This window comes from Toxorhynchites rutilus, chromosome 1 (genome assembly GCF_029784135.1).
Source record: "Toxorhynchites rutilus septentrionalis strain SRP chromosome 1, ASM2978413v1, whole genome shotgun sequence".
Taxonomy (NCBI): Eukaryota; Metazoa; Arthropoda; class Insecta; order Diptera; family Culicidae; genus Toxorhynchites; species Toxorhynchites rutilus.
The window spans coordinates 34,491,032-34,779,389 of NC_073744.1; the positions used below are offsets into that span (position 1 = coordinate 34,491,032).

The 288,358-nt window shown below is 37.9% G+C and overlaps 4 protein-coding genes across 18 annotated transcripts in view; 2 read left to right on the top strand and 2 right to left on the bottom strand.

Moving 5' to 3' along the window:
- Positions 1 to 22,286: 22,286 nt before the first annotated feature.
- On the bottom strand, positions 22,287 to 27,700 carry LOC129780287 (uncharacterized). The gene is made up of 2 exons (XM_055788365.1): positions 26,041 to 27,700; positions 22,287 to 25,933 (listed from the first exon to the last, which is right to left on the bottom strand). Exons 1-2 carry the CDS (start codon positions 27,698 to 27,700, stop codon positions 22,287 to 22,289), a joined length of 5,307 nt encoding a protein of 1,768 aa, XP_055644340.1.
- A 9,766-nt stretch (positions 27,701 to 37,466) lies between these two features.
- LOC129763357 (proteoglycan 4) lies at positions 37,467 to 191,774 on the top strand. 7 transcript variants are annotated; one of them, XM_055762325.1, is made up of 8 exons: positions 37,467 to 37,875; positions 136,491 to 136,749; positions 143,911 to 144,223; positions 144,292 to 147,168; positions 148,641 to 148,920; positions 164,503 to 164,623; positions 164,737 to 164,927; positions 165,106 to 167,007. In XM_055762325.1, the coding sequence occupies exons 2-8, from the start codon at positions 136,584 to 136,586 to the stop codon at positions 165,250 to 165,252; spliced, it is 4,095 nt and encodes a 1,364-aa protein (XP_055618300.1). In that variant the 5' UTR covers positions 37,467 to 37,875; positions 136,491 to 136,583; the 3' UTR covers positions 165,253 to 167,007. The 7 variants fall into 7 exon arrangements, with proteins under 7 accessions (XP_055618300.1, XP_055618303.1, XP_055618299.1 ...); XM_055762328.1 differs by lacking the exon at positions 37,467 to 37,875 and adding an exon at positions 104,481 to 104,942; XM_055762324.1 differs by lacking the exons at positions 37,467 to 37,875; positions 165,106 to 167,007 and adding exons at positions 104,748 to 104,942; positions 191,412 to 191,774.
- LOC129780294 (uncharacterized protein K02A2.6-like) lies at positions 60,368 to 60,784 on the top strand. The gene has a single exon (XM_055788373.1). It carries the CDS (start codon positions 60,368 to 60,370, stop codon positions 60,782 to 60,784), a length of 417 nt encoding a protein of 138 aa, XP_055644348.1.
- Positions 191,775 to 231,708: 39,934 nt separating the features above from the next.
- The window catches only part of LOC129763359 (hemicentin-2), a 459,584-nt gene continuing 402,934 nt past the window's right edge, over positions 231,709 to 288,358 (bottom strand). For 7 of the 9 annotated variants that reach the window (XM_055762336.1, XM_055762341.1, XM_055762332.1 and 4 more), the window contains 4 exons: positions 285,250 to 285,427; positions 270,169 to 270,379; positions 252,259 to 252,425; positions 231,709 to 232,561 (listed from right to left, as the gene is read on the bottom strand). In XM_055762336.1, coding sequence (XP_055618311.1) covers positions 232,488 to 232,561; positions 252,259 to 252,425; positions 270,169 to 270,379; positions 285,250 to 285,427 — 630 coding nt within the window. In that variant the 3' untranslated portion in view covers positions 231,709 to 232,487. Of the gene's footprint in view, positions 232,562 to 252,090; positions 252,171 to 252,258; positions 252,426 to 270,168; positions 270,380 to 285,249; positions 285,428 to 288,358 lie in introns of those variants that run through there. The other 2 variants (XM_055762340.1, XM_055762339.1) reach the window with 2 other exon arrangements.

Consider the following 288,358-nt stretch of genomic DNA (forward strand, 5'->3'; position numbering starts at 1 on the left):
TGAACGTAGGGACAAGGTGAAGACGAGTGGGAAACGCAAAAGAGATTATGTGTACAGGCGGTCGCTATAACGTAGACTATATGACTATATATGTGCTTGGCCACATGGCCTCGATTTTCAACAAATGCTTTGAACTTGGTTACTTCCCGTCTCGCTGGAAGTTGGCCAAAGTAATTCCTATACATAAGCCTGGTAAAGACCCTACCAGCGCCAAAAGCTATCGCCCCATCAGACTCTTGTCGTCTATCTCGAAGCTGTTTGAAAAGCTGATTCTCAGACGTTTCCTGGATTTTGCAAACCGGAACAAAATCTTCCTCTGTGAACAGCTTGGTTTTAGGAAAGGTTATTCCACTCTCCACCAGCTCGCACGAGTCACGAACATTACAAGTCCGTGTCCAAAACATCTGCCATGGCATTGTTGGACGTCGAAAAGGCGTTTGACAATGTCTGGCACAATGGTCTTGTGTTCAAGCTACACCGTTTCAACTTCCCGATCTTTCTAGTCAAGATAATCGATAACTATCTTTCGGACAGGACTTTTCAGGTCTCTCTGAACAACGTGCTCTCCGATACGTTCAACGTTTTCGCGGGAGTTCCTCAGGGTAGCCTCCTAGGTCCTATCCTGTTCAATGACTTCACTTCGGATGTTCCTCCCCTACCGGGTGATGGTGTGCTGTCGATGTTCGCTGATGACAGCGCCATCATCTACAAGGGTCGAGCGATACGTCCGCTAGTCAGGAAATTACAGAGGCCTGAATGTCCGACTACTTAACATCCTGGAAGATTCGCCATTCTATTTCCGCACTCAAAATCACCACGACTTGTTCCGCCTGATGATGTGAACGTCCACCTCAGCAACACTCCCATTTGTCTACCTTGGTCTCACCCTAGACAGGAATTTGATCTTTGCATCCCATGTGAAAAAAAACCTCCACGAAGAAACTCATTTAGTCGCTATACCCGCTCATCACGCGAAAGTCCACTCTGTCGCAGAGGAACAAGCTTGCGATACATAAGCAGATCATTCTACCGATGATCGAATATGGTTTGCCAATCTGGGAGAGATGTGCAAATTGCCATCATCAGAAATTGCAGATCGTCCAGAACAAGATCCTTCGGATGATCCTGGACAGAACACCAAGGACCCGAAATACAGAGATCCACCGTCTGTCTGGTCTTCAGGTGCTGGAAGAACGGAAAACACAAATCCTGTCTAGGTTCAGGGTGTCTTGCCAGAAGTCTCCACATGCAATCATCCGGGAACTGGTCCCATAATTTTCAAATTTTAAATTAAATTTTAGTTAGGTAAAAAAAAATTCAAATTTTTCAATTAATAATTAACACATCCCGTTTTACGGGATCATATGCTAACTAGGCTCACAACCAAAAATATCAAACAAATTGTAAAACTAAATGTACCAAAGATGCCGGGCCCCTAAGACTGAGAAATTGATTTGTAAACCAAAATTGAAACTTTAAAAAATCCTCAAATAAATAAACTTTAAGCTTTAAGTGCTTGACCACATTCTATCATCGGACGCCAAGCAGGAAAGACACCGAGGAGAAATTGTGAACGAAAAAAGGATTGTGCGTTGCTGTTTTTTTTATCATGTGGTGGATAGTTTTGCATAACGCCGATTTCGGTCGCGCGCTCCATTATGCTTGGCTTCATTCTATCGCCGGATGCTATCTTGAGATTGATTTTCGGCATAACAGATATCGATGCATTTGCAGGCGATGTATGCAATACCGCAAAAAAAGAGACAGGAGTTTCTAGGGGATTTGGAGCAAGAGAGCCTAATCGCTTATCGAAGTGTGTTAAAAGCGGTGGATGCATCGCGCCGGATGAAGGAGTGACCATTGCCCTCGATTTTATTGAATGCTAGAGTTTTTAAACGGTTTTATTTAGCAGTAACATGTTTGTATGTTTGTATGTAACATGTTTTTCTATAGCGCTATTGACCGATTGATCTTAAATTTGGTACACACTTTTATCTCTGCAGTCATTACGAAACTGCGTATTTCATGATATTGCATATATTTTCATTTATTTTATTACATATATTTTCAAAACCCCATCAATATGGGTATCAAATGAAAGGGATTGACTAGTAGAACACAGCTATTTATGAAAAATACAAAATGCCGCCACCACAAAACGGCGACATATATATTTTTTGCAACCCCATCAGAATGGATATCAAATGAACGGGATTGTTCAGCAGAACACAGCTTTTTATGGAAAATTCAAATTCAAGATGGCCGCAGTAACAACATAGCCAACTACTTTCTGTAGGGTTGTTCAATTTTTCACCATTCCTTTTGACTTTTTGATTGATTGATTTCCATTATCTTGAAAAATCCAATTTGGCCACCGCTATAAAATTACTTTGGTATAGTCCTACGTCTCTCCGTTATGTCCCCGACATTACCCACTCGTATTTTTATGATCCAAATTTGATCCGCAAATTCACATCATTTATGAAAGAAACTCAAATTGAATCATCCACACACATTATAATACAAACATTTCAACCCTATTAAACGGTATTTAAAGGTCAGCGATAAATTAACAGCGAACTAAAAATAATTAACCTCCCGGAAAAATCGACTCCATTGTCATAACCACCCAACTGTTCGAGCGAATGGTTTTGAATTACAATTTCCTCCCCTCCTCCCCATTAAGTCCTGAAATCCTGTCGATTCAGCATCGTTGTAAGCTCCCAAATCTCTCGGCGAAGATACGATCACACAGTGCGCCCTTGAGTAAATCGCTCGCAGCTGCCCGACCCAACCATTCATCCAACTCCTCCATTTCGAGGGGGAAGGTTTCTACCCAAATTTCCCACAACAAATTGTCCTCATTTTTCCCGCACGAGTATTGAGCTGCAGCAATACACATTTTCATAAACCGAATTACGCGATGTGATTCAGACTGTCGTTAAACCGCGATAGCCTTGCCGCACCCCACCCCCGTCAACGTCTTTCCAGCCTGTGGCAGTGGTTTATTCGGCGGTTGAAGATTCGCAGTCACACGCAATCGCCTCCGGACCAGCCGCACTTACACCCACACACCTGGAAGGCGCATGCCCCCGCAAACGTTCGCTCTACTACTTTTCATCATTTCTTCAAACGCGGAAGGCAGCAATCGTAAATGTACACGCAGCGGACCAGAAGCACAAATTGTTATCATTCGCTCGGAATCGCATTAACATTCACGTGAATGGTTCCTTTGTGAACAACGCCGAGGCGATGCTCGTTAGCTCTCCTGGCAGTGCCAAGGATCGGGGAGGGGGAAGCCATAGAGCCGGGAGCTGTCGGTGGAGTGGCGGATTTTTCTTCTGACGAACGAAATGGCGGTGGCGGGAATATTGGGTTGAAATCAGCGGCAATAATAATTCCGATCGACGCTGGAATTGAGTCGCGAATCGTTTTGAGTAAGTGGACGATTTGGAGCGACTGCAGAATAATATGCCGCAGAATGTTATGCGGAGGTCTGTAACGTTTACTAGGGATTGTCACCTTAAAAGCAGCATTAGGACTATGCAACGGTAAATAATTGTTCTCTTGTATGGAACAAGAATAACACTCATCCCTGTTGAAGCTTAGCAACAAAAGTTAGAACATCATCCATTCCGGGAATAGCTCGAACCTGATTGATAATTACGATACAGAATCCCTTCCGTACTTCTAATCACCAGCGATAAATTCGCCATCGCGCGTGCCACAAATGGTTCGATATGTTTTATTCGCACAATCCTTACGGGACCGGATTGATGATGGAGACCCCTTCCTCCGCAGGGTCGGTTCGGTCTGTGCCTAATTGTCATGATTAAGTGTCCATCTGAGGGGCAGTCGCAAAATCGAAACGTGTTCCCGAAATGGCGGCGGACAAATCCAAAATCAAATAAACGTGTTAAGTGGCAATTACCCGGACGTGTTGGCCGGAGATGGCGAAGTCGAAGTAGTTACCGATGTTGCGCGCGCGTTAATCACCCGAGTATTTTTTTCTTGGTTTTGGTTCTGTTTGCTGTCCTCCAACGATCCACGTGCACATCGCGCATCGGAACGGAACGGAAAAACGGCAGTAACCGGAATAAATAGTATTGCTTTTAATGGTCCATTGCCGGTGGCTATGGCATTCCAGACCGGAGTTTGGGGTGAATTTCGATTGCTTTCAGATTCCGCACCGGGAAAGAGTTTAAGTGCGGGGGATTAAACGCGGTTTATTGTGATGGATTGCGCCCACAAAAGGAGCGGTTGATTAATTTCTTTTTAATGCCCATCGGTATATGACCTACCGACGGAGCGTTGCCCCCTGTCAAGGGTAATTTGATTTTCGAGGGTCTAATGTCAAGTTCAATATTACTTGCCTCGCCTTGCCATCATAATTCGGGTAGTGCAAATGAACTCGAATGGCTTCACGCGTTCATCAATCAATAATTTTCTGCGAACGATGAACACATACGTGTTCTCTGAGCATGCGAAGGCGAAATTCAAAGGATTATAGATGATCGATTTCCGCGGGTTGAAAAGAAAACAAACATAAAGTGTGAAGGAAACGTTACAATTTATCACGAAATTGTGTCACGCTCAAGTGACAGCCACGGTCGTTCCGCTAGTCATGCAAGAATTTACATAAAGCTTCTTCAGTTCTTGGTTCCGTTTCCCCCCAAGGTAGTGTGACACTTACACTCGCTGAATGAAGGATACAAACAATACGACGATTTGTTATTTTGATCGCAGGAGGAGTTGTAAACATTTTCCAGCAGGTACATTCGTCAATTCGCTTTATCTGATACGCATGAACCTGTTCATCACTTCATGCTTGAACGTTTATCCTTTTTTTTTATTTTTCCTGAAAATATGATCACTGGTGATAATATAGTATTTCATATAGCTGATACATTACAAGCCAGATGCGAATTAACCAAATCAATCTTGAATTCGATTAACCCTTTCTAATGTCGTGAAAACTAGGCAAGGAATCGATTCAAACTACAGAGAACATGATCCTTACATGAGGAAGAACATATATTTATCATTGGTAAAAAATTAACTATTGACAGTTAAAAAAATGGTGGCAATATAGTCGTCATTGTCCGTTAACCCCAAAAACACTGGTTGCCGCTGTCTTATAAGTTAACTTTTGTTCATGCAAAAATCGAAACAATTTTTCTAGTGCAGCATCAAACTTTTTTCATACAGCCGATCAATTACACGCCAAATCTGCCAGATAATAGCAAATTTTGACCCGACCTGTATGATTTTTTTTTTTTAAACTTGTTACTTATGATGAAAGCTGCCCAAAATCACAATTTTCTTTATAATATGACCAATTTAAATTACGACCGATTTTTGAAAAGGGCGTATTCTAAATAATTGATCTTTTATAAAAAAAATGTAACTCTAAAATCAGATGTCCGATTAAAATATGGTGTTCGATAAAGTTGTTGAAAAATCAGTTAACTATTTCGAAAAAAATACATTTGAAATATACTGTTCAAAAATCATACTCATAAACCGAGTTTATTATTAAAAACGTTTTTATCTCAAAACATCCCCCTTCGATATTTTTTTGTGTGAGGTGCACCGGGGCGACAGGGTTTTCTAAGTTCAACTTGAATTTAAAAAAAAAAAAATAAATCACTAAATTGAAATTTGTCTGCATACTCATTGTTTCAACTTGTTCTCGAGAGCGGGGTAAGTTGAAACGCGAACTATCATGGGTTTAATGTGCAGTTTTGCTTCTCGATATATCTAAAACTGATTTATGAAACACCTAATTGAAGGATTACATAAAAACATTTGGAAGAAAGGGTTCTGGTACTCGTGGGATGTGGGGGAGTAGTCTTACACACACATAATAGACACTACATACGAGGAATCAATATACGAACAGTAACATCAAGAATTTAGCCTATTTCATGTCAGAATAGAACTTGAGTGGCCACTATTAAGGTTTATGGGATCACTCAAATATTCATATATGATTCAGCACGCAAAAATGTTTGTTTTGATTTCACGAACGAGGAAAAATAACAGAGGGATTAAGGAAGTATTCTAGTCTACAAATTTGAAAAAAAAAAAATTATGTCATATTTCAGAAGTTTAAGCATTCAAGAATATACACTAGAAAGCACTTTTCGAAAATCCTATTATTTACCGAGCTAGAGTCATTTTAGTGATGCGGCATTTAAATTAACACTGTCATAGCAATGAACTTCAAACGCGTTTTTCTCGAAACTAGTTTTTTCGAACTGGCGTACACGATATCCCAAATTATACTGAATCGATTCATGCAAAAAAAATGAATACAATCTGCATCTGCATGCATCAATGAACCAATAAAAAATGATATTTTTAAAATTTTACGGCATCTTTACTGATTCAGAATCTGTTCGATTTTTTTTATTCAGATATCAAGAAGGACTGGAATCGCGTATGCTATGGCACAACTTTTTTTTAGCCCTCTCACTTCATTAGATTTTAACTATTCTAATTATGAATTTTTTTCGCGTTATTTTTTTTTTATAGAATAGCAAGGATAAGCAAATAATGGTACAATGGATACTATTTTTTTTGCTTTACTTTTACGAAGCTCGAAAAAACGTCCGAAATTTGTGCCTCTACACTAGAATTCCCCCCTTAAGGCATTCCAATATTCTGGTAATGGTTGTCATAAGGTGGGTTGAAAGGTAATGTTTACTGAAAAAATATATCAACTCAATCCGTAATTTCCAGTAAAAGTTATGGCTTCCGTTTTGACTTACCCCGAGTTTCAACTCGTCCCGGTGTACCTTATTTTTATTGGAAAACCCTTCTGGTTCAACAAAGTTTAACGTATAGTTAGACCGTGTCGGACTTACCAGAGTGAAGATATAAATTTTTGAAAATTTATGAAATTTCAATACTTTGTTAAATTGTAACCATTTAAGAAAACTAATAGAAAAAGGGAATACGATTCAACATGAAAAACTATATATAGTTTTATTCTAGGACTAACCGTCCTCGAGATACTTTGTTCAATTACTTAAACTTTGTTAAATTAGAAGGGTCTTCAAATAAAAATACACAAAAAAAGTATCGAAGAGGGGGAGGGAGATTGTTTTGAGATATAGAAGATTTTAATATTAAATCTAATGAGTAAGATATTTCAACAGTGTATTTAAAATGTTAATTTTCCTAAATAGCTAACTGATTCTCCAACAACTATGTCAAACATCAAATTTTAATCAGACATCTAGATGTTGAGTTACGATTCTTTGGAAGAAAAATCAATGATTTCGAATACGCCCTTTTCAAAAATCAGTCGTAATTTGAATTGGTCATGTTATAATGAAAATTGTGATTTTAAGTTGTTTCTATCATAAGTACCGAGTATCAAAAAAATCAGAAAGGGTCGGGTTAGCGGCCGGACGATTTGGTGTGGAATTGCTCAGAAATTCCATGCAAAACCGTTATAGTGGTTTTCAGATTTTTGTGAAAATTGGTAGTTTTGGTCCTTATCGCAAAATATTACACCGGGTTTTTTTGTGTGTTTTCATTAGGGTGCCCATTAGAATTTTAGGGTGGTACAAAAAAATCCACTTTTTTCCAAAAAACACTTTTTTTAAAATCATTACTTTGAGCTACTGAATTGATTCAGATGATCGACACATCGAATTAATGCCATTCAGCTAGTCTTTTTTTTTTAATTCGCAAAAAACGGATTTTTTTTTAATTCGCAAAAAACGGATTTTTTTTTAATTCGCAAAAAAACGGATTTTTTTTTTCGTAATTATTGATTGTATTCGTTTGTCTTCGTTTACATGGTTTTGGACTGGGGGGTGCTAATTTTTTTATATTTTTCCATGAAAGCCACATAACATATCCAAATAATCAGAGATGTGATTTGTTTTTTGTTTTTGAGTTATAATTTTCAAAGTTTACAGATGGTCAAAAAACCATTTTTCTCCTTTTTTCCGAAAATGCCTTTATTGAAAAAAACATTCATAGCTTTTGAACCACTGTACCGACTCAGAAGATCGACACAAAAAAATTGGTCTTCTCTAAAAAAATATTATGTGAAAAAATTTATCTAGTCTAGTTGTATTGGGACATTGAACGAACACTGAAAAAAATTAGTTTTGAAAAATCATAACTCAAAAACGATGAAAACTACATCTCTGATTTTTGAATATGTTATATAAAGAAAACTCAGCTTTAAGGAAAAAAATACAAAAATAAAAATCATAGCGGCCTCTATCTTTAACCATCTAAACTACAAAGAACAAATACAATCAATAACCACGAAACCAAAAAATTTTTTTTTGCAAGTTTGATTTTTTTTTGGTTTCAGTTTGATATATCGGTCATCTCAAAAGATTTAATAGTTCATAAGTTATGAATTTTTCACAAAAGACATATTATCGATCGATTTCGAAAAATCTAACTCAAAAACGATAGAAGTCTCATCTCTGATTTTTGAATATATTGTGTAGAAAAACTTCAGTCTTCAAGCAACAAATAGGCAACAATTACAATTTTTTTTTGCAGAATGTTTGGTTTTTGCAAATTTTCCAGAAAGGAATAACTCATTCCCTCTTATTCTACGCGGCGAGTGACGTGAAATAGCAAAGTTCCTCGCTTCATTACTTTTCAACTTCTTTTTGATACCCGAGTCGATAACATATGAGGACACGACTTCAAATTTCACCTAGTGACAAACTATAGTCACGCCATTCGCCTACGGGAATGCAGTGACTTGAGCAATCTCATCTCATTCGGCGCGCGGAATAAAGAGGGTTAGCTTTAATTTGATATGTTATGTGATTTAGATCAGTTCAAAAGCTATGATTTTTGAAAAAGTAATTTTTGGAAAAAGGTGGAATAAAAATTTGTACTAAAATAGAAATTTGCACCTTAATGAATAAATGAAAAAATCGGGTCTAATATTTTGCGATAAGAAACAAAACTTCCAATTTTCTCGAAAATCTGAGAACCATTATATCGGTTTGGCATGGAATGGCTCTATATATAAACGAGACGTGATAAAAACGCCCAGTGATATAAACGAGACGCTACTGTATTGCCAGATACCTTTTAATATTCAACTCTGATTCCATATAGATTGTCTACTACTAGACATTGAACCTTCCTCAATTCATTTGCAACGATTATGCTTGTTTCAACACACTTGTACGCTGAAACTGATAACTGAGATCTAATATTAGTACAGAGCGAACTCGATTATCCGGAGAGGTTATTTAGAGACACGAATATCCGTGGTTCGATTGTGCGGAATTTTAGACTCGATTATCCGGAGTATTTTAGCATACAAAATAAGTGGCAAATTTTTGAATCCGTTTGGATAGTCCTTTGATTTATTGGATTATCAAAAGATGTCTAATTGGCATCTTCATATGTTTCGATATTATCGCAGAATAAATTGATTAAAACTTGTTCGGCGATTTATTATTTATTCCAGAGTAACCATTGCAGATAAGCAACAGAGCAAGAGACATGTTTAAAAGATAACATTTTGTGAATCAATGATTTTCTCTGGATTATTTCTACGTAATTTTCGCTGTAGGAATTGTCTTTCCAATGAAAATTTGTTTGAACTCATTAGACAACACAACTCTTTTTTCCATTCCCTGTAACCTTCACAATTTTTTTTTTATTTGAATTTTTTGAAAACAACTCACGACAACACGATTTGCAACAAGGTAAAATTACGCGAAATAAGAACAACTTATTGTTGGGGTGAAGGCTGTCTTACAACAGCGTCGGGTGTCTATCGGTCATATAACAGATTTAACGCATGCAGTGCTGCCCTAAAGCCGTGGAAAAACTTGCGCGTTGTGAGTTATGTCGATTTTTAATCCGTCAAATGACAGATTTAACTAACGACACGTGGATCACATCTAGACTATGACGATTAAGTATAGACATCCTGTGACACTGTATGTTTGCAGAACACCTCCGAGAAATTTAAAATGTAATCATTAACGTATTGTTCCATTCTAATTTAGTGTTTATTCCAAAAGAACGGTGTTCCAGATGATTCTAAATCGATATAAAATTGTCGCATAGATCATTGACTGGAATTGGAAGATTTTTAAACTGGAAAGTAGGCATGAGAATCGAGGTCCACTCGTTTGCGGGAAAAGATTTATTTTTTCGTATTTTGTGCTGAAGAATCAGGACTATGAAAAATTTATATATCTGTCAATTTAATAAATATTTTGATTACCCTTGTGTTAAAAAATGTCGATTCATGGTTCGGGGTCCTGACCTCTCTCCATTCATATGCAAGCTCTATTTGCAACAAGAAAAACATCGGGCTGATGTGCTATTAATAACTCAACAATGATTATAACAACTGTCTCCGCTGTCCGGTCTGCAGAACCATGGAACAACAGAAGGAATGCTCTTACGCCTAAATAGCTACTTTGTAATTTACAGTTTATAGAAACTATAAACATGTACACGATTAAAATCCGACTAAAGGGTGTGTCACATCAAATTGCATCACGGAAAAAACGCTGTAGAAATTCGCCCAGTAGACCGATCCTTTTGAAAATTTTAGACAGTAAAATAAAAACCATTAAACAACTTTTGGCATTTTCTTTTTATTCATACTTCGAGCCCAAGCCCGTATGCTCGCACCTTCCTCTTTACCCCGTCCATAAGGTTCTGTACAACGTCAGGTTGTAGTTTTTTTGAACAGAAATCCATTTTCTCTTGAAGTCCGCCTCCGATTTGACAACTTTTGGGTTCTTCCGGAGGGCCTGCTTCATAATCGCCCAATATTTCTCTATTGGGCGAAGCTCCGGCGCATTCGGCGGGTTCATTTCCTTTGGCACGAAGGTGACCCCGTTGGCTTCGTACCACTCCAACACGCCCTTTGAATAGTGGCACGAAGCGAGATCCGGCCAGAAGATGGTCGGGCCCTCGTGCTGCTTCAATAGTGGTAGTAAGCGCTTCTGTAGGCACTCCTTAAGGTAAACCTGCCCGTTTACCGTGCCGGTCATCACGAAGGGGGCGCTCCGCTTTCCGCAAGAGCAGATCGCTTGCCAAACCATGTACTTTTTGGCAAACTTGGATAGTTTCTTGGAATTTGTCCTCTGCGGAGAAGAACAACAGGCCCGGCAGCTGACGAAAGTCCGCTTTGACGTAGGTTTCGTCGTCCATTACCAGTCAATGCGGCTTCGTCAGCATTTCGGTGTACAGCTTCCGGGCTCGCGTCTTCCCCACCATGTTTTGCCTTTCGTCGCGGTTAGGAGCCTTCTGAACCTTGTATGTACGCAGGCCCTCCCGCTGCTTGGTCCGCTGGACGAATGAACTTGACAAATTCAGCTTATTGGCGGCATCCCGGACCGAACTTCTCGGATCACGTCTGAACTGCTTAACTACGCGCCTGTAATCTTTTTCACTGACGGAGCATCCATTTCTGCCGTTCTTCACCTTCCGGTCGATGGTTAGGTTCTCGAAGTATCGTTTTAGTACTCTGCTGACCGTGGATTGGACGATTCCCAGCATCTTACCGATGTCCCGATGTGACAACTCCGGATTCTCGAAATGAGTGCACAGGATTAATTCACGACGCTCGTTTTCGTTCGACGACATTTTTCCAAATTTACGAAAAATTGACAGTGAAGCATGGCCAACGTGATCTATACACTCTTATCTGGTTATAAGCGAAGGCTGAAGATATAATTTCTAAAAATTAAATTTCTACAGCGTTTTTTCCGTGATGCAATTTGATGTGACACACCCTTTATGTTACAGTTAAAATGAAAATGAGCCTAAATGAATAAACAAATTGGATAAAACAAAAATCGTCAAAGTAGGCCGGTGATGTTTTCGCTATTTTTATACAGGGCTTTCCATTTCGGGCTTCCTAAAGTATACAGCCCTGCGCTCACAACCGTTTGACATAGCTGTCAACCAAAGCGTCATATCGTTAGTTGAATGTCTGCCATTTTACAAGATGGATCGTTTTAGCATCACACAACGTGTTAATTTTGTTAAATTATACTATAAAAATGATGAAAAACCGGCAAATGTTTTTCGAGCATTACGGACGGATTTTGGTCGTCATGGACGGCCTACAGAGCACACAATCGCTAATGTAGTGCGTAAATTCGAACAAACTGGATCCGTAGCGGATATTGTGAAACCTGTGCATCATCGTAATGTGCGTTCGGCCGAAAATATTGCCGCTGTTGCTGCCAGTGTGGAGGATGACCCGAATGTTTCGATTCCACGGCGTGCTCAACAATTGGGCTTGTCAAACACATCATTGTGACATATAAAGTCCAACTGGTACAAAAATTAGAGCGTGGTGTCCATGGAATGCGTCGGGCATACGTCGATTGGGTGAACGAACAACAGCAGCAAAATGCTGAATTTTCGCATCAAATTTTCTTCAGCGATGAGGCACATTTCGAGCTCGGTGGCTATGTGGACACCCAAAATTTCCGTATATGGGGCTCAGAAAATCCGCACGTGATTGTTGAGAGGCCATTGCATCCGCCAAAAGTCACTGTTTGCTGCGCATTATGGTCTGGTGGAGTCATCGGGCCGTATTTCGTTGAAGATGAGGACGGCGAGACGGTAACTGAATGGTGAGCGCTATGGCCGCATGTTGACCGATTTTTTTTGCCACAAATTGAAGATATGGATACGGATGACATGTGGTTTCAGCAGGACGGCGCCACGTGCCACACAACACGACCGAACATAGCCATATTGCGAACGAAATTTGAGGGACGCATAATTTCGCGTTTTGGTGATGCCAATTGGCCGTCCAGATCATGCGATTTGAACCCGCTAGACTTTTTTTTTGAGGAGTTATGCGAAAGACCGTGTCAATGCCAACTCTCCGCAAACTCTTGAACATTTGAAAGACAACATTCGTGAAGTTATGACCGAGATACCGCCCCATATGTGCCGAAAAGTCATCGAAATATACCTGTTCGGATCAAGGTGTGCGAGGAAGCCCTAGGTGGACATTTGAATGATGTTGTATTTCACACATAATGGCATAAACCAAACTTTAATTTGAAATAAAAGTTTCATCGAAATTCGAATTTTAAGTGTGTTTTATTTCAATTCACTTTCGGAATTTAATGTTGGAAAACCCTGTACAATTGAAAAACGCATTACCAAAATCGAACACCGCTCCGTTCGAGCATCGCAACTCGTACGAGCATGTGTCGCAATCGGTTTCAATCTTCAATTGTTGCTTTGTTGTAACATTTGATTTACAGCTTACCAACTTTGCATTGCGAGCTCATTTTAAAATAAATCATTCGCATAACCAATGATCGTTGGTACCGACTTGGTGGCTGTGCACTTTGGCAGTTTAGAACTTTCCCCGAGTGTTTCGGCTCGCTCTGTTCACCTTCAGGAAGTTGTTCCGCTGCGGAGAAGTGGGTTGTTTGTGTGCTGTGTTCTGGCTGCCTCCCGATTGCTCTCACCATTCCCCCCCGCCCCGCAGCCGGATGCGAGAAAGTCCAAACGGCGAAAGTACAAACTTTTCCCATTTCGTTATTAGATCGGGTTCAGTTTGGAATGTGTTTTGGGTTCCGTCCATATGAGGTGCTTGGAAGGGGGAAAGAGGTGCACAAGCCGTGAGACGAGTTGTGAGGTTCGGTTTGTAGTTCTGAATATTTGCCTCGGTTTGTTTAAGAACCCTTCGGGGAGCCCCCGGAGGCTCGATCAAGTGGTTCTAAATGGATTGAAATGTGACAGTTGCGTGTGTCGGGATGTGGGTGACTCAGGAGAAACCACAAGCATGTCAAATTCCCTATGGCAGCTATGCGTACACTGTTTAGCTAGCATCCGCTTCAATGTGTCAGTGGTTTTTCACCTTTCGGCATGGAGGATGCGGTTGGGGCAGGTGATGTTTGTATCTTCCAGCGAACTAAATTTCATTGAATTCATTGAATTAACTCCCACTGATTTCACTCGATGACACGCCCGGGACCCGGCCAGAATAATTTCCCGGAAAACCAATAAAAATGTAAACGATTTGTTGTTTGATTTGAACTTTTTAATTATGTTTCACCCAGCCGAGCGCACTTAATTGCAACATCGTTTTAATAACTGCAATATGGTCCCGATTGATCGCTAGGTCACTGCACACTGTCGAACGAGATAACGCGGATCGTGGTTCTGTGTTTAGGGGGGTAAGGATGGATGAGAAGCGCTGTAATATAGCGCATCCTGCAGGCGGGTTTGCATAAACATGCAAATCAAAAATCAATTCTGCATGCCGCAAAGCGATATTAATATTTGCATTCTGGTTGTGAAGAGTGGGATGAAACGCGAAATAAAAACGGGAACAAAATTTAATAAATAGTGTCAGTGTTCCTCGTTGGAATGACGATCAAATTATGGGTACTTTGAAGCCCGTTTTCCACCGACAAACGGATAATTTGCGTACATTTTGGGTGAGTTACAACTTCTTCATTGAGTTCGCACTTTATACTGCACTCGTACTTTCTGTTTGTGCGAGAGAACACAACACGGAACAGATGAAACCTGCTTTGGATTTTGCAGCAGCAATATTCAAACAAGGGGGTTAGCGTCGCCTAGGGTTCATCTTTTGTTGTAGAAAACTTTCTACTGGGGGTGAAGGAGATGAAACAATAATGGCAGTGTACATCACATGCCTGTACAAATATTTCCCTCGAATATACCGGAACACGTTTTACTCTATTTTCTCTATGTTGCTGGCGTATTATGCGTTTCGTTAGGTACGCACTTGTAATCGGTGCTGACGGGTCGAAACGAAACTCGAATACTGGACACGGTTGCGGTATTTCCCGTTAGGATTGTACGCATTTGAACTGCTGGGGAAGTTATGAAATTAGTTGGGATGAGGTACATTTTGGGCGGGATTGGGTTCACTATTGAGTGGGAATTTTATAGGAATTGTTCTCTACGTCGGGCTTCCGAAAAGGCAACGATGATTTATTGATTCTGAAATGTGCACACTGACGCCTGCAGTTAGTTGTGTTTTGAAGTAGAACTACGACTAACGGGGGTTAAATTGAAAATTCCAACACTGAACATGTAAAAAATGAAATAAAAGATTTGAAATGCTAATAACTCGAACATTTATTAATAGATCGCAAAGATGCATAAATTGATAGAACATATTTCTACGCAAATTTCACAATAAATAATTATTTATAAATGATATTTTTTTCCGTGAGATAAACAATAAGATAATTGTAAAATGTCAGCATTTTCTAAAAGCGTTAAATCCCACTGATTTGCCTGATTTGTGCTCAACCAGTGTAACAGCGAAATACAATAAGAATACAGTAGAATCCCGATTATCTGCGAAATAGTCTGGCAAGGTAATCGGGAATAACGAAAATCGCGGATAATTTGCTGCGATAACGCTACGATTGATTCAACAATATTCGTTCAAGATGCATGTCAAAATCGAAATAGAGTGTCTGAAATTCATCAAAACAAGCAAATTTGTGATTCGAGAAGTACGTGCACTTGAGAGATGCAATAACATCACAAAGCAGTGTTAAATACAATAGTTCCATTCAGATATTTTGATGCAGTCTCATTTATTGAATTTACTGCAACGAAGAACGTAATCTATCACAATGCATGAATTGACCAATCATGGGTTATTTTATAACTCTCTACTTACAAAGTAAACATGTTGAATTCAATTGAATTTGGAAATAAAATTCTCTTTCCGTTTCCGTTTCCGTTTGTGCATGTGTTCTTTACTACCGTCATTTTGCTTTAACACTTTCTTCGTCTTCGAAGTTAGAGAAGTTAAGTTCCGGTCAATGAACCGGAAGCCACCATCGGAATAAGATATCCGATTTTTGCTGTTATAGCCCTTTTACTCAATACCCATATCATAGGAAGTATCCATCATTGTTGGTCATTTAGAGCCATTATCAGCAAACCCGAAGTCAAAACAAGGTCATATCCGTTTTCCGCTCGTCAGTTATTTTGATCCACTACCTATATGATTCGGAATGTATGCTATTTCCATGCATATGGGAGTATGTTCGCTGCAAGAAGTACATGGCCGGTCCAGGACCATGGGGAGGTCGGTTTAGGACCACCATTTTTTAAGGTGTCGAAAAATAGAACTTCCGATTTGGCCTCTGTTTCATCAATTTTTAGCGCTCATGAACCAAACCGACCAGTATAAAATATAATTCAAGAGTTATAGTATTCATTTCAATGCCGAAGTTGCCAAAAAATTATAATGCACGTATCTGCATGCTCGTGCTTTTCCGTCCTGACAGAGGAATTGTCGGACAATCGTGCAGGTGCTAAGGATGACCGACTTTTGGATACCGACCAATTTTTTCTCCATATTCAACACCTTTAGCGCTTCCAGAAGTGTTTTCGGGACAATTTCAGTTCCAGAGAGAACGACTGATTCCGACGATTTCTTAATAGATCGCAAAGATAATATTTTTTAGATAATTTTGAAATATTAAGCATTGTCTAAACGCACTATGTGCCTGATTTTAATTGGTCCAACTTGTGCTCCTCAAATGGTTCCGACTAAAAGGAGTCCTACGTCTATTTGGTTATGTCCCCGACATTACCCATCCGGCTTTTTTCTCCGATTGAGTAAATGCAATGTTTTAATGTTTTGAAAAGTAAACTAGATTCGTCACATTTATATACTTGGTTGAAACTATCTATAACCCGATAATCGGCCGAAAACTTTCCGCCACATACAATATTTTAAGCATACTTAAATAAATTATAATCTTTTATGTTCAACTTTCTTCTATGGTCACGTAAGTCTTGGCATGGAAGTGCTTCCTACAGCGTACAAGTCGGATACCGTTAACTAGTCAAAGCACACACTTATTTTAAAATACCACCGTTTCGATTCACGTCCCGGAGGAATTTTTGTCTCGCCTCTTTGTCGTTCCAAAGGAATGAATAAAAACTTCAATCCCCAAAGCCATCATAAAAATGTAGGGGTAATGAGGTTGAAATGAACAGGGTTGGTAAAATGAACCAGTGCTCAAACATCGATAATTTAACTATAAACAAATCGATACTTCTTCATTATCCTATTCTCAGAACATTTGAAGCTGTTTAAGACACCCTGTTATGCACGAAGCTGTCAAATGTAAAACATAATAAACAAAACAGAAATTTCTCTCACGGTAGCCATTTTGATGTAATTTTGTGCGCATCGTATTTAAGGAATTTCCCGTGAAATTTAAATTATTCGACCTGATATCTTCGACAAATCATCAGTTTGGACAACTGTTCACATATTCAATGAGAGGTAAACAGATATTTTCTTTGATTTCAATGATTAATTTGCATTCGAAATTGCTTTGTTGTTTGGGGCAAAATAAGCCACCACTGGATAACGACTAACAATGTCATGTTTTCCAAAGCTGATCTACCTCATAAAATGTTGCTTTTCAAGGGGTTCCTTTTGTGGCTTTGACCCTGAAAAAAATGCGATCTCGACCAATAACAAACCTCAATATGTGAAGCGTTATGTGTTTCTAACAACTTTTTCGCACGTATGAGTAAATTATAATTACTACTCTAGGTGAATAAGCTCAGCTTGATTCATACATTTCAATAATGATTTAAACAAATTTAGATAAGAAACAAAGCATAAATCTATCCCATTTAGCATGATATGTGTAATTGTTCATTTTACCACCACCATGTGATCATTTTAACCGCACGATAAAAAAATGCTCGATTTTACATCTTATTTTCTTTAATTGAAAAATGTACTACTTTTATTTTTTTATAATAAAAACCGTTTGATATCTTGAACAACAGTTAGTTAAACCATAATATTCTTTGAAGAACGGAAATTGTAGCAGTATGTGGACGAAGCAAATGGACATGTGCCTTAGGGTATTTTAACCGCTTTTCCCCTAGCACTGGCTACATTCCAATGCACAATGGTCCAGGAGATGCATTTGAGTGGAAATTAGCATTTAGAGCTTGACAGTTATTCTCTAGATAAAAACTGTCTTAGACAAAGTTGTTACTCATGATAGAGCGATCGTTTTTATGTTGTCAAAAATAGGGTGAGTAACATTTTCGATGAAATAAAAAATCTAACTTTCTTATCCTTATAGATAGAGGTAAACATAGTTCGACAACGTTGTAGCTCCAATTATTTGAAACATCTTTGTAGAACAACATTTTTCTCTATCTCTTGAAATAACCGATATAGCGTCTTTTTTCTAAGTTACGTTACGGTCACCATGAAAAAAACTGTTTTTGCTCTATCTTTTATGTTTCAAATTTTACATGCAAACTGTCTTCGAAAGACTTTTAGAGCTTACTAATACAAACATTTTTCGATGCAGAACTTGTCAATATCTCAACTTTACTCAAAGTTATTGATATTTCTTCCCAAAAAAACATGCCCTTTTCATTTGTTTGTCATTCTTTCTGGGGCAAACATAAAAAAATTTTGTTGACGGAATTTGAAAGAACAGATTTCACTCTATATAATATGTGGTTTTCAAAACTATGTTATTTTTCGTGTTTGAGTAAATTTAAATTAAAATCATTAGTTTTTGGATGAAAACCCATCAATAACTTTGAGCAGGGTTAAGATATTGACATACTATGCATCGCAAATTGTTGGTATTGATAAGCTCTAAAAGTCGTACAAAGACCATTTTGATGTAGAATTTTAAATATAAAAGTTAGTGTAAAAAACCCGTTTTTCATAGTTACCCTAATGCAACTCAGATAGAAGGCGCTAAAAACAACGTTGTGAGATATGTTTATTGTTTAGACAAAAAATGTATTAGACAAAGCTGTTACATATGATAGAGCGCTCATTTTTATGTTATTGTTTATGTATTTAAATGAAATGAAGAATTTAACTTTCTTATCTTTATAGATAGAGATAAACACAGTTCAACAATGTTGTAGCCCCAGTTACTTTAAACAACTTTGTAGAACAAAACTTTATTCTATGTTTTAAAATAATCAATTTAGCGCCTTCTATCTGAGTTGCGTTAGGGTAACTATGAAAAAACGGGTTTTTTACTCTGACTTTTATATTTAAAATTCTACATCAAAATGGTCTTTGTACGACTTTTAGAGCTTATCAATACCAACATTTTGCGATGCAGAACATGTCAATATGTTATTCCTGCTCAAAGTTATTGATGGGTTTTCCTCCGAAGACTCATGATTTCAATTTTAATTTACTCAAACACAAAAAATAACATAGTTTTGAAAATCACACATCATATGGAGTGAAATGTGCTCTTTCAAATGCCGTAAATAAACTTTGTTTACGTTTGCCTCAAAAAGAATGACAAACAAATGGAAAGAGCATGTTTTTTGGGAAGAAATATCAATAACTTTGAGTAAAGTTGAGATATTGACAAGTTCTGCATCGAAAAATGTTTGTATTAGTAAGCTCTAAAAGTCTTCCGAAGACAGTTTGCATGTAAAACTTGAAACATAAAGGTTAGAGCAAAAAACAGTTTTTTTTTCATGGTGACCCTAACGTAACTTAGAAAAAAGGCGCTATATCGATTATTTCAAGAGATAGAGAAAACTCTGTTCTACAAAGATGTTTCAAATAATTGGAGCTACAATATTGTCCAACTCTGTTTACCTCTATCTATAAAAATAATAAAGTTATATTTTTTATTTTGTCGCCAATTTTGGTCACCCCATTTTTGATAACACAAAAGCGAGTGCTTTATCATGAGTAACAACTTTGTCTAAGACAGACAGTTTTTGTCTAGAGAATATCTGTTGAGCTCTAAATGCTAATTCCCACTCAAATGCATCTCCTGTACCATTGTGCAATGGAATATCAACAATTGACGAAATTGCATACTGTACTACTGATTCTTTCACGGATGAATGTCGAGAAACGGCACAGACCGTACCTCTCATTCAAAAGAATCAAAGAGAAAATTGCTCAGCATCATCCATAGTTGTTTTTTTATCCCTTATTTTGTTTATTTCAGGCTCATTAGCATTTTAGCTGTAACAGAGCCGAATTTTAATCGTGTACATGTCACATTTCTTATCATATCTATGATTAGCACATTACACAGTTGCCATTTTTTGGCGTCTATACCATTGATGATTATGGTACACATTTCAACAGTAGCCATTTAGGCGTAAGAGGTTTCCTTCTGTTCTTTCATTATCCCAGTTAGACCGGACAGCGGAGACAGTTGATTGATCATTGTTGAGTTATTTATAGAACAGGAGCCCGATGATGTCTTGCAGAGCAGAGCAGTTGGTATGGATGAATCGATCTTATTTCGACCGTGGATCGATCTCCATCGCTGATGATTGTTGCGTAGACGTAGCTATTCTGTAACAACACAAAGATGGTCAATGAGGGCCCTGAGTTTTTAACTCACATCCATAGTTGTTGATTCTGTGCTTTTGAAAATAGTACGAGGGGCTTCCAAAAGATGTACGCAAAATTCGCTACAATAAAAAAAAATTCGTAAGCTACGTAAATACGGTTGATCACTTAATCGGTATGAGCACTTTCAACGATGAATTGATATATGCAAATTATTTTTTTAAGTTTCGAAAGACGTGATATAAACGAAACTTTTTCAGTGATAAAATCGAGAGTGATATGAACGAGACGTGTGCTCCCGTGGCCGAGTGGTTAGCGTCATAACTAACATGCCGGGTGTTCGGGTTCGATTCCCGTTCTGGTCGGGGGAATTTTTCGTCAAAGAAATTTCCTCCGACTTGCACTGTGATCACGCGTATTCTAGAGCTTGCCACTCAGAATGTATCAAGGCGTGTTATTTGGCATAGAAATCTCAACTAAGTACTAATAAAAAATGACGCAAGTAATACTACGTTGAAACGGTGAAGTTCCTCTAGGAACGTTAGTGCCATTGAAGAAGAAAAAGATGAACGAGACGTGATAAAAACGCCCAGTTTCGGGCTTTGACTAGAGGGTGCTATATTCTTGAGAGTTTTTTTGACGTGGGACTACGTCTAACCGGAGTATATGGGGGGTAAAATGAAAACCTAAACACAGAGCATGCAGGAAAAAATGAAAGATTCCTAATGCTTATAACTCGAACATTTCTTATTGGATCGGAAAGATGTTTGCATCAATTGATAGGAAATATTTCTACACTTCTATCGCAATTGCTGAAACGTAATTTTTCTTTAGATAAACAATCGAATAACTGTAAAATGTTAAGCGTTATCTGTTGGAGATACCTTGCACTGGTTCATTCGATTTAGTTTTGAGTGACACACGGATGCTGCATGATTTTACATGCGAATTTATTGGAGGCTTATACACGACTAACTCACTAATCTGAGTGGACTGTATTTTTATAGATTTGGTAGCGGAAACAGTGAGTAATTGGGAGAGTGGCGAACCTAATCTGAATTCCCCACTGCTTTTGCTCTTCGCCACTGGAGTCACTAAACGAGAGTTAGTGTACTTTGAGTGGATTCCGTTTTATAGCAAATAATCTTGCTAACTTCAACATTACCGGCCGCCTTGAAATGCCAGTAATTTCAATCTATCTATCTAACAGAATAATAATATATATAAAGAAATTGCCTATCTGTATGCTAATTCATTTGATTTTTTTCTTATAAATGTTTTTTAATTCACGTTTCCATTTGCGTTCTTTTCACGTTCTAATACTGATTGATGATTTTCAGGTGGTCTTCTTCCTTCAATGGCGATGTCTTCTTCTGGTAGAGTTCTTCTAGTGGAGTGGCATTATCTTTCACTGGGCCCATCTGCGCCCATCCTTTGTCACGATGGAGGGACGTGGTCCTCGATGAAGTTTAACTATTGAATAAGATGAGAAACGATTTTTTAAATGAAATATGTTATGCTTTAACGACTTCCCTGAAGCGGTGGCTTCGAGCCACCGCGAGCGCTCCAAGCGCCGATAATGTTGTTGCATTCTTCGTAGGTCTCGAGATTGATTCTTCCGTGATTGATGAGGTGTTGAGCGATGTTCGTTGTACGTTGGCGTCTTACTTGACCTTGGAAACAGGATTTGGCTGGCCAGGCTGTATCCTACTGTCTTCGTCTTTCCGAGAGTGGTTGATGCGGATGATGGACCTGCCAAGAATGAGAGTGTTGTTCTCGCGAAAAACTTTGCTTATTTGAGTAACGTAACTTAGCGTGGAGGTTCCTTAACCTCCACTGTTTACAAGTCGCCCTATATTTTAATAGAACTGGAACATCGACATAAAACTGAGTTGAGCGGGAATTTCCACGAGATGATACTTGTTGAGAGATTTTTTTTTTTTTTTTAATTATGGTTTTCGATAACATCATTGTCCTTGATTGGCAGGACACAAATCTTCGCTATCGCTCTGGTGTATGTGCCGTCCTTGGTTTTTACCTCCACGACGCGCACATTACCATCTCTTCCTTCGTGGACAGCTACGATACGACCGAGAGCCCATCTAAGTGGAGGTTGATTCTCGTTCTTGAGTAAAACCATCATTCCCTCCCTCAGATTCCTTCGCCTCTCCGTCCATTTAGTGCGATTTTGAAGGTCTGAAAGGTACAACGTGGACCACTTTTTCCAGATTGTCTGGAGATGTTTTTGAACCCTTTGCCATCTGGATAGGGTGTTTTCCTGGAGATGATCTAGCGATGGTTCTGGTATCGCGGTCAACGGCCTGTAGACTAAGAAATGACCCGGAGTCAAACTTTCCAAATCCATTGGATCATTACTGAGTGGTATTAGGGGTCTGCTATTCATACAAGCTTCGATTTGGGTCAGTAAGGTAGAGAATTCTTCTGGGGTGAGAATTTCGTTGCCAACCGTCCGTTTAAAATGATATTTCATCGATTTCACGGCGGCTTCCCACAGACCCCCGAAATTTGGAGATCGGGGGGGAATGAATTTGAAGTGGATTCCTTCACTAGCCGCTTCTTGTGCAATTGCTTGCTGCGACATTTGAGAGTTGAAGAATTTGCGTAGCTGGTCTAATTCCCTTTTTGCGCCGACAAAGTTTTTAGCGTTGTCGCACAGTACGACTTCTGGATGTCCACGTCGAGCCACGAGACGTTTCAAAGCTGCTAGAAAACCTGCTGTTGTTTGATCGGAAACCATTTCGCAGTGTACTGCTTTCGTCACGAGGCAGACAAAAATAGCCACGTAACAGACTCGAATGTCTGCTTTTCGATGTGGGAATCGAATGTTGAAGGGGCCACAGTAGTCTACGGCTACTCTTGTGAATGGTGGAACTGGATTCACGCGCTCCGCTGGCAAGTCAGCCATTAGCTGGTCCTCGACCTTTGGTTTTACTCGGAAGCATCTAACGCAGCTTTGTATCACTTTCCTCGATAAATTCCTCAGACGAAGTGGCCAGAACCGCTCTCGTACACTGGCGATCAATAATTGTTGACCCGCGTGTAGAAGCGATTGATGAAAGTGCTTCACTATCAGTAGTGCGAGTGGATGACGATTATCGAGGATGATAGGATGTTTCCTACTTGAACTGATAGGGGCATTCTCTAATCTACCTCCTACCACAAGGATATCTCTCGTTAGATGAGGATTTAATTTTCTTAGGCGTGATGACGATTTGACTTGTCCATTTAATTTTAAATCTACTATTTCATCTGCGAAGCTTTCGTTTTGAGCTACCTTGATCAGCTGATTTAATGCTTCCTCGCGTTCGATATATGATATATATCCAGTTCGTGTATTTGTACAATTTTGGCAATTAAAAACGAATCTGCGACACAATGCAGTTATTCGTACAAGCGAAGACAGTGTTGACTTCAGTGTGAATAATTCATTAGGAGCTTCGATATGTGCTGCTGCTGCTGATACGACGACTTTCTCTTCTAATAATGATGTGTCTAAATCTTCAATTTGAGTTGAGTTAATCGGAGGCCACGAGCTTCTCGGGTTGCTCAGCCAATCTGGGCCTTTCCACCACAAATGATGGTCAGCAAGTTCTTCCGGTGTAATGCCACGTGATATGGCATCTGCTGGATTGTGTGTTCCAGCGATATGGCACCACATACCTGATCGTGTCAGGTGTTGGATTTCTGACACACGATTAGCAATAAAAATGTGCCAGCGGGATGGTGGTGACGATAACCAACATTGGACGATGGTAGAATCAGTCCAAAACTGTGGTCTTGCAGAAATTTGGATACTACTTATGATCTTCTCATACAGGTGACTGAGAACGAGGGCGGAAGATAATTCTAGTCGAGGTATAGTCATCTTTTTCTTCTTACGTTTGGTATCATCTAGCGGTGCGACTCTAGATTTCGCAGTAATTAGGTTGACCGAAATGGATCCGGAGACAGTAATACAGCGGAGGTAAACACAGGCACCGTATGCCTTCTCCGACGCGTCACAAAAACCGTGGATTTCCGCAGAAACAACATCATTGCTAAAGGCAATCCACCGTGGGATTCTCAGGTTTGTCAGCCCAACCATGCTTGAGCGATATATGAGCCACCATTGTCGAAGCTCTTCCTTTAATGGTTCAGTCCACGAACACCCTTGTTTCCAAAGGTCCTGGAGAAATATCTTCGCTTGGACTATTACTGGTCCAACCAGTCCAAGCGGATCGAAAAGGCGAGCGAAATCGGATAATATTATTCGCTTGTTAATCTCGGTAGATTCATTCCACTGAGGTACAGTGAAGTGAAAATAATCTGAATGTGGCTCCCATATCAGACCCAACATTTTAATGGTTCTTTCGGATGAGTCGAATTCAAGAGAATTACTCATGTTTTTCAGAGAATCTGGAATCTCTGCTAGGATTTCGGGACAGTTTGAGTTCCACTTTCTAAGTGTGAAACCCGCGCTTCGGAGTAGTCGAGTCAGTTCGTTATATATTTTCACGCCTTGTTCCGCGTTATCTACACCAGATAGGAGGTCATCCATGTAGAAGTCCTCGGACAGTATCTTCGCTGCCGTGGGATACTGCTGCTTGCCATCAACTGACAATCGTTGAAGGCACTTCGTGGCCAAATATGGTGCTGATGAAGTCCCATATGTGACAGTGGTAAGCTCGAAGGTTTTAATCGATTCGGTACCACAATCTCTCCACAAAATTCTTTGGAGATGGTAATCTGCTGGGTTGATGTTGATCATTCGGTACATTTTGGCTACATCAGCCACGATGGCAAATTTTCGGAGACGAAATCGGATTATTATTGAAAGCAGATCCTGTTGGATCACAGGACCCACTAATAAGGCGTCATTCAGCGAAACCCCTGAGGAGCTCGCGCAGGACGCGTCGAACACGACCCGTAGTTTCGTTGTGGTACTGTCTGGTCGTATCACAGCATGATGAGGAAGGTAATAAGGGTAGGGCTCCGAACCTATTTCCTTCTCTGCTACAGAGATTTCTCGCATGTGCTTTAAATTTAAATATTCGTGTATGAAATCACTGTAAGCTGTCTTCAGCGAAGGGTTAGAGTCCAAGCGACGCTCCAAAGATAAAAAACGGCGCATGGCAATTGAACGGGATTCACCAAGCCTGGCGATTACATAATCCTTTTTCGGTAACGTGACATTGAATCTACCTGTTGAATCACGAGTGGTAGTTTCGTCGAATAATTTTTCGCACATCGATTCTTCCAATGAGAGAATGCTTGTTGTACGACATGTTTCTAACTCCCAAAATCGCGTAAGAATGTCGTCTATTTTTTCCTCGGTACATGGGTGTGAGAGTGTGGTCGATTTGATAGAAAATTTATCTGCTATTCTGCCGGAAATGATCCATCCAAAATGAGTATTACGAAGGCTAGGTCCTCCTTTCTCCAACTTGAATTGACCGTCAACTAACAGGTCAAAGAACACTTGGGCCCCTAGGATTATGTCGATGCTGCTTGGGTTGTGGAATTCTGGATCCGCTAGCACAATGTCTCCAGGTAATCTCCATCTACTGACATCGATTCGTTTGACTGGTAAATCTGCGGTTACTTTAGACAGTACGTAAAATTGAAGTGGGATACTGAACTCTGATATTCGAGAACTGATTGTAGCAATAACACTTGAAGATTTTCTCGACGACGCTTACACTTCAATTTCTGAGCTAGGTTTTGTGTCATAAAAGACAGCTGAGATCCAGAGTCTAATAATGCTCGAGCAAATATTTTATGGCCGAAATCGTCAATTATGCCCACGAGGGCGGTAGAGAGAATGACGGTGTTCGAATAGGTTTTCGTGTTCACCGACATGACAGTGTTGTGACTAGTAGAAGGGTAGTCTGTGGTGCTTGGGAACTGTGGTTGATTGATGCTTGGGTTTTCAGTGTGGGTGGATGGAGATTCTTCGTGTGGCAGTTGTATTGTCTGAGTGTGTGTTGAGTTCGGAGCTTGGTGTATGGATTGACTCTGTGGTGGTCGCGGGTTCGGTCCATTGTCGCGTCTTCTAGGTTGCGTATTCGGGTGCTGAGCTGTTCTGGTTTGCGAACTAGCAGCAGCTGAATGTAGGAGAGTGTGATGGCTTTTTCCACAAGTATGACATGATCCTTTAGAACAAAAGCGTGCAATGTGACCTGGCGATAAACAATTCAAACATAACGACCTTCGTTTGACTTCCTCCACACGATCTACTGTTTTAAGTTTCGTAAATTTGTTGTACTTGAATGCAGAATGCATCTGCTCACTGCAGAAAGGACACAGCGTTGATTGCTGAATTGCTGTAAGACTGGTTGTAGATGGACGATATTGTTTAGTAGGCTCTCCTCGGGTTGATCGAGCGGAAGCAATGTTCCGTAAAACTTGGCATTGATTTTTCAGAAACTCGATTAGTTCACTGTAAATCGGTACATTTTTCGAATTATGGTGGCTTTCCCAATTCCTGAGAGTGGCGGAATCTAAGCGTTGACACACCATATGCTGTAAGATGGTACTCATCCCATCTACTTCTTCACCCATCTTCTGTAACATCATGAGATTGGTTTCGAATTCACCCACGATTCGTTTTAATTGTTCATAGGATTCCCTCTCCATTGGTTTTATAGAAAATAATGCGTCTAGATGAGATTTTATTATAAGCTTTTTATTCTCGTAACAATTATTTAATGCTTGCCACGCAATATTATAATTTGCTGTCGTCATTTCGATTGATGAAATCTCCTTCAGAGCGTCCCCCGTCAATGATGTTCGCAGATATGTAAACTTGTCGATAGCCGACAAATGAGAATTGCTGTGGATGACGCTTGTAAAGGTGTCACGGAATGTAATCCACTCCCGGAGCTTTCCGCTGAAAGAAGGCATCTTTAATTCCGGGAGTTTGACCCTAGGCTGCGGTTCTGATGTCGTCGTGGATTGAGTTTGCGCTCGGGCTGAACTGGAACTTCCACCTGCAGGTATCGTGAAAGCAGCCAATGACTGCCGGAGATCATAATATGTATTTTCGAACTCTTGAATCACTTTGGCGTTTTCCAGTTCCCGTTTCTCTTGGATTTCAGCACGCAAGAGAGACCTCTCCTCCTCGGTTTCTACGGACTCCACAAACTCCTCGTCATCATCATGATCGTCAGTTAGCAATTCGATCTGCATACGTACTTCTACAAACTTATCGAATGTCTGGTCCAATTTTTCCATTCGTATTGGTATAGAATTTCGATCACGATCCTCCTGGTAATTCCTGATGAAAGTTTTCAGGTTATCAATAGAACTACGTAGAGTACGTTCCTTCTTAGACAGAAGTCGCATATTTTCCATGGGCATGGTTATCACTTTTTTATCACTGCACCAATATAATAACTTGTGATTGACAGCGCGTAAATGTAGCGATTCGGAAAACTTTCGACTCGAAAACCTCGCGATACCACCAATAGAAACATACAGAGAATATCAATTATAAAATTTGAGATACATCAATTGAGCCCTGGATTGATGTATCTCAAATTTTACTCAGACAATTAATTAATTATATTGTAAACCACAGAATGCATGCATCAATTTTATTGTTTCATTTATTCCACCTATTGTTTCAACCACGTTTCTCACTTTCGTAATGGCAACCTGTCCATGCAAATCAGGTGCGCACCACAGACATACCTGCTTTGTTCTACTTAGCCTTTGTTCCAATTGTTCCAATTGTTCAATCTCAGAAATTCCGCGTGGTCCTAATTTCCTCCCAGCATCCGTGCAGCGGTGATGATGAAATCAGCGAACGATGAATTTTCCTGTCCTGTGCGATATAGCAGCTCTCTTTTTCGGCGCCAACTCCAGCTTCTATTGCTCAACGCACAATGAACAATGTGACGATGTGGATTCACTCTGGCTTTTCTCAACTTCACAGAAACTTTTTCCGGAATCCGGTTCGTACCGGACCAAATGTTGGAGATACCTTGCACTGGTTCATTCGATTTAGTTTTGAGTGACACACGGATGCTGCATGATTTTACATGCGAATTTATTGGAGGCTTATACACGACTAACTCACTAATCTGAGTGGACTGTATTTTTATAGATTTGGTAGCGGAAACAGTGAGTAATTGGGAGAGTGGCGAACCTAATCTGAATTCCCCACTGGTTTTGCTCTTCGCCACTGGAGTCACTAAACGAGAGTTAGTGTACTTTGAGTGGATTCCGTTTTATAGCAAATAATCTTGCTAACTTCAACATTATCTAAACGCCCTAACTGCCTCGTTTTGATTGGCCCGATTTACATTTTCCCTAACACAGCCATCATAACCAAGCAGCCTTGGGGATATCGGCATTGCAAACACATGAAAGTATGGGAACTTTTGTTCTCACACTTGGGAAAATCGTGCAGACACTAGAGGCGAATGAACTTTCATGTTTAAATCCTCTATAGTATATAAAAAAAAAGAAATTGAAGTTGTTGATTCATGCAAGCCGGGGATTCTTCTGCATGTTTTTTTATTGCACTGCGAAAAGTGTTTTCCTAACACGGATTACAAAAGCGGGTACGAACACAACGCTTCGGCTCGATTATTCAAGATTGCATTAGAGGATCTTCCTTCATATCTTCTGCTCACTGAATTTCTACGCTGTATGCGTAGATGATTGATGATTAGGCAAAATGTTGATAACCATTTGTTGCGATAACGCCTATTGATTAAACAATATGCGTTCGACGCACATGTCAAAATCGAAACTGAGTGACTGAAGTTTATAAAATCAAGCAAATTCGGTGTTCTAGAGGCACGTACACTTGAAAGATGCAAAATAATCGTTTGATAATTCTTCCGTTCACATATTTTGTCCTAGGAATCATACCAAACGTAAAAGGACTGTCATTAAATTTACTTGTACCGAAGAACATAATATATCACAATGTATGAATTGACCTTACATGTCATTATACAACCTTTTTACTCACAAAGCAAATATATTGAAGTCAATTGAATTCCGAAATTGTTTCATTCAATCAAAAATTCAATCAATACAAATAAGTGATTGCTAAACTAGGGTAGTCCCACGTCAACCTTTCGGTTATATAATAGATATAACCCACCCTTTTTTTCTTGAAAGCTGAGCGTAGCGTCCTCTATCTAGAAAAACTAAAACAATCAAAAACTACATAAATTAAAATCCAAATTATTCGAAAGTGTAATGCATTTCAAAGAAAGAATAGATCATTAGCTTCAATTTGATATCCCGATCATCTGAATCGGTCCAGTTATTCAAAAGTTAAGACTTTTTTTTTTAAATGTCTTTTTATGGAAAAATTGATTTTTTGGACCACCCTAAAATAAAAATGGGCACCCTAATGAAAAAAATAAAAAAATACGGGTCTAATGTTTTGCGATAAAGAACAAAATTACCACATTTGACGAAAAGCTGAGAACCACTATATCGGGTTTACATGGAATGGCTGTATATATATTTTTTTTTTTGAAAGCTGAGATTTTCTTTGCATAATATATCCAAAAACCAGAGACCTGTTTTAATGATTTTTCAACATTAATTTATTTTCAGTCTTAATTAATATGTCGATATGTCGGTCATATCAATCACTCCAGTGGTTGAATACAATGAAATATTTGAAAAAAATCATTTTTGGGAAAAGAGGAACGAAAGAACTTGTTCGCCAAAAAGTCGTTCTATACAAAAAACGGCAGCTCGCCATCCCGAACTGATTTCGAACGAACTGATTGCGATAGAACTGTCTTGGAAAGAATGAGGTGCAGCTGAACGGAAAAGATAAATATAACGAGATTCATAAATATAACACTGTTGGCGCAGCCTATCATCCATCGAATCAGCAGCATCCTATCCCCCAAAAAATTCTCTTATTGTTAATCCCATCATCTATTGCGTAACCCAATGTACTGAAATTGAAACCTAGGTGCGTCCAGGGCAAGAGAGAGAAAGCTAAAATAGATTGGCAGATCCGTTTGGCTATAAAAGAAGCCAGACAACTAGGCGCAGCCTCTTTTACACCAGATCTGATCCACAAAACAGTTCGCGCGTTTTCTTTCGAAATAAAGAAATATCGAAAAATTCAAATAGTTCGTTGTTTCCGCATAATTAATTCCGACGGTTCTCGCCTGAACAAACACAAAAAGATTCATATAACGATTTCATAAATTAAAAAAAAAATCATGTTTTCATATGGGGGGGTTTACCACGGCACCACTGCACATTATTCATTAATTTTACAACACCTTTGTCCAACCTTATATTTGAATCAAACAACTGCATTTTGAATTACGATTTTTCAATAGAAAGATCAATGATTTTGGATTCTCCCTTTTGAAAAATCAGTCGTATTTAAAATTGGTCATATGTTCGGTGTTCAGTCGGACTATGTAACATGAGACTAATTCCGCAAACGTTTTTGTCTTAAATATGCACAAGTTGCGATGTATGGAAGAGTTTTAGGGCAGATATTTATCTACAATTTATCTACCATTTTATCAAAACCTGAGATGACCATTCTGAGAAAATCGACTTTTAGTTTTTGAAATCGATTTTTTTCAGTGTAGAGTTTCAAAAAATATTTTTTCAGTATTTTTTCTGAAAAATCAATGATTTTTCTGGAACTCTTCGTTAGACAACTTTTTTGTAGGACTTCCCATTTTCGAGTAAAAAAAAATTAAAAATGGTCAAAAATATTTAGCTCTTTCCATATGTTAGTCTAGATAAATTTTCAAGTTCCCTAATTACGTAAGGTCTTCACGCCCAGAATGTTTCATAAGGTTCTGAGAGGGTTTTGTCAACATCTGGTCGAGTTGGCGCGAAATCCGTCATAATTGAATCGTTGGTTTGAGAAATCCCATAAATGTCACTTTTATCAAAATTAACTTTTTGGTAGTTTTTGAGCCCTTGAGGGTACCTTCTCTAACGATTTGAGAGGTGAATCATCGTCCGGAAACCGGAAAGCTGAGAACTTTATTTGACCTTGTTGAACAACACATCTCGTCGTTTCCCGTAGAAGTATCCCACTACAACACCGTCGAGAAAACTACGAGAAACTACGCGTGAAAACAACTATTTCGTTGGAAAGCAGTGACCGAGAAACCCCCGATGGCCGAAAAATCCACTTCATATTCACGCAATTCAATCAGTTTTCTCTCTCGAAAGACTTCAAGGACATGGCGGTGGAATAAAATCACATACCTGACGCCAACATCAGTACTTTTTGGTTTTAGAAATCTGAAATCCAGGTCAATTGAGTCTCCCTGCCAATCCTGCATAACCAGATGGAAACGTTCCGAACAACATATAGAAAACCGAGGACATCAGGAAGTTGAATGCCTGTATTCTGGATGTAGATTATATAACACAGGAACCCTGTTTGGACAAGGCCAATAATCCAATTCAAGTAACAAGGTTCTTGATATGAATTGTCCAATAAAACCATTTTTAGTATTGCTTGACTGTAAAATATGTCAATAGCGCTGACAATAACTGTAAAAATCTGACAATAGCGCAGATGGTAAGCGCGTCGGTGTTTCGCGCCGCAGTTTCGCCGCAGGCTCGAATCCCGCCACTCTCTAAAGTATTTTTCGGGTTGGAGATTCGGGATACCATGAAGGACCAAATTCCTTAACGAGCGAGCAAGTCACTCGCCATTTCTATAAAATTTATTGATATTCCAATGTATCAATAATTATGTTCATCGAATATCTAAAAATCACAATAGAGCTTGCAAAATTACGCAGTCAGGATTGCATTGAATTACGCAGTCAGGATTGCATCCAGTATCTGGTTATTCACCATCCATTGCTTCCTCGAATGTAGAAGATTCGGAGTCGGAGTCACTACTACATTCTAAATAACTTTTTTTTCTCGTGATTTACATTGAAGATTTAAATTTTCAGTAATGTGTTCAGTCAGAGTAAAAAAGTACAATTCTTTATTTTCTAAGAAAGATATATTTCAACGACAATGTGGTTAGGGTAAACTGACCAGACGTCCCGCGTTACGCGGGACAGTCCCGCATTTCAACAAAATGTCCCGCGTAAGATTCCGTCCCGCGAAACGTCCCGCATTTGGCAAAATAAACGAAAATGTCCCGCGATATCAATAGGCACCAACGTGAGTCAGATGAAAAGTTCATCTTTGGTCCTCTAGCTCGGTCAGCGCTTAACGTTTTAAATAAGCCGGAAGAACTAGTGTATACTTGACAAGAAGAGACAGAGTTGTTTGATGAAGTATCGTAAATGAAGCGCTGAGCGGTTTTACGGAAGTTGGCCGGAACCTGAACCATGGCCGATGAAAATATGTATATCGGCGTTTTGTTTTACCTTTTCGTGGCTTTGGGGGTTCCTTTTTTTGTTCATTCGCCCAAATGTTTTCTATCGAGCGCAGCTGGGGAATGTTGGGAAGGTTGGTGGTCTTCGCGATAATGTTTATCTTCAGCCGATCCATCCTCCAGTGATCTTTTTGCATAATGGGCTGATCCCAGGGTTCGACATAAAGTCCACATCACCTTCCCAACTCCGGCAAGCACTTCGTACTATATATCTCCCGTTCACAATATGACTCGAAAGAAGAGCGGCTTGGACATTTCTCTCACGTCTGTCAGAGAAGGACCTTCTTCGAGAACTTGATGTGAATGATATATTCGACGTCATCGATTACCTGGGGAACGTAAAGTACCCGGTCCCCTGCCATTCGTTGAATTCTAGCATCAAGTACGTATGCACGCTGAGACAACTTGCAGACGATGGAGTTATTTCCATCACGGGTACTAATTCCGTCGTTCTGCAAAAGTCGTTGCAAGATACCCTGAACAATCTGTTCACGTGGACCCTCAAGCTGGGTATCGAATTCTCTACGGAGAAAACTGAAATGGTCGTTTTTTCTAGGAAGCACGAACCCGCCCAATTCCAGCTTCACCTATCCGGCAAAACGATCAAGCACTCGATGTTTTTCAAATACCTTGGAGTATATTTTGACTCTAAATGTACCTGGGGAATACACATTGCGTATTTGAAACAGAAATGCCAGCAAAGAATCAATTTTCTCCAAACAATAACCGGAACATGGTGGGGTGCCCATTCAGGAGACCTCATTCAGTTATACAAAACAACGATATTATCAGTGTTAGAATATGGCAGTTTTTGCTTCCGATCAGCTGCCAGGATTCATATTCTCAAGCTGGAGAGAATACAATATCGTTGCTTGCGTATAGCCATGGGGTGTTTGCATTCGACACATACGATGAGTCTCGAAGTTTTGGCAGGAGTACCCCCGCTTACTCTTCGGTTCACAGAATTATCCTACAGATTTCTCATCCGTTGCAAGATCATGAATCCATTGGTGATTGATAACTTCGAAAATCTACTCCAACTGATTCCTCAGTCAAGTTTTATGTCTTTATACCATGAGTACCTTACCCACGACGTGCACCCTTCACCAGGCATCTCCAACCAAGTTTGCTTCCCTTTTGCAATTCCTCTGTCATTTTTTATCTGTCCATGCGACAAAAAATCCATGGAATCCCAGATCATCTACGCTCAGATTCTATTCCGCCGATATTTTCGGCAGAATATGGGAGCATAGTTAGATCTGATAAAATGTTCTTTACTGACGGTTCATTCATAAACGGGTCCACTGGCTTTGGCATCTTCAATGAAAATTCCAGTGCCTCTTTCAAACTCAAAGATCCTTGTTCCGTGTATGTCGCAGAAATGGGTGCGATATACTATGCTCTAGGGATCATTGAAACACTGCCCATCGACCACTATTTTATTTTTTCAGACAGTCTCAGCTCATTAGAGGCAATCCGCTCAATGAAGGTTGATAAACGCTCATCTTATTTCCTAACAAGAATAAGACAACTATTGAGTGTTTTGGTCGAAAAATTATTCAAGATTACCTTAGCATGGGTTCCCTCTCATTGCTCGATTCCGGGGAATGAGAAAGCGGACTCGCTAGCTAAGGTGGGCGCTTTAGAAGGCACACTTTTTGAAAGGCAAATTGCTTATAACGAATTTTTCCACATTCCTCGTCAGTATACGCTCGTAAGTTGGCAGCGCATGTGGAGTGGTGATGAGTTCGGTCGTTGGTTACACACGATTATCCCTAAGGTCTCGACGAGGGCATGGTTCAAGGGATTGAATGTAGGTCGTGATTTCATTCGCGTGATATCTCGGCTTATGTCCAATCACTACAACCTAAACGCGCATCTCTATCGCATTGGGCTCGCAGCAAACAATCTTTGTGATTGTGGTGATGGCTACCACGACATCGAGCATGTTGTCTGGTCGTGCATCCGATTCCATGCTGCTCGCTCTCAGCTCTCTAGAGCACTAAGAGCACAAGGCAGACAATCGGATATCCCCGTCCGGGATATCTTAGGTAGCCGTGATCCTGATCTTCTGCTTCATCTATACCTGTTCCTCAGAAACGCCGATGTCAACGTTTAATGATGTTTCCTTCGTTGTGTCCCCGTTTCATATCCCTCCTATCCGATCGATAAACGTTTACTTAGTCGCGGCAATACATACACACACTCTTTACAGACACACGGGCCAAAGGTTGTGCAGTCCACTGATGATTCAACAAGAGCCAAAGGTTGTACCGCTCATGACAACTCTACACGAACTGATGATTGCGCCGGCTAGTGACCATTCTATCCTGGATTCCTCGAGTCGAGAAAGACGCACCACGCTAGATATGAGGTACAGACTAGGGGGGCGTTGCTGATTAATGGTCAGCTGCATCCCAATAGGAAGTATCCCGTGTCGGGCACACGTACAGAGCATTGGAGACAGCAACATCCGAATTACGAAAACACTTGTAATACTAACTTCGAGCCAACCGCGAGTAATCGGTTACATATTACTAACATAGATAATAAGAAAAATTGTATTGAACTCCCGGCCCCGTGAGGCTAACGCCATATGAGCCTTTATAAAAATATATATTTTGAAAAAAAAAATCAAGTACGTCTCGTGTTTCTGAGTACGAAAATAAGTTTTTCACTTCTTTCACCGTAAAGAAATTTTTCACCAGCACCTCAAGCTACTCCTTCTGGGTGATTGCCTGCTGCTCAGATACGGCCGGTCTTGTCTGACACTTTCACATAAAAATGTCCATTTTGGCCAGATTTTTCTCCACCATTCGGCCGGTTGCTACGATCTCCCGGCTTAAGGGGCGGCAAAGAGATGATATTGTAAATACCAGATCGGCTATATCTGGTGGACACAAAGTGCCTCAGGATGTCCAACTCCTTCGCTGTGGGTTAGAGCTTGAGTACTGAAAAATCATCAAGTTGCTTGACAGTGCTGCTGCTGCTGCGAATCAACAGCCTTGAATATTTTTTTTTCTAGACTTAATAAATGTAAGATTTAAATAAAATTCGTTCCTATAAATTATCTTTCATCGCCATCCGAAATTAGTCTGCATGCATTCAACGTTAACACTAAAATCGATGAAAAATGAATTGGAATTTTCGAGCATTTCATTCGGTAATTTGAAGAAAATTGTAGAATTTCGTGCTTGCCAGGCGTAAATGCTCTGATTGAGCGAGTGATTTTCGGGCGTAAACAAAATCTAAACCACCGAAAAATCACAACTGAGTGCCGATACTCAGAAAGAAATAATACTGATCAGTTTAAACTCGCTAAACTATGGTTTATGTTCACATAACGTATATACATAACGTTTTGTTTTTTGTGTCCCGCGTTAGACCTCTGACCATCTGGTCACTTTAGGTTAGGGTGATTTTGAAAAAAAGTACTTGCAGTCAATGAAAAACCACGATTGGATTTGGAATCGATCATGAAAAGTTTAGTATTTATAATTTGTTACTCTCTGACATTTGGTCCACTCTGCCTGAACGAGATATAATGATATAATCGACCTCCTTCGTAATAAGTATGAATTGTTCGAAAAGCATATGCATATGTCTCTATGGTCGTATGCATTTGGTTCACTCTGACTGCATACTACAGGGTGGACTCGATTATAAACAATCGATTTTTTTTACTGTATATAATCAAATCCTGTATGTATTCGAGTCGAACAAATTTTATTTGTTTTGTATACAGGCAAACCTGTTTTTGTGCGGTCCATTTTCGCGTGATTCCTCGTTTGTGCGGCTCTTCTAGTGCGATTTTAGTATGACATTGGGTCTTTAATCACACAAACTAATCGCGCAAATAAAAATATTGCACCTAAACAGTCACACAAATGAGAAATCGCACAAACAGCGACCGCACAAAAACAGGTTTTCCTGTACATATATTTTTTGAATCCAAAATTGTACATTATCGAATCATATAAAATAGAGTAATTATATAATCGGGTCCGACCAGCATTATCAGTTTTTACTGACCAGTCAAAATAAATTTATGCAATAAGCCTGTAAGCCAACAAGCGGCTCGTAACATTAGTGTGATATGAAAATGGTAGAATGTAGGTTCATTGGGAATGGGGTGAATCATAACAATTTACAAAATGGAAAACATCACAGATACATTCTAAAATAATAAAATATTCTGATAACAGCTCAAAACAAGTTTACCAACGCAATGTAGTAGAGTAATAGGCCAGGTGAACCAAGTACCCTAGTAGGTTATGATAATATTTGATAATTGGATTGCACTACATACACAAACTGCCACCCCTTTGGAAGTTAACTGTGCAGGTAAACGAAACATTCCCCTGCTCTCTATCTCCTTAGATTCCGAAACCTATCGAAAGGGAACTTCGTCAGGTTTCGTCTACCTTGCCGTTTTGGAGGGCAACCGCGACAGCGGAATCGGAATCCGACGGCATGGAGAGAACCCCTCACTCAATGAGGAAAACTTTTCCTCATTTTATTGTTGTTTCGCCCGTTCCCAAGTGCCCAATCAAGCGGATTGGAACCGACTCCAAGTCTCCTCGTGGGTTTGATTATTAGTGTTGTTGTTTGCTTGCTTGCTGTTGTTGTGTTCTTCCGTCTGATTCTCTCACCATGGGGGAAGGGCGGTAGTCTACTACCGCCTGTGGAGCACTACTAGCTGAGTGCAGGCCGTGGTAGCGTAGTACTCTCTGGAACTGTGTCAGTCAAAGGCCCACTTTGGACTGCGACGGGTGGGTTTTCATCTTGTTCCGGACGAACAAGCGCGCGCGTTTGGATCCATCGTTTTTCGCAGTGTGTACACAATTTTTCGCGAGATTTTTATCATTTATTTCGGTATTAAGTTTTTATAAAATCTATGTGATTATGCTGCACGCTAACAACCGCCGACAAGTTACGGATGGCACGGATCAATTGGTTGCCAGGATGTGAAATAAGTTCTGAAATGACGGCTCACGTTGGTCGTTTTTGCTTCTAGTGGGTGTTCGAAGTGTTCCAAAATTCCAAACCAAGTGAGGGGAAAGAGGATCGGGAGCTAAAGAGTTAATTGTTCAAAACGTGTGATTTCAGTGATTCGAGATCACGATTCTTCACCGAGGAGAATGCGGAGTTGATCCGGTTTTGGATCTGAGTAAGGTGTGCTCGAAATACAGTGGTTTTGACCTCATTTATGTACACGGTGGGACTTTGAAGTGTATGGGAGCCCAGTCCATTCCAATCGGATCCGCACTGGTATTGAACTGGTTAATTCATTCACTCTCTGTCCTCATTCGCCGGATGGGTGGTGGAAATCGTTATTTCCTCCTCGCCGCGCGGCCACGGCGGCCGTATAGTCCACAGGCCTTGGCTCGTTTGGCCGAGACTCGGGCCAGTCGGACGGAGCTGGATTTGTTTTGGACGTGATGGAATCTATGGAAACTGCCGATGGAGACGGCATGTACGGCTATTCGGAGGGGCGCTGGCGATTGCGTTCAGGCATCCGGCTGGACTAAATTACTCATTTTTACTTTCGGTGGGCTGGTTTTCCCCTTCATAATGGTGGCAACGATGGTGACTGGAGAAGTCAGAAAATAGAACCGTTCATTATTAGCGACAAAATCAGTAGACTGGATTAATTTGGTGTTATGCCTTGGAAACCATCTTCACAATTGCCCCCAATTTGCATTTGAATAACATGTCGAATATGGCGATCAAAAAAAGTATGTAAACACAATTTAGGTAACTGAGGAACAACAAAGTTTCATAAAGTTCCGTATTTGTTTGATAGCCATGTGCAGTACTCGAAAGATACGCAGCGTTGCCAGTTCAATATCATTCTACGGCTGTTTTCAGCCCATCATCCGTTGAAAATTGGCGATTTTCAGCATATCGAACTATCATCCCCCAAGGGTTCTCAATAGGGTTTAGGTCCGGAGAAAATGCCAGCCAGTCCATCATATCAATCTGTATAGACCTAAACTACATTATCGATTCAGTTCTGGCATGAATTGAGGTCATTATCAGGGTTGCCCAAAAAATTTTTTTTTAATTTTCAATTTATTTATTACACTAAATGAGCGAGCGAGCGAAACAAGGGATTCGCATTAGAGCTTTCCACATACTTACCCAACCGAGATAGATATAAATTCACGTTAAGCTCTCCTTTATACTCTTAGAAAACACTTTCCAACTTCATTCTATAATGAGGTGTAATATTATCACTCATTTGCGCAACAGCATCATCAACTATGTGGATAGCGTGGTCGTGTAAAACAACCTTACATTCCAGCCGGCCTTGGTTCGATTCACGTTGACTTCGTTTGGACTTTTTTTTGTGCAATCCCGAAAGAAATGAAAAAAAAAGGAAAAAAAGAGATTGCTGCACCCATACATGCAAATATTTTAAATCTTTTGAGATAGATGATTTCATTTGCTCATTTGACGGTTCGGGACACGAAAAAGCATTTTTTTTCTGCCGAAGATGAAATGTCTTCTGGCAACGCTATTTTGGGTGCACATATGAAGTCATGGGCTTCGGATACGAACATGTTTTGGTAGATTTTTTAAATTCTAAATAATCGGGTAGGTTTTTGCAATTTCAATAAAAGCAAATATCTTGTGGCCAGTGTTGCCACACGTACAGTTTTTTCTGGAAAGGTACATATTTATTCGTTATTTTTAGTACAGATTCTGTACGGTACAGAGTACAGATTTTCGTCAAAAAGTACAGATTGGTACAGATTTTATCCACTTTATTTATTACATTTGAACAAAACAACATTATGGTACATGACGACTTTTACGTCGCAGTATTGCTAGGTGCTGCTGATCATAAAACCATTTACAATGCAATGATTGGATCATCTGAAAGGATTCGCGTCGGACGGTGCGATGTATGTTTTTTCCCAGATCAACTGATTGAACCGTTTGTTCCAGGCTGAAAAACCTGAATCCAAGATGCTACATGAAGAGCTGAAAGTTTTTTATCTGATCATTCTCACTAATATCTACGAGGAATCTTAAGTTGGTTCAATGTCAAATGATCTCAATTTTAAAGATCATTTGAAAAGCGGCAAGAAGTTTTAGGTTGGAATATCAGCAGAAGAAACTATCAGAACAATGGACAGCGAAAGGCAGATCGTTTTTAAGGATATTTGTCGCAGTTTTTATGTGGAGCTGATCATGCAAACGAACGATTCCAAATGAAATCGACAAATGACAAAACATGAATATTTTTATTCGAATGAACGCTTGTTTTCCGTTTGGGTTGGAGGAATTATGAGTTTTCCAAAGCTATTGGGATTTTTTTGACTCAAGTGTAACTTTTGAAAAGGGCATATTAATTTTAGTAAGAGAAATCTTTGATATATTATAATCTACTCATGAATTTGAACTGACTGCTGTTTACAAAAACATTGTAATTTTGCTCGTTGCACTTTTCGTTTTCCATGCCATCTGGTGAAAAGTGCTGCTGTATTTGTGATCCACCCCAAATGAAAAAAATAGATAAAATAACAATCAGGAAGAAATCAGGATAGTTTATAACAAGTTATTCGGTTATTCGGAAAATTTGCGCCGAGCAGGAAAAAAGCATGATTTTTATAGACAAACACACATTTATTCAATTGTATGTGCACATTTTTGTTCCACAATCTTTCGCCATCTCTTAGTCACCTCTCTCGCCAGAAACTGTTCATGGTAATTTTTAATCCTGTCCATAGAGTTGTTTTTCCCGTGAGAGAAATTTGCAGTGACCTGAACTTTTGGAAATTGCAGTATCTGGTTAGTTTAGCCGGTACGATAGCACTTCTCAGTCATACTCCAAAATAATTTATCGTGTTGTCAGAAACATGAAGTTAAGCATTGTCCTAATGTAACACGACGTCTATCGCATTGGCTAATTCTGTGGGCTGGCTAAATGAAATTAATTTTCCGTACATGCCTAATATCGCATGTTATATCGCATATCAGAATAAAATAGCTTGAGTAGTCGCGATCTCAATATTTTGTTTCCCATATATGCCCTCCTCAGAAGCCCGCTTCACTCCCTCGAATGCACTTGCACAGATTTTGAACAATGAAATAACTCGATTCGAATGCAATTACTACACACAATTACAGTCCTATGTCAAAATCTCGTCCATACCCCTTAGGCTCAGACACATAAGCTTTTTTTTATCATAGGAGCATTTCAAGTGACGATTTTTGCTACGAAAATTGGAAAAAACCCAAAAACAAATCATCATGAAGGAGGCGATCTGGCGTAGTGGTAACATCCATACCTCTCACGCAGAGATCACGAGTTCAATTCTCACTCCCGACATTCTTCCAAAAAATGGAAGTAAAAGTGACGAACCAGCCGAAATGTGTTGAAAGTCACTATAATAACAAAAAAAAAAATAAAAATCATCATGAAATAAAATTAAACATAACGATATAAACATCATCAAATCAGTTAAATACTTCAACATTTTGATCCAATTTTAGTTCCATTTTTTTTAAGAAAATGGGTCAGGAGGGGATATTGGGTCAAAAACGGAGAAAAACTTTGATGAATTATTAAGCAATAACTATTTGTACTACAGTTAATGCTTATACATTCGATGTAATGAAAATATGTCTCCTATTAAACGGTTCACAGCTTTTGAAAATATTCGCAATATTTGTCAAAATATTACTAATAGTAGCTTTCTCTGTTTTTGACCCAATCTCAAACCAATGACCCATTCTCACCTCCATCGATGGTACCATTCACACGCGTAATAAATTTCAAAACGCATAATAAATCGTCAGAAACCCAAGCTTCTGGGTCTCCAGATCGAGCTCCACTCTTAATGGAATGTTCTTTTTAAAAGAAGATATCAAACCAAACTTCGAATGTCCACTCTTAGGTGAAAGCTTGCAAATCATTAGTTTGTGTTGTTTTGAGGTTCCGAGGCTTACCCCAGTTTTTTTTTTGACGTGGAACTACGTCTGTCATTCCTGTATCGGAGTATATGTTCATAGTTTCGAAAAAGAGAGTGTTACTCTTGGAGGGCAAGGTTTGGAACGTTAATGTCTCTTTTTCGGCTGAACGGAGTGGTATGATAATCACTTCAATCGGAAGGCAAAATGTCCCAGAGTTATATGCTTGTTAAATATTGTCCCAAAAACTTGTTTCAATAGCTTAACAATTGCTTTAAAAAATTCTATTGAAATCATCCAAATCTGTATATAACCTGGCGCCCGCTCGGAAATCCATTTAGTTGTTATTGCGAGGTGAGATGAGGATGCATTATGCTCTTCTCTCCCAATCCCATTTCTTTTCTGTTGCCGGACTGAACGGAGCATTTAGCAAAATTCAAATGTGGCGATACAGATGGGTGCCATTGACTATGTATTTGACAGTGGAGAATACAAAACGTTTGATATGGTATAGAGGATGTTTCACCATCTATATATATATACAGCCATTCCATGTCAAACCGATATAGTGGTTCTCAGATTCTCATCAAAAGTGGTAGTTTTGTTCTTTATCGCAAATTATGATACCCGTATTTTTTTATTTTTTTGTCGGGGTGACCATTTTAGGGTGGTCCAAAAAACTATTTTTTCGCATTTTTGCCTAAAATGACTTTTTTTTAAATAATTATAACTTTTGAACTACTAGATCAATTTAGATGGTAGACATATCAAATTAAAGCTAATCACCTGGTCTTTTTTGAGAAAATAAAATACCTGCAGAAAATTTGAATTCTGCTCTCGTTACTATTGATTGTATTCGTTTTTTATTGTTTTCATAGTCTCGGGACCAAAGGCGCTATAGTTTTTTATATTTTTTCTGGAAAGCTGAGGATTTTTCACACAACTTATCTCGAAACCAGGGAAGCGTTTTTTTTCGTTTTTGTGTTATGATTTTTCAAAGTTAGCATATAGCTATAGTATTTTTCCAAAAAAAAAATCAGGTGATTGGCTTTAATTTGTTATATCGATCATCTGAATCGGTCTAGTAGTTCAAAAGGTATGAATTGTTGAAAAAAGTCATTTTTGGCAAAAATGCGAAAAAATGGTTTTTTGGACCACCTAAAATTGAAATGGTCACCCCAACAAAAAAATTTAAAAAAAAACGGGTCTCATAATTTGCGATAAAGAACAAAACTACCACTTTTGACGAAAATCTGAGAACCACTAAATTGGTTTGGCATGGAATGGCTGTATATAAAAATGGATTTCTGTCTGTCTGATTCTTATGGACTCGGAAACTACTGAATCGATCGACATGAAAATTGGTATGTAGGGGTTTTTGGAGTCGGGGAAGGTTCTTATGATAGTTCGAGACCCCTCCCCCCTTTCTAAATTTCACATTACTCGAGAACTAATGAAGAAAAGAACCAAATTTGGCATATGGAGGTTTTAGGGAGCAATAAATGTTTTTTATGGGGGTTTGACAGTCCTTCCCCCTCTCTAAAAAGGGGGGGAGGGTGCTAAACAACTCGAGAACAAATCAAATAAATGGAATCAAACTTAGCTTAAAGAGGTTAAAGGGATCAATAAACGATTCTATGGTAGTTCGACATTCTTCCCCCTCTCTAGAGGCATGGGGCCTGCCATACAAATAAAACACAAACTTCTACATACCTCGATATCTAATCAAGCAAATGAAGCCAAATTTGGGATGTGAGGGTTTTTTGGTACGAGAAATGTTTCTATGATGGTATGACACTCTTTCCTCCTCTGGAAAGGAGAGGGAGAGAGTCCCATAAAAATAATGCACTTATTTCAACCGAACATATTCCAACCAAACATAATAATTGAAAATTTTCGGAAAATTCTCAAGGAATTCGAAAAATTCAATTCGCATGTGTTCTACAGTTACATATTGACAAGCGTTGTTAGTCGAGAATTATGTCTGAAAATAATCTTATGTTATAATGTCGAGGTTTGGAAAGAGTACTGAAATTTTATAGTAAAAAATAATTTTATATGGTGGATTAGAAGATCAATTAATGAACAGTTCTGCGATTGGATCCATGAACGTTCGCTCAGTAACAAAACGAGGATGTGATTACGAAAAATAAATTTTAGGCGGGATGAAGTTTGCCAGGACAGCTAGTATCAAATAAATTACATTGATGAAAGCAGCAGTTATGAAATCAGTTGTTTGCGACTTTTTTACTCTATTGCATTTTTGGTGAACGCAATATGTGTTCCTGAACACGGGGCCAGAATTAAGGCGCCTCGGTTTTAATCAGGACAACCAACAAGTTCAAAAAAGCTGAATTTCATGTGTATTCCTGTATAATAAAAATTCATAGTCATACTCATCTTCTCACACAAAACCCGGAAAAACATTCGCATTTTTTCAAAATATTCATTCATTGAAAACAGAACATCATTGAGAATTGTATCATTTCAGATGCAACTTCAAACAAATGATTATCATTTTAACGGTAATCTAACCTCCACTTTGCGATTATATCACAGATGTAACCCACTGATTGTTTTATCGTTTTTGGAAAACTTACACTTTAACATAACACATTAGCAAATCAGGAGGGTATATTTTTCATTTATTCCATTTCATACTTTTTACTCTGAACATTCAAGATTGTATCAGAACCCTCTGTTTCGGACTATTCATCAACTTTTGAAACTTTGTAATGGATCACACAACGTTTCTATTAACGATGAAGTTGTGTATGATCAGACTTAGGTAGTCCAACGCATTATCTTACCGACTTCATACCAACGCAAAATACTAACGAAAATACGAAATACTTTGTGTAATTCGCAAATTTTTGTGTATCAACTTCACCAGATTTTAAACCGATTTAAATTTTTGCTGAACTTCTGTCGCAACCGGCGCTTCTGAAATAATGTTGCGTTATCCTAAACGAATAAAATGTGATATCGAACTGAGACAACCAGTACCATTGGAATTCGCTCACAGATGGCTCGAATAGCGCCGTCATCGGTTTCATGGAACGCACTGTGTACTTAGGTCTACGTCAGCTATCCACATCACAGCGGTTCCCACTTACGAGGGGGAGCCGTATACCATTTCATTTTTGCTCCGTCCATGTCGCCCTTGCGAACCCCAATCGAAACTAGTTCGACAAACAACATCAAGCATAACGGCACAGTCGAAACCCAATGTCATCGATCTGGGTGGAAAGGACGACGATTGTTGTGAAAATGAAAACGAACGGTACGCGGGGGGTGGAGGTGCAATAACAAAATTTTGCCGTTCCTCATCGACTTCGATTGAGTAAAGTAAATTGCTATGGAAAATATTTGATTTCCGAGATCGGATAGGTTCCGAAATTCCAGAAGTATTTCGTCTGCCATTGCAGTTGAGAGAAAACGAATAATATATGGCAAACGTTAAATACACTACCTTTGCTGTTGATACCACCGGCTGAATGCGAATGTTCGCCAATGTTTTGGGGGGAAATGAAATTATACTCTTTGGTTGCCATTTTGGGTTGAAACAAAATGCCACTCATGACGGAAATCAGCGTCGAAAAAGGCAATTAATTTTTATGCGGGAAGAAATCGTTCGAATTGCTGCGGCATTTTGGGGGAGAAATCACTTCGAGCAGAATGTAGACCGAAACAAATTTGTACGGTAAAACAAAGTTTGTATGGTTTGAATTGCGAATGCTTCCACTGAATTCCCATACTATTCGGATCGCTTGGAATTCAATTTCACATCGCAATCCCGCCTTGATATACATTAAACTCCTCTGGTTTAGCTTTTAAAAAGCCGGTGTAAAGTGTTGCAGATACCTTACTGGGGAGGAAAAACGCTTCCAATGTACCATTAGAGGACAAATACATTATAATCCTTGAAATGTTCGTACTTCCAGAACACTACCTGTCGAGTCTGCTTTGATCTTCACTTATCGGCTTCCACTTTGCAGCTGCAGTCCGGGAGAGCAAGCGAAGTACTACGGCAAAAGTATTCATTTCCATCGAGGGATGCATCAGAAGCTATAAATATGCACAGCAACCACACACCACAGCAGTACATAGAATGTGGGAAAATTTAGGTTTCGGTAGCAAACCTGACCCCATTTTCATAACCGTTTCGCACGTCTGTTGGTTGCCGGAAAACCGCCAAACTTTGTCGGTGGGAAGAAGCACAGCCAATGGTGCAGATGCTCCTCCTTCCTCCCTTTGTGTAAGCAGCAGTGAGTAACGTCTCGAAAGTCGGCAAATCTTAACCCCCACGTAACCCTCACACGTGTGTGGTACCCATTACTTCTGGTGCGATTTGCCGAACGTGTTGAACAATTTGCCCCAAGTTTACATCATTTGAAAATATTGTTTTAGGCTTCTGTTCCCATCGGCTTGCAATTTGGCAGTACCGACTACGATTTGTGTAAATTTTAGCCGGAAAATTTTCTTACGGGAAAGCAGGCTCGGAGGTTGCACCGTGAGAATGCAGAACTTTACGTTGATTACACAACGAATGGTTGAAACGTTTCAGTATCGAATGAGCCCTTATTGACATATTGACTTCTGCGGCCAGAGGTTTGGGGTTGGTAACATTTTCCAAGTGCTGCCGAATTGGAGGCTTACACTGTGTTTCATTATTTTTTCGTATCGAATAAAATTGGAAATTGATTTATTGTACGATATTAATAATTATTAACGAACGTAACGAAAGGAAGAGTTCAAAAGTTTTCGGTTGGGAGTCCCGGTGGTTCCACTCCGTATAGTGTCCTCGTGGGATTTGGGTTAGATCTGCGCACATTGAAAGCATGGTGGCCGTCTGTATTCTATTATAGGGACTAGGAACATTCTTCCCATCATTCATCTCTTGCCCCGAGAACGGCCCTTGTTGAAAAATTAAATCCAAACTCTTCCTCCACTTGTCATGAGAAAGACAGTTCATCCTCGCTCGACGCTCTTTAGCAAACGAATTTCTTGATGATGTGTGTTCACGCACGGGGAATTATATTTATACGTCGTTTTTCGCACTGACGACATTGAGTTCAAGGTTACCATATCTACAGAATAATCTGCATTCATTAAATATTCACAATTTTTGAAACAAAGAATCTACAGATACAGATTACATATTTTTTAAATTTTCAGACAGATTTTTAGATTTTTCAAAATAATCCAATATTGATTATGACTTATCTCAGTAATCTCAGTTATTTCAGTAATATTTTTCCCAACTCACCATTTTTACTCATATAACATTTGAATCAGTCTAAAGTCATTTTCGCATTCATATGTAGCGTGTAATACTACTTTCTCATGTTCAATCCGAGGCGATAAGATATATATATATATATATATATATATATATATATATATATATATATATATATATATATATATATATATATATATATATATATATATAAATGGAGTGATGTCTGTCTGTCTGTCTGATTCTTATAGACTCGGAAACTACTGAACCGATCGACATGAAAATTGGTATGTAGGGGTTTTTGGGGCCGGGGAAGGTTTTCGTGATATTTTGAGACCCCTCCCCCCTCTCTAAGGGGGGGCTGCCATACAAATGAAACACAAATTTCTGCATTACTCGGAAATTAACCAAGCAAACGAAACCAAAGTTGGCATGTGAAAGTTTTAGGGTGCAATAAATGTTTCTATGATGGTTAGACAGTCCTTCTCCCACTCAAAGGGGGGGCTGCCATACAAATGAAACACAAATTTCTGCATTACTCGAGAATTAATCAAGCAAATGAAACCAAATTTGGCATGTGGAGGTTTTAGGATGCAATCAATGTTTCTATGGTGATAAGATACTCCTTCCCCCTCTCTTAGAGGGGGCTGCCATACAAATGAAACACAATTTTTTGCATTACTCGGAAATTAATCAATCAAACGAAACCAAAGTTGGCATGTGAAAGTTTTAGGGTGCAATAAATGTTTCTATGATGGTTAGACAGTCCTTCCCCCACTCAAAGGGGGGGCTGCCATACAAATGAAACACAAATTTCTGCATTACTCGAGAATTAATCAAGCAAATGAACCCAAATTTGGAATGTGAATGTTTTAAGGTACAATAAATGTTTCCATGTTGGATAGACGCTCCTCCCCCTTCTCTAAGGGGGGCTACCACACAAATGAAACACCAATTTCTTTATAACTCAAGAATTAATCAAGCAAACGAACCCAAATTTGACATGACAAGGTTTTAGTGTGAAATAAATATTTTTATGTTGGATAGACACGCCTCACCCCTCTCTAAATGGGGACTGCCATACAAATGAAACACAAATTTCTGTGTTACTCGAGAATTAATCAAACAAATGAAACGAAATTAGGCATATTGAGGTTTTAGGGTACAATAAATGTTTCTATGGTAGTTAGACTCTACATCCCCCTCTCTAAGGGGGGCTGCCATACAAATGAAACATACATTTCTGCATAATTCAAAAACTAATCAAGCAAACTGAACCAAATTTGGCATGTGGAGGTTTTAGGGGGCAAGAAACATTCCTAAAGTGGTTCAACACTCCTCTCCAAAACCAAATTAAGCATATGGAGGTTTTAGGGTACAATAAATGTTTCTATGGTGGTTAAACACCGCCCCCTCCTCTCTAAGGGGCCATACAAATGAAACACAAATTACAGGAGGCGTCTTTATTCTATCATATTTTCTGTATAAAACATTTATTCCATGTAACGGAGAAACATGTTATTTGCAAGAGGTTGAAAAATCTAATCTATAATCTGATATTATAATGATGAGTTTTGTTAGAAATACTATGAATTTTATAGTAAAAGGTAAATTCAACGGGGTTGATAAGAAGATCAATCAATGAACAGTTCTGCGATTGGACCCATGAACTTGCTCATAGTAAGAAAACATGAATGTTTGAAGGTACTGATTATAAAAAACAAATGTTGGGCGAAACGAAGCTAGTGTTTATCAAAAATTGTTTGCTGTCCACGATGGAAACAGATACGCTTGATGGATTAGCTTTGTTTTTAATTAAAGGTAAATGTACCAACTCTATTGAATTTGACGATGTGTTCAGAACATGTTTTGCTGTTAGGTCGAGGCGCCCGATAATTTTATGAGTTCTTGTTCCTATTTTCGAATATTATAATAAGTTTCTTAACCAATTGATCGATAAATTTGTTTCGAAGTTATATATTTGACAATTTTTGACAGATACGTGAACGTGTAATAATGAAATATATTCGACAACAAACACGACAAACAAATATTCAGTTATTGAATACCTGAATTATTTTTTTTTCAATTTGTACGTCCTGTGAGTAAAGGCTGAAATATTTCAGGCGATTTTTCACTTTGTTCGATGTTTAACATTGTTTGCTACTGTTGATCAATCAAGAGTGATAAACAAAATAGTGTTTCCAAGCTAGAATATCCCCGCCAGTGTACCGAGTTGATGGAACGAAATGGGTGGAATTTAAGCGTTTGTAATCAGGGTTGCCAATATTTTTTTCAAAAAATTGGATGAATGCATTTAAAAAAACACTTGATCCTCTAAAATTGTTTAATTTCAAGAAGATCGGTTTTAATTTTTCTAAAATAATTTTTAGCAACACCCACGCTAGTTACAATGAGCACTAATCTTTTGTGCGCGTCGTTAGTCAAACGACCACAAGGGTATTTACTTGCTGATTTCCCCCAGACACCTTGGATTTGAAATCGCTGGTAGGGAATACATGTCGGTGGGAACAAAAGTTTCCTCTACTTTGATGTATTTGCAATGCCGATTTCTCAGTATATCCAATTTCGACCAATCAGAAGTGGGTATTTCCGTTAGGATACGGGGTTGAGATTTTTCAATTGTTTGATAGTTAGTTTGATGACATATAATATTGGATTGGGGAAAAAAGAAATGTCGTATTTATGATCGAAATTTGACGCTTTATTTACCATACTTAAAATTATCCAATTTAAGTTAAATATGCGCCGTTTTGTTCGCAAACTTGTTGCCATTTAGAAGGCAACTTCATTATCCCCCCCTTATAAAACCCCCCTCTTTATTTGCCAACAACTCAGCAACAGCCAGTTTTCGCAAGCTTCTTTTGAGGCCAACTTAGTATCACCAAGAGCGTTTTGCATGGACCGGAAGAGATGATAATAACTTGGAACCAGATCCGGACTATACGGTGGGTACAATAAGACATCCCATCCGAGCTCCCGTAGCTTCTGGCGGGTCATCAAAGATATGTGAGGCCGAGCGTTGTCCTGGTAGAAAACAACACCATTCCTATTGATCATTTCTGGCCGCTTCTGGTCAATCGCCTGCTTCAAACGGTCAAGCTACTCACAGTAAAGAATCGAGTTGAGGGTCTGGCCATAGTTGAGCAGCTCATAGGGGACGATTCCCTTCCAATCCCACCAAACACACAGCACCATCTTCTTCAAAAATGGGTCGAGTTCGTTCTGTTTCAGCAGTGCATCGCAGGCGTTGCTTCGGTCTAAAAGATTTTTTTGTTTCAACTCGTGTGGCACCCATACATCCAGCTTTTTTTGGAATCCAACCTTCTGCAAATGGTTCCAAACGGTTTTATAGTCTATACCCAGTCCCTGGCCAATTGAGCGAGTGCTCACATGCCGGTCTACTTGGATGATTTCAACGATTTTATCGGTTTCCACGAGGATTGGCCTACCAGTGCGGGGTGTATCTTCGACAGCCACTACACCAGAACGTAATCGATCAATCCAACGCTGTGCTGTGCGAATCGTTACAGTATCGGGTCCATAAACTACACAAATTTTTTTCGGCTGCCTTCGTTGCAGTTTTATCTCGCAGGTGGTAAAAACGTAAAATATGGCGAATTTCTTGCTTGGTGGACTCCATCTTTGACGCGCTATAACTCGAGACTGAAAAGGACGACACTTGTAGCACAGATTGTCGTCTTTAAATAGCTGTATAGTATGACCCGATACGATAAGTACAACACAAGATATGTTTAAGGGTTGCCATATATTGACAATATACGACATTTCTTTCTCCCTAACCCAATATTTTATTCAATGTAAAAAATAGTTATGGAGTGTCGAAATTGATTGACGCAAAAATCTCATCAATCCATCATGAAATGACTGAGCAATAAGCGTTTGAAATTTTCACGATATGCTCGACATTCGATTTTCAATTTGTACCCAAATAAGTTCCCGAAAGACTTAATCCTTCGTCGAAATTTGACTTAGAACTACGTCTTTCATTTCTGTACCGGGGTGTAAGTTCAAAGGGTTTTGAACCTTAATGCCTCTTTGCCGGCTGAACGGAGTGGTAAGATAATTACTTCGTTCGAAAAACAAAATGCCCAGGAGTTATTTGATAGTTTGAAAAGACCCGTAAACTTGTTTCAATAGTTTACAAATAGCTTTGAAAAAAGAATATTGAAATTACTCGTATAAGCTGGTGCCCGCTCGGAAATCCATTCAACCGTTGGTCCGAAGTGAGATGTGAGGAAGGTCACGCTCACACGCCTATGCATTATGCTGTTCTCTCTTAGACGAAATGTCTGGATCATTTAGCGAAAATCGAGATATCGATGATTATTCGATATGGTTGGGTGCCATTGACTATGGATTTGGCAGTGAAGAATACGAACTATTTGATATAGTGTAGTGAATATTCCACCATATCGAAGAGTAATTCCGAGGGTAAAGCACGCCTTTATCTAAGAGATACTAGGAGGCGATCTGGTAGTGGTAACATCCATACCTCTCACGCAGAGATCACGAGTTCAATTCTCACTCCCGACATTCTTTCAAAAATGGAAGTAAAAAGTGACGAACCAGCCGAAATGTGTTGAAAATCACTATAATAAAGAAAAAATAAATAAATAAGAGATACTACTAATCGTCAGTAACGGAGGGAGGCGAGCTTTCAACGTATCAGTTCTGAATTCGTAACAACTTGCAACTTGCTCAATGCTAATGCTAATGCTAAATATCAAAGAGTAATTCCGAGGAGGAATTCATTCCTTCATTAAGCGTTAATAATTCTGCTTCAGATCTACGAAATGGTACGATAATCTTTTCATACAGAAGATAAAATGTCCAAGGGGTATATGATTTATAGCTTAAAAATAGCTTTGAAGGCAGATTATTAAAATCACACAAATCCGTATGAATGCTGGCGTCCGCTCTGATATCCATTTAATTGTTAATACGATGTGCATTACGCAATACGCCTATGCATTGTACCCTTCTCTCCTATTCCATTTCTTTTCTGCAGTCGGACTGAACGGAGCAACATTGTTTGGTGAAAACAGAAGTTCTATTATTGAATGCTCACGATTGCCGCTATCGACCGATGATTCCAATTGTCGGCGCTTGGGGAAGGGGTATTTTTTGCACTGGGTATTTCCGAGGAGGAATCGATTCCTTCTTTGAGCGTTAATAATTCGTTTCCGGTTAAACGAGGAGGTATGATAATCACTTTATTCGAAATATCCATGTTACCTATTAATTGCTAAGCCAACGTTAGTCCTATGTCTGCCTTGCGATTATATGACAGATATAACACACTTTTAGTTTTGACGTAGGACTACGTCTTACATTAAGGGTGCCAAATCAGAAAACAGGTCACGTTTTTATGAAATAAAGTTAACGTTAACAACTATTTTTAAGGGGGTCTCCGTAGCCACATTGGCTGCGCGTTCGCTTAGTAAGCGATCGATCGTGAGTTCAAAACTCAGGCCCCCCATTGACCATCTTTGTGTTGTTACAGAATAACTACGTCCACGCAACAATCATCAGCGATGGAGATCGATCCACGGTCGAAATAAGATCGATTCATTCATACAACTGCTCTGCTCTGCAAGAAACATCGGGCTGCTGTTCTATAAATAACTCAACAATGGATCAACGACTGTCTCCACTGTCCAGTCTTAACTGGATAATGGAAGAACAGATAAAAAACTCTTACGCCTAAATGGCTACTGTGTAAATTTGTACCATTTGCAATGGTATAGAAGGGAATACTCTAACGCCGAAAAATGGCAACTGTGTAATGTGCTAATTATAGATATGATAAATATGTGACATATACACGATTAAAATTCGGCTCTGTTACAGCTTAAATGCTAATGAGCCTAAAATAAACAAAAGGGATAAAAACAACAACTATTTTTGCTGCGAACGGATTTGAACGGATTTAGCGAATCAAAAATTTTCTAAGATTTGTTTCATATGCTATAAATTGCAATCCCATATTCTGTATATGGTTAAAGTTGTTGAAAATTGGAAGCATTCCCATTTCCTCATATATTTGTTCTGTTTATTTGTGTACTTTCCCGAACAGAGCTGTCAATAACGGGCAACTTATGCAGCTGCTAGAATAGAAACAATGAAGGGGGAGAATATTTGCGAACTGAACTCAACCTTTGCATACTAAGTACTCTGTCGCTAACGTACAAGTATTGCATCTTCTCTGAGGAAAATTTTCAGAATCTTTCTGCGCCCGAAACAACAAAGGTCGCTCATTCTGCTAGTTTTGTTCATTTCTTGTAGGGGAAAAGGGGGTAATTTGGACCACCTAAGCAAATCGCCTAATATTCCCAAACCAATACGGTCTAAATCAAAAATGTCACAATGCATACTGAGCTACACTTGTTTTCTCTCAATCAATAATGTTTAATCATTATATCAAGCTTCAAACTACCAAATATATCATGAAATAAAAGAGATGATTTTTGGATATTAAAATTTGATGCGGGGTGATTTGGACCGTCTGTGGGGTGATTTGGTCCACTGTGTGTTTCATCGAAAAAAAACATACTGATGTTTATGTAAAGTACTTTGGGATAATGTTACAATCAGTAACAATGTTTTGGGATCGATACCAGGTGTCTTGGCCAGATTCCAAACTAGAAAAATTGGATTGACACCATCTCGAATTCTGCATGAATCTTTTCACTGTTGTTCGAGCATTTTCAAACTCTTTCGATGCTTGGTCAAAGAAAATCTGATCTTGATGGCCTGCGTTGCTATTTCAAGCTCCTCCTTCTTCCAAAGTTGTCTGTCTATCCTCGTTTTGTAATTCCGTGACATCTGGAATCAATTAGATCAAAGAAAAGCCTCAATCCTGTAGGACCAATTCACCCCACAGAAACGTGTCCATGTCACCCCACACAATATGCAAAAATTAAAATGCAATTTATTTCATTTATTGTTATCAAACTAACAGTTTCGCTGCATCAAATTGTTCCCTTTTTGTAGGCGAACAGAACTTTACTGCACATTACACGAAAATTTTGTTTAATCTGCGGGAAAAACCTTAAAACCACGATCGCAAAACTCACGCTTGTTGTGTTCATGCTGCTGTTTCCTTCCACCTGTCGAATTTTACCAAAGTTTTTTTACGTTAGTTACATACGGTTCAATAATAAAAGAAAATGACATTATAAAAAATCCAAGATGAGCCGTACTTTTTGAGATAAAGGGGTGGTCCAAATCACCCCGTATGTCCAACTCACCCCGTGTTACCCTACATGTGAATAGCACACATGCGATACTTTCAGTTGCCATTCGTGTGCATCCGTGGCCGAGTGGTTAGCGTCTCACATTATCATACCGCGTGTTGGGGTTCGATTCCCGTTCTGGCCGGGGGATTTTTCGTCAGAGAAATTTTCTTCGGCTTGCACTGTGGTCACGCGTATTCTAGAGCTTGCCCCTCGGAATACATTCAAGACGGTATTATTTGGCTTAAGACAACTCCACTAAGTATTAAGAAATGACGCTAGTTAATGCATACGTTGAGACGGCAAAAGTTACAAAGGTTCCCGCCATTCAAGAAGAAGTTGCCATTCGTATTCGTTCTCGTGCTCATCGGCTCTGTTCTGTTGCAACACGCTCCCAGCTTTGTTGACGGTTTTGACCGAAAGTTGAGAAACGATTTTTCATAAACGGTCATTCTCGCGATGTTTCATTTTTTTCGCTGCAACTGGGTGCATCTGTTAGACGCGTTTTTGATGCTTGTTGAATGACGATGCACGGAAGATGCCACTCGTTAAATACTCAGTGCAATGCGTGCAGTGATAAAAAGAAACAAATTGCTACATATGACCAATTAATGTATTGTTCTCGCAAAGGCAAGAAAGAATCGTTGCTTCTCGAAATGATTGTACAAAACCACGCAAGCAATTAACCCTCTTCAGTGTCCCGGAACTTTTTACTAGAGAGTTATTTTTGAAATTTCGACGTGTTCGCAAATACCATCCGAAATGATAAGCCAATAAATAAAAAAAAATTGCATTGTCCTACGTCCTAAGCGGTCGTGTCTCGGATACAACCCTTCTATTTTTTTCACAAAAATTTGGAATAAATCGAAAGAGTATAATTTGAGATACCGTCAGCTTGGAACCATTAATTTCGAGAAAAACGCGTTTGAAGTTTGGTGTCAAGACGATATTTTCGAAAAATCGTTTCTATAGTATATTCTTGAATCATTCATTTGTAACGGTGTGAAGAGCGACTATGATTCGCAACACACGCCATGTCAATAAACAGTGATTTTATGGATAAACTCGACTCTGTTTAACGGAGTCTGAATTCGAATTTTTGCTATTGGTAGGGGTCTTCCACTCGAGTATAATTACTAGGCTGATGCAGTGGATGAGTCACGAATGGAACGAATTCAGGGCTATTAACGGAATCGGCATAACCGAATTGATGTGCAATTTCAACCTTTTTTTCGCGATGGCAAGAGCGTGAAAAACTTTATCACTATGCCCTTTCAAAACCATGTCACAATCTGTGAACCTTTGACCTAATTCACCGGATTATCATCCGGTCGCACAAACGACGGCCGTTCCAAATTATGTTACTCGTCCAAACATATTCTCGAACAAGTCAATCATAATCCTGCGGTCGTCAGTCAGCTCGACTATTTCGTGCTCAGTGTGGACCAGCATCGATTTAAACGTCACCGGTCCTGCTCATAATTAATTTCATTAGATTAAATAGTTGCTCGGTAAATTATGTTCAAACATGTGCGCACTCGTTGATGCTTGTTGGTATCGAAGGAGGAGCAGCAGAGCACTAATATTCCGAACGTTTTGCAGTGGACCGCCCAGCTGGCCAGTCCTGGTACAGCAGAAAGTTATCGACAGCGGCATCGTGTCGTATGCTGTGTGCTAGGGTAGCTCCCAAGAGTGGAAAGTGCTCTCGTCTGCGTCGTTCGTACATCAATATGTACTTCATTTGGGTTTTGCGAGGATACATACGGCCACACAAATTCGCATGAGTATCTATGTTAAAGGGTAATTAAATTAAATACTAGTTTGAAACCTCACAGTATAATGACATTCAAACAAACTGGCAAACTGTCTGCTCTGGCAATGGTCGTTTCTGCGATTCAGTAATAAAATTTATTACGAACCAGCACATCTATGCTATCTATCAGTATGTGAGCAAAAGTTTGGCTGGGTTGAACCGTGCGGACTATAGGAGTTAAACATGTGATTCCTCAGCGGTTCCATCCGTTGCAAACTTTCTCCGAATATTGAGTTTTTATTAGGTTCACTAACCATCCGGGCTGCCACAGCAACCACCACCAGAAATCATTGGAAATGAAATGCTTGATATTCGGTTGTTTCTACAGTGTGGACCTTTTCTCAACCATCAATGAAAAGTTCATCATGACAAACGCAACCCAACTTAAGCTCGATTAGGCTGCTATCAAAAGGGTATAAATGGGTCCATTTCAGTCTGTTTACACGCAACCGACCGGTGGCGTTTTAGCAGCGATTACATACTGCAGGAAGCGGATAATTCTCCTCCGATTTCGACAAGGAGATATGAACCGCACGACCGAAACACGTACAGGTTTCTGGCTTCGATCCTGCAAACCAAATCTAATCGCCATCCATTACCGCAACCGCCAATTTCAACACCAATGTCATAGATCTAGCGGACGGATAGTGTCGCTCTGCGGGCCTCGGAAGCTACCCACATCCGTTGCCACCGTACACCGGAGAATGGCTGAGAGTGCGAAATGAGCATCTGACCTACAGGATCGTGATTTATACGCTCCCGGCATTCTTTTCGCGCCGCACGTCGGTTTGGTTCGCCCCCGGCTCAAAGAACTGAAATACTTTATGCACTTTTTTTGCCCCCACTCGTCCGCATACTGAATTATGCTGTTGCAGTTGTTGCGGTAGGTCTTCTTTAAATACTCGGAATGGGTGCTGCTGCTGCTGCTGATACCGGGTCCAATTTTCCACTAGTTCTCGTGCACAACTGGCAGCAGCAGCGTAATAACGAGCGAAATGCCGTCGAGTTATAACGAGTTTGGGTGACAAAATAAGTTTCCTCCGGATAAATACACCGGTAGTACTCACTCTCTTTGCATCGGGACATCATAAACCTGGGGGATGGTGTGTATGTGCCACTGTGTATGCATGCCATGAGCAATTTCGACTGATGATGCTGATGAGGTTCCGGAATTTGCAGCGGAACGAACAATTCCAAACGCGACACCTTCTGCAGGTGGCATTTCGGTTATGGCGTTCTGGCAAACGAATTATCCGTCGCCAATTCGCGCGGAAATACCGCTGCGACACGCCATTGTCACTAGTTGCGGTCTGAGTGGGCGCCTGCAGCTGTGGAAATGTTTCCCGTGAGTTTCCTCCTCCGGGCGGTGGGATGGTGAGAGTTTTCTTGAATTTAATGGAACTGCTAGTGATGCGAGCCCATAGCTCGAATGATATCTTGTTAGCATCAGGTTTTCTCAGATGAATTTTCGAATTTCTTTGTTTTTACCATTTGTTCATTTATTTAGGCTCAATAGCATTTTGGCAGTACATTATGGTAAATTACACAGTAGTAGCCATTTAGGCGTAAGGGTATTATTTCTGTTCTCCCATTGCACCGGACATCGAATCTAGATGTACTGAGGGTCTCTTTTAGATCCTGAGGATACCTTCTGGGACTACGCACCGTTGTATCCACATCCAACATTAGACAGTTTCTAATGTGATGAAAAAGAAACAAGTACGCACCATTGAGTAACGTGAGTTATTCATAATTCGATTTATATTCACCAACACACCCAACACTACACCCAAAGTAAATTTTTAGCACATGTTATGGCATCCCGATTTATTACATTAATTGTGTTGAAAAATAATAAAAAAATGTTCTACTCCCCAATACATGTATATCATTTGTATACTGTACGAGGGTCGTTCAAAAAATAAGTTTCGATGCCTCAGAAATCGCGGAAAAATAAGGTTAGGACAAAAAACAAGGTGATTTTCGTAATCTACGTTATATTTTCTATTTTTCTACATAATCACCGTAACGTTCGAGACATTTTTCATAGCTGTAGTATCGTAACCTTGCTAAATGTAATACCTCTCTTATATACCTTGCCTCTCTATATACCTTGGTATCGAGCTTCGAGAATCGTAGGCTATATGCGTATATGTAAGCTACAGGGGATTCGTCAATAAAAGATTCATTCGTGTTCTAACTAGTAATGTGACCAGATGCGTTCTACTGAGTTCCTGTTTAATCCGAAGATCCTAGGGAAATACTACATTGGCGACGAGGATGACGAGCCCATTCGGTGAGTAATCTAAATGGAAAAAGTTGGCACCTACCATCTACGAAACATTGCTAAAAATATATAGAGATGAAATAATGGCTTAAATGCAGCATCAATATGTTCCATCCATGAAGGCACAGTTTAATGTAGAAGCATTTTTTTAATTGAAACAAGAAAAATGCTCGATTTGCGAGAGAGCAAGAAATATATCGAAAATATGTTGCTTAAATGCAGTGGATCGAATGTGGTTTTTCGAAACAGCAAGATATTTATCTGAATAATTTTGCTTAAATGCAGGTCACAAAAGGTTTGTTTTGCCGAAGAGCAAGAAATTGATTGAAAAATGGTGCTTAAATGCAGTGGATAAAATGTTTAAAATGGCCGGAACGAATTGGAAAAAAGGCATCAGAAAAATGTTCTCTTCCATGAAGGATTGAAATTGAAAAAGATGGTGGCGTGATTAGCTGAAGAAAGCAGTTGTAATAAATGTGATATAGTATTAGTGTGAACACTCGACGACGTACACAATGAAATCCATGTGAATTTTTTTTTGCACTGGGCGAAAAGCACACGAAACCAGTACGAAAATTGACAGTTCATTTTTCGTGGAAACTGAGTGCCTTTGATCAGTATAGGAAATATTTTATTATGAAAAACACTGTTTGCTTGCTTGAATCAATTAAATTGGAGAGCTTTATCGCAATAAAAATAGCATTGGAATGAATTATTGCCTGGTGTATTCCCATGAAAGTGTGTATAACGATACAGTTGATTAATTGATGTGAAGTCAAAGAGCAAAGTTGTTAAAGATGTGTTGTTTCGATTTTGTTTACAGAGATGATCCAGACACTTGGGTTACAACTACGGCCGTTTGATTATGCTTCGCACTCCGATGATGTTGGCATCGAGTGGCGAAAATGGATGCGATCGTTTGAAACGATGGTCCGCGCAAGTCGAATCGAAGATGAAGAATGGAAAAAAGACTTATTGCTGCACTACGCCGGACCGAGTGTTCAACAAATATTCGATTCGCTCCCTGAAGCCCCCGGAACTGATATGCGCGGCCCGTTGTTGAATATCGAACATTACACTCCAAATATGACTGCCTATGAAGAAGCCAGAGCTAAGTTAAACGAGTTTTTCTTGCCGAAAGAAAACTCCACCTACGAACGGCATTTACTGCGACAAATGAAACTAGCTGGGGAGAGCATTGACACCTTCACCATCAGATTGCGGCCAAGGCGCGTAGAAGTATATCCTAAGGTGGGCCAACTTGCTAAAACCACTCTTCAGCCATCTTGGAAGTCCACTGTGTTTTGTTTGTAAACAAAACACAATACACTTGTGCCCAAGCTCGCTCGTGATCAGTCTGTCTCTTTCACGCTTCAAGGAAAAAAATCCCCTTCTGCTTTCTTCCGTACTTTTTTATATACCGCTCCCTTAACCAACTTAGTGACGAAACGGCCTCACCTAGTACCATAGATCCGTCTTGATTGCGGCTTCAGGCGGAACGCTGCGGTTTCGGTGACAGGATGGAAGAAAATATAAAGGACCAAATAATCCAGAATTGTCAGTCTGCTGTGCTACGGCGTGATTTGCTTAAACGCGGAGATGCCAGTCTTGAGGAGATATAAGTGCGGTGGCAGAGATCATTTTGCGAAGAAGTGCCGAAGCAAACTACCGAGGCGCGAGTCGAAAAGTGTGGATGGTAAATTGAAATTTGGATGTGAAGGAAATGACGATTCTCATGCAGGTCGGAAGGGGGACGAAATTAATATAATAAAACACGTAACCGATGAACAAGTGGAATACATCTTCAATGTTACAACAACTGGTGGTAACGGTGAAATGCCGTGCACCATTGGAGGAGTAACGGTGACTGCAGTTATTGACTCCGGTTCCAAGTATAACTTGATGAGTCAGTCATATTGGAAGCAACTAAAGGACAAAAAGGTGGTTGTATCGAACCAACGACGAGAGGCACCAATGGCGTTCTAAGCTTACGGAGGACAATCGTTGCAGTTGATTGGTGTGTTTTCCGCCACACTCAAATTAGGCAATTCGAGCGGATTGGTTGAGTTTTACGTCGTCAAAGGAGAAGGCAAAATATTGATTGGCCGTGATACAGCTATGGCAATGGGTGTGTTGAAGATTGGAATTCCTGTCAATGGAGTAGAAGTTGATACTGAATGTAAGAAGTTAGGAACAATCAGAGACAACATTGTGGATATCCCGATAAAGCCCGACGCTGTGCCAGTTGTCCAACCATATCGACGTATACCGGTGGCCTTAGAGAAGATGGTCGATAAGAAGTTGTCCGAATTACATGAACAGGGCGTTATCGAGCCAGTGAATGAGCCGGCGAAATGGATATCACCTCTAGTCGTGGTGCCGAAGGGTGTCGATGGTGATGTGTGCCTATGCGTCGACATGCGTCGCGCAAATGAAGCAGTGGAGAGGGAAAATCATCCTTTGCCCACATTTGAGGATTTTTTACCACATTTGTCGAAAGCAAAAGTTTTCTCCCGTTTGGATGTGGTCAGGTAGGTAGAAATATCAAAAAGATCTCGTGAAATTACTACGTTCATTACACCTAAAGGCTTGTTTCGTTATACCAGACTAATGTTTGGAATAAACTGTGCGCCTGAGTTATTCCAAAAGACAATAGAACAGGTATTGAGCGGCTGCGAAGGGTGCCTTGTTTTCATTGACGATGTGATCGTGCATGGTTCCGATCAGAAAGAGCATGATATGAGACTTCAAAAGATTCTTCAAAGACTAAAAGAGTGGAATGTGGTATTGAATGAAGATAAATGTATTTATGGAGTGTCTGAAATGAAAGTCCTTGGACATGTCCTTTCTGTGGATGGTATCAAACCAGATGTAGACAAGTTAGAATCCATTCGACAATTTCGTGAACCCAAATCTGCAGAAGAGGTTCGAAGTTTCTTGGGCCTGGTTAATTATCTAGGCAAATTTATTCCCGATTTGGCGACTTTGACGTATCCCTTAAGACAGCTAACAGTTCAGAAACGAAATTTTGCCTGGAAATCTGAGCATCAAACGGCATTCAAGAAATTGAAGGAGCACATGACATCTCCTACCACATTGGGTTATTTTGACGATTTTGATCGCACGCAGTTAGTGGCTGATGCTAGTCCGGTAGGGTTAGGAGCAGTTTTGATTCAGATTAATGATCAAGGACCCAGAATTATTGCTTATGCAAGCAAGAGCTTATCTGATGTTGAAAGACGTTACGCTCAGATTGAGAAAGAGGCGCTAGCCCTTGTGTGGGCAGTTGAGCGTTTTCACTTCTATTTGTATGGTCGGTCCTTTGAGCTGATAACAGATCACAAGCCCTTAGAGGCAATATTCTGTCCAAGGTCGAAGCCGTGTGCTAGGATCGAAAGGTGGGTAGTTCGACTACAGTCCTATAAAGCAACAGTTGTTTACCGTCCAGGGAAATCAAATATCGCGTTATTGCGATTGGCGATTACAAATTCCATAACTGGGGAGACTTTCGACGAATTCGCAGAACACTATATAGCTTGGATAGTTTCAAACGCATTACCGGTAGCTTTGAAAATAACAGAGATCGAAGAAGCTTCGGAAGCTGACAGCACCATTCAGTCAGTCCGACTTGGGATAGAGCAGGATGCTTGGTCAGAAGAGGCTGCACCATTTAAACTATTTGGTACAGAGCTGAGTTTTGCAGATAAGATCTTGCTACGAGGGACTAGAATAGTGATGCCAGAAGCTTTGAGGAAGAGAACCTTGGATTTGGCTCATGAGGGCCATCCCGGTATGACCATCATGAAGCAGAGAATGAGAGCAAAGGTGTGGTGGCCGAAACTTGATATGCAGGTTGAACGGTACGTCAAAAGCTACCGGGGATGCATGTTGGTTGCGGCACCCTCCGCTCCAGAGCCAATGAAGCGGAGAGAATTACCCTCAGGTTCATGGCAGCATGTAGCCATTGATTTCCTTGGTCCGCTTCCTTCAGGTCATCACTTACTTGTAGTAGTCGATTATTTTAGTCGATACATAGAGGTAGAGATCATGACGAAGACTGATTCCAACGAAACTATCAAGCGACTGAATTCAATTTTCGCCCGTTTTGGTCTTCCTTTATCGATTACTGCTGACAATTTTCTAGTGAAGAGTTCCGTGGGTTTTGCGATAGCAACAATATAAAACTGATCAGCACGACACCATACTCGCCGCAACAAAATGGCGAAGTCGAACGACAGAACCGATCTCTTTTGAAGAGGCTGATGATTAGCAAAGCAGCAAATGTCGATTGGATTGAAGAATTAAACAAATATTTACTTATGTATCGCTCATCTCCACACTCTACTACGAAAAAAACCCCATCGGAAATGCTTCTTAGCTATAACATACGCGATCGCCTTCCATCGATTTACCAGCCGAGCCTAAAGTATACAAAATTCACAAAAGAAACGACGGGGAGGTCTTAGTGTCTGCAGAAGAATCAGGAGTGAAGTACCGTAGACATGTTTCTCATTTGCAGCGAATTCCTAATGACGTCAACGCAGATCCAACCCCAACAAGGAAGGATTCATTAGCCCCAGATAAATCAGATGATTCAGTAGGCGACGAAGATGGACAGTATTCGGAGGATTTCATCGAGAAACAACCGGCTGGAACGAAACGTGTAATCCAGAAACCAAGTTATATGCGAGACTATGTACAATCGGTACAAACTAGCCAGACAATGCGAAAAAAAAATAAATAAAAAGGAAGTGAATGTAGTATCGTAACCTTGCTAAATGTAATACCTCTCTTATATACCTTGCCTCTCTATATACCTTGGTATCGAGCTTCGAGAATCGTAGGCTATATGCGTATATGTAAGCTACAGGGGATTCGTCAATAAAAGATTCATTCGTGTTCTAACTAGTAATGTGACCAGATGCGTTCTACTGAGTTCCTGTTTAATCCGAAGATCCTAGGGAAATACTACAATAGCGTGGCACGAGTTTTTCTATTCCGAGCGCGAAGGCGTTCGGCGGTGAACGATTCGATAACGCTGAAGAAATTCGTGACGCAGTTACATCGTACTTCAAAAAGTTGGACGCTACGCACTTCGCGCCCGGAATAGAAAAACTCGTGCCACGATGCTGAATGTGTTTAGCAGAAACGTCTCGCCAGGTTGCAGATGAATGTAAATGTAATTGATCAGTTTCGACATACGTACTTCACAAAACCGATATTATGTTTCGGATATTAAATCGGGTTCCGTGATTCGTATAAGCCATAGTTTATTTTTACATTTTATGTGTACATATTTCGATTCTAGACAATCATTCAGGTCTTGAATTCGCAGAGCAATTCGCATTTGCACAGCAGAACATCCCTATCTACGACCATTTCAGTCACTGAAGAGTCCTGTTGAAAACATATTTATTGTGTGTAACGTAACGTATTACATAATATTATTCATTTTATATATATATATATATATATATATATATATATATATATATATAACGTAACAAAACGATCTTCCACAATATTATTGAACATCCCGATAGCAACAACAAGCGATCACTCCACGCCACAAGATCGCTTAACCGGCAGTTAAGAAATAATAATGAATCCTTTGTAGAAATAACGTACCACTTGCGTAATAGTAATAGTAATAGTAATAGTAATAGTAATAGTAATAGTAATAGTAATAGTAATAGTAATATTAATAGTAATAGTAATAGTAATAGTAATAGTAATAGTAATAGTAATAGTAATAGTAATAGTAATAGTAATAGTAATAGTAATAGTAATAGTAATAGTAATAGTAATAGTAATAGTAATAGTAATAGTAATAGTAATAGTAATAGTAATAGTAATAGTAATAGTAATAGTAATAGTAATAGTAATAGTAATAGTAATAGTAATAGTAATAGTAATAGTAATAGTAATAGTAATAGTAATAGTAATAGTAATAGTAATAGTAATAGTAATAGTAATAGTAATAGTAATAGTAATAGTAATAGTAATAGTAATAGTAATAGTAATAGTAATAGTAATAGTAATAGTAATAGTAATAGTAATAGTAATAGTAATAGTAATAGTAATAGTAATAGTAATAGTAATAGTAATAGTAATAGTAATAGTAATAGTAATAGTAATAGTAATAGTAATAGTAATAGTAATAGTAATAGTAATAGTAATAGTAATAGTAATAGTAATAGTAATAGTAATAGTAATAGTAATAGTAATAGTAATAGTAATAGTAATAGTAATAGTAATAGTAATAGTAATAGTAATAGTAATAGTAATAGTAATAACAATAGAAAAGAAATATAATCATTAAGTACCGCTAAATTATTAGTAATAACAAGCTACGCTAGTAACGCCGGCTGAGTGTATCCTATGACTTACCTTCCCTACTAACACAATCCTAAATTCCCGAGACATTTATGAGAAGTCGTAAAGTTCTCTGCATCTCTCTTAAGTAAATGTAGAACTAACATTCCTTCCCTTTCCTTAACAGTTTCAAGGACGTGGCCAGGACAATTGTTAACTGTTGGAGAAAACATGCCTTCATCTAAGAGATATTACTAATCATCAGCATAGGGTGGAGGCTAGTTTTTAACTCAACAATTCTGAATTCGTACCACTTCGTATTGTGCTACTTGCTAATGCTAATGCCGTATGACAAAAACGACGAAATCTTCACTCGGTTACTTCTACACGCTGGAGGTCGCTGACCATCAAGAGGATCTCGCTTAGCAAGATTTTCAGCTTTTTTGAATTTGTGTTTCAGCTGTAGGGTGACGGTCTCAACTTGATTGAAACAATACCAATAATATCGATCTTTCTGACAAAACATTAAAAACAAAATTCAGGCCGAAAAATTCGAGGGGTTGTATCCGAGACACGACCGCTTAGGACGTAGGACTAGGCATTCTTTTTTTTTTAAATTTGTTGGTTTATCATTTCGGATATTATTTGCGAATACGTCGAAATTTCATACATAACTCTTTAGTCAAAAGTTCCGGGGACCCTGAAAAGGTTTCATGGCATATTTCGTGTATCGCTATTCAACAAGCATCAAACACGTGTCTAACAGATGCACACAGTTGCAGCTATAAAAATGAAACATCACGAGAATGACCGTTTATGAAAAATCGTTTCTCGACTCTCGGTCAAAACCGTCAACAAAGCTAGGAGCTTGTTGCATCAGAACAGAGCCGATGCGCACGAGAGCAAATACGAATGGCAACTAAAAGTATCGAAGATGTGCTATTCATAAAACACAAAACGTGCAGAATAAGCGATCTTTGTTGTTTCGGGCATAGAAAGATTCTGAGAATTTACATAAGAACATATACGCTAGCGACAGTTTACTTACTATGCAAAGGTGGAGTTTACTTCGCACTTACTTCGGCGCTATTAAAGCGGCTGACTAAGTTGCCCGTTATTGACAGCTCTGTTCGGGAAAGCACACAAATGGGCAGAACAAATATATGGGAAAATGGGAATGCTTCCAATGTTCAACAATTTAAACCATATGGAGACTATGGTATTGTAATGTATAGCATATCAAACAAATCATAGAAAATTTCCGATTCGATTGGTATGCAAATCGTTAAAATCCGTTCGCAGCAAAACTAGTTATTGACGTTAATTTTATTTCATAAAACGTGACCTGTTTTCTGATTTGGCACCCTTGATATAAGACGTAGTCCTACGTCAAAAAGTGTTCACAGTTTCCGCATTTATCAAAATAATACAAAAGCTTCAAGATCATGTTATATTATCATATGTTACTTGGACATATTGCATAATGATTTTACTAAGATGTTTCAGGATCTTCAATATTTTCAAATTCTTCAACGCAACATTGAAATTGAAAAAAAATCTTCTCATTTTTTTCATCATGATACCTTGTCGAAAAAGGCTTCAGTGTGGTTACAAAAATCCGAAGGAACCATTTGAAAATCGACGACCGCGGAGATTTAAGGCTTTAACCAACCAAAATTGAACCGTACTTTGAAAATTTTGATAGTTGTGGATAGATTGGTTTGCGATTTGAATGCTGGTATGAAACTGTAGAGAGATGCGTCAAAATTAGAGACTTAGGTATAATTCTTGATTCGAAACTCACTTTTGGCGAACATTACAATACAATGATCAATAAAGCAAATAGTATGCTCGGTTTCATAAAAAGATTTAGTTACAATTTCATTGATCCATACACAATAAATACATTGTATATAAGTTTTGTAAGATCTATTTTAGAATACTGCAGTGTTGTATGGGTACCCTATCAAGAACTGCGCTCCAATCGAATAGAATCAGTACAAAAACAATTTTTATTATTTGCCCTGAGGCTGGACAACATCTCCCCTTCCCCCATATGAAGCTCGTTGTATGTTAATAAATATTGAAACACTTGAGAAACGCAGAGAAAATGCCACAATTTCATATTTAATTGACTTAGTTTCACACAGGATTAGCTCTGAAAACTTACTTGAAAATCTAAATTTTTATGCACCAACATAAGCCTTGCGAGCACGGAATTTGTTCAAACCAACTTCATTTCGAACTTTATATGCTATGAATGGTCCACTTAATAGAATGATGAGAACGTACAATAAGTACAGTAATGTAATTGATGTGACAATGACGAAAATTTTTTTGAAAAAGTCATTGACTGAATGATCATTGTATTCGTGAATTACAGTTTTGTCATACATGTTTGCTGCGTTGCAGTTCGTAATTTATTATTAATACTAAAGACATGATACCTCTTATAATTGATTTTCATAAATATAGCTATAAATTATTCATTAAGTATAATGTAATTGTAATGTAATGTATGTAATTTGTTGTCTACTATAGTTTGACGAAATAAAGAAATAATAATGATCGATGTGCAGTATCACCCTGATGTCGTCTCTGGACGACGCTCGTAACGAAAGGGTTAAGCTGATTTAAAGTAACACATTAGGATGTCAAAAACTGTGCCTAAAGTTTATTCTGTCTGTACAACCGGAAGAACTCCTCAGCTCTACAACCACAAACAGTTCGCGCGGGGTCCACCAGCTCGTGCCACATAGAGGCTATCCTACGGGGCGAAAAGGCCCCGACTAGCGTTAAATTGTTTGCATTACAATTAGCGAAAGCTGCACCGCTCCTTCGCTGTATCGCCTCGTCTGGGGTGGTCATTCTGCGCTCATCTCGTCGCCTTCCCGCCGTTGTTTACGCGCATCGGCGCGTGGCCAAAACTATCACATAACTTGCACATTCCTTCACACCTTGATGAACACTTCGGTGGCGGACACCCTGACTTGATTTATGGAACGAGAATACGCCACCGGCGCCGTTCGCCATTGCTGGAGGCGACCAATGGGAGTGCAAAATTTGAATGACAAAAGTGCTGCATCACCACCATCGTCATCATCGTCATCCTCACTATCAGAGCTGATGTAGGGCCAAGAGCACGAGAAAATCCTTCCACCCTGTCAGGCTATTATCGGCCCTAATTCTGCGAGAGATAACACACAAATAAATTGCACACTGCTTATCATGCTTTCGTCGGTATTCCGAATGACAAGCGGTAGCGTGTTCGCATGAGTGATTTAATTATCTTCCAGTGCGTTTGCATGATCTCACCATCCCTCCCCTCCGCTTGCACCTGTCACATTTCAAGCTGAATAATTCCTATCAACAGCAATTATGGCTGACATTATAAAGTGCAGTCATTGCGCTGTCGTCGCCGCTCTTCTGTTTGTTTCTGGCATCTGCTTGAAACCTATCGAAATGGGTTCAGAGTTTCAATATATTAACAATGGATTCCATGGCGAAGCAAGGTTTGTCCAAAAATCCTGTGAAAACCCCATCATAAGTCAACGAGCGCGACAAAGTGGGTTCATGTGGGCAAATAACCAACTAACGAAAAGCCAGTTTCCGCACACTGACTTGAAACTCTCGACATACAATTTTCCCGGTACGCGCCCATATGCATACGCGCGTAAAGGTGTCTTCCGGCGCTAATAACGCGCTTAACTGGCACCGCATGCGATTCACTTCATTCTCGGAACGCGTGGCACTTCATAGTTGCGAGAGATGTGAGTTTTCAGCTGTGCAGCAGCCGCGGGCCGAATGCATTTTGTTGCTGGAACAAGATTGTGTGTAGTTCTCTGTGCAAAACCCGAAGGCTCTTTTTCAGCAGAAATTACATTTCTCGATGGGTTCGGTCTTCCCTTGTTTGTGGAAGGATCGTGGAAGTGGCGCAGTGCCAACGAGAGTTTGGCAACTGTTGTACATTTTCCGCTGTGCATTAGGACAAGAGGTAACTGAGAAGCGCAGAAAAACAAGGACTCTTGGTTTCTGGTTGCTGGGGATACATGTGAATGAGTGGGAAAAAGAAGGGCGGAATTCGAGGCACGATTGTTTCTGAAGTTGAGCTTTGGTGAGCAATATGCAAATTCTAGTTGCAATTTGTGTAATGCACGTGATGAGCTAAACGACGTGCATACGCTCCAGCTCGATGCCTCTCGGCAGGTAAGATTGCGCTAATTGTTTCATTTTCAAATTGCGATGTACAACTTCAATGGAGTTGATATCCGAGCTCTTGTGGAGTGCGAAAAAGTTCGGTTCGCTCCGAGAAACAGCATGAGTTTTCATTATTATGAAAATTTCCATGTTCATGAGTCTAAACAAAAAATAGCACATTTGACTTGATTAAGGAAAAATACAGAAAAGTTTACTATGGGATGCAAATATGAGGTATGCGGATGGCAGAAATGATAGGTGTCTCTCCCGGGTTATCGGAAAAACATTATCAATATTATATTTGTTTTTTGATTCCAGTCTTGGATGCTAAGTCGGGAATACACCAGAAAATTTATTCCCATAAAACCTCTAGCGCTGTGCTTGATGAGACTTTCTGGTGTATTGTGGAATAGGTTCGATATTGTTGCGGTGTTTATGGTTTAACAGTTCGGCTGAAAAGTTCATAAGGTTGGCGTCTAGATGGTGCCTCTTGCGAAAATCTACTTGACAAGCACCATCTTTCAATGGATACGTTTCAAAATTTCAAATGTATTCATAACTAGCTAACCCGGCAAACTTCGTCCCGCCCATTTACTTGATTAATTCTCGAGTAATGCAGAAATTTGTGTTTTATTTGTATGGCAGCCACCCCTAAGAGAGGGGGGAGGGGTATCTAACCACCATAGAAACATTTATTGCATCCTAAAACCTCCACATGCCAAATTTGGTTTCATTTGCTTGATTAATTCTCGAGTAATGCAGAAATTTGTGTTTCATTTGTATGGCAGCCCCCCCTTTGAGTGGGGGAAGGACTGTCTAACCATCATAGAAACATTTATTGCACCCTAAAACTTTCACATGCCAACTTTGGTTTCGTTTGCTTGGTTAATCTTCGAGTAATGCAGAAATTTGTGTTTCATTTGTATGGCAGCCCCCCCTTAGAGAGGGGGGAGGGGTCTCAAAATATCACGAAAACCTTCCCTGGCCCCAAAAATCCCTACATACCAATTTTCATGTCGATCGGTTTAGTAGTTTCCGAGTCTATAAGAATCAGACAGACAGACAGACATCACTCCATTTTTATATATATATAGATGTACAAAAATGAGCAAACCATCACGATATTTCTAAATCATGTTCGATGTGGCCTCGATAACTCCGATCTTTAAAGCTGGCAACAATCATGCAGTTGAGAATTACAGAGTTTCCTGTGTTCGAAAATTGAGAAACGACACCAGATTGATGCGATATACTTCGACTTCTCTAAGGCGTTCGACAAGGTACCTCTGGACTTGGCAATTGCTGAATTTAAATATCTTGGCTTCCCTGATTGGATCACTGAATGGCTACGCTCGTATCTAACTGACCGGAGAGCGTTTGTCAAACTGAACGGATTTCAATCACGCGTTTTCTCCATCACGTCAGGCGTTCCTCGAGGTAGCGTTCTTGGACCGCTGATATAAAGTGATATCGTCTCATCTAGACTGCTGCGCACTTCAAGGTGATGTGGACGAGTTATCTCTGTGGTGTACTGAGAACGAGATGGAGCTTAACACCAAAAAGTGCAAATTTATTTCGTTTTCCCGCCGACAATCCCGATCAGATTTTCAATATTCCATCCATTCAGAAGTTCTGGAGCGTGTAGAAACTATTCGTGATCTAGGGGTCACGGTTGGTAGCAAATTCCGGTTCAACGAACATGTAAGCGCGACAACCGCAAAGGCCTTTGTCGCCCTTGGATTCATCCGACGCAATGCAAGTGGCTTCACCGATGCATACGATCTAAAGGCACTATACTGTTCGATTGTCCGCAGCATCATGGAGTACGCTGCTCCCGTATGGTCACCTTATCATGCAATCCAGAGTATTCGGATGGAAAGAGTTCAACGCAGCTTCATACGGTATGCTCTTCGACAACTTCCGTGGAATGATCAAACAAATCTGCCGGACTATCGAAGTCGCTGTAGACTCATTCATCTTGAAACTCTAGCCGATAGACGCAGCAACCTTCAGAGACTGTTTATACTTGACCTCATCATTGTAAACATAGACTGCCCTTCTCTTCCGCAAAATATCAACTTGTACGCACCTTTCCGTCAACTTCGTGAGCGTGATTTATTTGTAGTTAACCGTCATAGAACAATGTATGGGTACAACAATCCTTTTGATAACTGTGTTAGATCGTTCAATGATGTAAGTTCTGTTTTTGATTTTAATTTGTCTAAATACGTGTTCAAAAGTAGATTAAGGAACTTAGACTAAGATTCAGTCTGTGGAGTTTTTAAAACTCGAGACCAAGTAAAATAAAATCACACAAACAATTGTTTCCACATTCTTTGGAATGACCATCGTATGTTTTCACAAAATCAAATGTCTTCAAAACGAAAACATGTCTTCACATCTGGCATCTATATTATGTGCTCAGAGAATGTAGGAAAAAAAGAGCGCGGTCTGGAGAATTAATGCACGAATACTGGGAGAACATGCTCACCGGAGAAACGAATTCTTCTCTTCGCTGGTGGGCATAAAGTGAATAAATTGATCGAATCTCCCATTCATACAAGCTGTTTCTCTGAGCTTTTTTAGTCTCTGAGAGAAACAGCTAAATATATAAAACAAATAGCCGAATAACTATCTCAGTTTTCAAACGAAAAACATAACATGTGCAAATTAATAGCAGGAGTGGTTAAAGTTTTCTTGCATGGTGTACATTAGAGTGCCAATGAAAATTGTCATCTCGAATTTTCGAACGGGACTTTCTGCAAAATGCTGATTCCCGCGAATAAATACTTCATGCAAAATTTCAGCTCAATTGGACTGTATTTACTAGTGTTGCAAAGACGCCAAATTTTGAGTTTTTTTTTAAGAACCGGAAAATTATCCGAGGCAAAAAGTACATTAAATCGGAGGTTTCAAAAAAAAAAAAGTTTACGCCAAAAGTCTTCAAATCGCATGAAACGTCGAGAAAAATGCCTATGCATATTTGGATAATTGGGCAGTAATGTCAGCACGAAAAAACGATCATTTTGAATTTTTTTTATTAACTGACAAAACTCCAGGAGGGAGTACATGAAATCGGGGTTTCCATTTTTGTGATGCCAAGATCTTGGAATTTGCATGAAACGTCGAGACGGGGAAATGACCGAGTGCCAAAATACAATTTTTTACAAAATCAAATTTCGAGATAACAATTTTGCCCAAATATGCATGGTTGACGTAAGTATTAACAAAAATTTTCAACAGAATGAAAATATCCGGTCCCCTTTGAACGTTAACCCTCTACAGCCCAAGCCCGCCTTTAGACGGGCTTCGCGGATTCTCTTTTCAAATTATTTAGACATTATTTTCAATGTTCACCCCCACTAGAACGTCTTTAGAATATTTCCATCTGTCACACATACACATTGTTTTTATGCTGGCAGCTTTCTGCTAGGAGTATTTTATGTTGAAAGTCGAAAATTCGAGATAAAAGTGGAGTAGGTTTTTCCAGACAAATAAAAAAACTCGGGCGGTAGAGGGTTAATATTTATTAAACATAGCAAGATTATTCAATATATATTGTTGACAGTCATTGTTATTCAGCGAGGAACAAGAAACTTCCTTTTCCATCTTTGATGGCCGATCTCCCCTCAATTTATTGACATTTTTCTTGATATTTTGAAGAAGTGGCTGGAAAAATTATAAATTCATTTTGCCATTTAGACATTCGATCAAAGCGTGTGAAATTATAAGTGATCGATAATTAGTTTAATACAGAAACTATCCTACTTCGAACTTGAGGTAATTTATTATAGAAAAATTTCACGCCAAATCGACAAAAAACAACAAATTTTGACCAGACCCTCTCGGATTTTTTGAAACTTGGTATTTATGATGGAAGCTATACAAAATCACAATTTTCATTATCATATGACGAATTGAAATTTCGACTGATTTTTTTTTAAAGGGTGTATTCCAAATCATTGTTTTTCCTTTAAAAAAATCGTAATTCAAAATCCAGATGCCTGATTAAAATATGATGTTTGACAAAGTTAACGGAAAATCAACGAACTTTTTAGAAATGACAACATTTTAAATGTGGTTGCAAAAATCTTATCCAAAACTTGAAGCAGAATCCGTTTATTACCACTCCTCTTATATTGACGTACCGCCTATTATTACGTATTCACAAAACGAAGTTTGGTTTTCATATAAAATTCTTTGTAGAAAAAAGTCGGATATTATATCTTCTTTGCATAAAGAAGTACATATTTACATAAAAAATAGCTTTATTCACAAAACGTTCTGTTTGACGTCCGCTCATTATGACCTCCCTTCGATGTCATTATAAACAGATTCCACTGTATTTCGAACTTATTGGAGGTCCAGAAAACAGTGGCTGATGAAGTCTGATATATAATTCTATTTTGTTCTCATAAGGATAATACACGAGAGCTTTCATGACTACTCCACGCGGAAGCAGAATAGAAACTGATGCTCTTGGACACGATTGCATCACGGGAACCGAATACGCAAATCTTCCTTCATTCGAGCGCCTTTACAAGCGAACATTCCATCATGACCATTTCATGCGAAAGCAAAATATAACTAAATGGATTGCTGTAATTGGTTTTTGAAAAACTTTAACGTCCATGAAAAAGTCTAACGTACATAGCAATACATGGCAATACAGTTCCGAGCTGGCATCTGCTTATATACTGTTTTGTTTTATTTCGATAGCTTGTTTTGAAAGCAATTTTTAAGTTATTGAAACAAGTTTTCGCGTAAATTATTAGAAATCATATAACTCTCGGATATGTTGCCTTTCGAATGAAGCGATTACCATACCACTCCGTTCAGTCGACATAGAGTTATTGAGGTTCAAAACATTGCACTACAAGCGTTTTCTGCACCCCGGTACAGAAATAAAAGACGTAGTCCTACGTCAAAACTTTTATACCCCCTCTTCAATATTTTGACATAGGACTATGTCTTTGATTTCTATATAGGGGGGTCACTCTACAAAAAATGTAACAATTCATTAAGAGTTTTCAATCGCATATTACTGAAAATCGTTATTGCAATATATTTTGTGTTTTATACCATTAGACAGGAAATTTATCCAGCATTTTTTTTTGCTTTGAACATGAGCAATGAATATAGTAAAAAAAGGTTAAAAATTTGACGATCAACATGGGCATGTTTTCTTTCGATTGCACTAACCACTCGCTATCCTCCTCGACGCAATCAGCAATCTTTTTGCCTAAATTCAGGCGTTAGCTCGTAATGTGAGTTGATGCGTATAATAAATTATTCTCCATTTACCGATAATAGGCATTTATCAGTTATTGTATTGTATGTTGTCCAATCAATTCGTGCTCAATTCACGTATTTATCGTGTAGGTCATGCTACCAACAGTTTATGTAATAGTGGTCCAGGATGTCATAATATCGGTTATGTAAAAAACGCAATTAATGAATCCAACTGGCTGCTGATTTAGAAGTACGAAAGGGTATACTAAATTCACTACAGCAGCTACGCGAAGATCCCAAGACAGCACTCATGGCATGACTCAATGTACATCACCTGATTATGAAGTTATTACAAACCTCTACAAACAATATTCCGGATAACGTGGCAACGAAGGAGAAAACGCTATTTTTATCTATAATTATCTCATCTAACCCATCTAATAAGTTCATACAAGAAACGGATTTTTTCAGGGCTTTCATCTGATGTATCAAAAGAGAAAAAATGCAGATTTTGAACAATGAAAAAACTCAATTCAGATGCAATTACTACACATAATCACAGTCCTATGTCAAAATTTCGTCCGTACCCCTAGGCCCAGATCCATCATCTTTTTTTGTATATTTTTATTGGAAAACACTTAACTAAACAAACTTTGTCGTATAGTGGTGCCGGTTTTCGTTGCCATAAATTGTGATTTTAGGTAATTTTCATCTTTGTACCGAATTCAAAAAATTGAAGAGGGACGGTTTAGCGGCCGGTTGATTTAACGTGAAATTGCTCTATAAAAATGCATCTACGAGCCAATATAATCTTCATTACTCAGTTAGGTTGGTAATGCATTAAAGAAATATCAATCACTATGATAAACTTCACGTTATTTTATGCATAAAAAAACCGCGTTCGCATACGATGAACCCGAGTAGCTTATTGTCCCACATCAGTGGATTTTAGCAGTAATTCAACTTTCATCCAGCTTCATTTGCGTAGGATTATTCGCTGCAAAAACAATAGGAATCGTACATTCCGGTGGAATGGTTGCCTTCGTAACCGGAGCCAAGTTATGTGCACGTAACGAAGTTACGTAAAAATGGGATTTCAGCTGGAGATTTTTTTTTATGTGGGTGTGCAAAAACTGCTCCTTTTTATGATTCTTTCATAGTGTAACAACGCTACCCACACAGAGAAAAGGAGACTTTTACCCGAGATTGGCATACGCTGGGTATTTTTTCGTCTTACATCTGGCTAAACTATTGTCCGACAGGTGCGATAAATCCCCCCCACTCTGTGTGCTGCTTACAGCATCCCACGAAGGATGGGAGACCCACTCTCGGGGGGACGAACTTATCCACTTCCCATTATGACTGCGCGCATTCATTGCATTGTTTCAGCTTTCATTGAAATTTTGAATAATTACACTTGACGAGCAAAGTTTCAGTACAAAAGGGCGCTGGGCTCCGGCGCTGATACAATGTTTCCGTCGTCAAAGAAATTGAGAGAAGGAAAAAGGACCCGCGCGCACACACACACGTAGAGCGAACGAAATAAAGGAGACCGTCGGGGCCTCGGGTATACATTTTACGGCTCGCTATCGCCATCATTCTTTGCGTTAATTCCTGCCTAACGTTCACGCGAAATTCGACCGCCAACGGCTCGGGAGGGCCATTGCTCGCAGCCCAGAAATTAGAATGTAGTATGAATAAAACAGCGACGAAAATTAGTACACGACCGGAACCGTGTGCGAAGGAATGGCAGAAAATCTGCGCGCATAACAATGGGGCAGCTTCTCCCCGCTGGGTCCATGTCCTAGTCGTCGTCGTCGTCATGTGCGAGGTGATGAAAAGAGGCAAAAAAGGAAGGGAAGAAGTTGTGAACTTTTGCTCTAGCAAGCAGCACATATTTAAAATTACCAACGCTCCTGTAGCTCCCTCTACCCTTCCTGGTGGGTGGGCTACCAAGTCCCGGTGAGTGAATGTGAAGCAACTGTTGCGAAACTTTGTTTGTTTGTTTTTGTCTTACTTTGAACTTTCAGAGTCTGTAGTGCTGGCAAAAAAAATCTTTCATTTACGCTTGGTTGAGGCTGTCTGTCTGTCTGCCAATGTGTATGTGGGTGTGTGTAGGTGGGAGTGCGATACGCTTGTTTTTGTATACAACCAACACTGTGGATTTTTTAAAGGAACTGGGGCAACTGAAAATATTAAAATTTTGTACGGAGTGGAAGTCTTTTGTTTTTGTTTTATAATTATAGTCATTTTGTCTCGGGTTGCTCATTCGCATTGTTTAAGTTAACGAGGGAACATTTTATTATAGCGGAGCTTTGGACCTTGCTGATAATGCAAATAGTTGTACGACTGTGGTAATCATATTTATCTTAATGATTGAATATTGTTCACATATTACTCAGCAAGTTTGTAGGATAAGTAAGCAAACAAAAAGTTTCAGATAAAATTCTACTCAATGCATTATAAACAGATTCCACTGTATTTCGAACTTATTGGTGGTCCAGAAAACAGTGGCTGATGAAGTCTGATATATAATTCTATTTTGTTCTCATAAGGATAATACACGAGAGCTTTCATGACTACTCCACGCGGAAGCAGAATAGAAACTGATGCTCTTGGACACGATTGCACCACGGGAACCGAATGCGCAAATCTTCCTTCATTCGAGCGCCTTTACAAGCGAACATTCCATCATGACTATTTCATGCGAAAGCAAAATAGAAACTAAATGGATTGCTATAATTGTTTTTTGAAAAACTTTAACGTCCATGAAAAAGTTTACTACTTTCTTTCAGAATTGACATGCATTCTGTTTAATATATACCGGGAGATTGTAATATCCACTGAACATTTTTTTAGTAGAGGTCGGAATGTTCTAATTTGGGAATTAAATTTTCAGAATTTTCCCATTTTCCTTCAGAGTTTTCCGAAAATTATTTTATTTTTCCGCTATATTGATCTAATGGGAGAGACGAATACACTAAAAAAAACACAACTCAAATCGGAGTATTCTTTTCTCGGGTTTTGTACTTACCAACACATTTGGCCTTCCATTTTATTTATATAAACCAGTTGACCCGGCAAACTTCGTCCCGCCCAAAATTTATTTTTCGTTATCACATCCACGTTTTCTTACTAAGCGCACGTTCATGGGTCTAATCGCAGAACTGTTCATTGATTGATCTTCTAAAAATCTTTAAAATTACCTTTTACTATAGAACTCCTAGTACTATCAGATTATTTTCAGATACAATTCTCGTTCAAGATTTTTTAACCACTTGCAATTAACATTTTTTTCCGTTATATGGAATAAATGTTTGATACAGAAAATATGATAGAATAAAGACAGCCCTAAATCGGACAATTCCTTTCTCGAATTCTCGCGTATATTAAAAAAAAGTAAAGTTATTCTAGTAAACACACGACAGTATAAATGATTTTTATTAAAGTCCATTCCCAACTGACCATTCAAAGTAGCATTAGTCAAAATATTCTTTTTCAGATAAACGGTAAGATGTTGTTCGAGTACACAACAACTAAAGTAATTAAAATTGATGAGATAAGGTGGTGGTAGAATAGTTCTTGCCAGCTGTTAATCGTTGGGTGCAAATATTCTCAGAAATGGAAAATAAGCTCCTATAGTGTTTACTAAGTTTAAAGTTAAGTTAAGTGTTACTAAGTTTATTATTTATATGTTTGTGTGTCTAGCAGTACCTCATCAGTTGGAATGATTTTTCCATGATGAACAATATGTGGACAACGGAAAATTCGCGACTCAATATTGTAATCATAGATAATTGTCAAACAAAACTTTTATCTGGATTGTGACAAAAGGGCCTGGCCGAGTAAGGGAGTAAAAAGTACCCCCCAAACCGGTGATATGGTGTATGGCAAATATTGTATAGGATATTAAATAAGAAATTTTGGCGTTTTTTTTAACCTCTATGTGGTTTATAATAGGGTCGATAGTGGAAAACGTACTTTTTCGTTTATTTCACGCCATCCTGGAATGCTTCGAGATAAAAATTTGGAAAAAATACTGAATGTGCATCTCACTACGGTGTATCAAGAAAAATAATTAAAAAAAAATTCATCAGAAAATCAAGTACTAAAAATATTGAAATTTAAAAAGAAAAATTTTTGGATTTTGAGATTCAGTGCTTCTCTAATTCATTTTTAAATGTGTTCATACGGCTTTTCTAGATATGTGGGATTTTTTTTTCAGAGCTACGCGGCACAAAGCAATTTTTTTTTGTATTTCCAAAGGGTCTGGTTGGGTAAGGGAGTAAAAAGTGCCCCCAAACCAAATCATCAGCTGTATGGAAAATGTTGTATGGGGTACTAAATAAAACATTTTGGTAGTACAGGTCGGACTCGATTATCCGTAGACTCGATTAAACGGAATTTTAGACTCGATTATCCGGAGTATTTAATTTTTGATTTCGGAGATTTTGAATAATTTGTATAATAATTCTATATTGAATAGTTAATATGGGTATCAGAAAAAGGGCTTGATTAGCAGAATGCAGTTATTTATGAAAAATGCAAATCCAAGATGGCGGCCACTACAAAATAGCGGATTTCATATTTTCTCAGAACCCCATCACTATGGGTATCAAATGAAAGGGCTTGACTAGTTGAACACAGTTATTTATGAAAAATTCTAATCCAAAATGGCCACGACCACAAAATGGCGCCATATATATTTTTTCTGACAACCCCATCAATATGGGTTTCAAATGAAAGAATTTGACTAGTAGAATACAGTTATTTATGAAAAATGCAAATCTAAGATAGCGGCCACTACAAAATGGCGGATTACATATTTTTTCAGAACCCGATCAGTATGGGCATCAAATGAAAAGGCATGCCTAGTGGAACACAGTTATTTATGAAAAATTTCCAAAAATGTATCAAAAGAAAGTTCTCGACTAGTAGAACATAGCAGATAATGAAAAATCCAATTTCAAGATGACCGCAGTCCCCAAACAACTAATTACTTTTTGAATGGTTTCATTCAGCTTGACCTGTTTCTATGTGTTTGAATGTTTGTTGGGTTGTCCCACATTAATAGAAAATTGACCCCGTTCCTGTTGAATGATTGATCTGAAATTTGGAACAAACATTTAATTCTACTGTCATTATAAAACTGCGTATTCCATGATCTTGAAAAATTCAATTTGGCCGCCGCAAAAAATGGCTGAATGGCTTGATTTGGAGAATACACTACACTATGAACAACATAAATTCGAAAAGGTCGCCGCCACAAAATGGTCGACTATGTATTTTTTGCAATCCCCTCAATATTGGTATCAAACGAAATGATTTGACTAATAGAATACAGTACAGGTCGGACTCGATTATATACAGACTCGATTATATACAATTTTTGACTCAATTATATTCAGTTTGGAAAAATTTTTTTTTTTCATATTTCAAATATGGCTTATTTCATGAAGAAATGTGACCTTTCAACGTTGAGGTGAAGTTTAAGTGGCTATAGTAGGGTAAAAATCGTGATTTTTGAAGATTTTGCTTGAATTTTCACCAGGAATTGTTTATATCGATATTGCAGCCAAATTAAAGAGATAGAATTTGTGCGTCAGAGAACAAATTGTGGAGCGATTGAAGAACTTCATTTTAATTGATAGAAACAATCTAGTTCAATATAAATTTTTAGGATAAAATTAATAATAATACATTAAAAATTATTAACTTTTAAGTGTTTCACTTTCAAAATGTTATTAAAATTCACTAATTTAGTTGTTCCACTACTATATCCTGTACTAAAATTTTCTCATCTTTCAAATGAAAGCATCAGAATCGTCTTCCGTAGCGTACATTTTAAGGTAGAGCCAGTTTGAAGCAACAGAGTCCGAAACAAAAAAAAGTTCTGTAACTCTGTCATTGTCGAAATTCGAACATATGCGTAGGAGGATTTTTTTTCATAAAATATGATCGTCTATCACCTCCTAAGAGAATCTGGATAAATTTATTTTTTTCATGTGAGAAAGGTGTTTTCTGACTTTAAGGGAATAAATAAAAAATCAAGTTCCTCTTTTATTTTCAAAAAACGAAAAATACATGCAAAAAAAAAGAAATAAAGAAAAAAAATTGTTTGACTCGATTATCCGGAGGATTCGATTATCCGGAGTGAAAAAAAAAATTAATACTCCGGATAATCGAGTCCGACCTGTAGTACCATATATTTGAGTCCTTGTATGGATCATCATAGGATCTATGGTGAAAAATTCACCATTTCGTTTTTTTCACGCCATTCTCAATAGCTTTGAGACAAAAATAAGAAAAAAATACTGAAAGTACATCTTACTAAGGTGTATCTATATATATCTTCAAATAATTTTTTCAACAAAAAATCTAATAATAAAAAATAAGTTTAAAAACGCGTTACAAAAAATTGTTATATATTTTCTGGCATTTCGAAATTTAGAAAAAAAAGATAACATTTAGACCCAGCTCTGCTCTAATTTTTATTTAAATGCGTTCGTACGTGTTTTTTTTTGAGCGTATTGCGAGACACAAAAATTATTTTCTTAATCGTGTTCATTATTATTTTTATTTGCTTGAAATCGATTATTTTATTGTACTCGTGGTTTTCAATTGAAAGATTAAAATAAAAAAAAAATGATGATTTGGATTTTTCAAAGTGTTCTTCTCATTAATCCGAATGATCTTTTCACAAGGACCAGATTTTTTCTAACAGAGCTCCTGTTAAGTTGGTAATTCTTCTAAATCCAATGTAAAGATAATCTCATATATTTTAAGCTACAAAAAAAGTCTTTGTACAACGCAAATGCTCTAAATATACCGACAAAATTTAGACATATAAATGACAAAATTTTAATAAATATTAGAGCAGTACTGAGTCTCTAAATAAATTAAATTAAAAAGACCCAAAGACCAAAAAAATATTCTTTTTTCGCGCAATCATATTAAGAATTCAAGAAAAAAATTACCCTACATGTGGAAAAAACAACACATATGAACGCATTTAAATAAAACTTAGAGCAAAAGTGGGTCTCAAAGTATTTTTTTTTCAAAATTTCGAAATGCCTGAAATTTTTTTTGTACCCCGAAAAACACTCTAAAAATTCAGAAAAAAATCACATATACCTCAACTAGACGTAGGAAGAAATTTGAATACAAAATAGAAAAAAGTACTAGTACTGAAAATCTAAATAAAAAAATTATTTATAATTAAAATAAAAATTAATTTAAATTTTTTTTTAGTTTTTGATTTTTTGATGAAACAATTTTGTTTGAAAATATTGATCGATACACCTAAGTGAGATGTACTTTCAGTATTTTTTTTCAGATTTTTGTCTCAAAGCTATTGAGAATGGCGTGAAAAAAAAAGAAAAGGTGAATTTTTCACTGTAGATCCTATGGTGTACCATATATGGACCTAAATATATGCTACTACTGCCAAAATGTTTTATTTAGTACCCTATACAATATTTTCCATACAGCTGATGATTTGCTTCAGGGGTACACTGAAAAAAAAATCACAAATATTTAGAAAAGCCGTAGGAACACATTCAAATATGAATTAGAGTAGTAGAGAATCTCTAAATCACAAAAAAAAAATCAAAATTTCAAAATTTTTTTATTGCTTCAATTTTTGATGAATTTTTTTCTATAATTTTTCTTGATACACCGTAGTGAGATGCACATTCAGTTTTTTTTTCAAATTTTTATCTAGAAGCTTTCCAGGATGGCGTGAAATAAACGAAAAAGTACGTTTTTGACTCTAGATCCTATTTTGAACCACATAGGGGTTCAAAAAACCGACAAAATTTCTTATTTAATATCCTATACAATATTTCCCATACAGTTGGTAATTTGATTTGGGGGCACTTTTCACTCCCTTACCTGGCCAGGCCCTTTATGAGATTATTTCCAAAATTCATAATTATTTAAATGCGAAGCAGGTTGTATAGCCATTCCAAGTCAAAGTGATATAGCGGTTCTCAGATTTTCGTTAAAATAGTTAATTTTGGTCCTTATCGCAACATGTGAGAACCGTTTTTTTTTTCATTAGGCTGGTCCAAAAAATCAATTTTTTGCCCTTTTATCCAAAAAATTCGGGTCTAATATTTTGCGATAAGGAACAAAACTACAACTTTTAACGAAATCTGAGAACCCCCATATCGGTTTGGCATGGAATGGCTGTATAACAATGTTTAATTGTTTGATTTTACTCTTAGTTTAATTCACCATAAATCAAATTCTTAAAAAATGTGTTTTTTGGCTTACCTGTCCATTTTTTAGTCCAGAACTATTTGGTCAGCCTAATATTATACAAATGTTTATCAGTATTTGAGAGTCATAACATTTTCAGTTATTTTTAGGCTCATTTAATGTAATAAATCGCGATGACAAAACATGTGCTGAAAATTAATTTCGGGTGTAGCCGTGGGTTCATTAATTTCCTGAGATATTTCTGTTGCACATTTTCGTAAACAATTGTAATATATTTGGGCATCATCGGCGAAGAGATGGATTTCGCCATTCTGAAGTACACAAGAGAGGTCATTTATGTCTAAGGATAATAAAATAGGTCCTAATATTGGACCCTAAGGAACTCCTTATGTTGTTGGGAGAAATGACGAAAACACTCCATTATTTTAACCCAATGCGATCTTGAACACAGATACGATTTAATAAACAGCCATTCCATTTCAAACCGATACAGTGGTTCTCAGATTTTCGTCAAAAGTGGTAGTTTTGCTATTTATCGCAAATTATTAGACTCGTATTTTTTATTTTTTTGTTAGGGTGACCATTTCCATTTTGGGGTGTTCCGAAAAATCCATTTTTGCACATTTTTGCCAAAAATTACTTTTTTCAAAAATTCATAACTTTCGAACCACTGGATCAATTTAGATGTTCGATATTTTAAATTAAAGCCAATTAGCTGGTATTTTTTTGGAAAAATACTACAATTGCAGAAAATTTGAATTATGTTTTTGTTATTATTGATTGTATTTGTTTTTTATAGTTTTCATGGTCCCGGGACCAAAGGCGCTATATTTTTTTAATATTTTTTCTGGAAGGTGATAATTTTTCACATTTTTTGTTTTTGAGTTATGATTTTTTAAATTAACCAATGGTCCGAAAAATCCTTTTTTAACATTTTTTTCCACTACAAAAAGTCATAACTATTGATCTGCTGGACCGATTCAGATGATTGATATATCAAATTAAAGCCAATGAGCTAGTCTTGCTTGAAAAAAATATTACACTCTGAATAAGAATGGATTTTGTTTTCGTTATTATTGATTATATTTGTTTTTTATAGCTTACATCGTTTCGGGACCAAGGGCACCATATTTTTTTATATTTTTTCCTGAAAGCTGAGATTATTTCACATAATATATCCGAATACTAGAGAGGTGTTATTTTTCGTTTTTAAGTTATGATTTTCCAAAGTTAACATGTTTTCAGTTTTCGTTCAATATGTCTATACGACTAGGCTAAATGTACCGTTCTGAATCATATTTCGGACACTTTGTTCTATTATCTTGAAATGCTTAATGCACTGATGATATAACTATAAAATTAATATCACAATTGCTTTTTTAGTGTAATCCCTTGGTTTCACGATCATTTCAGATGATAACTACATTTGAATTATAACATAATCGGTAAAAATCTGACAACACTACTCATTATCGTTTGTGTTTGACGTTTCCTTAGTGTGAGCACGTAGAATTTACCCGTTCATAAATATTTAAATTTCTCCCCTGTTTCATCAGTTTTCATCATCGTTAACAGTTTACTGTGTTTGCTTGGTAAGTGTTTCTCAGTTGACTATAGCATATAATCAAGTGTAATGTAATTTTTGTCCAAAAAAATACAAAATAAAGTGTCCGAAATTTGAATTCAATCTGTCCGAAATTTGATTCTTATTCGCTTCATTTGAAAAGCATTTTATTCGATGATTTTTTCATGTTTTCAATCAAATAGGTACCAAAGTAGAAAGCTTGAAAGCATATTGAACTAATATATTAAAAACATTAACCAAATAATACCTGTGCATAAAGTTTAGATCTGTTTTCTGCATCATATGCCTTAAGCGTCCGAAATATGATTCAGAACGGTATGTGACTATAATCCAATTAATTGGCAAGTATGTCATTTTTTCAAAAAAGGCTAGCTAGTAGGCTTTAATTTGATATGTCGATCATCTGAACCGTTCCAGTAGTTCAAAAGTAACAATTTTAATAATATCTTTTTATATAACGACATATAGTGAATCAAAAAATTGCCCGTACAGTTGCTGTTCTAATAAAAAATAAGCTTAAACACATATTTAATAAATCAACAGAAATGTCATATTTATTTCGTTTTATAGTAAAACACTCCCTTATGCATATGCATAATTGAAAGCATGTTAGAATTCATTCCACTTATTGAATATCGTTAAAAATTGTTAAATAAAGACGCCAAAAAATTGTTCGTTCATCTTGAAGAATCGTACCAAGTCGATCGGAAGTACCAAGACAATACTTGGTATGGCCTCCTTTCGCAGCATTCACACTCTGTAGACGCCTTTTCATAGACAGTGCCAACTTTTGTGTTATTTCCGGAGATATCTTCTGCCATTCTTGCATCAGAACCTCCTTCAGCTGGTTCTTGTTCTGAATCTGGTGCTCACGGATCTTCCGCTCCAAATGGTCCCACAAATTCTCGAACGGATTGAGATCGGGTGACTGGGGAGGATGGGGAAGTGTTGACTTGACGTTGTAGAGGAGCCATCCCTTGATAAGATGCGACGAATGTTTTGGATCAATATCTTGAACGAACTGAAAATTGGATCCATGACCCAACTTTTCCGCGCTAGCCTTCAAATGCGTCTTCAAAATGTCCAAGTAAACCAATCGATCCATAGTCGATTCAATAAACGTCAGGTTTCGAGGACCACTTGCACTAAACGCACCCCATACCATAACATGACCGCCACCATGCTTGACTGTTGGTCGCAAATTTTTTGATTCCAATTCGGTATTCGGTTTTCGCCACACTCTAACTTGTCCATCAGAACCAAAAATGTTAAACATGCTCTCATCCGTGAAAATCAGGTTCTTCCAGAACTCCTCTGGTTTAACCACGTACTTCTGGGCATACTCCAGACGCTTCTTCTTATTTTTAGCTGATATGAATGGCTTCTTTCGTGCAACACATCCTTGTCATTTGTATTGTAACAATAACTCCATTCTGCTGAGTAAAAACATCTATCAATGAGTCAAACGGTATGGCATTATAGTCACGGAACTGAAGATTTCTTGGACATATAACAAAATTAAAAAAAAACGAAAGTAACGAATGTCGCAAATGTTTTTTATCCGGAACTGAACTCGGCACTACTATGTTTTTTTGAAGTGTAACACTCACATATTTATTAAGTTTAATGTCAAATGAAAAAAATGTCTTATAATAGGAGTACCGGCTTCTTCGTTTTTTTTTTTCAAAAACTAATACTTTACTCTACAAAAATGGTTACAAATTTAATATTCAAAGTATTGCCCATCGCTAGTCGCAACTTTTTCCCATCTTTCTGGCAATTTACAGATCCCTTTGCGGAAATAATCAGCCGGTTTGTCGGCTAACTACGAATCGATCCAATTTCTGTCTTCATCAAAATTGGAGAAGTGCTGGTAAACCAGGTCATGTTGCATCGATCGAAAAAGGTAGTAATCGGACGGAGCTATGTCTGGAGAATACGCCGGGTGGGATAGGACCTCCTATTTCAGCGTTTCCAAGTATATTTTGACCGGTTTCGCGACATGCGGCCGAGCATTGTCGTGCTGCAAAATAACTTTACCGTGTTTTTGCTCGTATTGTGGCCGTTTTTTCTTCAGTGCAAGGCTCAAACGCATCAATTGTCGCCGGTAGAGGTCCCCCGTAATAGTTTCATTCGGTTTTAGCAGCTCATAGTACACCACACCCAGCTGGTCCCACCAAATAGGCAGCATAACCAGCAATAACATAAGCCTGCAATTCTTCATCTTCAAACTTTTTTGGCGGTCCTAAACGTACTTCGTCTTCCAAGTCAAAATTACCACTTTTAAACCGTGCAAACGTTCCACGTTCGCTCAGTTGGAGCATGATCACCATAAACTTCACCCGAAATGCGATTACTTTCCGCAGCTTTTTCCTTCATATTGGAACAATGAAGTAACGCTCCCCGCAAAAACACTCTCGTTGGTACGAAATTCGACATTTTCGAAGTGGCAAAAAACTATGTTGTTTACGCTTCAACTTTTTGACATATACTGAAAGAACGCGCAATGACAGTAACTTTACAGCGAATGTCTGGAAACTTGATTACTGGAATAATAATCAAGTTACGCAATTTGTCGTAAAACCGAATAAACTTACCGGTACATCTAATAGATCAAATCGATGGAATGCATACAACTTCTAAAACATTAACCGGACAATTTCAACTCGCACACCAGGTAAATAAATGACTATCCTAAATACTTATGAGAAGCTTTTAGATATAATGCTGATCTTGGATCAGTAAATGATCATTTTTTATCATCATGTTTGTGACAAGAAACCAGAGATTTTTGAAATACTTTGAAATTATTCGATTGTAATACATAATCATCATAATCATAATCAAGTGGTATGTCACAACAAAAAAATTGTAAGTATTTCAGTAAGATTAGGTGGAAAGACGAAACAAGTACACCAAGGTTTTTTTTACTAAGTTTTTTTACGCGGATTTTCCAATTAACGCGGTTTTTTTACGCGGATTTTCCAATTAGCGCGGTTTTTTTACGCGTTTTTTTTACGAGGTACGTATCCCCCGCGTAAAAAAAACTTGGGGTACACGTATTTCTCGATTCTTCCTCGGGCCTAAACACTGAACCCAATAAATTTTCCAAAAGTTCCCGGCTCTAATCTTTCCCTCTCTGTTTACTAATACATAATTGTTTAAACTTTTCGTTGTTTGCTCCATTTAATTCACATACGAACGGAGTGCTGTCCCGTGCCGACGGCCCGTTGGTGGAGCCTCAGTGTGTTCGTATTCCGTGAGCCTCGAGAGTTGGCAGCTATGGTGGGCCTCTGCACTGAGTACACATCGGAAGAGCCCGATGCGCTGTTTTCTGCAAACAACTGCTGATTACGAGCGATTGTTTAATATGTACAAAGAGTCAACGAGTGTGCACCGATAAATTAAGGAGAGCGAAAGCGAGGCTGTGAATTTGAATTCCGATAAAAAAAACAGAATCTTCAACAACTGGGCGTCTCCACCGAACAATCAGAGCTCGTGTTTATCTTCTGCAGGAAAAAAAGATTTTTTCTTTCGCACGGATTTCCTGTCCCCTTACCGGCTGCGATGTCCTTCGAATCGTCTTAATTTTTCTGTGCACTATCTGTAATCTCAGGTTTTGCCTGGCGTGATTCTCCATTTAAACTGTTGAAACACCCTTTCGATGTTTTGTGTGCTTTTCCCACACCCCCGGGAGGAGGCACATTATCAGTATCTTTTCCAAACGTAGAGAAATGGGTTAATTGCTGAGTTTGTACCTTCGGTGCTTAACTCTGGCTCCGATCCGTTCCTTCGGCGGCTGAAACGCTGTGCTCTATCAGCGGAAAGCTGTAAAATAGTGCAGTGATTTTCTAGCCTTGGCTTCGTTTTCTATCGGCGTTATCGTTGCCGGTGACGGCAGAAGTGGCGGCAGCGGCAGCACCCTGCCGTAGCTAGGAGCTTTGGTACAGACAGAGGACAAGAGGACAACGAAAGTAGCTCGAATCGATATGTATGTGGAGCAACGGAACGGAGCAAACAAAATCATCACGGGAAGGTCATGAGGTGTAATCGGGACTTCGGGTTACTTGGCCGTGGGAGCAACGGGTTGATTAGTGCGGTGAGTGGGAGATGGAAATTTTCTTCATAAGCTTTCAGTAGACTAATAGGTGTCTCGAATAAGTGAAGCACTGTGATAGTTTTAATATTTGTTTGGGATAAAGCGGGTTGATTGGGATTGTACATACGGTTCAGATTTTCATGCTCACCTCACCAATCCCTCAAAACTGTTACCCTTTCTAATCTGGATTGTACCGTACGTAATCGGTTAAATCCATATGAACGTGAAACTTAAGTGAGGAGGAATGTTTTTATTTGCCCACTGTAAGCAAGAATGGATACATCTTGACTTTGCTCTTCAAAAAGCAGGTGATAAGGACGTATTCACATTGACTAAATGAAACAGAGAAGGCTCTCACATTATTTTCATATTTCGTTAGTATATTCTCATGCTGCATTGAATTATTCTTATGTATTATCAGGAGATAAGAGAAAATTCATTCTCCATTCGGGTAAATGAGCTACTTGACTATTTTATTCTGGCTTTAAGCAATGTATTATTGTAATGTATTATTATTATGTTTAATTATAATGAAACCGTTAATTTGTTTTTACTCATTTTGTTTTCTAGTTTTTAGTACATCATCTGTATCATTAGAATATTTTTCCACAATAAAACCACTCTAATTTTTTTTATTTTCATTTCCCACTTCTCTTTACCGGAATGTTTTCATACTGTACTGTATTCTATGACTTCAATCATTTTACTTAATGTCGACATTGAGAGGATCACAAAACATTCATAGACGGCCATTTTGGTGAAGCCACCTTCCGCAAATTTTCAATTGTCATGTTTGGTTGAAATATGTGCATTATTTTTATGGGACCCCCTCTCCGTTCCAGAGGAGGAAGGGGTGTCATACATACATACATCATAGAAACATTTCTCGTATCCAAAAACCCTCACATCCCAAATTTGGCTCCATTTGCTCGATTAGTTCTCGAGTAAATTTTATTTTTTAGTTTTTAGTACATTATCTGTTTCATTAGAATATTTCTCTACAATAAAATCATTGTACTGTATTCTATCAGTCAAATAATTTCATTTGATACCGATATTGAGTGGATTTCAGAAAATACATAGTGTGTTCTCCAAGTCAAATTCGTTCGTTTGATACACATCTCAATCATCCTTTTTTTTCGAGATGATATGGAATCAGCTATTTTGAAGTGGCGGCCAAATTGTATTTTGTAAGATAAGCAGTTTTATAAATTCGGTCAGTTCCTATTGGTCAAATTTCTATAAATTTGGGACAACCCTACAGACATACAAACAGTTCAAGCTAAATAAAACCGTTTAATGAAGTAATTTGCTATTTTGTGATTGCGGCCATCTTGGATTTTGATTTTTCATGATCTGCTGAGATCTACTATTCAAGCCCTTTCATTTGATACCCATATTAATCGGGATTTGAGAAAATATGTAGTCCGCCATTTGGTAGTGGCAGCCATCTTGGATTTGCATTTTTCATAAATAACAGCCATACTGGATTTGTATTTTTCATAAATAACTGTGTTCTACTAGTCAAGCACTTTCATTTGATACCCATATTGATGGGGTTTTGAAAACCCATATCGATGAGGTTTTGAGAAAATATGCAGTCCGCCTTTTTGTAGCGACCGCCATCTTGAATTTTCAAGATCATGAAATACGCAGTTTTATAATGACTACAGAGATAAAGGTGTGTTCCAAATTTCAGATCAATCGGTCAACAGAAAGGGGGTCAAATTTCTATTAATGTGGGTCAGCGCTACAGACAAACACGTTACAAACATACAAACATACAAACATAAAAACAGATTACAGGGCAAGCTAAATAAAACCGTTTAAAAGTACATTTAACAATAGTTTTCTGCTTATGAAAAACCTAGTGTATTGTTAAACCAAAGTGCTTAAAGCTTCTGGTAGACAAATATGCTAGAAAACTTCGAATGCGTTTTTCTCAGTTGCTGATTTTGAAACATGGGACAACTATGCGTAGAACGGCAATACATGAGAGTAAAATGGATCATTTTTACGATGAATATGAGTCGCATTTAATTAAATAAAAATAACAAAAATAACAAACCCGCATGAGGTGTATACTTAATTTTGCGATAGATTGTATATATAGATAGAAGAAAATGAAAAAAATAGGCAAATACTTATCGGGAAATCCAATATCTTCAAACCGGCGGATTCTGGCTGAAATAACTCTATCAACCCATTGCCGACTTCTTGAAATTATATAAAAACACCCTGAGAATATTAGACAAAATCATCCTTCCAACATGGGAACTTTCGCAGTTGACGCAAGAAAAAAAATAATTCTCCGTGATACAATTTACAACTCAAACAATCCTACAGGCAAGAGCAGAGCTCCGATTTCACCATTCACATTTCACTGGAAACACAATCAAGAAACAGGGAATCCCGTACTGTCGTACAATAACGTTGCAAATTATAACCTCGAAAAGTGGATAATCTTGCAATTCATCCCTTCCGATCCGGGCTGAGAAACGCCGCTGGAAAGTTTTTTTTATGGATGGCAGCCAAGAAGTCATGCAGGGAGCCAACCAGCGTTGTCAAAGTCTCAATTAACGAGTTTGAATAATTTTTGTGGTGATCCATTTTCTGGTGTTCCTCTGCAACTTTGACCGTTCTATCGAATACTAGTGCTAGGAGTTTGTGATCGGAGATGTATTGCGATGACTTTTTGGTGTTCTATAGGTGTTTCCACACCCATCGGGGTGTCAATTCAATCTCCGAGCAAAATGTGGAACTTTGTCAGTGAATTCGAATACCACCGAAGGGCGGTTTCATGACGGGCACAAAACCACTAACGAATCCATCGTGGTCAGCCAGAAGCCTGGCACAATCGACGTTTGATCGTGGAAGGAACTTACAAGGAACAAGTTTTGCGGTTCCGTTGGATTTCTTCCTTCCTTCTGTGCCATCGGTTGAATCATCAAAGCATCAATGGGTACTGTTAGTCGATGCGCAGTTTTGCCAATTAATTAGATTGCACACTGCAAGCGCCACTGTTTACCACATTCATCAACTACATAGTACCTATTTGGATCGCATGTACCCATCCTATACCATAATGTCTGGGGATAAAATGGCAATGCGCATTTTGGGATGACAATCACGTCGGACGATTTTCCACGGAATCTCATTGTTCGTGGTCTCTGTAGCGCTCTGTAGCCGGCAGTAATCACGTGCGTCTTGTTCAATTAACTAATTAAAACGAGTAGTTGGTAGGTTGTGTATAGCAAGGAAAACAAAGCAAGAATGTGATTGAAAATAAGGGTAGAGAAAGCATAGCGAGTTTCTTGATTCCTCCGGGAACGAATCTGGCAACTGAAAGGCTTCCGGACCTCGCTATCAAGTTTGCGCCTCATTGACCGACCGGTCGATAGCGTTCCTTTTCATTTTGCGCTAGCTACAGATTAATTGAGTGTTTCGAAACTGGAGCCCAAACAGCGAGATGGTACGCGCCGTCATCAACGCTGTCACCTACAGACCCATCAAACAATAACACAAAAAGGCTTGTGATGAAATCGACTGCAAAGTGATTAATTACCATGGACTTTATTCCCCGCGAATTGGGAAGGCACTCGAACAAAACGCGATTCACATTGGCCACGGGGATGATTCTGTTCCCAACTAGCGGAGTGGGACTTCGCTGTTATCTTACCCGGTCGCGGTTTGCCGTTGTCACAGTTGCTGGCTGCTCAGTTAACTGGGCGGAGAAGTGCGGCCTTCGGAATTAATCGGTAGACAACGAATGACAGTGGGCGCAATGTTTTTCATTTGGGTGGAAGGGAAGTAGAAGAGGAGCATTCGCTTTGATAAATGATTATGAGGACGTGGGCAGCGCAATTAACATTGATAATTCGGGATTGCCGTCTGGATTGATAAATTGTTTTTTAACAAACTGCAACAGCGAGAGCTGGGCGACTGTGAAGTGGTCTAATTAGCTGTGAAGAGGGATTATGTTGAAGTGGGGTTGTTAATTCGAAGTATAATAAGCAACTGGGAAAGCGATAGACACGTGTTCCACAATGTAATAGATAAAGCTCGATTTAAATGAAATCATGATGTCGCTTCTGAATTATTTTGACCGAAGATTGTTTGGATGGCAGATTGGCCTCGAATATGCCTGATACATTTTTCCTCCAGTACAATGTACATTGAAGTGCTCCTCAAATTTACCCAAAACTATCGAATGAGAACGGAACAATGACTGAATGTATCAATATAAATTTTTGAAGTTTTGGGAATACATTATTATCAAAATCCACCTGCTGACCATGGTTACCATATCTACAGAATAATCTGTATTTATACAGATTATTTTTAATTTTTAATTGATTAATTGATTGATTAATTTCCGAGTAATGCAAAAAAATGTGTTTCATTTGTATGGCAGCCCCCTCTAAGAGAGGGGGAAGGAGTATCTTATCACCATAGAATATTTATTGCATCCTAAAACCTCCACATGCCAAATTTGGTTTCGTGTGCTTGGTTAATTTCCGAGTAATGCAGAAATTTGTGTTTCATTTGTATGGCAGCCCCCCCTTAGAGAGGGGGGAGGGGTCTCAAAATATCACGAAAACCTTCCCCGGCCCCAAAAACCCCTACATACCAATTTTCATGTCGATCGGTTCAGTAGTTTCCGAGTCTATAAGAATCAGACAGACAGACAGACAGACATCACTCTATATATATATATATATATATATATATATATATATATATATATATATATATATATATATATATATATATATATATATATATATATATATATATATATATATATATATAATAAAATTAAAATTCATTTTTCTCGAAAACATGTGTTTTTGAAATTTTGAAAAAATAGATATAAATAGCCCTAATAATTTTCAACAAGTTTTCCATACATCGAAAGATGGGCACGTCTGATGTTTTGATCCACGCGAGTTTTCGGTTTCGACTGTTGCGTAGTTTGTGGAATTTCTTCGCTTTCTGCTTCGCTGGAAGTGTCTGAATTAGCATTTGTGACCGACACCTCAACACTATTTTTTAAAATGAATGGTTTTTGAGCAATATGTTTTAATTGATTTTTATGAGCTTTATGAGTAACTCCGTTTATGGCAATTAAATATGTGAGATTAGATATTGGTTTGACAATTACTGCCTCGTTACTAAATGCTCTACCGTTCACTTTGTAAGTGAATACGACTGTTTCATTTTTCTGGAATTGTTTTGTACTGTTTTTGGAATAGTTGAAATTGTTTCCTTGGGCCAAACCTTTTCTGAGGCTGTTAATTCAGTGCGAGGTGAAAAAGCAAAAATTCTTTCATTAGGTATGATTTTGTCTGTTGTAGTTGGTGTTTGATGATGATGATGTAGAAATTTACGAAATTCATGGTCGATCTGCAAAGACGAAAAAGAATCGTTCTCATTTAATTTACCCAACACCGCTTTTGTGGTTTGAACAGCTCTTTCAGCTAGTCCGTTACTCGCAGGGTGAAACGGTGGAGAGCAAATATGTTCTATATTTCGTATTGTACAGTATTTTTCAAATGCAGTGCTACTGAATGGGGGACCATTATCACTTATTATAATGGAAGCAAATCCAAAAACTGAAATGATATTGTCAAGTTCGTGTGCAACATCTTCCGCCGTGGTCCTACTCATTCTACGAATCTCAATCCATCTGGAGTATGCGTCAACTAAAAGTAAAAACGCGCGATTGTATTTTTGGAAAAAAATCTATATGAACGCGTTCAAATGGCCTGGTAGTTGATGGCCAGTTCCCGTACTTTTTTGTAGTTCTATCTATTCTGAGTAACTGGCATTTTTTGCAAGACAATGCGTAATTTTCTATATCGGTTCCAATTCCCTCCCAATAAATATATTTCCGTGCAATTTGTTTCATTTTTTTGCACACCACGATGATTGGCGTGTAGGAGTTGGAGAGAGGGTCATTTCAGCGAATTTGGAATTACTATACGCTCACCAAAAATGATACAGTTTGATTCTATATTTAACGCCTGTCTTTTTGAATAAAAGTTTTTCAACGGGTTGCTGTTGACTTGGTTGACTTGGTTGACTTGGCCAACCATTAATTACGTAATTATTTAGTTACAGCTGATAAAAGTGGATCATTGGTAGAATCATCGGCTATTATCTCAGAGTTGATATTTACTTTTTCATTGTCCACTAGGAAATTTAATCCATTAAACGAGCTTCGCTGACTTTCTTCCTGATCAGCAGGGCTTAAATCTTGATTCAAAGGAAGTCTCGAAAAGCAATCGGCCGCGTAATTCTCCTTCCCCGACATATATGAGATATTGAAATCAAATATTGATAACCGTAGGAAGTATCTTTGTAATCTACTAACGATTACAGCAGGATTTGCTTTTTTATTTATGAAAACACCTATCAATGGTTTATGATCGGTAATGATTTTTACTTTTTGGCCTAGTACATATTTATAAAATTTCTCCATTGCAAATACGATAGCTAAAGCTTCTCTATGAAGTATCGGATAGTTTTTCTCTGCTTTTGAAAGCCGCCGTGAAACAAAGAATACTGGCATTTCTTCATTGTTAACAGTGTGGCTCAGAATACCTGAGATTCCATCGTCACTGGCATCGCAAGTTACGGTGATATATTTGGTTGGATCAAAGTGTGTTAAGATTTGAGCGCTGCAGATTGTTTTTTTACTTACGTTGAAACCTTCATTACATTTTGGGTTCCATTCCCAATTGCAACCTTTACTCAGTAAGTCATACAGAGGAGACAGAATAAGACTAAGCTTAGGAACAAATTTCGTATAAAAAGTTATCATGCCGAGAAATGCCTTTAGTTGTTTTTTTGATGTTGGCATTGGCACAGCCATTATTGCTTCCACTTTCTCCGGATTTGGCGAAACACCCGCATCCGACAGAACGTGGCCCAAATACTTCACTTGGGAAACGAACCATTGACACTTCTCAGTATTAACCTTTACATTGTGTTGCGCTAAGCGTTTCAAGGCCTCTCTGATCTTTCCCAATAATTCACCATCTGATTCTGCCCAAATGAGGATGTCATCAATGTATGTTTGAACTTACTCTATGCCATGTAGGATTTTGTCCATGACGGATTGGAAAATTGTGGCTGCTGGTTTAACGCGAAACGGTAATCTTGAATAGGCATATAACCCTTTGTGAGTATTGATAACTAACATTTTTTTTGTGAATTCTGAAACTACTAGTTGTTGATACGCTCCCTTCAAATCGATCAGGGCAATTTTTTTCGCCCCACTTTTATTAGTTATCAATTCGTCTATTAATGGAAGTGGATAATGGTGAGTAATTATGTGTGGATTTACTGTTTTGGATTCATCCATGCATATTCGTATATCAATTTTATTTGGTTTTACTACCACTACTATAGGGGAAGCCCATTCGGCATACTCCACCTTCTCAAGAATTCCCTTAAATTCAAGATCATCTAAATGTTTGGCTACTTTTTCTCTGTGTTTAAAAGCCAACGTATAAGGTTTGTGTATGAAAGGTTTTGCATTTTCATCTATTCGAATGTCCACTACTACATTCTTAATTGGTTCGGTCAAGTCATTGTCAAATATCAAATACACTTACGAAATTACTCTTCAATTTTGAAATTGCTCCTTTTATCCAGTCACTCCTCTCTAGCTCAGTAATATTGTTAAGAGAAAAAGCGTTTCCCCACTTCGGCCAAATTATATTTAACCAGTCACGTCCTAACAAAGGAACAAAATTTCTCTGAGATTTGATAACCAATAGAAATAAACTTAATATTCTCCCACCTATCTCCACGCGCACACATATTTTTCCTATTACACTAACCGACTCTCCAGATATGATAAAAAATTTCCGTCCATCAGGTATCATTCTATATTTATTGAATTTTTCTCTATATGTTTCTAAAGAGCAAATCGTTGCGCAGGTACCCGTATCACATTCCACTAGGAAATTGTTGTCGTTCACTTTTAGTTCCACAATAGCTGGTGTTGTTTTATTGGACTCACCTAACATTGCATTGTTGATCCACGATTTTGATTCATCCTCCTCTTCTTGCTCGTTCTCGGAGGATCGTCAGAGAGTTCCTCATCGTTATCGAACTTCATTTTTAGGTCCTCCATCGCTGCTGATAATTGATTAATCCGCTCTTCGAAGACGCGTTTCCTATTCGCATTGTTTCTCATCGGCTGCCCGTTGTATCTCGGCTTTTTAGCTTTGGGTAAAGTGCAGTGATACGATAAATGACCCTGATTGTGACAATTATAGCAAACTACTTGGCTGTTGTCTCTAAGTCTTCCTCTATAGTTCACCAGATCATTTACACTATATCGCTATCTTGACTTTAACACTCCTATACTCGCGTATTGGTCTGTCAGACCGAGAAATCAATAATTCGTTCATTTCTCAGAAAATATCAACACTACGACTTTGCGATTCTCTCTAGCTTCGTTATTCGTCGTTCATCATCGTTTAGCGTATCGCATGTGTTGGTACAATAGGGACGTGTGCCACTTTTTCAACACTTTCGGTCTGACACACCGACGCGAGTATAGGAGTAACTTTTTTGGACATGTGCCTTTTTTCATATTTTAGAATATTGTTGAATGAAATGTATAAATTAATGTTAGTGGCGTGGAATATTTATTGAATATAATGCATAAGATCATTACAGGACTATTCTTATTCGATTTCAGTCCCTTTTGTAACTGGATTGAACGGATCCATATATTGACTATTCGTCGATATATTCGTCGTTAGATTCATACGTTCAAAAGCAAAATATAATTGTTTGACTTTCGTATAGTTATTCGCTAAATATAATGGTCATACATATACACACTTGTGAAAGAATTTCACTTGTGGAAGAATTATAAACAGTAAACTGTAAACTAATCGGTAGCTCATGGTAATTTTTAACAATTACAGTTTCGGGGATATGTTTTGTATAATGGACAATATCGACAAGAAAACAAGAAAAAGAAAATGATGTTCCTAGAAATCCTTTTATATAATCTTTTTATGCCCCATCTAAAAAGAGCATTAATTTAATTTACCAAGAAAACAGAGACCAAGAATATTAGAAATATGCACATTTTATATTCCAGAACCTTTATCATCTGGTAATTATCTAGAAGGTCGTTATACATTCTTCTCTTCGATAAAAGACCCAAGATTTCCAAGATCCCCACGGTAGTGACCACCTGCCAATAATTTTATCAATCGCCAATGAATCAGGTTCTCGTGAGTCAGTCGATATTGCGTATGACCTCACGAAAAATATTGACTGGAGAAAATTTGCAGAAATAATATCCGAAGCACTTGTTTCAATGCATGAACTTCCTCCACTCGAAGAGTATAATTTTATATCGAGTTTGATTTACGAAAGCGCACTTCAAGCTCAAAAGAAACGTGTTCCTGCTACCACTTTACGACGTCGTCCTCCATCACTTTGGTGGGACAAGGAGTGTTCAAAGGTCTACCTTGAAAAATCATCCGCTTTCAAAAAATTCCGGAAAACTGGACTAGTGGAATGGTTTCGAAAGCACCAAGCTCTAGAAGCCAAACTAAAAGGTCTGATTAAAGCAAAAAAGCGTGGATATTGGCGAAAGTTCGTCAATGGTTTGTCAAGGGAGACCGCTATGAGCACTCTTTGGAATACGGCTAGGAGAATGCGTGGCTGGAACCATACAAATGAAAGTGAGGAATACTCTGACCGTTGGATTTTCAAATTTGCAAGAAAGGTTTGTCCCGATTCCGTTCCTGCACAAAGCGTCGTACGCGACATTCCGCTCCAATGCGACATTGAGAATTTTTCGATGGTGGAATTCTCAATTGCCCTCCTCTCATGTAACAATTCAGCTCCGGGGTCGGACAAGATTAAATTCAACTTGTTGAAGAATCTTCCCGACTTGGCAAAACAGCGTTTGCTGAACTTGTTCAACAAGTTTCTGGAGCTGAATATTGTCCCGCATGACTGGAGACAAGTGAGAGTGATAGCCATACGAAAACCCAACAAGCCGGCTTGCGATCACAACTCGTATAGGCCGATTGCAATGTTATCCTGTATTCGTAAATTGTTAGAGAAAATGATTCTACTTCGTTTGGACAAGTGGGTTGAAGCGAACAATTTGCTGTCAAATACGCAGTTTGGCTTCCGCCGAGGTAAAGGGACAAATGATTGTCTCGCGCTGCTATCTTCTGAAATCCAAATCGCATTTGCTCGCAAAGAACAAATGGCTTCCGTTTTTCTCGATATCAAAGGGGCATTTGATTCAGTTTCCATGGAAATTCTCTCAGAGAAACTTCATAATCGTGGACTTTCACCAATTCTGAATAATTTCCTGTACAATTTACTGTCAGAAAAGCACATATTTTTCAATCATGGCAGCTTGAAATTTTCTCGATACAGTTTTATGGGCCTAACAAAAGGCTCCTGCCTAAGCCCCCTCTTGTACAGTTTTTACGTCAATGATATAGATGATTGTCTAACTAGAGATTGCACATTGAGACAACTTGCAGACGATGGAGTTATTTCCATCACGGGTACTAATCCCGCCGTTCTGCAAAAATCCTTGCAAGATACCCTGAACAATCTGTTCACGTGGGCTCTCAAGCTGGGTATCGAATTCTCTACGGAGAAAACCGAAATGGTCGTTTTTTCTAGGAAGCACGAACCCGCCCAATTCCAGCTTCACCTATCCGGCAAAACGATCAAGCACTCGATGTTTTTCAAATACCTTGGAGTATATTTTGACTCTAAATGTACCTGGGAAATACACATTGCGTATTTGAAACAGAAATGCTAGCAAAGAATAAATTTTCTCCAAACAATAACCGGAACATGGTGGGGTGCCCATCCAGGAGACCTCATTCAGTTGTACAAAACAACGATATTATCAGTGTTAGAATATGGCAGTTTTTGCTTCCGATCAGCTGCCAGGATTCATATTCTCAAGCTGGAGAGAATACAATATCGTTGATTGCGTATAGCCATGGGGTGTTTGCATTCGACACATACGATGAGTCTCGAAGTTTTGGCAGGAGTACCCCCGCTTACTCTTCGGTTCACAGAATTATCCTACAGATTTCTCATCCGTTGCAAGATCATGAATCCATTGGTGATTGATAACTTCGAAAATCTACTCCAACTGATTCCTCAGTCAAGTTTTATGTCTTTATACCAGGAGTACCTTACCCACGACGTGCACCCTTCACCAGGCATCTCCAACCAAGTTTGCTTCCCATACTTTTGCAATTCCTCTGTCATTTTTGATCTGTCCATGCGACAAAAAATCCATGGAATACCAGATCATCTACGCTCAGATTCTATTCCGCCGATATTTTCGGCAGAATATGGGGGCATAGTTAGATCTGATAAAATGTTCTTTACTGACGGTTCATTCATAAACGGGTCCACTGGCTTTGGCATCTTCAATGAAAATTCCAGTGTCTCTTTCAAACTCAAAGATCCTTGCTCCGTGTATGTTGCTGAACTGGGTGCGATATACTACGCACTGGGGATCATTGAAACATTGCCCATCGACCACTATTTTATTTTTTCAGACAGTCTCAGCTCATTAGAGGCAATCCGCTCAATGAAGGTTGATAAACGCTCATCTTATTTCCTAACAAGAATAAGACAACTATTGAGTGTTTTGGTCGAAAAATTTTTCAAGATTACCTTAGTATGGGTTCCCTCTCATTGCTCGATTCCGGGGAATGAGAAAGCGGACTCGCTAGCTAAGGTGGGCGCTTTAGAAGGCACACTTTTTGAAAGGCAAAATGCTTATATTGAATGTTTCCACATTCCTCGTCAGCACACGCTCGTAAGTTGGCAGCGCATGTGGAGTGGAGATGAGTTCGGTCGTTGGTTACACACGATTATCCCTAAGGTCTCGACGAGTGCATGGTTCAAGGGATTGAATGTAGGTCGTGATTTCATTCGCGTGATATCTCGGCTTATGTCCAATCACTACAACCTAAACGCGCATCTCTATCGCATTGGGCTCGCAGCAAACAATCTTTGTGATTGTGGCGATGGCTACCACGACATCGAGCATGTTGTCTGGTCGTGTATCCGGTTCCATGCTGCTCGCTCTCAGCTCTCTAGAGCACTAAGAGCACAAGGCAGACAATCGGATATCCCCGTCCGGGATATCTTAGGTAGCCGTGATCCTGATCTTCTGCTTCATCTATACCTGTTCCTCAGAAACGCCGATGTCAACGTTTAATGATGTTTCCTTCGTTGTGTCCCCGTTTCATATCCCTCCTATCCGATCGATAAACTTTTACTTAGTCGCGGCAATACATACACACACTCTTTACAGACACTCGGGCCAAAGGTTGTGCAGTCCACTGATCATTCAACAAGAGCCAAAGGTTGTACCGCTCATGACAACTCTACACGAACTGATGATTGCGCCGGCTAGTGACCATTCTATCCTGGATTCCTCGAGTCGAGAAAGACGCACCACGCTAGATATGAGGTACAGACTAGGGGGGCGTTGCTGATTAATGGTCAGCTGCATCCCAATAGGAAGTATCCCGTGTCGGGCACACGTACAGAGCATTGGAGACAGCAACATCCGAATTACGAAAACACTTGTAATACTTACCTCGAGCCAACCGCGAGTAATCGGTTACATATTACTAACATAGATAATATGAAAATTTGTATTGAACTCCCGGCCCCGTGAGGCTAACGCCATATGAGCCTTTATAAAAATATATATTTTGGAAAAAAAAGACCCGAAAAACACGCAACAACTGCATGAAATGTAAAAAATATGTTTGTTTCGAGCATGCAGTTATGCTATGTTCTGATTCTTACTCCAATGAAACCACAATCGTTTAATACGTTTTTATGTTATTTTACAGCTCTTTATACTTCCATGAATTATATTCAGTTGTTTACTTTTAATTAATAACAGTGAAAAAATCAAATTTCGTTATTTGTGTTGGAGTATCCAAAATTACTCTGTTCTGAGGAGGCTGAATTAGATGACTATTAAAACATAATAAAAATGAAGAAAACATATTTTTTGGAGATTTTTCATTCAATCATACCCTCTTCTTCAAATAAATGCCAATACAGCCTGAAAAATACAGAATGGCAACATTACAGAGAAGTTCAATTTCCGGTCTGCGACACCGTGCGCGAGTATACGTGTTATAATTTTGCACGCTTGTACAGAAGGGTTAAACAAAATTAGGATTAGTTGTATTTTTTTAAAGAACACATATAAAAGTTGTTGTTAGAAAAAACTTTTTCCCTGTAAAAGTGCTCATCTTCCGATGTATGGACAACTTGTTGTAAATTATAAGTGCTATTCATATATATATATTTTTTGAGAATTAAAAAAAATACGTTTTTGGGGAAAATGAATTTTAATTTTCTAAATAACTTTTTTTCAACAAAAATTTTTTCCAAAAAAAATTTGGTCATTTTTTTGTGAAAATGTTAACAATTCCCTACATTTCACATTTCATGACACATGTTTTTACACCCACAACGATTCACTGCTATCTGAGATGGTGCTACCAACGGCCATTCGAGTTGACATGAAATTCGTCTTGAATAAGCAGTGATATATAACTTTGTGAGATTATGAAAGATGAACAAGATTCTTTTATTTTTTCTGAACTTCTAGTAAATGTTTACTAAACAATGTTTTTATGTCCATGATTTCATGTTTAGGCTATAATGCTTCTTCGTGTGATATCTTTCGCATGTGTCACGAAAATAATTAGTTTGGCGTCTTTCGCTTTTTATCTATCTGTTTGAACATACAGAAAAATGCTCTTTAGAGTAGCTCGGGACAAAGGTGCCCATTGGTCTTTTTGAAACCAACGAGCATCAAAATTCGACAACAATGTATTCGTTTGACACACTATTACACCAGCAGCTGATATATAGAAACAAGATACATTTCATGAAAGTGGCAAAAAGTTATGAGGTAAGAAGAGTTTTGCGTTGTTTTGATCAATTTTTTTTTAATTCGGGGATGACGATTTAGTTCCCTAAAATAAACTGAAAAGTTCGAAACTACATTGTCAAGGAAACCTTCAATCTATAGTAGATAATAGTGAGTATTCGTTTTTGTGAAAAAATTCCTGGGATTTTTTTTAGAAACTCGATGAGCTGAAAAATTGCATTTGGGGAAAAAATGCGCAGTGGCTGTGGGGCAATAGTTCGCACCAGCGTTTTGCTCTCAAAAAATTTAGCTTCGAAAAATCATTAGGGGAAAAGGGGGGAATTTGGACCACCTAAGCAAATCACCTAATATTTCCAAACCAATACGGTCTAAATCAAAAATGTCACATTGTATACTGAGCTACACTTGTTTTCTCTCAATAAATAATGTTTAATCATAATATAAAGTTTCAATCTACCAAATATATTATAAAATAAAAGAGATGATTTTTGGACATTAAAATTTGATGCGGCGTGATTTGGACATACTTATGTTTATGTAAAGTATTTTGGGATAATGTTACAATCAGTCACAATGTTTTGGGATCGATACCAGGTGTCTTGGTCAGATTGCAGACCAGAAAAGTTGGATTGACACCATCTCGAATTCTGCATAAATCTATTCACTGTTGGTCGAGCATTTTCAAACACTTTTGATGCTTGGTCAAAGAAAATCTATTCTCGATGACCTGCGTTGCTCTTTCAAGCTCCTCCTTCTTCCAACGTTGTCTGTCCATCCTCTTTTTGTAATTCAGCGGCATCTGGAATCAATTAGACCAAAGAAAAGTCTCAAACCTGTAGGACCAATTCACCCCACAGAAACATGTCCATGTCACCCCATACAACACGCAAAAATTAAAATGCAATCAATTTCATTTATTGTTATCAAACTTACAGTTTCGCTACATCAAATTGCTCCTTTTCTGTAGGCGAACAGAACTTTACTGCACAATACACGAAAAGTTTGTTTAATTAGCGGGAAAAACCTTAAAACCACTATCGAAAAACTCACATTTTTTTACGATCAAAGTGCTTGCTGTGTTTATGCTACCGTTTCCCTCTACTTGTAAAGTTTTACCAAAGTTTTTTTTACTTTAGGTACATACGGTTCAACAATAGAAGGAAATGACATTATAAAAGATCCAAGTTGAGCCGTAATTTTTGAGATAAAGGGGTGGTCCAAATCACCCCATATTGACCAAATCACCCCGTGTTACCCCACTCGAAAACGATGTTCATTACACTGGTGCTCATTGATAGTGTTGTTTCATATTTATCGACTCTCGCTTGAGCAGTAGGTTATCAACACAAGACAGGCTGAAATTCGCCGTATTTGATTGTTTGAACGTGAATATTTTCGGCTCTGGTAGTGACACAAACTACAGTTGTTTAAGTGTCACTACCTGAGCATTTGTATAGAGAATGAAAAAAGAGGAATATCGTATTTTGATCAAACCTTGTTTTTTGAATGGAAAAACTCCTGAACAATCAATGCAGTTGCTAACGAAATGTTATCCCACTTCTGCTTAATGTTTAGTGAATTTGAAATGGGCCGTGCAAGCACCGCAGATTAACCTCTCTCTGGAAGGCCAAAAGAGGCTACGAGTCCAGAAATCGTAAAACAAGTGCATCTACTCGTTCTGAACGATCATAAAGTGAAGTTACGCGAGTTATCTGAAGCCGTAGACATTTCAAAAGAACGAGTGGGATACATTTTGCACGACATTTTGGACATGAAACAGCATGAATCCGCGCGATGGGTGCCGCGTTTGCTGGTCGTCGACTAAAAACAGTGGCGCGTTGATGAATCAACAGCCGGTTTGGCGTTGTTGAAGTGTAATCGTGTGGACTTCTTTCGACGTTTTGTGACAATGGATGAAACGTGGATCCATTACCACACTCCTATGTCCAATAGACAGTCCGCAGAGTCACTGGCACTGAGTCGCATTTCGAAGACTTAGACGTTTCTTGCTACAGAAAGGGAATCGAAATGATGGAAACTCGTTATAACAAGTGTATTGCCCTCGAAGGAAACTTTTCAGCCCATGTAGGGAATCGTAATCGATTCTAATCATTAGCCATTTTTATTGAAAAACGTAGTCCTACGTCAATAATGAAGTTCAACTCCAAACAAGTAAACCGTCCAGCGTCCTAAATTTCAACTATTTAGGAGGTTTTGATATAATCCACCTAACTCCGGAGACAGAGAGTGATCGAGTGAAAAAGCTGAAAACTTCCCACTAAAAGCATACTTTTTTTCCCAATGCAGTATTAAGGCGGGATTCATTGAGCGTTTGTGCAACCTGTGTAAATAACACCAAAGTTGAAGAACAAAAAAAAACTCCTCACCCGATATCAAGCAGTGACTTTACGTAGTGCAAAACCAAGCAACAAACAACACCGAAGATGAAAAGTGCGATCCTGTGGAATAAATGGAGGCGAAGTGTAAATCCCACCGTCCACCGCCCGTCCAGCAATCGTCCCTTCTGAAACCTTCTGAACCGCCCTCCTGTCTGGCCGGCGGCTCGTCGGCAGCGAAGAAAAAACCTCCCCGCGGCGCCAAGGGCGGTCGGGCGCCAAAGCATACGGTCAAGTTTGCCGACCAGAGCGACCAGGAAATCCTCGTGGTGACAGTCGAACCGCCCTCGCCGACTCCTCCGGCCAGCCCCGGAGATCATCAGCGGCAAGTGCATCATCGTCGTCGTCGTCCATCACCGGACGCAGCACCGGAAAAGCCACCGCGCCTGTTCAGCAGTTGCCAGTTGCCGGCCCTCGAGCTAGCCACCTACCCGAAGGGAACTCCTCATCCAGCTGCAGACCCAGGTGGGAAACAGCAACAGCAACCGCGGGAAAAAGTTAAATCAACCGAACCGAGCGACCGCCGGTCGAAAAGTGCAAAAAAGTCTGCTGCTGCAGCCGGCGGCACAAAAAAGCGGAAGGAGGCCCCACCGGCGGAAAGGCGTCTGCTGGAGGGATGCACGACTCTCATGTACGCCTGCCAGCAGGGACTCACCGAGGAAATTGTTAAGGAATTGCGCGAAAAGGTAAGCGGATCATAATTTTCACTGTACTTTCAGCAGACCATTACGGGGCTGGTGAGAAATTGGTTCAGCTCCAGTGCTTGCTTCGGAGTTCATTTTTATGTGCGGAGAATTTACGACTGTCACGCTCGAACAATGTTTCGTTCCGGTTTTTTTTTAACTTCCCTCTATTCAGTTCGTATCGGTTTCTAGTATCATAGCACTCCAATGATAAACATTCAACACAATCCGTTTGATCATGGATATTTTTCAGAACGATGGAAATGGTTTTTATTCATTCCGAAGAAAGATTGGGCAGGTAGTTTCCCCTTAACCCATTAGAAACCCCAATGTTCAAAAATTATGTTTTTCTGCAATGTTCCATTTTCCGGGAAATGACTGTTCGAAAGACTCATAGTTGCTGTGAACTGATTTCATTGCCCAATAAAGTTATACAAAATTCAATGAAACTGATGGTAATGAATAAAGCTATCGTTTGGTTCAAAAATCATATGGATGCTCTCCAAAGGGATGAAATTTTATCAAAGTTGCTGCACGAATTTCCGAAAAGTTGACCGTGTTATGTGTTATATGCAGCATCCGATTCAACCTGGTCACTTACGAAACAGCTAGTGTCTTCGTTTCTCCGTCTCGATATCGGTCATCATATCACACTGTGTAAACAATCCCTTAGAGCTCGCACAAGTAGCGATTTGCATCGTGCCATCTGCAATTTGAAGGCTCATCGTAAGTCTGCAAAAAAAACCGGACAATGACATTCAATCGTCCTGAAATAATCTGCGTTCGGGCGCCTGGACTCGTATCCCTCGTGTCGACCACGATGGGCTTTTCGCAAATCCCTCCGACACGTGAGCAAAAAGCAAACATAGAGTGCCAGTTACACCCATCCGATTAGCTGCGAGCCTCATATTATTCAAGCCTCAAGCCGTAGATGTGTGAATCTCTTCCCTTTTAAGGCGATTCAAATGAATCCATCGGCACTCGACGAGCTTCTGTACGATTAAATCCAAGTCGTTTCACTATGTTCCAAGCAAGAGTCGTGATGAGCTGTTTTTGTAGTTTCCGACACTCCCCCAGATGGGAGAGAAGGCAACGTTCCTCGTTGCAAGATAGCTAACGATACGATGCTTCGATGGAAAAAGTGCCAGAGCGGAAGGTTGGCTTCGAGGAAGCCACAATCAGCGTCACAACCCACACTGGCTGTGTTCACTGATTGGGAGCTGTGCATTTGTGCTTGATGCATTGCAATTAATTCACAATCGTTCTAGTGATGGCAACCAATGCCCATGGCGTCTTCAACTTCTGGTTTTCACTATCAACATCACAAATTGGAAGAATTGTTAACAAATGTTGGGGGTTGATTTTATTATCATTCACGAACGACCAAAGAGGCAGGGGATCAAAGACAACGTAAGTCTCGTTTCGCTTCCCGTGTAACGCTTGATATTCATCAAACAAGAAATCAATTCAACAGAACTAGTTTCTCCGATTGGAAACTGTCTATCTTCATTCCATACATTGCATGGTAGCAATTGATCTTCTATTGCTCGAATGTTCGCATAAGAGATGTCACTGTTGGTGTCTTCAACATTTGGTTTTCACTTTTTACATCTCAAATCGTTCAAAATGTTCAGCAGGGCCAGAGACAATGTGAGTCTTATTTCACTCTCAACAAGCTATCAGTCCAACAAGATTTGCCTCGTTGATTGGGAACTGTATGTCTATATTTGATGCGTTGCACAGCAGCGATTAATCTGCAATCAGAGCATTGCTGATTCGAAGAATTGTATCTGATGCTTCCGTTATCCGCAAAATTTGCTTTCTATTTTTCACATCACAAATTGAAAGATTTGCCAACAAATGTTGGGGGTTGATTTTAAAGACAATGTAAGTCACGTTTCGCTTCCAGTGTTCTCTCGTTACTCAGCGAACGAGAGATCAGTTCAACTGAAGACGAAATTCACTCTTCTCAATGCTGGATCTGTTGCAAAAAAATGTTGTAATGTAATCTTCAAGCGTTGCGCCTTTTGCTTGAATCCTGATTTGAGAGTTGAAGAACGAACGTCAAATCAAAACAGTGGAATTATCGTACACCCACATACCTATAAAACCCAATCATATTTTTCATATTTTTGAATGCACACCCAGAATGAATTACGTCAAACTTAAGTTGACAAATTTTGATAGTTCCACCCTTAACTGCACCCTGAATATTGATAGTTTCGATCTCGAAACTTGTTGTAACTAGATCGATATCACCAAGAATGATTTGATTGATGTGCTGTTGCTATAAGTGCTATAATTACATTTTAATCCTTTTTTTTATTTTATACTAGCTGACCCGGCAAACTTCGTCCCGCCCAAAAAGTATTTTTCGTTATCACATCCACGTTTTCTTACTACGTGCACGTTCATGAGTTCAATCGCAGAACTGTTCATTGATTGATCATCTAATTGTTACCGATCGATGACGCAACAGGGAGGGCAGTTCAATTTTTGTTTAATTAAATGTAGTAATTGTTCAGAAATAGTCTTTAAGTAAATATTCGTTTTGTTCCTTGTTGGCTGATTCCTTAATAATATCGTTTTTTTTTTTTTATTAATCCGTTTATTTTTACAGGCTCAGTTACATAGGTTTAAACGAGCCACGCTCTTAAATATATTTTTACTATAAAATATTAACATGTTTCCTTAATTCTATGGTTAATAAAATAGGAAACCGATTACTCGCGGTCGACTCGAGTTTAGAAGGGTGACACACTTTGATTGGGAAAAGGATGGGATGTAAGGATATTGTAGCAATGTTCACACTCACACTCGCATTTACATTCACATTCTCATTCACACTCACACTTCACACTCAATTCTTAAAACTATCCTTACATCTAATATGTATTCACAATTTAACTTATTCTAATGTTAGTAGGAAGGGAACCGATAGTTCGCGAAGGACGAAAAGGAGGGGTAAAGGATGTAAGAACATCACACTCGAAGATCGATGGCTTCAAGGAAAACATATATTTGGGACATATAATCAAGATCTAGCCGAGCCAACACATCTCTCACCGGCACATTGGGTTGCTTTCCTCGAGCCCGAAGGGAGTTTTCTAAATTCGATCTGGCGACAAGATACAACTCGCACGACCAAACAATAATATCGTTGTTAACGTTAATTTGTTGTATGAATTATTTATTGTACTAACTAACCGTAGTTTTAAGTGTATAAATGTACTAACCTAAAATTGTAATGTGTAACCATCGTCAGCCCCCTTGAATAAAATCGGCGGGCTAACCATGATGAATTGATGGTGTTCCAGAAGTGGGAGAGAGGGAGGAAGGAAGGAGACAGAGGGATGAGAGGGAGAATGGATTGAGAGAGAGAGAAATGGACCGAAAAAGGAAGAAGGACCAAGGTTTCGTGGAAAGAAAATGAAGCGGCTTCGGCCATTTCTGCTGGAGTCTGGAAACGACCAACACCTGTACGAAAAGAGTGAAGTTCGAACCCGTTAAGAAAATAATTTATAGTGAGTGATAAACTCCTGAGCGTGTGAAAAGGGAAAGCAGGGACGCTTCGGTTCACGCTGTCTCCAAGCGTGTCCCCGGATTACAATCCTCCAGCCGCCCGTGCGCAAGTTAAGCGCGACAGTGAATCCAGTGATTTCTACAATTGGAACGAAATTCGCTATCAAATCAGCCTGTGGAATCACAGTTCAATCACAGTGTCGTCCGCGGTACAGGGAGTCCCCCGTATTTCGGAAGCCGATCCTGAGATAACTTATAGAGGTGAGCTAAGCGGGGTGGAGTAATCCATAACTTTCATAATTTATCCTTTATAATTAATTTTTAATATAAAATTTGAGTACTTCTACCAAATCTCGACATTATAATAACAGATTATTTCAAGACACAATACTCGTGCAAGATTTTTCATCCGCTTGCAAATAACATGTTTGTCCGTTACATGGAATAAATGTTCGATACAGAAAATATGATAGAATGAAGACAGTTCTAAATTGGACAATTCCTTTTTCGAGTTTTGCTCTTATCAATACATTCGGCGATCCATTTTTATTTAAATAGATAGAAGACGATATAGGAGTGCGTTTTATCATAGAAAAATCCATTTCGACTTTTGAACGAATATCAATTTCGGTACCGCAAACACAACGCTTTCTCAATATGTAATTGTACATCACATGCGAATTGAATTTATCGAATTCCCCATTTTCCTTCAGAGTTTTCCGAAAAATTTGAATTGTCATGTTTGGTTGAAATATGTGTATTATTTTTATGGGATCCCCTTTCCTTTTCCAGAGGAGGAAGGGGTGTCATACCATCATAGACACATTTCTCGTATCCAAAAACCCACACATCCCAAATTTGGCTCAATTTGCTCGATTAGTTCTCGAGTTATGCAGAATTTTGGGTTTCATTTCTATGGCAGTCCTTCTTAAAAAGTGTTGAACCACCTTAGAAATGTTTCCTGACCCCTTAAAAGAGAGAGGGAGTATCTAACCGCCATAGAATCATTTATTGTACCCTAAAACCTCCACATGCCAAATTTGGTTTCATTTACTTGATTAATTCTCGAGTAATGCAGGAATTTGTGTTTCATTTGTATGGCAGACCCCCCCCCCATAAGAAGTAGGGGTAGTGGGGTAAAATGGTCACCTGCTTGTTTGGTAGTATAACTATTGTTATTGACACCGTATTGATAGTCATCTTATGTTTGAAGAAGTTCATGACTCTTGAGTCACCCTGTACTACAGTACAGCTGTCGCATGTCAAAATATAAATAAAAACAAAAAACGGCCGTAGTTTTATGCGTCTCGAATTTAAGGAGTTTCTAGTGAAATTTTGTTAATTTGACCTGATGTTTGCAACAAATCAACAGTTTGGACGACTGTTCGCATATTCAAGGGGAGGTGAACAGATATTTTGTTCAATTTCAGCGATTATTTCGCATATTTCGCATTTTGTTGTTTGGGGGGGCAAAGTGGTCAGTGGAGGATTACTACTGATAATGTTCTGTTTTCATAAGCTGATACACCTTATCACCTTCTACTTCTAAAGGAGATGCTTTTGCGGTTTTGATCCAGGAAAAATTTGCCACCCCAACCAAAACCAAGCCTCATTTTGAAACACGTTATGTGCTTCCTACTACGTTTTTGTACGTATGAGAAAATTTCAATTACGATTCTAGGTGAATAAGCCTAGCTCATTTCATACATATACCTACAATTTCAATAATGATTTAAACAAATTTGGCCAACAAAACACGCATAAATCTATCTCTTCTTACGTTATATGTGCGAGCAGTGCCATAAATTATCAAAATTTATTCACGACGATAAGAATTAGCTTTTTCTCAGTGTCTGGTGAATTCTCTTCTGCTGAAACACAACATCATATCTCTCATAGTGAGTGTAACACAAGAGTTCATTTCAATCATGTCAAGGATGCGTGAACTTTGTTTACTATATTGAATTAAAACAGCACGAATTAATTTCGATAAACCTGCGTTCGCGCACCTTCCTTACTGTCAATAATTTAAGATGATTATCACGGAAGCCAAATTTATATTCATCGCTTGCAGTGATTTTTTATTAAATCCGATTCTTATACTGATTAAAAACAAAGAATGCTCTTACGTACATCAGACTTTGGATGTAGATAATTTTACCCACCACGTCCTTACCCAGCATACAGATACTGCGGTTAAATGTGGCTTGTTGAATGAAATCAATTTCAATACGAAGAAGCCAAGAATAGTGACTAAGCGTCCCATGGCCGTTCCCTCTTCACACGCTTCTAACTTTTTTTTTGTTTTAATACTTTTCTTTTGTGTATATATTTTTTGTATTTTTAAATGATTAATTAGCAGAAATAGAATTATGAATATCGAAAAATATTATTTGTTTTATTTATTCAGAGCTCAAACTGAAAATCATACATCCACACTGACATACTCTCTAGTCGATTTCATTCTCAATTGGTTGAATTGGCGCACCCATTATCGAAGGCTTTTAAAAAACGCTAAACGAAATAGAAACTTCGAACATGAAACTTGAGCCTGTGAAAACTCCTTAGTAGTTTGTACGGATGAATTCAAATTTTGATGGGTAATTCTGATATTTCAATTCCGTTCATTTTAGGGTTTGCTTTATTGTAATAGAATGAACTACTGCCGTTGCAAATGACACATGTTTTATTTCTATGAAATGGTAATGCTTTCAAGTCGTTCAAGATTACATGCTTAATTATTTAATATCTGATTACTAGCCACATGGACGAATCTTCAGCACACTGTGACCCAGAACGCTAGAATTTTACAACGACTTACAGCCCTTGGCAGCTAGCTTCTTCAATCATAAAACTTTTCCATTAAATTGAATTCCCCCGCTTGAGTATCTTGGAGCAAAACAAAGGTTTTTTTTTCTCCACACCTCTCTCCTCCCTCAATTCTGTCCCACTCGGAGGGAATGAAGTCCTTTTTTCTCCATTCCGGAGCAATCCTTTTTCCGCTTCGTTGCTCGACATACCTCTGGGCTCGACCGAAGTATCCCAATCCAACAACTTTATCAATTTGTTCAAACATTCCCATCGTTGTCCGGTTTTGCTTTTTCTCCCGTCCATTGCTCAAAGAATGTGACCGAAATTGCGTTTGCGAATTAGTATCAGTTTCTTGTAAACACAGCGGTAGAGAATCACATCGATCTTCGGAATGTCAACAAGCCAAAACTCTCCTGCTCGCAACTTGAAAGGGCCAAACAAGCGATTGAGCAAGAACGGAAATAACAAACATCTCCACTTTATGAATTGTGTAACTCAACTCTGCCGTTGCTTGGGGAAGACGAAGAAGACTCAGACGGTTTAAAGTTTTTCGCTCAACCGAAGCCCGGGGGCCGGGAACCGAATAACCAACAGAGAGATGCTTTCCGCATTCAGCTGAATGTGTGGCATGTACCCTTTCATGTTTGGGCCGGAGGCTTGCCTGGTACATGAGCATGGTCTCCGGATTGAATGTACGAACAGGGCCATATGTGTGTTGCGTCCATTGCCCGAACGATCGACCCCAAAATGTGTGTTGTGGGAAAACCGACAGCAAAAGACTGCTGTCGATGCGTTGTGTAGCACACACTTTTCCAATTGTAAGATTGGTCCCCACACATGTTTCCCCCTCCTTTCCACAGTGCAAAATCTACTAAACCAATTGACATAATGGTTTTGGCACGTATACTGCCCCAACCCCGGCCCACTCCGCTCATTGCTTCTCGGGCTAAGATCCGAATCATGCTCTGCAAATCACCCCAGAGGACCAATTGCTGGTGGCCGAGAGCCGTCTTCCTTTTGGCTGCCCGGGGAGGAAGCCCAACAGAAATTGATTTTGAGATTCATAAATGATGTTGTGGAGTTAATTCTGGTGAAACAGTCCGATTGTACTTTGTCCTCTGCTGGGATTAGGTACGGATTAATTCAATCGATGCTACCGACTGTGTGTTTGTACGTTCTGGTGCTTACCTTGATTTCGTTGGTTTCCCAGCAGCCAATTTTCGTCTACTCTAATAACCGCTGTCCTATTGGGCAGCCTTTTGGGCAGAGTAAATCCGATAAACACCCAAATTGACTTAGGAGCTGGTTTTTATTTCCCCCAGCATTAGTCTATTGGTGTATTTTGCTGAATAATTGAAAGTTTGAGGTAGGAATACAGAGCTTCGAATACAATTTAGGATTAGTTGAGTTTGGGTGTGTAAGCGCAATGGCAATTTTCTACCTTAATTTGACACCGAAACCTAGTTACCTAGTAATCAGTGAAACGGAAGTCATTTTGAACGAGTTGCCGGTATAGTTTAGTCCTGAATGGTATAATTTAATAATGTAAAATGTGGCAACCAGTTTGCATATCTATTATGGTGAAATGAAACACAATATCTTAGTACCGATATTAGCAATAGTTTTTTTTAAGTTTTTGAGCTAATTATAGCTACTAGTTAGCACTATGCGAATCGACAACTTATCATACGACTAGTTTGACCGACAGAAATGGAGAACATAGTTGTATTTAAATATTAGACTGGGGAAAAGTGGCATTAGGGTAACCATGAAAAAACCGGTTTTTTCCTCAAACTTTTATATTTATATTTCTACATCAAAATTGTCTGCGTACGACTTTCAGAGCTTATCAATACCAAAATTTTGCGATGCAGAACGTGTCAATATATTAATCCTGCTCATAGTTAGTTTCACCCAAAAACTCATGATTTCAATTTTAATTTACTGGAATACAAAAATAACATGTGTATCTTCTTTGAAAATCACATATTATATGAAGTGAAATTTGTTTCTTTCAAATTCCGTCAACAAACATTTTTTATGTTTGTCCCAGAGAGATTGGCAAGTAATTGAAGAGAGCGTATTTTTAGGGGAACAAATATGAATTACTTTGAGTTAAGTGGAGATATTGACAAGTTCTGCAAAATTTTTGTATTAGTAAGCTCTAAAAGTCATTCGAAGACAGATTATATGTAGAATTTGAAAAGTAAAAGTTGGAGCAAAAACACAGTTTTTTTCATGGTAATGCAAATTACAAAAAATGCGCTTTATCGTTTATTTCAAGAGATAGAAAAAAACTTTTTTATATAAAGATGTCTCAAATAACTGGGAATACAACATTGTCGAACCATGTTTACCTCTATCTATAAAGATAAGAAAGTTATATTTTTAATTTCATCGACAATTTCGGTCACCCTATTTTTGATAATATAAAGATGAGCGCTCTATTACATGTAACAACTTTTTTTTTATCCCTTTTGTTTATTTTGGGCTCATCAGCATTTTAGCTGTAACAGAGCCGAATTTTTAATCGTGTACATGTCACATGTTTATGATATCTATAATTAGCACATTACACAGTTGCGATTTTTCGACGTTAGAGTATTCCCTTCTATACCACTGCATATGGTACACATTTACGCAGTAGCCATTTAGGCGTAGGAGTTTTCCTTCTGTTCTTCCATTATCCAGTTAGACAGGACAGCAGGACAATGATTGATCATTGTTGAGTTATTTATATAACAGCAGCTCGATGTGTCTTGCAGAGCAGAGCAGTTGTATGGATGAATCGATCTTATTTCGACCGTGGATCGATCTCTATCACAGATGATTGTTGCGTGGATGTAGTTATTCTGTAACAACACAAAGATGGTCAATGAGGGCCCTGAGTTTTGAACTCACGTTCGATCGCTTATTAAGCGAACGCGCAACCAATGTGGCTACGGAGACCCCCATGTAACAACTTTGTCGAAGATAGATTTTGTCTAGAGAATAGCTGTCGAGCTCTAAATGCAAATTTCCACTTAAATACACCTCCGGGCCATTGTGCATTGAGATCAACAATAACAATTAATATTTCCTGCTTCGGAAACAACCGTTTTTAAATTAGTAAACTATGCAGTGTTTGCTCAAAGTATCTGGCATCGTTTGTGATTGTTGTATGCTAGGCGATTGCGTCTAATGAGAATTCGAGGCATTTTTTGTGAAAAAATCGTCACCACAAAAAGGATTTCAATGCAAATCCGTTGTGAAATACAACAAATTAAGCCCAAGCCGAAACAACGCATGACGCATAAATGGCCACTGTGTAATATACAGTAAAACCTGTATTTGTGCGGTTTTTTTGTTGTGCGATTTTTTTGTTGTGCGATTTTTTTTTGTGCGGTTTTCTGTTCTTGTGCGTTTTTTTTGTGCGGTTTTTTTATGTGCGGTATATGAAAAGAAGCATATTTGACGAAGTTATCGTCCATTATTTTTTTCGATGGTTTATATGCATTTCAGTGCGAAAAAAGCATATTTGCGTCTCAATTATCCACTTCTGAAATCATTCACCTCCTCCCATCAAATGCTCTAAGTTTTTCTAAGTTTTTGCATGACATGATTTCTAACAGCAACACGTTTCGACATGCAGCTAAAAGCACAAAACAGCGAAATGGCAAAATGCCCCATCGCAAAGTATGGAAACAAAAGGAAATTGAACGGTAAACGGCGTGAATTTGAATTATTTTGAAACTTTTTTTATGCGGTCCCTATCTACCGCACAAAAAAAGTTTTATTTTCAAAATGTGTACCGAACAGAATTTAGTTGAGATATCTATGCCAAGTTACACGCTTTGAATGCATTCTGAGTGGCAAGCTCTAGAACACGCGTGACCACAGTGCAAGTCGGAGGTTTTTTCTTTGACGAAAAATTCCCACTGACCAGAACGGGAATCGAAACCGAACCCCCGGCATGTTAGGTGTGATGCTAACCACTCGGCCACGAGAGCATCAAATTTGAATGATGTACAAACTTGCAATACAGTGTATCCATACGTTTGACACTTAATGTGTGATACATGAAAAAAAGAGAAAAAAATCGAGGATTTTAGTCAAGCCTTTTTTTAAATTATTTGTATGGTTACACCTCCGAAGCCCTCAAAAACCTATTGCGTACATCAACTTGAGATTCAAAATGTAACTTTTCAGTAAGTGTTCATTTTTCCCTTCGAATTTCTGTCTTTCCCGACTCTTTTTTATTTTTTCAAAGATGCCGCGCATATCAATTAAGCAAAATTTCTGCCTCAGAAAAAAATGTTATTATTGACAGAGACATAGACTATCGATTCGTGATAAGATACCTATATATTTTTTTGTGAAATTCAAGAAAAAATATAACTTTTACACAGGCTGTCCGTGTCTTCGTAATATTGCTATTGTGTACTTTTTAGACGATATTGGTATTTATTTGAAGAAAAGAATATAATTAAATGAAAAAACTCCAGAAAATAGTTTTTCTTCATCTTCATTCAATTTGAAATTAGAAAAGTGCTAAAGTATTTTTTCTCTCAATTTTTTACAAAAAATATTGCTCTAAAATTTAAATACTTACACAATTTTAGTTATGGAATAAAATTTAGAAAATTGTTTGAATTTGAAAAAAAAGCGCAGAAAAAAATATTTCAAAAAATCAAATGCACCTTCCTTATTTTTTTTTAAATTCTCAAACAAAAACAAATGAAAATAAAACAAAAATATGAATAACCCTTTCAATTTCAAGTAATCCATACATCGCAAGATGTGCACTTTTACAGGAGAAAAGTTTTTCCAACAAAAACTTTTTATGATTTTTTTAAACAAACAAAACTAATCCTAATTTTGCTTGAAATCAAGATAGTGATATAGTGTATTCGACAAAGTTTTAAATCTATATGAACTTTTGTCGAAGACGTCAACTTTCTATCTTTTACAGTTTTTGGAATATATAGCATTTTTTATGGAGACTCCTTAAAAACTGATCGTAATATTTTTGTGAGTAAATTCACATGCGTTTCACATGTTCTTGGCGTGTTGTTAGATTGAAAAAGTTTGCGTATTCTGTCAATCACGATAATTTACGCACTAAAATGTTACGAGTTAAACATTAAAAGTAATTTCTCAAAGGAAACATGTAAAAGTTGTTGTCAGGAAAACTTTTTCCTTTTTGCAGTGCCCTTTTTCCGATGTATGGGTACCTAGTTGGTAACTATATAGGCTATTCATATAATTTCCGTTCAGATTTTTTCAAAAACATGTTTTTGAGAAAAAATAGTTTTAGTTTTTGAAATTGAGTTTTAGAAAATCTAAAAATTTCAAAAAATTTCTCACTTTAAAGCTATTAGAACTGCAGAATGTTGGTTAGAAAATGAAAAGTAGCAAATCATTTATATTTTCATTAAAAAATATCAAACAATTTGAAAAAAAATCATTCAGTGCTCATTTTGCGACGTATGGATGACTTATTGGAAATTGATAAGACTATTCATATATTTTTTTAAGGATTTAAATAAAACAAAATTTAGATAAAAACAATTTCAATTTAGAAAAATATTTTTCTCATTAAAATATAATTATTTTCCTGCATTTTATGTTTTGACTAAGATTTTGAAGGTACAGGTCGGACTCGATTATATATAGTCGACCATTTTTCAACAATTATTTTCAAATCCTATACATAATCGATTCTCAAGAAAACCATTTTTTATTAATAATTTATTTCAGCCTCCTCAAAACCAGAATTATTATTTTTCCCATTAGGGTGTCCATTTCCAGTTTAGGATAGTCCGAAAAATCAATTTTTGTACTATTTCATGCCAACTCGCCTTAGAAGTCAAATAGCAGTGTAACATTATGGGTGTAAAGACATTGGTCATTCAAGCAACTTTACATACTTGAAATATACAAAAAAAATGGAATACTTTTCGAAAAGTGCTAAAGTTTTTTTTTCAATTTTTTACAAAAAATATTGCTCTAAAATTATAATACCTACACAATTTTAGTTATGGAAAAAAATTCAGAAATTTTTTTAAATTTAAAAAAAAAGCACAGAAAAAAAATATTTAAAAAAATTAAATGCACCTTCCTTAAAAACTTGTCTCAAACAAAAAGAAATGAAAATAAAATAAATATGAATAGCCGTTTCAATTTCAAGTCATCCATACATCGCAAGATGGGCACTTTTAAAGGAGAAAAGTTTTCCCAACAAAAACTTTTTTTTTTTTTAATCAAACAAAACTAATCCTAATTTTGCTTGAAGTCAAGATAGTGATATAGTGTATTCGACGAAGTTTTAGATCTAATGAGATATAGATCTATATGAACTTTCGTCGAGGACGTCAACTTTATATTTTTTATAGTTTCTGGAATATATAGCATTTTTTATGGAGACTCCTTAAAAATTCATCGTAATATTTTCACACTTACGGATTTATCTGGAAAAGTACAGATTTTTTGGTTGTTTTTGGTACAGATTCTGTACGGTACAGATTACAGATTTTCTCGACAATAAATATTTTCGTTAGTACAGATTTTTGGTACAAATTTTTTGAAGAAAAAGTACAGATGAGAAAGATTTTTCCCCTTCTGGTACAGATAAAAATGTGGCAACACTGCTCATAATATATAGTAAAGACTGATGCGATCAAGGGCTCAGATTTTTTGTTACAAAAGCTGTCTGTGAATCACGCAATGAATGGCCAGTACCTTACGCAGTTGTATCTTTGAGTTAGCTGTAAAACCACGATGACGATCAACCATTGATGGTGCACCATCTATCTCAATGTTCTTCCATGGAATAGCTTTTTCGGTAAAAAAAACCGATCGATTCTCCTCTGGTATCAGTCTTCATATATGTAGCAAAAATCATTTCTTGGCGCATATTTTCATCTTTAATATATCGAACATACCCTAACAACAGAGCTTCATTGCATGTAGACTTGTCCAGCTGGAGAGAAAATAGAATGACCAAGCATTTTGTAAATCCTTTTTTAACCACTTTATTCTAGTTCACTTCATTTAGCTATGTAAATACCTTGTAATCTCTTGAATGAAATTAGAATTTGAATACATTATCATTCAAACTTCAACGTATTTCAGAACGCATATGAAATTGCAACCTAAGGGCAAGATTGTTATACAGTAAAAAATCTGGAGAATGCTTGGACAAGAATTTGATGATGACTTCCTCCGTGTTAAATCGCGTATATGTTTAAAATACAGAGAAATTTTAGAATGCCTGAAGGACTCATACGCTCAAATACATTATCTTGCACGAACCTGTTCACGTTTTTGTACTTGCCGATTTTTTATCTTTTACTTTTTGTACTTTTTTATTTTCATCGCGTGCATACCAATCGTCTTGTTATGTTTTTAAAATGTACAGTAATAATATTTTCTGCTAAAATATTAGTCATTCTCAGGGTTGCCATATATACAGAATATTCTGTATTTCATAGATTTTTCGCCAGATTTCAGATACAGAATCTGTATACACAGAATTACAGCTGATCTACAGTTAGGTTCGTTCATCATTAAGCATCTTCCTTATTCAACCAACATTTCTATAAAAAAAAGCAATAATGGTTTAGCGTAATATACGTTTGAAATTCCTTAATTTCTAAATACAGCCATTCCATGCCAAACCGACATAGTGGTTCTCAGATTTTCGTCAAAAGTGGTAGTTTTGTTCTTTATCGCAAATTATGAGACCCGTATTTCTCATTTTTTTTTGTTAGGGTGCTCATTTCCATTTTAGGGGGGTTCAAAAAATCCATTTTATCGCATTTTTTCCAAAAGAGACTTTTTTTAAATTCATAACTTTTGAACCACTAAACCAATTCAGATGTTCGACATATTAAATTAAAGCCAATTAGCTGGTCTTTTGTGACAAAAATACCAGAGTCGCACAAAACTTTAATTTTGGTTTCGTTATTATTGATTGTATTTGTTTTTTATAGTTTTCATGGTCTCGGAACCGAAGGCGCTATATTTTTTATTATTTTTTCTGGAAACCTGAGAATTTTTTCGCAACTAGGGAAGGGTTTTTTTTTCGTTTTTGGGTTATGATTTTTCAAAGTTAACCGATGGTTAACGAAAAATCATTTTTTCCCTATTTTCCCAAAAATGACTTTTTTCAAAAATTCATTATTTTTGAACTACTGGACCGATTCAGATGATCGATGTATCTATCAAATTAAAGCCTACTAGCTAGCCTTTTTTTAAGCCTTAATACACTTGCCAATTAATTGGATTATAGTCACATATTTGTATGGCGTACATGGTAGCTTGTGTACAAATTGTGCTCCGTTAATTTCCGTGTTTATTGTGTAGAATCGTTTGTGAATATTGTGTTCAACAGTCAATTTAATTGACGATTTGTTAGATAAGTACAAGTTGCATTGCATGCTTTAATTATTCTGATTTTCGCCAATACAATTGAACAAAACGCTACAGTCTGCTATCACTTTGGTGGCGACTGTAGCGGCATCATTGTTTGAGCGTCTTCTTGTGTTACTTGTGTGTTTTGTTCTCGGCTATTACTGCCACTTGTATGGTATATTGCATGCAAGATGAGTGTTTGCAGAGAATGTGATACAAAAATAATGATCAATGAAGATCCAGTCGCTTGTGGAGGGATTTGCGGCGCCCGATATCACCGGCGCTGCACTCCCCTCACAACAGGGGCTACAAAGTTAATAGCGGAGAATGAAAATGTTCTGTTCAAATGTAATCAATGTTTGTTGGATAAGAATAAGTGTGCGCAAGATGGTGCTTTAGGGGAGTCTTCGTAGCCACATTGGTTGCGCGTTCGTTTAGTAAGCGATCGATCGTGAGTTCAAAACTCAGGGCCCTCATTGACCATCTTTGTGTTGTTACAGAATAGCTACGTCCACGCAACAATCATCAGCGATGGAGATCGATCCACGGTCGAAATAAGATCGATTCATCCATACAACTGCTCTGCTCTGCCAGAAACATCGGGCTACTGTTCTATAAATAACTCAACAATGATCAATCAACTGTCTCCGCTGTCCGGTGGTCCAACTGGATAATGGGAGAACAGAAAGAATAACTCTTACGCCTAAATGGCTACTGTGTGAATGTACCATATGTAATGGTATAGAAGGAATACTGGCGAATGGCAACTGTGTAATGTGCTAATTATAGATATGATAACCATGTGACATGTACACGATTAAAAATTCGGCTCTGTTACAGCTAGATTGCTAATGAGCCTTAAATAAATAAATGGGATCAAGATGGTGCTTTGGACTTCGGAGATGTAAAGAAAGAGATGGAAAAAATCTCTTCTCTTTCACTTTCTCTGAACGAGTTCCAAAGAAAAATCGATGAGCATGTAAAGGTTGCCATTGAAAATGAAATGGAGAAACTGATCAGATCTTTCGATAAACTTCTTATTGAGAAGATGGGAAGTATTGAAATCAATATTTCTCAACAATTGAAAGATTTGAAAAGTTTATTTATTGAAAATAATATCGAAGATAAGAAATTAGCTGAGATAAACCGGAAGCGGGCTCTGAGCACCAGATCAGCTCGTTCTGATGCGAACTTGTCTAGTAGAAAAAAACAAATTTTAATGAATCAGCGCGAAGAACCGATACAAGTAAAAATAGACGACAATATAAATGATGACGATGTGGAGAAAAATGTTCGCACATACGCAAGTGTGTTAAAGTCGAAATCCGAAAAATACGTAAGGTTTACCCTGTCATTGTTATTAAACCTGTTGAGTCTTCGCATAAAAATGATGATACAAGAAAATTTTTGAAAGAGAAATTAGATCCAAAAATCCACAAAATTAGAAATTTTAGAAACGGGAAAGACGGCTCGATTATAGTCGAGTGTGCGGCAGGGGATAATGTAGAATCCATGAAGAGTAGCATCGAAAGTAATCTGGGAGATAGGTTCAACGCTGTTGTTCCCAAACCGATAAAACCAATATTTAAAGTTTTGGGAATGAGTGATCGATTTTCCTCAGATGCTTTTGTTGACCTTTTGAAAAGTCAAAATGAAGACATCACGATTAAAGATGTGAAAGTTATTGCGGAATATGAGAATCCACGTTTAAAGTACAACAAATACAATACGATTATTGAGGTAGATTATGACACTTATAGATGTCTGATGGCTGCTATAAAAGTAAGCATCGGATGGGATAAGTGCTCAATTGCTGGGGCCTTTAATGTTCTGCGTTGTTTCAAATGTAGAGAATTCGGGCACAAGAGTAAAATATGTAATAATGAAGAGAAATGCTCAAGATGTAATGAACATCATCAAACATCTGGGTGCTCATCAACTGAATTTAAGTGCGTGAATTGTATCAAAATCAATAAAGAACAAAAATTAAAATTGGACATAAATCATCCAGCTTTTAGTACACAGTGTCCAGTGCATCGGAGGCTGTTAGAAAAGAGAAAAAGCAACATTTTTCCTAGTAAATAACAACTCAAGAAAAGAAAATGTGACAGGAAGCTAGAATTAATATACTTCAATATAGCTGGAGTTTCTACGAATTACGTTGCAATGCGACATGTAGTAGAAAACTTCCGTCCACGGTTAGTCTTTCTCTCAGAAACTCATATTGTTGATGAGAATCCATTCGATCAATATAATATCCCGGGTTACAAAGTTGCTTTTTGCCTATCACACTCCAGACATACTAGAGGATTTGCTATTTACGCAAAAGAATCGATTAAATTCAATATTCGGATAAACGAATCTGTTGAAAATAATTGATTCTTGGCAATTTCAGTTGAAAGGGGTATGCAGATGGGAAATTTTGGAATTTTATATCATTCCCCCAGTTCAAGTGACCAGCAATTTTTAGAAATTTTGGAAAACTGATGGGAAAATTTAATCGAAGGTAGCAAATTAAGTATTATTGCTGGTGATTTCAACATTGATTGGCTCAACGTGCAGAGCTCGAAGCAACTGAAACTGCTCTCTGATTTTTATAACTTGAAACAGACTGTTTCCGATGTAACTAGAATTACTAGATACAGTAGAACTTTGATAGATCACGTTTTCACTAATTTTAACACAGTTCATTCTTTGATGGAGGCCAAATTTAAAATTATGGACCATGAGACAATTTTTGTTTATATTGAGAATGAACAGAGTGAACGTGAATAAAATAAAGTTAAAATCAAGTGCTGGAACAAATATTCAAAAGAAGCACTGTCTCATCTAGTCGCGAGTAATCTCGATTCTTCTGCAATAACTGACAATTTGGATTTGAAGGCAGCTGTTCTCACCAATGTATTGAAAGTGTATACCAATAGCTTAGTTATTGAAAAACAAATCGATTTGAAAAATTCGAACAGCTGGTACTCTTTGTCACTCTCACGTCTCAAACGTAAAAGAGATAAACAGTACGTGAAGTTTCGTAGAAGTAATTTAGAGAATGATTGGTATAGGTACACCTCCGCGAGGAACATGTATTCACAAGCCTTGAAAAAGACTAGATGTGAATATATTCAGAGAAAAATCGATCAACATCAGAATAACAGTAAGGAGTCATGGAAAATATTGAAAAATTTACTTAACACTAAGAATAGTTTATCGCGGTCCATAACTTTCGAAGGTTCAGAAGAACATTCAGAACAAATGATAGCGGAAAAATTCAACAATTATTTTGTGAACAGTGTTCAATTGATCAATCAAAGTATTGATTTGATCAGTGAGCCTCACGAAATAATACAGCCGATACATAACAATTGTAGATTAGAATGTTTTCGACCCATCACATTTGCAGAGTTGAGAGATATTTGTTTTTCTTTGCAAAAATCGGCTGGTATCGACAATGTCAACGCAAAAGTGATTCAAGATTGCTTTCATGTTATTGGACACGAGTTGCTGAGCCTGATAAATGAATCATTGCAAACTGGGCACGTGCCTGAAGTCTGGAAGGAATCACTTGTGGTTCCCATCCCCAAAGTTAATGGTACCGATAAAGCCGAAGAGTACCGGCCTATGAACATGTTGCACACAATAGAAAAAGTTTTAGAACTTGTAGTGAAAAGCCAATTTGCTGATATCAGAACAGTCGGGATTTCGAGAGGGACACTCTTGTGAGACCGCACTGAATCTGGTGTTAGCAAAGTGGAAAGAAAATATCCAGGCTAAAGAAACTATTTTTGCGGTTTTCTCGGATTTAAAACGCGCCTTTGAAACAATTTCTAGGGCCTTATTGTTGCAAACATTGAAGCGCATGGGAATTGTAGGAATATCATATAAATGGTTTGAAAGCTATTCCATCGGTAACACACTTGGTGTACCGCAGGGAAGTGTGTTAGGGTCTATTCTTTTCATTTTATATATTGATGATATGCGGAGTGTTTTACGTTTTTGTGATGTTAATTTGTTCGCGGATAATATTGTTCTGTTTATCGCAGCTAAGGACTTGAATGAATCCGCGGTACATTTGAACGAAGATTTTCATTCTCTTGCTCGGTGGCTGAAATTTAAACAATTGAAACTAAATGCTAGTAAGACTAAATACATGCTCATTTCTTCCGCAACTCCAGATTCAACGGTAATTTTGAAATCGATGGTGAGGCACTCGAACGCGTTACAGAAATCAAATATCTAGGAGTAGTGATTGATGACAAACTAGCTTTTAAGTTTCACATTGATAATGTCACCAAAAAAAAAAAAGGCTAAAAAGTATGGCGTCATATGCCGTTTGAAGAATGAGTTAACTATAACTAGTAAATTAGATTGTACAAATCACTAGTCTCACCTCACATAGATTTCTTTTTTTCATAGATTTCAATTATTGAGATTGCAGCGCCCACAGAATAAGGTCATGCGATTAGTATTAAAATGTCATAGATACACTTACACACACTCTAGCATAATGTTGGACGCGCTACAGTGGTTATCTGTTAGGCAAAGGATTTATTACTTGACAATGGTGTTCATCTTTAAAATTTTGAAAGGAATGCTGCCTCGATACTTGTGTGATCGAATTAAACGAGGAAGTGACTTACATAGGTATAATACAAGAAACGCGAATGATGCAAGAACACCCAACTTTTTATTTAGTAGGTCGCAAAGCTCGGTATTATATAAAGGAGTGAATTTCTTCAATTCGATACCCAGAAATATTAAACGAGCAGCAACAATAGCCGAGTTCAAAAAATTGTGTATCATATATGTTAAATCTGTGTTATGAATTAGCAAAAGTGTTTATATGTTTAGTATTTTTTCAGATGAATTAGCTACTATGTTCGTACTGATGATGATGGATTTTTTCTACATAATTGTTGTTTAAAATAAGTTAAAAAAAATACATACAAGAGTAGTCTACAATCGTCTGAGCCACGCGCGCGTTTCTGTAGGCATAGACAATCTAGATTCTGAACACTGACGAAAACCGATGTACAATGAAATTTTCTAGGATCTACAGTGGAAACCGGAATCGAGCTCGGGATAGCCCCTACAGAATACTCGTAAACTATCGCACTAGCAGATGGTTATGTCGAGGTTTTTTCTGTACTGTGGCAGATCTCAGAGTGAGTCTCTAGTAGAAACTTTAAGATATCGGGTTCAATTCCCGATCAGTCAAGGATCTTCCCGGTATGGAAATTTTCTTGACAAGCCTTGACCATTAAATTTTTCAGTTTTCGCCTATTGCCCGTTGCGCTATTGATAGCAAATTTATGTCTGCAACAAAACCAGTCCGTTTTGTTTTGCATACTGGTTTCTATGTATATCTGTAAATTCATAATAAGATCTTAAAGATAAATCGTCTAGCTCAAACCTTTGTAGGGGTATGAGGTGGGACCATCATCATCATCATCATCATATATCTAGTCTAGTCTCACAGAAATATCGAACGAAAACCGAGAACATGTTAACTTTGAAAAATCATAACTCAAAAAGGAAAAAAACCATAATATATTTGGATATATTATGTGAAAAAACCTCAGCTTTCAGGAAAAATACAAAAAAATATGACGCATGTAGTCCCGAGACGATGTAAGCTACAAAAAACATATATAATCAATAATTACGGAAACAAAATCTATTTTTTTGTCGCAAGTCTAAAATTTATCAAAAAAGACTAGCTAATTGGCTTTCATTTTATGTGTCGATCATCTGAATCGGTCCAGTAGATCAAAAGTTATGATTTTTTGTAGTGGAAAAAATGGAGAAAAAATGTTTATCGGTCCATCGGTTAACTTTGAAAAATCATAACTCAAAAACGAAAAAATACGTCTCTCTGGTTTCGACATATGTTATGTGAAAAATCCTTAGCTTTCCAGAAAAAATATGAATAAAATATAGCGCCTTCGGTCCCGAGACTATGAAAACGATAAAAAACGAATACAATCAATACAATACAATACAATACAATACAAATACAAATACAAATACAATGCAAAGTGAGAGCAGAATTCAAATTTTCTGCCGTTATAGACCAAGGAAAGAACCAAGTAATTGGCTTTAATTTGATATGTCGATCATCTGAATCGGTGTAGTAGTTCAAAAGTTATGAATTTTAAAAAAACGTCATTTTTGGAAAAAAGAAGAAAAACTTGATTTTTCGGACAACCTTAAAATGGAAATGGTCACCCTAATGAAAAAAAATAAAAAAAATACGGATCTAATGTTTTTTTATAAATATAAAGACATAGTCCTACGTCGAAAGGAACCTAGTACGTTTATTCCACTAGAAAAAAAATGCTACCATTATCGAACACGCTAACCAAATCACTTAAATCAATCACTCCACCCACCGGGGCTCGAAATAATTTCATTGTCGATCGTCGACACTGGTGGGCTGGCTCTAAACACTTTATGTTTGTTCAACCATAATAATCCATAATAACATCGTAAATTCTTCCATCCCGATCCTCCACCGCCCGCAGCACAATCGTAAAAACAAGATTATCGTGAGCAGCGGTGGAATGGATCCGAAGGAAGCGCAGACCATCGCCACCATCAATGATGGCATCAGAGGAATCCTCAACTTTCGTCGTCAGTCTTTGTCACAACGCATTATGTCTCGGGATGCTGCGGGAAAAATAATCAAAAGAAAAGAAAAATTGCAGAACAAACAACCAACGAGCGATTATTATGATTATGGGTAAAGCGTTCCTTCAACAATGTCGCAAATCCCTTCAAATCGAAACGAGTTTCGCCAAATCGAAGGGAAAATCGAACTGCGTGTTGAATTGATTTCGTACTCGTACTCTTCTGGTTGACCTTTTTTCATTATCAACGATAACAATTATTCAGTTGGAGTAAAGTGAAACCCAACCTACCACAGAATACCTTCAAGAGTTGTGCTAATATATCAATAAACCAATTTTTTGTGCATCCTTAGCACGGGAAGACATCCGACAGAAGCAAACGGATCCGTAAACATCCGTCTTACGGATGCATTTCACCGTTGTCAAACATACGGTATGATGCTTATCAAATGCATCCATTGCCCCATTGCTAGGCACTTGCACATTTTCTCCCTTCTGGCAGTCGAGAGTAACATCGACCCATGGAAAGGGGGGGCGGTTGGAATTCGGGGCCTGGCTTTCGGAAGATGTTTTACGCCGCTGGGGTTGGACCGTTGTTGGGGGGAGGAACGCGACGTGAGACGACCGAGAAACAAGATTATTTGCCAAAGAGACATCGCCTCTGAAAAACTGTTTGGCTTGGCTATGCGGTGAGATTCGAAGCATCAAAGGCGCGAAGGGTACTTCCCAGCAGAGTGTCTGCGTGGGTGAAGGTGAGCGGGGCAAAAAAGGTTAAGAAGCTTTATTCAAATACCTAAGATTTACTTTCGTTTTGCGCTATTAAAAGTTCAATCTTCTCGGAATATCCATGGGAATGTATGTTTGCGAATGTGGATCTGTTATGTGGATAGAGGGACCCCACTGCACGGAGAGCTGTTGCAATAGAGCAGCACAGCAAGGATATACCGAGATGGAGAATTATGGTTTATCTGCAATCAACAAACGGCTCCCGGGATAAGCAAGATGAGGGTTTTGCTGACGGGAGATCAAACATCTTGACGATACGTCTTTCCATTACGATTTTCAGTGCGAGCTTAGTAAAGTAAAAATGCCATCGAGATGGTCGGATTTTATTGACGTCGAGCACATCGACGATTTGTGACAATCCACTATACCAGGCTAAGGACACTTCACTAATCCCAGCCAGGTGTGTGTCGGTGTCGGTGTGTGTGTGTGTGGATTTATTTGTGCTCCGAAGGTCACGAACTGGCGCGCGGCACGTGGCATGCGTAGTGTAGGCGTCGGCTGTTTGTCTCTAATGAAAAGTTGGCAGCATATTGACACGCAAACACGCAAATAATTTGTTTACTCGCCGCGGAACTCACACGCTCTCGAGCCTGATGCGGAACGAGGATCTGTTTCGATCATGAATTATTACGTTGCATGGAAATGAATGAATTTCCCAGTTGCTGTTCGCAATTTCGTCAAATATCGATCTGAAACCGAAAATCTAAAACTATTCTGTCTGGAACAAATGGGCTACACATTGTACACCCAGGTTTTATTTTACGCGGGGGATACGAACCTCGCGAACAACCGTATAAAAAATCCGCGTAAAAAAAACCAGGTCACCTAAAATCTACGTAGGCATCGAGTGTGTGACACCGATTTCCATCATATGCGCTAATTTCTGTCACAAGCAATGATTATCGTCATATGCTCTGAGGGAGCATGAAGAAGGAATGTGAGCTGAGAGAGGTGTGATATTGCTTAGGTTTTTTTTTTAAATCCGCGTGAAAAAACCCCGCGTTAATCGGAATATTCGCATAAAAAACTCGTAAAATAACCGCGTAAAAAAACCTGGATGCATTTAATTTTGAGTTGAGCTGCACTATATTTTTTCAGGAGAACATAGAATTGAAAGCGAAGAAGATACTATGATCTGTTTCCACTAAGGAGTATAATTAAAAAAAAAAAAAAAAACAATAATATGTCATACAGCAGAGACCCAAATTGAAGACAGTCAACTAACCAGCTCCCAAACATTGTTCAAGCCTATTCTATGCAGTAACAATCGACCTATTCTACAACAGATAGATACCCGAGAAGATCAAATGTTGAACACTCCAAATTGGCGACATTCACCCCGAAAACAATGCCACAAACACACACAAACACACTCAGAAAGTCATCATATCACATCCATAGAATAAACCATGCCCCTATCGAAAACTCGAAAATTGATGAAGCCTCTTTTTGGGACGATGGTTCCGGGAAACAACGTCAAAACACTCTGCCAGCCTCCCAAATATCCCGACACAGCTCATACGAGCTTCGCCTAGGACTAGTGTCCTTGTAGCAACGCCGAGCCGGCCTTGTATCGGATTGCACACTCGTTCCGATTCGGTTTCGAAATGCAGCAACTACAACCAAACCTACCCCCCCCCCCATGGTACCGAAAACTGGCGGACGCGTAGAGTGTTGCACGCGGTCTTCCTGCGAAAACCCTGGGTAAGCTAAGGAAGTGTGGAATGGCACTGGGAGTGTCGGTTCCCTGGTGCACCAAAGTGACGGCGGAGGCGGCGGCGACGACGGCAGCAAACAAACATCGACGAAGTTTCGTTGCCATTATCATCGCTATCATCGAACGGGCGCTAGGATCATTGTCGTCGTCATTGAATGCAATTCAATGCTCATTATCACGCCTTGTTTGTTCCATGTATGTAGTGTTGTTTTCCGGCCGGGCTGCCAAGAAATGTTTCGTTAACTTTCGAAATATTCGCTACAAATTAATAGGGGGACTTGCTGGATTACCATACTAAAAAATGGAATTCTGAAATTGATCAACGCCTTCGAAATCGAGTTGAAATTTCAACCACCGTACGAATACTAGTTTGAGTCAATTGTCATACACTCGCACATTTATTTGCCATTTTAAGAGAAATACAAACCATTATTCTGAAAACCTTTTCACTCTCATATGACACTATCACTTTTTCTAAATAGAATGTTTCAAAAGCTCATTTCCTACATTCAAAAGAAGGAAAAAGAGATCTGCGTGGTGGGGTACGATTACGAGTTTGTATCACTGTATAAAGTTTTTCATGTAGGATCGCATTTAGATCAGGGTTGCCGTATCTACAGAACAATCTGTATTTCTACAGATTTTTCTGCCTTTCCACAACCTGGAATCTGTTGTAACGGATTACAGATTTTTTTTATACAGAACATATATATTTTTTTAGAAAAACGTTCCAATATTATTCATGCATTGATGATAATATTTTTTTTATTATTTTTATTCATAAAATGAATGACATCTTTTTTACATTCATATGTGATATGATGTCCTGCTTTCTCATGTTCGATCTATTGTAGAAAGATGCAACAGTCTGCTTAAAAAAACTGAAGACCGATCACTTCACGAAAATTGTCCTCTTTGTGCGCTTATTTCTCATTCATCTCTTGATGAATTTAAGAGATGTTGATCTATATTGCAATCGATTTGGACACTCCTCAACATTCTATTACAATATTGTCTATATTTATAGATATTTAATATATTAAAATAGCATTGAATGATAGCTTTTCAATTCTAACACGTACAAGGAAATGGATATAGACCATGTTAGGAAAATGCATTGCTTTTTACACAAATGAGGCACAATGAGGTTAGGACCTGAAATTCCCTTGGGGACAAAATTTATGATGACAGTGTACCGTTTGTCTCAAATTCCGAACACTTAAACTTTGATGATCATCAAACAGTGTCTCATTACTAAAAATGGTACTCTATCGCGAAATTAAATTGATTCTTGTATACAATAGAGCCTTCTGTTTTTCATTTGACTACAATAAAGTTGATTCACAAATACATATTCATGGTAAAAAACTAAAAAAAAAGTTTAATACCTTTTGTTTGAAATTCCGAACACCATTTTTGTTACTGACTCATATTCCGAACACTTTTGTCTCAAATTCCGAACAGCAAAAATGCATTTTTTTTTTTGAATAATATCTTTTGAAATACTCAAAGTCAATTAGCTAGTATTTTTTTGGAAAAATGTTATACTCGCAAAAAAAGGATTTTGCTTTCGTAATTATTGATTGTATTTGTTATTCATAGTTTACATGGTTTCTGGACCAAGGGCACGATGTCGGTATCATTACCTATAAATGATGTTGAAATGAAGTCTATAACCAAAATAATGTCAAGGTTTTGATAATTAAATTATTTATAACATTAAAGTTCAGTAAATTCACATTGAAAAATTAAGTGTTCGCAATTTAAATCATGCGCAAAAACTTGATCCATATTCCGAGCACTAAATTTATTGTAGATTTCTGCATAATATCGTTTTTATCATCCATTTATTGTAGATTCGTACAAATTCTAGCATTTAACATGAAAATACCAAACAAAATATTTGAAAACAACTACAAAAACTGAAAAATTACCGATGCTTGTTTGTTACACAATTTGCAAACGTAGAATTTAATCATTGGTTTTGACTGTCACTTTTTTTTGCTCAATATTATATATTACTAGCTGACCTGGCAAACTTCGTCCAGCCCAAAATTTGTTTTTTTGTTATCAATACCTTCAAACATTCACGTTTTCTTACTATGAGCAAGTTCATGGGTTCCATCGCCGAACTGTTCATTCATTGATTTTCTATCCGACCCAGTTGAATTTACCTATTACTATAAAATTCCTAGTATTTCTAACAAAACTCATCATTATAATATCAGATTATTTTCAGACTCAATTCTTGTTCAGGATTTTTCAACCACTTGCAAATAACATGTTTCTCCGTTTCATGGAATAAATGTTTGATACAGAAAATACGATAGATTGAAGACATACCCCTCCCCTCTTCACCCCTTAGAGAGGGGGAGTAGTGTCTATTCACCATAGAAACGTTTCGTGCCTTTTAAAATCTTCACATGCAAAAGTTGGCTCCATTTGCTTGATTAGTTTTCGAGTTATGCAGAAATTTGTTTTTCATTTGTATGACAGTCCACCCTAAGAGAGGGGAGGAGTGTCAAACCACCATATGAACATTTATTGCATCCTAAAACCTCCACATGCTAAAGTTGTTGAAATTTGTGTTTCATTTGTATGGCAGCCCCCCTAGGAGAGGGGGGAGGTGTATCTAACCACCATAGAATCATTTATTGCACTCTAAAACCTCCACATGCAAAATTTGGTTTCATTTGCTTGATTAATTCTCGAGTAATGCAAAAAATAGTGTTTCATTTGTATGGCAGCCCCCCACCCCCCCTTCAGAGAGGTGATCTTAAAATGCAGGCTAAAAGCCAAAGAATTTCAGGGTTTTGATTATTCAATTAATTATAACATTAAAGTTCAGTAACTTTACATTTGAAAATGAAGTGTTCGGAATTTGAATCATGCGTAGAAATTTGATTAATATTCCGAACACTACTTCAATATTAATTTTAATGAAGATTTCTGCATAAAATAACATTTCTTTCACCCAGCTATCGTAGGTTCTTACAATCTTTTTGAAAACAGCAATCAAAATAGTTGAAACAACAACAAAAACTGAAAAATGAACGTTGCTTGTTTTTTTACGGGATTTTACGCCAACATTTTATTATTGGTTTTGACTGTCACTTTTTTGCAAATGTCTAATATTATAAATTATAGGCTGTATTGATACCTGTAAATGATGTCAAAATGAAGCCTATACCTTAGAGAATGTCTGTGTTTTCATTATTCAATTATTCATAACATAAAAGTTTAGTAAAATCATATTTAAAAATGAAGTGTTCGGAATTTGAGACTGTTCGGAATATGAGACAAAACGGTGTTTTGGGAGTGGAATACAACATCCCATTCGTGGCCGTTGATAAGCCATCTAATGTTCTTGATACGCTCAAACTCGATTCAAAAGTTTTCTAGTGATGGAACTAGACTATATGAATAGATTTGATAGATAATTATCTATAAACTAGAGATGAAACGGGTATCCGGTAACTATAGGGCCGGATAGCGGTTATTAGAAAAAGGTAAATAATTTCCTATTTTTTTGATTAAATCGTTTATTTTTACAGGCTCAGTTATATAAGTTTCAAGGACCCAAACTTTTATCTGTATTGTTACAAGTATATATAAACATTTTTCATTAATTCTAATGTTAATGAAGTAGAGAACCGATTACTCGCGGTTTGCTCGAGTTTAAAAGGGTGACATTTTTTTTCAGGAAAAGTAAGGGATATAAGGATATGTTAATTTCCTATTAACACAAGATAAATCATAACAAAATAGCTGAATTACATCATTCATATATAATTCAAAAATTATTAGATTTTCAGCAGTTGATGGTGACAACCGATTACACTTTGCCTCAGAGAACAGTCTTTCACTGTAAACACTACTGCAAAGAGCTGAAAGATAAACTCTAGAAAACCTCGCCAACTGGGGGTACTGTTTAGAGTTTAATGACCAACAAATGTAAGGATCATGATTGCGATCGTTTCGAGATGATTTCACATAACAGTCAATTTTGTTAGCAATGAGATTTTTTCCTGAACGCGACGCTGTCTATTTTTTTTTTTGCCACTTCGTAGTTCCAAAAAGAATCGCTACACGTGTGAGGTTTGGTTCAATTTCATCTCTTGCGATGAGCTGTTACTCTAAGAAGATTCAGCGCAATATATTTTACACAATCCAATAAGGTTTTCTGCCGGGCTGTTTTCGTTTCAAAAAGCTTCTAAATAGTCTGACTTGAACTTCAAAAATCCAAAAAAGGTTGCAATTAGGAAATTTGGATTATCCTAAGTAGTTGGAATGACTTCCCGATCCAGCGTTTAAAGACGCTCTCTTGTGAGGTAAGATCGATGTTATATGTGCCATCTCGTCCATATCCAAATACCATTTTATGCAGCAACTAGCGAAATTATCTCGTATATTCAGGAAAGACCAGAACATGTAATTTTTGCTGTTTCTTCAAACGATTTCAGAAGCCCAATGCACTGCTCTACCATTGTGTCGTTAAACTAATGAGTATGTAGCCCTCTATGATAGTTTTGATTTGCAGTAAGGTTTGTAATCATCCAGTTCTAGTTTTTTTTTACGCAGAACTACTTCATTCAGGAAAGGTGCCAAATCAAAAAAATGTCGTATTGTTCTCGCGAGAGGAAGAATGAATCATGAGTCAACCATTTTCAGCTGATTCTATAAAAACTATGACTCTTTTCAGACCACTAAAATATTTCTCTGAAAAAGTTATTTTGAAAAAAATCGATGCATTCTAAAATAATATTCGAAGTGATAAAAAAGCGCGTTGAATAATATAATTTAATAGTTCTACGAGGTTGTGTCCTAGACACAACCCCTTTCATTTTTTAAATCTGAAATGAAAATAATTGATTGATGCTTTTCACTTACTCAAAATTCGTAGTACTTACCCTTACACGAAGATCATTAAAATTATTCGAATCCATCCACAAAAACCCCATCATCAGAAAAAAAGTTCAAGATTCCTTGCAAAAAGCTTGATACTCTATTTGAGACATATTCTGAACGGAAAATTTAAACATCGTTCATTATTTTTTATGTAAAACTGTGTTTATTTCTTCCTAAAATACAATCCTTAATTAGCTTCATGTAAGGGAAGTGCGAGGGGTTACATACATTGGGGGATATCATATGGACAAGTTGATTTGTATAGCTACCTTTTGAATTGCAAATTTTGTTCATGAGAACATGTTCTACATGTTATTCTATAATATAAAAACCACCCTAAGACAATGCATACTGGTCGAACATTGAAACAAAACTGAAAATACATGATTCCGCGTGTGGGTGTAATTTTAGCGGCTTCGATATTAGGCATTTTGAGTGATTTAAGCCATAACTGCCCAGGTGTAGGTTATGTTTACTTAGCTGCTTTTGCGGGAAACTCGAACTATGCAAGCTTCAATACACAGCAAAACAACAAAAATGAAAGATAAAACGACACTGACACAAAAAACACTCTTAAATTGTCATGTGGTATCATTTCAAATGCTCTTAATACTTTAGTTTGATTAAAAACAGTTTTTCAAAAACGGGCATTTTTGTGTATTAAATTTCATACGCTGGGCACTATTTGGTCAATGTAAAAATTCGATTCACTGATGGTTATATTTCAGTTTGTGAATTAACAGAGAAGCGATATTAGATATGTATGGCAAAATATATTCATTTGTGAGAGGAAATTTTCAATTATTATAAAAAATATTCTGGTGGGGCAAAATGGACAGCGATGTATTGAGATCACATCCAAATGATGGATACCATTAAATTATGTTTAGAACCGGAAACCTCGTCTAGCTTCATACAATAGTAATACAGATCGGACTCCATTATATACAGACTCGATTATAGATGATTCGATTATATAAAATTTTGAACTCGATTATATACAGTTTTAAAAAAATATGTTTTTTTTTATTTTTCAGACAAGACTTATTTCGAACGAAAATGAAATATTTCAACGTTAAAGTGAAAATTAATTGACTTTAGGTACAGTGGAGTAAAAATCGTGATTTTGGTATATTTTAGCTGAAAATTCACCAGGAGTTGTTTGAAATGATATTGCAGCGAAACTAAGAAAGATAGAAGCTGGATATCAAAGAACGAATTGTAGAGCGGTTTCAGAGCTTCGATTTGGTTGATAGAAACATTCAAGTTTATTATAATTTTTTGTGTTTAAATTAAGAATAACACATTAAAATAAAAAATATCACTAAAATCCGCTAATGGAAAGTATCACAATTGTATCCTGTATAATTTTTTTCATCTTTCTAATGGAATCAACAGTATTGTCCTATGGAGTGTAGTTTTTTAATTAGAACCAGTTTAAGGCAAACGGAGCCTTCAACAGAGAAAAAGTTCAATAACTCTGTCATTGACGAATTTCATGCCAACTCGACTGGCCGTTGGCAGCACCATCTCAGATAGCAGCGAAACGTTGTGAGTGTAAAGACATGGTTCATTGAGGCAACTTTGCATACTTGAAATATTCTAAAAAGAACTAGACTACTTTTCATTTTTCTCGAAAACATGTATTTTCAAAATTCTGAAAAAAAGATATAAATAGCCTTAAGAATTTCAAACAAGTCACCCATACATCAGAAGATGGGCACATTTATTCTTCTTCTTCTTTTTGGCTTTAAGAGGGTTTAGGGCACATTCACATGGAAAAAGTTATTCGAATAACAACTTTTTCATGTTTTTCTTTTTCTTTTTGGTGAACCAGGCGTTCGACGGTCAACGATTCGATAACACTGAAGAAATTCGTGACGCAGTTACATCGTACTTCAAAAAATTGGACGCTGCACACTTCGCGCTCAACTCGTGCCGCGCTATGAAAAATGCCTCGAACGTTACGGCGATTATGCAGAAAAATCGAAAATAAAACGTAGATTACGAAAATCACCTTGTTTTTTATCCTAATATTATTTTTCCGCGATTTCTGAGCCACTGGAACTTTTTTTTTAACGACCCTCGTACATAGTAAACAAGTTAACGATAAAAATGAATATTGAATATTCAAGTTAACGATAAAAATGAATATGAATATATTTGAATATTCTTGAATCAAAGTAACAAGCAGCGTTTGATCGCTAACACAAAGTACTATCGAATATATGTATTGTCATTCCAATGTAAAAGACGAAGACGAAGTGAGGAAGATAAAAAAAAATCCAGGATAGCTGCCTCTATCATAAATTTTACTCGATGTGGCAATCAATCATGATTTAATCAAAACACTAGTTCCAACAATTCTAACCAGCAACCCTTCCCGTGCGCCACCAACAGGAATCACGCTTTCGTTGTGTTCCCTGGCGACGGTTGCCGTTGGAAGCGCTCGAAGTTTTCGATTCTCAAATTTCCCCAAACAACAACAACGACAACAGATCCAACTTAAACGCTAAATTACACTGAAGAGCGTACAATAATTCAACCATTTCAACCATATTTAACCCTGTATCCTTTGTGTGTGCTGCTTAAAAGTGCAATAAATAGTTCGCTGGTTCGCTCGTTCGCCGTTTAAAATGAAGATTGATTAAACCGGGTGGTGGTGGTTGTGCGGAGGCAATCTTTGCTGCCACCAGCGCCACCAGAATCGCACTGTAAATCACACCGTGGCGAAAACATAGCGCAAACTTAACTAAGAACGTATCCTCGTTTTCTTTTCGCCTCTTCCAGCCGGACGTCGTCCATCGGCGGGATCGGAACAACAAGAGCGCCCTACACTACGCCAGTGGATCCCGGGATATTTTGGCTGCCGCCAGCGTCGCCATGGTGGCGCCCGAGCTGATTGAATCCGCTGACGAGGACGGATTCACACCGCTGCATTTGGCCGTCATACAGGGCAACCTGCAGCTGGTCAATCTGCTGCTAGCGAATGGGGCCGATGTGAACGCGCTGGACAACGAGGGACACTCGGTGGTGCACTGGGCTACGGGTGAGTTTTGTTTTTCGTTGGAATTTTCCGATGGTGTTCGGTGATGGTTGTGTTCTTTGACTTTTTGAGTGAAGATAAAGTTTTGGCCATGGCCTGATATATCAAGACTAATATCAAATCGTGTTGCATATTATTGAGAACCAAACCTTAGAAAACATCGTTCCAAATACCATAACATGTCATGATTAACTATTCCAATGATAGTCAATGTTATGTCAGACCGGACTAAGTAACAAAATATAAAAAAAATAGTGGTACAAAAGTTATGAATTTTTGAAAAAAGTCATTTTTGAGAAAATGTCGAAAAAAATAATTCTTCTGACCCCCCCTAAATGGAAAAGATCACCCTAATGAAAATTTAAAAAAAATACGGATCTAATGTTTCGCGATAAAGAACTAAACTACTACTTTTGGCGAAAATCCGAGAACCACTATATCGATTTGGCATGGCATGGCTATATATACTCATATATTCAGATATCAAACATCTGAATTATCAATATTTGCTATCTGGCCGGATACCGGATATTAGAAAAACAAATCAATAATTTACATTTGCATTAAAAGGAGATAAATCATAACAACATAGCTTCAGAGAACAGTCTTTCACTGTAATTACTCTTGCAAGGAGCTGAAAGATAAGCAAAACTTACCAGTTGAGGATACTGCTTAGAGTTAGAGGAGGTCACCAAACACAAGGATCATAATTACGATTGATTTGAAATGTTTTGGATACGCCGGAACTTGTAATGCAAGTTATTTCTTTTTTGTTTTGTCGTAAGTGTAAGTGTGGCCTCTCTTAGATTATCATCCCTGAGGTTCTTAGTTGATTTTTTTTTTATCCAAAATATATATTTTATTAAGGCTCATATGGCGTCAGCCTAACGGGGCCGGGAGTTCAATATTTTGACAATGTTTGCTTAGACTATGTTAGTAATATGTAACCGATTACTCGCGGTTGACTCGAGGTTAGTATTACAAGTGTTCTCATAATTGGTATGTCGCAGTCTTCGATGCTCTGTACGTGTGCCCGACACGGGATACTTCCTATTGGGATGCAGCTGACCATTAATCAGCAACGCCCCCCTAGTATGTACCCCATATCTAGCGTGGTGCGTCTTCTCGACTCGAGGAATCCAGGATAGAATGGCGGCGCAATCATCAGCTCGTGTAGAGTTGTCATGAGCGGTACAACCTTTGGCTCTTGTTGAATCATCAGTGGACTGCACAACCTTCGGCCCGTGCATCTGTAAAGAGTGTGTGTATGTATTGCCGCGACTAAGTAAAAGTTTATCGATCGGATAGGAGGGATATGAAACGGGGACACAACCAAGGAAACATCATTAAACGTTGACATCGGCGTTTCTGAGGAACAGGTATAGATGAAGCAGAAGATCAGGATCACGGCTACCTAAGATATCCCGGACGGGGATATCCGATTGTCTGCCTTGTGCTCTCAGTGCTCTAGAGAGCTGAGAGCGAGCAGCATGGAACCGGATACACGACCAGACAACATGCTCGATGTCGTGGTAGCCATCGCCACAATCACAAAGATTGTTTGCTGCGAGCCCAATGCGATAGAGATGCGCGTTTAGGTTGTAGTGATTGGACATAAGCCGAGATATCACGCGAATGAAATCACGACCTACATTCAATCCCTTGAACCATGCACTCGTCGAGACCTTAGGGATAATCGTGTGTAACCAACGACCGAACTCATCACCACTCCACATGCGCTGCCAACTTACGAGCGTATACTGACGAGGAATGTGGAAAAATTCATTATAAGCAATTTGCCTTTCAAAAAGTGTGCCTTCTAAAGCGCCCACCTTAGCTAGCGAGTCCGCTTTCTCATTCCCCGGAATCGAGCAATGAGAGGGAACCCATGCTAAGGTAATCTTGAATAATTTTTCGACCAAAACACTCAATAGTTGTCTTATTCTTGTTAGGAAATAAGATGAGCGTTTATCAACCTTCATTGAGCGGATTGCCTCTAATGAGCTGAGACTGTCTGAAAAAATAAAATAGTGGTCGATGGGCAATGTTTCAATGATCCCCAGTGCGTAGTATATCGCACCCAGTTCAGCAACATACACGGAACAAGGATCTTTGAGTTTGAAAGAGGCACTGGAATTTTCATTGAAGATGTCAAAGCCAGTGGACCCGTTTATGAATGAACCGTCAGTGAAGAACATTTTATCAGATCCAACTTTCCCATATTTTTTCCGAAAATATCGACGGAATAACATTGGAGCGTAGGTGATCTGGTATTCCATGGATTTTTTGTCGCATGGACAGATCAAAAATGACAGAGGAATTGCAAAAGTATGGGAAGCAAACTTGGTTGGAGATGCCTGGTGAAGGGTGCACGTCGTGGGTAAGGTACTCATGGTATAAAGACATAAAACTTGACTGAGGAGTCAGTTGGAGTAGATTTTCGAAGTTATCAATTACCAATGGATTTATGATCTTGCAACGGATGAGAAATCTGTAGGATAATTCTGTGAACCGAAGAGTAAGCGGGGGTACTCCTGCCAAAACTTCGAGACTCATCGTATGTGTCGAATGCAAACACCCCATGGCTATACGCAAGCAACGATATTGTATTCTCTCCAGCTTGAGAATATGAATCCTGGCAGCTGATCGGAAGCAAAAACTGCCATATTCTAACACTGATAATATCGTTGTTTTGTACAACTGAATGAGGTCTCCTGGATGGGCGCCCCACCATGTTCCGGTAATTGTTTGGAGAAAATTGATTCTTTGCTGGCATTTCTGTTTCAAATACGCAATGTGTCTCCCACAGGTACACTTTGAAGCAAAATATACACCCAGGTATTTGAAAAACATAGAGTGTTGGATCGTTTTGCCGGATAGGTGAAGCTGGAATTGGGCGGGTTCGTGCTTCCTAGAAAAAACGACCATTTCAGTTTTCTCCGTAGAGAATTCGATACCCAGCTTGAGGGCCCACGTGAACAGATTGTTCAGGGTATCTTGCAACGACTTTTGCAGAACGACGGGATTAGTACCCGTGATGGAAATAACTCCATCGTCTGCAAGTTGTCTCAGCGTGCAGTCTCTAGTTGGACAATCATCCATATCATTGACGTAAACACTGTACAAGAGGGGGCTTAGGCAGGAGCCTTGTGGTAGGCCCATAAAACTGTAACGAGAAGATTTCGAGCTGCCATGAGAGAAAATGTGCTTTTCTGACAGTAAATTGTACAGGAAATTGTTAAGAATTGGTGAAAGTCCACGATTATGAAGCTTCTCTGAGAGAATTTCCATGGAAACTGAATCAAATGCCCCTTTGATATCGAGAAAAACGGAAGCCATTTGTTCTTTGCGAGCAAATGCGATTTGGATTTCAGAAGATAGCAGCGCGAGACAATCATTTGTCCCTCTACCTCGGCGGAAGCCAAACTGCGTATTTGACAGCAAATTGTTCGCTTCAACCCACTTGTCCAAACGAAGTAGAATCATTTTCTCTAACAATTTACGAATACAGGATAACATTGCAATCGGCCTATACGAGTTGTGATCGCAAGCCGGCTTGTTGGGTTTTCGTATGGCTATCACTCTCACTTGTCTCCAGTCATGCGGGACAATATTCAGCTCCAGAAACTTGTTGAACAAGTTCAGTAAACGCTGTTTTGCCAAGTCGGGAAGATTCTTCAACAAGTTGAATTTAATCTTGTCCGACCCCGGAGCTGAATTGTTACATGAGAGAAGGGCAATTGAGAATTCCACCATCGAAAAATTCTCATAATCGCTTTGAAGTGGAATGTCGCGTACGACGTTTTGTGCAGGAACGGTGTCGGGGCAAACCTTCCTTGCAAAGTTAAAAATCCAACGGTCAGAGTATTCCTCACTTTCGTTTGTATGGTTCCAGCCACGCATTTTCCTAGCCGTATTCCAAAGAGTGCTCATAGCGGTCTCCCTTGACAAACCATTGACGAACTTCCGCCAATATCCACGCTTTTATGCTTTAATCAAACCTTTTAGTGGTTTCTAGAGCTTGGTACTTTAGAAACCATTCCACTAATCCAGTTTTCCTGAATTTTTTGAAAGCGGATGATTTTTCAAGGTAGACCTTTGAACATTCCTTGTCCCACCAAAGTGATGGAGGACGACGTCGGAAAGTGGTAGCCGGTACACGTTTCTTTTGAGCTTGAAGTGCGCTTTCGTAAATCAAACTCGATATAAAGTTATACTCTTCGAGTGGAGGAAGTTCATGCATTGAAACAATTGCTTCAGATATTATTTTCGCAAATGTTCTCCAGTCAATATTCTTCGTGAGGTCATACGAAATATTGACTGACTCACGAGAGCTTGATTCATTAGCGATCGATAAAATTATTGGTAGGTGATCACTACCGTGGGGATCTTGGATTACCTTCCACATGCAATCCAGGGATAACGAAGAAGAGCATAGAGATATGTCTAGCATGCTTTCCCGTGCAGGAGGGTTGGCTATTCTGGTTGCTTCCCCAGTATTCAAAACTGTCAATTTGAAGTTGTCGCACAGATCATAAATCAAAGTGGCACGGTTGTCATCGTAGAGTGATCCCCATGCTGTTCCATGGGAGTTAAAATCACCTAAGATTACCCGCGGCTCCGGCATTGCCTCGATAGTATCAAAGAACTGATGGCGGCCTACCGTCGTTCTGGGAGGGATATATATCGAAGCAATGCAGAGGTCTTTGCCATTGATTTGTGTCTGGCAAGCAACAACTTCAATGCCTGTCATCGATGGGGGAGTGACTCTATAGAAGGAGTGTCATTTTTTAATCCCCAATAGTACGCCCCCAAACGAGTCATTTCGATCGAGGCGAATAATGTTGAAATCGTGGAAATTCAGCTCATCGGCTGAAGAAAGCCATGTTTCACAGAGAGAAAATACATCACAGTTAGAGCTGTGAACCTTAGTTGATGTTCTTTGCATATTGTTGATGTTCTTTGCATATTGAACTTCGAAGTTCTTACTCTTATGCGTCCAGTATTAAAATTAATTAAATATATCCACAAAAATCTCATCATTCTAGTAGAAAATCATTATCAGAAAAAAAATCCTTTGCGGAAAACCTCATTCTCTATTAAAGGATATTGATACTAAACAAAAAAAATTACCAACGTTCATTATTTTCATGTAAACGTGTGTTCATTTCACCCTAAAATGGAAATATTTCCCTAAATTGTATGTAAAATGTTTTTCCCAGTTTCGTATTCGCAAATAATTCGGCTGTCAGATATTCGGTCATCCGGCCTCGAAGCCTACCGGATATCCGGTATTCGGCCGTATTTCCTTCAATCGATTATTGGTAGTAGTAGGTAGTAGTTCTACATAAAACGATGTATGATCTTTCATAATCTTTCGGAAAAACACAAAAAAAACTTGTTGTTTGTTCCCAGTATTTGAAAAAACAGCATCGAGTTCAATTGTACCATGTTGTTATTCTAGGCATAACTGTCCCACCATGTTTTCTTGAACCGTAATTAAGCTTGATTGATTCAATTGAGGGGAATTCTTCACATTTCATTGAACTATAGTATACTGCTTATAAAAAAACCCGGTGTATTGCCAAACTGAAATGCTGAAAGCTTCTGGTAGACAAATAAACTAGAAAACTTTAATTGCGTTTTTCTCAGTTGCTGATTTTGGAACATGGGACAACTATGCGTAGAACGGCAGTATGTGCTTTGACAACAACATTTCTCGTGTAGCTTTTTAAAATGACCTATCTGCATTGATCAATTCTCATCATCTACATTCCCTTTCATTAATAACTCAGCAGAAAAGCATTTCTTTATGAGTTCGATATCAGGAACACATTTATCAAAATGGGTACACGGAATAGACATTTTCGAACATGTTTTTATACAATTAAGTCTATTAATCATCGAAATATCAGTGAGAATCTTCAAAAACAGTGTTTAAACTGCTAGAAAACGCATACTTTTGTATACTTTTGAGCTAGTATAGAGTATTTATTCGCAAATTTCTGTAAGTTGGTAGCATTCTTCCTCAATAATTGATACCCTTGACCTATAGTCTCATTATAAAATTTTATTCAACATTCGTGTGTCAATAAATGTTATAGAATTGAAGAGTGACTTGTCCGTTAAGAAATTTGGTCCTTTCTGATGTCCCAAAAAGCAAAAACATGCAGAACTCGGCTTGTGGTTTAGCCTGCGTGTTTAACCTTTTCTCCAATTTCTATGTTCGCCGTCGATTTATTCAGCTTCGTGAGCCTCTTCTTTTTTAAAAGATGATGATGGCCCACCTCATACCCCTACGAAGGTTTGAGCAGGACGATTTATCTAATAGATAATAATTTTTTTTTCAAACATATCAAGAAGCCAATCAAGTATTATAAAAACAAAGCGAACTGGTTCTATTGCAGGCATAAATATCTATCAATAGAACATACAAAATAGGCATAAACAGCGAAAAAACAAACAATGTTCCTATCCATATTGACATTGACATAGTCATAGTCTCAACTTCAGGCCCAAAGTTTTTTTTTCAAGGCATGTCAAGAAAATTTCCAACCTGGGAAGATCCTTGACTGATTGGGAATTGAACCCAATGTCCAAAAGTTTCAACTTAGAACATAAAAGAGATCTGCTACAATCAGAAATAATCGATACAACCATCTGATGAAAGATAGCTTACGACAATTCTGAATGAGCTATCCCAATTCCAGTTTCCACTTCAGACCCTACATAAAATTTCATTGTGTGTCAGTTTTCTGCCAGTGTTCATTATTAACATAGTCAAGGCCCACCAAACGCGCGCGAGGCTCAAACTTTCGTAGACAACGCTCATTTTTCATTTTTTATAACTCCTCAATTTAACCGGCTCGTGAGCATTAAATGATAGCACTATATCCGAGTATAATGCTTTCATTGATGCTAATTTTCATTAAAATGTACATGCATTAACATTTTTGTTATCAGGATTACATGAATTGAATATTATGATACACTGAGATGCTGAGATGAGATGTTGCCATAATAGGGCTATAAGTTGGTTGCTTAAGGTTTGTTTGATAACGAATGTGCCTCTAAAGGAAAGATACTAACCATACAGCCCTCCCAAGATCATCTTTTATGAAAGTAATGCAGACATTGACACCCGTTTGTGTGTTCACTTCACAGTATGCGGCGAAGTGGAAGCCCTGCGTGCCGTTCTCGCGGCCGGTGCCGATGTCTCAACGCCAGATATCAACGGAGGAAGTCCGCTGCATTATGCGGCCCAGATGTGCGGTGCCAACTACGAAGGCAAAACGGCTCGTGCCTCGGCCAAACTTGCGTTGGAAATCCTAAACACCCTACTGGTCCATCCGGATACTTCGGTTGAAGTAGAGGATAAGGATGGCCGGCAGCCGCTGCTGTGGGCTGCCTCGGCCGGCTCTGCCAAGGCTGTCCTGGCTTTGATCAAAGCCGGTGCGCATGTCGAGAGTGCAGATAAGTATGATCAAAATAAAAATTCAGCCTGCTTTCCGCGGGGTCACTCACAGAAAACTTTCTATCTTCCAGGGACGGACTGACCGCTCTCCACTGTGCGGCATCCCGGGGACACACGGAGTGCATCGACACGCTGATTAACCTATCCGGAGCGCACACGGATCAGATAGACTCGAATGGTTGCACGGCACTACACTACGCCGTTACGCTTGGCCACGCGGATGCGACCTCGCTGCTGTTGAAGCTTGACGCAGACCCTAACCGACAGGATCGGAAAGGACGCACGCCGGCTCATTGTGGGTGCGCCAAGGGTCAGATGGAAACGGTGAAAATTCTACACACCAAAAAGGGCAATCTTTGGTTAAGGAACGCGAAAGGTGATTTTCCGGTTCACGACGCGGCAAGCTCGGGTCGTAGACAGTTGGTTCAGTGGCTTCTGCAGCAAAAACCGAAGCACCTCAACACGCCCAGCAATGATGGGCGTACTTTGCTGCACATCGCCGCTGGCCATGACAACGTAGACATGTGTAAACTCCTGCTGGAATTGGGAGCCGAAGTAAATAATCTGTACCGACCGACTTCCAAGAGCGCACCACTGACTCCATTAGATTACGCCCTGGCGAAAGGCTTCCGCTCGGCGGCAAAGTACCTCCAGATGCAAGGTGGTCTTCCAGCGAACAAACTGCGGCTTTCCAGCCGACAGCAGAAGATTCTTCCAGACATCGACAAGGTGGAACCACTGAAGCTAACCGAAAAGGAGGAATTGATAGATCTGAAGACCTCCAAACGGTACGTGGTCTACATGAACTCCAACACCGACTCGGAGCATGAGGACGAACACTCGCATCGCAAGAGTCGTCACAAACGGAAAGGAAGCCATCGTGGTCGACGCACCAGCAGTTGCAGTGACTCTGCCCATTACTATCGGGAGGGAGCCGCCGATATCAGCCGCTCCCGAAGCAATGTAGAGCTGAACAGGGGTCACCATCACCACAGTAAACACCGCCACAGTTCGTCTTCTTCATCCGCCAGCGAGACGTCTTCAGATGAGTGTTGCAAGCACATTAAACGGAAGCACAAGTGCTACCGGAAGTGTTCGTCCAAGTCATCACGGTCTAAGGACCGCTCACATCGGGACCGTGACCGGGAGCGAGACCGACCTGAGAGAGAACCAAAGGATCTGAAGGAGTACGAGTTTATGTATGCGGAAAAACGCGAGCCCCGGAAACCAGGCGAGCGAATTGGTCGGATAGTGCTGAAACAGGTGCAGAGTGGCTCCTCGGAGAATGAATCTGGTCAGGAGTATGGGCGGACGAAGGGGGGTAAAAATGGGCGGCACTCGTTGCTGACCGTGCCGGGCGAGATGGTGGCTGGTTTGAATGGTGGTTTTTTAGAGGAACAGTTCGTACCTAAAACGCCTCCCAGAGCGGAGTTTAACATTAGGAAGGAATCGGATACCAAATCGGAAGGGAAGTCTTCTGACTCGGGATCGAAGAAGTCGCTGAAAAAGGGGAAAGGAAATGGAAAGAAGACGAAGACAAACGGGAAGAAAGCGGAAGAGGTGGGGAAACAGACGACGCCGCAATCGCAGGGAGAGAAGGTTGTGACGGAGGCCCAGATACATCCGATTCCTGATGTGATGACGAAGTCGATCGAAGACGATGGAGCTGCTACGGATGCGACCTATACAATCGAGCAGAAAACAAAGTCGGACTTCGAGGGGTTCAGCGAAACAGAGTCCGGTGAGAAGGTGAAGGGAGTTGGTAAGCTGAAAAGTAAGGTTGGGACAGAAACGATAGTGGAGGCAAAGGAAGAGAGTATGCAAGAAAGTCCTGTTGTGACCCCTTTGGAGGTTCAGGAGGAAGTGGCGCCTCCGAAAAAAGAGCGACCCAAGTTAAAGTCTAGTAAGGACAGCAAATCGAGTAAGTCGAAATCGCACTCGTCCGAGAAAGAGATACCCGAGCTGAAGATGAAACCGAAGGTTGCGGAGCTGCCTCCCGTGCCGGAGCCGCCTCCAGAACCTGAACCAGTGCCAGAGCCAGAACCGGAGCCAGAGCCGGAACCGGAGTCTGTGCCCGAGCCAGAACCTGTACCGGAACCGGATCCGGAACCTGAACCTGAACCTGAACCTGAACCCGAACCCGAACCCGAACCAATGGCGGAGGTACCGCAATTAGAAGAGGAGACACCACCGGAATTGATCGTTGAGCCAGAGCCAGAACCACCGATTGAGGAGGCTGTCGTTCCACAAGAACCAGAACCAGCACCGCCAGAGCCTGAACCAGAACCCGAACCCGAGCCACAACCAGAACCTGAACCATTGCCTGAACCAGAACCGGAGCCAATCCCCCCGGCCCCTGTAATCGAGATAATAGAACAACCAGAATCCGAGATTGAGCCACCTGAACATGAAGTGCCGTCAGCAGAAGAAATGGTAGAGAAGGAAACGGAAGCAGCTGCCAGCGAGGAACAGCCCCGCCCGAAATTGCAGAGATCATCTGAATCGATAATGGAACCTGTCGAAGCGGAGGAAACCCCTCCGAAGGATGACGATGCGGTTGTGCCACTGGTTACGGAGACAGCCGTCGATCAAGATAAAGTGGACAAAACGAGAGGTTTCTTCGTGAGTTTAGGGGGAGAAGGCGAGGGCGATGAAAAAACAAAACCAAAACGAAAGCTGAAGAAAAAAAGCCGTTCGAAAGAGGGTGATGAAGAGGCACAAAGCAGCAAAGATCAGGATTCCGGGTTCGAACCAAGTCCGCAGTCGGTGCGGAGCAAACCTACGCTATTCGAAAGGCCGACGAGTACGGCTGTGCTGACCAGAAAGCCAGCGTTCACCATGGTCGATGCGAGGGCGGTAAGTTCACGACCCGAAGGGAGGAAGCCTGGGGACAAAAACGCCGTCAATATGACCACCGTCCAACAGTCGATCCATCGCAATATACGAAGGTACGTAAACCCGTTTCTCAACATTCCTCCATAGAATTTAGCGTTTTATTTCTGTATTTTACTGTAGCAGTTTGAACGCACCTCGAGTATCTCGATTTATCTATGATTTATCCGCACATTCGTTTCCTCCCCTCAAACACCACCCGTAGTATCAGATCCCCATCAATAACTTAAAATAGCAACAAAAAAAAACAATCAAACGAAAAAAAATCGACAAGACTCTGAAGTGGAACCACCCGTGTTATTGTTTCAGATGAACAGAAAACAGACTCTCATCCTGTCAGCTTCCATACATTCCGTTCCTCAAAAAACAAAAACAGAAAAAATATATAAATTAAAACACAAAATTTACGTACCATCGCTGCTATCACATTTTGTTTCGCCCTGAGTGTAGTGGCTCATAAACAAGAGCAAATAAAAAAAATGCTAGCCATATTATAGCACCGAAAACCAGCAAAAGTTGTGCCCTGCATAAATCTCACTTCCGTTTCTGCTTCCTATCATCCGTGAGGAAGGAATCGTGGGGAAGTAAGCAAGCTGTCAATATCGTATAATCTATCGGAGATATGTTCAATGTAACTTTTGGTAGTGGAAGTGGAAGTAGAGAACAAAAAAAGTTATAAATATAATACAAGTGTAAGCGCAATCCGCCTGGAAGTGTAGTTTTAGTTCCGGAATTAGTATTTCTGTTTAGTGTCGTATTTTAGGAGGGCAAGAGTTCGAACTCTTTGGCTGGATGGCCAACCAGTAAACGAGAGCAAGAAACAATTTGGCATGAAAAATGTGCAGCACGCGAATTTTTTCCATAAAATAGCGATAGAGTTAGCAGTAGCTGAGTCCCGAGACCGGAAGAATATATATGTGGCAGCGTGAGAAATGTAGACGAATTTAGAAATGAAAAATGTACAACATATTGAAGTTACGTGTGTTGCAACGCAAAGCATGCTTCCGTTTTTTGTTCATAGAAAGTGATGCAAAGAAGTAGCAAAGAAACCCTGCCCACGATGGGGATAGGACCGGAAGTCAAACCAGGACCGGGGCGAAGCACAATTTATCACATCTCTCTCATCCTGCATCTCGTTGCTCGATGAAATTGGCAAAACGTCAAGGACATCCCATCAAGCCATTTCGCAGCGCGCTCTCATCCACCGATCCTCATCAGCAAACCAAAATCCAGAGTGCTATTGCCCATCCCCATTGGATCGATTTTGTGTGTACGTGTGTGATTTTTCTTCCTCGTTGTTTTTTTGGATCCATTCATTACCACAACACGAAACTCTTCTTACATTTCCGCATATCGCACCACAACGACACACTGTTTGCATCTGTTTGTAATGCTCCCACTGATTTCTCTGTTCCCCTTCCAACCATCTTCCGTTCTGTGTATCCGACCGACCCATACGCATCCCAATACCCTCCTCCCCCTGAAAAAACAACGCTCAAACCATCCCATCCCCGTGTGCCACTTCCAGATACTACATGGAAAGAAAAATTTTCCAGCACCTGCTCGAGCTGAAAAGCCTCCAGATCCGCTCGACCAAGGTGAACGAGAGTGTGCTGGTGAAGCGGGCCGTCGACGACTACCACAAGTCGACGATCGAGCTGGGCTACGAGACGGGGTCGACGCTCAAGCGCTACCCGTACTCCGAGTACTCGTTCAAGAACTTCGAACTGTTCCTGTACGATACGCTCAAAAGTTTGCAGAAGCGCGAGACGTACAACTTCCAGAACATCTCCGAGGTTTACGACGAGGTGAGTGATTGGTACAATTGTTCTTTCATTGAAACTCATCAAAGAATACAGTTTTGTTTTATTTTTCTATGTACATATATACATTAGGATAAGAAATGAAAACCAATGCCAATGAAAATGGTCATCTCTAATTTCAAAAAGTTACCTCATAAAAAATGTTCACCACCTCGAAAAAACACCCTATGAAAAAAACCCCTATGGGAAGTAAAGGAAATCGGGGTCTCAGAAAAAATAATTTTTTGATGCCAAATGTCTTAAATCATCTAGAATCAAAAATCAAAAGTTTATCAAAAATCGGCAATCTGGGACTTAGTTTTTTCCGGAATACGAAACGAAAAGTACGGTTTTTGGTGCCAATAAAATAATTATCTCGATATTTCATTCGGAACTTGCTACGAAATGTTGATTTGAACGATAATATACTCTATGCAAAATATTAGCTCATTCGGGCTTCATTTATTGGTGTTTAAACGTTAAAATATGAGTTTTTTTAAAAACGAAAAATCATCGAAAATCGAGTGTTCGCCGGCAATGGCCGAGAAAAACTTCTCTGTAGCGGATTTTCTCTAATGCGCTCAAAGCTAAAACATATTTATTTTTAAATTAATTTTCATTAATTATGAACAAATGCTTACATTTTTAGTTTTATCTTCTCCGACACTATTTTACCTTCTCCGATACGGGTTTAAATAGCCTTTGCCTATATGTTTGTCCCCTGTGATGTTTATCCGAACTGATTAAATGTCTTTAATTTAATTCAATGTAATTTTACCTTCAGTTCAATTAAAATCTACGCTCCACGTAAAATTGGAAAAGCTCTGGAAGCTACTCGTGTATTCTACAGAGAAAAAATCACTTCAATACTGACGTTTTTCATAACGCCTGCCTAGACTATTAAATGGTGAATAACGGAATTCGTGGAGCGAATCGCAGTCTACTAGATAATTTAGCGCGGTTCTAACATCGAGGTTTTTTTCAAAAAAAGATGCCAAATGTCTTAAAATTGCATTACTCGTCGAGATTTTTTGTTTGTTTTGATATTACTGTAAATCTCGACGTGTCATGCAGTTTAAAGACATTTGGCACAATTTTTTTTAAAACCCTGATTTCCGGTGATTTTTCGGTTTTCAAAAAACTAAAATTTTAACGTTTGTGACACCAGTAAATGAAGCCCGAATGAGCTAATATTTTGCATATGGTATATAATCGTCAAAATCAACATTTCGTAGCAAGTTCCGAATGAAAAATCAAGATAAGTATTTTTATTGGCACCTAAAACCATTCTTTTCGTTTCGTACTCCGAAAAAACTAAGTCCCAGAATGCCGAATTTAGACCAAAAAAAAATTTTAGAGATGACACTAGATCTCGACGTTTCTTGCAATTTTAATACATTTGGCATCAACATTTTTTTTCCAAAACCCCGATTTTCCCGATTTCAAAAAACTCAAACTTTGACCGCTTTGCGCCACTCTTCCTTAAGTCCGATTGAGCTGAAATTCGGCATATGGTGTTTTTTCGAGGAGGTGAACATTTTGTATAGGGTAAATTTTTGAAATTTTAGAGTCGATTTTTTCCCATACACTCATTGGCACCCTAATATATATACACCCAGGTTTTTTAACGCGGTTTTTTTGCGCGGTTTTTTACGAGGTTTTTTTTTACAATTAACGCGGATTTTCCAATTAACGCGGTTTTTTTACGCGGATACCCCAATTAACGTGGGTACCGCGTAAAAAAAGACCAGTACAATATCACATCTCCCCCTCAGCTCACAATTCTCTCTTATGCTCCCTCAGAGAATATTACGGTAATTAGTGCTTGTAACGGAGCTTAGCGTTTATGAAGGAAATTAGTATCGCACCTTATCACGATTCTTACGTGGATTTTAGGCGTTGAGTAACGGGGAGTTCGCCTGGCGGTACAACGGGACGGGATTTTTACGGACACCGATTCGTGAATGTCTTTCCCTGTCCACTTAGCTCTGGACGGTCCAACAGTGGTGCTGCACGTGCGTCGGCAGTAGAGTGTACAAATCACAAGGGAATCTTCTAGCAACAGCAGATGACCTCATTCGTGAGGAAAACCGAGCTATAGCTACCAATAACCAACGAAATTGCAGGAAAAAACTACGGGTTTTCGGAAGCGAGCAACACTCAACTTTTTATTTCCGTTCTACGTAAGGATAGTCCTATCCAATATCTATCATCAGGTGACTTTGTTTTTTTTTCACGCGGATTTTTCAATTAACGCGGTTTTTTTTACGCGGATTCTCGAATTAACGCTGTTATTTTACGCGTATTTTCCAATTAACGCGTTTTTTTTACGAGGTACGTATCCCCCGCGTAAAAAACCTGGGTGTATTCCATTAGTTTGGTCTATTGTGGTACACTCCAGTTTACTATATATGCGCTGTCAGTTCGTTCCCTCACTCAGAACTAGGATTAGGACTTTGAAGAAGGTATGACTTCCTTTATGAAGTTCCTTACCTGTTTTGGTTCAGCAGGCCATGTCTCGTTAGGCGTAAGAACACCTTTTCCAAGAATCCGCAGTCTTCGCTGAATCAATACACTGCATTGACATAGAAAATGTTCCGAAGGTTCAGCCTTGAAATTGCAAAAAAAAAATTAATTTATCATTTGTTAGTTTTCCTATTTTTTTGAGGTGATACCTGCTCGGACAGTGTCCGGTTAATAGACCCGTCTACGTACTTAGATCTGATTTATTCAAGTTGGGTAGGCTGCGTGTTATTTTGTTACAAAATATAATGAATAGTTTTGATTGTCTTGGAGTTGATAGAGCCCTCCAGTTGTCTTCAATCATCGATATTTCCCAGGCTATGAGCTCTGATTTCATGCATGATGTAAATAATCCACAAAATGACAAAGGCCTGACGAATTTAGTTGAAAATGCAAATCTTGCTAAAAGATCGGCTATATCACTACCTTCTACACCTCAGTGACCAGGTACTCAGTATAGAGTAACATCGTTAGTAGCAGGCAGTGGCGTCGAGAGGAGCTTTCGCACCTGGGGCGGAAGAGTAGATTTGCACCACACCACCCCACCAGAAAAGGAATAAATCATATTTATCCAATTTCTCCATACAAATCCGGTTCATTCTGCACCCCTAAAATCGTGCACTCGGGGCGGTCCGCCCCCTCCGCACCCCCTAGTCGACGTCACTGGTGGTAGGTAGTTGTTTATGCTTTCAATGCGTTAAGAGCTACTTGGCTATCTGAGAACATACAGATATTGGCATACTTGTATTTCTAGCCAAACAAATATTTGAACATGTTAGATTAGCACGTATTTCAGCTTGAAAAACTGTAGGGCACTGTCCCATTGAAATTGATGTCGATCCCTGGTCCTGACCCCAGCTCCCGTAGATTTTCCAATTTTAGATTCATCGGTATAAAACACGAGTGATCTTGTAGGAGGTTTCTCCCCATTAGCTGCGATTGAATTCAATCACTTTAAAGGAAACACTGAAATTGGTCTTTGTTTCCATCCCGTCTTCGATCATGCTGTCTATAGTGTTCAGTTAAAAATCTTTCAGGATTTGTAAGTACCCTGTGAAATCTCCTTCTAGAAAATGTTTTACACGTTTCAATTTAAGAGCACCTTTTTCCGCTTCAAGTTACACATATTGGTGCATGGGTAGAAGGTATAAAATAGGATCTAGTGCTTTGGACGGTGCGCTGGGCATTGCTCCAATTTGTTGGGTTGTTTCAAGAAGACATACTATCGATGTATATGTTAGTCTAGTTCTCACTATTGCCGAGTAAATCTATTGAATCTTTCTCGGTTTTAGTCTTCCCTTTTTCCTGAATGTACTACTACAAGTCCAGAGTGCATTCTTCCGGTCCATCGGTTAACTTTGAAAAATCATAACTCAGACACAAAAAATAACGCCTCTCCGATTTTTTTATATGTTATGTGAAAAAAAAAACTCAGATTCCAAGAAAAAATATAAAAAAAACATATAGCGCCCCCTAGTTCAAAGCCGTGTAAACAGCAAATAACAAATAAAATCAATAATTACAAAAATAAATTCCATTATTTTGCAAGTGTAACGGGTCTGTCATACAAATGAAACACAAATTTTGGCATAGCTCGAGAACTAATCAAGCAAATGGAGCCAAATTTGGTATATGGAGGTTTCAGGGGACACTAAACGTTTCTATGTTGGTTTGACACTCCTTCTCCCATTGTCATCTGGCGCGCTTCTGATGTTTACTTAGTTTGTCTTCTAAGGGGTCTTTCGTCAAAGACTTGTAAATTTTTTTTTAATAAAACACATTTTATTTTGAGATATTTAGTTCAAATTAGTTCAAGTTGAAGTTCAACTCTTACATTTTAAGATTGAAATTCGATTTCGGTCATGTGACCACCACGAGCCCGCTTACAGCGATCGATCCGATGGATCCAATTTTCATCTATTCGATCACACATTTCGACCGGAATGTGGCAAATTTCGCGTTGGATGTTGTCTCCGAGCTCTTCTTAAGTTGCTGGTTTATTGACGTAGACCAGTGACATGACAGAGTTCCATAAAAAAGCAATCCAATGACATCAAATCGCATGAACGAGGCGACCAATCGACATGTCAATTTCTTCCTAACTTACTTTTCAATGATTTATGTAACGGGCATTGTTTGGCAAATGGTACCGTCTCGTTAAAGTCACATTTAATTTATGTTAGGATCTTCCAATTCAGACCAAAAACAGTTTCCCAACATGTCGCGATAGCGCTCTCCATTGACGGTAGCATGACGGTCATTTTTATCGACGAAGAAATATGACCCATTCATTTCATATTTTACTTGTTGATAAAGCAATATAGTCAGAAATGAGCCTCATCGCTAAAAATAGATTTGTGATTAAAAACAACATTTTCTTCAAGATTCGCCAGTACCCAATCGGAGAAATGGCGGCGCTTCATAAGGCCAAATGGCTATAGTTCATGAATCAATTTGATCTCGTGAGGATACAGCCCAAGATATTTTCAGCAAATTACGCCACAATGACGTTTGGTAGAAGCCCATTTTTTGAGAACGCCGTGGAATTGACTGATTTGAGTCATTTCGGATGGATCCACTTGCGGCTGGGATATTTTCGTTACTTCGTCGTTGGGACGGAAACATCTAACAGCGAAAATGTAGTCACAAATTTGGTCACTGAACTATGCACAGTCTGCCGGCTAGGATTACGGCCGAAAATTAGAGTAAGCGATTTTAAAGTTGCAACTACCGACTCCGAATTTTGGTAGCAATTTTTAATAATTATGAGGCGTTGCTTGTTCGTGTTCTCATTACCCCTCGTATATGTTATTCAAACGTCTATTTAAAGCATCTTCCGTTGGTGATTACCTTTATATCATCTAAATTATGACAACACGAAAGCACGTTTCGGAAAAGTACGCAAAATATTACTCAAACTCTATCATACTTTTGACCCACAATTATCTGGAATTATTGTATTCAATTGACGTCAAACTAAAACTATTTTATGTATTGCTGTTGATGCTTCAGCAGCCATACTGCGTCATTTCGTATTCGTTGTCCTGTCAAACTTTACCACGTTTGATACTCTCTTTTGTTTCAACATTTTACTACCTATTAAAACCAGAACGATGATTATACAATACACCTCAATCGTAACACTTGCATTCATACTGTTGCTGCCGTTGAAGCAACTCGTAAAATGAAGTTGTTTTTATTCCGATGCTTGCTTGAATCGTAACATTTTTTTATAGTCGAAACATGACGGGGGACATTTTGTGTCACAATGATAATTAAGTTTGGGCACATGAAGGGTTAGTGATCTCAAATAAGCTCTGGTACTTATTCTGGTTTTAAGATGTATTCTTACCCTTTGTCGAAGGACCGTTGATTAATTAATCTTGTTATTAATAAAAAAATTTTGGTTTTGTTTGAAATCTTGAAATACACCTGCTTTCCTATCATTTTTTACTCATTCTAACGTTGTTTCTCCTTTCTCTCTCTCTTGTTTCATTTTAATACGATGTTCCATCAAAACGCCATACCGCCCACCATCAACTGTCCATCAACTCTTTCGCCATAACCCCTAAATTTTCGACTCGATGTACATCCATTACTAATGCGCCTGCAACTCTCGTTCGTCTCGCTGCGCTCTGTCAGCAAGAGGTATGCATGACACATTGGGTATCGCAACACCTCACAGCATGCAATATATTTACACCCACCACCCCACTTTTTCGCGCCTTATCACTCGCCACCGCCATTCGGAGGGTGTTTTCTACGTTTTTTTTTGTTCGGTTGTGTTTTGTATTGTTTCACTCAAAACACGATTGTCACCGCTTTGTGCAATCCTATGTCACGTTTTGCTTTCATTTCAAAGGCTGTGCTGCATGACACATTTGTGTTTTTGTTTTTCATTTGTCGCGACCAGTAATGAATTATTCTGTATTATTTCCGCTGAAAATACTATACCTGTGGAGATAGGATACACAAAAGGATGGCCAAATAATTCGCTCATCACATGTGGAACCTTTTTTTCTGACGTTCGAAAATTTGTATAGTTTTTTTTACTGAAGATTGCGGTGCGAATTTTCTGTTTCGATCATGCGATCATGCTTTTCAAAATGTAGCATATCACTTTAAATTGTATTGCGTCTTTTTTTTTTGTTCTTGGTAAATTCCATGTACATAAATATTTTCCATAGATCTAGGGAAATCACTTTAGAGTTCCAAAATATTCGGATATTACCATAGTAAATTTGTTATATTCAATGGTTTTCAGAATTCGTAACGAATAGATTAATCCACTTGAATTTTATTTAAAATTTGAAGGTTCAATTTTAGTTTGGATCGTTCTAGCTGTGGATATCTTTATTCGTTATAAATATAATATAAACATACAAAAATTTCACCCCAAATCAACAGAAAAACAGCCGAAATTTTCATTATCATTAGACCTTTTTGAATTACGACTAGTTTTTTTTTCAAAAAAAATATTATTACAAAAAATCCATTTATCGGATTAAAGTTCCAGTCTGGCATCTCAATAATAACATACAATGTGAATATGGAATCTATTTTCTAGATTCGAGTAACCCGAAAAATGGGAACATAATCTAGAATCTAGAATCAGAATCCAGAATAGCATTTTAATCTGAAATGTACAGTGGAGAATTGCGATCCGAACTCTGTAATCTCGAATCTGATATTTGGGATTGGAATCTATGTCTTGTATGTGAAGACTGTATATGGTGTCCTAATCATTTTGTATATGATCTAAAGCCTGGATCTGAATCTAAAACTCAATCTGTGAAATCTAAATCCGAAAAGTGAAATCGAATTAGCAGTGTGGAATCGGTGATAGGATTCTGGAATCTGAATTGTAAATCTGAGAACTTGCGCTAAGCTTGTCGTCTTTCTATGCGAAATGAGTCTGAAATATAAAACAGGAATACGCGTCTACATGTCAATCTGGAATATGTACCTGTATTTCAATCTGTATTTTTATAATTTGGAGTCTATGATTCTGATTAAGATTTAGGATTCTATATTTGAGATTTGAATCCAGATTCAAGAATCTGCGTATGGAATGATGAATCAGAATCCCAGATTAAGAGTCTAGATTCTAATATGAAGCATTGTATTAGGATATGCGTTCGAATCCTGAATATGAACCAAAGATCTGATTCTAGACCTGCTATATGGAATCAGAATCCGAATAAATCCAATACATATTTTGAGTTGAGTTTGAGTTTTGATTTGATTCAATTTGATCGGAATGTGGAGTTTTATTTTCATTATGAAATCTGATTCTTCAATTTAAAATCAAGAATCTGGTTTATTGATTTGATGTCAGAACCTGAAAAATGTTTTAGCAGTACTGATCTGAATATGAAACTACGTTATGGAATTGGGAATCAAAATCTGGTATCCAAAATCAGGATCCGATATTATAAATCTAGGAAATAGAATCGGAGATCTGAATTTGACCTTCCGATTATATGTTCGATTCGAATCAAAATCAGGAATTGGATCTGAATTCTGTACCCTGACTCTAAAATCTAAAATTTGAAGCATGAATCTCAATCTAGAATCTGTGTTCGAGGGTCTCAATCCGGAATCTAAATATATTCAAGTCTTGCTGCTGGATGTTATATCTGAAATCATGGATAGGGAATCATAATCTGAGACTTCTAACCGGACTTTGAATCTGGTATTCGGTATCTGGAGTCTAGAGTCCCGAAAAGATTTTTGAACCTTAAACAGAAATTTGAATAGAAAAAAATGTATATATTCCGAAATTAATTTTGTAATCTGAGATCTGTATTTGACATCTCAATGTAGAATTCAAATCAGGAACTCTAACATTTTTATCTTGTCTCGTGTCGCGTCTTGATGAGTATCGAAGAGTTCTTCCGTTACACAATAATGAAACATTCAAAATAAAACCTTAAACCTGAAAATTGAATATTGAATTCATTATATGGAATGTGAATCCAAATTTGACTCATATTAATTGTCAGGCTCTGGAATCTAAATCGAAATCTCGAATCTGCTGGCTTTTTATGAATCGTAATCTGAATCATAAATAACTATGAGCTACCAGAATATCAATCTGAAATCTAGAATGCGCATATGGAATCCAATCTTTGAGACCTGTGTGAGTATTAATTTTGCCTCCAGAAAAACTGGGATCAGATTATGAAATCATAGATTTGAATTTGAGATCTCAGTCTGGAATCTGGAATGGAGAATCAAGAACCGAAATCTAAATTCGAAACTAAATCCGAATGAAATTCAAGATTCAGATACTTCAAAGATGAATACATCTTTGAAGTATCTGAATCTTGAATTTTATATCCAGAATCAAATCTGTAATCTGAATCTATAATCTGCTTATAAATCTAGAATCTGGTTCTGAACCATATATCTCGGAACTGAATCTGAAGCTTTTCTATGACATTTGTATATGAAACATTTTTAGGTTCTGCCCGTAAATCTGAATCGAAACTAGAACCTGGACTCTGAGTTTGGAATCCAAATCTAGAATTTCAATCGGAAATCTGTAACAGAAATCCAATATCAGCAAACTGAATTAACATAAATCATAAACTGAATTAAATAAAAAAAAACTAATTGCAAACCTGAAGCTGAATCCGAATAAGGAATCTGGATTCGGAATGTGGAATTTATGTGTACATGTGTGCAACCCCCAGAATCTTGGGAATGAATACGAATACGGAATCAGTGATCTGAATCTGGAAACTGAAACTTTAATACAAACCTTATACTGGAAACATAGATCGGAATACGAGATCCAATACCTGATACCTATCTGGGATTTGAATCTACAATCAGAATAACGTGTTAGAATCTGAATGTTTATTTTATTATATGAATATGAATCACAATCTGAATCAGAAATGATAGTTTGATGGTTGATCTTTAATTTGAACTAAATTGGAGGTCTGAATCTAAAATCTTAACCTGGAATGTAAAATTTACTAAATTCGAATCTGAAGGCTGAAATCGAAATTCTAAAATGGGGAAAATAATCCAAATTTGAAGTTGTATCTGGAATCTGCATGTTGAATCTAAATTCATTGAATCATGAATCTGGGAGCTTGATCTCAACATGAATCTTCAAATTGAATATTCCATATTTCGCAACTAAAAATGTGTCAGAATGTAAATCTGACTATGAATCGTAATACGGATTCCGAATTCGGAACGAGAAATTTCTTCTTATATTTGGCATCTGGAATTCAAATTCTAACCAAAAAACCTTAATCTGAAATTTGTTTGTGCAATCTACATCTGGTTCCTGGAACATGACGTACGAGTCTGAACTCTGATATCATGATCTGAAAACTGGATTGGAATTCAAATTTTATCCAGTCGAATATGAATCTGAAATGGGCCATCTGGGAGCTGAATCCGAGACCTGATTTTGGTAGCCCAAATTTAAGACCAGTACCAGCCTGTACCTAAACGCATATTGAATTTGAATTCGGTGTCTAGATTCGGGGATCGGAATCTAGGATCCGAGTCTAAATCTTGGATCTAAACCTAAATAATAAGTCTGAGAACTGAATCTGAGCCAGATATCTAAATTTGAATTCAAATATTGAATATGTAATTTGGATCCGATTTGGATCCTTTGAATCCGAATACTGAAACGAATACCTGATTCTTAATGATTCTGAATCGTAAATATTCACTGAAAAATACGAATCCGCAGCATCAAATTCATACTTGAGTACTTGAGCATTAAATACGAGTACGGAAACCGTGGGTAATATTTCAGATTTCTGTTAATGAGAACGCCTTCTACATTTCATTCTAAAATATTTAAGCCACCCTATGGCAATGAGAACTGATCAAAAAAGGAAAAGGGAAACAAAAACCGAAAATCATCCATGATACCGCGTGTGGATATGATTTTAGCTGCTTCGATATCAAACATTTTAAGTGGTTTAATATCAAAATTCAATTCGCTAATGCTTATATTTCGGTTTGTGAGTTAACAGAGAAGCGATATAAGCTATGTACGGAAAAGTAAATTCATTTTTGAGTGGAACATTTAAGTTATTGAAATAATTGTACTGGATGGGTAAAACGGACAGTTGCCAGTAGGAGTGAGATGGACTGTGAAAAGTCTGTTTAATCTATTCCTAAGGATTGCTCTGCGTCCATAAATGGAAATCAAATCGCCAAATGTGGACTGTTTACAAGCTGACTGGAATCAAAAGCATAAAAAAGCACGATATCACTTCTAGGTGAATTAATTCGATTTTTTCATCATTTAACGGACATTCGCGATGAGTTCAGACCTTGGTTGAATATAATTATTCCTCTTCAATCGATAAACCTCTACGCTTCATATATTACAAACCCGCCCATATTACCCCCACTATATGTCCATATTACTCGCATCGGTCTGTTTTAATTTCAGTAAAAAACATTGAAAAACACTTTTTTTGTGAAATATTTGGCCAATTAGAGAGAAAAACAGTATATTGAATTGCAAGAAACTGCATCAAAGTTTTGGGAAACATGAGTTTCCAAAGATATAATGGAAGTTCTTCTTAATATGTCCGTTTTAACACCACCTCCTCTATGGCTTCAAACATGAATCGCAAACTAACTCCAGAATCTAGAATGTGGTTGTTGGGAATTGTATCTGATATTGTTTCTGATAAAGCCATTCCAAATAAAATCGTGCTATAAATGCAAGTTTGCAATATGCAACATGTTTTTGATTCGAATAAAAGATTGTATTCCGTTAGGGTTGGAGGAAATATGAGTTTTCCACAGCAAATGGGATTTTTTTGACTCAAGTGTATTATTCGAAAAGGGCGTATCGATTTTAGTAGGAGAAATCTTTGATCATTTATATCTCAAAAACTGTGAGTCATACCGAAATAGTGTCTTCGAAAGAGTTGTAGAGTATTGATGTTCAAACGTGAATTAAATATACGCTGAGCAAAAAAAAAAATTACAAAAAAAAACTTTAATTTACAATATCTAAAATATGTATTTTTTTTATATAAAAAAGAAGTCATGAAGAAAATTCAAAAATTAATTCCAATATGGTAACACTATTCTAGACGAAATTTGTGGAACATCGAATCTGAAATAATTTTTGAAACATAGAATTTTTGTACCTTAACAATCAATTTTAGCCAAAAAATATGAATCCTGATATGGTGTAAAACAAAAAGGCTCTTCATCAATCTCCTTCTAAATGCAACTGTTCTCTAGATATTTTGAACAATATTTCTAATTTATTGTCTTTTTTATAGTAAATAGGCCCTTTTTAATAATTTTGTCGTGTTATAACGCCAAGTCCACGAAATTTTATGAATTTGCTTATAATTTCCAACAACTTCTCCAAATATATGATTATGATAAAACTTTATATTTAGGAGTTATAATGAAAATCCATTCAAGAAAACTAATATGAATGGTAGCGATATTAAAAAATATCTCACATACACACAGAACGCAAACAAAATAAAGAATTGATGGGTCTGGGCCTAGGAGCACGGACGGGATCTTGACATAGGACTATGATTATGTGTAGTCATTTCATTTGAATTGAGTTTTTTCATTGTTCAAAATCTGTTATTTTTTCTCTTCTGATACATCAAATGGAAGCCCTGGAAAAAAACCGTTTCATGCATGAAATTGTATCCTTTACGGATTAGATGAGATACCGTGGTAGAACAATGAACCATATTTTGCTCAAAAATACCATTGAAGCCATTACTACCCTTTTCTTCTGTTAATTCAATTATGCAGAAGAAGATAAAGAATCATTATGTATCATTTTGTGTTTTTTCATTTTTTTTTCTGTATTATAATGACTTTCAACACTTTTGGCTGGTTCGTCACTTTTACCTTCCATTTTTGGAAGAATGTGGGGATCGAGAATTGAACTCGTGACCTTTAGCGTGAGAGATGTGAATGTTATCACTACGCCAGATCTCCCCCGATTAAACACAGGTCTAAATAGATAAGATCTACATAAATAGAAGCCTAAGTCGAATAAATTTATGACTACAGAAATATATTATAGATAGAAATAATATTTTCTTCTTCGTTGCCACGTTGTCCAGAACATTGTTTGTAATAACTTGTTGTATATTATTGTATTGCATATTGTATATTGAGTATTCTATGGCAATGAGTGCCCTCTTGGGAAGTTCGTGTAGCTGCTGTAGTGAACTGATCTCATTGGGTGCTACGTTCTGCTTCTGTATGAGAAAGGGAAAGGAGAATGGACAAGTGCATTCGAGGAAGAGAAGCCGGCTTCTAAAGAAGACATATATAGGGACGTAATATTAAGATCGCGACTACTCAAGCTATCATAATCTGATATGCGTGAGTATACCCTTTCGATCTTCTGAATCAGCAGCCAGTTAAATTCATTAATTGTATTTTTTACATAACCAAACAACATGTTCTATATTATGACGTCCTGGACCACAATTACATAAACTGTTAGTAGCAAGACCTATACGATAAAAACGTGAATTGAGTTGATTGGGCAACATACAATACAATAACTGATAAATGTCTATTATCGGTAAATGGAGAATAATTAATTATATGCATCAACTCACAACACATATTGCTCGTTACGTCGGGAAGGAAAACGAGTGGTTAGTGCAATCGAAAGAAAACATACCCATTTTAATAGTCAAATTGTTAACTTTTTTCACAATTTTCACTGTTCATGTTTTGTGCAAAAATATTGCTGGATAAATTTCCTGTCTAATGGTATAAAACACAACATATGTCGCAATGACGATTTTGGGTAATATGCGTTTGAAAACTCTTAATGAATCGTTACATTTTTCGTAGATTGACCCCCTATATTGAAATCAAAGACATAGTCCTAAGCCAAAAAAAAAATTCTCAATAATTTCTATATTTTTCGGAGTTTAAGAGATAGTAATAATAGCATTATAATTTTTAGGATTTAATTTTAATTAACATTTATTTTCCTTAACTAACAATTTTGTTATATGTATTTTTTTCACAATTTTCACATTATGATTACTTGTTGCATTGTCGTTAGAGTACAACTTTGCTGCTACTTTATTCTCGGATACAAGTACAAAGGAATGATAGTTTTGGGAACCTGGAATTTGTTTGGTTTTATCAGACATGCTACTCAGCTCCTCCACGCCCTGATCATATTGTTCTTGTTACGTATATGAAAATGACACTATTCACTTTTTCACTTGCACTCGCAACAAGCTTTCGTTGCCATCCGTTCTAAATCATATCAGGATTTACCAAAATTGTGGTCAAAATTAATTGTTAACATACAAAATTTCAAAGTTTCGAAAATTCATAAAATATAGATATTCCCGCAAATTAAAGTTTTTTACACTATTTCGATACGACTCTCAGTTTTTGATATATATATATATATATATATATATATATATATATATATATATATATATATATATATATATATATATATATATATATATATATATATATATATATATATATATATATATATATATATCGAAGATTTCTCCTAATATAATCGATACGCCCTTTTCGAAAGTTACACTTGAGTCGAAATATTCCCAATTGCTGTGGAAAACTCATATTTCCTCCAACACAAACGAAATACAATCTTTCGTACGAATCATAAATACTCATGTTTTGTCATTTGCCCATTTCATTTGGTATTGCTCGATACCATCCTTGATTTTGAAATTTGGATCCGAATATAAATTTGAAATTTTTGATTTCAATCTGAGAGCTGAATCTGAATCCGCGATATAATTTTCAATTAGAATAAAAAATTTGGAGTCTGTATTTGCAATTTGGTATTCTGAAATCTGGAATCCGGAATGTGGTATCTGGTCTCAGACATTCGAGATCTAGAGTCATGTATGCGTTCTGGAAACTGAGTCGCCCGATTATTGTCATCAAATGCTTCAAAACATTAAGATAGTATTAGCGTTCGTTACCGTTACCGTTTGGTTGGGTAGCACAAACGTCTAATAGATGATAATGTAATTAAGTTCGAGTCCAAGGTATTTATTGACATACTGTGTACATTTTTTCGCGTGAAACCTAATCGATTATTGTGGGATATTTCATCCTTATTACAACATGTTATTTTTCTTCCGAGGAATAAAATGCGGTGTAACTATAATTCCGAATTCACGCATGGGTGCTTTACGCGTACCCTGTCGCTGCATTTCCATGTTTTTCTGGAAATACCGTCTAGATAGGTTCACAAGAAAAATCCTCCAAATACAACGAAGACGAGCACAAAAACCATTTCCACGGGGATGGAGCAATTTACATGTGGCACATCAGCAGCTCACTGGACTATAAGAGCTTCCCCTGGGCGTTTGGCCATAGTGCGCTGCGCTGATTTTTCTACAGGATCCTCGGCACGACGGGAAGATTTTTTCCTATTTTTACTTGTGTGCTTGCTTCGCCCACATCTGTGTATGCTTTCCAACGATGGGGAACTCGTTTTTTTGGGGGAAGGTTTATTCCATGATGAACACTAGGGAAATTTAGTGTAATGGAATAGCACTTTTGGAAAACGGAGTTGACTGTGTGCTCTCTTCCCCCGGAGCTTCCCACTTCAGATGTTCAGTTTTTTTAACCCACTGACGGTTTCAGTAAATTAAAATTTGCTCCGTTCATGCATACAAACTCGGTGAATCGTTTTACATAAATTTACACGTCCAATTTTTTCGTGCCGCTGCAGGCTTAAGTTTTGCGCCAGCATGTTTTCGTTGCTTCAGAATGCGGAAGAAGTCGGGTGTGCATTGAAATTCCGAAAGGATTAACCGAGGTACTTGTCTGCAAGCACTGCCCGGGTGGAGAGCGGTGAGAGGATTTTTTCATTCTATCCTGGCGTAAGTAGAGTGTTACTAGCATTGAATGCCCTGAGTGGAGAGCGATTAAGGACTAAAATTGAAGCGATTCACAGTACACTAAACGGTTTATTCTTTAATCATACTTCACAAAAAATAGCTATGCAAAATAGTATCCCATTTATCACTTTCTACTCCAACAAATTATTCTTAGGCCGAGCGTCGTCTCAGTCCGGACGTTAGCCGATACGAAAGAGCGTTGAACTGCACCACCAAAACCCATCGCTGCCTGCATGCGACCCATGCCTACACGGGGATACCTTGTGCAGCCTACAGTAAGCATAAGCCCCCGACGAATCCTGCGCAACCAAGTGAAATAATCTCTATTGCTCTATTGCTCTCTCTCTCTCTCTCTCTCTCTCTCTCTCTCTCTCTCTCCCAACTCTAGTTCCCATGATGAACCACCACACGATACCGAAGCTCGGATTTGGTCCGTACAAAACCTCTTCCACCGGGGTTGGGAGCTTTTTCCTGCCGAAAATCCTCACCAATCCAACGGATCGCAACTGCCCCGGGAGCAGCGGTTACGCCGCGTCAGGTTTCGCCGGCAGTGGGGGTGGCGTCGGCGGCGGTAGTAAGGTAGCCTTAGAGTTGACCCACGGTAGTAACAAACAAATAATCACACTGCCATCCGAAAAGCTCGATAACAATAAGCGATACTATGTAACCTTTACCCTTAAGCCACCAAACGCTAGTAGCAATGATCCGCCCGTCCCAAGCGGTACTGACGGTTTGTTATTGTCTCCCCCCACCACAGGGAAGTCCGCGGAAAGTCAGCCTCAGCAGCCAGCTTCCCCTGGCCGGCAGCAACAGCAACAGCAGCAGCCGCAGTCCCAGCGCGCTGGTAATGCCCAGCATCCACAACAGCAGCAGTCCCACTCAGGTCTCCTTCCAGCAGTTGTAGAGGAGGACTCCAATCTTGACTCTAGCTCCCAGCAGGAAGCCAGCGGCTCGTCCGGCACCGGTCCTCCCGCCTAGTACTGGCTTGCGGCTGGGTTTGCTGGACAGCAACACTACTGCCAGAACAGTGTCTTCGCCTTTATTTTTATTTTTTTCTCTACAGTGGTATTCGTAGATATGTATCTTATCGTGAAGTCTATTGGTAATTTTAATCCAGAAAAGCAGAATCGAAATCTAAGGAGGGAACTGTTAGGTGTTTTGTATTGGTCGTACAAATGGTAGTGAATTGGATGTGACGGTGTTATTATGTGAGAAATCAGGAAACGTTACTTTTGTTGTTTTCGGATCGAATGTCATCCTGTGTAAATATGCAAATATACAGATATACAGTAATGTTTAGCGGGCCTAGTCCTGTGATGGGCAGGCTTACCTTTGATTTCAACTTGTTAGTGTTTTCTTTTATTTGAGGATCCCCAATGCTGTTACGTTCGTGTTAGATGGACTCTTGTGTGGTATTGAGTGTCTCCCAAAAGATGAAAAATGAGTATCAATACGCCCAGCAATCACTGTCTTTTGATTTGTTACCTAAAAACGTCAATCAATATGTATGTCTTAAAATCTCCTGTAGTTTGCCGATACTTTCACAATTCCTCTTGTGTACGAACCTTCACGGTTAACTTCATGGCTTGTAAGCTTTTTGCGTATAAACAATGCTATGTACGAATATCAATATGGTTCTCGAGAAGGCTGTGGAACAATGACCGCTATTATCGAGCTCGTTGATGAACTGATTTGTGAAATTGATCAAAAAAAGATCGTAGGTGGCTTATTTATCGATCCTAAAAAAGCTTTTGACACTTTAGATCATGAAATTTTGCTTAAAAAACTTGAAAGATATGGTATAAGAGGAGTTGCTAACGATTTGATGAAAAGCTACCTATCTGATCGAAAACAATTCGTTATGTTTAATGGTGTTCGCAGTGACTTACGCTCAATTGACATGGGAGTTCCTCAAGTAAGCAACATAGGTCCTTTACTCTTTTTGATGTTCATCAATGATTTAGGAAATTTAAAACTACATGGTATACCGAGACTTTTTGCAGATGATTCAGCTTTATTTTACCCTCGTCCTAATGTTGAATCCATCGTAGCTGATATGGAATCAGATCTAGCGGCTCTCATGGAATATTTTAGTGGTAATCATCTCACACTAAACCTTACTAAAACAAAATATATGGTTTTTCATTCGCCACGCAAGAAAATCTGTCAACATCTCGATCCGTCTGTCAGGAACATGTCAATTGAGAAGGTCACATCTTTGAAATATTTAGGGCTACATTTAGATTCTTGTCTTTCATGGGACACTCATATAAATCATGTATCGAGAAAAGTTTCAACTCTATGTGGTCTCATGAAAAGAGTACGTTGTTTTGTGCCTAAAGAAGCGCTGCTGCGTTTTTATTTCGCATGTATTCATTCCATACTCCAATATTTAATCGTTGTGTGGGGTCATGCTGCCAAATCAAAATTTAAAAAAATCCAAACACTTCAGAACAGATATGTGAAAGTAATCTTTAATCTACCGTTCCGATATCCGACAATTTCGATCTACACTAGTTTACACCACAGAATTATTCCTATTTTAGGATTGTGTGATACTCAAACTATTATGTTTGTACATAATACATTGCATAATCGTAATTTCCATCATAACATAAATTTTTCAACTCGAGTGAACCTTCCGAATACGAGAAATGCAAATGAGTTAACAAGAAGTAGAGCTTCTTGTTTCACGCGCATTATGAGCTACGTGAACCTGGGAGAGTGGTGAACCCCTTCAAAGGAACTAAGTTCCACTGGGATTTCACTAAGTTTAGTTTATTAGTTAAAAGTTTACTCTCCATGTTTTCAAAAATTTTTCTTGTTTTTTTTCTTTAGCTGTTAGTAAGTGTCCACTACCAGTGGGCTCCCTATGAGCCTATTGGTGTGGGGGTCAGTGGAGGGTAAAAAAAATAAAATAAAAAAAACTTTCGGAATAAATCGGCTGTCCCAATTCGATGCAACGGAATATGCCTCTATACATCTCAAGAAGAATACCGAAAATGTGTTCCCATCACCGAGTCTGAAATGAGGATTTGGAACGAGAAATTTTATGATCGGTTTATTGATGAGGATCGGAAAGTCTGGTATTCGAATCTTCTCTATCTGGGTTATGAAGTGTGAATTCTAAAGATTTTGTATCTGAACACAAAAATCCAACCAGAAGAAAAGGCTTTGATTTTGAAATCTGGATTTTAGGGGGTATTCCAGTGTAGAGGAACGAATTTCGGGCTTTTTTTCGAGCTCCAAAAAAATAAAGCAATAATTTTTTTTACTATCCATTATATCATAATTTGTTTATCTATCTTTTAACTATAAAACAAAAATTAAACGGAAAAAAATATTAGAATTAGAATAGTTACAAGCTGATGAAGTGAGGGGGTTCAAAAAAAAAGTTGTGCCATGGCATACACGATTCCAGCTCTTCTGGTTATCTGAAACAAACAAAATCCAACAAATTCAACAGATTTTAAATTAGTAAAGCTGCCGCTGCCTTTTTTATCAAAATGGCGGCCGTTTGAAAAACAAAATGCGCTTCAAAACGTTTTTTCTCACTTTTACCAATTTTCATAAAAATTATAATTTAAAAAAAAATCATATTTGAGAGGTTCATGCGATAGAGAGATGCATACCGATTATATTCATATACATTCGACATGAATCGCTTCAGGAGAAGTTGAGATATCTTGTACGCCAGTTTGAAAAAAAAACTAGTTTCGAGAAAAACGCGTTTGAAGTTCATTGAAACCGCATCATTGAAATGGCTCTTACTCGGTAAATAATAGGATTTCGAGTCCTTTCTAGGATATATTATTGAATGTCTAAACTACGGAAATATGAAAGAAAAAAATTTTGATGTTTATCAAATTTCAAGACTAAAATACTGCCTTAAAATAATAGGTGTCAACAAAGTAATAGAAGAAAACCCAGGAATAAGAAGAGCCGCAATTGGGAGAATGGAAACCGCATTTATCATCACAATTCGGAATAAATATTTATAGACTATATAGACTATATGTATGTTCCCAAGAGTGCCAATGAAAATGGTCATCTCGTATTTTCAAACGGGACTTTCTTGAAAATGTTGATTCCACGAAAAACTACCCTACTGCCCTACGAAAAACTATACCCTATGTAATATATCAGCTCAATCGGACTTCATCTACTAGTGTCGCACAGCGGTCAAAGTTTGAGTTTTTTGAAAACTGAAAAATCACCCAAATCGGGGTTTTCGAAAAAAAAAATTGATGGCAAATGTCTTCAAATTGCATGAAACGTCGAGATCTACTGTCATCTCGAAATTATTTTTTTTGTCAAGATTGACGTTCTGGGAGTTCGTCATTTTTTCGGAATACGATGCAAAACGTATGGTTTAGGATGCCAATTAAAATCGTCATATCGATTTTTATAATATCGTTTCTCTGTTAACTCAAAAACCGAAATATAACCATCAGCGAATTGAATTTTGATATTAAACCACTCAAAATGCTTAATATCGAAGCAGCTAAAATTGCATCCTCACGCGGAATCATGTATGATTTTCGGTTTTTGTTTCCCTTTTCCACTTTTGATCAGTATTCATTGCCATAGGGTGGTTTAAATATTATAGAAAACATGAAGAAGGTGTTCTCATTAAAAGAAATCGGAAATTCTAAATGTAATTATACAAATCGACCTGTCCATATTACCCCCACTGTCCGTATTACCCGCGGTTCCCCTATATTTCATGAAAGTATGCTTTCAAATTCCAGCAGGGTAACCTTACTGTTGCATGTTGTAGGGTTCGATCATATCTCAAGCGGAATATAGGAGCAAAAGGGTTCATAGTTTGTGATCGATACCTGAGTGGGAAGGAGTAAGTCTGATGCGAGTTGAACCAAATAAACGAAAAGTCCTGATAGCTTTCGACTCTATTCGACTCTAGTCTACTGAAGTAATAAAACATTAAAAAACTAAAAAGATGTTACAAAAATTTCGATGCAAAAAAAAAATATCTGAAGTGATAAACAAGTGGAGTGAATAATATAATTCCGTAGTCCTACGTCGAAAACTGCGGTCGTGTCCTAAAGGGTGTGTCACATCAAATTGCATCACGGAAAAAACGCTGTAGATATTCGCCCAGTAGACCGATCCTTTTGAAAATTTTAGACAGTAAAATAAAAACTATTAAACAACTTTTGGCATTTTCTTTTTATTCATACTTCGAGCTCAAGCCCGTATGCTCGCACCTTCCTCTTTACCCCGTCCATAAGGTTCTGTACAACGTCAGGTTGTAGTTTTTTTTTAACAGAAATCCATTTTCTCTTGAAGTCCGCCTCCGATTTGACAACTTTTGGGTTCTTCCGGAAGGCCTGCTTCATAATCGCCCAATATTTCTCTATTGGGCAAAGCTCCGGCGCGTTGGGCGGGTTCATTTCCTTTGGCACGAAGGTGACCCCGTTGGCTTCGTACCACTCCAACACGTCACGAAGCGAGATCCGGCCAGAAGATGGTCGGGCCTCGGGCTGCTTCAATAGTGGTAGTAAGCGCTTCTGTAGGCACTCCTTAAGGTAAACCTGCCCGTTTACCATGCCGGTCATCACGAAGGGGGCGCTCCGCTTTCCGCAAGAGCAGATCGCTTGCCACACCATGTACTTTTTGGCACTTGGATAGTTTCTGCTTGCGAATCTCCTCCGGAACGCTGAATTTGTCCTCTGCGGAGAAGAACAACAGGCCCGGCAGCTGACGAAAGTCCGCTTTGACGTAGGTTTCGTCGTCCATTACCAGGCAATGCGGCTTCGTCAGCATTTCGGTGTACAGCTTCCGGGCTCGCGTCTTCCCCACCATGTTTTGCCTTTCGTCGCGGTTAGGAGCCTTCTGAACCTTGTATGTACGCAGGCCCTCCCGCTGCTTGGTCCGCTGGACGAATGAACTTGACAAATTCAGCTTATTGGCGACATCCCGGACCGAACTTCTCGGATCACGTCTAAACTGCTTAACTACGCGCTTGTGATCGTTTTCACTGACGGAGCATCCATATTTGCCGTTCTTCACCTTCCGGTCGATGGTTAGGTTCTCGAAGTATCGTTTTAGTACTCTGCTGACCGTGGATTGGACGATTCCCAGCATCTTACCGATGTCCCGATGTGACAACTCCGGATTCTCGAAATGAGTGCACAGGATTAATTTACGACGCTCTTTTTCGTTCGACGACATTTTTCCAAATTTACGAAAAATTGACAGTGAAGCATGGCCAACGTGATCTATACACTCTTATCTGATTATAAGCGAAAGCTGAAGATATAATTCCTAAAAATTAAATTTCTACAGCGTTTTTTCCGTGATGCAATTTGATGTGACACACCCTTTATATACAACCCATTACAATTTTTTCTTCTAAAACCTCTAGAGAATACGGTTTTATTCGTATAAAAATGTATCTTTTTCGCACTCAAGAAGAATGTGAATAGAAGAATTCAATAAATCAACACACGGCGCCTCACATTACCTTCGAATTGACGTTTTGAGGGGTTTGTTTCAGCTCCCATGCACTTTATGCAGTGAAATATGTATTAAAAATCTGGATTAATTTTTGAGTAGGTCCCACAATATTATTCAAATACTACAATGAACACATTCTATACAAAAACATTTTACTTCTTATATCAGGCTTGTCCAGACCAAATTTTGCTGTCAAAATGAAAATGAGGTATCCTTCAGTATTTCCTCCAGCTCAGAGAAATATTTTTGGAAAAATTATTACAATTTTCGTTGGGCAGCAGACTAAAAGACTAAAAACGTAATTATTGTTGAACAAAAAATGAATTACCTACATACTAAAACAAAATAAAAATTTCAGCTCAAAACCAACTCAAAATAACCTTCAAACGAGTTTTGCCAAACGGTGGTCCGAAGTCTTTGTCGGCTGTGCCAACAATAGTGCAAATGCAATTTATGCAAAGTGTACTTTATCTCTTTTCATTGCGAGCTACACTCTGTCCAACTTCTATAAGACCATCCTGATTCTATTTCGTTGCCACACAAACAGTTGGAATTTCAACAAGATACATTCATACATTGTTGAACGCTTAGAATAAAGTATATTTAACGTCAATTTCGTTCAAAAGAGTTGTTTGTTTATTTATTGTTCTTAAATATGATAATTTCAGCTCTCCAGTTTCTATAAGATCACTTTAAAATTCATAAGTATTATCAATGAAGAATTCAAAACGATCGGCTGACTTACATGTCAATGATTAGTAATCTTGCCATTTCGACTAATAACCTTTAAAATTCGTGTTGGAATACTATTTACCAAATTCTGCTGAACGGATTTGTCGCGACCTTGAGTTCCTCAATCGTGGTGTACCGTTTTCCCTCATTGTAGATTTTGCGTACAAGTATCCCCCCTAAGATTTTCAACATGATTTAAATCTGGAGAGTGAGCCGACCAGTCCAAAAAAATAAGTATTTGGTCCTTAATCCATTGCTTAGTTTCCTTGATGGTATGAATAGTAGCATTGTTTTGCTGGAATGTTAATTTTTTGTGGCGATATCCATGCAAAAATGGTAGGAGAGAAAATTCCAGAACATATATGTAATCCTTGAATGATGTGGAAGCTATTTTGAGCCTTCCGGTTGCACAGAATCCCGCCCAAACCATGCACGAGTCTCCATCAAAACTCCTGGTTGAAAAATACTGTCCCCTTTTCCGTAAATCACGCCCGTACCCGTTGAAACCATCAGGACCATCCAAATTGAACTTTTTTTCGTCAGTGAAGATAATCTATACTTTGAATAACTTTAACTTATAGCAAAATGTATTCTTTTGGTAACATTCTTTGTCACAACATACCATGTCCCACTGTCGGTTCATGTGAGCTTTGGCAAAACTTAGACGTCTTCCGATTCGAGATGGTGTAAGATGAGGAGTTTTAACCTTTGAAGCTCTCTTTATGTGAGGATTTTTTACCAAAATTTGACGAATTGTCACTTGTAGTTAAAATCTTGCTCATTGTAGTTGAAATATTGGGTACTTTCGTATTAGCGTCACCGGAGCCGAAATACAATAGATAGCAATTACTTAACCGGGCAAACTTTTTTCAAAAAGTGTAATTGCACTTTTTCTTGCAATTACAAACATACTGCCAACTGAAGGTCACTTCAATTAATTCATATGCGGCACTCATAAATGCTATTATTTTACATTCCGGGACTAACAAGTACAGAGTAATGAAAGTATCCTAATATAAACCTGAATTAATCCATTTATGGTGAGATTCACCTTTCTTATTTCATGTAGTTTTAACTTATTACTGGCAGAATTTTTCTTTCAAACGAAGGCTATTGCTTTCATTTTCATTGTTGGCTGTGGAGAAATGTCAATGCTCAACAAGCATTTGTTTCCGATTATCCATTTCCCGAAAAATCGAACATTTTCCAAAATCTGCAATGTACAAATACGCTACGAAAAATTAATGGCTAGAGGGTTGGGAGGTTATTATTCTGTAGAATAGAATCACCATTTAAGTTTTCTTCTTCGAGCAGATCAGCCACTTAATCCGGCGGAAATATATTAACTCAGCAATCATTTTTTCACTTTTCAATTATTACGCTGGAAGAGATAGATTTATCAAGTAGGTGACCATTTTTCCCCACGTGACCACATTACCCCTACTACCCCTAGTACTGGTGAGAGATATCAAAAAGAAAAAAAAGTGCTCAAAGTGTTCGGAGGGTTCAGGGACAAGGGTTGTAAACAATCTAGATTCCCAGCCCAATCCGTTTTTCTGTTGACCGTTCTCTTAATTTCGTATCGAATATGTTCTTTGTTCCTTTGGAATTAATAACAGCCTTCCGGGGTGGCTATTCGATCCCCAGAGCAATCCCGCTACCCACTGAACAGAGTTACCGTGTTCCGTCACAAAGTTGAATGGATCCCTCCGCAAACGATGCCGAATGTCGACAGTTTTAAACGAGGTTTAATTATTCAATAACAAATAAAATTTGTGTGTGCAAAGGGTCCATGATTTCGATTTGTGTTTCAGCCTCACCCACTTCACTTTCTCTTTCCAAATTTAATTTAACCCACCATTCCCATTCCGCCCAGCATCCTTGGCCATTCCATTGATTAATTGACTTAATTTCGATTCCAATCGCCAGCGGCAGTTGACGTATTGAGCTCTCCGCAAATAAAACCGTAAACTTCTCCCAGCGATGTGCCGTGTTTCCCATTGAGTCCGAAATCCATTCCGCTGAACGTTGATTCCCTGGCCGGGCGCTCTACCCGCTACAGTGGACTGGCTTGAAAGGATAATGGCAACCGAAGCTATTAACCCTTGCCTTTGTCTCAAAACCCTACCCCTCGTGGCGAAATCGTGGCGCGTAGGCTTTTAAATTCCACTCTGATTTAGCCGGCCGTGTCGTTGAAAAGCCCCCATTTTCCCGCAGAACCTCCGAACCGAACCGAACAACGGCCTTGACCCAGTTCCGTTGGCTTATTTTTATCCGCGCTCAAGTCACACATGGGAAAACCCTTGACTCAGAAACGGTACAACGGAGCCCATGTGTGTGCCACTTCCTTTCGTTAAGGGGTAGGGGAAACCCCAGTTGTTGTTTTTTTTATTCCCGCATTTGCATGACTGAAAAGGTAAACACCCCTGTTTATCATAATCCACCACGTTTCGCCTCATGTGTTTGTGTATGCCAAATGCAGGAGTGTTTTAAGCTAGACCTCACCCCAGGTTCGTCCCACTCCCCGAAATAAATTGGTTTCCGAAAGGTGTTTTTCTCTGGGGACGACTTGAAGAGGGGATGGTTAGTGTAGAGAAGAACCTCGGATGGTTGAGTGGCCTCAAATTGTTTCGCGAATGGGCGCCGATAGTGGCTACAATTGGTTCCCTTGAATAATTAATCCCGAATTTCCGGGAGGGAAAGGGACAACACGCACTAGATGGGCCTCGGTGGATGTCTCTGGGCTTCGCATCCTGCCGGTCTTCATGTATGAATTGTGTGGGTGCGCTGGGTTGTGGGCCTTTGGGCTGGCTGGGACGGAGGGGTTAATCCGTCAGCTTTCCGTCTTTTGTGGTTTGCCTGGCAGCGGGGTGATATACGTGGAAATCCAGAGTTCAAGGTGAGACTCGCTGCGGTTCGTTGGATTTGGACGGATCGTTGAACTTGTGGCGAAGCACGTGCGGTGTATTGGTCGTTTCCCTTTTCCGGGGCAACGGAGAGTAATACCAAGCTGTGAGGGAGTGGAATTGTTGGTACTGTTGTTCGTTTGTGTTTTTTTTTTCTGGGAAATGAAATTACTAACGGGAATGAATCCTTTCGATTCGAGTTAAAACGGCTTGTGTTCCGGATGACTGGCGATATGAATGTGATTGCTGTTGGGTTCCTGTTATTGAAATTTACGAATATACGAATTTACTATTGTAATGTTACCATCGCTTGATTTTTCCATTTGAGAAATATTTCTAGCGTGGTTTTTGAAATAATTTCATTCCTAGAACCCTCACGAGAGGTACGCCATTATCGGCTATCCGTTTTCCGACATGATCGAAGTTATTTAATTATCAAAGGGACTTCTACTGAGTTGGAATATTAAATTATTGACGGGAATTAATCCTATCGATTACTCTTGACAAATTTTGCGATTCCAGTTAAAACGACATGTGTTCCGGATATGATGCTATGAGTTTGATTGCTATTGGGCTCCTATTATTAGTGTGTTCTACGAATTTACTATTGTAATGTTGCCACAGTTTCATTTTGCTTTTAATTTTACATCAGTGAGATAATTTTGATGTGACTTTTTAAAATAATTCCATTCCTAGAACCCGCACGAGAGACATACCATCATCGGATATCCGTTTGCTAACACAATAAAAATTAATTAAATATCAACGCAACTCATACTGAGATGAGTTAAACAAATTGTTCTATTTCCAATCTTTTTATCAGTTTATCATAAATTTACTAGCTGACCCGGCAAACGTTGTTCCACCACATGAATTATTTCTAGTGAATATTTTGGGTGTTAACCGATTGAGCTGAAACTTTGCACAGATCATTTTTTGGGCCAACAACAAAATGTACATGGTCAGTTTTTGAAATTCGATTATGAATTTTTTTCCATACATCCATTGCCACCCTAATACGCATGTACCAGTGCAAATCGGTAGAATTTTTTTGATGAAGAATCTCCCAGGCCAGAACGAGAATCGAACCCGAGCCCCGAACCCGATTTTAAGAATTTAAATAATTGGAGGCGATCTGGCGTAATGGTAACATTAATACCTCTCCGGCTAAAGGTCACGAGTTCAATTCTCACTCCCGACATTCTTCCAAGAGTGGAAGTAAAGTGACAAACCAGCCAAAGGTGGTGAAAGTCACTATAATACAGACAAAAAAAAAGATGAGACTTTCAAACAGATATTAGAAGTACAGTAAAACCAGTTTTTGTGAGTTTTTTTGGACGAATTTTTTTTTGTGCGGTTTTTTGTTCTTGTGCGATTTTTTCTGCGATTTTTTTGTGCGGCGTATGAAAAAAAGCATATTTGACGAAGTTATCGTCCATTTAGTTTTTTTTCGATGGTTTATATGCATTTCAGCGCGAAAAAAGAATATTTGCGTCTCAATTGTCCACTTCTGAATGATTTCAGGAGTGGACAATTGAGACGCAAATATGCAAAATAAAATCCCCTCCTCCCATCAAATGCTCTAATTTTTTTTAAGTTTTTGCATGACATGATTTCTAATAGCAACACGTTTCGACATGCGTTTCGTACGATTTTTTATGCGATTTTTTTATGCGGTCCCTATCCCCCGCACAAAAAAAAAGTTTGCTTGTACATGATTTGTAGATCTCAAACAACATTGCTATTAAACATGTAGCACTGCATAGGATGGACTGTTTTTGATTGAAATATTTGACATGATGAGCTTTTCTGAAAAGTGGTTTCTTACAAGAACTTCTTTCTCTGACTCTTTTGCTGTTCTGCTCGTGCATCCTATGCTAACAGATCATATCGAAATTCACATCGCATCACAGTCAACTTGACCCTACGCCTTTCATTAAGGATGCCAAATCAGAAAACAGGTCACGTTTTCATGAAATAAAGTTAACGTTAATAACTATTTTTGCCGCGAACGGATTTTGATGATTTACATACCAAACGAATCGGAAATACCCTAAGATTTGTTTTTTATGCTATATATTACAATCCCCTAGTGTGTAAATGGTTTCAATTGATGAAAACTAGAAGCATTTCCATTTTCCCATACATTTGTCATTTGTGAGCTTCCCCACCCATGCCGTCAATAACGTGCAACTTATCGGCGAACAACAAAGGGGAATGATTTAAAGTCTCCGTGAACAAATAAGAAAAGAAGAAGAAGAACGAGAGGGAATATTTGTTTAGAGCATAAATATTGGATCTCGCTGATGCAAACTTCGCGAGGACACCGACTGAACAACACCGTTGCTGGGCAAGCTGGACGGCGAGGGATCGAGTGCCTTTCTCTAGGCAATGGAGGTGAACGCGTGATTTAGTTTCGCATGACAATAATAATACTATCTCCACCAAGGATGACAGCTAAGCTAATCGAGACCGGAAATATAAATAGAAAGGGCTTCTGTTGTGAAGAGCGCAAAGCGGAGTGCTTAAACAAAATAACAACGTAGTTCTACATCAATAATGTGGTCGTGTCTTGGGCACAACCTCCTATATTTTTTTTTACACTTATTTAAAATTTCGCAGTTTTTTGGAAGTATTTGGTATTCGATATCGATCTATATAAAAAAATTAAATGTCAATTTTGGCACTTACGCAACATTGCGAGATTACGACAGAAAGACATTCACCCGAAATTCCACTCACTCGAATGTAACATATATCCGAAAGCAACAATTACCCGAATTACGAAAGCGACACTTACCTGAAAGAAGGATATACCGTCGATGGGGGTGAAAATGGGTTATGGGGGTGAAACTGGGTCAAGAATGGAGAAAGTTACTATTAGTAAAACCTTGACAAATATTGCGAATATTTTTGAAAGCTGTGAGCCATTTAATAGGAGACATATTTCCACAGCTTCCAATGCATAATACTTAAATGTAGTACAAAAAATTATTATTTAACAATTCACTAGAACTATTAAAATTGTAAATATTGGATAGAATGATTCTTTAAAGTCCTGCCAGATGAGTCATTACTGATTTTGTACATCAAAAATTTGTTTCCATTCGAATTTCAATATTTTTGAAATAATCACTTATTTACACTGAGTGGGGGTGAGAATGGGTCAAGCACAAAATTGAATTCCATGCCAAACCGATGTAGTGATTGTCAGATGTTCATGGAAATTGGTAGTTTTATTTCTCATCGTAAAATATTAGACCCGTATTTTTTTTTTCATTAGGGTGGCCATTTCCATTTTAAAGTGGTCCGAAAAATCAAGTTTTCCCCCTTTTTATCCAAAAATGACTTTTTTCAATAATCCATAACTTTTGATCTACTGGACCGATTTAGTTGATCGATATATCAAATTAAAGCCAATGAGCAAGTTTGCTTTGAAAAATATTACACTTGGAAAAAAACAGATTTTTTGGGTAATTATTGATTGTAATTATTTTTCATAGCTCACATGGTTTCGGAATTAAGGTCAGTAAATTTTTTTTTTCTTGAAAGTTGAGATGTATGTAAAAAAATAACATATTCGAATATCTGAAAGTGTTTTTTTTTTCGTTTGGACTAGAATCCAAGTTTTATGCATATGTGGTATTTCATGTGGTTTCAAATTGGTATATCGACCATCTGAATCGGCCCGATAGTTTAAAAGGTATGAATTTAAAAAAAGTCATTTTTGGAAAAAAGGGAAAAATTATTTTTCGGACCATCGGTTAATTTTGAAAAATCATAACCCAGTAAAAAAAATAACGCATCTCAGAATTTTGGATATGTTATCTAAAAAAAAACCTTAGCTTTCAAGAATAAAAAATAAAAAACTAGCTGACCCGGCAAACTTCGTCCCGCCCAAAATTTGTTTTTTGTTATCAATACCTTCAAACATTCACGTTTTTTACTAAGCGCAAGTTCATAGGTCCAATCGCAGAACTGTTCATTGATTGATCTTCTAATCGACCCCGTTGAATTTACCTTTTACTATAAATTTCCTAGTGCTTCTACCAAAACTCATCATTATAATAGCAGATTATTTTCAGACACAATTCTATTTCGAGATTTTTCAACCACTTGCAAATAACATGTTTCTCCGTTACATGGAATAAATGTTTGATACAGAAAATGTGATAGAATAAAGACAGCCCTAAATCACTTTTATCAACACATTCGACAATCCATTTTTATTGGTATAGATAGAAGAAGATGAAGATATTTCGTTAGCGCAAACATCAAATGGACTAACAACGCTTGTCACTATGTAATTGTAGAACATATGAGAATTCCTTCAGAGTTTCAAAGAGTGAAGCAAATGTCATTAGTTTTCGAGTTATGCAGAAATTTGTGTTTCATTTGTATGACAGTCCACCCTTAAGGCTGATTTAGACGATGCCAGTCAGCGCTCTAGTTGAAGTATCCAGTGAATAGAGAACAGACACTCTGTTGAAGTTAGAGGCCAATTACTTGTTCGATACTGGTACAAGTAATTTGAACAGAGTGTCTGTTCTCTGTTCACTGGATACTTCAACTAGAGCGCTGACTGGCATCGTCTAAATCAGCCTTTAGAGAGGGGAGAGGAGTGTCCAACCACCATAGAAACATTTATTGCACCCTAAAACCTCCACATGTCAAATTTGGTTCCATTTGCTTGATTAGTTCTCGAGTTATGCAGAAATTCGTGTTTCATTTGTATAGCAACCCTAAAATGGAAATGATCACCCTAATGATAAAAAATACGGGTCTAATGTTTTGCGATAAACAACAAAAATACCACTTTTCAGAGAGTTCCGATTAGTGATCCCCGATTTTTGAAATTAATCGTTCATCAGCTAATCGAATAGTTTTCAGCAGTTTGTTATTCGATACGATTAATCGGCCCAAATAATCGATTAATCGATTAATCGCCACACTGAGAGAAATAATTAGTAATATTAATATTTCTCATTTACTAGAAAGTCATATGGAATCAAAAAAGTGTTCACTCCGCCTGAAAATCAATTATTATCTTTTACTCACCCCTAAAGTCGTAACAAAGCTCAAGTCACGTTGACGGCATTGAGCTTCGTTTACGAACTTAGGGGAGCGTCAAAGATAATGATTTGTTTTCAGGAAAAAACTGCAGCGGCTGTACGTTTTTTTTCTCCCTGAGTTTGGATCGATTAATCGACGTAAATTATTCGTTCGCTTCGATTATTGGCTGTGCAGTATTCGTTCGATTAATAATCGATTTCTGTAGGAAGTATTCGATTAATCGATTAATCAAACGATTATCAGGGAACACTAGTTCCGATCGGGCAGTCGGCGGGTGCAGACGCATTTTAGTTCGCTCCGCGTTTGTTTTTTCTTCGTCGTGCAACATGTTCAAACGTGTTTCGGTTTCATCCACCGTGTGAAAATGTGTCAAATGTCGGAGTATCTTCGAAAAGTATTTGCTCAGAAAGACTATAAAGTGCTTTTTTTCGTTTTTTCGCCAATTTGCCAATTCATCGAACCGGCTCAGACTTGTTCGCGTGCCTTCCCCCCATCAGTTTTAGTGCAAAGTGTTTGTGTGTGTGTATGTCGTAGTGCGTTTATCACCGCGGGAGAATCAGCAGGCGTTATGCCACATCGTGAGCTAAGTGCTTCTGTTCATTCTTTCCAACATTTTTTTTTTCATAAAGATTTGGATGCGGTATAAGATGCAAGTCCCTTTGGTGGGCCCACAATTGCTGCGTACAGTTAGACCTCTATTTTTTTGTTTTGAATTCCCCTTTTTCCCTTTATAATGGATTCGCCCAATCATTATAGTGATATCCAGAATACATGTTTTATATAGACGGAAAAGTTTGTTTTGATTATCGCCCCACTCACACATGGCGTTTAAAACTATTCGTGCCGCTGTGTTCTTAATCGTCGCGCTCTCTGTGTTAAGCGACATTCCTCTCTTGGATGTATATGTGTATGTAAGGTTGGTTTTTATTTTGTAGATGAATGATGCTTCTCCTGTTTGAGAGTAGCGAGAACGGAGTAGTACAATGAGTTGTTGGTGGGATGACCGGATGCGGCGATGTGAGGTACAAGTCTTTCTGATTCTCCCGTACCATGGGCTCTCTGCTCTTAATCGTCACACGCAGTTATTTGCGATGACGTTCCTCATTGACGCGTGAGTATGTGTAGAGAGGGTGTTTGTGTTGTGGAGCTAAGGGAAACTGTTCTTCTCAAGTTCTCTCTTCTCTTCTGCAAGGTTCTCTTCGCTCTCACACATACATTACAAGGGTTTCATTTGGTTTGCATCGGCAGCCGCATCACTGCAATTCTGTGTAGTCATTCACTTCTCGCAATTGCATACGATTCGTGCAGCCGCACTTTGATTGCATATTGGGGAGTTTTATTTTATTTCATCTCCCTGTAGTTAATCAATTCCTTTCTGTAGAATGGTGATTCTGAAAGTAGTGGAGGATTTGACCACGGCTTTATCATGCAAGCCACGAGTGTCGGGAAGTATTTTTCATCACCTGTAACATGAACCGACATGTTTTTGCACTTGGTGGTGTCAGCGTGTCAGCGTTTTGGTTGCTCTCTTCACTTGTTCTTGGTGTTTGTGCAAGTTTTCTTTTTTGTATCTTTCGAGTTCATCGCTTTTATTTTTTATTTTCAATGTATGTTTTTGTTCTTTTGTTTAGGGATGTTTCAATCCATCGTTGTTTATATGACGTATAGTGCGGATAATAGGGGGCCTGATAGCGTGCTTCAGTTGGGGACGAGATGATTGGTATGCAAGGCTAAATACACTTCGTCTCGTTTTCACCGTGGGGTGGCGTTCGTAATCAGGCTCATGGTTCAATTATGTTAGGAATTTTTAATTTCAGAATTTCATAATTTGAGTCAGGAGACTCTCATTTTAGTTTTCATTTGAAGTAATGGGTTAGTTGATTATATTAGATACATTTATATTAGTTTTTGGTTCCTGGTTTTTCAAATCCAGCCACTAAATTGAGTTTATAAACTAAGGCTATAGGTTCGTCATCCGTTTAGTTCTCTTGGTTAGCTTCTCAGATTTCCGAAACATAACTCCCGCCATCGTTATTAGAGTTCGATACAGAGTACGCGGGATGAATAATGAAATATATCGCCCGTCTTATTGGTTCCATAGAAATTCTCTCGGTTACTTTTTCAGGTTTCCCAAAGAGACTCTTCGCCGTCGCGATCGAATTTAGATTCGTACATACGATTAAATAACAAAATATACAGCCTGTCCAATCATACTAACAGGTTTTCCTTTTTGGAATACCTAAAGATAATCTCTGCCGCGTGTTATGACTTAGAAGATTTTCAGAATTTTGTTTCGTCGAGTGGTCGATAGTTCGTCTATACATAATCACATCACTTACCACAGTGAATCCTGATTCTTACCTCTCCCTACTAACAACTATCCCTTCCATGATAAACGCTAGGGAACCACGCTATAGAGGCGACCCTTCTGGCCTTCGGGCGGCGAATATCATACTAACATTCCTTCCCTTCTCCTGGTGACTGTAAGGACGTGGCCGGCGTCGTTATTGACCTTTTAAAGCTCGAATCACCGAAAATTGCACAACGAGAATGATTTGCTAGTCCCAAGCGTCATTCTGTGTGTTCTTTGTGCAATTTGGTTGGTTCAGGTCGATCACGGAGAGCAATTACAAATAGTATAGTCTACGCAAGCTCAAGCTCAATGAACAAAACTACCACTTTTCACGAAAATCTGAGAACCACTATATCGGTTTGACATGGAATGCATATAAACATTTCCATCGCACTTCTAGGTGGATTGACACTATTTTCGTAACTCAAATAATCATTCAAGACACTTACATGTTGTTAAATTATCTTGAAATTATTGAGAAATTGATTTCTAAACACATTTCTTAATAGAAAGTAATATTCACTACTTTGACCCATTGTCACCCCCTCTAAGGGTCAACTTTCATTTAATCGTAGTTCAGTAAAAAAATAATATTACTCAACAATTAGAGAACAGCTCCTCCTTCTTCCAACGTTGTCTGTACATTTTTTTTTGTAATTCCGCGGCACATGGAATCAATTATTAGACCAAAGAAAAGCTTCAAACCTATATGACCAATTCACCCCACACCACATGCAAAAATTAAAATGCAACTAATTTCATTTATTGTTATCAAACATAAGTTTCGCTGCATCAAATTGTTCCTCTTCTATAGGTGAACAGTGCTTTACTGCACAATACACGAAAAATTTGTTTAATCAACGGAGAAAATCTTAAAGCACGATCGAAAAACATACATTTTTAGACAATCCAAGTGCTTGCATTGTTTATGCTTCCGCTTCCCTCCACCTGTTAAATTTTACCTAAGATTTTTCACGTTAGGTACATACGGTTCAACAATAAAAGGAGATGACATTCTAAAAAAAATCCAAGTTGAGCCATACTTTTCGCGATAAAGGGATGGTCCAAATCACCCCGTATGTCAAAATCACCCAAACTTACCCTATAGGTTAAGTCATTCGGCTGACTTACTTTCACTTAGTAAACACATCAAGTACTTTGAACTACCAAAATCCTATCTATCGATCACAATGCTAAAACATTAACAATTCGTCCTCCAGAGACCCGTTGCTCATTATTTGGCAAACCACATCCAGCGTGGTCCCATCAATCACCACAATTCCAGCGCCCCCCGATTGTCTCGTTTGATGTTTTCCGTTGTTTTTCCCACCAGAAGTTGTTTCAAGAACTTTTTAATGATGGCATACTCGCTATCCCTTCCCGGCTTCTACCCACTGGAAGCAACGATTTGGAAAGGCTGGTGTTACAAAATATATCTTCTCGTGGCGGTGACTTTGTGAGCAAGAATTGAACGATTGTCGCACCCACCCATCCGCGCATACATACACAAAAGAGGAGGCACAAATGCGGAAAGAAATTTGCAATAATTTCTCGTTTTAATCCAATTAGGGTGCCTCTTGGTGGAGCTTCCGGGAATCCTTTTTTTTCCGCCTGAGCATTTTTCGCGATTTCGCAATTTGAGCGATTTTCCCTTTTTCCGAACGCGGGTACGGACAGCCCGGTGGAATGATGAACCGGTTGAGTGGCGGAGGGGCTGTTTTTAGTTCATTTAATTTTTGTCCCGTCGCTGCAGACGAAGCAGAACGTTTGTGCTTTCCTGTCGCCAATTTGGCCTTGCGTGAATGAATTCCTGGTGGCCCTGGCAGTCAAGCAGCCAAGCGACCCCGCGCTGGAGCGAATGAAAAATTGCATAAATATGAACTCCGCCAGTCGGAATAACCGGAGGCGGTACCGCGGATGGTTACCGCCGAGCTGGGTGCAATGAAAGGGTGGCAAAAAAAAACGAGACGGTTGGTCGGTCGTGACGCGCGGCGGCGGCAGTTTCCCGGTACGATCTGAAACCTCCTGGAAGGAGAGAAGGATGGGATAGGGAAAACGAAACGCTATTCAGTTTCTAAACTTGCTCTCGGAGGAGGAAGTAGAGGCGGAGAAGAGACTTCTTTTGTCGAAATAAGAATGGTTCGCTTTGGGTTGACTTATGCGGAGGATATTTTTTGTGGAGATTGGTGGGAGGGAATTGCTCAGTTTCGTGCGTAGAACTGAAGCGGGTTGTCGGAGGAATTGCGTAGGATTTTAGGTATAGAATACATTTGATTGTCATGTATTCTATACCTAAAATTGAATGTCTAGGTCTAAAGGCGCGTCCACATTATTTCGAATGATGCCGATCGGCCTGTACCAGGCGGCATATTCGGTTCGTTATGTATTGTGGACGCCCCATCGGGTGCACGAAGCCGAAGTCCCATCGGATGCACGAAGCCGTCACGAACAATGTCGTCAACGCTAATTTACTTCGTTTTGTTTTGGTTCGACTTTCTCGAACCGGACCCACTTGTTTCGAATTGAGTTCGGTTTGATTCGAGTTGGTTTTCGGCACGTCGGCAAGCCCGGGCGGTTCGTCCACATTTAGTCGGCTTTACCGGCCGGCCAAGGCCGATTGGCGTAATGTGGACGCGTCTTATGTATACCAAGGCGCGTAGAAGTATATCCTAAGGTGGGCCAACTTGCTAAAATCACTCTTCAGCCATATTGGAAATCTACTGTGTTTTGTTTGTAAACAAAACACAATACGCTTGTGCCCAAGTTTGCTCGTGATCAGTCTGTCTCTTTCACGCTTTAAGGAAATAATTCCCCTTCTGCTTTCTTCCGTACTGTTTTCATATACCGCTCCCCTAACCAACTTAATGACGAAACGGCCTCACCTAGTACCATAGACCCGTCTTGATGTATACTTGGTAAATGAAGAAATGCACACTGACAACTGGTCGGCTGTAGTTTTTTAAGGTATGAAATCCGTTAATGTGAACGTATTCGTTAACGTTAACATCTTTTTTGAATTCTTCGAAGAATTGAACAACTTTTTGGAAATGGAGTTTTTTTTTCTGATTTTTTGACATAGGATTACGTCTTTCGGGAACATATTGGGGTACAAATTGAAAATCGAAAATTGGGCACATCGTGAAAATTGTCCAAGATTGCAAATATATGCAAGTCGGGGACATTTTTATATTTGCAAGTAGGGTGAGTGATGCGATTAATTCTAGCAAATAAAATTTAAATTTGGAACTTCAATATTGGTTGCTTCGTGAAATTTCATATCAATGACCGATCGTGTATTGTGAAAAATTTAGCACAAGTGTAATTGTAAAATTGTATATGGTAGCACTTGTGTTAAACATGACCTGATATATTTTTTTTTCCATTTATTTATTAGGCTCAATAGCATTTAGCTGTAACAGAGCCGGGTTTAATCGTGTACATGTACATATGTTTTATGTTTCTATAAATTGTGAATTACACAGTAGTTAGTAGTAGCCATTTAGGCGTTAAGTTTTTCTGTTCCATTACATTATGGTAAATTACACAGTAGTAGCCATTTAGGCGTAAGGGTATTCTTTCTGATCTTTCATTGTTCAGCAGACCGGACAGCGGAGACAGTTGATATTGATCATTGTTGGGTTATTTATAGAACAGCAGCCCGATGTTTCTTGCAGAGCAGAGCAGTTGTATGGATAAATCGATCTTTGTTTCACCGTGGATCGATTTTCATCGCTGATGATGGTTGCGTGGACGTAGTTATTCTATAACAACACAAAGATGGTCAATTGAGGGCCCTGAGTTTGAACTCACGATCGATCGCTTGGTAAGCGAACGCGTAACCAAGTGGCTACGGAGACCCCCCTATGACCTGATATATGAAACGATTCATTTCAATTTTCAAAAAGAAAAACCAAGGTGTGTTCCCGCTCGAGAAAGGGTCGTTCGGTTTACGTTGTTTGTTTTTTGTGTGTTCATTTCCACCCAAGGAAAGTTCATGCGGCGAGAAAAAATTGAAAAAGTGAAGAAATATTCGAAAAAATGATTTCCCATATGCTCTACATATCGTATTAGGTGTTGTTAGTCCAATTAAAATTCGCATTGGGTTGAATAAACACTCAGAAAATAAAAATCATATAAGAAAATTACCTTTTCCATTTCAAATATGTTTTCTCTATATTTAAGTAACATGTTTTTACTGATGAGAAAAATTGATAATTGTGTTCGGTATTGGTATTATCCTATATTACATTGGTGAGTTTTTTTTCTTTATTTCATCCATACATAACACAGGAGGAATCTCGTCTAGGATAGGGCGGTTTTCATCATACCTCATTCCACTTCAACATATCTATCTTCTATCGCGCCACCCAACGACTGTTTACCATACTTCTGTCATCATCACTCGGTAAACATTGGTCGAGTGAACAAACAATACCCAACAACCAAACAAAATTGCCCTTTTCAGGGTCACCAATTCTTTATCAAATAGTTTAACGATGTAATTTTTCAAACATATCCAAAATCAACAGATAGCCCAACGGAATTCTACGTCAACTAGGCGGTCGTGTCTCGGACACCACCCTCCTGTGAGTTTTTTCAAAAATTTGACACCTAAAAAACTTTAAGACATTCCAAATGTAGGATTTTTTTTAAAGCTTCATACAAATTATCATAATATTTAAAAAAAAAAATTACACTGAAAAAAATATTTCAAAGTTTTAAATTCATTTTTTTTGAAAATACTTTTTTAACTCTCAAAAAAAAAAATATATAGAAATATATATATATATATATATATATATATATAAAAATATATATATATATATATATATATATATATATAAATATATATATATATATATATATATATAAAAATATATATATATATATATATATATATATATATATATATATATATATATATATATATATATATATATATATATATATATATATATATATATATATATATATATATATATATATATATATATATATATATATATATATATATATATATATATATATATATATATATATATATATATTATATTATGTATGGAAAAATATTATATATATAAAAAAAATATATATCTGTCCCGAAGACACTTCTGGAAGCGCTAAAGGTGTTGAACATGGAGAAGGAATTGGCCGGCATCCAAAAGTCGGTCATCCTTAGCACCTGCGCGATTGTCCGACAATTTCTCGGTCAGGACTGAAACAGCACGAGCATGCAGATACGTGCATTCCGCAGAGCCTAGTCCCCCTTTGGCATTCAGAAGCCCGGGGGCAGGTGAAAATTCTGGCTAGGTTCGCCTAGTTAAGAAGTGAGATAAGTCTATATATATATATATATATATATATATATATATATATATATATATATATATATATATATATATATATATATATATATCAATATCGATATTAACCGACCGTTTAGTGCGATCATTTTTGTGCATTTCCTCATTTGTGTGACCGGTTTTGTACGAGTTTATCATTTGTGCGATTCATGTTCCGATTTAATAATAAAGTCGCACAGAGGAAGTCCCACAGGTGAGTAATTGCACAGGTGAGGGTCGCACAAAAACAAGTTGGTCTGTAGTTTAGGTTAACCTACCTAACTAACCTTTTAGGTTAGCCTTATTAGTTAGGTTATTGAAAATAAAAACCATTCGCACGATCATTGTATAGAAGTTCTCTCGGTTCCCTTCTTAAGTTACCGATTACCTTCGCGGCGGATATTGAAATTGAAGTGGCACGATTTAGTCACAGGATTTCATCCCGAGAAGATTTTTGAAACATACAGTCTATCGAAAAATTTAGTGTACTAATGCTACTTGACGATACTTTCCATCTATTTGGTATAAAATATTTCGAATACATTGATTCTTTTGATGCATATTTATTACTCACACATTTAACTAGCTGTACATATAATTCTATAAATGAAATTCTGATTATTATAAAAAAACAAACATACATTAGAATTCCGAGAAAAGTTTTCTGCTAATTGTTTATTCCCGAAAATTGAAAACAATCTCTATTCTGGGCATCGCAAAATTGAGTGTACACCTTGAATTTCTCCGAACAAATTAGTCTTGTAAGTAAGTTTTTTTTGCGAATTAGCTTTTGTTTTAATCAGTAATTGATGAAAGATTTAATATGTGGGAGTTAAATTTTAAATGCTCGCTTTCAGACTCTAGATTTTAGGATCGAAATGGCCTCCGGGCGCTTGAATATATTATTAACTGGGGAAAATTAGGAGCGTGATGAATCACGCACATAAACATATATCGCCCTATTATTTTTTCTATGGTCCTATTTTCGTGACCGGAAATGGAGGGGTCCTCAGCCTTCTTAGGCTGTCCAAAAATAACCTTCGCCGCTCCGTTTGAGATGCGATAAAGATTGCTAAGTTCAACGAATGACGGAGTGCATCATCGATCCAATTGATTTTAGAGAAAAATATTGTGGCTCCAAGAAATATTGTGGCTCCGCTTTTTGTGGAGGTATTTCCTGGTGACCTTCTCAGGTTTCTCATGGATCCTCCGTCGTCGGATATAAAAAATTCTAAAATTCAAAAAGTATGCAACGTTTGCTTTAGCGTAGAGATGTTTCACGGTGAACTTCTCAAGTTTTAGTAGACTTCTTTTGTTGGTTATAAAAATATTAAAAAAAATTGGAAAGTATGCGACGTGAGCGTCTACGAAATATGTTGTGGGTTAGCATTATTGTAGAGGAGTTTCCCAGTGATCATCTCAGGTTTCTCATGGATCCTCCGTCGTCGAGTATAAACATATTTCATAATTAGAAACCATAGGAGAATTGTAAGTTCGCTTTTATTATAGAGGAGTTTTCCGGTGATCTTCTCAGGTTTCTCATGGATTCTCCGTCGTCTAGTATGGAAAATTCGAAGAATCAAAAATGCTTTAGTACAGAGGTTTTTCCCGGTGATCGTCTCAGGGTCTCATGGATTCTCCGTTGTCGAGTTTAACAAATTCGAAGAATCAGAAAGTATGCGATGTTTGCTTTAGCACATAGGTTTTTACGATGACCTTCTTAGGATAACTTATGGATAACCTCCTCCGGCGGGTGTCAAAATATATGAAGAATTGAGAAAGTAGACACACAATGAACCCAAAATATATCGTCCGGTCTTCGGATAATCGAAACATAATCGATTCTCAGGATTTCGTTTCGTCGAGTGGTTGAATGTCCGCATATACAGAATATCCTCACTTACCACAGTGAATCCTGATTTTTTATGCTACCCACAAACACACATCCTTCCCATTATAAACGCTAGGGAACCACGCTATAGAGGCGACCCTTCTGGCCTTCGAGCGGCGATGATCATACTAACATTCCTTTCCTTCCCCTGGTGACTGTAAGGACGTGGTCGGCGTCGTTATTAACCATTTAAAGCTCGAATCACCGAAAATGATTTGCTAGTCCCTAGCGTCATTCTGTGTGTTCTTCGTGCAATTTGGTTGGTTCGGGTCAATCACGGAGAGCAACTACGAATTGTACAGTCTGCCTCAGCTCAAGCTCAAATTCGTAACTTTTGAATCACTGAACCGATTTAGATGATCGATATATTTGATTGAAGCAAATGAGCTAACTATGAGGGGAAAAATCATTTTTCGGGCCACCGGTTGACTATGAAAAATCATAATAGAATATAATAGAACAAAATAGAATCTCTGATATCGAGATATGTTATGTAAAAAATCCTCAGCGTAGCAATATTCCCTATCAATTGATGCAAACATCTTTCCGATCCAGTAAGAAATGTTTGAGTTATAAGCATTTGAAATCTTGAATTTTTTCCTGCATGTTCTGTATTTAGGTTTTCATTTTACCCCTCATATTCTCCGGTTAGACGTAGTCCCACGTCAAAAATAAAATTGTGCATGTGCCGCTGCAGCCATTCAAGTGCGAATATGCCGTAAATATGTGGCTCGTGGTTTTGCCACAAACTGCCCATCAGAGAATTGATCATGTGGCTTCGATGAATGAGATGAATATTTTTCGTAGGGCTACGTAAGTTCTCTGGTCTATGCCGAAAAGACGCACAGTCATTACAGTCAAGTTTTGAACCTCAAATAACCCTTCTTTCAGGGTTTTTTCCTAAGTTATGGACGAATCACGGCAACAGAATCGCAATTAGATAGGTTCGAGTTTTTGTGAAATAAAGCGAATTCTCGAGACTACGTCATGGTGCGGAAATCGGATTGTTATCCTTGACCGTGAACCTCACAACTAAATCCAGTTGCTGTCCGTTCGCTTGGCGTCCATTGAGAAATTTCCGAACACCGCCTACGGGACACAACGCCAACAATATTCCACCAGCCAGGCCGAAAACTTTGCGTTGTTTTCCTCGAAACAATGCAAGGACTGAACGCATGTTGTTTCATAATTCTTTGCTGTTTATTTAGGGATCGAAAACCATTTTTCCTAGAATTCCGGGTTAAATTCAAATTTTCCAATTAGCCTCTCACGTCGCCCTCCCGTCTTTCACGTCATCATTTTCTCTTTGTGGATTTTTTTTACTGCGGCACCGCGTGTAAGAAAGTTGAACACAGGAATCATGTTTTAATGATGTTACCGTCTGTAACTGTCACGTGCTGCCAAAAGTTCGCTCCGGAGCTGCGTGGATCGCTAACGAGCCGAGGAGACGGGTGGTGAATCTGCCCGCGAGATTTGCTAAATGGAAGAAAAATTGTTTCAATTACCGGCAGTGAGGAGAGCAAATTAAAATACATCTCCTTTCGAGGAAAGCGTTTTATTAACGTTATTTTAAGGAACAAATGTTTTCTCAGAACCAAAATCCATCCCACCATCGTCGTCCTTGTAATGGGAAACGAAATTGGAATACAAATGCATGACTGTTTACGTTATTGTTACACTCATCAAAATCTCATCCAGTCATCCCTCGTCAAAGTTATGCGAAGTGGTGTATAGACTCTCCCTTCACTGCGAGTCTTCGCACAAGCAAGCGAAATACAACCCCAGGAACGTGCTTTTCCTCTTATATTTTCGGAGACACAGATCGTGATATCTCGAGCGAACGTCGCGACACGAAAGGATTCCTAATCAAATCACTGTGTCTGTGGCGGAATCGCGAAGTGGGCGAAGGGAGCGCACGGTACTAAATGCTCGTCACCTGTCGTCTTGCTTGCTTGCTTCCAGCCCAGCTGCCTGCAGGGTAGCAGCACAAAGGATACGTCGGCCCTTATTAGACCACTTGGCGGGAAAATAACTTCCCTGGCCTCAGGCGAACGGCTGAAGATGCCAGATGAACCAACGATCATTCATTTAAAACTGCTCCGACTGCTTGCTGTTGTTTTTGCTGCTGCTGCTGCTGCTGCTATTGCTGCGAAAGGATTTTATTCTGAAGCACTTGCGGGTCATGTCCTGGATGTAAAGGACAAAGAGGCAGCACGCGATGCGTGCTAGGTTCGATCCGTTCTAAAACTTATAATTTTTGATAAATGTTACTTTATATCATTTTAGATCTAGAAGCAAATGGTTGACTGCTGGAGGCTGACTCTTCCTAAATGAAACAAAAAAAACAAACGTTTCACCAGAAAGTGTTCTCTGTATAATTGCCCTGGACGAATGCAGTGTGTGGCTTAGCGAGAGAAAAAAATATATAAAGGAACGAACGAACGAGTCGGACATCGAGAGGATGATCATTTTGCAGTTAGCGAGTTGTGGTTAAATGAAATGAGAGACAAGCTGCCATAGTTCCGTGATTGTATATTTTTCTAAAATGTCTTGTTACGATACAATATTTGGTAGTGCTAAGTGCGATTCCTGTTATAAGTAGTAACTCTAGATAAATTTGTGCAATCTATAGTTTTAAGTGGAAACTAACGTAGATGGACAATATAATCAAAAGCAATCAATCATTGAAAAAAATTTTGGCTTTTATTTTATGTGTCTTCATGTCCTCATTCAGTTCCACTTGGATCCTCGTTTTCATTCCTAGGAATTGTTCGCCATAAACTATTTGACAGATATAACTACATCATTTGTTACAAATTGTGTTAACAAGTAAAGGTAAGTATTTTTCATTAATTCATTTATTTTTACAGGCTCAGTTACATAAGTTTAAAGGAGCCAAACTCCTAACTGTATTGTTACTAGTATATATATACAGGGTGGGCCATTTAAAGTGGAAGGATTTGTTTTTGCAATAGCAAAGTAAAGAAGTGGAATTTGAAATTTTTTTTTTGAAATTCATTTATTTTGGTCCAAGGAGATTTGTTCTAACTACTTTTTTGATTATGATATCTCGTAAATGACCGCTTCTGGCCTTGACCGCAAAATGTGCCCTTTTTTCAGCATTTTCCATCATTTTGCCCAATGTTTCGGCCGATATGGCAGCAATTTCTTGTCGGATATTGTCTTTCAGCGCAGCCAGGGTCCTTGGTTTACCAGTGTATACCTTGGATTTTAAATATCCCCATAAAAAAAAGTCAGGAGGCGTCAAATCAGGTGATCTCGGTGGCCAGTCATAATCGCCGTTTTTCGATATTTTTCTTCCGGGGAACATTTCGCGCAATAATTTGGTCATGGCAGCCGCTGTATGGCATGTAGCGCCGTCCTGTTGGAACCAGTAATTGTCCAATTTACTTTCACGAACAAATGGCAATAAAAAATCGGTTATCATTGTCCGATAACGCTCCCCATTCACGGTTACCGTTGCTCCATTTTCGTTTTCAAAGAAGTACGGGCCGATGACTTTATCGGCATAAATGCCACACCACACAGTAACTTTTTGGTCGTAAAGAGGTTGCGTTTCGATGAATTGAGGGTTTTCAGTAGCATAAAACCGACAATTTTGTTTAGTCACTCCTCCATTCAAGTTGAAATGCGCCTCATCAGACATTATGATTTTTTGCCAAAAGCCACGTTCTTTTTTGGCCATTTCTATGGTCCATTTCGCAAAATCAAGTCGACGTGGTAAGTCAGATGGGTTAAGTTGTTGAGCCATTTGAATTTTATACGGAAACATTTTCAAATCAACACGAATTATGCGTCGGAGAGTGGTTCGAGCGATGCCTAACTCTTACGAACGATGGCGACCTGATGTCGATGGAGTCTCTGCAACACTGGCTCGAACGGCATCAATATTCTCGTCGAAACGTCTTGGTCCTTGTCTGGACAGATGACTGGCATTACCAACACTATCAGACGATATAAATTTGGCATATAATCGACGTATAGTGTTGTCTCCAGGCGATGTTTTAACTTTATTTTTATTTTTCCACGCACGTTTAGTTAACACAATTGAGAAGTTATTTTGAATGTACAGCTGAACAATTTTAGCGCGTTGTTTAGGTGTGTATTGTTCCATGGTTAAAATTGTACTGAAATGACGCTTCCAACGCGGTATGACATTTGTTAATCTGACATCTCTGTCAAAAGTTATGGGGTTGCCAGATGCTTCCACTTTAAATGGCCCACCCTGTATATACATTTTCCCTTAATTCTAATGTTAATAATGTAGAAAATCAATTACTCGCGGTCTACAGGTGAGATTGATAAATACAGAATGCTTAACTCCGTCGGTGATTCGCAATCTTGCAAGTTGCGAAAATGTTCAAAAGCAAAGGGCTATGGAATGTCCAACGAGTGGAAGTTTAAGAGTAGGTTATTCTCGTGACAATATAATGATGATATTTTGATCGTAGTTATACGGATTATTGTCAAAGTTAGCATTACTAAAGATTTTTCAGGCTTTTGGAGTTTACCCAGAAACTTTTCAAAATCAATTGTGAGATAACGTTGAGAATATTTTTCGTTTTATCATTTTTTTAGTGAAATTCCTTCAGCTCTTTCATTCGTCTCAACGATAAAATTTAGACAAGAAAAAAAATATTGCTCCAGGAAACTGTTACTGGCAGTTATACAATTATTAAATTTTTACTTTATCATGATACATTTTTATTATTTTTTTCAATCGAGATAATACCCACCTTACACAAGCAGAAATAAGTAGGACTACACCAAAAGCTTATAGTTTAAATGAGTTATGGAACATCCAACTAATTTTTCAGTATTTCTCCGCATCATTACATCTTCAAAGCTCTCAAAAACAGAATTCCCAAAGCAATTATAACTACTATGTAGCACCTTCCGCAGAACGAGAACCAGAAAATTAGAGTCGAAACGGCTGTGTGGTCGCAATGGAGGTAATAGCTACCGCGGCGGAACGAATTTTCATCTTCAGTTTTTAATCGAAGAACACAACTCTCACCACGGTAAAATACATTCTGCACATTCGCCTTAAAACGTGCTGCACTTCGATGCTACTTCTAACCCGGAAATAATGCTCTAATCCGCGAAAATTGGATGATCGATCGGAAAAAATTACACATAAGCCCAAAATTCACACAACCTTTCTCCTGGCAAAATATACAGCTATTCCATGCCAAACCTAGACCTGTAGTTTTTTTTTCATTAAGGTGCCCATTTACCTTTGAGGGTGGTCTGATGAATCATCTTTTTCCCCTATCCTCTATCTTCAAAAATTCATAACTTTTGAACTATAATAATCACCGAAATTGATTGAAGTCTCTACGTACAAGATAATAATCGAGGATAAGAAATTGTAATGAGTATTGATGATGTGACAATGTTACAGTTGCTATAAATCAATGTAGTCTGACTGAAAACATGTTAACTTCGAAAAATTATAATTCAAAAACGAAAAAATACCACTCTGATTTTCAGATATTTTTTGTAAAAACTCATCAAACCTCAGCTTTTAAGAAGAAATATGGGAAACATTTAGCACCCTCTATCATTAACCATATAAATTATCAAAAATACAAATTCAATAAATAATTACTGAAACGACATCCTTTTTTCTCGCAAGTGTGATCTTTTTTTTTCAAAAGCTTCAGAAGAGATCATTAGCTTCAACTTGATATGTCGATCATCCGACTCGGTCTAGCAGTTCAAAGTTAAGTTTTTTTTTTAAAAAGTCGTTTTAGGAAAAAGGCGGAAAATTTGATTTATGAACCACCCAAAAATGAAAATGGACACCCTAAGGAAAAAAATCAAAACAAAAATATTTTTGTTCATGAAAATCTGAGAACCGTTATATTTGGTTTGCTATGGAATGGGTGTATATACATTAGGGTGCCAATTAGTGTATGGGAAAAAATCGACCCTTAAAATTTCAAAAAGTTACTCTATCCAAAATGTTCACCACCTCGAAAAAACACCCTATGCCAAATTTCAGCTCAATAGAACTTAAGGGAGAGTGGCGCAAAGCGGTCAAAGTTTGAGTTTTTTGAAAATCGAAAAATCACCCAAGTGTCCCAACGGTAAAGGAAATCGGGGTTTTCGAAAAAAATTTTTAGATGCCAAATGTTTTAAAATGGCATGAAACGTCGAGATCGTCATCTCGAAAGTTTTGTTCTGTCAAAAATCGGCACTCTGGGACTTAGTTTTTTTCCGGCATGCGAAACGAAAAGTATGGTTTAGGGTGCCAATAGAAATAGTCATCTCGGTTTTACATTCGGAACTTGATACGAAATGTTGATTTGCACAATAATATACCCTACGCAAAATATATATAAAAGTCCCAGAGTACCGATTTTTGACAAATAAACACCTCCTCCAAACCACCTCGAAAAAACATCCTATGCCAAATATCAGCTCAATCGGACTTAAGGGAGAATGGCGCAAAGCGGTCAAAGTTTGAGTTTTTTTGAAAATCGAAAAATCACCTAAGGGGAGAGTAAAGGAAATCGGGCTTTTCGAAAAAAAAATTGATGCCAAATGTCTTAAAATTGCATGAAACGTCGAGATCAAAGTTCACCAAAGGTCACCTTGAAAAATTTGTTTTTGTCAAAAATCGGCACTCTGAGACTTAGTATTTTTTTCCGAATACGAAACGAAAAGTACGGTTTTGGGTGCCAATAAAAATAGTTATCCCTATTTTTTATTCGGAACTTGCTATGAAATGTTGATTCGCACGATAATATACCTTATGCAAAATATTAGCTCATTCTAATTTCATTTATTAGTGTTGCAGACGTTTAAATTTGAGTTTTTTCAAAACTAAAAAAACATCGGAAATCGGGGTTTTATAGAATTTTTTTATGCCAGATGTCTTAAAATTGCATGACATGTCGAGATTTACAGTTATCTAAAAAATTTTTTTTTGTCAAAAATCGACTTTTCAAACGAAAAACAGGAAGTGGGTTATATCTATGGTATAACCGCAAGGGTGACGTAGGACTATCGTTGATTTAGAGATCATTTGTTTGAAGTTGAATCTAAATCCATCCTGAATGAATGAATAAATAAATATTTGGGTGACTTCAAAAACGAGAGTGTTACGTTGGAGACTCAAGGTTTTATGCATCCAATATTGGATACAAAAAACCTTGTTCTGAAGAATAATCTTCAGAAGCTTTCCTGCTAACTGCACTTGATTGACAAATCACAAAACCAAATGTATGTGGTCGCAGTATTATATGGATAGAAAACATTAAAATAAACTCGCTTGAATGTAATTTTCAATTCCAAGGGGAACTGGCAGATTATTTTTCAGCAACGATCATTTTTTTCCAGGTTTCCTCTCGATAACCAGCAAACGAAAAGAGTTGCGCGCGTGTATGTGTGTGTGTGGCGGCTGCTTCTATGTCTTCCCGAGGAACCGTATTTCGATGCTGATACTCTCTTGGTCACGAGAGTATCAGCATCGGCTTTTCTGCGCTCCCTCACAGTTAAAACAAACTGATTGCATTTCAGGTCAGGTCAGGCCAGGTAATGAATCCCTCGATCCCTCGCCGTTCAGCTCGTTCAGTAACGATGTTGTCTTGTCGATGTCCTCAGGCGTCGTGCACAAATTACGTAACGCTAAAAATCCGAATTTTGAACCACCTCTCCCCCCCCCTTTCGTAACGCAATTTCCTATCTCTAATAAACAGAAAGTAACGCAACATCTACCCCCTCCCCCCTTATCGCGTTACGTAATTTGTGCACGACGCCTCACGAAAAATGAATCGGTTTCACCAGCAGAATATCATTTCAGTATGCTTTTCGTGCGTGATTGAATCGAAAGAAGGTGTGGTTTACGATGGCAATTTGGAAGGCAAACTAGAGGAGAATGAACTTTCTGAGTATGAAAATTTCGGCGACTGAGCAATAATCGATTGAAAATTATATAATTTTCGCGATACGAAACATTTTCCGTTTTTCATGTTATGCATCCAGTATTGGATACGAAAATATCCTACTGATGGGAAAGAATAATCTTCAGAAGCTTTCCAGCTAATTACACTTGATTGAAAAATTACGAAATCAAATGTATTTGGTCGCTGTGTTCGCCATATAATTAGAACACATTAAAATAAACTCTTTCGCATGGATGTATTCTTCAATTCCCAGGGAACTGGCAGATTATTTTTCAGCAACGATTAGATCTTTCCGGAATTTTCTCGATGCTGTATGGCATCCAAACGAAAATTCTCGTTTCAGTTTGGCCTGCAAAAAACTTTTCTAAACTCTAATCCATCAAATTTGGAGCCCTGAAAAGGGCCGATGATATATGCTAAGCTAATATAGCACCCTCTCCTTGGATTCGATGGGCCAGCTGAATGTCCTTGGGCATGATGTGACGCGTTTTGCGTGGATAGCACACAAATTTGTATCTTCAAATAAGCCTCCTGCAGCGTCATAACCGCGGAACTTTGGAAGCGCAAGTCGGTTTTGAAGTCCTGAGCAATTCCACGATCCAAAAGCTGCAAAGGTAGCTTGCGGATCAGCAATTCGGTCGACTTCCGATAGCGATGAATTTCACGCAAAGTTCCCGGTCGATAGCGATGTGGCTTCTTCACCTGCGGCTGGTGCGCTTATCCGAGCTGCTTTCGTGTGCCTTACCATTGAAAGACTAACTATCTATCTGCTTGGTCCCAAACAAACGAGTCGTCACGGTGCGAGAGTAGAGTAAGAAATGAACGAAAGCAAAGGAAGCGTCATTTTATAAACCATAAAAGTATAGAATCTAAACCCCACCCTTATTATATTCGTTGCTTACCCTGAGAGAGAAACGAATAACATCGAAGTAAGTATACAGTAATGTATTTGAATCCGGACACTTTGCGTTACATTTAATACCATACCGCAGCCACAACATTTTCTGCATGTTGAATTAATGCGATTGATAAGTAACTATCAAGAAACTATCAGTAACTATATTAGCAACTATTAATCGCATAAATTCAACATGAAAAAAATGTTATGGCTGTGGTATGATATTGAATGTAATGCAAAGTGTCCGGATTCAAAAGCATTACTGTAAAAAAGAGTTAACTCGACTGAAATTTTTTCGGTTCGGCCTGCAAAAACGAAATTAAGAGCCCCCGCCGACTGCAGACTGACTTGTCGACCGATAGTTCGGTCAGCTTCTTAATCAGTACGGAGAAAAAAAGTCTGTAGTGTACAGCATAATGCATAGACGTAAGTATGAGCTTCCCCATCTCACATTCCAATAAGATTAATGGGTTTCCAAGTGGGCGCGCTACACACGGATACGAATGATTTCAATAACCTGTTTTCGAAGCTATCATTAAGCTATTGAAACAATTTTTCGACTCAATAAATAGCAATCATATAACTCTTGGACATTTTATCTTTTGTATGAAATGATTATCATACTGTTCCGTTGATTCCGAAGCAGAATGAATCACGCTTAAAGAAGGAATGGATTTTTTCTTGGAATTTAGTCAGCAGAAATAATGCCCTTTCCCAACAATTAAAAACGACAAACGGTAAACAGTTTCATCAAAGTGATTTCTTCGATATGGGGATATATTCACTACATCATGTCATATATTTCATATTTTTCATTATGAAATCCATATCCATGGCACCTATCGGTATCGAATTATCATCGACACCACGATTTTCGCTAAATGCTCCTTTCAGTTCGGCCTGTAAAAAACTTTTCTGAACTCTAATCCATCAAATTTGGAGCCCTGAAAAGGGCTGTTGATTATATGCTAAGCTAATATAGCACGCTCTCCTCGGATACGATGGGCCAGCTGGATGTCCTTGGGCATGATGTGACGCGTTTTGCATGGATAGCACACAAATTGGTATCTTCGAATAAGCCTCCTGCAGCGTCATAACCGCGGAACTTTGGAAGCGCAAGTCGGTTTTGAAGTCCTGAGCAATTCCACGAACCAAATGCTGCAAAGGTAGCTTGCGGATCAGCAATTCGGTCGACTTCTGATAGCGACGAATTTCATGCGAAGTTCCCGGTCGATAGCGATGTGGCTTCTTCATGCTTCCTGCGGCTGATTCGCTTATCCGAGCTGCTTTCGTGGTGCCTTACCACCGAAAGACTAACGAGCTGTCTGCTTAGTCCCGATGAAACGAGTCCTCACGGTGCGAGAGTAGAGTAAGAAATGAACGAAAGCAAGGGAAGTGTCATTTTATAAAACATAAAAGAATCGAATGTAAACCCCACCCTCTTTATTGTATAAGCTTACTGTATACTCACGAATATAATAAGGGTGGGATTTAGATTCTATACTTTTATGGTTTATAAAATGACGCTTCCTTTGCTTTCGTTCATTTCTTACTCTACTCTCGCACCGTGAGGACTCGAGCTCGTTAGTCTTTCGCAGACAGCTCGTTAGTCATTCGGTGGTAAGGCACACGAAGTCAGCTCGGATAAGCGCATCAGCCGCAGGAAGCGTGAAGAAGCCACATCGCTATCGACCGGGAACTTCGCATGAAATTCGTCGCTATCAGAAGTCGACCGAATTGCTGATCCGTAAGCTACCTTTGCAGCATTTGGTTCGTGGAATTGCTCAGGACTTCAAAACCGACTTGCGCTTCCAAAGTTCCGCGGTTATGACGCTGCAGGAGGCTTATTCGAAGATACCAATTTGTGTGCTATCCATGCAAAACGCGTCACATCATGCCCAAGGACATCCAGCTGGCCCATCGTATCCGAGGAGAGCGTGCTATATTAGCTTAGCATATAATCAATTTCCTAATGAAGAATATGAAATACATGACATGATGTAGTGAATATATCCGAAGAAATCACTGTGGTGAAACTGCATTATAAAATTATTTGTGTACGAATGCCGCAATCGATAGTCGACTCTAATTTGCGCTGGGTAATTTCCTTGGAGGACTCGATTCCTCCTTTGAGCATTAATAATCTCTTTCTGGCAAAACGATGTGGTATGAATCACATTATTTGAATGATAGAATGAAGAAGTTTTCTGCCAATTTCATTCAACCTCCAAACGTATCTTTCTCCCGTTTGTCGTTTTCGCGTTCGCTAATCCTCTCTCACAACACCCATTTCTAGTTTGAGAAATTGTTGAGTAAACATTGTTTGCCAGTGCGCGTAGAACGGGAATTCCTAAAGATTCATTGCACCTCTAATAAATTGCCGAAAGACGTGGTCTTACGTTGATCGCACTTGATTGAAAAAAATCCAAAACGAAATGTATTTGGTCGAAGCATTATATGAGTAGAAAGCAAATAATCGCTCGAAAATGACTTGATTTTCGCGATGTGAAACATTTTCCGTTTTTCATGTTATGCATCCAATATTGGATACGAAAATTTCCACTGATGGGGAAAAAAATATTCAGAAGCTTTCCTGTTAATTGCGATTGATTGAAAAATAACAAAACCAAATGTATTTGGTTGCAGTGTTATATGGATAGAAAACATTAAAATAAACTATTTCGCATGAATGTATTTTTCAATTCCCAGGGGAACTGGCAGATTATTTTTCAGCAACGATGATAGCAACGAGAATTCCGCGCGTGTATGTGTGTGTGTGTGTGGCGGCTGCTCCGATGTTTCAAGCGGAACCGTGGCATCACTCTCCTCCTGATGGATTCCCTTTTGGCCTTAGGTGCACAAACAGGCTCTTGGTGACACCGTTCATCAGCGCATTCATGATAAACGAAATTAGCTTCACAACAACAGCGACAACATGCTCCAATCGCTGTTCAATCATAACTGAGTGGGTTTACGAGCGGCGCTCGCTTATATACCGATTTTTGATTTCAATAGCCTGTTTTGAAAGCAATTTTAGACTATTGAAACAAGTTTTTGGATGAAAAAGTAACAAGTATATGACGCGTAGACATTTTATCTTTCAAATGAAGTATTTATCATACCATTTCGTTCAGTTGTTTAAGAGCTATTAACGCTCAAAATCTCGGTCTCCAGCGTAACGCTTTCGTTCTCGAAACTTTGGTTTTACACCCCGGTATAGAAATGAAAGACGTAGTCCTACGTCAAAAACGACCAAGCGCAAAAAAAAATTTTTGTTTTGACAGATTTTTTTTCGAGATAACAGTAAATCTCGACGAGTAATGCAATTTTAAGACATTTGGCACCAACAAATATTTTTGAAAACCCCGATTTTCGGTGATTTTTCGTTTCTCAAAAAACTGAAATTTAAACGTCTGCAATACTGATAAATGAAGTTCGAATGAAGTAATATTTTGCATAGGGTATATTATCGTGCGAATCAACATTACGCAGCAAGTTCCGAATGAAAAATCGAGATAACTATTTTTGTTGGTACCCAAAACCACACGTTTCGCCTCGTATTCCAAAAAAAAAACCAGAGTCCCAGAGTGTCGATTTTTGACAAAATTTTTTTTCTCGAGATGACACTAGATCTCGACGTTTCATGCAATTTTGAGACATTTGGCATAAAAAAAAATTCGAAAACCCCGATTTTATTTGCTCCCCCCCTTGGGTGATTTTTCGATTTTCAATAAACTTAAACTTTAACCGCTTTGCGCCACTCTCCCTTAAGTCCGATTGAGCTAATATTTGGTATGAGGTAACTTTTTGAAAATAGAGATAACAATTTTCATTGGCACCCTAACAGACAGGTATGGTAGTAAGTGTGGCATAGAAGTTTATCCCTCGTGAGTGTAAAGGTGGCCGTACACTGTTTTTCGGAGGTCAAATATTTGACACTTTTTGACAGACAAAGTTTGGTTTCAAATTTGTACAAACACTATTTTGTTTGCCATTTTTTAATTATTATCATTGGCAAACAATGTCAAACATCATACATGGAAAAAAAATCGACTGAAATATTGATGGTAGCCTAACCATGTATCAACACGTTTTACGAGCAGATCGAAAAAATAGGCATCAATAATTGAATATTTGCGTGTCGTGTTTTGTGTCGAATATATTTGATCAGTACACGTTGATCAGATTTTATCTGTCAAGAAGAGTCAAATCTTTGGTTTCGACCAAACAGTGTATGAACACCCCAAAAATTTTATTTTCCCTTTCTTCGATAGGAATGTAAACGGACAGGGAAAGAAAGAGAGCACGAGTTTGGTGATCTTTCCATGACTACATTTTTGCTGTCTCTAACTAGAATTTTTTTTCGCATATTAATGAATTCACTTATTCGGTACAGACCCAAAATGTTATCTTATCCATCATCACTTATTCGTTTGAATTTTTGAATACACTTTTTATTGCCTTCAATGTTATACAGTAGAACCCCGATTATCTGCGAAATAGTCGGGCCAGGTCATCGCGTATAACGAAAATCGCGGATAACGCAATATAGTACTAAAAAAGAGATACAAACACGAAAAAAAAGATATTTTAGCGCGATAACTATATTTCTTCAATACAGAAATTGTTGAACTATCAATCTGTTAGGTCGTGTACATTAGTGATCAGATAATGTGAGAGCCATGACCAAAACAAAAAAGCAATACTCTACCACTCACTGATAATTTCGGAAAGGTTTATGTAATTACTAGGGAACTCACTTTCGTGGATAATTCGCACCGCGGATCAACCGCTCGCGGATAATCGAGGCTCTACTGTATAGTGGTTTGAATATCAAAGAATCATATAAAAACATAAATATGAAATTTCAATAGTCAACTATTTGAAGCGATAACTGTCAATTTTCCACTGCATGCAACGAATATTGAAATCCTATTCGAAATACTCCTGTACACCATACAACCACATAAGGCGCCAAACATGTCCTAGCTTGAACTCTAAGCGGATTACAATTTCCCACAGGCAAAATCGCACACACAAAAAACGCCTCGGTTAGTAATACTCGCATGAGTTGTCAGAGAAATGAGCAAATCTCTCTCTCTCTCAAACACACACACACACACACCCATTCACAAGGTCTTGTTTGGTTTCCACTGGAACAAAATTAATGACTTGCAAGCTCGGGGCAGAAAACTCACCTACATGGGACATGATTTGACGGCAGAATTCCCTTTGAAGGTGGCTCAGTTGTTTGAACACAACTTGAGTGAAAGTTAACGGAAAACCATCCATCTCTATATGGTTACGATAAAGGCCAGGAGAGTTATAGGACATGCCGTATGAACCTGCGTGTAAGTCTTCCCGGGCGGACGTTATGAGTAAAGTTGCCGTAAACTCTGAGTCCGCTCGACTGGGAGAACAATACATGTGACTGGATCCTGTCATCTTCCGCCATCATCGAATTTAGGGAATGCAGGCCGAAAGTTTCGGAACAAATATGTTTCGCCAGAAACTTGCATTCAACAGGAAACTAAACTGAACGCCAAGCGGCGATAATTACCGCCTCGATCCAAAAAACTTTCGCCGGATAACGGTCTCGTTTTGGAGCAGGGGGAGAAAAGTGGTCCAGTTTATCGGGCATTCCGCAACGTGAGCACTTGCTCTCGTTTGGGAGTGTTAAAAACTTTTATAACAGTGAGAAAACTGTTGGAATAACAAAAAAGGTAGTATACCTACTGAGATAAAGTTGGGCTTCATTTTTATAATTGCAACTTTTAAATGATTCAACCCGCACCGGGAGGAAGGTCATTCAGGTGGAAACAGGAGTTAAGGTTTCATGAGCCAGTAAAAGTAGATGGTGGCAGTGCACACAGGTTGTGTTTGTTTTGCGCCCTTAAAATACAACCCTTGCAGAAGAAGAAGTGCTCGTTGCAAGAAAAGCACGAACGGAGCACTGAGCTATGGTTCGTAATTATGCCCGCGGCATCGTGAGGGCAGGACGTCGTTACGAGCTCGAACGGGTGGGGGTGCATTGCCGGCTGTAAATTGGCGCAGCATCTCACCCAGACTGGTTTGCAAGGATCGCCAGCAACTAGAGTGTCGTTTTGAGAGCGGAATGACGGAAGGAATGGAACTGTGTGAGGGAGGAAGACTGTACAATCAACAATATTCGCAATCATGTTTCCAAATTTGCATAGTAATTGCGCGGTTTGGGTCGCTTACTTAGGTATGGCAAACTTTTACAAATCCCAAGTAAAATGTTGCAACGAATAATGGTTCGCGACCAGGGGATCTCAGAATCTTTCAGAAAATAAGTTACATAATCTCTGTCTTTAAAATCGTAAAGGGTGTGTCACATCAAATTGCATCACGGAAAAAACGCTGTAGAAATTTAATTTTTAGGAATTATATCTTCAGCTTTCGCTTATAATCAGATAAGAGTGTATAGATCACGTTGGCCATGCTTCACTGTCAATTTTTCGTAAATTTGAAAAAATGTCGTCGAACGAAAAAGAGCGTCGTGAATTAATCCTGTGCACTCATTTCGAGAATCCGGAGTTGTCACATCGGGACATCGGTAAGATGCTGGGAATCGTCCAATCCACGGTCAGCAGAGTACTAAAACGATACTTCGAGAACCTAACCATCGACCGGAAGGTGAAGAACGGCAAAAATGGATGCTCCGTCAGTGAAAAAGATCACAAACGCGTAGTTAAGCAGTTTAGACGTGATCCGAGAAGTTCGGTCCGGGATGTCGCCAATAAGCTGAATTTGTCAAGTTCATTCGTCCAGCGGACCAAGCAGCGGGAGGGCCTGCGTACATACAAGGTTCAGAAGGCTCCTAACCGCGACGAAAGGCAAAACATGGTGGGGAAGACGCGAGCCCGGAAGCTGTATACCGAAATGCTGACGAAGCCGCATTGCCTGGTAATGGACGACGAAACCTACGTCAAAGCGGACTTTCGTCAGCTGCCGGGCCTGTTGTTCTTCTCCGCAGAGGACAAATTCAGCGTTCTGGAGGAGATTCGCAAGCAGAAACTATCCAAGTTTGCCAAAAAGTACATGGTGTGGCAAGCGATTTGCTCTTGCGGAAAGCGGAGCGCCCGTGATGACCGGCACGGTAAACGGGCAGGTTTACCTTAAGGAGTGCCTACAGAAGCGCTTACTACCACTATTGAAGCAGCACGAGGGCCCGACCATCTTCTGGCCGGATCTCGCTTCGTGCCACTATTCAAAGGACGTGTTGGAGTGGTACGAAGCCAACGGGGTCACCTTCATGCCAAAGGAAATGAACCCGCCCAACGCGCCGGAGCTTCGCCCAATAGAGAAATATTGGGCGATTATGAAGCAGGCCCTCCGGAAGAACCCAAAAGTTGTCAAATCGGAGACGGACTTCAAGAGAAAATGGATTTCTGTTGAAAAAAAAACTACAACCTGACGTTGTACAGAACCTTATGGACGGGGTAAAGAGGAAGGTGCGAGCATACGGGCTTGGGCTCGAAGTATGAATAAAAAGAAAATGCCAAAAGTTGTTTAATAGTTTTTATTTTACTGTCTAAAATTTTCAAAAGGATCGGTCTACTGGGCGAATTTCTACAGCATTTGTTCCGTGATGCAATTTGATGTGACACACCCTTTATGTTCCGAAACATCATCTGATCTCCCAAAATTCAGACTCCATATTCTAGAGTCCAGATTCCACAATAAAGTAGATCAACATTCAGATTTGGGCTTCAAATACCGAATCACACATACTGAATTATAAAATGTTCGAGTTGAATATTATAACTCATGCTTATGACTTCCGATAACCAAAATCGCAAAACATTAGACCCGCATTTTTGTATATTTTTTTAGGATGCCCATTTTCATTCGAAAAATATGTTTTCCTCTTTTTTCAAAAATTAACCACTTAGCCGATTTAGATAATAGATATATCAAATGAAAGCCAATGAGCTATATAGTAAAGCTAATATTAAAAAAGCATTGACAACAGGATTTTATTCCCGTAATTATTGTTTGCAGTCGTTTTTTTGTTATCATGACTTTGGACTAGAGGGCGCTATATCTTATATATAAAATTCTCGTGTCACGATGTTCGTGGTCAAACTCCTCCGAAACGGCTCGACCGATTTTAATGATATTATATTAAAAAAATTGGTAGGCATGAGAATAGGTCGTAACTATATATGATACCGCTAGGATATCTATTACTTTATATTTGATACCGATTAGGGTGGTCCCATGCAAATAAAATCTGAATAACTTTGTTTTCGTATTTTTTTGCATAAATGTGGCTTGAAAAAAAACTTCTAACCATATATATTCAATTTTTACCCTCATCTCCTTTTTTATCGCGATGTATGTATTTTTATATAAGCGATACCAAATAATTGATTCGTCGTTCGTTTTTTAAACAGGACGAATTTATTTACGTTGTTTAATGCCAGATGGCACTTCGTCCTCTTCATCGAATTTCACCCTACACATACGCAAGTAACCTCAATTCGACTAAAACTAGGAATATCGTCGGCGAGCTGGAAACCTTTTTGGATGAGCACAATGAATTATTGAAATTATTCTAATCACACCCATGCTCGGAATGCAAAATAACAGTCACGTTATTGTCGTCAATCCTGATAAAAAAAAACGATTGAAGAGCACGTGTGTAGATCCAATGCGCCACAGTTACTTTAATTATTAGGAACATCATTACTCATTTTGAATTAATATTTTAATATTATGTGGTTGGAGGAGACAAAACAAAAGAGTGCCCTCGATGGATTCTTATGTGTGTCGTTTGATGAATTGGCGCAGTCAGGACAACGTCATTCTAGGATGTCTTGAACGACTGCGATTCAACAGACAATCAACAGAAGCGGTTCGAGGAATGATAGCGAGACGCTATCATGAGTAATACCTACACAGCCTTTGTTCAAACGACAGCACGTGTGTTCAAACAAAAGAAATGCAGTCTTTAATGAGCTCTATTACAAAATTACACGTATTTCGTCTAACATGTTGCTGGATGTATACAAGATTCATAGAAGAATCGTTAAGTTCGGACTGTTTTCTAAGTATTTAAACAACATCGAGTAATGATTTTCATCCAAATTTAAGCAATTTAAAATTATTTTCGTGTCTGCTAATCTGATACAGATTAAATTGCTCCTCGAATACGGATTACTTATTTTGAAGTTTATTTTGCACCGAGGCAAGGTTGCTACATTTCATAGCACGAATGATCAGATTTCTGAATGCAAAAGACGAATCCTGAGATCCGGTCCATTTCTCTGTATATCATAGATCTCATCTCTATCGCTACATCACACTCAGGTTCGGGAAGTTCCCACGGTCCAATGCAATACACGGTCAAATCTTCATGTATCTGCTCGTGGAATCTATCCTTCATCGATCATAATTAATTAATTCTATAGATCGTTGAAACATTTGAACACACATGTATTGCAATACATGTATGTACATGTATTGCAATACATAAGTTATTTTTTATTCAACAGTCGAAATATTCACTAGAAGTAATTTATATGACAGAACAACGTTTGCCGGGTCAGCTAGTTTTTTCATATTTTTTCTTGAAAGCTGAGAATTTTTATATATAACTTAAGTCAATTTCAAGACACAGATTTCAGATACAGAATCTAGGTTTAAAAGAATCTGAAAATATGTATACACTGATTTCAAAATAGATAGAAAAATAGTTTCCACGAACCAAATTAACAGTTGAATGAGTCAAATTTCGTATTACAAACTCCAGATTGCTTATTCAGAAGCCGATTTCATATTTCAAATCTAAATTAAAACTTCAAACAAGGGTTCAATCTATAAATCACCATTCAAAATCATCATTCCGTTTTTTCGTTCATAACTATCCATAACAAATACAATCAATGATTACGAAAATGAAATTCAATTGTTTTTGCAAATATAATATTTCTCCAAAGAAAACTAGCTAATTAACTTCAATTATATATCCATTGCATATATCCATCATCTAGATCGGTTATGTTATGAATTATGAAGTTATGAAGTTATGAATATTTAATTTTTCGAACTACCCTAAAATCGAAATGGTCACATTAAAAAAAAAGTGTCTAATATTTTGCGAAATGGAACAAAACTATCACTTTTTCCGAAATTCGGAGAACCAATATATTGGTTTTGCATGGAATGACTGGCAATTGGCAAAAATCGAAGATGAAACAAAACACGTGTAAGAAAAGCAGTCGTCAAAAATTAACTGAACATTCAAAATAGCCGTACTTGTCAGCATAAGTAAGAGACATGATTACCAAAATTAGGGTGGGAGCGAGAATGGTCATGTCAAATTTCAAAAACCGACCATGTACATTTTGATTATTGGCCCGAAAAAATTATCTGTGCAAAGTTTCAGCTCGATCGGACATGAATTGGGGGTGCCTCAAAGCGCACAAAGGAAATTTGGAAAATCGAATTTTTTTTTCGATGCCAAATAACTTTAAAATGCATACAACAAAATGCAAAATTACTTTTTGGGACTGGCCAAAAAATCAAAACTTTGAGGCACTCCTAAATCATGTCCGATTCAGCTGAAATGTTTGCACAGGTCATTTTTTTGAACCAATAAACAAAATGTACATGATCGGTTATTTTTTTCCGTACCTTCATTGCCTCTCAGGCTAAGTCCCAAAAGGTCGATTTTCGCCCAAAATTTTCGAAATTTCCTTTACTCCCTTGGAAAATTTTAGAGGATAAAAAAATCAAAACTTTGAGCGCTTTGAAGCACCACTAAATCATGTCCGACCGAGCTGAAGCTTTGCACAGATAATTTTTTTGAGGCCAATAAACAAAATGTACATGGTCGATTTTTGAAATTCGATGATGAAACCCTAACCAACATAATGCCGCAAAAAAAAAATCTAGAATCGAATATACGTAACCCGCGTAAATTCCAAAGTCGCGATTCTTTCTGAACAGACCTCGTATAGTCCGGACATGGCACCAAGTAATTACCACCTTTTTCTCGCATTGCAAAATTTCCAGAGTGATAAGAAATTGGGTTCAAGTGAAGATAGTAAAAATCTATTGATAAAGTATTTCTCCAATAAGGATCAAGACTTCCATGATAGATATATTATGAAGCTACCTTTAGAATGGCAACATATTTTACAACAAAACGGTTCATATTTGAACTAAATCGGTCAATCCAAAACAGATTAAAAATAGTTTTGAATTTCACCTAAAAATAATGGAGAACTTTTTCCCCAACCTAATATAAAATTGAGTGAATATTGATACTAGAACGAATGAGGGTATTCACTCCTGTTGCACTTTTCGTTCGTGAACTAAACGAAGCGAGGAACGAAGCCAGCTGATTGCATATCCGAGCGGAACCTAACAACGAACACCACGCTCAATGCCTGCATACAAGTCTGAACCGCACATACATATACGTACAGAGCGATGAATGAAAATTAAGGAATTATAAACGTCATCATTGGCAGCGAATGAGAGAAGAACCTAAACGAGAATAGGTTTTGTTCCTCACATGATGGGTGTTGCTAGTAACACTTTGCGGCCTACACGAGTGCAAATGGTGGCACAAGTGGGAAACTGTTGTCAGTGATTCTACAGCTTGACACGCGAGAGTCAATTTTAGTTGCGATCTACAAACTTGGGTGAAATTGATTTCTGTTACAGATTTCTAGCTAGCAGCATATTACCAATTACACTTGATTGAGTTATTTGTTGCGTTCGTTCACGTTAATTTGACTTAAACATATTATCGGCACCAGCAAGTTGAAAATAAAAAAAAATGTATTTTGAAATCGATACGTACAATTTGAAATTTTTTTTGTGTCAATGTAACAAATCATCCTTGTACAGAATTTATTGAAGTTATCAAAACTGTATTTGCGATGCGATCCCTTTTTATTGAACAACCAATCATCAAAGACGAAGGGAACATATTTCATTCAAACAACAATTTCTCTGATTGAAAGGTACTACAGGAAGGTTATAGGAATCAATTGAAAGACTGATAAGACTGATTAGATTTGCTGTTGAATTAGTTAAAAAAATGTGTTCACGAAATCTTAAAAAAAACAGAAAGATATCGATTTTTTATTTCTTCCCGATATTTTTGTCCACACACCAAGATAAAATTTTGTTTGAAAAATATTCCAAAACTTGAGTGTTTAAGCTTTAAAATGATGTACATCCCATCTTTATGTGTTTATCCCATATACAAGAAAAGTATTTTATTTATAACTAGCTGACCCGACAAACGTTGTTTTGCCATATAAATTATTTCTTGTGTATATTTCGAGTGATAAATGGAACATAGCTGATGTACAGTCATTCATATTCCAAAATCCGATTTGTTTAAAACTCGATCGACTTTCACGATTCGATCGAAATCGACTTTTGCATTTCTTAAATCCGTTCGACTCAAATTCACTCGTTATATGCAAATGTACCAACTTTGCCTTGTCGCAAAACAAACGTCAAAATAATTCAACCGTTTTCGTGGAGCCATTTACTCTCTATCAAATTGTCACAGCGGAAGCAATTTTAGGTTGTTGAAATTTGAATGAAAATTATTACTCTATGTCATTTAAATACTTAGATGAGGTAGTCTTGACCCTAACTTAACTTGGTGTCTTTCATCTCCACCAAAACTTTATCCATAATACAAAATTATCATCAGACCCAATTTCATTCAAATTTTTCCCCACTTGGAGAGCATGTGTCACATTTTACGTCGAACGCATGTAGAGCATGTAGAGCTAATGTTCATTTATTTTTTTTTGACGTAGGACTACGTCTTTCATTTCTATACCGGGGTGTAAAATCAAAGTTTCGAAAACGAAAGCGTTACGCCGGAGACCGAGATTTTGAGCGTTAAAAGCTCTCAAACAACTGAACTAAATGGTATGATAAACACTTCATTCGAAAGATAAAGTGTCTACGCGTTATATATTTGTTACTTTTTCATCCAAAAACTTGTTTCAATAGCCTTAAAATTGCTTTCAAAACAGGCTATTGAAATCACCAATCGGTATATAAGCGAGCGCCGCTCGTAAACCCACTCAGTTATGATTGAACAGCGATTGGAGCATGTTGTCGCTGTTGTGGTGAAGCTAACTTCGTTTATCTTGAAAGCGCTGATGAACGGTGTCACCAAGAGCCTGTTTGTGCACCTTAGGCCAGAAGGGAATCCATCAGGAGGAGAGTGATGCCACGGTTCCGCTTGAAACATCGGAGCAGCCGCCACACACACATACACGCGCGGAACCCTCATTGCTATCATAGTTGCTGAAAAATAATCTACCAGTTCCCCTGGGATTGAAAAATACATTCCTGCGAAAGAGTTTATTTTAATGTTTCCTTTCCATACAACACTGCAACCAAATACATTTGGTTTTGTGATTTTTCAATCAATCGCAATTAACAACTTTTTTCCCCATCAGTAGAAAATTATCGTATCCAATATTGGATGCATACCATGAAAAACGGAAAATGTTTCACATCGCGAAAATCATTTAATTTTCGAGCGATTATTTGCTTCCATCTCATATAATGCTGCGACCAAATACATTTCATTTTTCAATCAAGTGCGATCAACGTGAGACCACGTCTTTTGGAAATTTATTAGAGGTGCAATGAATCTTAAGGAATTCCGGCTCTACGCGCACTGGCAAACGATGTTTACTCAACAATTTCTCAAACGAGAAATGGGTCTTGTGAGAAAGGATTAGCGAACGCAAAAACGACAAGCGGGAGAGAGAGATATTTTGAGGTTGAAAGATATTGGCAGAAAACATCTTCATTTTTCTTTCGAAAAATGTGATTCATTCCACTTCGTTTTGCCAGAAAGAGATTATTAATGCTCAAAGGAGGAATCGAGTTTACATTTTATACTTTTATGGTTTATAAAATGACGCTTCCTTTGCTTTCGTTCATTTCTTACTCTACTCTCGCACCGTGAGGACTCGTTTCATCGGGACTATGCAGACAGCTCGTTAGTCTTTCGGTGGTAAGGCACCACGAAAGCAGCTCGGATAAGCGCACCAGCCGCAGGCGTGAAGAAGTCACATCGCTATCGACCGGGAACTTTGCGTGAAATTCGTCCCTATCAGAAGTCGACCGAATTGCTGATCCGCAAGCTACCTTTGCAGCATTTAGTTCGTGGAATTGCTCAGGACTTCAAAACCGACTTGCGCTTCTAAAGTTCCGCGGTTATGGCGCTGCAGAAGGCCTATTCGAAGATACCAATTTGTGTGCTATCCATGCAAAACGCGTCACATCATGCTCAAGGACATCTAGCTGGCCCATCGTATCCGAGGAGAGCGTGCTATATTAGTTTAGCATATAATCAACGGCCCTTTTCAGGGCTCCACATTTGATGGATTAGAGTTCAGAAAAGTTTTTTGCAGGCCAAACTGAAAGGAGCATTTTCGTTTGGGTGCCATTCAGCGTGGAGAAAATTCCGGAAAGATCTAATCGTTGCTGAAAAATAATCTGCCAGTTACCCTGGTAATTGAAAAATACATACATGCGAGTTTATTTTAATGTTTTCTATCCATATAATAATGCGACCACATACATTTGGTTTTGTGATTTGTCAATCAAGTGCAGTTAGCAGGAAAGCTTCTGAAGATTATTCTTCAGAACAAGATTTTTTGTATCCAATATTGGATGCATAAAACCTTTAGCTTCCAGCGTAACGCTCTCGTTTTCGAAGTACCTCAAACATTCATTTATTCATTCATTCAGAATGGATTTAGATTCAACTTCAAACACCCTAGAGGCGAATGAACTTCAAAGTTTAAAGCCTCTGAAAAATAGAAAATCGAATCGAATCGAATCGAACTTCAAACCAATGATCTCTAAATCAACGATAGTCCTACGTCACCCTTGCGGTTATACCATAGATATAACCCACTTCCTGTTTTTTGTTTAGAAGTGTGTTCATTGCACCCGAAAATTCACTACCATGTTTGCTTCACGGAAATAGAACACAGATCCTAATGTCATTTATGTCGAATTGCGTGGCAAGGTTGCCACATTTACACAACCTGAGTCGAACGGATTAGAGAATGTACAATTTCAATCCGTTCGAGTAATTCTGACACGATCAGATTTCAGAATACGGGTTAAAAGTTGCTCAGTAAATAGATTTTTCACAATCGCCTTATGACAATATAGTTGGAACCACTTGATGGCGACATCGGCTGAAGTACGTGATCGGCATTGTGATGGTACTTGAAAAATATGTGAGATAGCGGAAGAAATCAGTCAGCACATTTTTTTTTACTACACCGTTCAATTTGCAATGACTGATTCTTTCAAATATTTATAATGTTTTTCAAAGATATTATTTAATCCCTTCCCGTACGATTTGATTTTCGAAAGAACGAACCAAATGCTGACGCTTCGATGGATCACGCATCGAGTAAGTTCACTTCTCTGTTGAGCGTCTCTGTGCCTTGTGATTGTGGAATTTCTATGGAAATTACACTATCGATTTCCTCAGGGCCTATCGATTCTGTCGATAGGCCCTGAATAAACCAATAATGTGTGTTTGAGGTAATCCCCGCATCTTCCATTCAATCGAATACACCCAGTAATACGGGACAGAATCCCACAGGACTTAATTTTTTGTTTGAACACACACTCTCTACTTTCGCGAAATGATTTTCATAATGAATTAATTACCTTAAGCGGGGTCTCGTTGTGTAAAGTTTGTGCAATATCCGTGTTGTCCCTTCAGAACGGCTGGGGAATTTCTCGTCTAAGAGACCCTTCTGACTTGCATTATAGTCACGCATGTTCTTGAGCTAGTTACTTAGAATACATTCAAGGCGTATTGCTCAGCATAGAAATCTCAGCCAAGTGCTACTCAAATGATGCAAGTAATACTACTGATAAGGCGAATGTTGGGAACGTTAGTGCTATTGAAAAAGAAGATGGAGAGAGAGTCGTATGAACGATGTGCGCCAACGCTTGCACATTGAATTTACACACGTGCTCTCCAGGTGGTGTTTTATCAGGATTGATGACAATAGCGTGAATGTCATTTTGTAAACAGAGCAAGTGTGATTTGAAGTATTTCAATAATTCTTTGTGCTCATTCAAACATACTTCCAGTTCACTTTACAACTACCGGTTACGCTCTGTACTTCTTACTAACTAACTCGGTCTAGCACGATCGGTCTTATTTATTGACTAAAACTGCTGATCGTGCACATTGGTGAAGATGCGCTTATCTGGAAGTCTGTAGCCGCGTGCGGTGTCCGTTTCTGGGCTGAAAAAAGGACGTCCTCGTTCTTAGGAATTTGTAGAAGTTGTTTGATTGATGCTATTATTATGCGAGATAGCCGGCCTCATTCTGGGCTGACGGATTTTGATGACTATCTTTCGTCTACGAAGACATGTATAAAGAATAATTGTTTATCAATACCCTACTCTTCTCAAAAACTAATTTTGATATGTCCAATTGGTCGTTCAACTGTCGTGAGATTTTGCTAATTAGTATTACATTTTCTTCGATTTTGGAAATGTTGATTGGGTGTACAAATTTTATGTAGGATGTTTGAATGCGACAATCATTTTTCTTAATGAGCAGAACAGGATCGCTGTGAAGATTCCTTATTTCCATATGTGGTATTCTAAATTCATGACAGTGCACGATTGTTAGTAGTAGTACGTTTATTGCTAGTAGTATCATCTGAAATTGAATATGAAAAAGGTTAGTAGTTAGTATTTTTCATTCGCTTTATTTTATTTTTGTTTCTCTTGGTATTTCTGCCATTTTTAAATGTTTTGTGTTTGACATCAAATGCATTCGTATTAATAGCTCTCGCGTCAGTTTTCTTCCTTATTTGAGGTACAACAAATACTTCCTCACCATCTCTTATTTCTGGTGGTTCTTCTTTGTTATTATTGTACTTTGTTAATTTAATTTGACTTTTAATCATGCTTTGTTTTGCTTCTTGAAATATTTTTTGGGCATTAGCTAAAACTTCTTCAGGGTTATTAACATTATTATGATTAAATACAATTTCGTTTGGAGTGAACGTTATTGACGAGTGTATTGTATCATTGTATAACGCTACTGAAATTTTGATAAGTGTTTTCACTCCTGCGTTTTTGAATTTGTGTTTATTTGTGTTGTATATTTCAATTATTGTAGAATGGGCTCGTTCTATTTGCCCGTTAGATTCAGAAGATGAGGCATATTCCAATGAGCTGCCTAAATGATCAGTGATAATTATTGTTGGAACGCCAAAGGTTGAAATATATTTCCCTATTGCTTTTTGTACATCTGTCAGATTTCTTGTTTTGATGTGATACATTTGTAGATGCTTTGAGAAGGAGTCTATGAGTGATAAGAAGCAATGTTTAGCAATTATGAAGATATCCATATGTACTCTTTGAAATGGTTTGTCTGTTATTGGTCTTGGCGAAATTTTAATATTGTTAGGTTTTCTCTCATACTTATGACTGTTACAAACTTTACAAATATTGATATAGTTTCTGATCAATCTGGACATGTTAGGAAAGAAGTATGATCTTTTTAGATGAGTTTCCACTTCGGTTATGCCTCTGTGTGCTCTCTCATGTTCTTTTGTTATAATTAAATTTTGGCGGTCTTCGTTTTGTACATCTTCAACCATTTTAGATGTAAAAACAAAGTGTCCTTTTTTACCAAAATTTTCCTTAAATGTTTCCTGTATGATATCGATTAGTGACTTCGGTGCGAGGAGAGCCGTTTGCTTTCCATTGTGAAAGGTTTTCAAAAAATGTGTCATCTCAGTCTTGTCATACGTTGGTTGGGCCACAATTGTCCTGTTAAAATTAGTAAAAAGGGTCTCCGTAATGACTGTTGATATGTTTGAGATTTTAAAAATAAGTTGGTTACGATAGTAATTCAGAGGCCTTTCAGTAAAATGTATGTAGTAATCGTCGGAGTCATCTCCGGAATGAACGGTATCTGCATCTGAATTATCCTCGCTAACGTTGTTTATTTCGCCTAATAGGTCTCCTTTTGGGGAATCTGTAAAAGTAGAGTTTATATTATTGTTTTGAATGGATTTCGTATTTGTCTCTGGTCCAACTTCTGGAGGATCTGAAAGAAGAGAAGTTTCATTATTATTTGTCTCTACTGGTCTTCTGCTGAGAGCATCGGCTACGACGTTTGTTTTACCTTCCTTAGGTACTTATCGTTTACAGTTTTATCATTCAATCGAATCGATTACAGGAATCGATTACCACGCGAACTTTTCGTTTGCCAGAAGCATCTGTTTTTTTTTGGAACAACCCATATTGGAGAAGAATATGGGCTTACTGAATGTGTTATTATACCATTTTCTAACATCTCTTGGATCTGCCCTTCCACATCTTTTCTGAAGTGATGTGGATAGCGATAGCTTTTTGTGTACACGGGGGTTTCATCGGAAGTTAATATTTTATGTTTGATAGCCGTGGTCGATGATAGTTTTTCGCCTTTGCGTAAAAGGACTTGTTGATTATTGTGGATAAGATCAATTAGTTTTGATTTCTCTAAAGACGATAAATGGTCTACTCTTATTATATTCGAAATTTCGTCCCTGGAGATTAGGTTATCCCTATCGGTAGGTAAGGGATCGAACGCTTCGAAATTATTAACATCCAATCCTAATTTGGGGGGATTAGGTAAAGTTTTGTTTGAAGATACGACGTGAATCATTGTTTTGAAGTTATTCGCGTTATATAAGCCAGGCGCAATATAAGTATTTTTGCAAAGTTTTTGAAAAGTTGGTACAAACCAATCACCATTTGTATTTGTTTCTAAGGTTATTGTATATGCGTATTGTTTTTGATTCGCAGGGTAATATTTTTGAAATTTAAAATTCTTATTTCCAGGTATATTGATAGTTTCTTTTTGGTAATCAATTTTTGCTTTGTGTTTAGCAAAGAATTGAGAACCTATAATTCCGTCAAAAAATGTGTGGAATTTTAATTCATAAAATGTTAGCGGTTTTATCAGTCCGTTGAATATATCCAACTTGGCCTTTTTATTGACTTCTTTGTTACCAGATATGTTTTTTTATTACGGTCGTTTTTGTAGTTACTGTATTATTGATGATACCAGGGGAGATAATATTTTTATTAGCCCCGGTATCGATTAGAAATTTTAAGTTTCTCTTAAATTGTGGAACTTTTACATCGAGGAAAGGTAAATAGTTTAGGTTAGATTTTGTTTGTGTTGGATTTGATGAAAATTTAGTTCATTCTCGTCGATTTCATCGTTGTTTGATTCTTCTTCTGATTCTGATACCTCATGATTATTGATATTTCTTTTGTTTAAGGTTAGTCGACTCCTTAGTGAAGGATCGATTTCCATGGGCTCAACATGTTGTTCATTTTTAACAAGTGTCTCATGTTTGCCTTGTTTTTGGTATTTGAATTTACTGTTGGAGTTATTGGTATTTGTTTTATCACTTTTTGAATTTTTTTCGGAATTATTAGCTTGTGTTATTATTATTTTTTCTTTAGAGTTAAATTTACAAAGGAACGCATAAGCATCCTCCAAAGATTCTGGTTTTGCAGCTTGGGCGAAGCCGAAATAGTTTTCATTTAAACCTGAAATAAATGCTGCTAAGGCGTCCTCGTCGATAAATTTCGAGAACGCCCCCCAACTAGCGGCATATGTTTTATCTTGCTTTGCAAGCGTTTTAATATTCTGCACTATCAGTTTTGTAATTTGATAGTACTTGTGTACGGTCATTTCTGCTCCTTGTCTATTTTTCCATAGTTGGGCTTTGTACGTTGATAATTCGAATTTGTCTCCCAGTGTGTTAATCAACATTTCCTTCGCCTCAGCGAAGCTACCGATGTCGCAGGCCATGCATATCGCATCTTTGGCACGGCCTTCTAATTTATTGAGAACTGCCTGTTCGTAAATGGCAAAAACGTCATTCGATACCAATGGTTTAAATGTGTTGAGTGTTTTTTCCGCTGTATTTATCCATGTATTTAACTGTTTTTTATTCCCATCGAAAGAGGGGATACTTTTTATCGGATCTGGGATCCGAGATAACGACTCAATCAAGCTTCTGCTGTGCATTGGCCTTTCATTGTCAACAACTGGAACGTCAGCAAATTGTTGATTTTGTAGTAGGTTGAGCTGTCTGTCGTGCTCGTCTTGTTTTGTATTTAGTTTTGCGAGCTGATCAGATATCTGAGTCAGCTGGCTCATAAGTTATGCTATACCACTATCCATGTCGCTGTTTGTATCAAGCGATAGTGTGGCAAGTGTAGGTAAATCAGTCCTCAGGGGGATATGTGAAAACTCGCCTGACTCTACCGATTCTATGTCGGATTCGCTAGTGTCAGAGCTAATATGAGTTTCTGATTTACTCCTTTTTAAATATTCCCTTGTAATTTCCAGAGCACTTTTTGCTTTCCTGGAAAACTTTGGCATCAGTTTTAATGCGTTTTAAAAATAAGTTTGCAAAAGAGACACGTTCTCTAAGAACTCGTGTTATCTTCCGGTGTTGCGATTCTCTAAGAACTTCACAACGCCGGTTGGAAAGAGAACTTCTCTCAGAACTGTTCACTTTCCGAGTAGTAAATGAAATCAATAAAATTATTTTCCTCACGTCTCTCTAAGAACGCGTGTGAAACAATTATACTAATGTTCACTTACCTCAGTCGTTCTGGCAGGTTCGCTTGGAATCCAATTTCGCGCGCCGGAGCCTCGACTTCGTCGGCACACTCGATGCTAACGAATGCTTTCGCGGGTTCACTTTAACTGCAAGCTGATATGCAAGAGTTTCTGCACAGTTGTTCGTGAAACTGATTTTCCAAGCACTGCAGGCTGCGCCAATCACATTACCCGGGCCGTGATCGCCTTTTTAAAAACGGGAAATGTTTATTTTAAATCACTTTTATTCACAATTATTCACTTTACAACTACCGGTTACGCTCTGTACTTCTTACTAACTAACTCGGTCTAGCACGATCGGTCTTATTTATTGACTAAAACTGCTGATCGTGCACATTGGTGAAGATGCGCTTATCTGGCAGTCTGTAGCCGCGTGCGGTGTCCGTTTCTGGGCTGACTTGGCTGATATGCTAACGTGACTATATATATATATATATATATATATATATATATATATATATATATATATATATATATATATATATATATATATATATATATATATATATATATATATATATATATATATATATATATATATAAGAAAACAATACAATAGATTACAAATTCCAGGTTTGATTTCCAGAATTAGACTTCAGTATCGTATGCAGAATATAAAGTATAAATCTGGAATTTCTTGTTTCAGTCCAGCTATGGGTTCCAGATAAAATTTCAAAATATCGGACGTTAAGCGATCCTTGGAAGAATACGGATACGAAATTCTACATTCAAAATCCAATGATTCACTCCAAATCATGGTTTCAATTCTAGGCTGAAATTGCAGTTCCAGAACAAACTTTAAATTTCGAATTGGCCTTTCTGTCATGATTCCAGAATCAAATCCGAAGTTGAAACCTCAATTGTAGATAGAATCATCAGATAAATCAGATGAAAACATATATTTGGGTCATCGTAACAACTATGTAGTGAAACAATCCAATCTTATTGAGCCAGTTCAGTCATTCGAGATTTGAAAAGTCGATAGCGGAGCCGACCAAGTTTACACGTTTGCGGCGCATCTAAACACTAATCCTCAACACTCGTCAAAGAAAACGGAAATATCACGGTCAATGTCAATGTAGTTCTCTCAGAACAACGTGATAGTAAATATCATATTAATCTTAAAACCAAAGCCACTGCTCAAATGCAACAGATACCAAAAATCTGAGCGTAAACCCCGGCTTTGGATGCTTTCCAACATTCATCGCCGTCGTTCGATTCAATGGATGACCCCTTCGGCGAATCCCAACCACGCTAAAGAAACGCGCAGCCAATGGTACAAATCCCGAGCTGTGATTTGACACCGGGGGCAACTTTTCCTCCGCCTCTCTTACCCCCGAAACCAATCCAATGAAGAGGGCAAACCCTTCGCTCCGATTCGCGTGTTGCGCTTCCAGTGTCCCACTATTATGGGTGGCTGCGAAACAGGACGACGAGACGCTCGATGAACGAGGACCAATCGCACAATCCCGAAGTGTATCAGTATGCCATTAGCATGATTATCATTGTCGCCATTATCATTCGTCGTTGCCGTCGTCGTCGTCGTCAGTGTCGGTTTGAGATGGAAGTCCCGACCCGTAGCTTGTGTAACGACATCTTGTCCACTCGGTTCGGTTTCATCCCTCACAAAAGGGCACACAATGGAGAACCCAAAGCTTCAAAGTGTTTGCGAAGGGACACAAGTCGGTATGGCTCAATAGCAGAGTAACCTAATAAACATAAATAAAGAGAAGCTTGGTTTGAAGTTTTGAACCACCCAAACCAAACGGATGGGAATAATCGCTTTTCGGTAATGTGTTTTGTTTGAGATTGGTAGGAATGTTGGCAACGTATGCGTGTGAGTTAATTTAACTGACAAAACATTCCTTCAAAATGCCAGGTGGAATTCTCCCCCGCCAAAGTGCAACCAGGCGTTCGATAGAACTTGATGTTTGCATTGTTTTCTGTGCGCTCCATTTCCCCAAATGGATTGAGCGGAAGGTGCCTGCGAGCTCAGAGGGGGCCAAAAAGTAGCTCAACATATAACCGAAGAATAAGAGAGAGAAAAAAACCTGACGATTGCAGCTTCCCAACGCCTGCATTGTAAAGCAACTGAATTGGATAATAAACGGAAACTGAAAGGATAAACAAAAGATTCCGCCCGTGCCGTTCATCGAGAGAAAAAAATAGCTCCTGGAAACGAGTGCGAACGAAAAACTCCGGCCAGCGCAGGGATAAATCTAGTGGAAAAAGGCGAACTCGGTCGAGAGTGAACAGGATTTTCAAATTATTTAAAAGCTCCATTGTTTACGATCGCTCCATAGTCTGCAGTTTAGTGTTTCGCTTTTTTTCCCTGACGATCACTCGGTGCGAAACAGAATTTGTGATGATTTTTTCTTTCCCCAGCTTGTATCACGGCCTTTTGAAGTGGGTTACTGGAGTGACTCTCCGAGCCCCGTTTTGCATTCATACCGTCCCGAAAGGACCTTAATATTTTCCCATCGTTCTCAATTTCAGCACGGACCTCCCGCGGGGCACTCGTAGGGGCGGAAAAAATCCCCCTAGTTAATACAGCTTACAAAATGCAGCAAACCGTACGATGATGCATGTTTGGTGCTACAATATTTGATACACTTTGTTATTGTTTTTATCATCGCCCACCAGAAAGGGCCCGAGCCCGAAAGCATCGCACATTCCACATTTTCTAACCGGGCGCTCCATTTTCCAACCCTGGCCAAACGTGAAAGTTTTTCTTGCTGCAATTTTGCTGCACCCACTCCGGCGCCCGATTTTTCGTCATTCTTTTGTTTGAGTTCTATTCTTGCGCTCGCTTGCATTTTCTAGCTTGGTTATCGCAAATACTGGAGCAGAGCAGAAGCAGCAGCAGCAATAGAATAGCATAACACAGCATCAATGTGTGCAAAATATGTTTGTTTCTCTTATTTTCCACTTGCTTGCAAACTTTTCGAGCCGCCCCCTCGCTGTTCTGATCTACTTAATCTCAGTCTAAATATTTGGGAGGCACTCTGTGCAGTAAGTTGATTTCAACTTGGCGTTGTTAGTGCTGATGGAAAGTGCATTCCAACTCAATTTAAAGTTGAAATATTTTCCTAAAACAAATGAACAACCTCATATGAACAAAGTGTGCTTTTAGCACACTAGTTCATATGAGGAAGATTTTGGCTCAAAGAGCTAGCCTTAAAACTATGTGATTGAATATAAACATTATATCGTTAGTTGTATGAGTATTTATTAGTACGATTCTTTGGATCTTAAGAGTGTCCAAACTATGCTTTCGGGCGGCTTAACTATTCGTACATTTACAAACTACCCGCTCGATGTCATTGTTCTTTACGTAAATGTACGCATTTCATTGAGCTATTCCGCCGTTATAGGATTACGTCTTTCGGGAACATATTGGGGTACAAATTGAGAATCAAAAATCGAGTACATCGTGAAAATAGTCCAATTTCAAACACTTATTGCTCAGTCATTTCATGATGTATTGATGAAATTTTTGCGTCAATCGATTTCGACACTCCATAACATTTTTTTTATATTGAAGAAAATAATATATGTCATGAAACTAACTATCGAACAATTCAAAAATATCAACCCCTATCCTAACAGAAATACCCACTTCTGATTGGTCAAAATTGACGACACATGGGGCGGGTCCCTAACAGAGACATCAAAACCAAGCTGTGTGGGGAACATCGGCATTGTAAATATATGCAAGTCGGGGGCATTTTTGTATTGCAAGTAAGGAGAGTGATACGATTAATTCTAGCAAATAAAATTTAAAATTGGAACTTTAATGTTGGTTGCTTCGTGAAATTTCATATCAATGACCGAAAAAATTTAGCACAAGTGTAAGTGTAAAATTGTGTATGGTAGCAGTTATGTTAAAAATAACTTGATATATGAAACGATTTATTTCATTTTTCATAAATAAAAAAACAAGGTGTGTTCCCGCTCGAGAACGGGTCGTTTGGTTTAAGCTGTCTGTTTTGTTGTGTTCATTTTCACCTAAAGAAAGTTTATACGACGCGAAAAGTGAAGGAATATTCGAAAAAGTGGTTTCCCATATGCTCTACATATCGTATTTGGTTGTTTGTAACGTGTTTGTTCGTGTTACGTTGGGTTTAAGCGAAAATGGAAATGGGTTGAATAAACACTCAGAAAGTAAAAATTATAAAAGAAAATTGCCTTTTCTATTTCAAATATGTTTTCTCTATGAAAAAGTAACATTTTTTTTTTTCTGGTGAGAAAAAATGATAATTGTGTTCGATAGTGATAACTACCTAATATTACACTGATGAGCTTTTTTTTTCTTTATTCCATCCATACATAACACAAGACTCATATTTCACTTATTTACAAAGCCATTCAGCCAGAAATGAGCCCCATCGAGCCCCCAAGATGATTTTGTGATCATTTTCATTGATCATACTCATTTTCTTCAAGATTCGCCAGAGTTCAATCAGAGAAGTTTCGGCGCTTCATATGGTAGAGTGGCTTTAGCTCTTGCGTCGAATTGATCTTGGAAGGATGTAGCTCAAGATTTTTTCGCCAAATACACCACAACGAGGTTTGGGAGATGCACAATTGTTGGGAACGCCGTGCAATTGAATGATTTGGGTCATTTCGGATGGATTCACTCGAGGCTGCGACATTTTTGTTGATTCGTGCCGGGTGGCTTTTCGTCGGCACGGGAACATCTAACAGCGAAAATGTAAACTCAAATTTGGTCACTAAACCATACACAGTCTGCCGGGTGGGACGATTATTGCGGCTGAAAATTGGAGTAAACGCTGTTAAAGTTGCAACCACCGACTCCGAATTTCTGTAGTAATTTTTAGTAATTATTAAGCGTTGCTCGTTCGTGTACTTCACCATGATGGAAATTTTGATTTTGACTAACATTTTAACATTGACAGATCAATTAAATGTTTTAAGGGTTCGTTCTCACGAAGACACGAAACTGTCAAGTCGCTAATGGATGACCCTTTATCAAGCTTAAAGTTAATACTAAAAAGGGAAATCGTGGTTCTAGAAATCGTTCGTATAACGCAAACCAATCAGCACCAAACAAGCGTCTAATGGAGTACGCATACAAAGCCATACACTGGTGCAGCGACAAAAAGTGAAACATCGCAAGAATGACCGTTCATGAGAAAACGTTTCTCGAATTCTCGGTGAAAACCATGAACAAAGTTAGGAGATTGTGGCATCGCTACGGGACCGATGCGCACGGGATCATAAAGGGTTTACCGTTTAAAATCCGCACACATAAAATTCATTCTGACAATTCGAGTTTTTATCCGATTATTACAAAATTTCCAGAGAGTAAAAAGAAACAATTAATTTCAGTTTTGGCATCATTCATTTATTTCGCCTTCATATCCGAATGCGCAAACCTTGGGCTTACTCCCTGACAACTGCAGAATCTACAGTTTTTTGCATATTAACCTATACTTTTGACATAGGACTATGTCTTTGATTTCTATATAGGGGGATCACTCTACGAAAAATGTAACGATTTATTAAGAGTTTTCAAACGCATATTACTCAAAATGGTTATTGCGACATATGTTGTGTTATATATCATTAGACAGGGAATTCATTCATATTTTTTTTGCTTGAAACATGAACAGTGAATATATTAAAAAAAGTTAACAATTTGACGATTTAATTGGGTATGTTTTCTTTCGATTGCACTATCCACTCGCTTCCTCCCAGACGCAACGAGCAATCTTTTTTCCAAAATTCGGGCGCTAGCTCATAATGTGAGTTGATGCGTAAAATGAATTATTCGCCATTTACCGATAATAGGCATTAATTTTATATTATACTAGCTGACCCGGCAAACTTCGTCCCGCCAAAAATTTCTTTTTCGTTATCACATTCACGTTCTCTTACTAAGCGCACGTTCAAACATCAAATGGACCAACAACGCTTGCCACTATGAAATTGTAAAACATATGCGAATTGATTTTTTCTGATTTTCCTTCAGGGTTTTCCGAAAATTTTAAATTGTCATGTTTGGTTGGAATATGTTTGATTGAAATATGTGTTTTAATTTTTTGGAATGGAAGGGGGCATTTCAGAGGAGGGAGGGGTGTCATACCATCATAGAAACATTTCTCGTACCCAAGAAACCTTACATCCCAAGTTTGGTTCCGTTTGTGTGATTGATTCTCGAGTAATGCGACCTCCCCTGACCCCTTAGAGAGAAGGGAGGAGTGTTGATTCACGATTGAAACCTATACATGCCAAATTTGGCTCGATTTGCTTGATTAGTTCTCGGGTTATGCAGAAATTTATACTTCATTATACGTTTCATGCCCCCTAAAACCTTAACATGCCAAATTTGGCTTCATTTGCTTGATTGGTTTTCGAGGTATGCAGAAATTTGTGTTTCATTTGTATGGCAGCCCAATTTTCATGTCGATCGGTTCAGTAGTTTCCGAGTCTATAAGAATCAGACAGACAGACAGACAGACAGAAATCCATTTATATATATATATATATATATATATATATATATATATATATATATATATATATATATATATATATATATATATATATATATATATATATATATATATATATATATATATATATATATATATATATATATATATAGATTGTATGTTGTCCAATCAATTTGTGCTCAATTCATGTTTTTATCGTGTAGGTTTCACTACTAACAATTTGTGTAATTGTGGTCCACGATAGCATAATATCGAGTATGTTGTTTGGTTATGTAAAAATGCAATAAATGAATTTAAATGGCTGCTGATTTAGTAGATCGAAAGGATATACCCACGTAAATCAGATTATGATAGTTTGAGTAGTCCCGATCTTACAGGGCTATAAAGTTATTACAAACAATGTTCCGGACAACGTGGTAACGAAGGTGATAATGCTATTTTTATCTATAATATATTTTTGTAGACATAGATTGATTTGACTCAGGCTTATATTTTTGTAGGTCTTAACTATTTAGACTTGTGTTTAAAAATGATACATGATGACTCTTTGTCTTCTTCTGCATGATTGAATAAACAGAAGAAAAGAGTGGTAATGTCTTTAATGGTATTTTTATGTACATTTTTGAACGGAATGTGGAATTCTACCACGTTATGTCATCTCACCCATTTAAAGGATACAAGTACATACAGGAAACGGTTTTTCCAGGGCAGATTTTGAACAATGAAAAACTCAATTTAAATGCAATTACTACACACAATCACAGTCCTACGTCAAGATCCCGTCCGTGCCCCTAGGCTCAGACCCATCAACTTTTTTTCATTTCTTCTACATTATTTACCACCTTAGTTCATTTTAGAAGGTGCTCCTTCATGATGGCCCAGTATTTTTCTATTGGGCGCAGTTGTGGAGTGTTTGTGGGGTTCAGGTCTTTCGGCACGAAATCGACATCATTCGTCTTACACCATTCTAGCCCGTCCTTCGTCTAGTGGCCTGATGCTCAATCCGGCCAAATGATCATCGGACCACAGTAAGCCTTCAGGAGACACTCTTCTAAATAAACCTGTCCATTCATTCATTGCGGTAACGAAAGGTGTACTCCACTTACTGTAAGTACAAATCGCTTGCCAAATTAGGAACTTCTTGGTCAACTTCGACATCTTCTGTGTCCATCAACTCACAGAGAGTATAAACAATACACATTAAACTATGTTTACGCAAAATTTCAATCAATTTTACCCAACGGATCAAAAGTTGGAGAAATTATGGCGGTTTAACGTAACGGTTATTTAACTTTACGAAGATGCGCCATTAATACGCACGGGCTATGCTAAAATTGAAAATTCTTCTCAAAATAAGCGGATTCTATTTAGGGGGTATGCTAGTGGGGAGGCATGATTTTCGGATGTTTTGTCGAGCTCTGAAAAAAAAACATTAAATAACTAATGTTCATATTATCCACTAAGTATTCTATTATTTGTTTATTCAGCCATTCCATGTTCAACCGATATATGTTTCTAAGATTTTCGTGAAAAGTGGAATTGTTGTTCTTTATAGCAAAATATTAGACCCGTATTTTTTTATTAGGGCGCCCATTTCTATTTTATGGTGGTCCGAAAAATCCCTTTTTCCCACTTTTTTTTCAAAAATGACAAGTTTTTTTTTAAATGATTAATGGTTTTAATGATCGACATATCAAGATGAAGCCAATTAACTAGTCTTATTTGTAAAAATAATGTAATGGCAGAAAAAAAAAAGAATTTTGTTTTCGTAATTGTATTGTATTTGTTTTCCATAGTCTACTCGGTTAAATATATAGGGCGCTATATTTCTTATATCTTTTTTGAAAGCTGTTTTTTTACATAGTATATCCAAAAATCAGAGAGGCGTTTTTTTCGTTTCTGAGTTATGATTTTCAAAGTCAACTGATGGTTCCAGACATCCTACCGTTCCCCTTTTCTCCAAGAATGGTTTTTTTTATAAATTATTAACTGAACCGATTGAGATGTTAGACATATCAAATTAAAGGTAATGAGCTGGAATTTTTTGAAAAAAATATTACAATTGCAAAAAAAATTAAATTTTGTTTTCGTCATTATTGTATTTGTTTTTCATAGTTTACTCGGTTGAATATAGAGGGCAATATATTTTTTTAATATTTTTTCTTGAAAGCTGAGTTTTTTTTTATATTTTTGAAACAAATGAAATACAAATTTCTGCTTAACTCGAAAATTAATCAAGCAAAGGGAGCCAAATTTGGCATGCCGAGGTTTTAGGGGACACGAAACGTTTCTATGGTAAATAGACACTGCTCCCCTCTCTCTGAGGGGGGTAAAGAACTACCATACAAATGAAGCATACATTTCTGCATAATTCATGAACTAATCAAGCAAACGGAACCAAATTTGGCATATGGAGTTTTACGGGGCAAGAAACATTTCTAAGGTGGTTCAACATTCATCCCACCTTTCTAAGAGGAGGCTGCCATAGAAATGAAACACATATGTTTGCATAACTCGAGAACTATTCAAGCAAATGGAACCAAATTTGGCATATGGAGGTTTTAGAGAGCAATAAATGTTTTATGGTGGTTTGACACTCCTTTCCCCGCTCTGAAGAGGGGGGGGGGAGGTTGCTGAACAACTCGAGAACTAATCAAACAAATAGAATCAAACTAAGCATATAGAGGTTTCAGGGATCGATAAACGTTTCTATGGTAGTTCGACACTCCTCTCCCCTCTCTAAAGGAGGGCTCCCACGCAAATGAAATACAAATTTCTGCATTACTCGAGAACTAATCAAGCAAATTGAGCCATATCTGGCATGTGGAGGTTTCCGGGGCCACGAAACGTTTTTATGGTGGTTCGACACACCTACTCCCTCTCTAAGGGCATGAGGGCTGCCATACAAATGAAACTCATAACTCGTGAACTAATCAAGAAAATGGAGCCAAATTTGGAATGTGAGGGAATAAAAAATTCAATTTGCATGTGTTTTGAAATTGCATATTGACAAGCGTTGTTAGTACATTTGCTGTTTGCGGTAACCAAATTGATCTTCGTTCGAAAGTGGAAATGGATTTTGATGTGATAAAACGCACTCCTATATCGTCTTCTATCTATATAATAAAATGGATCGCCGAATGTGTTGATAAGAGCAAAACTCGGGAAAGGAATTGTCCGCTTTAGGGCTGTCTTCATTCTATCATATTTTCTGTATCAAACATTTATTCCATGTAACGGAAATAACATGTTATTTGCAAGTGGTTGAAAAATCTTGAACGAAAATTGTGTCCTGAAAATAATCTGATATTATAATGACGAGTTTTGGTACAATTACTAGGAACTTTATAGTAATAGGTTATTTCAAAGGGTAGATTAAAAGATCAGTCAATGAACAGTTCTGCGATTGGACCCATGAACAGCGCTTAGTAAGAAAACGTGGATGTGATAACGAAAAATAAATTTTGGGCGGGATGAAGTTTGCCGGGTCAGCTAGTTTGAAATAAAAAAATAGAGCAAAAAACCCGTTCTTGCATGGTAACCCTAATGTAACTTATAATAAAAAACGCAAAATCGATTATATTAAAAGATGGGTGGGTTATATCTATGATCTATTAAGAAATGTTCGAGGTATAAGCATTCGAAATCTTTCATTTTTTTCCTGCATGTTCTGTGTTTAGGTTATCATTTTACCTAATTATTTTTTTTACCAATTAAGAAGCCTTCTGTAACGTTTCCACTGATGCGGAACACGAAATTACATATATTTCAATTCATCTTCTAGATATATCTAAGACGTGATGACAGAATATCATAGATCTCTTGTCAAAAGCCATAATCACAATTCCAAATTAAGAAACAAATTTAATTCGCATCTGCGAACAATTCAAACGACGATATCTCTCCATCGGTGCTTATTTGTTGGCATCCGATTTCAGAAAACTTATTTCCATGGGAAAATTTAATCCCGAGTTCATAGGTAATAGAAAAAATCTGCTGCTAATTTATATGATTCGCCTAGGAACTTTGTCGATTGTGCACTGCCGTGACGCTTCCTCTCGCTCTGCATTCGATTCCCCATAATCACCCGATGACAGTATAAATCTCGCTCGTCGTTAAAACAACATTCCTTTTGTAATTTTTTTTTTGTCTGGTCAACAACAGCAGAACTCACTCTCCTCTCCGTCTGGAGCGTTCATTTTTATTAACGTGCCATCACTCGGCGATATAAAAATTTATTATAATCCACGCTTTGCTTTGCACAGATCCCTTTTGCGCCCTGCAGGGCACAACTACTGGGCCCGAGAGTCTGGAGAAAAAAAAAACTATGATCGAGGGGGTGGTGGGCGATTCTTGCTACGAAAATGGTATCTCTTTTCAATCGGTTCATCGCCCGGTCGTGTTTCGGCGATTCCAAAGTCTATGAACGATATTTTCGCAATTTATACTTTATTAGATTTTCTCCAGCAGCGCACCAGCGGTAGCGGTAATCCGGAGCCGGTTTGGGTGGGGTTTCGATGGACTCCTGTAGTGCTGCCGCCGAACAGACGCCCGATGAAATACTTCAGCACTGAAAAAAAAAGAAAATCCAACAGAAGCCAAACGATAGAACGACACTTTACAACTCTTAGCTGGTTTTGCTCTGATTCGCTAGACTGTCAATGCGGACGCAGGAACGAACGGAAGCAACGGACCCTTCCGAATGGTAATAAAATGTCACAGATGCTTTCTTATTGGAACAGACGAACATTTTCACCAACTCGTCGATTTTTGGGGGCTTTTTATGACATCGCAAGTGCAACGACAATCGATGGAATTAGCTCGATTAATAACTGATGTTTGATGCAAAATGTTCTCGCTCTCTGAATAAAGGGTGTGTCACATCAAATTGCATCACGGAAAAAACGCTGTAGAAATTTAATTTTTAGGAATTATATCTTCAGCTTTCGCTTATAATCAGATAAGAGTGTATAGATCACGTTGGCCATGCTTCACTGTCAATTTTTCGTAAATTTAGAAAAATGTCGTCGAACGAAAAAGAGCGTCGTGAATTAATCCTGTGCACTCATTTCGAGAATCCGGAGTTGTCACATCGGGACATCGGTAAGACGCTGGGAATCGTCCAATCCACGGTTAGCAGAGTACTAAAACGATACTTCGAGAACCTAACCATCGACCGGAAGGTGAAGAACGGCAAAAATGGATGCTCACTCAGTGAAAAAGATCACAAGCGCGTAGTTAAGCAGTTTAGACGTGATCCGAGAAGTTCGGTCCGGGATGTCGCCAATAAGCTGAATTTGTCAAGTTCATTCGTCCAGCGGACCAAGCAGCGGTAGGGCCTGCGTACATACAAGGTTCAGAAGGCTCCTGACCGCGACGAAAGGCAAAACATGGTGGGAAGACGCGAGCCCGGAAGCTGTACATCGAAATGCTGACGAAGCCGCATTGCCTGGTAATGGACGACGAAACCTACGTCAAAGCGGACTTTCGTCAGTTGCCGGGCCTGTTGTTCTTCTCCGCAGAGGACAAATTCAGCGTTCCGGAGGAGATTCGCAAGCAGAAACTATCCAAGTTTGCCAAAAAGTACATGGTGTGGCAAGCGATCTGCTCTTGCGGAAAGCGGAGCGCCCTCTTCGTGATGACCGGCACGGTTAACGGGCAGGTTTACCTTAAGGAGTGCCTACAGAAGCGCTTACTACCACTATTGTAGCAGCACGAGGGCCCGACCATCTTCTGGCCGGATCTCGCTTCGTGCCACTATTCAAAGGACGTGTTGGAGTGGTACGAAGCCAACGGGGTCACCTTCGTGCCAAAGAAAATGAACCCGCCCAACGCGCCGGAGCTTCGCCCAATAGAGAAATATTGGGCGATTATGAAGCAGGCCCTCCGGAAGAACCTAAAAGTTGTCAAATCGGAGGCGGACTTCTAGAGAAAATGGATTTCTGTTCGAAAAAAACTACAACCTGACGTTGTACAGAACCTTATGGACGGGGTAAAGAGGAAGGTGCGAGCATACGGGCTTGGGCTCGAAGTATGAATAAAAAGAAAATGCCAAAAGTTGTTTAATAATTTTTATTTTACTGTCTAAAATTTTCAAAAGGATCGGTCTACTGGGCGAATTTCTACAGCGTTTTTTCCCTGATGCAATTTGATGTGACACACCCTTTACGAAATATGTTGGGCCATTTGTCGTTTTTGTTTTGTTCAGCGGTGGGTGGAAAATGAACTCACCCCGCTTATCAGCAGGTCGGAGGTCGAGGTGTTAATAGCTTTCGTCGCGTCAACCAAGTCCACCAATAAAACCGAATGTTGATTGCGCTTTTAACCTTCCGGCAGCAGATAAGGTTATGACGAAAGTCTGGCTACAATATCCACTCGTTGGTCTGATCAGTCTCGTGCTGATACGGGCGCAAGACCGTAAACATTTATTCGACCCCACTTCGAGAGGGGGGAACTAAATGCTCCACGGTGTCGTTGTACCAATTACGGGATGTGATAAACTGGAAATTCAATCAAGAACAAACGCCATCAGCGGTCATTTTTAATTTCTTACTCGAAAAACCATGGCTTTTATTTCATTAAACGAAATTTTGATTGTTGACATCCATTCATTCCATTGATGATTTTCGTGACTGTGTCGATTTTTTATATAAAAAATATCAGCGACTAAACTAATATCGTTTTACCTACATTTTTGTATCTTTTACCTTCACGAGAGTGCCATTTGCACTATGCGTGTTTTTGTAATGGGTTTTTTTCTGTTTTCTTAAACATTATTTTACATCAATCTCGCCTGGATTTGAACCTCTCCGCCATTAACAAATATTTATACAGTAACTTGCTTCTCGATAAACCATCTTTGATTTCGCTAGACTAAAAATAAATCTACTCAAATATAAATAGTGTTTGTTTTAGGTTTCAGTTGGTTTGTTTTGTTTTTACTTTGCGCGTTCTCCTGTCGTGTTTTGCTCATCGCTCATAAGCGACAAGTTTTGATCATCTCGCTTCACAATCTATTGTTTGTTACAGAATAATTAAGAATAATCTTCTAATTTTTTTTTCGTCGCTTTAATTTACTGTGCTTTCACACCTCAATATCCTATCGTTTCCTCAAAATACGCAATTCCCGTTTGACTCTTGTCCTATCTCAATGCTTAAAATGCTTCATTCTGGAATTTCACCCGCACAACAATGCGTTTGCGCGCTCTCCGCCACTTAAGTGTTACTGTTTTCGTTTAATGTATTCTTATTTTACACATACACAACTCACACTCAGTTTCCCCTCAGCACGTTGGTACTCTGCATACGCCCTCGCACTCATTTGCACCACTGTCACTGTTAGGCCCCGGTAAGGGTTGTGAACTCGATGTCACCACCGCGCGGAAGAATTAGGTCCGGATCTGTAATATAGACTGCAACAGGTGAGTGGGTGTGTTTGTGTTTGTATATTTGTGCGAGAGATATGAAGAAAAAAAAAAGATAAGAAGAAGAATTAGAAGAAGAAGGAGGAGGATCCCGAAAGGGAGAAAGATAAGTTAGTATTGATATAATGCATTTATTGTTTAAAACGAAGGAAATTAGCGCCAGGAGCCCATCCAATTGATTTTGGTTGTTCCGGTGGATGGAAAACATCGGTACAATCGGTGCTTAGCCAATGCAGTACAAGATATATAGAGTAATGCGGGGCAAAGGTGCGCACCTAACTGTTGTTGTCCAATAATCCTTGGAATAAAAGCAAATAAAAATCCGTTAGCTTACCAAATTGTAACTATATGTATTACCTTCGAAACGTAGTACAAGCATTTCTCAAGATGTGTTTGTAATTGGACAAATACCTATTTTAATACAAAAACAAATGCGCACCTTTGCCCCATAGTGGGGGCAAAGGTGCGCACCGTATGGGGCAAGGGTGCGCACTTATTGAATTGAACTTCTGAGATAACTTATACCAAAAATAAATGCTTTATCATCACAAGCGGGAGAAGCATCATTACTAGAGAGTGTAGGCACCATCCAGTAGGCAGGAGGGGGTGTTCTGTGTTTTTTTTATGGGTGGAGAAGAATGGGTGTTATAGTCGAACATACCACGTGGAAATTTTTGGGAGGAAGGAGACTGACAATATAAGATATCCGAAAATGTCCAACATTTGAAACAGAATTCGTTTTTATTAACAAACTAGCTAACCCAGCGAACTTCGTCTCACCCACAGTTGATATATTGGTATAAATCATTTCGAGCACTCAAGTTCCCACAGAAATTATTTTGATGTACGTAATTTATACTCGCGGTATATAATTTCATTTTTGACATATAAACCTGATGCAGACTAAGACGCATCAGTCCTGATACTTACTGTTAAAATCCGTTTCTCCGCTCTTAAGTTAAATAGTGAGGAACGGACACCAGATCAGTTTTATTTATATAGTTTATAAATAAATAGTTACCTTCACTTGATCATTGTTGTTGTTGAAAAAAAACAATATTTATTTGAAGTTTATTATTAAAACATAAACATAAACGAAACATAACCGTTATTAAAAATGGTGCATGGTGAAAATAAAAACATTTTTCATTTGAAATTCATTTCGAATTATTTTTAAGCAATTGTTTATTTTTATCTGTCATCTTGGATTTCGGTTCTGAGGATTCCGACGCTTTGCCTTGGAGCGCTGATACTACGTTGTACTATTGTGGGGTTCGAAGAGACAGACGATGGTTCCTCATGAAACTAGAATCAAAATCTCTTCCTGCCTGTTTTGCAACTTGGTTGAATTCGTGCTGGAGGTTGTTGGCTTCCGTAGAATCAAACACCAGAGGCCGTAAATCTTTGAGAGTCATACTGCTCAGACTGCTCACTCGTAAATACCTATCTGAACCGCCCGTAGAAATGTCAATAAAAGAAGATTCGAATCTTAAATCACTTTCTGATATGAGCCTCTTCCTCAGAGCTGATTCAGAAATATCGAGGTCTGCCGCAATCCGACGCTTCAAGAATCCCTCCCAAAGCCTCTGTTGGGCCATTTGAGCATTTCTGGAGTGCATTTCTTCAAATCAGCTTCCTTCTTGTGGGTCCCGTTGAAAATGTAGTTGAAAACATTTTTAAAAAATTTTCAGAGAAAAACTCTGGTGCGAACTTTCGCACCACAGCCACTGCGCACCTTTGCCCCGCAAGCAAATTTTTGAACTAATCAAAGTTTTAAAAAAAGCTCTTGAACTTTTTCACAAAAACGAATACGCACTATCATCTATCATAGAGTGAAGGTTTCCTTGACAGTGTAGTTTCGAACTTTCCAGTTATTTTAGGTAAGTAAATCGTCATCTCCAAAACTGAAAAAAATAGGTCAAGAAAACTCTTTTACCTCATAACATTTTGCCACTTTCATGAAATGTATCTTTTTTATATGTGTGAGCTGCTGGTGTAATAATGTATCAAACGACTATACTGTTGTCGAAATTTTATGCTCGTTTGCTTCAAAATGGCCAATGCGTACCTTTGCCCCGCACTACTCTATGGTGTACAAAATATATTTCTATATTTTTTGCGTTCTGTTAATTATTCTTAAGCGGTGTTTTAGATAACGGTATATTCTACAAAGCAAACACTTATTTACACTTTCAGATTTTATACATTCTCCACAAATGTCACACATTTTGTACTCTAAAAAAGTAAGTAAATTAAACGCACATTAGCATCAACCGCATGCCTTTTGAAGCTTTGAGCTCCACGCCGTTAAACATAGTTCCCACAAATTATACCATTCAGCAGAGCGGCAACAAAAAATCCGAAATCGATTGTGTCGGTGACAAACATAGCTTTCAAATGAAAAACAAAGGTTTCACCGTTGGAAAATTCTTCCTCGCCAACCGGCTTACAATGTGTTGTACTATGATGTCACTTTCAATTCGAAAACTATGTAAGAAGTTGTGTAAACTGAACGATCGATCGGAATTTTATCAACCAATAAGCCCAAAAACACTGTTCATACGTTGGGCTCCAATGCGCTTTCCATTCACCCCGCACCAAGAGCGTTTGCACCGTAGCAGTGTCGGTCCCAGCTCCCAGAAATACTTATTGTATAAATAGAAAATAGTCAGAAATTCAACTAGAAAGTTGCCACATTTTTTTTGTTATCCCATCTGTTTATTTTTATAATTAGGCTCATCTAGCAATTCGGCTATAACAGATCCGAATTTACCGTGTACATTTTTTTCATGTTTTGTATTACACAGTGGCAATTTAGGCGTAAGAATACTCCTATCTCATCGGTACACATTTTTATCTATTACACATTAGCCGTTTAGGCGTTAGAGTATTCCTATTCTATCGATACACAACACATGTCGCATTTTTCGGCGTAAGAATATTCCTATTGTTCGAATGTTCACAGCTGGACACAGCGGGACTGTTGATATGAGGCTTCCATTGCTGTGTTTATAAATAGCATCAATTACCGATGAAGCAGATCGATCATATGTGAAGTGAGAGGCTGGAATCACCATCACATGATGATTGATGCATGGACGCAGTAGCTAGAATAACACAAAGATGGTCAGTTGAGTGCCCTGAGTTATAAGGCCATGATTGTTCGCTTAGTACCGTCACGCAACCAATTAGGCTACGAAGAACCCCGGTTGTCACATTGTCACAAATCGCATATAGGGGAACCGCGTGTAATACGGACAGTGGGGGTAATATGGACAGGTGGTTGATTTGTATAGTTACATTTTGAATTTGAAATTTCTGTTAATGAAAATACCTTCTACGTGTTATTCTATAATATTTAAGCCACCCTATGGCAATGAATACTGATCAAAAGTGGAAAAGGGAAACAAAAACCGGAAATCGTACATGATTCAGCGTGTGGATGTAATTTTAGCTGCTTCGATATTAAGCATTTTGAGTGGTTTAATATCAAAATTCAATTCGCTGACAATTACATTTCGGTTTGTGAGTTAACAGAGAAGTGAATTTAAATTATTGAAAAATATGGTATTTGTATTTTCTTATTTTGTAACTTTAAACTGAAAGTCAGTCAGCGCTTTCCTACCAAAAAGTTTAACTTTCAGTTCAACTTATTAGGTGGCTTATTATTATTAATTATAAAAAAATTATGCATAGAATGAACGCATAAAGATTGGTTGAACATCATATCAAAACCTAAAGTCTCAAGTTTTAGAATATTTTGAGAAACCTCTTTTTTGTCAACTAATTCAATAGCAATTCTAATCAGCCCTATTATCCTGCTTTCGTTTAATTGTTACATTGACGAAAAAAAAATTATTCAAATTTTTTACATTGGCTTCAAATTAGTTTTCAAAACTGTCTCTCGATTTGCGATTCAATTATTATTTATTGAACAATTAATCATCATAGAAGATGAGGAAATTGTTCATTCAAAAAACAATATCTCTTTATTGAAAAGGAACATCGTAATAATCAAATGGAAACTGGTTGATAAGGCTAATTGGGTTGGCTATTGAATTAGTTGGGAAAAAATTGCGTTAATCCATCAAATCTTTGAAAAAATAGAATTTGAATTTGAATTTTTTTAACAGTCCAAAACTTGAATGTTCAAGCTTTAAAATGTAGTACATCTCATGTTTATGCGTTTATTCTATATACAAGAAAGTGTTTAGTTTGCAAAGAAAAAAAAAGGGCAATTGCTTTGCGGGCAACTCAATCAATAGATAAATGTTTATGTAATACATTGTTACAACTCAATTGAATTAATTTGAGAAGAATGTTTAAAAAAGGCAAAACTGTTCTGCGATAATTGGTTCATTGAATACCAAAATGCCTGATGAATGAAGTTAGGAGAAATTATATATAATATTATATATAAGTAGGTACTTCATTTGAAATGTTGTAATGTATAAATAATAAATGGTTTTCAACAAATATATCATGGTTCATTTGTAGTTCAAATATCAAAAAGCACAGCTGTTGTTTTTCAGACAGATTACCGCAGGTCCCTTTATACAACCATTACATGCCAAACCGATAGAGTTGTTCTCAGATTTTCGTGAAAGGTGGTAGAGCAAATGATGTTGGTTTGTCTGATTTAGGGTGTTTTCAGGTAACTAGTAAACGAAAATCGATTATTCTTCATATATTTGGGTTTGTCGAAAAGCCCCAAGTCTCTAGTGGCTAATAATACTATAAGGCGTTCAAGTTATTCTTTTTTTTTTGTTTTTGGCCCACTTACGGACAAACTATGATCATGGTCTATCCAAAAAATGATCATGGTTTGTCCGGTTTTAGAAATCACCATTTTTGAATGAAGAATTTCGAATTTTCAAGTAGATGTTGCATTTCTCCTTGCTTGAGTTTACTGTCATCATATTAATCAATTCATAATTTAGGCTTTCTTCAAAATATTGCCCTTTCTTGAGTATTCTAAAGGTGAACATCACTCAACACAAAGAAACTTTATTTCCGAATTGAGGTCATCGAGGTGCTTTCATTACATTATTTAGATATATAAATCTGATACAAATGGTGTGCAACCACGATGATGGCAATATTTGTAAGTGATATGTAGAAGAAGTGTTATAATCCAGAAAAGGTCTGAATACGTACCAAATAATCATCTGGTGATTGATTAAAAGTTATCTGAAATGAGAGGCGTATAGAAGGAGGCCAATAGAAGGTGGACTATAACGTCCATAAAGACCATATAAGACCTTTAAAACATGTGAATCTGTAAAAATATCCTATAAAACTACTGTTAATCATGAAAAAAACAATCTTAGTTATGTGTTTGGAAATATTTGAATATCTAATTTGACACAGGTGCGCTGAACTAGAGCATTCAGAAAAGTGAACAAACCAAGATCATAGTTTCGACTGGACCAATCAGCATCTTTTACCCTAGATTTGGTCCCCAACGCACTAAAATATTATACAGCCATTCCATGCCAAACCGATATATAGGTTCTCAGATTTTCGTCAAAAGTGGAAATTTTGTTCCTTATCGCAAAACATTAGACCCGTATTTTTTTATTATTTTCAGTAGGGTGACCATTTCCATTTTAGGGTTGTCCGAAAAATCAACTTTTTCCTCTTATTTCCAAAAGTGACTTGTCAAAATTTTCAAATTTCAAAAATTCATAACTTTTGATCGACTGCACCGATTCAGATGATCGACACATAAAATTAAAGCCAATTAGATGATCTTTTTGAAAAATACAAAAATTGCAAAAAATGGATTTTGATTTCGTAATTATTTAATGTGTTATTTTATATTATTTTATTTACATTTTTTCTTGAAAGCCGAGTTTTTTTCACATAACATATCCAAAACTCAGAGATGTGTTATTTTTCGTATTAAAGTTATAATTTTTCAAAAGTTAACATGTTTTCAGTCTTCGTTTAATATTTCTATGCGACTAGACTGGATGTATGCGGTTAGAAATCAGTTAATTGGCAAATGTGTCATTTTTTCAGAAAAGGCTAGCTGATTGGTTTTAACTGTGTTATACTGACCGATCTGACATTTGTTTACCATTGCTATCGCGTAACTAGTACGAATCTGGGCCATGCGAATAGAATCAAATTGGTTGTCAAAAAGAATCCAATTGAAATGTCAATAATCAGGAAGGGAAAGTTTCTTATCTTAAAATAAACCACATAGAGAAAGTATTGTTATGAAAGGCAGAAATAATCTAATTAAATTAAATGAATGAACTACATTTTATCATCAATTAATGCGAGCGTTTGAAATCATGAAAGCACAACTGACATTTTGATAGATTTTCAGAAATTAGTTTTGGTATTTTCAGAAATTTCAATATTATTGACTTCAAAACTTCTCTAAACTTTATTGTAATTCAATTTTACTTCTCGCCAAATGTTTTTAGGTTAGAATTGTATTATTTGAACCTTTTTCCTTTCTAAAAAATACGAATTACCCAAATTACAACCTTTATTTCAATTCTATTTCGGTCACAAAAGGTTAATAACAAAGCCCGAGTAACGAAAACGTTTGCTCTTCTTATATGAGAAACGTTTGACAGCATGGGAAAAACAGACAGCATGGGGAAAAAAGCTGCAAGATTTATTTTTTCAAGCAAAATGTACTTGAAAAATAGATTCAGATAGATTCAAAAACTACTAATCATTGGTAATATTTAGCAAAAAACTTGTCATATACACTATGTTTTTGGGAGAGTGTATGATTAGCGATTATGAAGAGCACGAGGAATTGCTCTGTTTACACAAACGAGAGCGTGAAGTGTAAACCAGAATAACATCGGTTTACAATGTCGTGCAATCCGGAATAAGGTTGTACTCACTCCATATTGTTTTCACGTGTAGTGTATTTTGGAATAAGGCCCATATACTTTTACAGTTCACGGTGAAATAATTTTCAGAATGCCTTGGGACATTCGATCGTGAACATGAACGGGGAAATAATTTGACGTCTATATTCTACACTCTTTTCACGTTCACGTTCACCGAAGTCGGTGAACTATGGTGAATTCACCAATATCTCGATTCCACGGTGGAAATTCAGATTCGTAGTGAAATATTGAATTAATCCATTTTTACCAATATGAATTGTGTTTAAGTATGTTTTTCCACTAGAAAATGTTTCTTCCTATCGTTTCAACGGTAACGGTATTGAATTAAAGAGACTTTAAACTCAGAGAGTTCATTCGTCTCTATCGTTTCAAGATGTTTTCCCCGCGTTTTATATATGGACTGATGAATTATTAACAAAAAAGAGTTCACGTTAACGAGAATTCTAAGAGATTTTAATACATGGCAACTCTGGTTCTGAGTTGACAAATTAGGCTAAATAGACTAACGTTGGTCATTTTCCACATTTACAGCACTAAATGAGAAAAGAAAAGCATTTCAGCACTTCATTGCATTTCTGTGCATACCTACTCGAATTTATTCGTTCGATTCGATTTACTCGCACCTGATTCGCAATAGAATGAACAATAATTGTGCTCCTCTGCTACATTGGTTGCTTAGTTGTTACAGCCCGAGTAGGTAAGCACATAACAAATGTATGGGAAAATGAAATTATAAATTGAAAATGTTCGATCTGAAAATTGCTTATCCTGTGAAATGCGCTCATCTGAAGTTGACGTTGATTGGAGTTCAATGAAAAAATTGTAGTGAATGTACATCAGCTATCATTTTTAGCTTATTCTGCACCAATTTTTGAGAGACCTCGAAAAATATTCATAAATCAGTGAATCAACAATCAAGTGTTCGGATAGCATCTGCGATGCGATGCGTGGTGCGTTGAGGGTTTCCTCTTTTCCAACTTTCACTTGTCTTCCACGGTGATGGCTAGTACCACTGCATGTAACTGACAGGACCGAACATGAAACCCCATACGGGCGGAAACAAACAATTCACAACACAACTTCCCCCCCCCGAAAGCGTTTCAAGCTCGAACTCAAACTTTCGCGTGTTCTCCGGCTCATATCCAGATTCTGTTTTATCAACTCAGCTAATTGTCATCGCTCCCATGTCACACCATCGGAAATTTTGGTTTTGTTGATCACAGGCTCAAAGATACAAGGGTTCGTGTCAGCACCGTTAGTACCGAAATTCCCCCTGCTCCTCGTCGCTGTCGTCGGAGATGAGTGTGTTTTTGGATGTGTATGTGGAAGGAGAGATGGTCCCAACCAAATCAGTGCGAGATGCATGAGATGACATCCTTTGCCCAGCTTCCCCTGACGACTGTTTGTGTTTGATCTGGAGCCGTATTAGCCGGAGATAAGTCCCGCGCGGGATGGGTCTTGTTTGGCCATGTTCAGCATCAGCGTTATCGCAGCCTGAGTGACTGACTGACTGACTGACTGACACATGTACTAACAATTTTCGGAGCCGGAGCCGGTGTGGCATCTGACAATGAGAGAGCCCTGGAACGACAACGGCGGCAGCAAACGAGATGTAATGATCATGTTGTATTCATGGTAGCAAGTCATCGAACCCTCCCTCAGAGCGCTGAGGTACACTCTGTGCTGCACGAGGGCCTCCTCGTTTTGGTCCTTCCGGGGTGGAAAAAGGTATGCGCTGTTGAATGGTTCAAAAGAGCAGAGCTACGAGGAAATCCACTTCACAGACCGTCGTCTTACGTGACGTGACTGGGGAGAGAAAAAAATTAGAGCAAAATTTACATACAAATGGTTAGTTTCGACGTCAAGAATCTTTCCTGCAACGGGCGGCCTTACGGAGAGTGTTTTAGTTAGTAATTTGAAAGTGATTGCGAATTCTGTCGAACCTGGGAATGTTTCGACAACCAACAGTGGAATTACCTGTGCCGGTGCCCTGATAGGAATAGTGATTTGATTCTATGAATTGGGAAGTGACAATATTGAACGCCATACACAGGCAATATCCGTATTTGAATTTGACGTTGAGAATCGAAATAGAACATTCTATCGACAAAAAATAGAATAAGATTAATCTCTAACTTCAAGAGATGCGACAATTTACGGTCATTTATATTCATATTAACTTCAAAAATTTTCCCTGCCTCACTTTACGTTCTCCAAGCAAGGATTGCAACTCCAATGGCAACCAAGAGAACCGAAAACAGCAACAGCAAGAGCAAAATGAAATCGTCCTAAAAATGCAGATTTTAAAAACTTGTATTTTTGATTCCAATGGAAGTGTGTATTCCGTTTGGGTTGGAGGAAATATGAGTTTTTCACAGCAATTGGGAATATTTTTACTCAAGCGTAACTTTTGAAAAGGGCGTATCGATTTTAGTAAGAGAAATCTTTGATAATTTATATCTCAAAAACTATGAGTCGTACCGAAATAGTGTCTTAGAAAGAGTTATAGATGGTTGAATATGAAAAAAATGTACACTGAGAAAAAAATTAGTACTCTTTTTTTTATTTACTAAATAAAAATTCAATTTGCAATATCCAAAATACATATTTTTTAATTTTTTCATACAAAATAGAAGTCATGCAGAAAATTTAAAAAATGGGCCCAAGATGGTAAAACTATTTTTGACGAACTTTGTGGAACATCGAATTTTTAGGAATTTTCGAATTTTTGTATGTTAACAATTATTTTTAGCCACAAATTATGAATTCTGATGTGATTTAAAACAAAAAAGGTGAAATATTTCTTATTTATTGTCTTTTTTATAATACATAATCCCTTTTAATATGTTTGTCGTGTTATAACGTCATGTTCATGAAATTTTATGAATTTGCTTATAATTTCCAACAAATTATCCAAATACATCATCATGGTTCATTTTTTCAAGCGTAACTTTTAAAAAGGGCGTATCGATTTGGGTAAGAGAAATCTTTGATAATTTATATCTCAAAAAATATGAGTCGTACCGAAATAGTGCGTTAGAAAGAGTTATAGAGTATTGTTGGCCTAATTTGAAAAAAATACACTGAGAAGAAAAATTAGTACTCTTTTTTTATTTACAAAATAAAATTTCAATTTTCGATATAAATAAATATGTGTTTTTTTTATATTTTTTTCAATATTTTCATATAAAATAGAAGTCATGTAGAAAATTTAATAATGGGCCCAAGATGGTAATACTATTTTTGAATAACTTTGTGGAACATCGAATTTTCGAATCTTCGAGTTTTTGTTAGCAGTCGTTTTTAATCACAAATTATGAATCCTGATGTGATTTAAAAATTGTTGGAAATTATAAGAAAATTCATAAAATTTCATGAACATGACGGTATAACACGACAAACATATTGAAAGAGATTATATACTATAAAACAGATTATAAATTAGAAATATTTTTTTTAAATATCTCGAGAATGGTTGCATTTAGAAGGAGATTGATTATAACCTTTTTTGTTTTAAATCACATCAGGATTCATAATTTGTGTTAACATTCATAATGATTGTTAACATACAAAAATTCGAAGTTTCGAAAATTCCTAAAAAAATCGATGTTCCATAAAGTTCGTCAAAAATAGTTTTACCTTCTTGGGCCCATTTTTTCAAATTGTCTGCATGACTTCTATTTTGTATGAAAAAAATAAAAAAAAAATTTAAAAATATGTATTTTGGATATTGCAAATTGAATTTTTATTTTGTAAATAAAAAAAGAGTACTAATTTTTTTTCTCAGTGTACATTTTTTTCATATTCAACCATCAATAGTCTATAAATCTTTCTAAGACACTATTTCGGTACGACTCATAGTTTTTGAGATATAAATTATCAAAGATTTCTCTTACTCAAATCGATACGCCCTTTTCAAAAGTTACGCTTGAGTCAAAAAATTCCCAATTGCTGTGGAAAACTCATATTTCCTCTAACCCAAACGGAATACACACTTTCATTCGAATCATAAATACTCATGTTTTGTCATTTGTCGATTTCATTTGGAATTACTCAAAAGTAGTCGAGGGCGTTGGATGAAATGACCTAGATCGCAGAAGTGAAAACGCGAGTAGCACCAAGGCTCAAATCAAACAAAAATCCTACACAAATTCTCACTCCCGATAACGAGGTGTTCATTGTGCTATTATTGTTGCCACGCTGCTACTACACCACTGCGCTCGCATTATGCTCCCATCCGGCATGGTTAAGCATGAAGTGTGAAAAGAACCACACCCCGTACGAATGTGAAAACTGCCTCTTTATGGGCGAGATGCGCGGTTTCGACTCAGGGTGGTTCCAATTTCTCCCCGGATGGTTTCCTCCATCAGCCCGACGGATGCAAATTTGGAGAACCACCCGCAGTCATAGCCACCCGTAGCTGGAAGAGAGCTGAATTTAATAAACTTCAGTCTGTATCGTTCCATCTAAGCGCGGGGGTGTATTTGCCCGTCTTGAATTGGACCAATGTATGTGGATAAACTAAGTTTGCCGGCGGTCCTTTTCCAGTTTCGCCCAAAAATAGGAGGCTTCCTCCATGCCAATAGACACCGGATTGTGCATTCCAAAACCATGCCGGCAGTGGGCGGAAGAAGGTCAAAGTTTTCAATGACACGATAGTATCTGAGTTCTGGTACTTCTGGCAGTTTGGCATAAACTTCTAAACACCAGTGACAAGATGTTGGTGGATGTTGGCCATCATTGTCATCATCATCTCCACTATCCCGTCGCGATGCGGTGCTTTGCGAAACTTCTTCAATCGAACCTTTCTGGCTTCCATTGGAATTGTTGAGGATTATTAACAAACTTTAGCACTGTGATGTGTGGTTTCCAGCTCGCTTTGAGCGCTTGCTCGGAGCTGACTTTGTTCCGCTGGATGGTCGCTGCGCGGTTTGAGGCCAGTGGAGGTGCCGATTGATGGGTGTGAGGCGTTTAGTGGGATGGTTGCAATTTGGATTGCTTTTGTTTAAAAGTTTTAATCACCAGTTCGAGATTGTTTTGAACGAGTGAGCTAAATTGAGAGGTATTAGTGTAACTGTGTCAAATAATATTTTTCATATGTTCATCTATACCAGCGGCACACAACCTTTTTTTTTCATAGGGGTCACAAACACCTGTTACTCATGGTGTCGCGGGCCATAAAAAAATAAATAAATAATGAAAGGTGATGTTTAAGACACGACCACATCGTTAACACAGAACAACGAAATCATCGTCGGCGAGAACAAACATCAAAGAAATTTCAATAATAAAACTGTTTGATACAAATACTTGATAGCAATTACAAGGGCCGATGAAAGAAAACATTCGATGAGTGAGGAGTGCGAACGTTTCGCGAAGCAATTTGACCAGATTGTCAAACTAATTCCATGCATTAACATGTACTGTTGGTGGCTCGCTGTCTGGAGCACCGAAACTGAAATTATGTATTTTTAGGATATCAAAGTAGGTTTACAGTATCTCTCAGTACAATTACATCTCCAACGCAGAACGAAATATCTCAGAAGACGCAATACAGCAACAGAAAACCCAAACCGGATTTATTGTGTAGTGGCGGAGCAGGCGAGACCAATAGCGTCGAAACAAATTTTCACCTACAGTTTTCCACCGAAGAACACAACTGACAATGCTGAAAATTACCTTACGTCACTTTTAACCCAGAAACAATAATTGAAATCACGACAATTAAATAATCGATTGAAATTAATCACAAAATTCGCGATTTTTTAGTCATCCAACTAGCGACCGGACGGCAGCAACGCTTCCAAATGGTATTTCTCAAGGCCGAGTTGTTTAGTTTGATTTTTGAATTTGACCTTTTCCAAGGCTAGAGACGAATTAACTGAGAAAGGAGAAAGCTTTGTAGCATACAGGTTATTTGAAATTCCGTTCCTCCATAAAACATTCCCTTTTCCACCAGCACATTGACCCCAATCTCAATTTCGTCTTCTTACTTACATCCTGAACAAACACAAACACTCTTTCCGCATATCTGATTAACGCCTCATAGAATATCACAGTGAAACTATAACTAAATAATAAACTAACTATGACTTCTATAAGACCACCCTGATTATGTTTCGTTGCAACACAAACAGTTAGAATTCCAACAAGATACATTCATACACTGTAGAATGCTGAGAATAAATTATATTTAACGTCAATTTCGTTCAAAAGAGTTGTTTGTTTATTTATTGTGCTTCAATATGATTATTTCAGCTGTCCAGTTTCTATAACCCCATTTCAAAATTCAAAAGTATTATCAATGAAAAATTCAAAAATAATGCCTGATTTACATGCCAATAATTAGCAACCTTGCCATTTCGGCTAATAACCTGGAAAATTCGTGTTGGCATACTATTTACCAAATTTTGCTGAACAAATTTCTCAATATTTCTCCATTATTTCGAAATTGCGACCTTGAGCGAAGCAGTCAGTCCAAAATAAATTTTTTGGTCCTTAATCCATTGCTTAGTTTCCTTGCTGGTATGAATAGTAGCATTTTTTTCTGTAATGTAAATTTTTTGTGACGATATCCACGCAAAAAGGGTAGGAGAGAGGATTTCAGAACACGTATGTACCGTTCTGAATCATATTTCGGACACTTTGTTCTAATATCTTGAAATGCTTAATTCACTGATGACATAACTATAAAATTAATATCACAATTGCTTCTTCAGAGTAATTCCTTGGTTCCACTATCATTTCGCATGAGAACTGCATTTGAATTTTAACAGAATCGGAAAAAATCTGACAACACTACTCATTTTCGTTTGTGTTTGACGTTTGCTTATCGTGAGAACGTAGAATTTACCCGTTCATAATTATTTAAATTTCTCCCGTGTTTCATCAGTAGTTCTATGTCGAAAATATATGTCGACACAACCTTAGATACGACCCCTTACAATTTTTTTATTTTATCCATACAGAAAACAGGAGGCATCTCGTGCAGGGCCACGGAGGGCTGTTTCCATCATATCTCATTCCTCTTCAAAATCTTCTATCGTGATACGCATAATCCAACTATTAATCAGCATCCTTCTGTCATCATCACTCGGTTGTAATCACTGATGAAGTGAATAAACAATACCCAACAATCATAACGGCCCTTTTCAGAGTCACCAAATCATTATCGCAGAGTTTAACGATGTAATTTTTCAAACGTATCCAAAATCAGCATTTAACAGATAGCCTAACGGAATACTACCTCAACTATGCGGTCGTGTCTGTGACACAACTTTCCTGTGAGTTTTTGCGTTCATCAATGTACATATGCGTATATTTTTCTTCTTCAATGACACTACCCAGCAAACATTAAATCGTATAATTTTGCATGTGCCAAGTCCAACAAGAAATCCGAATAAATCTGAATCGCATATAATATCAATCAAAGTATGTATCGTGTATATTTGAAGTTGCATAAAATATAAAAACTCGATTTTCTATACCATTATCAAATTAAGTCGCCATTATTAAGTAAAATATATTTAATCCGCATCATATGCGTATATTACGCTGATGCAGTTTATGTGTCGTTTGAAATCGATTCAGTACTGTAGTAAATCGTGTTGCATGCTGAAGAAAATCATGAAACAGTAATCATACTAGATCCTAATAAAGAACATATTACATCATATTGAAATGTCAATGAAATGCTGATGCACTCGAAAGTTTTAACCGCTGTTGAATTAAATTTCAGATAGCCGCGCGAGATAGATGGTGGATGATGATCCAGACGACCGGAGTTCGAACCCACATCAGAGCAGTTTTCACCAAACATCAATCTGTGTCATTTTAAAGATTCATATTCCACTCCCAACATAAGCCAATCAATCAATTATTATTTCTACGAACATAAATACTCATATATAAAAATGGCGATTCGTGAGGTTATAATAAACATTTCACGAAAATATTTTGCGCCATTTGTTTTTTTTTCTATGTCTGTAATAAATCGTATATGAGTATGGCAAAAGTCGTGTTTGGCGCTTTGACAATTCATGAATATATTCATATTAGATCGCAATTCAATTCCAACATAATCGCTATTATAGCCGGTCAAAGTTGCATATTCATCCAAACAAATTCGGTAAGCATTTGCCATGTATGTATATGGCCTCCACTTTTGCATGCATATGCCAGTTAGGTGTATTATATGCCGACCAAATTTTAGGGCATATGATGTTATATATACGCTTGTTGTGCGATTTAATGTTTGCTGGGTAACATTCCAAAGGAATATCGCTGTGTCAATATAATATTACTTGCATATTTTTGTTTCTAGTATTCTGGTTGAGTTTTCTGTGTCAAATAACACATTTTGATTATATTCTGAGCGGTAAATTCAGGGTAACACGTTTACGAAATTCGGAGGAAATATCTATAATCAACTTATTTTTTTATATTCCTTCGGAAGAATGGGAATGGTACCCGAAGCCCCGGAATAATAATTATAATTCTAACATTTTGACCATCCATTGAATCATCTGTCTAAAATCTTCCTCCTGTGCATGCTTGAATTGTATGAGCTGTTTATATAGATATGAAATCATTATCAGACACAACTTCAGTTCAAGATGTTTCCAACACTTGCAGAAAATGTGTAACTCTATTACATAAAACACGTAATTGATACGGAAAAGTTATTTTTTATTCATAATTTCTATCATTAATGTTTGTTCTATTCGAAAATCCAATCCCAATTTCGCTCCGCAGAAATTACATAAAACACCTAATTGACACGGAAAAGTTCATTTTCATTCATAATTTCTATCATTAATGTTTGTTCTATTCGAAAATCCAATTCCAATTTCGCTCCGCAGAAATTGAAACACGTAGCTCAATGTCGTCAATGTTGAATTGCGTGTCGCGGTTACCTTCATTTGACCAACTTGCTTTGGCAAAACTCAGACGTCTTTTGATGTGAGATGCTGTAAGGTTAGGAGCTTTTTTATGTAAGTGTAATGTTTACCAAAATTTACCAAAAAATGTTTACCAAAATTTGACGAATTGTCTCCCGTGACACATTTAAATTCAAAGATTGCTTTATTTTCATAAACGATTGTGAGGTATTCGAAGCTGTAATAATTATTTCCTGCTTATCCCTGTCAGAAAGCTTCGATTTACCTGCAGCTCTCTTCTTTTCACAGTATCCTTCAAATAATTGAGAACTACTGGGATCTAATCCGACGAGCAATTTCTCTAATTCCAAGATTTTCTGGTGAAATGCATCGATTTGTCCTTTCTCTGTATCCATGGGCACTTCCTTTCGGTATTTTCTAGATTTATCAAACAAACTAAAAACAACGGAAAACGTAACTGGTCTTATAGAAAATTGACACTTGAAAAATACAAAAAACATTTGTTTACGCTCAACGTTAGCATATACACATATGCAAATCATGCAGTGCATGACAATTACAGTAGAATATAAATTGAAGCGTTGTTTGTTGACAATGACATAAAACAGCAAGATCATCACCAGGTCTTATAGAAGTTGGACAGAGTTTATAAACGATAAACATTAGTTACGGGTAGAAAATTATACAGCGTAAGAAGCGAGCTCGTAAGTTAGGGGATAAGCCAGAATATAGTCTGTTCTTTGAACTCGAAGAAGAACGTTGTCATTCACTCCAAATCCGGAACCCATAAACCGGATCATCTCATGGCTACCGTTTTTTCTCCAATGTGCAAAATAGTGGACTTCAGTTCATCTCATGGGAGTGAACAACCAGTGAATCTCAGTTTATCTCATGGCGACCGTTAGCATACCAAACGACAATCTCCGAATACTTTGGGTGGAGTATGTATTCGTTCAAAATAGGCCCCTACTGGAGCAATACACTTTTTCCAACGAAAAATCCTGTCGAAACGGGTCTTACGAAGTGATAAATTTAGTTTCGGAAATAGGAAAAAATCACACCCGTGTCTCGTAGCCAGTAATTATCCGTTGGATGAAAGTGGGATCAGAAATTGATAGTTCTGGCATGTCTTAAGCCACTTGATTGCGATGAATTTTTCAACCAAATTTAGCTCTTTGGCACTAGTCGTGCTGTGACTTTTCTCGTTAATGCCCTAGATTAATTAAGGAATGAATGTGATAACTGCTAACTGCTACTTGCCTAATTATTTATAAACTTTTAGTACATTATCTGTATTATTACTATGTTCAACTTAACAAGTTTTTTTTTATTTTATATTTTTCATTTATTAATAATAAATACAATTTGACATACAAGGATTATCTTTGAAAAACGATCGTATGTTGGTTCACTGAGTACTGCCTTATCAACTTCATCTGCTCCTCAATTAATGATAACTCTTTCTGAGCATTCGCAAGTATTGCACCTTCCTGGCCTCTAACTTCTTCGCTTCCTGCGCCGCTTTTCGGTTTCGTTCCGCTACGATCTTCTCATCTGCATCTGCCTGATTGGACTTCTTGAGAGCTTCAATGTAAGGCTCGTGAGAGCTCTTCGTGTATTGCACGAGACATTTTGTTATTTAAACATTTAAAACTCCACCAGCATCCAAAATTTCATTCGCATATGTTCTACAATTACATAGTGACAAACGTTGTTAGTTCATTTAATGTTTGCGCTAACGAAATTGATTTTTGTTCGAAAGTGGAAACGGATTTTAATGTGATAAAACGCACTCCTATATCTTCTTCTGTATAAATAAAAATGGATCACCGAATGTGTTGATAAGAGTAAAACTCGAGAAAGGAAATGTTCGATTTAGAGCTGTCTTTATTCTATCGTATTTTATGTATCAAACATTTATTCCATGTAACGGAGAAACATGTTATTTGCAAGTGGTTGAAAAATCTTGAACGAGAATAGTGTCTGCAAATAATCCGATATAATAATGACGAGTTTTGGTAGAAGTACTAGAAATGTTATAGTAAATGGTAATTTTAAAGGGTAGATTATAAGATTATTCAATAACAGTTCTGCGATTGGACCCATGAACGTGCGCTTAGTAAGAAAACGTGAATGCGATAACGAAAAATAAATGTTTGGGTGGAAGGAAGTTTGCGATGAGTAACAGAATTATCAAACTTGGCACATATGATGGAAGCTAGCCAGAATCACAATTGTCATCATCATATATTCAAATTAAATTACGACTGTTATTTAAAAGGCAACTTCACCACAGAGGCGAATGAACTGCGAAGTTTAAAGCCTCTTAAAAAATAAGAATGGAAAGGAATGGCAACTTCAAAATATTTGATATTTCTTTCAAAAAGTTGTAATTCAAAATCCAGATGTATCAAGTAAATTATGATGTTTGGCAAAGTTGTTGAAAAATCAGTGAATCATTTTGAAAAATTACGTTTCACACTATTCAAAATCTCACCTTAAAAATTGAATTTAATATCAGAAACTTTCATATCTCGAAACAGGATTGACCAGATAAACACAACGACAGAGCAAGATCATCGTTTTTTTTTAATTCAAACGTGGAATTGCACGCTTTGTGGCACACTTACACAAAAGCAAATAAATGCGTTGGAAAAAGAGAAAAACACATTGAAATTGTCCTCAGATGTATTGGGCCAGCCAAATATTGATCCGTAAATCTGCCAAAGTGTCAATACATCGAACAAGAAAAAACCCAAAACAAAACAATTCCGCTGTCCAAACATGCCAACGTTACCCTTGCTCTCGATCTGGACACCATCCAATGAATAACTAAACATGCTGCAGCATAGCGATGCAATAACACCCAATGACATCGATGTTTGTCCCGTAAAATCAATTAGAGAGGATATTTTTCAACTGACCATAGAACAGTGCACCAGGATGGACACCCAACAAACAACTACACAACAAAAAAAAAGTCGACGCACCAACGAAACCGTTTTACATGCTATAAAGCGTCAGTGACAGTTAGAACAAAAGCAGGCACTCCACCCTCCTCTGTTTGGGGGGACGGATGGTATGTATCAATGACACACAGAACCAATTCCAGGGAAAGCTGAAGTTGAAAGCCGGTGAACTAAACTCCGAATGAAAACAGAGCAAAGCATACTGCGGTGCGAGTGAATTCATGTTTTGTGTTGTGTTTTTGTTACAAAAAAAAAACCTATGTAGAGACCATCCCCCCACCTCCCGGGGGAACCCAATGGAACAATTTGATGGTAAGTGATGGCCTAGAGGATGTACCGTCAGATACGGCGGCGGTTCCACCCCAACCACCCTTCCGTGTCCTTCAGGAGGGCACGGTACGTTTGCGGCAAACGGAGGAACCGTTTGTATATTGTATGAGATGGCTGCAACAAAAGGATGCCATTTGAGCGGCACAAAATCCGTTCGGCATTGTTTCCCGTACCTGGGCGGCCGGGACTATAGGTTTAACAAGGATACAACCGGTTGGTAGAGCTCCAGCGCGATAGGAGATGCCGACCTAGCGTAATCGGAAGAGAATCGAAAACAAATGCTAAACAATACGAATCGGATTCGATTCGATCGGATGGAGTTTTCTGTTTAAAAAAAAAAAACTGATTGATATCACAGCAATCGATTGGTATTATACTTGATAAGGTTTCAACGAGTTAAACGATAGCTTTGTATCGATACCAAGTCGGTGGGAGGGATGTTGTGCAATTCGTCAGGGATATTGCTGCTCCATATCGGCAGACCGGTGTGCAGGAGACGGATGGTTATCGACGGGCGCTGATTTCCTCGGACAAACATAAAGCAAACATAATAGAGTTGAAATATCTCACACAGAGAACGCTATTCAAAAGTCAAAGTCACTCACCATTAAGACTAGGCTGTGAATACTGTACAAATCCCTCGGAGATGTAACGACTACTCCGCAGGGTGGAGGACGCCCTGCTGCACCGGGGATCCCCCGCTTGGCGCTGGAAATCGTCCTCGAACACGTCGTCCTCGGCGTACATCGATGGCACATCGGTTCTGGCAGGTCTGCGAAGGAAAGATAACGAGAAAAATTTATTACTACGGGTCGGGGGACTGGAAAACATCCCCACACGCACACACACAGCCGGTCGGCCCGGACAGGACCTGGTTTGAAGTGTGATGCGTGATATCTGCCTGAATCATGACACCATCCAATCCGGCGACCCTCATTACACGAGCAGAGTTTGTGTGTCTGATTTCTTGGTACAGTCGAGGCACATTTCCACCATTCTCACTTTTCGTCCCTACTCGAAGGAAATAGGAAGAGGTCGCCGCTTGCTGGAAATGCACGCAATTTGAAACTGTTCTTATCACGTTCGGAAGATCATCAAATACTTCCTTTCCCAGTGGAGCAGGCGGTTCGACTGTTAAGCTGTTTCCTTGGAACCGGACAAGGAGCGCTGACGAGAAATAATTGTCGAATAAATTGGCTTACTGCTAAGTGAGACTTGGACATTTGAGCCTAATTTGGATGTCATGATTGATAGAATAACGAGCGTTTTATAATCATCTGGGTGAAATTATCCCCGAGGAAGATGGATCGGAGTTCATTTGATTTGCTTCCATTCTGGATACATTTTTTGTTGTACCTTTTGTTATTTAATTCTGGTCTTCTATCTACCAGGAAACTGGAATATCATTCTGCGCCTGTTTTAGCTGATGATGTCCAGCCGTGAAGTCAGTAACGTTCAGACAGTAGACACCATTAACATGTTGGCGGATGCAAATTTTTTGAAGCTCAATCCAGTCAAACGACGACTTTTCGGACTTTCCGAACTGGCTCCTAAATAGGATTGCCAATATTCCTCATCAAAAAATTGGAAGATTTCTCTTAAAAAAAACTGGAAGAAAACTGGATCCTGTTATAGAGAAATTCCAAATGAAATCAACAAATGACAAAACATGAGTATTTTTGATTCAAATGAAAGTTTGTATTCCGTTTGGGTTGGAGGAAATATGAGTTTTTCACAGCATTTGGGAATTTTTTGACTCAAGCGTAACTTTTGAAAGGGGCTTATCGATTTTAGGAAGAGAAATCTTTGATAATTCATATCTCAGAAACTATAAGTCTAACCGAAATAGTGTCTTAGAAAGAGTTATAGAGTATTGTTGTCCAAAAGTGAAAAAAATATACACTAAGAAAAAAAATAGTAAACTTTTTTTTATTTACATAAAAACTTCAATTTGCAATATCTAAAATACATTTTTTAAATTTTTCTTATAAAATAGAAGTCATGTACAAAATTTAAAAAATGAGTCCGAGATGGTAAAACTATTTTTGACGAACTTTGTGGAACATCGAATTCTTATGAATTTTTGAAACTTCGAATTTTAGTATGATAACAATCATTTTTAGCCACAAATTATGAATTCTGATATGATTTAAAACAATAAAGCTTTTTATCCATCTCCTTCTAAATTCAGACATGTTCGAGATAATTGAAAAAAATATTTCTAATTTATTGTCTTTCTTATAGTAAATAGGCTCTTTTAATATGTTTGTTGCCATGTTCAAAAAATTTTATGAATTTGCTTATGATTTTCAACAACTTTCCCAAATGCATTATTATGGTAAAAATATATGTTTAGGAGTTACGTTGAAATACATTTGAAGACATGTGAGTTAATACAAAACGTGTTTTTCGACGTAACTCCTAAACATATAGCTTTATCATGATGATGTATTTGGAAAAGTTGTTGGAAATTATAACCAAATTCATAAAATATCATGAACATGGCGACAAACATATTAAAAGAGCCTATTTACTATAAAAAAAGACAATAAATTAGAAATACTTTTAAATATTTCGAAAACGGCCGCATCTAGAAGGAAATTGATAAAAAGATTTGTGACTGAAAAATAACATACAAAATTGTTAACATACAAAAATTCGATGTTCCACAAAGTTTGTCAAAATAGTTTTACCATCTTGTACCCATTTTTTAAATTTTCTATATGACTTATTTTTTATATGAAAAAATAAAAAAAAATTAAAAATATGTATTTTAGATATTAAAGTTTTTTTTTGTAAATAAAAACTTTTTTTTTTCTCAGTGTATATTTTATTCACGTCTGGACATCAATACTCTATAACTTTTTCTAAGACACTTTTTCGGTAAGACTCATAGTTTTTGAGATATAAATTATCAAAGATTTCTCTTACTAAAATCGATACGCCCTTTTCAAAAGTTACACATGAGTCAAAAAAAAAACGGAATACAAACTTTCGTTCGAATCAAAAATACAACTTTTTAAAATCTGCATTTTTAGTTCGATTTCATTTGGAATTGCACAATCTAGTATTTATATGTAGTTTATAAAATTGTGAATTGAACGATTTATTAATGATATCATTTGAGCAGATCAAAATGATGTTTCACACTACTCAAACATTCCGTTGAAACAATATTTCTTTTAAAACCTCTATCTTTTGCTTTTCTTTTAGAACCCTCTAGGAAACACAGTTTTATTTGGAAAAAAATTGAAAAAAACTCGTATTTATTGCTTCATTAGCATTAGCATTGAGCAAGTTGCACAATATCGTAGGTGGTACGAATTCAGAACTGTTATGTTAATAACTAGCCTCCATCCGTTGCTGATGATTAGTAATATCTCTTAGATGAAGACATGTTTTCTCCAACAGTTAAGAATTGTCCTAGCCACGTCCTTGCAACTGCTAAGGAAAAGGGAAGGAATGTTAGTTCAACATTTACTTAAGAGAGATGCAGAGAACTCTACGAAACTCGTATTTATTGCTTAATGTCCATAAAATCGCTGATAGAAGAACATTGCAGAACTGCTGGACAATGTGAATAATTAGGGTGTATGGAGACACGGTTTCTGGTAATAGATCACATCATCTAACCTAACCGTAATCTATTTCTTCTAACGCGAATTTTGACATTTCTGTAGAGTTTCTTTTGACCATCTTCATTGCTACCATTTTTCGTACTCCCGAAGAATGTAGAATAAATGAAACCCAAACCCAGATCACATTTGTTAACACTTAACACTTAAACGAGACAAAACAACATACGCAAAACTGTCAAACTGACATCTTTGAGCATTGACTTATGCAGTTATCTATGTATTAAAATTCTGGAATAATTTTTGATTAGATCCCACAATATTATTCCACTGTTGTTTTGGTATTGAAGAGCTATTTCTCTCCATTTTGGGTATATTTTTTTTATTTGGAGGACCTGTAATAACTGATCCATATATATATATATATATATATATATATATATAACCGTGGCCGAACTCCTCCGAAACTGCGCGTCCAATTTCTATGAAATTATACACAAATAGCTTGGTAGGCATAATAATAGGTCGTAAACTATATAGGGTACTGCTAGAGTATCGATTACTATATATTTAATATCGATGGAGGTGGCCCAATGCAGAAAAAATCTTAATTTAATTTTTTTTGGCATTTTTTTTCTTAAATTTGGCTTCAAAAACACATAGAATCTCAGATTTTCACTCACATTTACGTTGTTAATGATAGATGGCTCTACGTCCGCTTCATCGAACTTTCATTCACACATGCGCCTTCACATTGTAACCTCAATTCGCCTAAAGCTAGGCGCATCACCGGCGAGCTTAAAGCCTTTTTGAATGAGCACAATGAATTATTGAAATTATTCAAATCACACATGCTCGGATTGCAAAAATTACAATCACGCTATTGCCGTCAATTCTGATAAAACACCAGCTGGAAAGCACGTGTGCAGATCCAAAGCGCATACTCTTAACGATCTAGCTGAAATAATGGTAGGCGACTTGACAGTAACAAAAAATTGTGATTCGAAGAAGAAACAATAATCTGTATTTCTATGCCAACAAACACGCCTTGGATGTATTTTGAGTGTCAAATTCTAGAATATGTGTGACCACCGGAGTCAGAAGCAGTTTCTTTTGTGAACATGTGATTAGGGAAGTTGAAACAAACTAGAGAGTACCCTCGATGAATTTGTATGTGCGTTGAATGATGATTTGACGCGATCAGAACAACGTCATTCTCCGATCTCTTGAGCTGTGTCAACAATATGTCGAGAGCGAACGACTACGATTCCTACGACACAATTAACAGGAGGGGTCTGAGGAGTAATATATTCACTAGCGAGACGCTATCAAGATCAACGCCGACACAGCCTTTACTATTGCCAGACCAAATTGCATGCAATGTTATGACATTATAACACATGTGTTCAAACAAAAATGAAGTCTTAAAAGTCTTAAGCTCCATTACAATATCACACATTCGCATTCGGTTCCACACGTTGCTGGATGTATTCGGTTGAATGGCAAAAGCGAGAATTAACTCATACGCACTTTTTTTAGTTTGATTTATCGACAAAATACGCTCTGAGGAAATTGACAGTGTAATTTCCTTGGAAATTCCATATTCACTGATCAACTACTCTTCTGTATAAGTTTAGAATTATCGAATGCAATATTGCATTTTGTAATTGCATTCTCAAATTCAATCGGGTTGTCAAACGTGTCAGGCAATTCGACACAAATGACATTCAACTTTGTGTTCCATTTCTGTGAAGAGAAAATGGTAATATATTTTCGGATGAAAGGAACCTGCTTCTAAAACAAAAACTATAAATTAATATACTCTGTCAAAAGAATTAATTAGGCTCTAATATGTGTTATGTGTAATGTGGGGATATCCTGAACAAAAATTGTATCTGATGATTTTATATTATAGATGAAGCAGCAAGCAGATTTATAGAAAAATAGTTAAGTTAGGGTTAGGAGTAAGTCTCCGAAGTATTTAAACTACTTTTAGTAATATTTTTTAATGAAATTTTAACAATGTTATATTGCTTTCGGAGTACTTTTCACCAACAACTCAGTCATTGAATGAAGTTAATATAGATTTTCTCCATTTTATTTTTCCACTTTGTGACAGAAAATATTAATTTTTTCACTTTACATTAAACATTTAGACGATCATACATGTCAGTTACGTTAATAAAATACGTTGAATTAAAAAAAATTATTTGAGTTTTTGTTTTATTTTTTGCTCCATTTCTCGGTAAGTCAAACACAAATATACACATGAGTCACGAACGTTCCGCGTTTGTTTATCGAATGACAATACACACCGTCATTCTCGACAGGATAAACATCAAACACACTTCTATTCAAGTCGTTTCATTCGTTCTATTTTATCGATCACATTCGGTCAAATTTATAGATTGTTAAAACACACTTACACTTGAACATTAATTATTTTCATTTAACTACCAAAACATTCACTAGAAACGATTTATATGGCAGAACAACGTTTGCCGGGTCAGCTAGTGTTTATATGAAATCAAAGATAGCATAGCACACGGGCTCTGTGAACCGTTTTGGGTAATTATTGCTATAAACCACGACTGGTGCGTTGAAAGCTAGGTCGATTGGTCTGAACTTTAGAATGTTTTGGTGGACCTAATTCAAAGACAGTGTAACACGTGTTGCATGGGAAGGCACTTGAATTCGCGAACTGAATTCGGGAATGCATGCAGAAGAAGAAACAACACTGAGTTTGGTGTGTAAGAAAATAAAGATCGATAAAAGGTAAATACATCTTGGATCGATCGAACGATAAATATCAAAAAACAATTGTTCGAAGGATAGGTGAAATATGTGTTTAAATTTATTTTACATAAAATGGGTGGAATTGAAGCACACATAAAAAAACGGATAAAACTGGATAATATTTTAAAAAGCTGTTTGACTGGATCAAGAAAAAAAAACCTGGAAGAATCCAGTTTAAACGGAAACATTGGCAACCCCAAATTGAAAAAGAAGAAGAACAAGAAGAAAAGAAGAAGAAGAAATAGAAGAACAAAGAAAAAAGAAGAAGAAGAAATAGAAGAGATAAAGAGAAGCGAAATCGTTTTTGACATTTGAGAAGCACAGGCATAACCACTTCTATTGATCTATTATCTCTTCTCTATATATATAAAAATGTCGTGTCACGATGTTCGTGGCCGAACTCCTCTGAAACAACTCTACCGATTTTCATGAAATTATACACAAGAATCTTGGTATGCATGAGAATAGGACGTAAACTATATAAGATACCGCTAGGGTACCAATTAAAATATGCTTAATACCGATTAGGGTGGCCATAGAACTACGTCTTTCATTAAGGGTGCCAAATTAGAAAACAGGTCACGTTTTTATGAAATAAAGTTAACGTTAATAACTATTTTTGCCGTGAACGGATTCTGGCGATTTACATACCAAACGGATCAGAAATTCCCTAAGATTTGTTTGATATGCTATACATTACAATGCCATAGTCTGTATATGGTTAAAATTAATGAAAATTGGAAGCATTTCCATTTCCTCATACATTTGTTCTGTCCTTTCGCGTGCTTTCCCGAACAGAGCTGTCAATAACGACCAACTTATCGACGAGCAACGAAGGGGAAATCGTAAAATGTAAAGTATCCGTGAACAAAGGAAAAGAAGAAGAACAAAGGGGAATATTTGCCTAGAGTATAAACAGTGGATCTTGCTGAGGCAAACTTATTCTTCGCGAGGACACCGACTAGACAACACCGTTGGTGGGCGAACCAAACGGCGAGGGATTGAATGGTTTTCTCAAGGCAATGGGGTTGGAGGAGTCATATGAGGAAAGAGTAGAGTTTTTCAGTGATTGGTTTCGTATGACGGTAGGAAAATTCTCTCCACGAAGGATGACAGCTGCGCTTTCCTCGAGCATGTATTGTTCTGCGAACACAAGAATGAATCATCAAACAATTATCGTCAAATGGTTTCAGGAGAGAGCATCCTTACGCCGGAATCATTTTGATTTCTAGTCTATATAGTGCAAATTTGTTCTATTACTCACGGAATCGCACTGAGAGCAAAAGGCAGACAATCGGATGTCCCCGTCCGGGATATCTTAGGTAGCCGTGATCCTGATCTTCTGCTTCATCTATACCTGTTCCTCAGAAACGCCGATGTCAACGTTTAATGATGTTTCCTTCGTTGTGTCCCCGTTTTATATCCCTCCTATCCGATCGATAAACTTTTACTTAGTCGCGGCAATACATACACACACTCTTTACAGATACACGGGCCAAAGGTTGTGCAGTCCACTGATGATTCAACAAGAGCCAAAGGTTGTACCGCTCATGACAACTCTACACGAGCTGATGATTGCGCCGGTTAGTGACCATTCTATCCTGGAATCCTCGAGTCGAGAAGACGCACCACGCTAGATATGGGGTACATACTAGGGGGGCGTTGCTGATTAATGGTCAGCTGCATCCCAATAGGAAGTATCCCGTGTCGGGCACACGTACAGAGCATTGGAGACAGCAACATCCCAATTACGAGAACACTTGTAATACTAACCTCGAGCCGACCGCGAGTAATCGGTTACATATTACTAACATAGATAATAAGAAAAACTGTTAAAATATTGAACTCCGGCCCCGTCAGGCTAACGCCATAGGAGCCTTGATAAAAATATATATTTTGAAAAAAAAAATGGTTCTACAATAAAAAAAAACATTTCAGAGCGACCAAACTGGTAGAATGGTTATTTCAAAATTTTCGTAGCATTTTAAAATAAAATCCGCAGTTATAAACAAGCGACTTGAATTAAACTACAGCGTAGTTCTACGTCAGCAATGCGATCGTGTGTTGAACACAATCTCTTATTTTTTCTATTTTTTTCTTAAATTTAACATAGAAGGTCATATAACCTCAAAGGATTATCCCCCCCTCTCCAATTTTTAATTGCGATTTTTGTATTTTAGATTAAATAACATCCAAATAATCGACCCGTCGTTCGTTTTTCAAAGAGAACGAACTTGTTTACGTTGTTAGATGACAGATGGCGCTAAGTTCACTTTATCGAACTTTCATCCTCACATGCGTCAATAACCTCAACAATAACCTCACATGCGTCAATAACCTAAAGTCATGCGTATTGTCGGCGAGCTGGAAGACTTTTTGAATAAACATAATAAATTATTGAAATTCTTCATGTATGAGCTCGGGTTGCTAGTTGACAATCATGTTATTGTCATCAACCCTAATAAAATACTGGAGCACACGTGTATACATTCAATGCGTATGTTGTTGAAGACATTGCTGGATACATGATAAGCGACTGCACAGCGACGCGAGAAATTGTGATTTGAAGAAGAAACAATAATCTGAAGTTCGTCCTTGACACCTACCGCTCAAACGGCGCTCTTCATCTTCTATTTCAATGGTACTAGTGTTCCTAATGTTCCGAACGTTCACCATGTCAACGTAGAATGACTTGCGAACGATATAGTGGAAGAGAGCAAACGACTGCGATTCTAGACAATTGCGAGACGCTATCATGAGCAACGCCGGCGCAGTCTTTGCTATTGCCAGACCTAAACACTTTCATTGTCATGATATTACAGCACGTGTGTCCAAACAAAAACATGAATAAAATGCAGAATAAGCTTCATTACAACGTCACATCTATTCGGTTCCACACCTTGCGCGATGTATTCAGCTGGATGGAAAAAGCGAGGATTACCACATATGTACATTTTCAATTTGGATAGTCGCCAAAATATGCCCTGAGGAAATCGATAGTGTAATTTCCTCAAAAATTCCAGATGTGTCTATTGACCGAGTCAAAATTACCCGAATCGATTGCAATATCGCATTCTGTCATCCGTTCGATTTCAACGGGTTGTTCATTCATCATTCGACCTTGAAACGCAATGCGATACGTGATTGAGCTTCGTGTTTCATTAATTGTTATGAATTTTCGAGTAAAATAAACACAGAAAACAAAAATGTTAAATAAATAATGGCTCCATTGTGTGTTTTGTGTAACATAATAACACATCCTCTGCAGGTAGGGAAAAATCTTGAATGAAAATGGTCTCTGATAATTATTTATTCTGGATAATATTTTGGTTGAAATGCTGAGCAAAACAGTCAGTGCTAACATTAATGTTGAATTCTGTGATTCGATGAAGAGCAACAATTGTAACAACGAAATTTATATTGATTTTCTTTATTTAATTTGTCTACTTTAGGACAAAGATATATTCCTTTTTAATTTTACATTTAACGTTCAAGAGAACAAACATGTCAGATTAGTTAATGAAATTGTTCGGTAATGAAATACAAGGGATGGTTTGTGTTTTTTTTTCAAATTTTTGTCGGTGGTCATCGACTTGGCGCTCTATTCCTAGGTATGTCAAATACAAGTATGAATACAAGAGTAATGAATGTTTCACGTATGTGTAGATCGTTAAAACATTTAAACACACTTACAATCAGTTGTTTTTTTTATTTAACAACCAACATATTCACTAGAAATAATCTTTATGGCAGAACAACGTTTGCCGGGTCAGCTAGTTATTGTTATAAAAAATCTGTCTTCGCGTGAATTTCAATCGAATTGATCATTGTTTCTTTCAGCGGAATTGGTAAGTTTTCTCCCCTCATCACCACAAACACTGAAACCGTTCGCAGCTGGCAGCAAGCATCGTATTAACATGAGAAAGGTTCACCCGCTCTTTGACCTCTTGAAAATATTTTATCTTTGAAGATTTCATAACGCATACTCGTCCCGGCTCATAAAACCCGTCGTATCATCGCTCTACAAGCATCTGAGCCACTTTAATTGTCATTTTTGTGCAAATTTCCAGCATTCAATTTTCCCTCCTTCCCTTTTCTCACACCACGAACCCTCGAAGGAGGGGTAAATAATGATTCGCTGTAAAATGTTCCATCCTATCTATCCTCTTTTCCTCCGAGCCCTTTTCAACGATAGTCAGCCAGAGCATCAGATAATGCTGCGAACAACGGAAAAGGATACTCACTACTTGCCAATCCAGCAGCAGCCGGTCGATTTTCCTCTCTAACGGCATTATTAACCCGTCCGATGCTTTATCCTAAAACGGTGCTGCTGCCGCTCCCCTTTCGTGATCCCTTCGCATCGCACTTCACCGCCCCCACAACCGAGCGGTGGGAATCGAGAATGACGCATATCATTAAATTTTCTCCTCCAAGCCGTCGGTCCTCGCGTTCAATCTACTTACGGAGCAGCAGCAGCACAACGGAAACAAGCCATATATCTAATGGTCCTCGTTTTCTGAGTTTCTTCTTCCTCGATGAACCCTTGATTTGCCAAATAGAGACAGAGCGAGAAAGATTTTACAATCAGCTGTAAGTGAAACGGAACGGAAAATCGCTTCTTGTTTTTTTTTCTCTCCTTTTTTCCGCTTCTCGGATGTGTATATCAGCAAATTTCAATAATTTGAACATTCTTTAGGAATGCCAATCAATGCGCCGTCCAACGCGCCGCCGCTTATGTTTTTCCTTTTTTTTTGGTCGGCTTCACCACCCCCCCCCCCCCCTGAGGATGAGAAGGTCCATAACGAGAATGTGATGAGGGTAACTTACGAACGCAAGAAATGGAGTGGAATGTTCTTAATGCGATTCGTCCATGTTTGTTGCTGGTCCATGATTATCGAATGACTGATCGCCAGAATTTTAAATTAAAAGATTAAAGAACGGAGCGATACGGTTTTCGGGTGTTACGGGGCGGTGCCATGAATGACGTTGGGGAAACGCAAATCACAATGAAATACGGATGGTCCTCCTTCGCGCCAATCCGATGATGTGAATGGTAAACGGGACGGACAGGCCCGATCGGGAATCCCGATAAGTGCTAACGGGGAAATGGGCCCTGAATATTAAATGATGCGAATCGTATGTGTGGAATGGGTGAGCAAATCAACAGTGTGATATTTGGGAATGTCTGGCAGATTATCGTAGGGAAGGATTTACGGAATACTGATGATGGAGATACCGAACGTAAGGTGAAACAACGCAGGACGCTTGGAGGAAAAACTGTATAAATCCGGTGATGCGATTACGGGATGGCAGAAGATCCCACTCATTTGAAAAAATATACGTGTCGTGTTGCTTTCACCACCATTTTGGGATTTTATCAAACCAGGTTATCTGTTTTATAAATCCTTTCAAAATATTAGTACACTCTTTTTCGTGAGAAACAGAAGCTACGAATATAATCCCTGCTTCACATCTTTTATACTTATTGTATGCAGTGTGATAACTTTAGTCTTAAATTAAAAACCCCACTTTAAATTAAACCATCCTATAGACAACTGCCCAAAGGTGGAAAAGAGAAACAAATGCCGACAATATTAAGCGATCATTTTTGCGGCTGTTATTTTGTGGCTTTGATATAAAGTAATTTTTGGTGGATTAGTATCAAAACTCGATTTACTGGTGGCCATATTTAGGTAGATCAGTTAACATCTGGGCGATGTGAGGTATAAAAAAAATATCAAAAGATATCTGCTCGTGAAAAAAAATATTGAATTCATTGTAATAGTGGGGTGAAACGAATAGGTGCCAGTGGGAGTGAGACAATCAGTGAAAATTATATTTATTCTATTCCTAAGGAATGCCTCACGTTTTTTTGTTCATTTGTACACATAATAGCATAAGATTTAACATCTTTTAAATTGCTACAAAGTATAGGGAGTGCATGTTTCTACTAGTCATTTACGTACTATCTAACTTCAAAACTGTTCACTATATAAATTAATTCATCAAATAAAAGTACTCTTTGCATTGCTTCTTGAATGTTAGGAATGTTTTGTAATTTCTCAGATTGCTTGGTAAAGAATTCCAAACACCTCTCACAAATACAGTTTTGGCATAAAAAGCAGTAGAATGCACCGGTTAAACATATTTCTCTACTCTATTACTTCTAAATGGTATCAGTTTTTCATGTAGATATGCGGGGCATTTCGTATTTTATAAAGTACAACGTACGTATTTTATACAAACCGAACACAAGCATTAAGTGCGATTCTTAACCTATTTAAAGTCTGTATGCTCACTGAAAGCAGTAGAAAGTCACACGTCACGAGATATGGTAGAATGAAACTTTTGAAAGTCTTCAGCTTAGTTTCCTGGTTCAAGATAGAACCTGGATAGGACTGGAAACATCGTAGAGTTCCGTATATATTGACACATTGGCCCAATATGAATTTATCCCATTGGAAATTATGCTGGATAATGAAACCTAGACTAGTGGCAGTTTCTACAAACAGAACTGTGTCATTTCCGATAGTCAAATTCAAATGGTTAACACTATTACCCCGTGTAATATGAAGAGCTTTTGATTTTTGTGCATTAAGCTTCAAACAATTTGCCTTTGCTCAAGTTTTTATAGAATTTAAATCATCGTTAACTAGTCTACAAATAGACAAAGCGTTCACATTATTGTAGTTTGCGTAAAGCTGGATATCATCCGCAAAAATATGCACAGAACAATGTTTTACAATTCCTGATATATCGTTGGTGTAAAGAGTGAACAGAATTGGGCCCAGTACCGATCCTTGGGGCACTCCCGATGTGACTGGAAGAAAATCAGAAAGTACGTCATTTATATAAACTGCTTGTTTACGATCATTTTAATAAGAATCGATTAGGTTTACCGCAGAAGCACTAAAAATAAATTTCGAGTTAAGTTTTTCACATAGTTGAGCATGGGAAATAGTATCAAATGCTTTCGAGGAATCCAATAGAATCAAAATTACTTTGTCACCACTATCGATAGCATATCCGACATCATCATACACATTCATCATTGCGGTTTTGGTACTATGACTTGCACATTAACCAGACTGGAATGTTGGTAGCAAATGATTTTCTTGTGAAAAAAAGCACATTTGATCTATAAGTATTCGTTCGAAGCTTTTAGATAGAGCGCATAAAACACTTATGGATCGTAAATTATCCAAAGTGTCTAGATTGTGTCTTCTTTCTGAGTGGTATTACCTTAGAACATTTCCAAGCAAGAGGATATTTACCAGATACAATAACGCAATTGAACATGTAGGTAATTGGATCGATTGGAATTGATAAAATGAGTTTTAAAAATTTCATGGGAAGTTCGTCTAGGCCCACAGTATTTGATATGCATGTGATTGATTACATCGTAATCTTGAATACATCGAAAACGGAAATGGTACTCTGAATCGGAGTTGGATATATGATGAATGTGATGAGAAGTTCCAGAGGAATTTTTTTTTATGAAAATTACAATTTATTTCATTAGCATCGAAATTATTCTCGTTCTGCGCTAATTGCTTTGAAAACCCTAACTTGCTCAAAACTCATTGGGAGACGTACCAGAAGATAAATGAGTATTGTAATAATCTCTTTTCGCTTGGTTTACCAACACGATTAGTCAAATTTCTCAAGTGTTTAAAAAAGGAGAAGTCATTTGAATGATGTGTATTTTTCCATCTTTTGTACGCAAGATCACGGTCAATCATAGCTTTTTGAATTTGTTCATTGAACCAAGCGTTGTGTCGATTCTTATTTTTAAATTTCCTAATTGGGACATAACTATCATACAAAGTTTTGACAAAACAATTGAATAAGTCAACTAATGTATCAGGATCATCGGAAGAGAAGACAAAGTTCCAATCGAATCTGTTGAATTATGATGAAGTCACGGTAATAGACCTCCTTGTTGACCATATTTTTATCGAAGTTCAGAAAAGCGAAAATGAGGTCATGTTGTGATATATTTGGAACATCTATTTTTCCAAATCTTAAGATTTTACTTGGGTCGTTGGTTATGATCAAATGAAGCTGCGAGGATCCATAGGAATGTAAAAAAGTCGGTTCTATGCCAACTGTGCTCAATGACAGTGAACTAAAAACATCGACGAAACGCTCAGATTAGGCATTCGTTCGAAGAACATTTGTATTGAAATCACCAGAAAGCAAAACATCATTACACCGCGTTCCATATTCCGTAACTTTCTCGAAAATGAGCTCTGTTGTTGGAAATTGTAAGGGCTATTCATATATAATTTTAGGAATTTAAAAAAATACTTTTTTGAGTAATATGAATTTAAATTTATTTTTAAAATAATTTTTTAGCGAAATTTTTTTCCAAAAATTTGTTTGATATTTTTTTTTCATGAAAACCTAAAGAATTCCCTACATTTCATTCTCTGACCAACTTTTTGTGGATCTTATAGTTTTTAAATCAAGATTTTTCGGAAAAAAGTTGAAAAAAAACTCAAAGTTTTAAAAAAACTCACAACAAAATCTATCAGACCTACAAAAATTTAGTCAAAGAATGGAATAGGAAATTTTCGAGGTTTTCATTAAAAATTATCAAAGATTTTTTGGAAAAAAAATTCATTGAAAAAAAAAATATTTTGAAAATTAAAATTCATTTTTCTCGAGAACATATGTTTTCAAAATTCTGAAAAAAAAGATATGAATAGTCCTTAGAATTTCTAACAAGTTTGCCATACATCGGACGAATGGCATATTTACACGGGAAAAATCTTCCGAACAACAACTTTTTATTTTTTTTCTTTGAAAAAATACTATTAATGTTCAATTCGTTACATTTCTATGTATAAATTATCGCATTTTCAATGCTCTGCTAACTTGTCTCTATTCAGAAACATGTCAAGGACATGTCAAACGTGAGAATTCACATACAAAAGTGTTACGAGTAAAACATTATTTTTTTTTCAGGAGTCTTCATACAAAAATGACATATACTCCAAAAACTATAAAAGATAGAAAGTTGACGTCTTCGACAAAAGTTCATATTTTAATAAGATCTAAAACTTTGTCGAATACACTATATTACTATCTTGACTTCAAACAAAATTAGGATTAGTTGTATTTTTATCAAAGAAAACATAAAAAGTTGTTGTTAAAAAAACTTTTTCCCTTTACACCCACAACGTTTCACTACTATCTGAGATGGTGCTGCCAACTCCTAAAACGAGTTGGCATGAAATTCGTCAGAATTTCAACAGTCAGCATTAGCTTCACTTTTGATCGACTTTGGCTTTTTCTCGGTTTCGATTCGTGTGCAGCGGCCCATGCTGACGGTTGTTGACTCGAGTGAACGAGGGATGTTAATTTGAGCATGTATTCAGCCACTCGATTGCGACAACAATTTTGAAGAACATTGAACTCTTCTGGCACTAGTCGTGCTGCGACTTACATGACAATTTTAGGCGAAAAATCCGTCAATTTCACATAGTCAGAAGCATATTATGCCATCAGAAAATCACTAACGTGTCAAAGTGTTGGCTAAGCTTGGTTCGTGACGTTTTGTATATGTCGAATCGACTAGCACACACTGCTGGAGTCATCTATTGACAAACAGAGGGAACTTCGTTGCGCATCTAATATAGAAAAAATAGGGAGGTATTTTTTGTTTGTTCCGAGATGTGTTTTCTGTAAATATCACAAACAAAAAATCAAATCATTACACTTGATTTTATCTCTTAATGTCATTGTACAATTTTTTTCTCTTTATCCAATTTTCAAGCTTTCATCCCTGAAAACATGGCGTTGAGCCAAAAAAAAATCAAATCCACTGGAGTAGGAAGTTCTCTGTGATGCCTCGATATATCACGTCTGTAATTCCAAATCTACCATATAGAGGGATTCACTCAGATTCTGTTGTGTTCAGTGTTGAATGTTAACTTCAGATTTAAAGAAATATGGATCTCTACAACACGTAAATCAGTAAAGTTTCTGATTTATAATTCTGAACCGAAACATTGAAACAACATTTGACTTTATCAGTAAATCAAATCTTGTTTGACGAAGACATCATATCCAGTGTCAAATCGATTGAGCTGACCATCCACTCCCAGTAACAGAAATTTAAGGAATTTTGGCTGTTTGAACCTTTGCGGAAATGTTTTCCTAAAGCCTTGAGAATACAAATGTCTGTACAGTATACAGTATACGACTGATACATTCCTAATGAACCGTTATAAATTGGTAAATCTCTCACAACTAACACCAATAAAACCGTTAGCTACACTGACAAAATCGGAAAGGAGTTCTACATTTCGAAATTCTACTGAACAACCAGCACTGCTCGTATGATAAAACGATCAACAAGTATCGAATCAGTTCATAATTGATCTTGATTGATCTTGAATTTATTCAATGTTCCGATACAAATGCGATAGTTCGAACAATGTGATCTGAGTTCATTTCATTAAAACATAGCGCTGAGGGATACTTTCCATCACATTAGTTCTTCAGTACAATCTAGTAAAGTCTAATTTAAAGCTAGCTCTCGTCGCATCTTGTTTTACTTCTTTTTAATGCCTAATACCAACTTCGAAAATCTCATAGAGCCGCACTTCCTCAGTTAGAAAATATCAATCAAAATGCCAACTGACCCGGAATCATATACAGACGCCTTACCTTTTTGCTAGCCTCTCATGCGTGCTTGAAAATTTATTTAAATTGGAAGTAAACCATAGCTCTTTGAGGAAACCCGTTTCAGAAGCACATACATACGAGAAGAACTTTCCAAACCACTCGCGTGCTTACTTTTGAACCGGCACCGAAATATCGTATCCGGGAACAGGAGCAGCAAACGACCGTTGAAAAGTCGGTTAACACAAATCGAACCAAATCCTGTTGAGAGGCTTTTACCGGAAGGATTACTTCAAGATTACAAAGCATACGAGTGACATCTTCTCCTTCTCCACCGACCGCTGCCACAGCAACGATCAATTGGAACAAACGGGCATTAGCAAGTAAATTATTGATGTCACAGTTGTGCAGCCTCATTGCCCCGGGGGTGGAATCAGAGATCAACATTTTCACCGACACAATATGTTCCAGAAGCCATGCCGAATGATGGCATCCGTGCAAACAGCATCATTCCTCGAGAGTCTCTCATCCTCGCATAATTGCCTTATTAAAGATCTGCTCGAGATTTCCCAATAAAACAGCACCAGACCTACGGAGACCGAAGCCATACCGTATGGATGTAATAAAGCAATTCCGAGTACTTCAGAGGGGTGCAGAGCTCAATAATCCGAATCCGACGTATGGGTAGAGGATTCAAGGAACACCCATTCCCAGTCGATTATGTCATGTGGAGCTTTTATTGGCATGGCGAAAGACTTTACAGCAGAATGAAGACGCAACGAAGCGTTCCGAAAGCGCTGCGGCGGAATGAGGCTTCCATTGGAATCATTTCCCCAGAAGTGAGACTGCTGCTGTATATCGGAATGCACTAAACGATGTGCGAAAGAAGCTCGAACAATTCCGAATACTGAACGAAAGCCGGCTACCAAAAACGGATCTGTGGACGCATGTGTTCCTCCGCACAATTCTGTGCTTTGAGGCCCCCAATGGAGTGTCCAATCTCGGGCGCAAAGTCATTTTCATTTATTACATTCTTCATGAGACTTTTGACGATCCACTGGACGGTAGTTAGGATTGTGAGCGTACACGAGATGACCGCCGTTTGTGGCTTCATTACTAATCCACCCAGTCTGTTTGTGGCCAATCTCCACCCTCTGTAATGGTTGTCTCTTTTTTTTTATGAAGAATAACTCATAAAACGAAATTACGCCAAATATTCGGACCAACGGGGGAGAGAGAAACAAGAGCATCGTAAGCATGGGTATAAAATTTGTTCTCCTATAAGGCCACTGATGAAGCAAGTTGCCAGCGGTCGGCCAGAGAAAAAATCCGACCAACTTATTTACAGTTATTGGCCACAAACGGGGAAGGTCCGGCGCGCATAAAGATGGCGAATGTGCTACAAACAGCGATGCCCTGTCATTTCCATATGCGGTCACATTTCCGCGCGCCTAAATGTGGGACATTTCCGAAAGTCCAAAAGGATGCTGCTGCTGCTGCTGTTGAACTTACCGCATTCGCTTGCGAACCTCCTGCGGTTCGGGCGGCTTCGGTCGCTTGAGTCTGCATATCGTCACGAAGCCGGCGATGATTGTGGCGGTCAGGATGATGCCGATGGCCACCGCCACTGCGGCAAACATCACGATCTGCGACTGCTGCTTCTGCTTGTCCGCGTTCGATGTTTCCGCCGGTGTGGGACCCTCCGAGATGATGGTTTCGTCCACTGGAATTGGGATGGATGGAGAAGAATTAGTTTTGGTAAACTATAGCGTAAATGAGAACGTAGGGGAAGTGGGGACATAGTGGTCACCCTAAGGAATATGCCCATTTCCAGCGTCCACATACCGCTTTAAATCCCGTTACTCGAAAAATACTATATTTCAACAAAATCATATTTGATACAGTGGGTACATGTATGAAATAAGTTTGACCTATTCACCTAGAGTCTCAATTTAAATTTTCTCATGCATACAAAAACGTAGTAAGAAACACATAACATTCCGCATAATGAGACTTGGTTTAGTTAGAGTGGCATATTTATCCAGGGTCAAAGCCACAAAAGGATCCTCCTCAAGAGCAGAATGTGATGCGGTGTAACAGCTTTAGTAAACAAAACATTGTAAGTCGTTATTCACCTATGACCACTTTGCCCCCAAACATCAATGTAATTTCTATGCTAATTAATCGCTGAGATTAAACAAAATATCTGTTCACCTCTCCTAGAATATGTGAACAGTCGTCCAAATTGATGATTTGTCCAACATATTAGATTGAATAAACTAAATTTCACGAGAAATTCCTTAGATACCATGCGCATAGAACTACGGCCGAATGGGAATCGAGAGAGAAATTTATGTTTTTATTCATATTTTGACATGCGACAGCTATACTGAAGTACAGGGTGACTCAAAAGTCATTAAATTCTTCAAACATAATGTGACTATCAATACGGCATCTATAGTCAATAGTTAGGCTGCCAAACAATCAGGTGAGCAATTTGCCCCCACTACCCCTATCTATAAATAAGCTTTTTTCAACATGGATTTAAAGTATATACTGGACACAATCGAAACATTGTAACTTTTCATCCCTCGTTTCAACTCGTATACTCTCACACGATGTCACATACTGTGCGCGTCTCTGTAGTATTGCTAGTGTGTAATTTCAGGTGTTATTGGTATTTATTTCAAGAAAAAAGAAATAATTGAATGAAAAAACTCCAGAAACTAATTTTTCTTCAACTTGATTCGTTTTTAATAAGCCATTTTTATTCAGCCGCTTCAAAACAAAATTATTGATTCTCGGTCTGTGTGACCGTATGCCGGAGTTGAGGAGGTTTAAATATTTAAACCACGAGCGAAATGTTTCGCTCAGAGTGAACTGGTTCCCTGTAGTTCGAAAAGCTACAGGGGAAAGCTGGGTAAAACCGACACCTTAGGGGTTTCCACGTATTTCTAAAACCTACCATGTTTCTTCGACATCAAATCGTTGCAGAATATTCTCTCAAACTATTCATGAACCATTCTACAGTATCTGTTAATCATTTTTTGAGAAGGACTCAAATTTTGATAGAACACAAAAATGTATGTTTTCAGGATAAATAAATAGGAGTGTAGGTAAGATCGACACCCTGTCGATGTAAAACCGATACCTTTGGCGAAACGAATAAAATATGGTTACAATAATTTCAAAGTACTAAGAGGCTATACAGATACTATGCGGACATGTTAAGAGTTGCACATGATGCATATGATACGTAACAAGTTCTGCACCGGAAAATGTTTGTATTAGTAAGCTCTAAAAGTCTTTCGAAGACAGTTTGCATGTAAAATTTGAAATATAAAAGTTAGAGCAAAAAAACAGTTTTTTTCATGGTGACCCTAACGTAACTTAGAAAAAAGGCGCTATATCGATTATTTCAAGAGATAGAGAAAAACTTCGTTCTACAAAGATGTCTCAAATAATTGGAGTTACAACATTATCGAACTATGTTTACCTCTATCTATAAAGATAAGAAAGTCAGATTTTTGATTTCATCGACGATTTTGGTCACCCTATTTTTGACAACATAATATCATATGTAACAACTTTGTCTAAGACAGTTTTTGTCTAGAGAATAACTGTCAAGCTCTAAATACTAATTTCCACTTAAATGCATCTCCTGGACCATTGTGCATTGTGCATTGTGCATTGAGGACAAACAAAATTGGCTAATACTGTGTAATTTACCATAATGTAATGGAACATAAAAAAATACTCTTACGCCTGAATGGCTACTAACTACTGTGTAATTTGCAATTTACAGATATCTAAAAATGTAACATGTACACGATTGAAACCTGGCTCTGTGTCAGCTAAAATGCTAATGAGCCTAAATAAATGAACAGAAAGGGATAAAAAAATAGCTGAAGTGATTCTTCGGTAGGCCTCAAAACTGCTGGTCCATTGTTGCAACAACTTCTTAATCCAGTGTTTATAGGACACGACCGCAGAGTTTACGTAGGATTACAGAAAAACTCACTACGCTTGAAATCAGAGATCGAAATGCTCGCCGATTTGAGACGAAAATCGTCCATTTTCACCCACAGAGAAACATAGCTGAAAATATAGGAGGCGAGAGAATATTATACGCTCACTTCGATTCTCGCGAGAAACGCAGAGCCGATTTTTATTTTTCGGTGAGTTATGATTGCCGAAAAATGGTCTCGTTTTCAGTGACTCCTTGATGCCGATAATGGTTTGTCACTCCTTCAGTACAGCTGAAAACATTGCATGAAAATATACGGCAATATTGGGTTTCATCGTGAAGTGAACATGAGATGGATTAATATTTGTACAATTCACATGCTGTCCAAATGCAGATCGTTTGGACGCTGCTCTAACAGACTAATGTTGGTAAAGTTAGCTTTGATTTTTCGCTCCATATTTTCAGTACCAAATGAGAGACGAAAAAGCATTCTCGTTGAACTTCCGAGATAGAGATTTTCGACATCTCTTTCTCTCTGAAAAAGAATTTTCGGTGAAAATGAAGAGACGAAAATATCAACAATACACAGTTCTAGATCTAGATTGATTGAATGAATATTTATCGCGCAGCCGAGCGAGAATTTCGATCTCTGCTTGAAATATATCCCGAAAAACGTAGTCCTACGTCAACAATCATGTTGATGCATCCAGGTTTAGCCAGATTTAGCTGTCACTTTTAACTGTTATTACATCATTAAAAAATAATGGTTAGGTGTTAATGTGAATGCTTGTTCTGAAGTTTAGGGACATTTAATTAAACCATTCCATGACAAACCGTTATAGTGGATCTCAGACATTCGTGAAAAGTGGTAGTTTTGTTCCTTGTCGCTAAATATCAGACCCGGTTTTTTTTGTTTTTTCGACACATTACCAATACATACATTACATATTACCTTTGAACTACTGGTCCGATTCAGATGATCGATACACAAAATGAAGCCAATGATCTAGTATTTTTTGAACATACACTTCAATTTCGAAACATTGGATTTAGTTTCCTTATTTATAGATTGTACATGTTCTTTACAGTTTACATGGTTTCGGAACCAATAGGGGTATTGTTTTTTATATTTTTTTTTTCTTGAAAGCTGGTTTATTTTTTAATAACATATCCAAAAATCAGACAGGGTTTTTTTTTTTGAGTTATGATTTTTCAAAGTTATCTTGTTTTTAGTCTTCGTTCAATATTCCTATACGACTAGAATCCAATCTTTTTTTTTTGAGAAAACGAACAATCAACAATACATGTTAATACTGAGGCTGAGAATTATTTTGAAAATATTATCGCTTCGATGGTTCGAGAATAGTTTGCACTGGTCAATGTAAACATTTAGTTTTTTTTACACACTATATCTGCACTAAATAGAAATAAGAATAAGAAGCAACATAATTTTTTTTCTGTATTATAGTGACTTTCAACACTTTTGGCTGGTTCGTCACTTTTACCTTCCAATTTGGAAGAATGTCGGGAGTGAGAATTTAACTAGTGATCTTTAGCGTGATAAATATGAATGTTACCACTACACCAGATCGCCTACTAATTATTTATGTATTTGTTGCTTGTTTTTTCGCTCATAAATTGTCCCTTCCACGACATACTTCAATTTGGCGTCATATAGATTTGATCAAATCGTGATGGAGTAGTGTGAAGTTTTAAAAAAATCTAAATAGTATACAGGCAAACCTGTTTTTGTGCAGAAGGTAGGGACCGCACAAAAAATCGCATTAAAAAATCATACCTAATCTTAAAGGTAGCTTTAAAAAATAGTGGTTTCTACACTATTTAAAAAAAAACTTTTAATGCGGTGGATAGGGTCCGCATAAAAAAAGATTCCTTAGGAACACAGCCCAAATCCTAATGATTCTATTCATGACCAACATTGGATTTTCTTTTTTCACATTAAAATAAGCGGCCTACTCACTTGCGGAGATCATGAAACAACTATTCGCTCCTTTCAATAAGCTCCTACTGACACCTTAAAACAAACAAAACAAAACATGAGAATGGGAGTTAGCTGGCACAGTCTAGGAAGCGATGAAATACATATCAAAGATAGAAACACAATATAAATGACCGATGACTTAATTTTTTTTTCAAATGCTGCACAAAAAAAAGTCACGCCAAAAAAAACGCACGAGATTTTTGATGCATTTTTTTGTGCGATCGCACAAAAAAAAATCACATGCAAAGACCGCACAAAAACAGGTTTTACTGTATATCGAACAGCTTTGCCCACTGTAGTATCTGTTGAACACCTTAAGACGAAAGTAAAGCGCCAAATTCTAGATTTTTCTAGCAATGCAGAATAATGATGATTTGAAGACGTAAATTTGCAAATGATATCTCATAGTATTATAATGGAAAGTCATATTAGGAATATAATGCTCTATAAATATTTCATTACTCTTCATTGCGAATACATACTTTATGTTTAAATATTCCGCAAATCTTCAGTTGCAATTTTAAAAACCGTGAATATTCAAACTGATCCAAATCATGTCAGAACTGTAACAAAATCTTTCTGATGGCTGAGAATGTTCACAGGAAATAGTATCCCTCCAAAAGGCTACTCGGCGAAACATTCTCCCACGGCACCTCATTCTCCTCCACCCCTTATTAACAATCCAATTCAACAGCAGTTTCAAATTGACAAATTTATTGGTCTCGGAACAACCTTTTCTGTGTTCCTTCCATCCCGGGCAGAACTGAAACAACCGACAGTAAATTTATTTAGCCGCCAAGGTTTACAGCAGCGAACGAAAAACAGAAAGCGAAGTATCGTGGGAAAAAAAAGCAAAGCTGAGCGTATCTTGGGACGGCAGAATCTAAACATCCTTTCAATCGATGGTGTAATGCAATGGCATGAACCAGGCTTCCTGGTAGGCCTGTCAGTGTATTAAAACAGCGCACCGAAAGAGCGACGGCAGACAGGAATTTTAATTTTACCCCGAACACAAAATTGAACAATTTCGAACAGGTTTTCCTCATTCCTCTCGGAGGACCATTTGTCGAAAGGATCGATCCATTTCGAGGATATCAGAGAGGGGTAAAAGGGTGAAAACAAATAAAATCCCAACTAGAAAAAAACGCTAACTGGCACAGGAGTATACTTCTGATCAAATCAAGTTCAGGTTAAATAAGCTCCAATGAACTTGGTTTCTGGTGTATTATTCGTCACCTTCAACCTGGAATTAATTCAAAGACTTCATTGCCGACCGGGGAACACACAACGATGTAACCCTCCGGTGCAGCCAAAGACTTGAATTTCGCCTTAAGCTCTGACTGACGTAGCAAATATTGCCCCCTTAAGCCGCCCCAGCTGACCCTCCCCCGGAGAAAAATGCAAATCGTATCCCATTTCTCATCTTTTGTCCGACAAACCATGACTGGTTCGAATTCACACGAAAGGAAAGGAATAAAAATTCGAACACTTTTTTCTTCCAACGAATCTCGATCGATCCGTGTGATTGAAGGGACAAAAGCTGGGACCGGCAGCCCGGATCTTCCGATGGTACACCGAGCGGGAATCGATGACTTGACAGATGTCGGTATAAAATAACCATCAATCTTGTGTTTTCTGCATTCGCCGAAGGGCAGGGAGGGTGTGCTGTATGCGGCGGAAAAAAACAAATCCACTGGCCGACCAACGGTGTCTTTCTTCTGAGAAAGTGCGCATCGCGCGGAGGAAGAAAATCCCGGGAAGGTTTCTCGGTATGGGAATTTTAACATCCAATAATGGGGAAGTGGATGACGAGGCTTCCGGTAAACCATTCTTGAAATTATAATTTGAGTTTGTTTTATTTTTGTGTTGATTTGGTACTTTATAATTCCATAATTTTTTAATGAGTTTTTTGGAAATTGTTGTAGCCGTACTCAAACAGTCCGGGATCCTATGATGCCTAGGACTACCAAAATATGTGAACGGAGGAATTGTCAAACGATCATTGTATTTTACATTTCCCTCTGAAAATATTGCACATCTCAGTTCTCGAACCGCGAATGTTCATTCACCTCTAGTATCTGAAATGACGATTTTCTCAGGCTTCTTTGTTCAAAAGTACGTTTTTGGGGAAACATATTCCGGTCTGCACAACGACAAGCGAGTACAAAAGTACTCAACACCAAAACTACTCCCGAATTGCAACGCGGATTCCCCAGGCACATTAATTTTGATGTCCGTATTAGGGAAACACAGCTCAGTGGTAAAAAATACCCGCATGTGTTTTTTCCACAGGTACATCGATTTTGAAGTCTTTGTTGGGGAAACCGTAAATCTGGCCAATAAAAACATGGCAGTTTGGGCGTTTAAATAAAGCTTGACATTTTACAGTTATTAAATTGTTTATCTCATGAAAAATAATATTTTATTAATTGTGATAGACGCGTAGAAATATTTCCTATCAATTGATGCAAACATCTTTCCAATCTGTTAAGAAACGTTCAAGTTATAAGCATTCGAAAGGGTAGGGTTAGCACACAAATCGGCAGAACAAATGTGTGGGAAAAAAGGAAGTTCTTCCAGTTTTTATGAATTTCAACCGTTTAGAGATTAGCGAGTTGTTATGTATAGCATATCAAACAAATCTTAGAGAATTTCCGATCCGATTGGTATGCAAACCATAAGAATTCGTTCACAGTGAAAATAGTTATTAACGTTAACTTTATTTCATAAAAAAGAGACCTGTTTTCTGATTTGCACCCTTCCTGGAAGACGTAGTTCTACGTCAAAAATGGAATAAAAAAGGTGTTCACAATGAATATGTAATGGGTCATGCCCACTGGACATAGCTTCTTCCGGCACTCATGATCGAGTGGTCGCTTGCTTCGTGTTCGAGTCCCATACTTGTCGGGGGATTGTTCTCCAGAGATTTGCACGACTTGCACTGATACGTAAGTTTTCTAGAGCTAGTCACTTAGAATACAGTTACGACATCACAATGAAAATTACGCAAGTTAAATACTACGTTGAGATGGTGCAGTTCTTCTAGAAACAGCTGTAATAACTGAGCCTAAAATTAATATTGTAATCGTCTTACAGGGGATGTTCTTACTTCTGAGAAGCACCTAGTTTTGCCACGATTTTTTTCGAAAATTTTCACAGTGTTAGCATCGTGTTATAAATCTGACCTTTTCAGTTGCATTGCATAAAAGTTTTCCTTCACGTTTATCATAGTTTCATTTCTCGACAAAAAAAATAGTGGAACATAGTGCGAAGTCGAAATATTTAGGTGATTTTTTGAATACTGTCGTGAAAAATCAATCCATGGAGATGGTATACGCATCAAATTTTAGAATATTGAACGAAAACATTCTTATTTGGGTGAGTGTAAATGTAGTGGATAAAACTATAATAATAAAATATCGGGAAAATATAAAAAAATCGATTTCTTTATGTTTTGGTGTTTTTTTTTAGACTTACAGAATTGTTTGCCAACCTAAATACTCAATAGCAAATATAATTGACCTTATCAAACAGCATTCATTTAATATTTAGAATATTGATGTATAACCTATCCATACAGAGATATTTATTTATATGGATATTTGTACAAAAAAATATAACTAAAAAAATTACACCTAAAATTTTGGTCAAATGTAAATGCAAATGTAGGACATTGTTTAAATTGAGGGGCTCAAAATGAAAGGGGTGTAAGTGACATCATCGATTTCTCTACATCGACACTCTCTTTTGGTTATAACTTGGCTGCAAACACCTTCCTAGCTGTATTTGACAATGTGGAAGATAAATATAGCAAACTCAAATTGGATTGTTTTTGCGGTTAAGTTATTAACTAAAGAAAAAGTTGATGAAGAGAAATCGATCAAATCACTTACAACCCTTTCCATCTAAGCCCATCAATTCCAAATTTTGAAATTACCGAAGATTAAAACAAAAATAGTATGGTAAAAAATATTTCAAAAATTAAAATTCATTTTTCTCAAAAACGTATTTTTCAAGAATTCTCAAAAAGAAATTACATAAATAGCTCACACACTACCCAACAAGTCACATATACAATGGAAGATGGGCGCTTTTACAAGATTTTTTTGTCTAACAACAACTTTTTCATTTTTTTTACCAAAAATTACAACTAATACTAATTTCGTTTAAAGTTAAGATAGTGATATAGCGAAATCGACAAAGTTGTAGATCTCATTGATATACGAACATTTGTCGAAGACTTAAGGTTTCTATTTTTTATAGTTTATGGAATATAAGATATTATTTATGCAGGCTCCTGGAAAATCAATGAATTACTTGTAATATTTATGTGTGTGAATTTTCGCGTTTGACATATCCTTGACATGTTTCTCAATGGAAAAAAAATTGCAGAAGATGCCAATCGCGATAATTTACACACAAAAGTATAACAAGTCAAACATTAATAGTAGTTTTTCAAAAGAATTTAAAAAATTAAGAATATTTGTTTGGAAAACTCTTTCCCTGCAGCAACACTCAACAAAATTTTAGTCAATGAATGAAATATAGAAAATTAACTGAGTTGTCATTTTAAAATATCAAACAAATATTTAAAAAAAATCATCGAAAAAAAATTTCATTTTCACGAATTTCATGCCAACTCGATTGGCTGTTGGCAGCACCATTCCAGATAACAGTGTAACGCTGTGGGTGTGAACACATGGGTCTTTTAAGCAACTTTGCATACTCGAAATAATCATAAAAAATAAAAATTAGACTATTTCTTGAAAAGGACCAAAAGTTCTTTCTTGAAAAATGATAACTCAAACAATATAATACCTTCAAAATTTTGGTCAAAGATGAAATGTAGGAAATAGAATTTCCTAAAAAAAATGCCAAAATAAAAAAAAATAATTTAGCTGAAAAAAATATTTAGAACATAAAAACTCATTTTTCTGAAAAAGTATTTTTTTAAATTCTCAAAAAAAATTTACGAATAGCACTTACAATTTCCAACAAGTACGTCCATATTTTTTTTAAAAATTACAACTAATCCTAATTTTGTTGAAAGTCAAGATAGCAATAAAGTGTATTCGACAAAGTTTTAGAATATTAGAATATGAACTTTTGCCGAAGATGTCAACTTTCTATCTTTGATAGTTTCTGGAATATAAGGCATTTTTATAGGGAGACTCCTTAAAAATATGTTTTTGCCCGTAACATTTTTGTGTGTAAATTCTCACGTTTGACATGTTCTTGCCATGTTTATGAATATTAAAAAAGGCAACAGAGCATGTAAATCGCGATAATTTATACATGAAAATGTTGTGAGTTAAACATTAATATTAATTTTTCAAAAAAAAAAAAAAAGAAAAAGTTGTTGTTCGAAAAAACGAAAACCGAAAAACGAAAACGAAAACTCCTAAAAAATATTTTTTTGCCCGTAACATTTTTGTGTGTAAACTATCGCGTTTGACATGTTCTTGCCATGTTTATGAGTATTAAAAAAGGTAACAGAGCATGTAAATCGCGATAATTTATACATGAAAATGTTGTGAGTTAAACATTAATATTATTTTTTCAAAAAAAAAAAACGAAAAAATTGTTGTTCGAAGAACCTTTTCTCTGTAATGTATCGGTGACTTGTTGGAAATTGTATAGGCTATTCATATATATTTTTCAGAATTTACAGAAAAACATTTTTTGGAAAACAATAAATTTTAATTTTTAAAATTTTTTTTTTTCGAAAATAAGACTGACATTCATAACGAAAACATGAATAATTACCTGCATTCCATTTGTTGATTAAAATTTTGTAGGTTTGATAGATTTTGTGTGGCAAACCTTTTTGAGATTAAAATTTTTTTTGCAACTTTTTTTCCTAAAATCTTAATTTAAGATCTACAAAATGTTGGTTAAAGAATGAAATGTAGGAAATAATAAGGGTTTTCATTAAAAAATTACAAAAAAAAAGTTCATTTTTGAATAAGATCTAAAACTTTGTCGAATACAGAATATCGCTATCTTGACTTTTAACAAAATTAGGAATAGTTGTAATTTTTTTCAAAGAAAACAAGAAAAAGTTCTTGTTAGAACCACTGTATTCCCTCTTTCCATTTTTCGATGTACGAGCGACTTGTTGAAAATTACAAGGGCTATTCACATATTTTTTGTAAGAATTTAAAAAAATCGTTTTTGAGAAAATGAGTTTCAAATTTTAAAATAATTTTTTCTCAGCGAAATTTATTTAAAATTTCTTTTTGGTATTTTTTTATAAAAATTTGAACAATTTTCTTCAATTCACCCTTACAAACATCCATCGTAAATTTTGAGGATGTTTCAGTTTTTGAGTTATATTTTTGTTTTTTAAATATTAAGAACAAAATTATGAAACAATTCTTGTCTGAATAAAGGGTGTGTCACATCAAATTGCATCACGGAAAAAACGCTGTATAAATTCGCCCAGTAGACCGATCCTTTTGAAAATTTTAGACAGTAAAATAAAAATTATTACACAACTTTTGGCATTTTCTTTTTATTCATACTTCGAGCCCAAGCCCGTATGCTCGCACCTTCCTCTTTACCCCGTCCATAAGGTTCTGTACAACGTCAGGTTGTAGTTTTTTTTGAACAGAAATCCATTTTCTCTTGAAGTCCGCCTCCGATTTGACAACTTTTGGGTTCTTCCGGAGGGCCTGCTTCATAATCGCCCAATATTTCTCCGGCGCGTTGGGCGGGTTCATTTCCTTTGGCACGAAGGTGACCCCGTTGGCTTCGTACCACTCCAACACGTCCTTTGAATAGTGGCACGGAGCGAGATCCGGCCAGAAGATGGTCGGGCCCTCGTGCTGCTTCAATAGTGGTAGTAAGCGCTTCTGTAGGCACTCCTTAAGGTAAACCTGCCCGTTTACCGTGCCGGTCATCACGAAGGGGGCGCTCCGCTTTCCGCAAGAGCAGATCGCTTGCCACACCATGTACTTTTTGGCAAACTTGGATAGTTTCTACTTGCGAATCTCCTCCGGAACGCTGAATTTGTCCTCTGCGGAGAAGAACAACAGGCCCGGCAGCTGACGAAAGTCCGCTTTGACGTAGGTTTCGTCGTCCATTACCAGGCAATGCGGCTTCGTCAGCATTTCGGTGTACAGCTTCCGGGTTCGCGTCTTCCCCACCATGTTTTGCCTTTCGTCGCGGTTAGGAGCCTTCTGAATCTTGTATGTACGCAGGCCCTCCCGCTGCTTGGTCCGCTGGACGAATGAACTTGACAAATTCAGCTTATTGGCGACATCCCGGACCGAACTTCTCGGATCACGTCTAAACTGCTTAACTACGCGCTTGTGATCTTTTTCACTGACGGAGCATCCATTTTTGCCGTTCTTCACCTTCCGGTCGATGGTTAGGTTCTCGAAGAATCGTTTTAGTACTCTGCTGACAGTGGATTGGACGATTCCCAGCATCTTACCGATGTCCCGATGTGACAACTCCGGATTCTCGAAATGAGTGCACAGGATTAATTCACGACGCTCTTTTTCGTTCGACGACATTTTTCCAAATTTACGAAAAATTGACAGTGAAGCATGGCCAACGTGATATATACACTCTTATCTGATTATAAGCGAAAGCTGAAGATATAATTCCTAAAAATTAAATTTCTACAGCGTTTTTTCCGTGATGCAATTTGATGTGACACACCCTTTATTTCAAGTATGCAAAGTTGCTTAAAAGACCCATGTGTTTACACCCACAACGTTTCACTAATATCTGAGATGGTGCTGCCAACTCTTAAGACGAGTTGGCCTGAAATGTGTCATTTTGAAAATTAAAATTTTCTAAAATTCTGAAAAAGAATATTTGAATACAATTACCAACAAGTGATTCATACATCGAAAGAAGGACACTGTCACAGGGAAAAAGTTTTCCTAACAACACTTTTTTCATCTTTTATTTGAAAATTACTACTCATGTCTAACTCGTAACTTTTTTATGTGTAAATGATCGCGATTAACATGTTCTGCATATTTTCTCCTTTTTGTTCAAGAATTTACACACAACAATGTTTGACATACAGTAAACCCCGTGGTAAACTCACCGAAAAGGAAATATATTTTTTTTAAGACTTTATCAAACTTCAGTTCGTTGTAAATTCTTGACCATTTAGGAAACGTAACATCAAAAATGGAATCTACATGCGATTCTACTGGAAAAAAATGTAAAACGTTTTATCCTAGGACTAACAGTTTTCGAGTTATAACCAAATTAATATAATAAAAATAATGTTCGTGAAATATTAGAAAACGCATACTTTGTATATAAATTTACACTATAAAAAAATGGTTCTATATGAATAAATTCGAAGGAGGTGTTTTTAGATATGAAAATTATTAATATTAAATTATATTTTAAGTGAGAATTTTAACGGGGCATATAAAATGTTATTTTTACAAAATAGTTAATTGATTTTCCAAAAACTTTGTGTAACATCATATCTTAATCAGACATCTGGATTTTGAGTTATAATTTTTTTTTTTAAAAAAGATCTATGATTTTGAAAAAGACATTCTAAAAATATCAGTCATGAATGAAAGATGTCGTATGATAATGAAAACTGTAATTTTAGGTAGCTTCCATCATATGAACCAAGTTTCAACAAAATCGAAGAGGGTCACGTAAAAATTTGCTGTTTTCCGGCTGATTCGAGGTGGAAGTGTACATTTTTAAAAATATTTTGTTCTTGAGTGCAATTTGAAAAAAAATTGTTTTGTGAAAATTTGAACAATTTCCAACATGTCAAAAATTTTGTATTCTGTATTATATTTATTGAGTTGAATTTTTTTGTGAAAAATTAAGAAAAAAAACTGTGGCCCATTTTTAAAAGTAGTCTAATTATTTATTGGAGATTTCAAGTATGCAAAGTTGTTTAAACGACCAACGTCTTTATACCCACAATTTTTCACTCCAATCTAAGATGCTGTCAACTCCTAAGATGAATTCGTATGAAATTCGTCTACTGCACTATGTGCAAAATTACCCAAGATATTCTAGAACACCATGAAAAGGTGTTCTTCTTTTTCGTCATCAAAAACGAAGGGTTAATTTTGCATTCAAACGAAAATATCTCTGTATGCAAAGATCCTATGGGAACGTCCAATCAATCAAACAAAAGCTGTTTAATAAGACTAATTAGATTCACTATTGAGTTGGTGAGCGAAAAATTGTATTAGCCTACAAAAAGTTTGCAAAAACAACACACACCCAGATAAAAATGTGTTCGTAAAATGTTTCAAAACTGGAATGAGTCATATCTTCAAAATGATATACATCTCATCTTCACACAATGATTTTTCCCAATGTTACAGAATTTCAAAAATCACCTAAACATATCGATTTCGCACTCTGTTCGTCTAATCATGTTTTGTCGAGTGAGAAACAAAAATTGGGTTGAACTTTGCTTGGGCCGGCTTCGCATGAAGGTTCTGCTTGCTCCGGCATATTTCCGGGCGATATCCTCGTAGCCAATATCAACCCCTAGTGTTGTAACAACCGAGTGAGATTCCGCCCCGCAACGGCGGACTGATGAATAGTTTCTGCGCTGAATAATGAATCGTTTTCCGAAGAATACAAACGATGCTTTTAGGTAGGAGTGATTTTCGTCTGTCGGACATCCCCACCCGCAACCAGTCTTCTACCGGAACCTTAAGGCTCGCTGCCCGATGAATCAATCTTTTGATAGTGAATTTTCCGAAGCGGAGGAGGAATTTCCCTGGGCTACGAAAATCCATGAAAAATTCTTCTCATCAAAGAACAACGAAACATCAGAGAGTGGGAGAAGGGAGGAGGGGTGTATGGGACCAGGCACACGCAAACTGATTTGTGTTTGCAAAATTGGTTCTCGTTTGAATACCCTTGGCCTCGTTTGGATGGCTTAGAGGAGTGCCCATGGATCGCTTTTTGTCCCACCCACACGATGTTCTCTAGGTTTCGGCTTGTCGGATTTTTCTTTGAATCGAGCACTGGGAATGAATGATTTGCTTCATTGTGACGACTTTGTGAATATACAGAAAAAAGCTCATTTGATAGGGGTGGCATCCGAATCACGTTTGATTCCATTGAATGAGCACCTTTCTGCTCTGCCTCCCACTGGATGTGGGTGTGTCAATTCCAAATTCGATTTTAATTCATACTGTAAGCCGACAGAGAATCAATTAGCTGACTGTATAGCTTGTAGAAATTTTTGGAGCTTTGCTTTTGTTTGACAACAATAAAATGAAATGCCAACTCATTCAATCGGGAGTTGATCTTTCAACGGAAGCAGCAAAAGGATTTGGCAAAATGAATGAATGCCATTCACAGTCGCTTCTGCTTAATTACTTCGACACGAGGATGCTGTAGGGGGGAATTGATTTCCAAAATTGAAGCCATCCCAAAATCGGTGATGATATTGGGTTCAATTTCCGGGGGAAATAGACCCGCTAGTGCGATTGATGTTTGATGCATATTTTGCGAGCGAACTCGTTGACTATGTTATAGCGGCCTTATTTATGGTGAATCATAACTCCCAAGGACATGCCGAGCAAACGAGAATTTGTCGGAGCTCGGAGCCCGATTTGGATTAGCGAATATTTGGTAGACAAAACAGAACACTACTCACCGTAGGGTGGTATCAGTGCCGACCCGACGCGCACTTTGTCAATCACGAACGGCGGTTCGCTTTTGCCTTTCGCGTTCACGGCGTACACCAGCAGCTGGTAGTCCCGGCCGGGTTCCAGGCTGTGCAGTTTGAACAGCGGCTGCTGCTCCTGGATCCGAAATAACGGTGCTAATGTGGCCTGTGGATGAAAACAATAAACAACGGCGGAACGGAGGATTTTCACCACCCACGCAGCCGCCGCCATTCGAATGGGAAGAGAGAGAGAGAGCATGAGTGTAACATATCGTAGCGGGATTAAGTTTTAATTGCTTTTGTGCAGATGTGGTGCAGTCAGAAAGGGGGAGGGGTGATGTGCAATGACAGGATCGGGAGAAGTTGGTGGTTCTCCGGAAACTATGCGAAGGACACTAGAGCTCAGCTCCAGTACTTAGAGACGTTGTCTGTGACTCTGATAAAGAGCACTCCCCGAGGTCACATGTGAACGGTTGTGGCTGCACATGCTCGGTTACCTCTTAGCCGAGTTTCGATTCGAGAACTTTCCCTGTTGTCGACTGTACGCTTCCTGCAATGCTCCCACGCGTGGGAGGGATCGAGTTTTTTGTCATTGTAATTATTATTGTTGTTTGCAGAGAAATAAAGTTACACTTTGGGGGTGAAAAATCAATCGACGGAAATGGGAAACGATATCCACTAACGTCAACGTAAATTCGGAAGCTGCACTCTAGCACTTGTAATGAGAGGTTGATTGCATGGTTCAACCAGATATCAAGTTAGTAACACGGAAGCTTGTCGATTTTTATTTTAATTGGGGGATAATTTATTTACATTCTCACGTTCACTCTGTTTGGTTCGATTGAAAAAAGAAACGTGAATAAATGGGCATAATGAACAGGCGATTACAATGCAGAAATTGTAACTTGTGTCAACAACAGAGCCATTTTACGCGGAATCAGCGAAACCACAGTCAATTTAATCGAAACTCTCTCCGATCCTTTCACCATGTGATGATGTCAACAATGCTTTTCCCAGACTAATCATAACCTCAAATTTGCCTGTCTAATAGATGACTAGGAATATGAAACGTGAAATATCAAATTCGCTATAGATTTCTTAAACTACCATTCACTATTAACTACCAAATTTGAACAGAAAACACCGCAAATATTTTTAAACCATGTTCATCTTCAGTATTTTAGAACGAGAGATTTTATCATTGCTGAACTAAAGAATGCAGGCATAGTTTCCCATAACAAGAGAAATAGTTGTACCATGGAATTTTTATGCAGATGAAGATTTTTGACATAGAATTACGTCTAACATACACCCAAACTAGCGTTGGCTCAAAACATTTCATCTTTGGCAGAAATGATGTCATTTCATGTGCTGGAGAGTCAAATGCGCAAATAAAGAGCTGTTCTAAAAGTTTAAAAATGTTTTGTATGTATGCAAGCAGACATCTCTTTCTGTTTTCTTTTCTCATTTCATTTGGGATTGTGCCAAAAAAAAAGTCCATACGACGTCAATGGGGATCGAACCAAGGCCGGCTGGAATGCAAAGCTATTTCACACGACCACGCTATCAATATAGCTGCCAGTGCTGTTATATAGAAGCGTGAGAATATTACACCTCATCATAAAATGAAGTTGAATCTCTTTGAATGTATCTTTCTCTGTCTGGGCCGTGTATATGGCAAACTATACAAAAAGCTTTCATATGCCTTCATTTAAGGTGAAGGTGGAAGCTAGTCAAAAATGGCGCTCATTTCTTTCATCTCCCTCCCTCACTCCTCGCCCGAAAATCAATAATTTTGCGAAACAGTGTGAAGAAAATGATCGTTTTCGCAAACTTCCCATCAAGTAATATCAAGCAAACTCTAATCGATTACTCACAAGATATTAAATTTTCATCTGCTGTCGCACTGTATAGTGAAAAATGTCGAAAACTCGAGTTAGTGCTCTGAAAGTTAAATTTTCGGCAATGGTTTTGTTTGTATTGGTGAAAGCATCGTTATTTTTTCGACACTGATGCCAGACAACATCATCGAAACAGCTATAAAAACCACTCAATAAAATGTCATTCCTGAGTCATAGCGTTTCATGTCATGAAAATCAATAGAATAAAATTGTGTCGATATCAATACACTTATTATTATTACGTTTAATGGGTCTATAATGTAAATTTTAGCAACTTTAACATTGAGTAAGAACATTGTATTGCAGAGCTCGGAACACTGCCATGGCTGCATAAGCTTTCAAAAACAGTAAACGGAAAAATATTACATTCAATCAAAATGACTCGGTCAACGAAGAGAAGGGTTAAGGCTCTCCAACGTGAATATGTGAAAACAATACGATCAACGAAGGAAAATGTTAAGGAATTATCAACATCGAGTTACTATACGGAAGAACATGTTAATACCAAAAGAGCCCCAATTCGCATATGTTATAAATTTGCTTATGTTGCGCTCGCGTATAATCAGAATTTTACTTCATACGTAAATGAACCTTCTATATATATTTATATTTGCAATTGTTCATCGGAACATATCGTTCATACATTTTACTTTAGTATTGAATTGTTTTTTTTTCAAATGTATCCAAAGACTCGTGTCAATGAAGCGCCACACAGTCTGATAAGTGAATTGATCTATTTACGTGTTCTTTGCTCTACTCTCACAAACACTATTACCCCATTTTTACACGTGGGTTTACCTAGACTACTACAATGGCTAGCTTCCACCTTCACCTTAAATGTGTCTCCTGTTTCGCTCATATTGGCTCTCGCGTATATGTCATATAAATTATATACAAGTATTGGGGAGTAGAACATCTTCTGTTATTTTTCAGCTCATTTAATGTAATAAATCGGGATGCCATAACATGTGCTGAAAATTAACTTTGGGTGTGTTTGGGTGTATATATCGGTTGCGTCACCAAAAACTATTTAATTTTATTGCGCATGTTACTCAATCATTTCTGGATGGGCTCACGAGATTTTGGCACCAACGGATTTTGATGTTCCCCATCAATCTATTGTAATAGAGAATTTTTCTTTTTCAATAGCTAGATTGTTAAAATAGCGTTGTAATGAGAACTTATATTTTCCCATA

What these genes read in the sequence shown, in the direction of transcription:
- LOC129763357 (XM_055762328.1), top strand. Translation starts at nt 104,886, where the DNA reads ATGTACGCCTGCCAGCAGGGACTCACCGAGGAAATTGTTAAGGAATTG. An exon ending in GGTGGTGCACTGGGCTACGG is followed by an intron (nt 136,750 to 143,910) that starts GTGAGTTTTGTT and finishes TTCACTTCACAG; the next exon opens with TATGCGGCGAAGTGGAAGCC. An exon ending in GCGTCGGCGGCGGTAGTAAG is followed by an intron (nt 164,928 to 165,105) that starts GTAGCCTTAGAG and finishes CCCCCACCACAG; the next exon opens with GGAAGTCCGCGGAAAGTCAG.
- LOC129780287 (XM_055788365.1), bottom strand. Translation starts at nt 27,700, where the DNA reads ATGCCCATGGAAAATATGCGACTTCTGTCTAAGAAGGAACGTACTCTA. An exon ending in CCTAGCTCAGAAATTGAAGT is followed by an intron (nt 25,934 to 26,040) that starts GTAAGCGTCGTC and finishes AAGTAACCGCAG; the next exon opens with ATTTACCAGTCAAACGAATC.
- LOC129780294 (XM_055788373.1), top strand. Translation starts at nt 60,368, where the DNA reads ATGGCAATGGGTGTGTTGAAGATTGGAATTCCTGTCAATGGAGTAGAA.